Source organism: Bos taurus, chromosome X (assembly GCF_002263795.3).
Source record: "Bos taurus isolate L1 Dominette 01449 registration number 42190680 breed Hereford chromosome X, ARS-UCD2.0, whole genome shotgun sequence".
Taxonomy (NCBI): Eukaryota; Metazoa; Chordata; class Mammalia; order Artiodactyla; family Bovidae; genus Bos; species Bos taurus.
In genome coordinates, this window is record NC_037357.1 from 34,600,191 (window position 1) to 34,888,548 (window position 288,358).

The 288,358-nt window shown below is 38.6% G+C and overlaps 1 protein-coding gene and 3 non-coding genes across 5 annotated transcripts; all 4 read right to left on the reverse strand.

Moving 5' to 3' along the window:
• Positions 1–1,922: 1,922 nt before the first annotated feature.
• Positions 1,923–242,575, reverse strand: GABRA3 (gamma-aminobutyric acid type A receptor subunit alpha3). 2 transcript variants are annotated; one of them, XR_009493447.1, is made up of 11 exons: positions 242,323–242,575; positions 143,723–143,888; positions 128,138–128,259; positions 98,373–98,440; positions 78,794–79,014; positions 55,411–55,493; positions 42,092–42,235; positions 20,446–20,598; positions 15,753–15,964; positions 2,990–4,947; positions 2,340–2,424 (listed from the first exon to the last, which is right to left on the reverse strand). XR_009493447.1 is itself a non-coding variant. In NM_174542.2 (10 exon segments), coding segments are annotated over 9 exon segments (1,479 nt in total). In that variant the 5' UTR covers positions 143,863–143,888; positions 242,323–242,355; the 3' UTR covers positions 1,923–2,088.
• On the reverse strand, positions 166,614–166,694 carry MIR105A (microRNA mir-105a). The gene has a single exon (NR_031125.1). It is a non-coding gene; the product is annotated as a microRNA mir-105a (primary transcript).
• MIR767 (microRNA mir-767) lies at positions 168,131–168,235 on the reverse strand. Its single transcript, NR_031381.1, has one exon. It is a non-coding gene; the product is annotated as a microRNA mir-767 (primary transcript).
• On the reverse strand, positions 169,068–169,147 carry MIR105B (microRNA mir-105b). The gene has a single exon (NR_031127.1). It is a non-coding gene; the product is annotated as a microRNA mir-105b (primary transcript).
• Positions 242,576–288,358: the final 45,783 nt, after the last annotated feature.

Sequence of the window (288,358 nt, forward strand, 5' to 3'; positions counted from 1 at the left end):
TCTTGGGATACCTTTTTCCCAGCATATTCCAATGGTGTTAAGTAAGGGTGGCACGAGAATAGGAGTGAAAGCCCAAAACAGACTACGACTTGTGTTAGTCAAAGAGTGTCCAAAAAAAGTTCTTTAGCCTGAGTACAATTCAGAAAGAGTTTAATAAACAGCCACTAAACATTGCACCAAAGCATTTGGAAACACAATTTCTACAGAGAGGTAAAGGTCAGGCTTCCATTCTAAATTCCTTAAGACAATCATGAACAAGACAATCATTAACAGCCCCACCCCCCCACCCCCCATCCCCACATAGCCACGACACTACACTCTTATAGTCATGAATTTACCTACAGACACAGTCTTAGGAATAATGGGACTGGCATGCATTATCCCAGCAATGGCAAGGAAGCAGGAGATGGGGGAAGGATGGGTGAAAAGGCAACCAGCAGCTAATGACAGACCCCTTAGGAGCACGGATCAGGGCGTGGGCAGGGAGAATCTCCTTTCGGTGCCCTCTGTGGCATTACTTAGGGGCTCCCAGATACTTTGGACTAGTGGCTGGGGCTGCCATCTTCATCTCATTCTCTTGAACCATGGCGACGAGAAGTGGTCTCCTTGGATAACACAATGTGACTTTCTAAAAATCTTTTTGGTGTCCAACCAAACTGCATTGAGGACCCAGCATGCCTGTTGAGATGGTGCCGATTCTGAGGTCTAGATGGACCTGAATTCTCAGTCCTATCTTCATGTTGGCCTTTGGAAAGGGGTCCATGATAGTTCTCTATTATGGACACTTGTAAGGAGCCTCGGTGAGTCATTCAAACATCTGAAACTGAGTTTGTCTACTTCATACAAAATTTACAATTATAACTGTCCCTTTTATTCATGCTAAGAACAAATGAGATCGAATCCTTTAAATAATATATTATCAAAGTGATAATAAGGTTAATGATTTAATTGACTCAAAAGTAAACTAGACTCCAATTCATCCCTCTTAATATTGGCATCAAGAGAGGACCAGAGGTCCCTGACAAGTAGGAGAAAAGATCTTGGGCTAGGGTCTGGAGTGTGGAGGGTATGGAAAGAAGAACTTGATTTTCACCTGCCAGTAGCCCTCTTTTCCAAGCCAGTCTTCAAGCCTCAACTACCACCAAGCCCAAATTTCTCACTCCATCCAGTATTTGATGAGTTGCCTTGGCTAGGAGATGACTTTCATATCTTTCTAATCTTTAAAAAAAAAATAGACATTTGATCTCATTTTGTTGCATATGTCCCTTCTTAGTATAAATTAAAACAAATACTTGATCCTTTTACTAAAGAGTTTGTAAGCAGTAATGAGTCCAAGCTAAGCCATGTCCAACTGGCTACAACAGGTTCAAAGGGCTTAAAAGGGCTTTCTGGAGGAGAGATATACCAAAGACGGTACTATTTTCCTGAGGGTCTAGACCTGGCAGGTATTCGTCATCTTGGTGCCAGGCTGACCTAACTGGTTCCATCTGTTTTGGCAATACATGGTAGACAGCAGTAAGCCTCAATCGTCCACACTAACCTCTAAGCCAATAAAGGGGTTTGAGGCCATCTTCAGAGGTTAGCACTGGCTCCTGCCTTTGTTATCAGTACTTATGCCTAGTGGGCCCTGTTGTGGGCAGGAGAGGTGGCAGGCAGGACCACTGGAGACCCAGGCTAGCTCCCTAGTGAGTCAGAATCATCTGATCTGGACAAGTCAACAATCCACCTTAGTCTGGACCTATCCAATAGCCAAGGCTCTCACTGCAGGCTGTAGAGTGCTGTAGTGGGCAGAGTGCAGTAAATTACATGCCATGCCCTCAGCTGAGGGAGACTGGCAGATTAAGATAAGCAACTGGACAAATGGCAGTGTTTGGCTCCAATTGGGACATACTCAGCAATGTTAGAGGGACAAGTAATTTTTTCTGTTATTGTTTCTTCACTGAGATTACTAAATATTAACTGAGAGTCATGGCGTGGTAAGAGGGTTATAAAAGAAGAATCCTGAAACACATGAAGGGGAGCCCTGGGGTTTGGGTGCCTGGATGCTTCCTAGGGTATATAGTGCTCTGGTTGCAGCGCCACCACTATCTACTGTTTGCGGATCATGCCCTTGATAGCTGACTCCCGGTTGACATATGTAGCCCAATAGACCAGATTGAAAATGGCAAAGAGCACAGGAAAGATGATGCGGGAAATCTTGTCAACCTTGCTGACACTGTTGTAGGTCTTGGTCTCAGTCGGGATATCCTGCACACAGGTGGTCTTGGGTGAAGCAATGATTGTCGGGGTGGAGGAGGTGCTTGGAGCAGCGCCCTTGGAGATGGCAGAGAATTCAGTGTCCTTGGCCAGGTTGATGGGATAGGTGGTTCCCACGATGTTGAAAGTGGTGCTGGTTTTCTTGGTCGGGACTGCTGGTGTTTTCTTCTAAGGGCCAGAAAAAGTAGGGGAGAATGGGGGGACAAAAGGAAAGCTAATTAATTCACTATATAGAACACCTTCAAAGGCTGTGGGGAGGAGGAGACATGAGGGAAGTTAGGAAAGAGGGGCCATGAAGCCAATAGCACTGAGTAGCCAGCTTTGTACAAAGGAATAAATTGAAGATGACTTTGAAAACAAAATCTGCATCATCCTGGTTTACTAGCTATTGTGCCTTTGGCCAAGTGACTTCTCCCCTTAGAGCTTTAGTTTCTTCATCTGTAAAATGAGGATCAAAATATTTGGCAGGGTTGTTGAGAGGATCAGATGAAAGAATGGTGGTAGAAATAACTGGAAAACTGAAATCTTGGTCATGTGTAGGATCCTATGCAATCATGTGACTTGATCCTCACAGTAACCGTACGACCTAAGTGTGTGAAATTACTCCCATTTGACAGATGAGAAAACTTAGCTTCAGACTGAGTGGCAGAGCCCACACTAGCCATCTGGGCTCCCAACTTTTAACCAGGGCTGCACTGTACTGTTCTATAGGTATGAGACACTGTTTGGTTACCCGAGACATAACTCCAAAAGGCTTCAACCATCAAGTGGCACATCTCCTGTGAGGAAGAGAGCTTGGTGAGTCTGAAAGTCATTTTGTCTTAAAGACATACATTCTACAGCATGTTAACATGCATCATTATAACCCTTCATGCAGGCAGGAGCTACAGCCTCTCTAGTTCAGTTCATCTCAGTCACTCAGTTGTGTCTGACTCTGCGACAGCCTCTCTAGGGAACTTCCGTCTGCTTCCCTCTGACAGCACAGGCAGGGATCCTGGGGGCTTGCTATGACTCTGATCTTTGCTTTTCCAGATTATAAAAACAAAACAAACAAAAAAAAAACCTCAATGATAAATAAGCATACACAAATGTGTCCATTTGTTCTCACATATATGACTTGTATATACATGGACCTTCCATGTAGAAAAGAGAAAAGGTGACAAAGCTCAGGCCTGGGTCAGAAGAGAGAGGCTGAGGAACAGGAGAGGCCAAAGGCAGTGGCTGAGGACATAGTCTGAGTGCTGAGCTCACTGCCTCATTTCCCACTCTGGCCTTTTCTTCCTTTTATCCCTCTTTGTTTTAAGGGAAAAGTGGGGACAGATGAGCTTTGAAAATACCCAAGAGTATTTGATGGAAAGTGATGACCAATGTGTTGCCCTGATTTCACATACCTCGAATTTTTCTTTCTCAACGTGACTTTGCTTCCCAGCATCTGTTTTACTTCTTTGCACGTGTTTCCTTCCTGGATTTCTCTACTCCCGCCCTCTTCTACTGACCCCCTTTCTCCTAATCTATTTCCTTTCTTCTTTACTTCTGAGTCCCCCCCATTTTCTGACTTTTTTTCTTTAGACCACACTGCCATTGATCTTCCTGGTCCTAATAATAACTTTTGCCCAACAGCTACTGAGTATCTACTGGGCCAAGAACTACGCTAGATGTTTCAGGATAGGTGGGAAGGTTAAAAGTTGTCCGTTTCACTCCTTGTTTTGTAGGAATTTGCAGTCCAGTGATGGGGGGGGTGGTGTAGGGGGAGAGCCCTGTGAACACACCATTGCCATATAATGTGATCAGAATTCTAAGAGATATGAATAAAAGGGTGATGGGAATTCAGTAGAGGGAGGGGCAAAGTACCTTCAGGTGCTGGAAAAGGTGGCTCAGAGAAGGCAATGAGGATGGCGAGCTGGGTCATGAAAGATGAGCAGGAGCTCACCAGATGAAGATGTAGCCAAGGCAATGCACAGGTCAAGGGCACTGCTACTTTGAGGAATGACAAGGAGTCTGCTGTAGGTAGATGAGAGTGTACATAATAAAGGCCTGTCTGTGCTGGCTTCAGGGTTTTCATCAGGGAGGGTAAGAGGGACAAAGAAGTGGGTGCTGGTTTAAGTAAATGAACAGTCTGACTAATAGGACACTTAAAAAGCAAAACCATTCTCTCTTTGAGGACTGTAGTTACATTGCTATAAGTGGAAGGGGGACAGAACTCTAAGGGAGTCTAACAACCTTGTAAATGCTTTAAATACTACATGGGACTCACTTATAATTAGCAAATTCATTGTGTGAATAGAGGCCTGCTGCTAAATGCCTCTGCTATTAAATAAAGGAGCACTTTGCTTGTTTGCCTACTTACTTATTCATTTGCTTACTAATCTCTTTTTTTCTCATGGTTAGACAAAAAATAAAATAAAATAAAAGAAAGAAAAAAACCCACTACCCTGACTTTGCTAGAAGCTTTCACACTCACATATATTATTTCATTTAGTCATCTTATAAGCTGGTTATGACCAAGTCTTTGAAATAATCATTCTGAACAGCAAACACTTTCTTTAGCTCTGTAGGCACTTTGTGTTCTATACGTAGAGAAGCAGCAGTTGATTTAATCACAGATTTTTTAAGTAATAAAAGAAAATTACCTTTTAATTTCCCTCGCCCTTTCCATCATGGAACTTTTTAATCAGCCACTATAATTTTTACCTAAATTGTCAAAGAAGGGAAATCAAAGCAAAAGTTGTAGTGCTGAGAAGACAGAAACAGGAAGCAGAGATTAATGGTTAACAATTCACATTTCTGCATCTAGTTTTCTAATACTTCTCTACACCCTGGAATTTGATAGACACAAACTAGAGTCACTTAACTCTGACCAAGCTATGATTCTGTGCCTACCTCTCGAGCCAATGCTGGGCTCTTAGCTGCATTATAGATGTTTACAGAATGAAACCTGACCCCCCAGCTGAAGATTCTTCATGTGATTTCTAATTTATTCCTGCTGAGTCTTGACCTCTCCTATCAGTTCAGTTCAGTTGCTCAGTTGTGTCTGATTCTCTGCAACCTCATGGACTGCAGCACGTCAGGCTTCCCTGTCCATCACCAAATCCTGGAGCTTGCTGAAACTCATGTCCATCGAGTCGGTGATGCCATCCAACCATCTATTCCTATATCATCCCCTCTCCTCCTGCCTTCAATCTTTCCCAGCACCAGGGTCTTTTCCAACAAGTCAGTTCTTCGAATCAGGTGACCAAAGTATTGGAGCTTCAGCTTCAGCATCAGTCCTCCCCATGAATATTCAGGACTGATATCCTTTAGGATTGACTGGTTGGATCTCCTCGCAGTCCAAGGGACTTTCAAGAGTCTTCTCCAACTTTTGAGAAGTATGACCTCTCCTATCTAGTATGACTTCTCCTATACAGACAAAGATATATAGAATATCTCTATAGTTCATCCTGGAGTAATTCCCATACCACCAAACTGAAACTCACTCTTCCAAATTCCTCCAAGCATTTTGACCTCAGGGCAGGACATTTTTCCTTCTAGAAAGCTACCTCATGTGGACTGGGGATGAGGTAGTGAAAACTTTTATGGACTAATGCATGTCCAACAACTTTAGAGTTTTTCTCAGATGACGTTCATGTTAATTGTTTTCAGAAGTGCTAATTAGAGGGTTAGCTGAAGCCGTGAATGTACTTGAGACCTCCAGGACCTCAAAGTATATGCAGATAAAGTCCTATGACTGTGTTAACCTAACATCCATCCAACTTTCCTGAACCCCAGTTTTCAGAAGTGGGTAAAGTAATGGAGTGTATGCTATGTTAGATTCAAAGACAAATCAGACAAAGACCCAATTTTTACACCCAAACAACCCAATTTTTAAAATGGGTTTTAAAACAGACATTTTTCAAAAGAAGATATAGAAATGGCCAATAAAGATGTGAAAAGATGCTTAATATTATGCTTAATATCATAATAGAAATGAAAGTCAAAATGAGATACCACCTCATACCCATTAGGGTGCCTACTATTAAAAATAAGAACAATAACAGTAACAATAAAAAAAGGAAATAACAAGTGTAGACAAGGATATGGAGAAATTTGACCCCTTATGTGCTGTCGGGAATGTAAAATGGTGCAGCTGCTATGAAAAATGGTACATCAGATCCTCAGAAAATTAAAATATGACCCAGCAATTCTACTTTGGAGTATATTGCCCACCTCAAATGAAAGCAAGGTCTTAAAGAGATATGAGTACACCCATGTTCATAGCAGCATAATTCTCACTAGCCAAAAGATGACAGCAACCCAAGTATGCATAGAGAGAAGAATGGATGAAGAAAATGTGGTCTATCCATATAATGGGATATTATTCAGCCTTAAAGGAAATTCTGATGCATGCTATAGCATGAATGAACCTTGAGGATGTTATGCTAAATAAAATAAGCCAGTCACAAAGACAAATATGATTCCAGTTGTATTCAGTACTTAGAGAAGTCAGATTGCTAGAGACAGAAAGTAGAAGGGAGGTTGCCAGGGGGAGAGTGGAGAGGAGGATTGGAATTTCTGGTGTCATGGGGATAGAGTTTCAGTTTTGCAGGATGAAAAAGTTCTGAAAGTTGCTTGTACAATACTGTGAACATACTTATTAAAAACAGTTAAGATGATAAATTTTAGGCTGTCTAATGAAGATTAATTAAAATAAGAGAGAACTAAAATATAAGGGAGAACACGAAAAAAAAAAACACAGAAAGGCACAAATGCTGAGTCAAGTGAATTCAAAAGAGGAAGGGAACATGCTGGATTAGGAAGAGGTCAGTAAGCCAATAGAATGGGGAGAAAATGCAGGTGCGAGAGAGGGTAGGGGATATCCAGACCATATGTGGGGATGGACCTGGGGCTAGTGGATGAGAAAGGAAAGAGCGGATGAGACTCAAATATTATCTGCTGCTGCTGCTGCTAAGTCGCTTCAGTCGTGTTCAACTCTGTGCGACCCCTGAGACGGCAGCCCACCAGGCTCCCCCGTCCCTGGGATTCTCCAGGCAAGAACACTGGAGTGGGTTGCCATTGCCTTCTCCAATGCATGAAAGTGAAAAGTGGAAGTAAAGTCGCTCAGTCATGTCCGACTCTGTGTTTATCTGTTGGTGGGTAGACCTGTGTCCATGCCCAGTTATTTGCTTGGTATGAGGTGTCCTAGAACTGGCACCTATAGACTGTTGGGCCAGGGCGGGGCTGGGTCCTGAGGTTAATAAGTTAGAGGGAGGATTCCAAAATGGAGTTTGCCAGCACCAGTGTCTACATGGTAGAATGAATTCTCCAGAATGGCTGCCACCAGTGTCTATGTCCCCAGGGGGAGCTGCAGTTGCCCCTGGTTTCTCCAGGAGACTCTCCAAGATCAGCAGGTGGGTCTGACCCAGCCTCCTATTACTGCTTTTGCCCTGAATCCCAGAGCATGTGAGTGAAGTCTCTATTTTCCCCCAGCTCTCTGGGACTCTCAATTGTATGCATTACTGGTCTTCAAAGCCAAATGCTCTGGGGGTTCATTTTCCTGGCATATGACCCACAGGTTATGGAGCCCACCTTGGGGCTCAGACCCCTCACTCCTAGGAGAGAACCTCTGTAATGGTAATATTCCTCTCGTTTGTGGATTGCCCACCCAAGGTATAAGACTTGCCTATATCACAACTCCACCTGTCTTGTTTGGTTCCTTCTTCATATCTTTAGTTGTAGAAGGTCTTTTCTGGTAAATTTTGATCTTTTCCATGGATGGTTGTTCTGCAAATAGTTGTGATTTTGGTGTGCTTTTGAGAGGAGGTGAGCGCTGGGTCTTTCTTCTCTGCCATCTTGACTGATCCCCGTTTGTTTCTGTTTCAATCAACTCACCACTGATAGAGTATGTGTGTTGTCAGGGCATTTATATCTACTGTAGAAAAGGGTGAGAAGGCTACCACTTTATGAATACAAATTAACCCAGAGTGAATATCATTCACCCCAGAGAGAACATACCAAGTGGTGACTTGATTTATGGCTGTTTTTACAGGAATGCTAGAAATTTTAAAAAGCCATTAATGATAAACAACTAAACTTTTCTAAATTATGGATGGAAGTTGAGTATTTTCTAATGTAAAATAAAATGTTATTCTAGAGCATTCAAATTTCTTATTTGAAAATAAGAAAAAAGCATAAGAATTATTGTGTTTCCAAAATTTAGGTAAGAATTTATATTTTAAAAGAACTTCTAAGAATAATAATTGTCTTTTTTTAAAATATAGTTTTATTTCTTCATTTTAATTTGCTCTTTTAATTTTCAAAAAATATAATCTAGGTAATAATGCACATAGTTAAAAAGAAATAAATGTAAAAACTTATAATGCCTGTAACCCAACCTTGTCCTACAACATAATTATTTTTAACTTTCTATCTTTATTTTAATTTTCTAAACTTTCTAATATTTATATATTTCTAAGTAATATGCTTATACTGCTATCAGTTTTATACATAACCATTCATATTTTCATGCTGATTTATCTCACTTATGCAACCCTTCCTCCATCTTCCATACAATTATAGCAATCTTTCTAGTGCAATCAATAATCAATGGTAACATCATTATAAACGACTGGATAAATACCTCTAGCCTCTTGCTACAAATTGCACTGGGTTCTTCTCCAGGTTTGCTTGCTACATAGCTTTCATCTTAGGAATTCCCTTCATCTATCTCTTCTGTAGGATACCCTCTTCTCTGGTCCAGTGTCTTTATCTTTTTCGTTCTACTTTCGTTTTAATAGAACATATTCTCCTGTATTCTCCTAAGGTGGAATCCATGAGAAGTGACATTTCTGAGTTCTAGCAGGTCTGAAAATAACTACCTTTCCATGTAAGTGATACTTTGGCTAGGCATAGGATTCAAGGTTGAAAATCATTTGTCCTTCAGATCTAGATTTACAGCTCCACTGTCTTCCAGCATCCAATGGAAGTCTGATGCCATTCTGCTAATCATTTCTTTGTAAATAACACTTATTGCCTTTCTAGAATCTCTTTAGTCTACCATTTATCCCTGGTTTTCTAAAATCTCAAGATGACGTGACTTTATGTGGGCCTATGAGAACACTTTCAATCTGGAGGCTTATATCTTTCCTTTTGTAAACATGTCTTATATTAGTTCTTTGCTAATTTCCTTTGTTCCCATTTCTCTGTTCACTCATTCTGCAGGTTCTGAGTTGGATGAATTTCCTGGATTCATCCCTAAGTCCCTTAACCTCTTCTTTTCATTTGTCAATTATTTCCTTTTTACCTTACTTGTAGAAAGATTTTTTTTTTTTCAGTTTATTTTCCCATGTCTATTGAAACTTTCATTTTGGCAGTTATTTTTTCAAATGCATCATATTTTGTTTCAAATAAAGCAACATATGTATATATGTATATTTTCTTCAGAAAAACACAAAATGTTAAACTCTACAAAAGTGCATGTGTCTTCAGCAGACCATGTTTGTCTGATCAATAAGAATTTTGTTTTCAACATTAACTCTCTGAAGACAATGGACTGACATCACTGCTACAACATAGGTTGCTACTGAGCTTCTGATCTTTAGTCACATCTTGATTTTCGTTAACAAATGCATAAATACTGCCTGGCAGAAATGCTGCAATGTCTTGAGAAAAAGTGCTAACAGATCAAGCAAAGCCAGGAAAGTTATGAAACAAGCTAGAGCTGATTATTGGGGTTTCCCTGGTGTTTCAGATGGTAAAGAATCTGCCTGCAATGCAGGAGACCCAGGCTTGATCCCTGGGTTGGGAAGATCCCCTGGAGAAGGAAATGGTAATCCACTCCAGCATCCTTGCCTGGGAAATCCCATGGACAGAGGAGCCTGATGGGCTACAGTCCATGGGTTGCAAAGAGTCAGACACGACTGAGTGACTAACAATTTCACTTTTTTTCACAAATTATTGAGAGGATCACACAACCAAATAGGGTTTGTATATTCAGACTGACCCTCTTGTGGCAGGGATTTGGGTCAGCACCTCGAGCAGGGAACTGAAACTGAGTGAAAACTGCTTTTTTTCCTCTCCTAGCTCAGGCCACCAACCCCACAGCTGGGACAGAGAGAACCGCAGCATCTGTGGAAACCTCTATTTCTTGTTACACTGTGAAACCCTGGAGACATTTCCCCAGAAAGGCTTGGCCTCTGAGTTGTTTGCAGAGTACTGCCTTCACTGGGGTCTTTGTCCCCAAAGCAGCCTCTTGGTTTTTGGCACAGCCTTTGTTTTGGGGTTGGAACCCCTTGTGTGGCTTGTCTTCTGTGTTCATGGAGGTTGTTGCCCTTCCTTATTGGATCGGCTTCATTACCACTTGGTGGTTATTTTTCATTTCAGAAGCTCTTCCTTATTCTCTGATTTCCTTTTATATTAGCATCCTCCTTATTTTATGTATATGCTATATTTATAAATATAAGATAAGATTTACTTTTGTTTTTCTTAGGTTCTCTTTAATTCCCTAAATTATTTCTGTTCCTGCCAAGATGAGTTTTTTTTGAATCTTTACTTTTCTCTATTACAAATTTCACTTTGATAATGCTTCATATCATAGTATTATTTGGCAACATAAAAGATGTCTGTATGTTTAGTGTGCCTGAGCTGGGCTTGTTGACTGGTCAACTATGCTATCTGGAGGGAGGTCATTTTATGGGATACCCCAGAATGTCACTGTATTAAGGTCTTTTCTATGGAGACATTCAGCTTCTTTAGAAAAGAAACGTCTGCTGGTCTTTAGGAAACTATACATCTGGCTGTTGACATATTAAATGCTGGCAGGCTCTGGGGTCTTGACTACTCTGTACACAGGCCTTTATTCAGTCCCCTTAATTGCACCCCCATGGTTTATTGTCTGTTGTATGAAGCACCTTGAATGCTGAGTTTCTCCAGGGTTATATCTCTCTCCAACTTGATAAATCAGTTCTTATTCGTCTTTCCACATTCATTTTTCTTAAAAAAATGCATTACAATCTCTTGTCTGACTGAAAGTCCTCTTCAGTGCTCCTGGTACTTGTGGGTTTATACCTGTTTTATTTCTTTACCCTCATTTTAGTGGGATTTTTAAAGGAAGTGGTGATAAAATGTGTAGCTGTTCCTCAGAAGCCCACAGTTCATTGAGTGCTATTATAAGGTAGTCATTTGTCTTCATTTGAAAATGAGGTATTTGTTCCTACCTATCCCTTCTTTTCCTTTCCTTTATCTTTCCCCTCACATTCTGTCTAATCCTTGACCATAGTACAGATCAGAAATAGACTTTTGGATAATTTATATTAGTTTTAAACAGTTTTATGCTCCCCTATTCTAGTTTTATGAGGCAAATAAGGCTTAATATGTCTCTCTAAAGGAAGCAAATAAGTTATAGTTAAATTGCACTGTTTTTTACTTTTAATGCACTTCGTTTTTTTCTGTGGGTCAGTGGTTCTGTTAGTTCCTTCATATTGTAGCAGCGTGCACAAAACATAGTACCCGCATATTAGAAATCCATTTTTATACATTTCATAGTTTTTTTCAACTCTCATCAACATCCTTTCAATAACTTAAATTGATTGACAGAACTAAGGAGGAATACTAAGATCACCATCTCTGCAGAAGACTTTTAGATGATTCTTTTTGTTCTTTTTTTTTTTTTTCCATTTTCAGCACTCCTTGGAATTGGAGAAACGGTTATCATTTTTGACAGCTACACTGTTCAAGTGCTCTTTCTACCCTCAAGCCACCACTGCATCTCTTTCCAATCACAAAAAACAAGTCTACCACATATTTCATAAGGTATTTATGACTGCCTTTTAGATATCTGAAATTAGCAATCATCATTGCCTTAATGCATCTGTCCTTTCTCCATTGTAGTAGCCAAACTGGAACAGCATATTTTAAACATGGTACAACCTGTACAGAATAAAAGGGGTTTATCATCTCATTTGTTCTAGGTAACTCCTAACTCAGACTCAAATCAAATTTGGCTTTTCAAGAGTTACACCACATGGATGGCCTACATTAAATGTGTTCTTTCCCTATATCATAGCATCTTATTTATAACATGCAAATCTTTGTTAACCTTTTTTATGCGTGAACTTTTTTGGAATATATGTGTAAAAATCTGTTGTATTTAGAAATGTTAACCTTTTGGTTTCAGTCTATTCTTTCAAACTTCAGAAATTCTCTTGGACTCTACTTCAAAAGATACTCTTTTTTATTAATGCCAGCTTACAAATTTGAATCTCCTATATTATGTATCTTTATTTAAGTCACAGATGACAGAATTTAAGAGGGCTTCCCTGGTAGCTCAGATGGTAAAGAATCTGTGGAGGGTCAAAGATAAAGCCTTGTGGCTTATTAGAGCAATATCCATTCAGGTTGATGTCCATCCATCAATCAGATTATATTTGACTTCAATTGGTCAACCAATTACATCAGCATAATTGTAATATTTTTTCAACTGCTATTTCTTCTTCATGAAGACATAATTTTAAAAAGTTAGATGTCTTGATAAAGTCTGTATATTTCCTGTTTTACCAGTCTAGTAAACTTTCCATGAATTTTCTTAAGGTTAGTTTGGCACTATTTCTTCTTAGTTAAATCAGGCTATATGTCAGTAGTTAGTGCAAACTGCTCTTAAAACATTTGTTTAATAAGGGTCTTTCAGTTTAATATGTCAGAATAAGGACATCTTTGCTTCCTTTTCTTCTCTGGAACCAACCAAAATAAGGAAAATGATATATGAAACCAAAACTCCATCTTTGATGAAAATTGGAAGTATTTTTAACCCTCACCCCAAAACGTAAGGGCTCCCAAATGCAGTAAAAATTGGATCAGGGTGAAGAAGACATTGAGGATGCCTAATATTCTAGATTTCAGGCCAAGAACAGAGTCCTAAAATGTGGATGGCAGGACCTGAGTGAAAAACAAATGACCTCTGTTTTGAAACAAATGGTTTTCAGGCTGGTAGTGAGAACATCCTGGAATACTGTTTGATTACCACATAGTAGTGAGGAGGTAGAGACTGGAAACATTAAAGGGTACAATATTACACATATGCACACAAGCACGCACACACCACACCATACATAGAGGCCTTTCTTGTGGGTTATTTATAAGAATTTATATAGATAACGGATGATGGTCAAACTATTAAGTTTAAACTACTTATTCTCAACCACTCACAACTATCCTATTCATTGTCTCAGTCCCTCCCCAAAATGATACTTTCACACATAGCAGTGTTAGTAAAGAAGTCCTCTAATACAACTTCAAGTAACAGTTGAAAAAGAATATGTTACTGATGCAAAACACGTTACAATGAGGGGAAAGAACCAATAAAGAACTGCATAACAACACACAAAACAAACAGAATACATTAAAAGCTAAGTCAGCAGAAATCGTAAAATTAATATAAGGAAAAATACTACTACTATAGAAATGAAGGAGGACACGGTGAAAATGTTCAGAGACACAGAAGACAGGCTTGAGAAAAATAAAATGGATAAGAACAGTTGGAAATTACCAGAGAATAATGGTAAATAAGGATTATAAAGTTATATTATATGTATAATCTGTGCTTTTAGGAAGGTAACAGAGCAAAGATGTGTTTCAGGAAAGCTTTCCTGAAACAAGGACAGTTGTGAATCTATAGAGTTAAGGGCAACATGCTGTCCTAGGAAAAATTCATACAGATAGATCAAGATCTATCCTTGTAAATAAAAGACACATGCATATGGGTTTCTAAGCCATAAAATCATCTCCTCATTATGTGAAAGCTTCTCAGGGTGGTTTTAAATTTCCTCATAACAATATTCAGTTCTAGAACCGAAAATAGCAACCAATGTCTATGTGGATGTTAGAGAAAGAGAATGCAACCCACAAATTGTACAACAGCCCAAATATAATTCAAGTATAAACACAACTGACAGATAATTTTATACATGTAAGATTGTCAGTAATGTTAGGCATTACTGACATAAGATAGTAGGAAATATGGTTCCCACGAACACTTCCTAAAGAAACTTCCAGAGGATAGCCTTGAGGTAACTAAGCGATGAACATAAAAATGGATAAGAGGACTATTTTGAGAAGAGAATCTTTTTAAATATAGAACTGTGAGTAGTAAAATACAGAAATTATGACTGCATAAAAGCATGTAAATACTATAAAACTTGACAATGTGGAAACAGTTGTATAACAAAAGTTGAGCAATGACAGGAACTGGTAGAAAGCAAAGGTGAGAAGCAGGATAAGTATAATAATTTCCTTATATCTTGCAGTGGGTGAGGGATCAACAGACCTGGTTTATAAATGATGAATCAAGCATTAGATGGGTAAATATATTTTAAGGATACAAATGTTAACAACTAGACTAAGAATAATAATAAAACCAACCAAGAAATTCCTATGGTAGAGTAGATGGAGGAAGAAGAAATATACTTATTTCTCCATGATTTATAGCAAAGAGTTAATACATTTTATCTAAATAAATAGTTAAGATCTATTCTAAAAATTTTCCAACTCACCAGTCTATATTCTATGGATTCTATTCCTCCAGTTTGAAAAATCTTCATTATGTTTTCTCTTCTCCATGATTCTGGGGCCACATCTGCCCATTCTTTTTAGCATCATGGGTTAGTCTTCATCTACAGCTAGAGATCTCAACTCTTTTAAAGCAGTCAAGGATACCAAACCTGATTTTACTGTATTTATGTTTTTCTATTCCTACCAACTCCAGTGGTTTACTGGGATTTTTTTCTTTCTTCTCATCCATTAATCCAATTAACATTTATTCAGCTTTTACTATGAGTCAGATGCTGTACACAGATGCTAGCTAGTTAGACAAATGCAGGCAAGTCCCTGCCCTCAAGAAGTTCAGTCTAGTGAGGAAGCAGACAAATAGCTCTAATGCAAATAAATGCTTTTCATATCATGAGCAACCTTACCCACCCCCAGAAAAGCTGAAGCTATCTCATGATTCTGGAAAGCTTCTATGGAGAAAAATAGCATTTCATCTGGTTCTTAAAGACTGAGCAGGTCTTTATCAGGCAGGAAAATAAGAAAAGAACATTCCAGGTAGAGAGTAAAAATTAGCAAAGACACAGAAGGAATGATGATCATTTTTGTTTGATGGTAATGGGAACATATTGCCAAAATGAGGGGCAAAAGTGGCCCTAGAGACTGTTCTCTGGGTGGAAGATAAAGACCACTCTTCTGGGTGACTTTGTAAGTACAACATATTCCCCTTGGGTTCAGCAGTATCACACTTAGGTTTGATCCCTCACCACAAGGCATCAGCCCTCCATGATACCAACCCTCTTTTCTTTGCCCCCAGCAAACACTCCACACTGCCAAGAAGCACTCCAGTTGAGAATTGGATTGATGACCCCAGTGAATAGCACACAGCCCTGGCCAGTTCCCACAGGCTGCAGGCTGCCCACTCCTGGTTCCAATACAGTTCTCTCAGGGAATGCTTCCCAGCCCCCACCTTTCCTGTATCTTACCTTCATCTCCAGGGCCTCTGGCACCTTCTTGCCTTCCCAAGCCCAACTCCGCTTTGTGAAGTAGTTCACGGTCGCAAACTCAATCAGCGCAGAAAATACAAAGGCATAACACACGGCTATGAACCAATCCATGGCCGTCGCATATGCCACTTTAGGTAAGGAGTTTCTGGCACTGATACTCAAGGTGGTCATGGTGAGAACAGTGGTGACACCTAGGGAGAGAGAAAATAAGAACTAGTTGCCACTAAAAGACATTGAGTGTACCTGATGATATCACCATCTTCCTCCTTGAAAGGAGGAGCTAAACCCACCCAAAATGCCCTCTTTTAAAGTAAAAAAAAAAAAAAAAAAAAAAAAAGATAATGTCAAAATGGAATGGTTCTACGTAGTAACCACCCCATCCCAATTATCACAGGAATAGGAATCTCCAGTATAGCATTTAAGAGTTGCCCTTTAACCTCAGCTTAAACATTTCCATTGAAGACTAGGTTGTAGGTAACCTATTTCAGTGTAATAGAGCTTTCTAATTAGAAAAGTCTACCTTATGCTGAAACCTGCCTTCCTCTAACTCCTAATCCACTGATTGATCTCAGAGGTTCTGTCTGGAGACGTAAGAAAAGAAACCCTGATTTTTTCTTTCTGGGACAGGACTTCAGAAAGTTGGAGAGAGTGGCCGTGGTTCCTTGTGAGTCTGTTCATCTCTAGAACATGACAAGCTCCTTCTTTTGTTTCTCCTCCTTCTCCATTCTGGTAAGATGCCTTCTCAACAGACCAGAACTTAGGCTAAGACTCAGGACATGGTCTGATATTAGCTGGAGATTCATTTAATTTATTGTGGACACTATTCCCCTAATAACACAACAAACTATTGTAGAAAAATTGTCCTTTAGCTACATCACAGTCTAGGTCCTATTGAATTCATGAGCAACCAAAACTATTCTCACATCTATTTCTTATGAGTTTTTGCCAAACCAGAGCTTGGTTTTAAATCAGTTGATTCTTTTTCTTGGTGGGGTGGTATTTATTAACCTAAATTTAAGACTTTCTTTTACTCATTTTTAAATTATATTAAAAAAATTTTTGTAATCTGTTCATAGTTTAGATATGCACATGAACTATATAGTGTTGTGGTTAACATATTAACATATTATTAACCACTTCATGTCAAATAGATGGGGAAACAGTGGAAACAGTGGCTGACTATTTTTGGGAGTCTCCAAAATCAGTGCAGATGGTGACTGCAGCCATGAAATTAAAAGACGCTTACTCCTTGGAAGGAAAGTTATGACCAACCTAGACAGCATATTTAAAAGCAGAGACATTACTTTGCCAACAAAGGTCCGTCTAGTCAAGGCTATGGTTTTTCCAGTAGTCATGTGTGGATGTGAGAGTTGGACTATAAGGAAAGCTGAGTGCCAAAGAATTGATGCTTTTGAACTGTGGTGTTGCAGAAGATTCTTGAGAGTCCCTTGGACTGCAAGAAGATCCAACAAGTCCATCCTAAAGATCAGTCCTGGGTGTTCATTGGAAGGACTAATACTGAAGCTGAAACTCCAATACTTTGGCCACCTGATGTGAAGAACTGACTCATTTGAAAAAACCCTGATGCTGGGAAAGATTGAGGGCAGGAGAAGGGGACGACAGAGGGTGAGATGGTTGGATGGCATTACCAACTCAATGGACATGAGTGTGGGTAGGCTCCAGGAGTTGGTGATGGATAGGGAAGCCTGGTGTGCTTCAGTTCATGGGATCACAAAAAGTCAGACACGATTGAGTGACTGAACTGAACTGAATTATTGTCACATTTTAACAATAATATTATACACTAATTTTGTCATTGTTAGTAAGAGTTCCAGTCTTAAATGTTATTGTTTTTTAGTTGTGAAGTTGTGTCTGACTCTTTTGCAAACCCACGGACTGTAACCCACCAGGGTCCTCTGTCCATGGGATTTCCCAGGCAAGAATACTGGAGTGGGTAGCCATTCCCTTCTACTGGGGATCTTCCTGACCAGGGATTGAACCCATGTCTCCTGCAGTGGCAGGCGGATTCTTCACTGCTGAGCCACCTGGGATGCCCCAGTCTTGAATACCTACACTAGAAGTAGGAAGTCCTGAGTTCTACTACTTACTGGTTTTGTATCTTGGGCAATTGCCTTAATATCTCCTTGCCTTCGTTCTTCCCATCTATATAAATATTCCCTACAGTCTCCTCCAGAATTTTGATGATGCAGTTGTGTACCCAAATCCATCCAGAATTTAGTAAGAAGGAATAGTCAGAACCTCTTTCTAAGTGTTGGATTCCTCAAGAAGATGGAGAGTGTGACCCTTATGAGCCTGGGTCAAGTAGGGTATGGAACGTAGTCCTAATGGGGTGAGATATGTTATATCAAAAAGCAAGCAGATGAGGCCTATTAACTATTAACTCTACCCAGAGAGTCAGCCATGTGTGCTGCAGTCTCTGGAGCCTCCTTTCATATCTTGATTCTTTGAATACCTTACTTACACATTTACTATATAAGTCAAAATCCAGACTGGCAAAAACTTAATAAGTTTCAACAAAGAGACCCTAAAGGAGCACCTTTACACAAACTGAGCAGAGAATTGTCAAGGCTGATTAGTGACAAGACAATTTAAGCTCTGTCAGGAACAAGCCATACAGCTAGGACCTCATAACAAAATCTGAATTTGTAGCCTGGTAAGCTCTGAGAATGGATCTAAAGCTCAGTAATCCTCTGATCACACCGAGCAAGTGATTCATGGAACAAACAAGTTATCTAATTTATGGTTATCAGCAAATGCAATTGTCCACACTGGTACATTGTTAACAGTGCCAAAGCACGGATCAAGAGAACCATACTGCAACACAAGTGTTTAGGTACCATATCTCAGTGGAGATGTTTAGAACTCTAGCCTCCAAGGCTTAATTAAAACTGTCATCTTGTGAAGAGTTCTTAGCTAGTCAGAGCTGGTAGGGCCCTCAATCAAGCATCTGGTGTACTTCATGGATGGAAAAAGAGGTTTGGCATTTTAAAAGATCCAGGCCTGCCACCCAGGGCTTCTCTTTTAAGACTCTTCTACAAAGCTGTTCTGTGCCTGCCCTCTTCCTTCCTCTGAGTACTTCTAAAAGTCTAGTATGCTTCTTTGATAATGTATGTCTGTCCCACCCAACTAAAGTTGCTTGAGATAATGCAAGATAATCTCCCCATCTCAAAATTCTTAACTTAGAACAAATCTGTAAAGTCCTTTTGTCATATAATGTAACATTCACAAATTCCAGAGATTAGAATATAGGTATCACTAGGGACCATTATTAAGCCTACCACAATCCTAGTTCTAACCCTTAATTTCACTCAAGCTAAAAGCCTTTCTTGTGTAACCTTAAAACTCAAACTCTTATCTACCAAGATAAGTAGTCCATCCATCGATCCATTTTCCTGCTACAACAGTACCAGCTCATGTTATTAACATTCCAGTTTTCAGTTCCTTCTTCCATTTGGGCCACTGAGTGTTTGATTTATGAGCTCAGATATTAAAAAAGAATGTTTTCTATGTTCTATCTGTTTTTTTTTTTAAGGATTTTGTACAGGAAGATTTTTTTCAAGGTATCTAGTTTGCAACATTTCCAAAAATTGGGCAAATATAATCTACTCCTATATAGATTATGCACCCCTCAACTTCATTAGGGCTGTTCTTTTCAAATCACTAGCAACCAAGCATATCATGATCCCAAATATAGTTTTTATCTGCATTTTACCTAAACATACAGAATTCACCCCAGTTGATTATTCCCTGCTTCTTGAATGCTCGCCTCTTGATTTCCATGATATCACACCATTTCTCATTTTTTTCTTACTTTACAGATTATTTCTCTTTCTTTCTCCACTACTGTCTCCTCTTCTACCTGACCTAAAATGCTTCTTCTTTCTGAAACATCATTTATTCTTTAATTACACAGTATAGCTTCAATATCTCTGTAGGAAATACTGGCCTTCTTTGGGAATATTCAGTACATCAAAGTATGTGAATACAATTTAGTGGATTAAGAGTCAATTAATGTTTATCTCCTAAAAAAAATCTTACAATGAGAAAAACGTACAGAAAACAGTTTATGTGCTTTAAGTCTCTCATGGAAAAGTGCTAAAGTTATGCAAATCTCTTCCTAGACAACAGTCAATTCATAGTGAAAAAAATTTCTCTAATTATAGGTATTCTTGTAAAAACCTTCCAACTTTGTAGCTCTTACTGAATATCAGACAATTCATACTTTGAAAAAGGCTAGAGAGGAAGCAGCAAAGTCAGATGGTCATATAAAAAGCTGGGTTATTAAAAAGCCCCAATCTACTTCTCTGTCTTCAGCTTAGTTTCTCCCCTTCCCTTTCTCCAGCTCTGCCCACTAATTTCCTCTCCATTTCACTGAAAGTTCCATCCCTCTCCAGCTCTGGAAGCAAACCTGACTGAGATAGGAAGCATTTCAGTAAACCTTAATGTTACAATACTCTTCTTATTCCCACTTTTAATAATTCAGTTGCTGAACATACCAAGGTATGATGACTTAGTTACTAATGCTAGGCTCAGGTGTTTCTCCCATTCACTACAGTAATGATTCTTCTACCATCCTTACCCCTACTCTGACTGTTCATCATAACACTTTGCAAATGTCCCCTGACCCTATTCTTCATAAAACAACACTCACCAAAGACCGTGCGGGCAGGGACAGACTCTCTGTTGAGCCAGAAAGACACTTGTGACAGGATGACAGTCATGATACATGGCAAGTAGGTCTGGATCACAAAGTAGCCAATTTTTCGCTTGAGGTGGAAGTGGGTTGTCATGACGACATATTCTCCTAGAGAGTAAAAATTAGACATTATTGCAGTCAAACATTGTTGGATCAAGGTGGGCCCCAATTCAGTTCACAAAGCTCCTTAACCTTATACTCAGAATAAGACATTCCAGTACCTCTCAGGTCCACGTAACCAGATCTCTTTAATAATCATGAAGAAGTACAGAGGTGGGTTTTTGTTTTTGTTTTTTTTGGTGAAAATGTCACCAAACACAAATCCATGTGACCAACACACAGTGAGGCCATACAATACTAAAATGTCGGAACTTGGCACAAAGAAAGGTTTCTTGCAGGGCCATGCAAGGAGATGAGTGGCTTATGCCCTAAAAACCTTGAACTCCCAGAAAGCTTTCAGCAAAGCCCTTTTATAGGAAAGGTGAGGGATGGCCATGGTTTGTTGTTACAAACTTCTTGTTGTCAGATCCTTTGTTCTTGAGCTGAAGTCACAGTCAGGTCACCATGTTCCTGTAAACCTTCACCAAAACAAATGTTATTCTCTGTTCTAACAAAAACAGGCAAGGTCCCAAGGTCAACCTTCACCCGTCAAGCTCCAGGCCTGGCTAAGAGGAAGGGGTCACTGCATGGATCGGTTACTGTGCCCAGAAGCATTCATCCAGCCCCCAGTGTGCATCCTCTTGCTAGTGCCCTGGCCCAGCTGAAGAGGCAGATCTCAGCTGGAGGCGCCCTCAGGACCAAGTCTTCAGACCCTGCCCAGCCATCATCACCGAGGGAGCCAAAATGCACAGGACTGAACTGGCCCTCAAACTTTTTATTTAAACTGAAGGGAATCTGAGAACTCCATGGACTGCAACCTATGAAGACACTGCCACCATTAGGCTGCAGACAGGGGAAGAGGTTTATGGCTGCTTTGAGGCCTGGGCTTGGAAAATGGGTATCTGTAGCGATGACTTGGAGCTCTGTAGGACACAGCCCTCTGCCTGTCCCCAGGGGGCCCCCAGCTCACCCACTGGCCTGAGGCTGAAGTGCCTGGAGGGCCTGGAAAGAAGGCCAAGATCCGCCTCTCACTGTATTCTCTGCCACAAGGACACCTGCAAGCTGACTACTGGCTGAGCAGGCTCTCTAAACACCCTGGTAAAGGTCTCATGCTAATGGCTGTGTGCCTGTCCTGCTCCTGTTACATCCTAGAAGGGCACTGTAGGGGCCTGGATGACAGCTGAACTGAGGGGTCTGCACCATCCAATAGCAGGTGCCTGGTGTGTGAGTGAGCAGAGGCTAGCATCTCCAGCCCCAAATCCAGACACTTGTATTGAGGTGGAGGGAAAATCTGGGGGAGGTATCACATCCTAGATCCTAGTAGGGTAGCCCCAGCTGGCCCATCTGTCCAGGCACGTACTGTCCCACCTAGCAGAGGGTTTGATAGGAGCAGGCAGATCAGGCAGCTGCAATATTGCCTCTGGGGCCATTTCCTCATTCCCTCCCTGACCTCAGGAGGGCAAATGGCCTTGCTTCCTGGTCTCCCCTCACTGTTGGAGGTGCGCCTACTGCACGTGCAGTGGAGCCTACATGCATCTGACCCAATAAACCCTGCTAGAGCATGACCACTTCTATTACAAGGTCATGATGTTCTAGCTGAAGCATTTTCAACTGGCCTTTCATGCCAGCAGAGGGTCTCCTCAATTCATGGTCAAGAGCAGTGCCATATCCACTGATCTGCTGGTCTACCTGTCAGTGAGTCTGCCTCTACCTGTCTTGGTGATCTGCAACAACTCAGACTTGCCCAAGGCAAGAAGGTGCAATGTATGTGTGCACACCTCATGTTTCCACAGCACACTACTCTGCCAGGCCTTGCTTGGCAACTGCCTGGGCGAAGGCACAGAGCACACAAACGAGCTTGTCTCACTCCCTTGGCATTCTTATCCAGGTCTGTATCTTTAAATAATACCTTTAACTTTGATAACTCCCCAATGTGTATTTTCTGCCTGGGCTTCCTACTTGTTATGGTTGTGGGTTGAATTGTGTCTCCTAGAAATATATGAAGTCATAAACCTGAATGCCTCAAAATGTGACTTTCTTTAGAAAGAGGCATGCTGCAGATATAGCTAGTTAAAATAAGTTCATACCGGAGTAGGATGGACGTGATCTACTATGATTGATGCTCTCTTATAAAAAGAAAGACACAAAGGGAAATATGTGATGACAGAGGCAGAGATTGTAATAGGGGTGAGGCAGACACGAGCTATAGCAGCCCCACTCAGCCACTGGTATGCATCACAGTGGGTCCCTCCCCCTTCCCCTCTTCTATATATAAGGAGCCTAAATTTGGACCGATGGAAAATGGTTTTTTTGAGACGCTACTCTGCCATTTTCTTGGTCTGCTAGCTTTTCTATTAAAGTCATTCCTTGCTCCAACAACTCGTCTCCAGATTGATTGGCCTATTGTGCAGCGAGCAGAACGATCTTAGGCTCAGTAACAAATTTTTGGTGAAACCACCCAGGAGCCTTGATACTTGTGACCAACCAGCCCTGCTTGGGGAATTTTAGCGTAAGGCCCTAGCAGCTGCCAGAACCATTTGTCCTGAGGATCTTCTCTTCAAAATTCCCTAGAGCGGCACTGGGTGCCTCAGAGCTTGGCCGTTGGAGCAAAGAATCAACGTTTGGGAACCGACAGGCTTGATATGGTAGGGTGAGTTGCTCAGGTATGTACAACTGGAAACATCTTCCCTTCTCAATTTGTGTTTTTTTCCTTAAAGGAAAAGCCCATTTGTTCATGGTACCCTTTTGGAGAGGGCAGTTGTTCGAGGGCTTCCCAGGTGGTACAGAAGTAAAGAATCTGCCTGCCAATGTAGGAGATGAGAGTTTGATCCCTGGGTCAGGAAGATCCCCTGGAGAAGGAAATGGCACCCCACTCCAGTATTCTTGCCTGGAAAATCCCATGGATAAAGGAGACTGGTAGGCAACAGTCTATGGGGTTGCAAAGAGTTGGACACAACTGAGTGACTCAGCATGCATGCACACATGAATTGTTGAACTCTATCTGATTTTTGAACCATTTCTTTCCATTTTGTTTTGTGTTCACTTGCTTTTGTTTTGTATTTGTTTGTTCCTGTTCTGCCCTCATTCACGATGGACCCTATTTGTGCCTCTGGCATTGGAATTTGCTTGTCCTTTTTGTGTTTTGTTGTTCTTGAACTTATAAATATGGGAAATACTCCATCTGTCCCTAAGAAAAGCCCTTTGGGATGTACCTTAAGTAAATGGGCAAAAAATAGTTGTGAGCCTATGACTAAGGAACAGATGATATTCTATTGTCATAGTGTGCGGTCCCAGTATGTTAGGATCAGGAGAGCTATGGCCTTTGAATGGCTCACTTAATTATACAGTCTTGCAATTAGAATTGTTTTGTGAAAGAGCAGGTGAAAATGATGAGATTCTATATGGAGAAGCATTTATGCTATTGCATTAAGAGGAAAAGCAGTCAAATGGCTACTGCCTTATGGTACAGTGGTCTGAAGGGAAAACCTGTTCTCCGAGAGGGAGAGGGAGAAAGCAAGAGTGAGGACATGCTATTTCAAAACTTAAAACCCCCTCCGACCAACCCAGCTCCCCCATTGGCCGAGCAGGATGCACTAACATACGCACTGTCTCCTGTCTCCCCTACTTATGAGAATCAATTAGAAGTTTCTATGTTAACCTCCAGGTCACAGGAGCCTGGTTTGTTATCACCATCTAAGAACTGACAGGGCACCCAATTTGGACTGGGAGCCACTTCTGGAGCAGGGCAATCTTCTTTGTGCACATATCCTATAGGAGGCCTTAATGCAGATGGCCAAAGAGCTGGGTTTCCATGGATGCACAAGCCATTCTCAACTTCAGATTTGTTTAGTTGGAAAAAACCATAACCCTACATACTGAGAGGACCCCCTCCATATGACTGAACTTTTCACTTCTATCTTTGTCATTCACCATCCCTCTTGGGCAGACATTCACATTTGTATGAAGTTGATGCTTACTGGGGATGAAAGGAGGATGCTCACTGACAAGGCTAGAGAGGAAGCATAGCAGCTTCATCTAGCAGATCCAGAGTGGAACTTCAGAAGCAAGTCTGGCAGTTCCTATTGCTGAACCTGACTGGGATCCTAACAATGGAGAAGTGACACACCTAAAGCATTCTAGGAAGTGTATCTTAGCAGCTCTTTGAAAGGGAGTACCTAAGCAAAAGACCTTAAAATAAATTCAGGAGATACACCAAAAACCCTATAAGGATCTGTTAGGGGAAGCACACTGACTGAAACCGCCCACCCTGGCCAGGCACCATAGTAACCATTTGCATGAGGTGCTTTATGACAGGAGATCCTGATAAGGAATACGAAACTAATAAGCCACCACCAACCGGAAGAGTTCGGGAAAGGTCAAAAGGAGACACAGGGTGTCCATCTACTTCCCAGAATCCTGCTCACTAGCATCCATCTTGGCTGAGCAATGTGTGCACCACCAGGAAAGACTGAATTAGAATGATTGGCCAAAGACCACCCTGAAATTAATCCTATCACCATAAGACCCAAGACTGCGAGCCACGCGGCAGAGCTGTTCTCCTGGGTTCCCTTACCCTACTGCTCTCCACCTGGGTGCCCTTCCCAATAAAATCTCTTGCTTTGTCAGCACGTGTCTCCTCGGACAATTCTTTTCCGAGTGTTAGACAAGAGCCCAATTTCAGGCCCTGGAAGGGGTCCCCCTTTCTGCAACAGATCCATCACAGTTTCTAGAAACAATTTTTCAAGCTTATAGGTGCTACATTGATACAGACCCTGAGGTGTCCAAAAATATGAGAATGGTAAATATGGCCTTCATTGGGCAAAATGCTTCAGACACAAGAAGAAAATTACAAACGTTAGATCGTGCATCTGGAATGAACTCTTATCAATCAGTAAATATTGCTTTTAAAGAGTTGAATAACATGGAACAAAGAGAGAACTAAGATGATCAAGATGGAATGCCACTTTCCTGGCAGCAGCACTAGATTTCTGGAAGGCAAGTATCCTGAAGAGAGAGATAAGCCACCACTGTGGAAGGAACAATGTACTTAGTGCAAGTAGGAAGGGCTTTTGAAAACAGATTGCCCTAGGCTAAGGAATAAGAAGGAAAACAATAAAAGAAAGACAGGTGCCTCTCCTCTGGTAGAAAGAGAGGAACACTCTAATGAAGAATGAAGAGGCCTGGGGTCTCCCTTGGACCCGAGGCATCCAATTCTAATTTCCCCACAGGAGCCCCAGGTAACTTTGACAATGGGAGACAAGTTGATTGACTTTCTGATACATCTGCGAATGGAGCATACTCTGTGGTAAACATCAAAGTAGCATAGAAAACATCTCAGTCCATCCCGATCATGTGTGTTTCTGGAGAAGTGCAAAATTATTCTTTCTTACAACCTCTAGAATGCCAGTTAGGGGACCTTACCCTGAAACACAGGCTTCCCAATTGGTGCAAGTACAAAGAACCTGCCTGTCAATGCAGGAGACAGAAGAGACCCAGGTTCAGTCCCTGGGTTGGAAAGATTCCCTGGAGGAGGGCATGGCAATCCACTGTAGCATTCTTGCCTGGAGAATCCCATGCATAGAGGAGCCTGGTGGGCTACAGTCCATAGGGTCACAAAGAGTTGGACATGACCAAAGCAACTTAGAATGCATGCACGAACCCTGAAACACAGTTTCCTGTATATGCCAGAGTGTCCAATCCCTCTTTTGGGCTGAGATCTCCTTTGTAAATTAAATGCTCAAGTAACTTATCAGGACAGTTTGACGTCAGGGTCCCACTAGAACACACCATAAGCCTGCAGATGGCAGTCACAGATGGCCCAGAAAAGGAGACTGAGCTTTTACCTCTGAAGTCTATGGAAAGGTAAGACAAGAAGTGTGGGCTAATGGCACCCCAGAGAAGGCCCCAAAATGCATGGCCAACATTAAGAACTGATGCTGGGACACCTAATCTAATACAATACTCTCTGAGACAAGAGGCTCAAAAGGGAATTCAGCCAATTCTTGAAAAGTTTTTGAAAACAGGAGTGATTAAACCTTGCAGGTTCCTGTATAATACCCCTATCCTCCCAGTCAAAAAGTCCAACTCAAAGGGTATCACTTTGTCCAAGACTTGAGAGCTATTAGTGAAATAGTTCAAGATTTACACCCTGTGGTACCCAATCCATACACTCTGCTCACAACTATTCTGGGAGAATACAGTTGGTTCTCAGTTTGGGACTTGAAGGATGAATTTTTCTGCATTCCTATTGCAGAAGAATCATAGCAGCTTTTTGCTTTTGAATGGCAGGACCCCGAAACACAAATAATCCGACAGTATTTTTGTGCAGTCCTGCCTCAAGGATTTAAGAATTCTTTGACCTTGTTTGAGGAAATGTTGGCAAGGGACCTTAGAAACTTAATATTGGATGAAGGACTCATACTCCAATATGTGGATGACTTGCTCATAGCAAATCCTACTTATGACAAGTGTCTACAAAATACCATCAGAACCCTGAACTATTTGGCCAGTTGTGGATATAAGGTTTCCCAGAAAAAAGTCCAAATATGTAAGCAACAAAGTCAAGTATCTAGGTCTTGACATTTCCAAAGGACAGGGAGGTCTTGCCTGATAGAAGATGGGCAATTGCAGGCTTGAGAACACCCAAGACTCATAGACAACATAGAGGTTTTCTGGGAATGGCAGGGCTCTGTTGGATTTGGATCCCAAACTATGGGGTCATAGGGAATCCCCTTTATGGGGCACTGAAGGGATATGATCTTCAGTCCCTTACTTGGACGAGAGTGCCAAACAGCTTTTGCGACATTAAGAGCAAAGTTTCAGCTCTGGCTTTGGGACTACTGGATCTAAAGAAACCTTTCAAACTGTATGTACATGAGAGAAAAGGCATAAACCTTGGGGTGCTAATCCAAACCCTGGGGAATATCCCCAGACTGCTTGCCTACTTCTCAAAACAACTAGAACAGACTGTCAAGAGGTGGCCTCTTGCCTTCAAGCTGTGGCAGCTAGTTGTGACATACTTCAAGAAGCTGAGAACTTTACCCTGGGGCAACCCACCACTGTGTATGTTCCTCATCATGTCCTCACTTTGCTGGAATAGAAAGAAGGTTATTGGCTGACTTCTGGGAAAATGGGAAAGTACCAAGCCATTCTACTGGACAATCCTAATGTGAGAATTCAAGTCACTTCAGCCCTAAAGCCAGCCATATTGCTGCGGATTGATGCTGCCCAATCCTCGAGCATGACTGCCTACACACCATCGAGCTAGTGTACTCCAGCAGACTGGACTTAATGGCCCAACCCTTGGCTCAGCTGGATGTGGAACTGTTCACCAACACAAGCAGCTTTGTGGACAAAGGTAGGCGATGCACTGGGTATGCAGTGGTAACCCTCACAGAGACTATGGAAACAGAAGCCCTGCCCCCAGGGAGCTCAGCTCAGAAGGCAGAAATCAAGACCCTAACAAGGGCCCTGCTCCTTACTAAAGAGAAACAAGTAAATATATACACAGACTCTTGCTATGCATCTTCTGTAGCGCATGCTCACGGGGCAATCTGGAAATAAAGTGGGCTCCTCACTTCGAACAATAAAGACCTAAAACATGCTCCTGAAATTCTGTTACTATTAGAAGCAGTCCATAAGCCTTCACAAGTGGCCATAAAGCACTGCCCAGGCCACCATAAGGGTGAGACTCATATAATAAAGGGGAATTGGTTAGCTGACCAAGCTGCAAAGAAAGCAAGCCATGATAAGGTCACCCCTTCCACAGACTGACTTGTCAAAATACCACCCAGCATATTCAGAAAAGGACGAGGAGAGGGCCAATGAGTGGGTTTCACTCTTGACCATAACTCACCTGATTGGAAATGTAATGCACAAGGAAGAATTGTTTTGATCCCTGTCACTTTCCTGGACACTGTGCTGCAGCAGCACATTCATGACAGCACCCATTATGGGACAGATGCCAAGTTACAGTGGATTTGGAAACATATAATGGAACCTCACCTACAAAGGACCATCTAGCAAGTCACTCAGAATTGTATGATTTGTGCTAAAATTAACCCCAAAACCTCTTTCAGACAGCCTCAGATGGGGACCCAGAACAAAGGAACTTGCCCCACTGAGGTCTAGCAAATAGATTTTATTCAAATGCCTCAAATTGTAGGAAACTTCAGAACCTGCTGGTATGTGTGGACACTATTTAAGGATGGGTGGAAGCCTATCCTACCCAGACAGAAAAGGCCTCTGAAGTGGTTAAAGTCCTCCTTAAGGAAATTATTCCCTGCTTTGGACTACTTAATATCCTCCAAAGTGATAACAGGCCTGCTTTTGTCTCTAGCATAACCCAACAAGTGTCTAAAACACTGAACTGATTGGAAGTTACATTCATCCTGGGGATCAGAAACAACATGAGAAACTGAGAAACTGAATCATACATTAAAAAGGAGCATTGCTAAAATATGTCAAGACATTAACTCACTTATACAGGAGGAGGTAACCAATACCATCCCCCCAAAAAAGAAATGCAAGGCAAAATGGTTATCTCAGGAGGCCTTACAAATAGCTTAGAAAAGAGGAGAAGCAAGAAGCAAAGGAGAAAGGGAAAGATAGAACCAACTGAATGCAGAGTTCCAGAGAATAGCAACAAGAGATAAGAAAGCCTTCTTAAGTGAATAATGCAAAGAAATAGAGGAAAACAATAGAATGGGAAAGACTAGAGAGCTCTTCAAGAAAATTAGAGATACCAAGGGAACATTTCATGCAAAGATGGGCACAATAATGGATAGAAATGGTAAGGATCTACAGAAGCAGAAGAGATTAAGAAGAAGTGGCAAGAATATACAGAAGAACTGTATAAAAAAGAACTTAATGACCCAGATAACTATGATGGTGTGGTCACTCACCTAGAGCCAGATATCCTGTAGTGTGAACTCACATGGGCCTTAGGAAGCATTACTATGAGCAAAGCTAGTGCAGGTGATAGAATTCCACATGAGCTATTCAAAACCCTAAAAGATGATGCTGTTAAGGTGACACACTCAATATGTCAGCAAATTTGGAAAACTCATCAGGGGACATAGGACTGGAAAAGGTCAGTTTTCATTCCAATCCCAACGAAAGGCAATGCCGATGAATGTTCAAACTACCATATAATTGCACTCATCTCACACGCTAGCTTGGAGAAGGAAATGGCAACCCACTCCAGTATTCTTGCCTGGAGAATCCCAGGGACAGAGGAGCCTAGTGGGCTGCTGTCTATGGGGTCACACATAGTCAGACATGACTGAAGCAACTTAGCAGCAGTAGTAGCACACACTAGCAAAGTAATGCTCAAAATCCTTCAAACTAGACTTCAACAGTATGTGAACTGAGAAATTCCAGATGTATAAGCTGGACTTAGAAAAGACAGAGGAATCAGAGGTCAAATCGCGAACACCCCCTGGATCATACAAAAAGGAAGAGAATTCCAGGAAAACATTTACTTCTGCTTCATTGACTATGCTGGACTGTGTGGATCACAACAAACTGTGGAAAATTAAGAGATGGGAATTGCAGACCACCTTACCTGCCTCCTGAGAAACCTGTAGACAGGTCAGGAAGCAACAGTTAGGACCAGAGATGGAACAACAGACTGGTTCAAAATTGGGAAAGGAGTATGACAAGGCTGTATATTATCACCCTGCTTATTTAACTTATATGCAGATTACATTATGTGAAATGCTGGCTGGGCAAAGCACAAGCTGGAATCAGGACTGCCGGGAGAAACATCAATAACCTCAGATATGCAGATGACAGCACCCTTATGGCAGAAAGCAAAGAAGAACTAAAGAGCCTCTTGATGAAAGTGAAAGAGGAGAGTGAAAAAGCTGGTTTAAAACTCAACATCCCAAAAACAAAGATCATGACATTCAATTCCATCACTTCATGGCAAATAGATGGGGAAAAAGTGGAAACAGTGGCAGATTTTCTTTTCTTGGGCTCCAAAATCACTGCAGACAGTGAACTGCAGCAGTGAAATTAAGACACTTGCTCCTTGGAAGAAAAGCTATGACAAACCTTGACAACATATTAAAAAGCAGAGAAATCATTTTACTGACAAAGATCCATAGAGTCAAAGCTATGGTTTTTCCAGTAGTCATGTATGGCTGTGAGAGCTGGACCATAAAGAAGGCTGAGTGCCAAAGAATCGATGCTTTTGAACTGTGGTGTTGGAGAAGACTTTTGAGAGTCCCTTGGACTGCAAGGACATCCAACCAGTCAATCTTAAAGGAAGTCAACCCTGACTATTCATTGGAAGGACTGATGCTGAAGCTGAAGCTCTGTACTTTTTCCACCGGATGCAAAGAGCTGAATTTTTGGAAAAGACCCTGAAGCTGGGCAAGACTGAGGGCAGGAGGAGAAGGAAGAGAGAAAGGATGAGATGGTTGGATGGCATCACTGACTCAAAGGACATGAGTTTGAGCAAACTTGGGAGGGCAGGAAAGCTTGGTGAGTTACAGTCCACTGCGGTAGCAAATAGAAGGACATAGGTGAGCAACTGAACAACAAGGCCTTTCCAGCTGCCATGCTACCGATCAGAGCGGCTCCCAGAAACAGGCTTAATTTAAGCCATTTTGAAATCTTCTATAGTTTGCCATTCCAGGTGTCTGCCCAGGTGTGAGAATCTATAAATGCTGTGAAAGATCTCACAGTTTTAACTGTTCAGGTATTTGCTTCCAGCAGGTCTGCCTATCCAATGGAAATAGCCTTACATCCTTTCCCACCTGGAGACGGAATCCTCCTTAAAACGTGGAGAGAACAGCGGCCACAGCACCAGCTGACTGCAAGGTGGACAGGACCACACATGGTATTATTCACCATGCATTCGTCTGTCAAGTTAGCTGAAGTAAAGCCATGGATATATCACACTGCTTAAAGTAGCCTCACTGTCATTAGAAAATGACTCAACTCCTGAGAAGCCAGAGAGCAATGGGTTTATGAACCCTTAGAAGGGTTAAGGTTGCTCTTCAGAAAGTTTATGTGTTGAGATTAAAATCTGATTGTAGAAGGAATGTCATCAGGTTCAAACAGTTGTAGATAAAGAGAATTGTATTGCTTACCAAAAATTTTAAGAAATATTCCCAACCTGACGCTGATCAATTCCATTTCACAATCACTCCCGCATCTCCCCTTTTCAGTGAGAGATAGCCAGAAATATCACCACCCCTTTTCCTACAAGACTGTGGAATGGACACTGACAGTGGGGAAATGTAATATGGGCTAGGCAGGTGCAGGCTACAGCAGCCCCACTCAGCTCTTGGTCAGCACTGCAGTGGGTCCCTCCCCCAAGCAAGCCACTGTTAGTGAGCAACTGTCAACCAGCCAACATTAGTGGTCCTGCTGAGCCATGGGTTGGTGCCACAGTGAGCTCCTCCCCATCTTCTGTATAAAAGGAGCCCAAATTTGAACAGAGGGAAGACAGACTTTGTTTTGGGGGGCTCCAAAATCACTGCAGATGGTGACTGTAGCCATGAAATTAAAAGAGGCTTGCTCCTTGGAAGAAAAGTTATGACCAACCTAGACAGCATATTAAAGAGCAAAGACATTACTTTGCCAACAAAGGTCTGTCTAGTCAAAGCTATGGTTTTTCCAGTGGTCATGTATGGATGTGAGAGTTGGACTATAAAGAAAACTGAGCACTGAAGAATTGATGCTTTTGAATTGTGGTGTTGGAGAAAACTCTTGAGAGTCCCTTGGACTGCAAGGAGATCCAACCAGTCCACCCTAAAGGAAATCATTCCTGAATGTTCATTGGAAGGACGGATGCTGAAGCTGAAACTCCAATACTTTGGCCACCTGCTGCAAAGAACTGACTCACTGGAAAAGACCCTGATGCTGGGAAAAATTGAAGGCAGGAGGAGAAGGAGACGACAGAGGATGAGATGGTTGGATGGTATCATTGACTCAATGGACATGAGTTTGAGCGAGCTCTGGGAGTTGGTGATGAACAGGGAAGCCTGTGTGCTGCAGTCCATGGGGTCACAAAGAGTCAGACATGACTCAGCGACTGAACTGATAATGCTCTACACCTATATATTTCATTACCCATTAGACATCACCATTTGGGGACCTAATAGGTATCTTGACCTAATATGTCCAAATCTTACTCTTATTCTCTCCATTTCCTTTGCCCTCCAAAATATCTCCTCCAACAGATTTCCTATCTCAGTAAATGGTAACTCTCAGAAGCATGGATCAAAATGCTTCAAAATCTTTAACATCATCGATTGCTCCCTCTTCCTCCCTCATGCATGTTTCTATGTGTGCATGCACAAATGTAGACACAGATTCAGATACATTGATAGTTCTTTCTTCAAAATATATTAATATTTATAATTTGACCACTTCCCACCACTTCTGCTGTTACCATTCTGGACTAAGCTACCATCATCTCTTTCTTAGAGTCTGTAATAGCTTTCTAACTTGACTTGCTTATGTACTTGTCCCCTTAAATGTATTCTCAGAGTTGCAGCCAAAATGAATCTATTAAAATGTAAGTCAGACTCAGTCTCTCTTTTGCTTAAGACTCTCCAAGTTTCCCATCTCTCAAAGAGTAAAATCCAAACTTCTCCAAAGAGCCTCCAAATGTCTATGCAATCTGATTATTTCTACCTTTCTTGTTAGGCTTCTTATTTTTCACCTCTCTGTCTCTCCACCCTCATTTAGTTTCAGCATGTCTCCCAAATGAGGTAATTTCCCACTTTCCTACCTCACCCACTCCCTTGTACCTAAGCCTAGAAAGAACCATCTGGTCAGCCAAAGCTCAATATGCAATCCATACTGTGTGTGTGTTCACTTTCTAGCTTGTTTATGTGAACATGAAAAATATAAGTATGCTTATTTTTAATTTAGCAAAGAATTTTCATACCAAATTATAGAATTTCTTCAGTATAACATTGGAGTTTCTTTTCTTTCTCTCTGCCTCTTTTTCAATCTTTTTATTTCTTTGTTCCCTACCCCCTCCCACTCTCTCCTTATTCTCTCCCTCTCTCCTATCTGTATACATTTCTACTGCTTTCTTTCCCTGTACTCTGTTCACTCTTTCTCTCAGCTGGTGAAGCACTGAAGATTTATTTTTAACAACAGTTGGACTTTGACTAGCTTGGGGAATTTCTTCCTTCTGCATGTTAGTCTCATATCTCTAAATTCCTTCCTGTCTGTTAATCCTACATCTGATCATGTAAAATACTTAACATTTATAAATAATACATATTATAGGTTTTATATAAGTTATACTGTGTAGAGCTGAAATGAAAGCAAGTGGGCTTTTCAAAAACTTACCAAATTAGCCATTATTTTATATAACTGAATATATTTTTTAAAATATATTCTCATTTTCTATTCTTTCTTTCAATTTCTTTCAGAGAAATTGTCTCTCTTCCAAAGAAGCAAAGAGGGTGACTTAAGATCAGTAAGGTGGTGGAATATGACAGTCCCGGCTTTAGAACCCTGTCATAAAAATGTGGTTTAGCAGCTAACCACGGAAAAGAACACATCTGTGAAAATCCCAGATCCAAGAAATAAAGCTGAAGCAGCACTCCCTCCCACCAACCCCTGGCATGAAAAGCAAGAAAAGCCACATTAGAAGGATAACAGAAGTGGTATCAGTTTTTGCTTTCTTCCCTCCCCCAGGCCAGCTCAGCTGCAGCACCTAAGAGGGTACCTTTGAATCTATGGTTTCTCCAGTGGGGAAATGAGAACCCAAGGCAGATACCGAGCTTTCCTGGTTGTTCCCCAGAGGCCCACTTCTGCCATGTGTCATGGGAAGGCTCTGGGAACTGCAAGACCAGATCATTTCAGGTCAGCTTGCACAAGGGGATGTAGTATAACTTACAGCCAACAGTGAGCAAACCTTGGAGGTGGTACTAGGACCCCTGCCAGTAACATCTCCTCATCAAAAGTACAGTCAGCAGTCTAATTTCACCTGCAAGGGAACCCAACCTTTGAGAGCAGCATCTGAGAGAACCCAACCTCTGAGCACTAGCCCCTAGCTCTGGCAAACAGACTAGAACACACAGAGGCTCCACCCAACAGTGAAGCTCACTGCCAACAGCGAAACTCCAGCAGATCCCTCTATCAGCAGCAACCAGCCAGGAAAAAAGGCCACGCCCCCTGGTGCCTGTTGCCACACTGCAACAAAATGGCGACCTCAGCAGTTGATCGCCTCTGTAGCTATGCAGTAGTGGGGTTTTGGCGCCCCCGTCCACAAACTGGACATGCCCTTTGGTGTCAGTGGCCTCCCATGCCAAAATGGTGACCTCAGGGCTTAACTGTCTCTCTGGCTAAGCAACTGTGGTGTTTTGGTGCCCCAACCACAAAGTGGTGTCTATGAATTGGTCAAAACACCTGCTGCACTGCTCTTATTTTCTAATTTATCTTCACTTACCTATGTTCCATGTCTAAATAAATAATATACACAATAATAGTAATAAAAATTTTTCTAACAAACTTCAAATTTCTAGGAAAGATGCAAAACTAAGATCATACATTCAAATGTTCCTCTTAGAATATTAATGTAAAAGTTGCAAACAAGGGAAAATGAAATCAGGGCTGAAGTAGGGAGTGGTGTGAAGAACTGGCCAGAGAGTTTGACAAATTTAAGTTATTTATTTAATTCATGCTTGACTTTGGAACAAAGAAGGGCCTTGACTTAGAATTACTGCATGTTGGACTTCCATGGTGGCACTGTGGATAAGAACCCGCCTGCCAAATCAGAGGATATGGTTTCTCTCTCTGGTCCAGGAACATTCCACATGCTACGGAACAACTAAGCCATGTGCCACTGCTGAGTCGGTGCTCTAGAGCCTGTGAGCCACAACTACTGAGCCTGTGGGCTGCAACTACTGAGCCCATGTGCTGCAACTACTGAAGCCTGCACACCTAGAGACTGTGATGATAATAAGAGAAGCCACCACAAGGAGAAGCCCATATAACACAACAAAGAGCAGCCCCTGCTCTCCACACCTAGAGTGTAAAGTGAAAGGGAAGTTGCTCAGTCGTGTCCAACTCTTTGCAACCCCGTGGACTGTAGCCTACCAGGCTTCTCTGTCCATGGGATTCTCCAGGCAAGAATACTGGAGTGGGTTACCATTTCCTTCTCCAGGGGATTCTTCCTGATCCAGGGATCGAACCCAGGTCTCCAGCATTGGAGGCAGACGCTTTAACCTCTGAGCCACCAGGGAAGCCCACATACAAATATATATCCTATAGTCTTTTATGGTTTTGTATTTGCCTTTTTTACTCAATGATATATCTTGTAGATATTCCCATAGAACTTCCTCATTCCTTCTTACACCTGCATATTATTGGAGTTTACAAATGAATTTTAACATTAAATCATCTCTTCACTGATGTACTCTATATCGTGTTTTCAAAACTAATTTGTGACTATAATCTAGTATCTGAAATAACCCTATTTGCAAATAAGGTCATATTTGGAGGTACTGGGGGTAATACCTTTGGGGGACACATAATTCAATCCATAAAATCTGCATTGCCAAGAGTGAAGGGAAACTGGCATGCTCATACACTGATAATGAGAGCATGAATTGTTTAACCTTTTAGAATGGCAATTTGTCAATATGTATTAAAAAATTTTTAATGTGTCTACTTTCTGAAATAGCAATCTCAATATTCTGTTTTGATCCTAGGCAGGTAATTACATAGGAACAAAATTCTGTGGCAGATCAGGTGGTATGATATTCCCATCTCTTTCAGAATTTTCCACAGTTTATTGTGATCCACACAGTCAAAGGCTTTGGCATAGTAAGTAAAGCAGAAATAGATGACCTGCTTCTTGAGAAACCTGTATGCAGGTCAGGAAACAACAGTTAGAACTGGACATGGAACAACAGACAGGTTCCAAATAGGAAAAGGAGTACATCAAGGCTGTATATTGTCACCCTGCTTATTTAACTTCTTTGCAGAGTACATCATGAGAAACACTGGGCTGGAAGAAGCACAAGCTGGAATCAAGATTGCCGGGAGAAATATCAATAACCTCAGATATCCAGATGAACCACCCATATGGCAGAAAGTGAAGAACTAAAGAGCCTCTTGATGAAAGGGAAAGAAGAGAGTGAAAAAGTTGGCTTAAAGCTCAACATTCAGAAAATGAAGATCATGGCATCTGGTCCCATCACTTCATGGCAAATAGATGGGGAAACAGTGGAAACAGTGGCTGAGTTTATTTTTCTGGGCTGCAAAATCACTGCAGATGGTGACTGCAGCCATGAAATTAAAAGACGCTTACTCCTTGGAAGGAAAGTTATGACCAACCTAGATAGCATATTAAAAAGCAGAGACACTACTTTGCCAACAAAGGTCCATCTAGTCAAGGCTATGGTTTTTCCTGTGGTCATGTATGGATGTGAGAGTTGGACTGTGAAGAAGGCTGAGCACTGACGAATTGATGCTTTTGAACTGTGGTGTTGGAGAAGACTCTTGAGAGTCCCTTGGACTGCAAGGAGATCCAACCAGTCCATTCTGAAGGAGATCAGCCCTGGGTGTTCATTGGAAGGAGTGATGCTGAAGCTGAAACTCCAGTACTTTGGCCACCTGATGTGAAGAGCTGACTCATCTGAAAAGACCCTGATGCTGGGAAAGATTGAGGGCAGGAGGAGAAGGGGATGACAGAGGATGAGATGGCTGGATGGCATCACCGACTCAATGGACATGGGTTTGGGTAGACTCAGGGAGTTGGTGATGGACAGGGAGGCCTGGCGTGCTGCAGTTCATGGGGTCACAAAGAGTCAGACATGACTGAGTGACTGAACTGAACTGAAAATTCTATGTGGAAAAAGAAGGTCTTTGCAGTGTTGTTTATAGCATTAAAATAGAAAATAATTATAAATAATTTGTTAAATGAATTATGATCCACAAGTATGAAGCCATTAAGATGAAGATATCATTGAATTTCATAATGAAATGCTACATTTCCCACTGATAGCAACATTTGTCATTGTCAAGAATGCTGGCTATGGCCTCAGAGGATGGCATTTTCTTTTTAGAGTAACTAAAACAGATAATAAATAATATATGTCTATTGTGATTATTAAAATATTATTACTAACTACTTACAGCTAACAACAAAATACAAATGTTGGTGAGGATGTGTGGAAATGGTAACCCTCATGCACTCTTGGTGGGAATGTAAATTGGTGCAGCTACTATGGAAAACAGTATCGAGTTTCCTCAAAAAATTGAAAATGGAACTACCATACGATCCAGCAATTTCACTTACTGATCTGAAGAAAATAAGAACACTAACTTAAAAAGATATATACTCCCCCATCTTCACTGCAGCATTATTTACAATAGCCAAGACATGGAAGCAACCTAAGTTTCCATCCATGGATGAATGGATAAAGAAGATGTGATATATAGATATACAATGGAATATTATTCAGCCACAAAAAGAAGGAAATTTTTGCCATTTGAGACAACATGCAATGACCTTGGGTACATTATGCTAAGTGAAACAAGTCAGACAGAGAAAGACAGATATTGTATCTCACTTATATGTGGAACCCAAAAAACAAAACAAAAAAATCAAGCTCACGGATACAAAGATTAGATTGGTGGTTGCCAGAACCCAAGGGTAGGTGTTAGGTGAAATGGGTGAAGGGAATCAGAAGGTACAAACTTCCAGTTATAAAATAAATAAGTCTTTAGGGTGTTATGTTCATCATGGAGACTATAATTACTACTACTATAAATACTCTACTGCATATGTAAAAGTTATTGAGAGTATATCTTAAAAGTTCTCAGCGTTAAGAAAAAATTCTGTAACTATGTATGGTGATGGATATTAACTAGACTTGCTGTGGTGATCATTTCACAGCACAGACAAATATTGAATCATTATGCTGTACATTTGAAACTAATATGTCAATTATATCTGAAAAAAATACTACTAGCTTGTGTGTACATTTTACTTGAATCATGTACTTAGTGACAAGAAAACAAGCCTACAATATAAAGTTACATAAAAAACAGCTTGTAAGACAGTATCAATATTATGGTCCCATTAATATAAAGATATATTTATGATTAAAAATGCAAACAGAACCTTCTTAAAGGTTACACACCAAACTGTATAATAATCAGTTAATGCACTAAATTCCTCTAAAAAGTTTTTTTCTAGATGGAATTTAAGAATATTTTAATTTACATTTTTTGCTTCTCTGACATTTCTAATTTTTCTATTATGAACGTGCATTGCCTGTGTGATAAAGGCTAAACAAATAGTGGTTTAATGAAATAAGATGGGACTGCTGAAATGGCTAATGATGGGTCTCAAAAGGTGATATCAGGTGAGCAGTACCAAGGAGGGATGGAGAAGTCAGGAGAATGAACAGATGTTGTAGCCCCAGGAACTCTCTCCATTCTGCTGGGTGGACCTCTGGGGTGCCTGGGATGCCCTTGGTCTTTAGGGGCTTGCCTTGCTGTGCTGGGATGCACAGAGCCTTCATCAGGAGCCTGGGTACTCTCTGCCCACAGGCTGTGGTGGGAAGAAGTGGGGCGACTGATCTCAGAGAGGAGGTTGGTTGCAGCAGCAGGAGCACCCCAGAGCAGGAGGTAACTTCCGTCCAAAAATGAAAGCATCACAGTAGGACAATGAAAGTACACTTTGCACATGCAGGCAGTGAAGGTCCTCCTCCCTCCCTCTGCTTGGGGAGAGCTAGACTAGCCAGGCGGAGACTTCCCTCCCACCTTCACAGAACAACTGACCTTCTCCAAAAGGTCATGTTCTCACAAACCTCTAGTCTTTTGAAACTCAGTGTTACCATTCTCAAGAATAGCCTTTTCCCACACCAAATTCTGAATCTCTAAATCCTGTTGTCCTTTGCATGCGTGCATGCTCAGTCACTTCAGTTTCGTCCAACTCTTTGTGACCCTATGGACTGTAGCCCACCAGGCTCCTCTTTCCATAGCATTCTCCAAGCAAGAATACTAGAGTGGGTTGATATGCCCTCCTCCAGGGGATCTTCCTGACCCAGGAATTGAACCAGTGTCTCCTGCGTCTCCTGCATTGCAGGAGGATTCTTTACCCACTGAGCCACCTGGGAAGTCCCCTGTTGTCCTTTAATTCTTTTCAAATATTGCTTTTTTTAGGTTGCCTCCCCTGGTCTGAGGATGGAGGGAGAACAAAACACAGACATGCTGTAACACCACAAGGAGATGGAACAGCAGTGTCCAGCTAATGAAAAAAAGGACAAGAGTATCCTACTTTGTAACTTCCATGGAGACAAGTGTTGAAAGTTCCCACACTTTTATGTAAAAAGTACTGTAAGACATGTGGGCTCCTAAGATATACTCCATTTTGCCAAATACCCTAAAGTTAGTTGGGATTCAGGGTGTCTCCTTCCTAAGGCTCCTACAACTGGTAAGTTTCTAAATAGACATGACTTAAGCCTTAGAAAGCATCACTACGAACAAAGCTAGTGGAGGTGATGGAATTCCAGTTGAGCTCTTTCAAATCCTGAAAGATGATTCTGTGAAAGTGCTGTACTCAATATGCCAGCAAATTTGGAAAACTCAACAGTGGCCACAGGACTGGAAAGGGTCAGTTTTCATTCTAATCCCAAAGAAAGGCAATGTCAAAGAATGCTCAAACTACCACATAATTGCACTCATCTCACATGCTAGTAAAGTGATGCTCAAAATTCTCCAAGCCAGTCTTCAGCAATACATGAACCGTGAACTTCCAGATGTTCAAGCTGGTTTTAGAAAAGGCAGGGGAACCAGAGATCAAATGGCCAATATCCGGTAGATCATGGAAAAAGCAAGAGAGTTCCAGAAAAACATCTATTTCTGCTTTATTGACTAGGCCAAAGCCTTTGACTGTGTGGATCACAGGAAACTGTGGAAAATTCTGAAAGAGATGGGAATACCAGACCACCTGACCTGCCTCTTGAAAAATCTGTAGGCAGGTCAGGAGGCAACAGTTAGAACTGGACATGGAACAACAGACTGGTTCCAAATAGGAAAAGGAGTACGTCAAGGATATATATTGTCACCCTGCTTATTTGATTTCTATGCAGAGTACATCATGAGAAACGCTGGGCTGGAAGAAGCACAAGCTGGAATCAAGATTGCCAGGAGAAATATCAATAACCTCAGATATGCAGATGACACCACCCTTATGGCAGAAAGTGAAGAGGAACTAAAAAGCCTCTTGATGAAAGTGAAAGTGGAGAGTGAAAAAGTTGGCTTAAAGCTCAACATTCAGAAAACGAAGATCATGGCATCTGGTCCTATCACTTCATGGGAAATAGATGGGGAAACAGTGGAAACAGTGTCAAACTTTATTTTTGGGGGCTCCAAAATCACTACAGATGGTGACTGCAGCCATGAAATTAAAAGACACTTACTCCTTGCAAGAAAAGTTATGACCAACCTAGGTAGCATATTCAAAAGCAGAGACATTACTTTGCCAACAAAGGTCTGTCTAGTCAAGGCTATGGTTTTTCCTGTGGTCATGTATGGTTGTGAGAGTTGGACTGTGAAGAAGGCTGAGCGCCGAAGAATTGATGCTTTTAAACTGTGGTGTTGGAGAAAACTCTTGAGAGTCCTTTGGACTGCAAGGAGATCCAACCAGTCCATTCTGAAGGAGATCAGCCCTGGGATTTCTTTGGAAGGAATGATGCTGAAGCTGAAACTCCAGTACTTTGGCCACCTCACGCGAAGAGTTGACTCATTGGAAAAGACTCTGATGCTGGGAGGGATTGGGGGCAGGAGGAGAAGGGGATGACAGTGGGTGAGATGGCTGGATGGCATCACTGACTCGATGGACGTGAGTTTGAGTGAACTCTGGGAGATGGTGATGGACAGGGAGACCTGGCGTGCTGCAATTCATGGGGTTGCAAAGCGTTGGACATGACTGAGCAACTGAACTGAACTGAACTGAACTGAAGGCTACAGAACAAGTCTCTAAGTTCCATTTATCAATATCCTAGGAATAGCCATTGAGAGGACCTGGCAATGTTTGCCAGACACACTTGTTTCTGAAATGGGAGATTCACTTAAGAAAATAATTCCATGGCTCATTCCTGGACCTCCTGGCTGTGTTCTTGCCACCTTTGTATTGGCGGAGTTAAGCAATATTTTCATGAAACCTTTAGGTCAAAGTTTAGCTCTCCCAACATTGTGGCTTCCCTTTGCTTTCTCTTCTATCACAGGCTAGCCTTAAAGACCTTGATCTTCCAATTCACCATGAGACAGCAGGGCATCACAGTTAAAAGCATGGTCTTGGAAGCCAGTCTGCTTGAGTTCAGCTCTTGGCTCTGACATTACATAACTGTGACAGAACAAATTACTAAATATCTGCATGCCTCAGTTTCCTTAACCTAATGCTACCTACATCACAAGAATGTTTTCTTATCATAAGTTATTATAAGCATTTAAAACAGTGATGGATACGTGCTACAGGTTACAAAATACTTGTTAAATAAATAAATACCTGTACTAGACCGGATTATTTCTGTCCCAACAACATGGCCCAGCAGGTCATACTGATTCAGTCGAGAGCCATCTTGCGCCACTTCCACAGATTTGTTCTTCCCAAGAGTCCAAGAATAAACGACTTCAGCTGTTGTATAGGCATCTAAGGCCAAAAAAAAAAAAAAAAAAAGTCAACAAGGAAAACGGAAGGGAAAAAAAATGATTATCTTTGATAGTAAACTCATATGAGATTGAAATACAACTCTCATCCCAAAAGACTTTTTAATATGTGGTCTGTCTTGAAATGAATTACATTTATCCATGCTTGTATTAAGTACTTGTTGAATAATTATTAATAGTTTACTCTGGACACTATTGCCAACATCCACTGGATTGCAGAAAAAGCAAGGGAATTCCAGAAAAATATCTACTTCTGCTTCATTGAGTATACTAAAGCCTTTGACTGTGTGGATCACAAAAAACTGTGGAAAATTCTTAAAAAGATGGGAATAAACAGACTACCTTACCTGCATCCTGAGAAACCTGTGTGCAGGTCAAGAAGCAACAGTTAGATCCAGACATGGAACAATGAACTGGTTCAACATTAGGAAAGGAGTACATCTAGGCTGCATATTATCACCCTGCTTATTTAACTTATATGCAGAGTATATCATGCAAAATGATGAGGTGGATGAAGCACAAGCTGGAATCAAGATTTCCAGAAGAAATGTCAATAACCTCAGATATGCAGACACCACCCCTATGGCAGAAAGTGAAGGATTAAAGAGTCTCTTGATGAAAGTGAAAGAGGAGCGTGAAGAAGCTGGCTTAAAGCTCAACATTCAGAAAATGAAGATCATGGCATCCAGTCCCATCACTTCATGGCAAATAGATGGAGAAACAGTGGAAACAGTGGCAGACTTTATTTTTGGGGGCTCCAGAATCACTGCCAATGGTGACTGCAGCCATGAAATTAAAAGACACTTACTCCTTGGAATAAAAGTTATGAGCAACCTAGACAGCATATTAAAAAGCAGAGACATTACTTTGCCAACAAAGGTCTGTCTAGTCAAGGCTATGGTTTTTCCAGTATCATTTATGGATGTGAGAGTTGGACTCTAAGGAAACCTGAGCACTGAAGAATTGATGCTTTTGAATTGTGGTGTTGGAGAAGACTCTTGAGAGTCCCTTGGACTGCAAGGAGGTCCATCCTAAAGGAAATCAGTCCTGAATGTACATTGGAAGGACTGATGTTGAAGCTGAAACTCCAATAGTTTGGCCACCTGATGTGAAGAGCTGACTCATTTGAAAAGACCCTGATGCTGGGAAAGATTGAAGGCAGGAGGAGAAAGGGACGACAGAGGATGAGATGGTTGGATGGCATCACTGACTCAATGGACATGAGTTTGAGCGAGCTCTGGGAGTTGGTGATGGACAGGGAGGCCTGTTGTGCTGCAGTCCATGAGGTTACAAAGAGTCGGACATGACTGAGCGACTAAACTGAACTGAACTGATTCAAAAATCCATGGGATGCAGCAAATACTAAGAGGGACATCTATGGCAAAAAAAGCCTGTATCAGGAAACAAGAAAACTCTCAAATACACAACCTAACCTACCATCTAAAGGAATTAGAAAAAGGGCAAAGAAAACCAAGAGTCAGCAGAAGGAAAGAAATTATAAAGATTAGAGGAGAAATAAGTTAAGTAGAGACCAAAAAAACCCCCACAACAATGGAAAAGATCAATGAAGGCAAGAGCTGACTTTTTTGAAAAGATAAATGAAATTGCTAAGACTTTAAGCCACTCATTAAAAGAGAGGGAGACCCAAATAAACAAATTAAAAAATGAAAGAGGGGAAATTACAATGACTATCACAGAAATACAGAAAATCATAAGAGAATAGTATGAGCAGTTATATGCCAACAAATTGGACAACCTAGATGAAATGCATAAATTCCTAGAAACATAAACTCTTCCAAAACTGAGTCAGGAAGGAACAGATACTCTGAACAGACTGGTCACTAGTAGGAAATTAAATCAGTAATCAAAAAACTCTCAAAAAAACAAAAGTCCAGGACTAGACAGTCTCACAGGGAAATTCTACCAAATATATAAAGAATTAATATCTATCCTTCTCAACTATTCCAAAACATTGAAGAGTAGAAAACATCCCCAAATTCATTCTACAAGGTCATTATTACCATGATATCCAATTAGACAAAGACACTACAAAACAGAAAATTATAGGCCAATATCTCTGACTTTTATATAGATATAAAAATCTTCAATAAAATATTATCAAACCAAATCTAGCAATATGCAAAAAAGAACTATATACCATTGTCAAGTGCAAATTATTCTAGGATGCAATCATGGTTCAGTATCCACAAATCAATCAATGTGGTACACCTCATTAACAAAAAGAAGACAAAGGCACATGATCATCTCAATAGATGTGGAAAAATTTTACAAAATTCAACACCCATTCATAACAAAAACTCTCCAGAAAGTGAGCATAGAGGCAACATATCCCAAAATAATAAAAGCCATCTAGGACAAACCCACAACTAATGTTATAGTCAATGGCAAAAAGCTGAAAGCTTTTCCTCTAAAATCAGGGAATAAGACAAGGATGCCCAATCTCACCATCTTTATTTAACATAATATTGGAAGTCCTATTCACAGCAATCAGACAAGAAAAAAATGGCATCCACATTAGAAGGAGGGAGATAAAATGGTCACTATTTACAAATGACATAATACTATATATATAAAATGCTAGTCACCACCAGAAAAGTATTAGAACTAATAAATTAATTCAGCAAAGTTGTAGGATTCAAGATTAATATACAGAAATCTGTTGCTGTTCTATACACCACTAAGAAACTATCATAGAAAGGCAAATAAACAATCCCATTTATATCAAAAAGAATAAAGTATGAAGGAATAAATTTAACCAAGGAAATGAAGGATCTATATTCTGAAAACTATAAATCATTAATGAAGGAAATGGAAGATCACACAAACAAATATAAATGTAGCCAATATTGATGGACTAGAAAAGTTAATATTGTTAAAATGTCCGCATTGTTCAAAGAAATTCACAGATTTAACACAATCCCTAACAAAATACACATGCCATTTTTCACAGAACTAGAACAAATAGTCCTAAAATTTGTGTGGAAGCACAAAAGACCCTGAAGAGCTAAAGCAATCTTGAGAAAAAAACCACAAAGCTTGAGGCATCATGCTCTCTGACTTCAGATTGTATTACAAAGCTCCAGTAATCAAAACAGTATGATACCACACAAAAATAGAAATATAGATCAATGGATCAGTATAGAAAGCACAAAAATAAACTCATGCACCTATGGCAAATTAATCTATGACAAAGGAGGCAAGAATATACAGTGGAAAAAAGATAGCCTCTTCAATAAGTGGTGCTGTGAAAACTGGCAGCTACAATGTCAAAACATTAAATCAGAACACTCCTTGCACACTATATACAAAAATAAACTCAAAATGGACTAAAGACCTAAATGTAAGACTGGAAATCATAAAACTCCTAGAAGAAAACATAGGTAGAGCAGTCTTTGACATAAGAGTTAGCAATATATTTTTGGATTGTCCCTTTAAGCAAAGGAAACAAAAAGATAAATAAACACATAGGACCTAATTAAACAAAAAATTTTGCACAGCAAAGGAAACCAACTAAGAAACTTGATTTAAAAATATAGAGAAGACCTGAATAGACATTTCCCCAAAGACATATAAATGTTCAATAATTAGTCACCTGAAAAGATGCCCAATATTACTAACCGTCAGAGAAATGCAAATCAAAACCACAATAAAATATCACTTCACATGAGTTATAATGGCTGTCGTCAAAAAGATCCCAAATAATAAATTTGGAAAGGATGGATAGACTTGGTAAGGATGTTGAGAAAAGGGAACACTTATACACTAGTACACTGTTAGTGGGAATGTAGATTGATGTAGCCATTGTGGAAAATAGTATGGAGGTTTCTCAAAAAACTAAAAACAGAACTACCATATGACCCAGCAATTCCACTCCTGGGAATATATTTGCAGAAAATGAACACACTAATTTGAAAAGATATCTGTACCCCAGTGTTCATAGCAGCAGTATTTGCAATAGGCAAGATACAGAAGCCAACTTAAATGTTCAACAGATGAATGTATATGATATAGTGTGTGTGTGTGTGTGTGTGTGTGTGTGTGTGTGTGTGTAAATGGATACTGTTGTTTAGTCACTAAGTCATGTCCAACTCTTTGTGACCAACATGTACGGTAGCCCGCCAGGCTCCATCTGTCCATGGGATTTTCAAGGCAAGAATACTGGAGTGGGTTGCCATTTCCTTCTCCAGGGGATCTTCCTGACCCAGGGACCAAACCCACATCTCCTGCATTGGCAGGCAGATTCTTTACCACTGAGCCAACCAGGGAAGCCTAAAATGGGATATTAGCCATAAAAAGAAAGAAATTTTGATATTTGCAACAACATGGATAGACTTTGAGGCTTTTATGTTCAGCAAAATAAGTCAGACAAAGAAAGACACATACTATTTGTAATCACTTATATACAGAATCTAAAAATTCCAACAAACTAATGAATATAAGAAAACAGAAACAGACTCCTAGATGCAGGGAACAAACTAGTGCTTATCAGTGGGGAGAGGAACTAGGCAATGGCAAGATAGGGGTAGAGGATTAAGAGGCACAAACCACTATGTATAAAGTACATAAATTATAAGAAAATACTGTGCAGCACAAGGAATACAGCCAATAATTTATAATAACTTTAAATAGAATATAATTTATTAAAATATTGAGTCACTAGGGTATACATCTGAAAGTAATATAATATTTTAAATTAACTATAAGTTTTTAAAAAATGAAATAAGGGTTTTAGTACATAGGCTATAAGGTCTGTGGGCATGACTGAAATAGAGATGACATGGCCAGACGTATGCTCTAGAAAGATTGTTCAACCAGCAGTATGGATGACTGGTTGGAAAGAATGAAACTAATGCCAAAACAGTAGTTACAAAGGCCATCACAATGTTTTGTGTGAATGGCATTTAGGACAAAATATATAGTATTAGTGGGATGAATTGAGTGGAACGGGGAGGAGATCTCAGTGGCAGGTTATAACTATGGCTTGGCTTCCCTGATAGCTCAGTTGGTAAAGAATCCGCCTGCAATGCAGGAGACCCCAGTTGGATTCCTGGGTTGCGAAGATCCCCTGGAGAAGGGATAGGCTACCCACTCCAGTATTCTTGGGCTTCCCTTGTGGCTCAGCTGGTAAAGAATCAGCCTATAATGCGGGAGACCTGGGTTTGATCCCTGAGTTGGGAAGATCCCCTGGAGAAAGGAAAGGCTAACCACTCCAGTATTCTGGCCTGGAGAATTCCATGGACTGTATAGTCCATGGGGTCACAAAGAGTCAGACATGACTGAGTGACTTTCACTTTCAAGAAAGGAAAGGAGGAAGTGTAAGGAAGGATTCTAGATAACCATGAGTTTGTAGCTTTTGCAAGTACTTGACTCATGATGGAATTCATTCACCTATCGGGGAATAGAAATCTTTCCCTTCAGGCCTTCTCTTTCTTCTCTTCTCCCTGCCTGTCCCATGGGTTTCTTTAAACCCTCAATTTCCCTCCCAGTCGAGTCCTTCTCCTCAAGTTCGATCTTTTTTTTTCCCCCATGGAGGAGCAGACTTAGAGAGGTGTGGGGAATGGATGCTGCAGAAAGGAGACTTATCAGACAATAAGAACTACAGCACTCCTAGAATGGCCCCCTTAACATATATTGTATTGGCTATGATGCCACAAGCATCTGCTTGCCTTTGGTTGCTTTGCCAAATGCCTCCTTCTGTTACTTGAGCCTTGGTATGTGCCAGGCTCCAGGAATATGAGAAGTAAAAATCAGTCCTGCCACAATAGCACAAATGAGCAAGAATTCCCTTTGAACTCATACTGTCAGAAACTGCTTGCTTGCTTGCTTGTTTTATTCAGTCACTCATATACTGAGACATTATAATAGATGGTTAATGTACAGAAGTCATAAGACATTTGAGGTCCCAACCCTTCATTGAACTTATAAGTCTAGTACAGAAAGAAAATATGTAAGTAAATAAAGAAGATAATATCGTACAGTGATAAGTGCTATAAAAAATGAAACAGAGTTTATGAGGTGGGGAGGAGTTTAATTAGATACAGTGATCAGAGCAGATCCCTTTGAGGGGGTGGCTTTTTAGCAGAAAAATGGAAGATGAGCAAAAGCCAGAGTTCGATGGAGAATATTTCATGCGCCAAACAAACAAAAAACAGAAAGTGTAAACTCTTCCGAGTGGGAAATATTCTGCAGTGTCACAGTGTTCTAGGAACTGGAAGAAAGCCAATGGAAAGGGGAAAGAGATATGAGATGAGGTTGAAGAGGTTAACGACAACCTGATCACAAGATCTAAACCAAGACACAAAACACAGAAGGTTTCAGAGAAAAAATACCCAGCTTGGTTTGGGCATATTCAGTAAGAATACAAGAGTTCTGATGAACATAACAACTACAGCCTAAGGTTGGCATACTATGAAACCAAGTGGAAATAAACACTCCATAGGTTTATAACTAATTCAAATACTTAAAACTGTCAAGATTTTAAAATATCCAAAGTTACGGGGTAAGTTATAGGCAAGTATGCATGTGTGCCAAGTTGCTTCAGTTGTGGCTGACTCTTTGCAACCCTGTGGATTGTAGCCCACCAGGCTCCTCTGTCAGAGAGTTACTGGCAAATCAGGACAAATTTGGACTTCTGGCATGAGGTATATGTGTTTATGCAGCTATTGAAATGATCATGTGGCTTTTTTGTCCTTTACTTTATTGATATGGTGTATTACATTGATTGATTTTTGGATATAAAGGCAACTTTATATCCCTGGAATAGATCTCACTTGAAGATAGTGGGTAATTCATTTATAGGCTTTTTTATTTGTTTTTTATTTTATTTATTTTGTTGAAGACTTTTATGTCTATAGTCTTAAAGAATTCATAAAGAATATTTGTCTGTAGTTTTCTTGTGATCTTTGGTTTTGGTATCATGGTAATACTGACCTGACTGTATGTTCTTCCTCATCTGTATTATACAAGACTTTGGGAAGACTTAGTGTTCATTAGTCTTTAAATGTTTAATAAAATTCAATGGTGAAACCATCTGGGTCTGGGTTTTTGCATGTGGGAAGTTATAAAATTACTAATTAAGTCTTTTGTTATAGGTCCAGTAAAAATGTCTACTTTTTTCTCAGTCACTTCCAGTAGTTTGTGTATTAGTAGTAATTTTTCCATTTCATCTAGGCTCTCTCATTTGTTGACATGTAATTTGCAGCTTGTGTTATTTTATAATCCTGTTTATTTCTGTAAGATCAGTAGTGATGTCCTTATTTCATGATTTGATTATTCTCTTGTTTTGTGCGTCTGTGTTTTGTATTCTCTCTTTCATCAGTCTAGCTAAAGGTTTATCAATTTATTGATTTTTTCAAAAAAACACTTTTACATTATTTGATTCTGTTTAATGTTTTTCTATTTTCTGTTTCATTTAATTTCACTCTAATGTTTATTATTTTCTTCTATCTGCTTGTTTTGAATTTAGTTTGCTCTTCTCTTTCTAGTTTCTTAAGGTGGAAGTTCAGGTTATTGATTTTAGATCTTTCTTCTTTTTGATACAGTCTTTACAGTTATAAATTTTCCTCTAAACACTGCTTTAAGCTGTATTTACATTGTACATAATTTTCATTAATTTCAAAATATTTTCTAATTTCCCTTATGAATTTTTCTTTGACACATTTTTTTTGTTTAGGAATATGCTGTTTAATTTCAGCATATTTGTGAATTTCCCAAATTCTCTTTCATAATTGATTTTTAATTTCATTCAAGTGAGGTTAGATAACACACTTCATATGGTTCCAGTACTTTTAAACTGACTGCACCTTGTTTTAAGGCCTAACATACAGTTTACCATAGAAAATATTCCATGTGCACCTCAGAATAATGGGTGTTATTATTTGGTAGAGTGCAATATAAATGCTGCTGCTGCTGCTGCTAAGTCGCCTCAGTCGTGTCCGACTCTGTGCAACCCCATGGACTGCAGCCTACCAGGTTTCTCCGTCCATGGGATTCTCCAGGCAAGAACACTGGAGTGGGTTGCCATTTCCTTCTCCAGTACATGAAAGTAGAAAGTGAAAGTGAAGTCGCTCAGTCATGTCTGACTCTTAGCGACCCCATGGACTGCAGCCCACCAGGCTCCTCCATCCATGGGATTTTCTGGGCAACAGTACTGGAGTGGGGTGCCATTGCCTTCTCCAATATAAATGCTAATTAGACCTAATTGGTTTGTATTGTGTTCAAGTCTTCTATTTCTATGTTGATGTTCTGTCTAGTTGCTCAATGGAAGTGGAATATTAAAATGTTTAGTTTTTTTTATTATTGAATATTCTATTTCCCTTTTCTATTATTGTCAGTTTTGCTCTGTGCATTTTGGGTTTCTAGGTGCAATCATCTTTATAATTGTTATATCTTCCTGATGAATTGATCCTTTTTATCATTATGAAATCTTCAAGGCTTCTTCAGAATGGGGGTGAAGAGGATCAGAACATGGTTCTCTCGCCTTATTGAGAATCAGCCATTTCTCTTGACTAACAACACTCCTCAGACTGTTGTGAGCCTTTGCTTAGAGTTTGGAGAAAGTTTATTTTGACAACTTTTGAAAATGCTCTTGTTGCTTTTATTGAAGAGTGGATTTTCAGAAGTTCTCACTTTACCATTCCAGAATTGCTTCCTTATTAGTTTTCAAAGTCAATATTAACTGCCCACTTAAGAATTTAAACCACTCTCTCCTTCTTAATATACTTAATTTGCTTCTAGGACAGTATGTTCCCTTAAGTTTCCTCTTACTACACCTGTCCTATCCTTCACATTTACTGAGTTATTCTCTTCTCTTTAGCCTCTAAATGTTATAGTGATTCAGGAAACAGTCTTTGACACTCTTATCTACATGCAGTCAACTCCTCCAGCCTTATGGCTTTAAATACCATCTAAATGGATGAAACTTCAATTAAATATCCAGTCTGCTGGCTCAGATGGTAAAGAATCTGCCTACAATGCAGGAGACCCACGAACAATCCCTGAGTACGGAAGATCCCCTGGAGGAGGGATTGGCTACCCACTCCAATAATCTTGCCTGGAGAAACCATGGACAGAGGAGCCTGGTGGGCTACATTCCATGGGGTCCCAAAGAGTTGGGCATAACTGAGAGACTAATACATACTAGATATCTTTCCTGAAGCCAGACTTACATTCCATATATTCAGCGCCCAGAAGCACTAGTTGTGTCCCTTATCAAGCATAAACCCCATCAAGTGTAACCACTATCCTGACTATTGTTTCTATGTGTGTGTAATTTCCTTCCTGGCATTTATTGGGAAATGTATATATTTTATTGAAAATCAAATAATGAGAAAAATAGTTGAGAAATAAGCAAACTGGAAACATAATTCTCCTATAAAAATTAAAGCTTAACAATAGACATAGAATCATTACTGGATTAAAGAAATCTACTAATGTCAAGTCAAAGCAAGAACAGGAAATGCTGGCACACTGAGTCAAAAGTGTTGAAATTCCAAGTATCAGCACAGGAATATATGTTGATCTGATCACTTGATTTTGCTTATCATAAGTGTATGTTTATAGCCATTACTCCTTGGAAGAAAAGTTATGACCAACCTAGATAGCATATTGAAAAGCAGAGACATTACTTTGCCAATAAAGGTCTGTCTAGTCAAGGCTATGGTTTTTCCAGTGGTCATGTATGGATGTGAGAGTTGGACTGTGAAGAAAGATGAGCACTGAAGAATTGATGCTTTTGAACTGTGGTGCTGGAGAAAACTCTTGAGAGTCCCTTGGACTGCAAGGAGATCCAACCAGTCCATTCTGAAGGAGATCAGCCCTGGGATTTCTTTGGAAGGAATGATGCTAAAGCTGAAACTCCAGTACTTTGGCCACCTCACGTGAAGAGTTGACTCACTGGAAAAGACTCTGATGCTGGGAGAGATTGGGGACAGGAGGAGAAGGGGATGACAGAGGATGAGATGGCTGGATGGCATCACTGACTCGATGGATGTGAGTCTGAGTGAACTCCGGGAGTTGGTGATGGACAGGGAGGCCTGGCGTGCTGCGATTCATGGGGTCGCAAAGAGTCGGACATGACTGAGCGACTGAACTGAACTGAACTGATACTGCTAATGGTGAGTCATTTTTAGTCTTCTTGCCTGGGAAATCTCATGGACAGTGGAACCTCACTGGCTATAGTCCACAGGGTCACAAAGAGTTGGACACGACTGAAGTGAATTAGCATGCATAGCCGATTAACAATGTTGTGATAGTTTCAGGTGAACAGCAAAGGGGCTCAGCCATACATATATATGTATCCATTCTCCTACAAACTCCCCTCCCATCCAGGCTGCTAAGTAACATTGAGCAGAGTTCCCTGTGCTATACAGTAAGTTCTTGTTGATTATCTATTTTAAATGTAGTGTGTAAATGTCTATCCCAACCCCCCTAACTGTCCCTTCTTCCTGGCAACCCCAGCAACCATAAATTCATTTTCTATTACTTTTTTATATATATCATCCAGCAGCAGCCCTATGGTCAGGGCAAAACTTGAATTCCAAGCTGCAATCCGTGGCCACAATTGGAAAGTACCACCAAGAATGAAGGGGCTTCCCTGGTGGCTCAGATGGTAAAGAATCTGCCTGCAATATAAGTGACCTGGGTTCAATCCCTGGGGTGGGAACATCCCCTGAAGAAGGGAATGGTAACACACTCCAGGATTCTTGCCTGGAGAATCCCATGGAAGGAGGAGCCTGGCAAGCTATAGTCTATGGGGTGGGAAAGAGTCAGACACAACTGAGCAACACACACACCAAGAATAAAGGAGGTTGTACCCTATCTCCAGAACTTTAGTCTTTTCAATCCTTATTGCTCAACAGTTCTAGGTTTCCTAATTGTTCATGAGGGGAGCTTGTTCACTCACGAACAACTCTATCCTACATAGAATGGAAGTAATACTTACCTAACTTGATAGTAAATCCATTAGGACAGAATCTATAAGTCATCCTTGAGTTCTCTTCTTGTGATAATCTATATCTAATTCATTGGAGGATGCTTTGGGATTGTCCTTCACGATGTGTCCAGAATTAGAATCTTATCACTTATGCCACTATCACTCTGATATGAGCCATCATCATCTCTCAACTGAAATATTACAATAATCTATTAACTGGACTCCCTGCTTCTATCTTTCTCATACTTATTTTTAACAGAGTATCCATAATGATTCTTGAAAAATCAAAATCAGATAATATATCTAAATATTCCAATAACTCCACTTTCCCTCAGAATAAAATTCAAAGCGCTTTACTGTCCATCAAGACTGCAGATGACCTGACCCCCTCTTTGATCTCACATCTGGCACTTTGATGTTCTTTAACAAGTCAGATACATTTCTGACTCAGGGTCTTGTCCCTGGCTGTTCCCTATAACTACAGTATTATTTCCACAAATATCTGTCTTGTTAAATCTTTTGCCTCCTCAAACTTTCTGCCCAAATGTCACTTTTTCAAAGAAGACTACACTGATTACTTTATTTTAAATTTCAATGGCAATGCCTATCTTCCACCTAGACATGATTGACTCCACCTTCTTCTGCAGTACTTTTATGTCTTCTTATGGTGTGTCTCATTTTACAACATACTTTATACTTTAATTTTTAATCTAGTGTTTATTTTCTCTTTTGCCATCACTCTCTCCTCTATATAAGCTCCACAAGGGCAGGGTCTTTGTTTTATTCATGGATGCATTCCAAGCTCCTATAATAGAGCCTGGCCTATAGGAGATAATTTGTAAATTTGGACAATGATTGAAAAAAAAAATGTCACACGTAATTATTTGGGTCTTTTCAAATGCACTTTCTACATTAAAATACAGAGATAAATATAATTTAGAGATGATAAACACAGACTATGATATATTGCTCCAAGTGTAGTTCAGTTCAGTCACTCAATCATGTCTGACTCTTTGCGACCCCATGGACTGCAGCACACCAGGCCTCCCTGTCCATCATGAACTCCTGGAGTTTGCCCAAACTCATGTTCATTGAGTCAGTGATGCCATCCAACCATCTCATCCTCTATCGTCCCCTTCTCTTCCTGCCTTCAATCTTGCCCAGCATCAAGGTCTTTTCAAATGAGTCAGTTCTTCGCATCAGGTGGCCAAAGTATTGGAGTTTCAGCTTGAACATCAGTCCCTCCAATGAATACTCAGGACTGATCTCCTTTAGGATGGACTGGTTGGATCTCCTTGCAGTCCAAGGGACTCTCAAGAGTCTTCTCCAACACCATAGTTCAAAAGCATCAATTCTTCGGCACTCAGCTTTCCTTATAGTCCAATTCTCACATCCACACATGACTACTGGAAAAACCATAGCCTTGACTAGACAGACCTTTGTTGGCAAAATAATGTCTCTGCTTTTTAATATGCTGTCTAGGTTGGTTATAACTTTCCTTCCAAGGAGTAAGCGTCTTTTAATTTCATGGCTGCAGTCACCATCTGCAGTGATTTTGGAGCCCAAAAAATAAAGTCTGCCACTGTTGCTCTGATGACTCCCAAGTTAAACTTACTCTGAAATTCTTAGTCAGAAACTCACTCAAATTCTACTCGATTTTGATTTTTCTAATTATCTGAAAATGGGCTATGTATGTACTTATTTCTCTGCCAGATTTACAGCTATTGGCAAGGGCAATACTCTATTAAAAGGAGAAAATTTCCCATCTCTTACTGTTTATCATTCGCTGTAGAGAATTAGATAGAAGTATACGAAGATGCACATAGAATAGGAATTTTAAAAATATAAACACCTTCTGTTAGAAGGATCTTGTCTTTAGGAACATATTATTGTGCTTTATATTAGCTCTGTCTTGGCTTGTCTTATGGATAATTTAGGAAACAGATGTTAATGTTATAAGCTAATGACAAAGAAATTAGTCTAAAATGGTGAAATAACGTTTGCTTCCTAAAATGAAAACTCTATTAAAGGTTAAATCTCCTCCTGATCAGTTAGTACTACTCCACCCCACTCCCCTTCCCCACTTACATACTAGCCCAAATTAAAACTCTCAGCTTTTGAAATTACTAAGGGACAGAATAGGAACTATGTCATTTTTTTTGGAGGAGGGGAGATCAGAAAACAGAAAGTAAGAAAATACATACAGCTTCCAAACTTCAGTGGGCAGGCATGCACATCCATAGGAAAATCTTCCAAATGCATGGGACACTCAGCATGAATTGTTAACCTAAAAGGAAGAACAGAACATGAAATTAAGCTAAAATGAATGGTATTAAACATGGAGATAGGTTTCCATTCACCAACAGTGGAGTGCTGCTAAAAAAAAACAAAAATTTGTTTGTTTAGGTTCACTGAGATCTAAGATTTTATGAACACAAGGGATGGATTAACTGGACTAGAGAGCCTCTCAAAGCAGCATTCAGTATTCAGATTTTTAGATCAGATATGAATCCATTTTACCACCTTTAGGAAAACAAATATCATTTATCTGCCCTAGCTGAGCTCCCTTAGCTACCTGCCCACCAAAGCAGCATGGAAACACCAGGTTCTGAGTCATTCAGTCCTGATAGCAGTTTAATTGCCTGTGTGAGTGTGTGCTGTCACTCAGTTGTGTCTGACTCTTTAAAACTCCATGGACTGTAGCCTGCCAGGTTCCTCTGTCCATGGAATTTTCCAGGCAAGAATAGTGAAGTGGGTTGCCATTTCCTTCTCCAGGGATCTCCCCACCCAGGGATCGAATTCACATCTCTTGCATCTCCCACATTGGCAGGCAGATTCTTTACCACTGTACCACCTTGGAAGCCCAGCAGTTTATTTCTGAAATAATTCTCCTCAGCAGGCTATCATGTGAATTAAAAAAATTGAGAGACTGCACTGGAGAGGAGGGATGTGTAGAAAGGATACCTTTAACCTGATAATAAGCACAAAAGATGGCTCTGCTGAAGGTGATTCTTGCAGAACACATACACATATTTGCACATTCATGTACACACACAGCAGCTGGCAAGAAAAAAAAATTACAAAGTTTATGGAGGACATCAAACACCTTAAAGGTCAAGTATGAAGAACTCATGTGCTCTTAATAGGGACAACATGTAGGAGAGACTGTTCACAGATTCCTCAATCGAAATCTAGACTGGGTAAGACTTGCCATACCCACATACTCAATCTCTAGCATTACTGTCTAAATAATCAGTTCTAAAATTTCCTGTCTTTTTCCTTCATATATTTTGAGCCTCAACTTTCTTTGTCCTAGGAAGTAACCTGCTATGTGGAAATGGGAATTGCAAAAATTCATAATTATTTGACAGCTAACTTTGATGAGCTTTTTCTAGCTAACCTGTATACCCCCTGGTTATACTGGATTCAATCCCTGCCATCCTCTTAAGAGTTTTAGGTGGCCAACTGGCAATAATCTCTTATCCTGGCTAACTGTTAAACTTGATAAATGTGTACCACCTCATAAATGATCACAGTAGCAATACTGGATACTGCTCAAATCAGGCTGACTAAAGCAAACATGCTCAGGTGTTTATTAGCAAGAACTCTAGGCTGGAAGGCAGAAACCAAGTGTGTGCCCTTTAGCAAATATTTACCCACCTCTTATTTTCCATTTCCTTATCTAAATAGTAAGAGGTTAAAACTAGATGGCAAGTATCCTTGCAGCTCTAACTAATCCCTTGGATATTTATAAAATTTCCCATGTGTCTTGGACAAAAGCTCAATTCTCAAGTCAGCCTGCAATATTCCACCAATCTACTCTTTATTCCTAAGGCATAAGTAGGGAATTTCAGGACTCAGAGAACCTGATACAAGAGAAATATCCTTCATTGAGAAGCCTGCTCCTGTTGGATACATAAAAGATTTCATGAGGGCTTAATAAAGAAAACTGTGTTCCTTTTATCCACTTATTATTAGTATTTCCAAGATACTGCCTATTATGAGTAATGCCAAGGGGAAACTACTTTATGTCTACCCTGTTGTCCTGAGGACATGGCAAATATAACTACAACAAATAGATTATCAAAGCCAAGATGCAAAAGGTACTGATTTCTGTTTAGAAGAACTGAATTATAATAGCTTTCCTATTTTCATTCCCATCCACTTTATACCCATTTTACCTAAGCACAGATAAGTAATGATAAAGCAGGTGTTGGTGGGAGTAGGGTACTTCAAAAGCCAGATTATGCTGTGGTCTTTTCACTGGTACTTAAATGCATCCTAATGCCTTCTCTCCTCCTTGTACAACTTTTAAGACCCCTTCAACCTTTTTATGCAGCAGAAAGCACCCAGACTAAATTCAGGCTAGTATACTCATCACCACAATCTATGCCACAAAATATCCATCCTCTTCAAAACTTTGCTTCTACCCTCTTTTATTATTATGTTGAAAGTGAAAGTCACTCAGTCGTGTCTGACTCTTTGCGACCCCATGAACTATACAGTCCATGGAATTTTCCAGGGCAGAATACTGGAGTGGATAGCCTTTCCTTTCTCCAGGGGATCTTCCCAACCCAGGTCTCCCACACTGAAGGCAGATTCTTTACAAGCTGAGCCACGAGGGAAGCACTATTATTATGTTGTTAAATTAAATTATTATTTTGTGACAAAACACTTAACATAAGATCTGCCCACTTAGTAAATTTTAAGAATTTAACACAGTATTTTTAATTCACCCGAATAGATATTAGCCAAAGAAGACATACAAAATGGTTAACAGGGACTTGAAAAGATGCTCAACATCTCTACTCATCAGGGATATGCAGATTAAAACCACAATGCGATATCACCTCACATTTGTTAGAACAGCTGTCATCAAAAAAGATAAGAGATAACAAGTGTTGGTGAGGATGTGGAAAAAAAGAGAATCCTCCTACACTGTTGGTGGGAATGTAAATTGGTACAGCCCCTATGGAAAACAGTAGAGAGGCTCTTCAAAAATTAAAAATAGAACTACCATGTGATCCAGCAATCCCACTTCTGGTTCTCTGTCCAAAGGAATTGAAATCAAGATATCAAAGAGATATCTGTACTCCCATGTTTTATTGCAAAATTATTCACAATAGCCAAGACATGGAAGCAAACTAAATGTCCATTAACAGATAAGTGGATAAGAAAACGTACCTACATACAATGGAATATTATCCAGCCTTAGAAAGAAGAAATCCTACCATTTGCAACAACACTGATGAACTTGTAGGACATCATGCTAAGTGAAATAAGGTGGACAAAGACAAATACTGTAAGATATTACTCATACGCAGAATCTAAAATAGTCAAATTCACAGAAGCAGAGAATATAATGGTGGTTGCCATGAGCTGGAGTGAGCTGGGAGGTATTAGTGAAAGGGTACTAAATTTAAGTTACACAAGATGAATGAGACTTACAGATATACGAGACAGTGTATTAGAAAGCAGAGACATTACTTTGCTAACAAAAGTCTGTATAGTCAAAACTATGGCTTTTTCATTAGTCATGTATAGATGTGAGAGTTGGACCACAAAGAAGGCTGAGCATCAAAGAACTGATGTTTTCAAACTGGTCCTGGGGAAGACTCTTGAGAGTCCCTTGGACAGCAAAGAGATCAAACCAGTCAATCCTAAAGGATATCAACCCTGAATATTCATTGGAAGGACTGATGCTGAAGCTGAAGCTCCAATACTTTGGCCACCTGATGTGAAGAGCTGACTCATTAGAAGAGACCCTGATGCTGAGAAAGACTGAGGGCAGGAGGAGAAGGGGATGACAGAGGATGTGATGGTTGGATGGCATCACTGACTCAATGGACATGAGTTTGAGCAAACTCCAGGAGACAATGAAGGGCAGGAAAGCCTGGCGTGCTGCAACCCACAGGGTCGCAAAGAATTTGACACAACTTAGCGAGTGAACAACAATTACTTTTCAGTTGGCTTTTCAAAAACGGTCCAAGACCCCTCAAAATGTGACAATCAGATTACAGGAACTGAGTCCCAACCAAGTTTTGATCTGTTTTGATTCCTATGCAGAAAGCAAACAGGAAGTAAAAGGCAATATAGGAAATCATTTTCTTTGGGGATGAAAGATACAGATGTGAATACAGATGGGAAGATGTGTTTAAGCCCTTCACACATGCATATACATACACACACCCTCTTCAGGTATTGTCCTCATTCTACTGTTCTGTAGCACCCTGGCTCCCTTGTCACCCTAATCTTTGTTTCTCAACAATTGGTTTTTACTCCACCACAGTAATAAGTTAAAGTTTTATTACTTCCATGGCCTCCTAACTTGTATCTCTACTTTTACCATTTCTCTGCATACTATATTTTCTACACAATAGCCATCAAGTATTTCCTCATCCTATACAGAGTAAAAGCTGAACTCCTTGCCATGGCTTACAGGCTCTTACATGATCTTATCTTCTGTTCCTCTATGGCTTATCTCCTACTGTGCCTTCCCTTGCTGTCTCTGTTCCAGTCACCCTGGCTTCCTTGCTATTCTTCCAACATGCGTGTCTCTCTTGTGTCATAGCCTGTGCACTTGTTATGCTCTCGTGCCTCTTTCAAGTCATTGCTTAATTATTATCTTCTGAATGAAGCCTACCCTGACTTCCACTCAGTTTACTATCCACACTACGCTTAGTAAACTTTACCATGCTCTTTCTTTTCCCATAGTTCAGTTCAGCTGCTCAGTTGTGTCTGACTCTGCGACCCCATGGACTACAGCACACCAGGCCTCCCTGTCCATCACCAACTCCCACAGTTTCCCATATACCTAACTTATAACATGCCGTATAATTTATTTCTTCTCATCATTTTTTCCTCCTTATTGTAAAGCTATGGATTTTTGTCTTGGATTCTCTTTGATGTGTGCCAGCAGCATAGCACACTACCTAGCACATTGTAGGTGTTCAATACATATCCACTGAATCAATTAACTAATGAATGATTTTTGCTTTCCTAAAAGCATGTACTTCTACACGGAGCTTGCAGAGAGAAGATATAGATAGAGTAAGGTAGGGTTCAGGTATTCCTAGGCTTCTAGGAAAATAGCATCTTAATATGATTCCTTAATAGCACAATATCTCAGCCTATCCTCTTGAGTGATCATCTAGCCTCTTTCCTAGAATTTCATATCTGAAAGACCCTTACAGAAAGCATCCAGTTTTATTCCCTCATATATTTTAAAAATGAAAGTGTGAAAGTGTTAATTGCTCACTAGTGTTCAACTCTTTGCAACCCCATGGACTGTAGCCCACCAGGTTCTTCTGTCCATGGAATTCTCCAGGCAAGATACTGGAGTGGGTAGCCGTTCCCTTCTCCAGGGGATCTTCCTGACCCAGGGATCAAACCCAGGTCTCCTGCATTGTAGGCAGATTCTTTATCATCTGAGCCACCAAGGAAGGCCTCACATATTTTACATATGATAAAGCAGAAGGGAAGAACATTTCTCAAGTCACCCAAGTCTGGGATGGAGCTGACTAAAAGTTTGCTACTTATTATACTCAACAAATAATTTTTGATCACCTACTATATGCCAGGTATTATTCTAAGCAATATAAGTACATCAGCAAACACACCAAGGTTGTTTCCCTCTTAGAGCTTACATTTGAGTAGAGGGAAAACACCAAACAAACAAGTAAAATAAGTAAACTATATAATGTAATAAAAGGCAATACGCCTCAGGAAGAAAAATAAGATGTGAGCGAAAGTATTGACAAGGGATTCCAATTTTCATAGGGTATTCAGGGAATATCTCACTGAGTAGGTGACATTTAGGCAATGATCCTGAAGGTTGTGTGAGTGAGCCTTATGAATAGCTGGAGAAAGAATATTCAAAGTAGAGGAAGTGGCAAATGCAAAGACCCAGAGGTAGAAAGGTGCCCAATATATTAAAAAAAAATAGCAACTAGACCACTGCGGCTGTAGTGGAGAGGCCAAGGGGGAAGATTAACAGATGATGAGTTCAAAGAGGAAACTATGGGGAATGGGCTGGATAGTGTAAGATACAGAGAACAAACTAGTGATTATTGGTGGGTAGATGAAAGGAGAAAGGAAAAGACAGGAGTAAGGGATTAAGAGGTACAAAGTACTATCTTCAAATAAATAAACTACAAGAATATATTGTACAATACATGGAATACAGCCAATATTTTATAATAATTATTCTTATAGTATAACTCTTTAAAGTATAACCCTTAAAAATTGTGAATTATTTGTACACCTGAAACCTATATAATATTGTATATAATTTTTACCTCTTTACCACTGCATTTAACCATTATATGTAACACATCTAGGTTTTAACAATTACCTCACATGCGTTGTTCTATCCTCATTTTCTGATGTTCATAAGTTTTTCCCATTCTTCAGCCATCTGCAAATACTTATGATTTTGCCAAACAAAGGTTTAATGCTTTTGAGTCTTTGTACAAATTGTTGGGTTCTTTTTTGTCCTGCCAGAAACACCCTTTCCTCTTCATATGTGAAACAAATTTCCTTCAAGTTCATGCTCAAATATTACCTTTTCTGTGATACTTTGTATGTGCCCTATAGGCAGTTCACAGAAATTCCAGAGCAGTTTGTACAAATAGCTTAGTGCTTAACGTTGTTCAAATAACTTGCTAGGTTCAAGATGGAGCTACTGCTGCCTGAGTGCTACATCAGAAAACAAAAACTTAGATGACCTTAGTGTTCCTATAAATTCTCTACTTGACAGAGAAACACAGTATATCCAGTCAACTATTTTCAATGGCCAAACCAACTCTGGGCCATCTCATACCCTAAGCAAGGTAGATTATATGGCTCTACCCAATCAGATATTTTCTATTATTTCCTATTTTTCTCTTCTTTGTTTATTCTTTATTTTATAAAAGCTTCCTTCCTTCCTCTCCATTCTGAGGTTCTTCAAAAGGAGACTGTTCACCTCATGAAGTGAAATTGTTTGTATCATCTAAATTCTTTTCTTTAATCATTTTTTAATACCACACAGAATTATCAGTCTGTTTATGTGTCTATCTTCTGCACAGAACTATGAGAAACTTGAGAGAAGGGTCTCTATGTATTATTGTAATCCCATCCATAGTATAGTGATTGGCACATAGCATGTAGTCAATAAATATTTCTTGGTTTAATAAATATTTCTGCAAGATAAGTAGAGCAGGTATTTTCAGTCCCTTTTCCCACAAGAAGAAACTGAGGTCCAGAGAACAGAAATGCCTTGTTCATGGTTAAACTGCTGATCTGGGTCAGAGTTAGGACTCACACTTAGAGCGCCTAATTCCTACTCTAAAGTTCTTCACTACAACAGGCAGTCTTCATTTTTCTAGGGGTAGTAAAACCAAACAGGACCCTGTGGAGTCCTCCTAGGTACAAATCCTTTCTGTGTCCCCTGTCTCCATTGGGGAATTTGTGATTTTTATGCATGATCCACCTCAAAACCTTGCATGGCTCTGCAATAAACCTTTCTCTGCTCTAAACCCCAATGTTTCACCTTGTTTGGCCTCACTGGGCATTGAACACGCTGATTTGTGTTTAAAAACAGTAGCATCTAAAATAGTTGGGTTCTTTGGAACTAGAGGGACCCTTCTGATCTGTGTTAGAATGATCTTTTAAACAAACTACGTCTGCCTGGGGTTCAGCTTCTTGCCTTTGAGAATAAAGGTAATTTTTGTTATTTCAAGGTCCTAATTTCCTTTTGCATCTGGCAAAAATGAAATAAATGTGAGAAGACCTCTTGGGAATACATTCTTCCCTCCCTCTCTCCAGCTCAAATGCTAGTTTCCGTATGATGCTTTTCCACATCTGGGCCCATGCCTCCAGTGTCATGGTCCTGGCACAGGTTTTAAAAGAATTTCCAGACATGAGACAGAATGAGAGAGAAATAAAGTTTATTAGAGTGGAAAATGCTGTTAGAACAGTGGGCCAGCTCAAGAGAGAACCAGTGTTGAATGGGGGTCCTTAGTCCACTTTTATACCCAGGGTACAAGGAGTTTGGATAGGGGTCTTATGGGTCATTTGCTTATTGCATGAGGCACGTATACTGGGTGGGGAAGAGTAAGGTAAATACCTCCTCCCTATGGGGCAGGAGGGGAGACAGGTTATACCGTTCCACTAATAGTTACAACATGGATGAGGGAAGGACGATAAGGGGCTGATTTTTCCATTCCTGCATTCCAAGACCCTCCTTGGTTATTTGTTCTTTCGTCATTGGGTCACCACATCCAGGTTGTATGGAAACCTATCATTTTTAGCTTAGAGCACTTCATTGTTGGCTTTTTTGAAACTTTGATTATGCCCTATAGTATAGTAAATTATGTGTCCTATCTTTCTTTTTTTTTTTCCTTTTTAATTAATTTTATTTTATTTTTAAACTTTACATAATTGTATTAGTTTTGCCAAATATCAAAATGAATCCGCCACAGGTATACATGTGTTCCCCATCCTGAACCCTCCTCCCTCCTCCCTCCCCATACCATCCCTCTGGGTCGTCCCAGTACACCAGCCCCAAGCATCCAGTATCGTGCATCGAACCTGGACTGGCATCTCATTTCATACATGATATTTTACATGTTTCCATGCCATTCTCCCAAATCTTCCCACCCTCTCCCTCTCCCACAGAGTCCATAAGACTGTTCTATACATCAGTGTCTCTTTTGCTGTCTCGTACACAGGGTTATGTCCTATCTTTCCTGCTAAGATGCGAGCTCTTGGAGGGTAGGGTTTGATATCACCACATGGAATACATAGCATAATTTGTGATTAACAGAATACTCGTAATGTTACTTGCTTCCCACCTCATTGTAATCTTTCTCAGAGTTCAAAATGAGCCACTATATCTCTTCTGTGCTCTTACTTCTGTTCATTCGAGTGAGACACACTAAGTGAGGTTCTGTGAGTCAGTTATGGCAAAACCAATACAATATTGTAATTAGCCTCCAAAAAATAAATAAATAAAATTTGTAATTTGGAAAAAAAAAAAAAAGAAGAAGAAGAAACTATAGGTGGAATCCCCTACAGCAAAAGCCATTACAAAAAAGGGTTGTGTGAAACAAAGCTATCAATGCTTGGTTGGTTTCATTACATTAAGTCCTATAGAATTAACAATGTGACCCAAATGCCTTCCATGGTTCCTGCCATTAGACTCAGATGCAAGTTATTTGCATCTAAAGCAAGAAGAGAAGAGCTTTATTATTAACATTTCTGTGTGTTGCTGGGGAATGTCCAGGTATCATGCACAATTTACTTTTCAAAAATGTCATTGAAACATCCCAAGTACATGAGCAAAACTGACCCAATCATACGATCAAAGAATAAAGGATGGCATGCAGGTCTGAATATGACAATAAGCCTCTCTTAAGTGGTCAAAAAATACCACTTTCTTCTTGATAATGTAACCAAACAGGACCCTATGGGTTCTTCCCAAGGGACAGGCCCTCCCCCAAATCCTCTGCTTTAGCTCCTTTCTGAAGTACCTAGAAAACAGTATTTGATGCAAACTTCCTGAGCTGTTTCACAGATGGGAGAAACCTCCCACCAAATCGAAGAAGTTAACTACTTGATGACCATAAGGACACAGCCCCTGGCCTCCTGGAGCGAAGGACTGATGAAGTTACCCTCGTGACACCACCTCCCTCCCTCATCTGGATTTTAAAAATGTTTTGTCAAAAACCTTTGGGGAGTTCCAGGGTTTTGAGGGCTTGAGCAACCTGTCTCCTTGCAAGTATTACAGGGAAGAACAAAATCTGACTACAAGTTGGATCTGTTTCCTTTATTTTAAACTTTGCATCCAGTTGCTTTTGTTCACTAAAAGGATACTGTCTATACATAATGGCCTACCTCAAGGACCCTTGCTGCTTTGCCTGAATGTTAAACCAAAGGGCTTATGTTCAGAGACACATACTGATTCTGTCCACCTGTGGATGATGGCAAGAAAACAGAAATGTGCAAATCCCCTCCTCAAGGCTTCAACAGTACATGAACCAGTAACTTCCATATGGACAAGCTGAATTTAGAAAAGGCAGAAGAATCAGAAATCAAATTGCCAACATCCCTTGGATCATATAGAAAGCAAGGGAATTCCAGGAAAACATCTACTTTTGCTTCATTAACTACACTAAAGTCTTTGACTGTGTGGATCACAACAAACTGTGGAAAATTCTTAAAGAGATGAGAACATCAGATCACCTTATCTGACTCCTGAGACACCTATATGCAGGTCAAGAAGCAACAATTAGAACAAGACATGGGACAACAGACTGGTTCAAAATTGGGAAAGGGGTACATCAAGGCTGTATACTGTCACCCTGCTTATTTAATTTATACACAGAGTACATCATGCAAAATGCTGGGCTGGATGAAGCACAAGCTGGAATTAAGACTGCTGGGAGAAATATCTATAACCTCAGATACGTAGGTGATACCACTCTAATGGCAGAAAGCCAAGAGGACCTAAAGAGCCTCTTGATGAAAGTCAAAGAGGAGAGTGAAAAAGCTGACTTAAAACTCAACATTCAAAAAACCAAGATCATGACATCTGGTCCCATCACGTCATTGCAAATAGACGGGGAAAAAGTGGAAACAGTAGCAGATTTTATTTTTTGGCATTCCAAAATTACTGCAGATAGTGACTACAGCCATGAAATTAAAAGATGCTTGCTTCTTGGAAAAAAAACTTATGACAAACCTAGACAGTATATTAAAAACCAGAGACATCACTTTGCTAACAAAGGTACATAGAGTCAATGGTTTTTCCAGTAGTTCTAGAAAAACCAGACTACAGATTTTTCCAGTAGTCATGTACGGATGTGAGAGTTGGGACATAAAGAAGGCTGAGCACCAAAGAATTGATGCTTTCGAACGGTGATGCTGGAGAAGAGTCTTGAAAGTCTCTTGGACAGCAAGGAGATGAAACCAGCCAATCCTAAAGGAAATCAACCCTGAATATTCACCTGAAGGATTGATGCTGAAGGTGAAGCTCCAATACTTTGGCCACCTGATGCAAAGAGCTGACTCATTGGAAAAGACCCTGATGTTGGGGAAGACTGAGGGCAGGAGGAGAAGGAGGTGACAGAAGATGAGATGGTTGGAATGGCATCACTAACTCAATGGACATGAGTTTGAGCAAACTCTGGGAGATAGTGAAGGACAGGGAAACTTGGCATGCTGCTGTTCATGGGGTCACAAAGAGTCAGACACGACTTAGCGACTAAACAACAACTCCCTGAGGCTTCAATTTCAGGAGATATTTGTAAGATTAATGGTCGTCTTACTTTACTTCTTCACCTCTTCCTGCTCTGTGTTCTATTTTTAAAAAATGGCATCCAGACCCCAATAAGATGGTTATTTTGAGACATTAGTCTTCCATCTTCTGGGTCTGCTGACTTTTCAAATAAAGTCATTATTCCTTACCTCATCTCCTGACTTATTGGCCTGATGTGTGACAAGCAGAGTGAACTTGAACTCAGCACCACACAGATTGCAATAAACCTTTCTCTGCTGCAAACTCCAATGTTTCAGTTTGTTTGGTCTCACTTTGCACTGGGCACATGAACTTGCATTAACAGTTTGTTTTCCCCACTAAAGTGAAAGTGTTAGTTGCTCAGTCATGTCCAGCTCTTTGCAACCCCATGGACTGTAGCCTGGCAGGCTCCTCTGTCCATGGAATTCTCCAGGCAAGAATAGTGGACTGGGTAGACACTCCCTACTCCAAGGGATCTACTAGAATGTACCTATACTGTTACCAAGTACAAGCTCACTCTGCTTGCTGCAGCACAGGCCAAACAATTGAAGATGAGGTGTTGAAGCAAGGAATATGACTTTATTCAGAGAGCTGGCTGACCAAGATGGCAGACTCATGTCTCAGAATAATGATCTTACTGGGGTCTGGATGCCAGATTCTTTTATACATCAGAGATGGAGGGAGGTGAGGAAACAAAGTAAAAAGGCCATTAATCTTGCAAATATTTCCTAAAATGGCAGCCTTAGGGAGGGGATGTGTTAATTTCTGTTTTCTTGCAGCCATCCACAGATGGACAGGGTCAAGATGTCTCCCTTAACACAGGCACTTTGAATTAATATTCAGGCAGAAGGGCAGGGTTCTCTGAGGCAGGTCATCATGTATGATTATAATAACAAAAGCAGTGAATAGTAAGTCAAACAAACAGTTCCAACATGGAGTCAAAATTGGCTTTTCCTTACAACAATATGACAACAGAAACCACGTCTATTTTTTGCCTACCACTTTATCCTTAGTGGCTTTCCTGGTTGCTCAGACGGTAAAGAATCTGCCTGCAATGCAGGGGACCCAGGTTCGATCCCTAGGTCTGGAAGATCCCCTGGAGAAGGAAATGGCAACACTCTCCACTATTTTTGCCTGGGAAATCTCATGGACAGAGGAGCCTGGTGGGCTACAGTCCATGGGTTTGCAAAGAATCAGACAGTACTGCGCAACTAACACTTTTAATTTTTAACACTTTTTTTTTTTTTTTTTTTTAATCCCTAGTGTCCCAAACACTGTTTGGGTCTTGTTAAGCCCTTAAGAAATATTTTGGAAAGAATCAACAAATGAAAGTTCTAATAAGAGACATGAATTTTCTGACACACAATGTCAATTTATAAATACTTGCCTTTGCATATGCTATTTCCCTTCCTGGAATATCCTTCAGTATATTAATCTGCCCCTCATCTGTTTAACAGTTACCTATACTTCCTTCAAAATTCAAGATATAGGATAAGCATTATCTTCTTTGTACAACTTTTCTTGATGTCTCCATATGATTTTAGATGCTTTTTATCCTGTAATCTCATCATATTTTGTACCTGCCTCTATTTAAGGACTTTTATATTATTGTGCAGCTATCTGTGCATATGTCTTCTTTAACTACTAGATCGAATAGTCATTAAGAGCATGAGTTGTATCTTATCTCTGTAGTTCAGCACATATCCCAAAGTATATAATAGTACTAGTATAAATATGTTGAATGATTCAACTGAATGAGATAAAATCTAGCTAAATTCAAATAGTCCTTTTTGCTCCTATTCAAATAATTATTGTATTATATATTATACATTTATATATAAAGACAATGAATATAACAATGAACATATTTACCCATATTTTCATTAATCAGTAAGATGTCATTAATAGAAATAAAGTTTCCTATATATCCATGTCTGAAAAAAAATGGAAAATATCTCATAAATGTTTACATTATCTTGAGTTGGACTCTGATCATCTCTTTTGTATTGTTCCAAAACTGAAAAAGCAGGTAATGAGCTTTGGCCTGTATTTTTATGGTTATCCTGAGATCACAAGATGAAGCAAGGGAAGGCTTGATTCTAAATTGTCCTAAAAAATAGCCTTGCAAACTTTGGTCAGATATTTCTAAAAAGTTGTCCTTTAATTTTCCTATGGAACCCAGATACTGTTTTTAAGGGTCAAAATAACAATAGGAATGCTGTAGAATGAAACTTCCTGAGAAATTGAGTGTTCTTTAGACTTAATCCAACTTGTGCTTTTCATGTGTCAACAAGATGATGCTATGAAAGTGCTGCACTTAGTTCAGTATAGTTCAGTCACTTGGTCATGTCCGACTCTGCAACCCCATGGACTGCAGCACGCCAGGCCTCCCTGTCTAACACCAACTCCCAGAGTTTATGCAAACTCATGTCCATTGAGTTGGTGATGCCATCCAACCATCTCATTCTCTATCATCCCCTTCTCCTACGGCTTTCAATCTTTCCCAGCATCAGGGTCTTTTCCAATGAATCAGTTCTTTGCATCAGGCGGCCAAAGTACTGGAGTTTCAGCTTCAGCATCAGTCCTTCCAATGAATATTCAGGACTGATTTTCTTTAGGATGGACTGGTCCTTGTTGTCCAAGGGACTCTCAAGAGTCTTCTCCAACACCACAGTTCAAAAACATCAATCTTCAGTGTTCAGCTTTCTTTATAGTCCAACTCACACATCCATACATGACTACTGGTAAAACCATAGCTTTGACTAGATGGACCTTTGATGCTGTCTAGGTTGGTCATAACTTTACTTCCAAGGAGCAAGTGTCTTTTAATTTCATGGCTGAAGTCAACATCTGCAGTGATTTTGGAGCCCAAGAAAATAAAGTCTCACACTGTTTGCATTGTTTCCCCATCTATTTGCAATGAAGTAATGGGATCAGATGCCATGATCTTAGTTTTCTAAATGTTGAGTTTTAAGCCAACTTTTTTCACTCTCCTCTTTCACTTTCAAGAGGCTCTTTAGTTCTTCTTCGCTTTCTGCCATAAGGGTTATGTCCTCCGCATATCTGAGGTTACAGATATTTCTCCTGGAAATCTTGATTCCAGCTTGTGCTTTATCCAGTCCAGTCCAGCATTTCTCATGATGTACTCTGCATATAAGTTAAATAAGCAGTATAACAATATACAGCCTTGATGTACTCCTTTCCCAATTTGGAACCAGTCTGTTGTTCCATGTCTAGTTCTAACTGTTGCTTCTTGACCTGCATACAGATTTCTCAGGAGGCAGGTCAAGTGGTCTGGTATTCCCATCTCTTTCAGAATTTTCCACAGTTTGTTGTGATCCACACAGTCAAAGGCTTTGGCAGAGTCAATAAAGTAGAAGTAGATGTTTTTTCTGGAACTCTGTTGCTTTTTTGATGATCCAGTGGATGTTGGCAATTTGATCTCTGGTTCCTCTGCCTTTTCTAAATCCAGCTTGAACATGTGGAAGTTCATGGTTCATGAACTGTTGAAGCCTGGCTTGGAGAATGTTGAGCATACTTTGTTAGCATGTGAGATGAGTGCAATTGTGCACTTAATATGCTAGCAAATTTGGAAAATTCAGCAGTGGCCACAGGACTGGAAAAGGTCAGTTTTCATTCCAATCCCAAAGAAAGGCAATGCCAAAGAATGCTCAAACTACTGCACAATTGCACTCATCTCACACACTAGCAAAGTAATGCTCAAAATTCTCCAAGCGAGGCTCTAACAGTCACTAGATGAATAAATTATGGGGTGATAAATAGTGTCAAGCTTTCATTTTAAGTTTTGAGCCTAGGTTTCCCTCTGTACCCATGTTCTTGGGTCCACCGTGAAGTATTTACTGTGTAAGGGAACCACTAACTTCATCATGCTTCTGAATATCTGTACCTCCTCTGTTCTGTCCTTCAAAACAAGCACAAGGGCATTCCGCATAGACTCCTGTCTTATTAAACTCCACTTTTTTGTCCAATTCAGATTAAAATGAAAGATCTAATGGCCATCTTTTTCTATTCATCCAAGTCTATTTTCAGGTGAGTAATCTCTTGGTCTGCTTCTCCTTCTGCCCTCCTTAATCAGCACCGTTCCTTCTTCATATTTCATATTCTCATCCTCCCTTCTCCTTTCTTCTCTTTTCTATTCCTCCTCCAAAACTTAAACTTATTCTCTAATTTCCTTTTATTACTTAGCTTTCCCCCTATCCTGTTCTCCTCATTCTTTCTGTTTTCTTTCTCCTCTGTTGGTCTCAATCTCTGTATCTGTTCATTTCCCTTTTGCCTATCACTCTTCCCTCTAGCTTCTCTTCCATTTTCTTACTGCCTTTTATCCATCCATATCTCATCATCTTTAAATCTCTCCAACCACCTCATTCCATACATTCTCTCTTCTATTTACACCTACTTCACTCCATTTCCTCTTCAAACTCTTTCATGCACTTTATTACAAGTGTATCTCTCTTCTATTTCTCCACTTATCTCTATCTCTTCAAATTCTCCTTCATAGATTATAACTACTCATATTTCTACTCTGTCCAGTCCTCCCCACCTCCTTTTCAACATTTATGTCTAATTTCATGTCTGAAATTTTTCATGAAGTGCAAGAAGAGGTATCCCTCCTTCTTTACAAGGAAAATGTTCACTAAAGTTTGGATACCATCTCCTGACAATTTTCTCTGGAAACCTGATGTCAGAAAAACCCTATTTCCACTGTATCTTCAATCTTTGACTTTCTAGTAGCCACTTTCAGCTATCTCACAAATATGTGCCAGTCTCTACATTCAAAAAATAACTATTTCCTTTACTCCTGCATATATTAATTATATATGCATCCCTTTCATTTTCAAGCACATTCCAAGAAAGTATTTTCTATGCTTGCTACCTCTATGCCAAGTCCTAAAAACTCATCATTGCACTAATCATTCCACTGAAACACTGTATGTGAAGAACACCAATGTCTTCCATGTTACCAAACCTAATACATACTTTCAATTCTCTATATTACTAGATATCTTTGTAATAGCCAACAATATTGTAGAGATGTATAAGTAATAGTTAGGAGCATAAACTTGCAACCAAACTGCCAAAGTATGAAGGATCAACCATTTACTACCTAGGTGATAATGGAAAATGTTCTTAATAGCTCTGTGTCTCAGATTCCTTATTTGTAATGTTGGAATAACAGTAAGTACAATGAGTATAAGAGTCACTGGCACATTGTAAGCACTATATTGATGGCAACTATTGTAGTTATTATGCTATTATTGTGCTATTAGTATTGATCACTTCATCTTTTTGAAACTCTTTACTCCTTTGATTTATTAGTCAAAGTGGATTTTATCAGTATGTAGTACTAATCATAAAATATCAGTGTCCTAAAAAAACAAAGTCTTATTTCTCATTCATACTATTTATCTATCTCAGGTTGTGGGGAGGGATGTTCTCTTCTGTTATCTTTAATAAGGGACACAGAATAATAGAGCCAAGATCATCTGGCATAATGCTACTCACCATGGCCAGGGGAGAGGAACATAGAAACTCATGTACTGGCTTTTAAAAGTTTCCAAACTTTCAAATAGATAAAGAAAAAGACCTACTGAACAGCACAGGGAATGATATTCAATATCCTGTAACAGCCTATAGTATCAAAGAATCTGAATATATATATATATATATATATATATATATATATATATATATATGAATCACTTTGCTGCACACCTGAAACTAACACATTATAAATCAACTATACTTTTTAAAAAGATAAATGAACTTTAACACCAGTGCTGCAAATTAATTGAACAAAATGATATTTCATTTCAGTTCAGTTCAGTTCAGTCACTCAGTCAGGTCCGACTCTTTGTGACCACATGAATTGCAGCACACCAGGTCTCCCTGTCCATCACCAACTCCTGGAGTTAATTCAAACTCTTGTCCATTGAGTCAGTGATGCCATCCAGCCATCTCATCCTCTGTCGTCCCCTTCTCCTCCTGCCCCCAATCCCTCCCAGGATCAGAGTCTTTTCCAATGAGTTAACTCTTTGCATGAGGTGGCCAAAGTATTGGAGTTTCAGTTTAGCATCATTCCTTCCAAAGAACACCCAGGACTGATCTCCTTTAGAATGGACTGGTTGGATCTCCTTGCAGTCCAAGGGACTCTCAACAGTCTTCTCCAACACCACAGTTCAAAAGTATCAATTCTTCGGCACTCAGCTTTCTTCACAGTCCAACTCTCACATCCATATGTGACCACTGGGTGAACCATGGCCTTCACTAGATTGACCTTTATTGGCAATGTCTCTGCTTTTGAATATGCTATCTAGGTTGGTCATAACTTTCCTTCCAAGGAGTAAGTGTCTTTTAATTTTAGGGCTGCAATCACCATCTCCAGTGATTTTGAAGCCCCCAAAAATAAAGTCTGACATGGTTTCCACTGTTTCCCCATCTATTTCCCATGAAGTGATGGGACAAGATGCCCTGATCTTTGTTGTCTGAATGTTGAGCTTTAAGCCAACTTTTTCACTCTCCTCTTTCACCTTCATCAAGAGGCTTTTTAGTTCCTATTCACTTTCTGCCATAAGCGTGGTGTCATCTGCATATCTGAGGTTATTGATATTTCTCCGGGCAATCTTGATCCCAGCTTGTGGAATCTTCCAGCCCAGCATTTCTCATGATGTACTCTGCATAGAAGTTAAATAAGCAGGGTGACAATATACAGCCCTGACATACTTCTTTTCCTATTTGGAATCAGTCTGTTGTTCCATGTCCAGTTCTAACTGTTGCTTCCTGACCTGCATATAGGTTTCTCAAGAGGCAGGTCAGGTGGTCTGGTATTCCCATCTCTTTCAGAATTTTCCACAGTTTATTGTGATCCACACAGTCAAAGGCTTTGGCATAGTCAATAAAGCAGAAGAAGATGTTTTTCTGGAACTGTCTTGCTTTTTCCATGATCCAGGGGATGTTGGCAATTTGATCTCTGGTACCTCTGCCTTTTCTAAAACCAGCTTGAACATCTGGAATTTCATAGTTCATGTATTGCTGAAGCCTGGCTTGGAGAATTTTGAGCATTACTTTACTAGCATGTGAGATGAGTGCAATTGTGCAGTAGTTTGAGCATTCTTTGGCAGTGCCTTTATTTGCCATTGGGATGAAAACTGACCTCTTCCAGTGCTGTGGCCACTGCTGAGTTTTCCAAATGTGCTGGAATATTGAGTGCAGCACTTTCACAGCATCATCTTTTAGGATTTGAAATAGCTCAACTGGAATTCTATCACCTCCACTAGCTTTGTTCATAGTGATGCTTTCTAAGGCCCACTTGACTTCACATTCCAGGATGTCTGGCTCTAGGTGAGTGATCACACCATCGTGATTATCTGGGTCGTGAAGATCTTTTTTGTACAGTTCTTCTGTGTATTCTTGCCACCTCTTCTTAATCTCTTCTGCTTCTGTTAGGTCCATACCATTTCTGTCCTTTATCGAGCCCATCTTTGCATGAAATGTTCCCTTGGTATCTCTAATTTTCTTGAAGCGATCTCTAGTCTTTTCCATTCTGTTTTTTCCTCTATTTCTTTGCATTGATCACTGAGGAAGGCTTTCTTATCTCTTCTTGCTATTCTTTGGAACTCTGCATTCAGATGCTTATATCTTTCCTTTTCTCCTTTGCTTTTTGCTTCTCTTCTTTTCACAGCTATTTGTAAGGCCTCCCCAGACAGCCATTTTTCTTTTTTCCATTTCTTTTCCATGGGGATGGTCTTGATCCCTGCCTCCCGTACAATGTCAATGATACTTAATTGTATGAATTAAAAAGTACAATATTCTAGTTCCTGAGTGATCACAGTGTTTCCAAAGTGTATTGATATGGAAGCACTTATAATAGTTTCCACTAACCACAAAACTTTTGAACAGAGATGAAAATTTTAAAACATACACCTTAAATAAAGTTTCCAATCCTTCCTCAGAAATCACACATGTTATTTCCACTCACATTTGGTTAGCCAAAGCCAGTCATTTGTCCAAGGTTCTATGAAAGTGAAATACTAACACATATCCAGAGGGAAGTGAACTGGAAATAGTGGAAGTAGCAGTATTGACTACCACACTTAACTTTGAAGATACTACACACTAGTAGTTCTATTAACACCTTCCTTTCTTTTTCTTCTTGTTCTCCTTCATAGGTTCTTCTTTCTTCCCTTCTGCTTTAATGATAGTAATGGTACATGATTGAATGCTTGGCATGATTTTCCTCTCGCTGAATATACTTTCCTGAAGTGATCACACCCACGTACATGGTTGTACCATCATACTGACAATACCAAAATTTACCTCTCTTGCTTGTGTCTCTCTTCTGGTCTTATGACTTGAATATTCAACTGCTATTAGACTTCTGCAAGGAGATCCAACCAGTCCATTCTGAAGGAGATCAGCCCTGGGATTTCTTTGGAAGGAATGGTGCTAAAGCTGAAACTCCAGTACTTTGGCCACCTCATGCAAAGAGTTGACTCATTGGAAAAGACTCTGATGCTGGGAGGGACTGAGGGCAGGAGGAGAAGGGGACGACAGAGGATGAGATGGCTGGATGGCATCACTGACTTGATGGACATGAGTCTGAGTGAACTCCAGGAGTTGGTGATGGACAGGGAGGCCTGGCGTGCTGTGATTCATGGGGTCGCAAAGAGACACGACTGAGCAACTGAACTGAACTGAACTGATTAGACTTCTGCCTGTGGATAATTGACAATCGTCTTAAGCTTATCTTGCCCAAAATTAACCTCACAGATTTATTCTATCTAAACTTTTCCTAAATCTCACGTCATGTCCCCCAGTTTGTAACACCATCGTTCACCATTTTCCTCGGGTACCTTCTGCCTTGGCTCCTCCTCTTTGCTCTCATTCTGACATTGGTAGTTGTTACTATTTCCTCAGTGTACCTCCCTTTCTCCACTTTAATCCATTGCTCTGTGTTGGAGTTTCACCACTCCTCATCTAAACTGTTTAAGCTGTCTCCTAACCAGCTTCCCTATTTCCACTCTTGTTCCCTTAAAATGCATCCTTTGCTCAGTAACTAGGGTACCATATATAGCATTAAAAAACCTGACCACCTCATTTTCTTGCTTATAATATACCATTGAACTTCCTCCAACTGCTCAATTGGTTTTCTCTGCCTGGATGTCCCTCCTCTCTTCGCTCCACTTTCCACCTACAATTTTCTTGACTACATTGGCAATAAAACAAAACTGAATGCCAATACTAATAATCAGGAACTTGGGTGTTAACCTCATCCAGCAACTCTTTGTTCAAGTTGATCCAAAAAATGAGTTAGATGACCTTTTCTTTCATAATTACTCATAAGTTTATCATTTAATTTTTTTGTGATTATCTACTAGGCATCTCCCTACTGTCTTAAAATCTTATCATCAATGTTTGCATACCCAGAACCTAGTCCAGGGCCATGTATGTATTAGGAGGTCAAACATGTTTGGTGAATAAATAAATGAATTAATGAATACTACTAATCTTCCATCAAAAATTTTGCTCCCTCCACTGTCTCTTGCTCTACTTCTCTATGTCTTCTTTTCTTTCTTCTCATTTACTTCATACTTTTCTCCAAATTTTCCTTTTACTTTTAGGATATTCTAATATCTAGCTTTTAAATTTTATCTTCTCCTTTTTTTAAAACCAAATTTTCTATTCTATTTTGCTCCTCTCATATTCTCTCTTTTCTTTACTCATTTGTTCTTGAATGATTTATGTGTGTGTGTAGAAAAGATCTGGGAGTACACCAATAAAATAAATATATGTTAATTTTATTGACCTCATCTCCACATTATTCTTCCCACTTCTATCCACTTCCCTTTTCTCCATGATTCTCTCCTCTACTCTCTCAGCTCTTCTTCATTAATTCAACTCTTCTCTTAACAATTCACTTACTATCTATTTTTCCTTGTCCATCTTCTTGTCTCTCAGAAAAAATAAATAGTAAATTTAAAGTAAAGAAAGAATAGCATATACCATATAGGCAAGCACATTTCATATATTCATCACATGTTTATCAGCCTTGTATTATTTGAGATTCACTGTGTATAATAACAAATGCATAAACTTGAAATACCACAGAGTCTGCACTGAAAGATCATATTTTTCCCATTCAATAAATGTTCACTACGTTACTTAAGATTGATACTCATTAATGTAGGAGAGAGCTTTAGGAAGTGACAAATGACAGCAGAGCAACTAGAAAAATCAAAAAACAAGAACCAAGGAAGTTTTTCAATGTTGGGGCAAAGAATCTTACTGAACTGGAAAGGTATTTAAAGTTAATCATTTTGGTACAGGGAGGGAGGAGGGAGAGGGGTTCAGGATGGGGAACACGTGTATACCCGTGGCAGATTCATGTTGATGTATGGCAAAACCAATACAATATTGTAAAGTAATTAACCTCCAATTAAAATAAATAAATTTATATTAAAAATAAAGTTATTCATTTTAAAAGCAAAATTTCCTTACCTAAAAATTCTAATGATAATAATGAGTCACGAAAAATGTAAAAATTGTTATAGTTTTTATACTTTAGGAGTAGAAAAGTATGAAATATATATATTTCCACATACATATATGGAAATATATATATTATAAAAAGATATATTCTCAAGTTGTTTGGAAATTCATTTATTTCTCAGCATTCCCATGCAATGTGGCATGACATATTTGTTGCTATAATTTTGCATTTATATATATCTTACATTGTATGTTTCAGAAAATAGCTAACATCTCACTTGATTCTCATCATTCTGCACCATACAGATAGACTATTGCTGCAGTTAAACCTAGATGCTATTCTGTCACCGTGTTCATGCCTGTGTATGTGGTTGTGAGTCTGTATTTAAGTACCCTTGACTTTGTATAGGGATTCCCTGGTGGCTCAGATGGTAAAGAATCTGCCTGCAATGCAGTAGACCCTGATTCAATCCTTAGGTCGGAAAGATCCCCTGAAGAAGGGAATGACAACCCACTCTAGTATCTTGCCTGGAGAATTCCATGGACTGAGGAGCCTGGTGGGCTATAGTCCATGGGGTCGCAAAGAGTTGGACATGACTGAAACACTTTCGTTTTCACTTCACTTTCACTTTGACTATGTATACACCTGTGTATTACATGTCTTTGAGTACACATAAACATTTATACATTGTGAAAGTATATCTCTGTGTGTCTGAAAATGTTCATATGGACAATTCTCTATTTTTCATTGAAATAGAGTTGATTTGCAATATTGTGTTAGTTTCAGGTATACAGCACAGTGATCAGTTATATATATATATATATATATATATATATATATTTCAGATTACTTTCCATTATGATAAGTATTGAGTATAGTTTCCCATGCGGTAACAATTAGTCCTTGTTTTTTTTAAATCTACTTTATATATAGTAGTGTGTATCTGTTAATCTCAAACACAAACTCCTTATTTATCCCTTTCACCTCCATTTCAACCATTTTGGTAAACATGTTTGTTTTCTATGTCTGTGAGTCTATTTCTGTTTTGTATAGGATTCATTTGTATTATTTTTTAGATTCCACATATAAGTGATAGTATATAATATTCATCTTTGTCTGACTTACTTCACTTAGTGTATTTTCTAGGTCCATCCATGCTGTTGCAAATGGCAGTATTTCATTATATTGTTATGGCTGAGTAATATTCCACTGTGTGTGTGTGTGTATCACATCTTCTTAAAGCAATCATCTATTAATGGACACTTGTGTTGTTTCCATGTTTTGGCTATTGTAAATAGTGCTGCTATAAACATAGGGGTGCATGTATCTTTTCAAATTATAGTTTTGTCCAGGTATGTGCCCAGGAGTGGGATTGCTGGGTCATATGGTAGCTCTATGTTCAGTTTTTTAAGGAACCTCCATACAGCTCTCCATAGTAGCTGTCCTATATACATACCCACCAACAGTGTAGGAGGGTTCTCTTTCCTCCACACCCTTTACAGAACTTATTAATTTATAGGCTTTTTAATGATAGCCATTCTGATCAGTATGAGATGATACCTCATTGTGGTTTTGATTTGCATTTCTCTGATAATTAGTGAGTGATGATGAGCAGTTTTTCATGTGCTTGTTAGCCAACTCTGTATTTATATGTGTATATATAATATTAGGTCTGTAAGTACACATGCCTGTAGCTATGTTAGGAAATGTATGCCTCTATGTGCATTTCTAATTTGTAAGTTTGCTTTCAACCCTGTTCCTACCCCCATGATACTTTAGATGAGCCAGGGCACTCTCTGACCTCATTGTGTAGAGGAGGGTTCCATTGTCCACCAGTCTGAGCAGCTTGTTAGGTGTGGTCATGTTATGGGCCACTGATTTCTTGCCATTGTGGAAGAAGGTGTCAGGGGTCCAGATCTTACTAGCCAGGAGATTATTCAGTGGAAGGATCTTCATGGGTCCATCAAATTTCAGTCTTTCATCATGCCATGTCTGTCGAAAAAATACATCAATGGTGTACTCCTAAGGACAAAAAGAGAGAACAACATTTCAGCAGAATTCTGGTGAGGATCCACAGTGCCCTTAGCAAATATTAATTACTTTGCAGTATTTCCTCTGATGCAGAGAAGCAGCAATCTATTGACAGTAGTTACTGGCAAGTAGGGCAAATGACTATGATTGAGAAATAATGTCATGGTAATCAATAAGTACATAAATAATATGTCCGAGAAGATTTCACTTAGGAAGATCACTGCCAATGCTGTCCTGCACATCATACAATCTGAACACAAGACTTTGCCTTATGAAAAGGCAAGAGCTCCCTTCTCTATGCAGTGGCATCTCTAATAAGTGCAAACTCCTAACCTTGTCTCTTCTACTAAATGATCCCATATGAACATCAAAAGCCAATATAACAACTGCCATACAACTAAAACCTTAAATTTTAAAACACATTTCATTTGATTCTCAAACTAACAGTGTATCTAATGAGTTAATATCTTATCTTCAATAAGTCAAGCATCTTTACAGATAAGGAAAAACAAACACACAAATAGAAAAATGGGTAAATGACATGAACAGAAAAATTCATGAAACAGATAGAAATTGTTAATAAACATGGAGAAAATTTTCAAAATTGCCATTCATCTAAATACAAACTCAAAGAACAATAAACATTACTGATGTTGGTAACAGCAGACTAAATCATTTGGATATATCTTCTTGTAGTTATTAATCATAAAATTTGAACCAAAACATAGATAGATAGACAATTTGAAATCAATGGGAAATGACTGAAAGCAGACAGAAACTTGAAGAAAGTTTACTCTTGAAAGATAGCAACAGCAACGGGTTAAAATTGGGTTTGTGGCTTTCTTTTCTAAAGGTGATCTCCCAAACCTAGAATTTCTATGTCCAATATCACAGCCTTAATGGCTCAAAGTGGATAATCATCTGGAATCTTAGGGGGTAGGAATCCTGGAAGCAAGAGAGTCACTGAGGGGATGGGAACTCAAACCCCAGTATATACTTTGCCCCAAACCCTGGCTGACCACTACATACAAATGAAAACTCTGGGGCTCTGGGAAAAAGGCAGACAGAAACAATAAGGGAATCCTCCAGTAAATGAAAGATGACAAATCTGTGGTGGGTGATGTTTGTGTATTTGGCAGAAATCAGAAAAATTATTGGCTTAATATACCTCAGAAGAAAGAGCTCAAAGTTGACCAAAGAACTGAAAATTCAGGGGGAAGCCTTGAGAAAAAACCAAAACCATTCAAAGGGTAAGTCTGAAATTCTGAGTACAAACTCTGCCCAAATCTTTGACTGGTCACTAAACTACACAAGGGATAGGGGACACATCTAGGTAGTCAGGTAAAACAAGGCAGTCAGCAGCTGCTTAAAATATGTTGTTGTTGTTGAGTCACTAAGTCGTATTCAACTCTTTGCGACTTCTTGGACTGTAGCCTGCCAGGTTCTTCTGTCTCTGGTATTTTCCAGGCAAGAATACTGAAGTGGGCTGCCATTTCCTTCTCCAGGGGATCTTCTCAACCCAGGGATCAAACCTGCGTCTCCTGCATTATATAAGGATTCTTTAACACTGAGCCACTAGGGAAGCCCCCTCAGTGGCTTCTAATTATATTTGGAATAAATACCAATACCTTTTCCTTACCTAGAAAGTACTTCATAAACTGGCCCTTATTTTCTCTAAGCTCTTCTCCAACCACTGTACCTCCATAAATTAGCCAGTCTGGCTTTTCTCCTTCTCTAGAACGCTAAGAGGAGAAGGAAATAGCAACCCACTCCAGTGTTCTTGCCTAGAGAATCCTATGGACAGTGGAGCCTGGTGGGCTGCCATCTATGGGGTCGCACAGAATCGGACATGACTGAAGTGACTTAGCATGCATGCATGCATTGGAGAAGAAAATGGCAAACCACTCCAGTATTCTTGCCTGAAGAATCCTAGGGACAGAGGAGCCTGGTGGGCTGCCGTCTATGGGGTTGCACAGAGTCGGACACGACTGAAGCAACTTAGCAGCAGCAGAACATTAAGAAAACCCCTGCTTAAGGATTAAGATATTATATAATCTATTATCTAAACTGGAACATTTTTGAGAATGAGAGGAGGCTTTATCAATAATTATATCAGAATGACAGGTGTAAGCCAGGACTATGCCAGGTTTAAAACTGGAATTAGATTCCCACACAAAACCAACACCCTGAAGGGCTCTGACCTCAGCATAGTGAAGTGAAGTGAAGTGAATGTCGCTCACTTATGTCTGACTCTTTGCAACCCCATGGACAGTATAGTCCTTGGAATTCTCTAGGCCAGAATACTGGAGTGGGTAGCCTTTCCCTTCCCCAGGGGATCTTCCCAACCCAGGGATTAAACCCAGGTCTCTTGCATTGCAGGTGGATTCTTTACCAGCTAAGGCACAAGGGAAGCCCCTCAGCATAAGGGTGAATTAAATAAAATGAACTAGACAAAACCAATCCACAGCATGAAAATGAAGAAAGGAAACTTATCCAAGCATGAATTATGAAATAGAGAAGGGGTAAGGGGAAGCATTTCTACTGAGATCTAGCAACTTCAAATTTAATCTGAGCTAAATATTTAAATGTACACCTGGTTTGGGTCTTACAAACTGAGAAATTAACATAAAAATAGGTCTCAGGATGAGGATACCCCTAGACTGACTTACAAAAGCAAATACTCTAGAGGGGCATAGCCATAAATAAATGCTTGCTGAAAAAATATATGTAATTCACAACAATAAAACACCTAAGGAAATGGTCATAAGCAAGAGTCAGCCAATACGATATATAGCTCACCCCTCAAGAACCTCACATATGAGGGCTTCCCTGATAGCTCAGTGGGTAAAGAATCTGCCTGCAATGCAGAAGACCTGGTTCAATTCCTGGGTCAGAAAGATCCACTGGAGAAGGGATCGGCTACCCACTACAGTATTCTTGGGCTTCTTTGGTGCCTCAGCTGGTAAAGAATCAGCTATCCCACGTTGAAGGTCAGGAAGGGCGGCGGTGAGGAGATACCCCTCGTCCAAGGTAAGGAGCACTGGCTGCGCTTTGCTGGAGCAGCCATGAAGAGATACCCCACGCCCAAGGTAAGAGAAACCCAAGTAAGACGGTAGGTGTTGCAAGAGGGCATCAGAGGGCAGACACACTGAAACCATACTCACAGAAAACTAGTCAATCTAATCACACTAGGACCACAGCCTTGTCTAACTCAATGAAACTAAGCCATGCCCGTGTGGCAACCCAAGATGGGTGGGTCATGGTGGAGAGATCTGACAGAATGTGGTCCACTGGAGAAGGGAATGGCAAACCACTTCAGTATTCTTGCCTTGAGAACCCCATGAAAAGGCAAAATGATAGGATACTGAAAGAGAAACTCCCCAGGTCAGTAGGTGCCCAATATGCTACTGGAGATCAGTGGAGAAATAACTCCAGAAAGAATGAAGGGATGGAGCCAAAGCAAAAAGAATACCCAGCTGTGGATGTGACTGGTGATAGAAGCAAGGTCCCATGCTGTAAAGAGCAATATTGCATAGGAACCTGGAATGTCAGGTCCATGAATCAAGGCAAATTGGAAGTGGTCAAACAAGAGATGGCAAGAGTGAATGTTGACATTCTAGGAATCAGCGAACTGAAATGGACTGGAATGGGTGAATTTAACTCAGATGACCATTATATCTACTACGGCAGGCAGGAATCCCTCAGAAGAAATGGAGTAGCCATCATGGTCAACAAAAGAGTCCGAAATGCAGTACTTGGATGCAATCTCAAAAACGACAGAATGATCTCTGTTCGTTTCCAAGGCAAACCATTCAATATCACAGTAATCCAAGTCTATGCCCCAACCAGTAATGCTGAAGAAGCTGAAGTTGAACGGTTCTATGAAGACCTACAAGACCTTTTAGAACTAACACCCAAAAAAGATGTCCTTTTCATTATAGGGGACTGGAATGCAAAAGTAGGAAGTCAAGAAACACCTGAAGTAACAGGCAAATTTGGCCTTGGAATACGGAATGAAGCAGGGCAAAGACTAATAGAGTTTTGCCAAGAAAATGCACTGGTCATAACAAACACCCTCTTCCAACAACACAAGAGAAGACTCTATACATGGACATCACCAGATGGTCAACACCGAAATCAGATTGATTATATTCTTTGTTGCCAAAGATGGAGAAGCTCTATACAGTCAGCAAAAACAAGACCAGGAGCTGACTGTGGCTCAGGCCATGAACTCCTTATTGCCAATTCAGACTTAAATTGAAGAAAGTAGGGAAAACCACTAGACCCTTCAGGTATGACCTAAATCAAATCCCTTATGATTATACAGTGGAAGTGAGAAATAGATTTAAGGGCCTAGAACTGATAGATAGAGTGCCTGATGAGCTATGGAATGAGGTTTGTGACATTGTACAGGAGATAGGGATCAAGACCATCCCCATGGAAAAGAAATGGAAAAAAGAAAAATGGCTGTCTGGGGAGGCCTTACAAATAGCTGTGAAAAGAAGAGAAGTGAAAAGCAAAGGAGAAAAGGAAAGATATGAACATCAGAATGCAGAGTTCCAAAGAATAGTAAGAAGAGATAAGAAAGCCTTCCTCAGCGATCAATGCAGAAATAGAGGAAAACAACAGAATGGGAAAGACTATAGAGATCTCTTCAAGAAAATCAGAGATACCAAGGGAACATTTCATGCAAAGATGGGCTAGATAAAGGACAGAAATTGTATGGACCTAACAGAAGCAGAAGATATTAAGAAGAGGTGGCAAGAATACACAGAAGGACTGTACAAAAAAGAGCTTCACGACCCAGAAATCATAATGGTGTGATCACTCACCTAGAGCCAGACATCCTGGAATGTGAAGTCAAGTGGGCCTTAGAAAGCATCACTACGAACAAAGCTAGTGGAGGTGATGGAATTCTAGTTGAGCTATACCAAATCCTGAAAGATAATGCTGTGAAAGTGCTGCACTCACTATGCCAGCAAATTTGGAAAACTCAGGAGTGGCCATAGGACTGGAAAAGGTCAGTTTTCATCCCAATGGCAAAGAAAGGCACTGCCAAAGAATGCTCAAACTACCACACAATTGCACTCATCTCACACGCTAGTAAAGTAGTGCTCAAAATTCTCCAAGCCAGGCTTCAGCAATACGTGAACTGTGAACTTCCTGATGGTCAAGCTGGTTTTAAAAAAGGCAGAGGAACCAGAGATCAAATTGCCAACATCCACCAGATCATGGAAAAAGCAAGACAGTTCCAGAAAAACATCTATTTCTGCTTTATTGACTATGTCAAAGCCTTTGACTGTGTGGATCACAATAAACTGTGGAAAATTCTGAAAGAGATGGGAATACCAGACCACCTGATCTGCCTCTTGAGAAATTTGTATGCAGGTCAGGAAGCAACAGTTAGAACTGAACATGGAACAACAGACTGGTTCCAAATAGGAAAAGGAGTACATCAAGGCTGTATACTGTCACCCTGTTTATTTAACTTATATGCAGAGTACATCATGAGAAACGCTGGACTGGAAGAAACACAAGCTGGAATCAAGACTGCCGGGAGAAATATCAATAACCACAGATATGCAGATGACACCACCCTTATGGCAGAAAGCGAAGAGGAACTAAAAAGCCTCTTGATGAAGGTGAAAGTGGAGAGTGAAAAAGTTGGCTTAAAGCTCAACATTCAGAAAACGAAGATCATGGCATCCGGTCCCATCTCTTCATGGGAAATAGATGGGGTAACAGTGGAAACAGTGTCATACTTCATTTTTCTGGGCTCCAAAATCACTGCAGATGGTGACTGCAGCCATGAAATTAAAAGACGCTTACTCCTTGGAAGGAAAGTTATGACTAACCTAGATAGCATATTAAAAAGCAAAGACATTACTTTGTCAACAAACGTCTTTCTAGTCAAGGCTATGGTTTTTCCAGTGGTCATGTATGGATGTGAGAGTTGGACTGTGAAGAAGGCTGAGCACTAAAGAACTGATGCTTTTGAACTGTGGTGTTTTTGGAGAAGACTGTTGAGAGTCCCTTGGACTGCAAGGAGATCCAACCAGTCCATTCTGAAGGAGATCAGCCCTGGGATTTCTTTGGAAGGAATGATGCTAAAGCTGAAACTCCAGTACTTTGGACACCTCATGTGAAGAGTTGACTCATTGGAAAAGACTCTGATGCTGGGAGGGATGGGGGCAAGAGGAGAAGGGGACGACAGAGGATGAGATGGCTGGATGGCATCTCTGACTTGATGGATGTGAGTCTGAGTGAACTCCAGGAGTTGGCAATGGACAGGGAGGCCTGGCGTGCTGCGATTCATGGGGTCGCAAAGAACTGGACACAACTGAGCGACTGATCTGATCTGACAATACAGGTGACCTGGGTTCGATCCCTGGGTTGGGCAGATCCCCTGGAGAAGGGAATGGCTACCCACTCCAGATTCTGGCCTGGAGAATTCCATGGTCTGTAGTATAGTCCATGGGGTTGCAAAGAGTCGGACACAATTGATCAACTTTTACTTCACAAGAACCTCACACAACAGAATCAATTATATATTATAAAGGAACTACTGAATATATTAAAATGATAAAAGTATCAAGGGAGAGATTGAGAATATGAGATAAGATAAAAACATTATGGGGTAGAAATGAGAAAACACAGATTTTAAAAAGATCTATTTGAAGTAAATGTTCTGTGAAACAAAAATAATGAGTCAATGGATATGTTATATAGAAGATTAAATATTATTGAACAGAGATTAGTGAACTGGAAAATACATGTGAAGAAAACTTTTTTCAGTGTATATTTCTAGCAAAGTTCTAAAGTTATGGACATAAGTTTGGATAAACTCCGGGAATTGGTGATGGATAGGGAAGCCTGGCGTGCTGCAGTCCATGGGGTTGCAAAAAGTCAGACACCATTGAGTGACTGAACTGAACTGAACTCAAAGTTAGAGAATAGAGAAAATGAGGAACAATAAAATACTAATGGATGAAAGTTTCTCAGAATTGTTGAAATATTAGTATAAGTATCTTAGTTTCAGGAACCTTAATCAGGGGGCAGTCTTAAGATGGTGGAGAAACAGGACAGGGATACCACTTTCTCCCCCACAAATTCATCGAAAGAACATTTGAACACTGAGAAAATTCCACAAAACAACTTCTCAGTGCTGGCAGAGGACATCAGGCACCCAGAAATGCAGCCCATTGTCTTTGAAAGGAGGTAGGACAAAATATAAAAGAGAGACAAAAGAGGTAGGGAGGAGATGTATCCCAGGAAGGGAGTCTTAAAAGAGAAGTTTCCAAACACCAGGAAACACTCTCACTGGCGGGTCTGTGGGGAATCTTAGAATCTCAGAGGGCAACATAACCAGGAGGAAAAATAAATAAATAATCAATTAAAAACCAACAGACCACGTGCCTTACGGCAACTCCCAGTGCTCACAGCCACCACCAGCAAGTAGGCGCTGAATAGGCAGGTGCCGGCTGCATTGCTTAGGGTAAGGACCAGCTGGAATGCCCTGAGGGCAATATGAAGGAACTAATCTGAGATAGCAACCCAAACTGTGGGATAGCCAGAGATAGGGAGAGAGAAGAAAGAGAGAGAGAACTATCCTGCGAAAAGCCCTAACCTGAGGCACTGCTAGGGTTGCTCACAGAACAAAGAAAGAAAGAAAGTGAAGTTGCTCAGTCATGTCCGACTCTTTGAGACCCCATGGACTGTAGCCTACCAGGCTCCTCCATCCATGGGATTCTCCAGGCAAGAGTACTGGAGTGGGTTGCCATTGCCTTCTCTGTTTCACAGAACTAGAACAAATAATTTCACAATTTGTATGAAAATACAAAAAACCTCAAATAGCCAAAGCAATGTTGAGAAAGAAGAATGCAACTGGAGGAATCAATCTGCCTGACTTCAGGCTATATTACAGAGCTACACTCATCAAGACAGTATGGTACTGGCACAAAGACAGAAATATAGATCAATGGAACATAATAGAAAGCCCAGAGATAAATCTATGCACCTTTGGATACCTTATCTTTGACAAAGGAGGCAAAAATATACAACAGAGAAAAGACAATCTCTTTAACAAGTGGTGTTGGGAAAACTGGTCAACCACTTATAAAAGAATGAAACTAGAACACTTTCTAACACCATACACAAAAATAAACTCAACATGGATTAAAGATCAAAACGTAAGACCAGAATCTATAAAACTCCTAGCAGAAAACGTAGGCAAAACACTCTCTGACATAAATCACAGCAGGATCCTCTATGACCCAGCTCACAGAGTAATGAAATAAAAGCAAAAATAAACAAATGGGACCTAATTAAACTTAAAAGCTTTTTCACAAAGAAGGAAACTATATATGGGATAAAATAATAGCAAATGAAGAAACTGACAAACAACTAATCTCAAAAATATACAAGCAACTCCTGCAGCTCAATTCCAGAAAAATAAAGGACCCAATCAAAAAATGGGCCTAAGAATTAAACAGACACTTCTCCAAAGAAGACATACAGATGGCTAACAAACACATGAAAAGATGCTCAACATCACTCATTATCAGAGAAATGCAAATCAAAACCACAATGAGGTACCATTTCACACCAGTCAGAATGGCTGTGCTCCAAAAGTCTACAAGCAATAAATGCTGGAGAGGGTGTGGAGAAAAGGGAACCTTCTTACACTGTTGGTGGGAATGCAAACTAGTACGGCCACTATGGAGAACAGTGTGAAGATTCCTTAAAAAACTGGAAACAGAACTGTCATATGACCCAGCAATCCCACTGCTGGGCATACACACTGAGGAAACCAGAATTGAAAGAGACAAGTGTACCCCAATGTTCATCACAGCACTGTTTATAATAGCCAGAACATGGAAGCAACCTAGATGTCCATCAGCAGATGAATGGATAAGAAAGCTATGGTACATATACACAATGGAATATTACTCAGCCATTAAAAAGAATACATTTGAATCAGTTCTAATGAGGTGGATGAACCTGGAGCCTATTATACAGAGTGAAGTAAGCCAGAAAGAAAAACACCAATACAGTATACTAACACATATATATGGAATTTAGAATGATGGTAATGATAACCCTGTATGCAAGACAGCAAAAGAGACACAGATGTATACAACAGTCTTTGGACTCTGTGGGAGAGGGCAAGGGTGTGAAAATTTGGGAGAATAGCTTTGAAACATGTATATTATCATATGTGAAATGGATCGCCAGTCCAGGTTCGATGCATGGGACAGGGTGCTCAGGGCTAGTGCCCTGGGATGACCCAGAGGGATGGGATGGGGAGGGAGGTGGGTGGGGGGTTCAGGATGGGGAACACATGTACACCCGTGGCTGATTCCTGACAATGTATGGCAAAACCGCTACAGTACTGTAAAGTAGTTAGCCTCCAATTAAAATGAACAAATTTATTAATAAAAAAACATTAATCAGTTGTGAGCTTAGTATAATAAAATATATCCAAGCCAATACACAATGAATTTGAAAAATACCAAAGAGGAGATCTTAAAAACAACAAAATAGAATAGGCATATTATCTATAAAGAGGTGACAATTTGATAGCAGACTTCTTGAAAGCAACAATAGAAGTCAAAAGAATTGTATAGCCAACTAGATTAACATGTAAGAGCGGTTTCAAAATAAAGATGAGTTTAGGTAAATAAAATACATTTTTTCTCATGGCTGGGTCACTCACAGAATTCAGGCCTCTTTCAGAAATCTCCATATCAGAGAAGTATTCTTTGACCATCCTATCATAAAGAGTAATCCCTCTTCCCCTTACTATGCATTATGTTTTTTCATGCATTATTTTGTCAGATAGCTCTGAAAAAAATGCACTTTCATTTGCTTGCTCTTTCTTTCATTCCACTAGCCTGGATGCTGCACAAGAACAGAGACTTTATTTAGTTCACTGCTATATCCCTAGCACCTAAAACCCTACCTGATCTATAGTAGCTAATCTATAAATATTTTTGAATTAAAAAATGATTGAATGAATCCTTAGGAAAGGAACTGCTAAAATAATTTTTCATGTGGTTGAAAATGAAACCAGCAGGAAGACACAAGAAGGAATGGTGAGCAAAAGTGCTGACAAGCTTATGGGTAAACTAAACAAATAATGGCTCTCTACAAATGATGATAAGGGCTATGAAAACAAAGTAGAATAAATAACGACAGCAACCAAATGGAAGGAGAAAGCAAAGAGATGTGGATTGACATATTCTTGTATTATTTGGAGAAGAGTGGAGATATTAAATTTAAGGTCAAGTATACATATTAATAAGGTAATCACCAAGGATATACTAGAAACAGAATGTAAAACTTACAAAAGAGGAAACACAAATGGGAATGTAGAAAAATGCTTCAGTCCCACAGAAAGGAAAGAAAAAATAAAGCATATAAGAACATGAGGGGAAAGAATACATAAGACAATAGAAATAAGCAATATAATCTAATGATAAATAAATAATGTAGTTATTTATTGTGTATTATATATAGAAGAGTCACAACTTAAGGGTGCATAAAAACACAGGTTGAAAATGAAGTGATGGAAACATATATGGGCAAATTTTGATCAAGATAAATCATAGAACTATAAAATACAAATAGCATGGATTGTAAGATAAACACTTTTCTTCAGGACAAACTATTACACTAAAAATGTGTATCAGGTAAAAAAAAAATTTATGTATGGGTAACATGGATTCAAAATATGTAAGGCAAAATCTTAATTGCAAGGAGAAAATGACAAACCCATAGATTTTCAATAAATGGAAGACCAATCAGGCCAATAATTTGTATGATGAAAGCATGTAAAGAATTCTTTTGACAACCATGAACTAAGGAATACACATATACTTATCTACTTAACAATTAGTTAACATATCTTTTTCACCAAAAATAGATGATCATATGCTGTCATAAAGCAAATCAAAGAAACAAAAAAGATTTCATATCCTATACACCATCTTCTTTTAATATGAGGCATTAAATTAGAAATTAATAACAAAGTTTTACATTTGAAAATTAGAAAACACTAAAAATTTTCCAAAAAAAAGAAGAAATCATAAATGATATTAGAAAATACTTAGAACTGAATAACAGTGAAAACACTCACAAAATGAAATCTTATATTCAATACTTCATATGAAATGACATCTAATTGATACCGCATGAATTTTTCTGCTGTTGTATTAGTTTCTGCTGTACAACAAAGTAAATCAGCTACATATATATATATATATATCCCATCCCTCTCTGACCTCCCTCCCAACAAAGACCCAGCACAGTCAAATAAATAAAGAAATAAAATATTTTAAATATCATTATCAAGTTTTATTCTTCCAGAAAATGTAAAGGTGTCCTAATAAGTAAAAAAACCTGTTAATTTAATTAGAATGTTAACAGATTAAAAGAAAAAAAAATCACACAATCATCCTAATAGGGGACAAAACAGAAGTTGAAAATTTTTCAATTAAACACATACTTTTTAGAAAATTAGAACTAGAACAGAGTGCATATCTGCCATATTCATTATTGCCCATAGTCATTTGTTTGGCCTTTCTAGGATATCTTACAGAAATTCCCATATTATAAGTTCTGCCTTCCTAAATTGAGCCAAAACTCAAAATTCCCAGCTTTTCTTGTAGTTAGAATCAGACTAAATGCCCTAGTTATCACCAAGCACACAAATGCCACAAGAAACTTCAATTCAGAAGTTACAGCATGAGTAAACAGGATCTACATGGAGTTTCTACTTTTGCTAATTCAGGTGGTAACAAGTATCTTGTCTTTAGTGGTATACATTGGCTACTAAACACATAAAAAGATGCTTAACTTCAAAGTTCATCAGAAAAATGCAAATAATATCAATTAGATGTCATTTCATATACATCAGAATGGCAAAAACAAAGTGCAACAATATGAATCATTATCAAAAGTGCAGAGAAATGGAACTCATACACTTCTAATAGGATAAGAAATTGGTACAACCTCATCACAAGAATTATTTGACCCTATCTGAAAAACATGAAATGTTTGCAAACCCTGCAAATCAGAAATGTTATCTGTAGGTACACACCCTACAGAAACTCAAATGTGTTCACAAAAAGATGTGTACAAGAACATTTGTTTTTAATAGCAAAAAACCATTGTTTTTAATAGAAAAAAGCTGGAAACAGCCTAAATGCACATTGACATGAGAATTGAACGTATTAATATGAATAAATATTCATATGCTTTAAAAGTCTATAGCAGTTAAATGAACTAGGTTAAGAGCATCAAAAATAACTTTCAGTACAGTAAAAGATATGTTGTAAAATGATAAACAAGCTATGACACTTTTTAATTATTATAGTTTGAAAACATGAAAACCACTATTATTTTATTCATTATAATATTGCTATTTCATGTGATATATATATAGAGTTGGACCATAAAGCAGGCTGAGCACTGAAGAATTGGTGCTTTCAAACTGCAGTGCTGGAAAAGACTCTTGAGAGTCCCCTGGACAGCAAGGAGATCAAACCAGTCAATCCTAAAGTAAATCAACCCTGAATATTCATTGGAAGAACTAATGGTGAAGCTCCAATACTTTGGCCACCTGATGCAAAGAGCCATCTTTGGAAAACACCCTGATGCTGGGAAAGAGAAGGTGGTGGCAGAAGATGAGATGGTTAGATAGCATCACTAACTCAATGGACAGGAATTTGAGCAGACTCCAGGAGATAGCGGAGGACAGAGGACCCTGGTGTGCTGTAGTCCATGGGGTTGCAAAGAGTTGGACACAATTTAGTGACTGAACAACAAATACATCCTCAGTTATAGGTCTAGAGTATGCATTGGAATGGCCAAAAAAAGCAAATTCATGGTTATTATTATCTCTGAGGAGGAAGGGAAGGAGAGAAATAGGATCAGGAGGATACACAGGGGATTTATTTATACCTTTAAAGATTATATTTCTAATATGAAAATAAATATAGGAAAAATTTCAAGATTTAAAAAAGTTGTTGTTATTCAGTTGTGCCCAACTCTTTGCGACCCCGTGAACTACAGCACACCAGGCTTAAAAAAGCTGGGTGATGGTTACCCAGTTTTTTAATGTGTTATTCTCTACACAGTCAAAACTACTGGGGAAAATCACATAGTAATTATTTGCTCTATAAGTATCGCATGACTTTTGGCTAAAAGCAATTCAATTTTGACCTGACCTTCTAGAAATGCAATCAATTCCTTCCTTGCAAATTGAGCCTTTGTATACTCTCCAAGGATGATTGCCTCCAAATTGACAAATGAATTCTGTTGTTTTGTGAGGCATTTAAATCAAATCTTCCAGATAATAAGCCTAAGTCTGCCTCCTGGGAAAGGTACTTAATACATTTCCTACACTGCTCAGAGATGACACAAAGCTCAAGGGGAAGAATTTCTGGCTTGGTGTTGAAGCTTGAATGTCTTCAACTCTCTAACACTGCACTGTGTATCAGTGCAGGCTTCCAGAAAGGGCGTGTGTGGCTGGATCAATTTAGCCGGGTCTCGGGACCATCCAGTCCTCGCTTTGCTCTTTGCCTCCTCTCTATTCTCTATTTAGGAAAACCACAATCTACATGCCTCTTTTCAGTTGTATTTAGCCTCTGACATAGTCTTACTGGTATTGTTTATGTGTTCTGCCTGTCTACAAAAGAGTAGTCCAGGAGATTCATGATCATGGACTCCTAGGCAAAACACTACAGACACGAACTCCTTTCAATGTTGCATCTGGGAATATGGTATACTATAGAAAAAGAGGAAACCGACAGCTTATGAGGCTTTCAAAATGCTCCCCTTCACTCTATGCATGAGGACACCAGTAAGGGAGGACTTGAAGTGGACACAGCCACTTTATTCCAGTGTTGAGGAAGAAACAGGTCCAATAATTTCAAGCCCACTACCACGGGAAAAAAGTCCCTATGTGGACTTTCTTTTTATTTAACACCATTTTTTCCCATGCAGTCTTTCGATACTTTGATAACTGCATGACTTTCATAAGCAGAAGTCCAACTAAAATGTATATCACCCGAATCTGTTAAAAAGAATTAAGATTATAATATATCTTATGGGTCCTCATTTCCCATGCCTCCATTTTTTAAATAAATTAGTTTATTTTGGTTAAGCTAGGTGGTTAGTTCTGTTAGTGTATTGTCTACTTTCATCATTACCTGGCTGTCCACTATATAGCCTAGGAAGTTTCTCCCAGATTATTAAGGCATGATTGACAAATAAAAATTGCATATTTTGGTTATACGATGTGATTTTTAAAGGTCCATGACATGATGATTTAATATATACATTGTGAAATGATTACCACAATCAAATTAACACACCTATCACTTCATGTAGTCACTGTTTATGTGTGTGCATGCATGTATGTGTGTTGAGAACATTTAATAGCTACTCTCTTTAAAAATATTAGCTGTTGGAATGGGGTGGATGGTGAGAGGGAGGTCCAAGATGGAGGGGACATATGTCTAACTATGGCTGATTCATGTTGATGTATGACAGAAACCAACACAATACTGTAAAGCAATTATCCTTCAATTAAAAATAAATAAATTTTTAAAATTTAGCTGTTAACTTTCTACTTTCCTTTCCAATCACTGACCATTTGAATACCCTACCATTGTTAAACCAGCATCCCACTTTTTCTTCATTCTAATTCAGAGGATCTTGACCAGGGAAAACTACCATTGGTCAAGAACCACTGCTCACTGGTAAGGAATAGACAGATTCAATTTGTGAGACAAGTAGAAATGAAACTGCATTTTTCATTATACCTCCCTGTCATTGCCACCTCTGCCATCTTTCCATATATTGACTGAGAAAATGGTCTAAAATATCCTAAAAATAGAAAATCATAGATAGTCACATGACTTCAGTTCATTCAAATTGACATTATATCCCTTGTTCTGTTTCTTTTCTTGGAGACTATCAACACAGGATTAATATTACTGCTGAAAAACTATGTATTGTGTGATCATCCAGCTCCATTTGCTACAAATGGTCAACACATGTTTTTATTCAAAATGCTTGTAAAGTATATTAATGCATATATATGGAATTTAGAAAGATGGTAACAATGACCCTATATGTGAAACAGCAAAAGAGACACAGATGTAAAGAACAGACTTTTGAACTCTGTGGGAGAAGGCGAGGGTGGGATGATTTGAGAGAATAGCATTGAAACATGTGTATTATCATATGTGAAACAGATCGCCAGTCCAGGTTCAATGCATGAGACAGCGTGCTCAGGGCTGGTGCGCTGGGATGACCCTGAGGGATGGGATGGGGAGGGAGGTGGGAGAGGGGTTCAGGATGGGGAAAACATGTACACCCATGGCTGATTCATGTCAATGTATGGCAAAAACCACTACAATATTGTAAAGTAATTAGCCTCCAATTAACATAAATAAATTTTAAAAAAAGAAATTAGATATAAACATAAATGATTGTCTTTTAATAGTATTTATATGTTGGGGTTAGGTTTGTTTTCCTCTATTTAAAAATAAAATTCTGGGGAAGTCTTTACTTCAAAAAAAAATAAAATAAAAAATAAAAAAGAAATGTATTTGACATGTGTTCTGCCTCTGAAGAACTTTCATCCAAGTGGAGGAACACAGTCATTATTTTCCCCTCAAATTTAATTTGTTTCATCTCATTCATTCTTAAATTTAACAAATAGTTGAGAGTCTGCCAACTGATGAACACCAGGTTAGGCATTGGTGGTACTGAGATTGACAAAACAGACATGACTCTTCATTGAGCTGTCAAACTCAGGATCAATGTCTGTGGGAGGCAGTGTTTGACCAAGGAGCGCAATGGCTACAAAGGGCTATGGCTGGTGCTGGTTCAGTGCTCAAACTGCCACCACAACTTTCCCACTTTGTGAATAAAAGACTGTCTCTATTTCCTTAGACAATTAGGCACCAAAGCTCCCTGTTTGAGTGGAAGAAAGTCAAGAACCCAGCTAGCTAGCCCTAATTTTCATTTACTTTTCCAAGTAGTATGTGGGCTCAGGGGAGCTTGCTTTCTTGATTCAATTAATTACTAAAGTCACACGACTATCTGATGTTTCTTCCGAAGTCATCCCTGATCCTGCCACAATTGCCACAGTCTATTAAGTAGTATGGGAAGAAAATTTTTAAAACACCAGAAATTTGTTTCCCAGCCAGACTGATCATAGCTATTCTGCCTTGTGATAGGATGGAAGTTCAGCGAAAAATAACCTGAAATGTATTTGACCAAAGGTTGCTCTATCAGGAAAGGACCATTCTGTTATTTCTGCTTAATCATGGGTCAGTGCAGGGGACAGACAAGTGGAAGATGAAACTTCAGAAGATAAAACGTCTGGATTGTTTGAAGTGTCTCCAGAGCCTATGCATACCCATGTGTGCCTTCTTGGGTGGGAAAAGAGCAGGGAGACAAGCTGGTTTGGGCAGGGGCTATGTGAATATTTCTGTAGTATCTCAGAATTGGGGTATCTGTTTGTATATGTGTGTCTGTGGAGTGCCTGGGGTAGTGTGTAAGCTGTTTTTTTTTTTATTATTCTGCATATACTTTCTTATTTTGCCTCAATGTATTTATGGATGTAGATTATGTTGTGTGTGTGTGTGTGTGTTCAAACAGTAGCTACAGTTCCTTTCTTATGAAAATATTAATCAATCACTAATTCCCAGTAATAAAAAAGAGAGATGCACCTGCCTGGAGAATTTGGTTATCACCCTGGCTGGCCTCACAACCACTTATGACTTCCTCTCCTGAGACCTAGCTTGTTTCTCCAGTTGACTCCTACACCTTGCCTGATTGAAGGAAGACCCCAGTAAAGACATGCCTAAACCACTTCTCAGCTCCCAGTCTTTTCCCCCTTGTAGTTCATCCTATACAGACTGCCAGATGAATCATTCTAAAATAATGGCTCCGCATTACCTGTAGGAAAATCTATCATGACACTACACAACCATTTGTGTTTACCCAAAAGATCTAAATAAGCTTTGACCCTGCTAAGTAGTAATCCCACTGAAGATAAAGAAAAATATCTATATAGTGAGCAGGGACATTTCATATTTTTGAACACATTTTTTTTCTGATTTTAAGATTTTTTTTTCAACCCAAAGTCATGCATTCAACAAGACTTTATGGACCATCTAATAACTTCAGACATTCTGAGCAGATAATAGCTTCTTTGTCTTGCATCATGATAATCTTTCAAAAATCTAATATTTAGAATCTGAAGTAGGTATTTATCAGGTCCTCCATTATGACAAGTGCGGGGAGCGAGCTCCGCCTCTGGCAAAGGTCATGAGGAAGGAGGCTTGGCATACGCAAAGGGGGGATCAAGCCTCAGGAGTCTCCCTGGAAATTCTCGAGCAATCTACCCCCAAAACCAGAGTCTGCCTACTTTCTGTTTTGTGCTTTCACCTACACCTCTGACTTTACGGGGCACTGTCCCCCACTACCTCTCTGAAAAAAGTTAGCTTACAGCTCCAGTTAATAATTCCTGGGTGTGACAGTGTTTAACCTACAAACTCCTTTGGAAATCCTCTAGCCTGCCTGAATAGGTTTTTCCGGCCTCATGTGATTGTTCAGAGCCTCCCAACTGTGAGAGGCAGGAGATGTTCTAAACTGTCTAAACACAGATTCTTCTGAGTAGTTAAAAGATTGATTAGAAATTGTATTGGTGAAGGGATTTTCACTTGTTGGGCCAATGTTTGCTGCTAAGTTTCCATATCCCTTACCTGCTGTGTCCCTGGCAGTGTATTGATTAATATAATTGGTGTAAGTAGTAGCTTTAATGTTTGTAACCTGGGACCCTTGAGTTAATTCTTTTTCTTGTTATAGCCCACCACACCTTTGCTCTGTAGGAATGCAACTTTATCTAATGCTTTTGGAGCGTGGCTCCTGACCAATCACCTTTAGAGAAAAATAAGTTTTCTGAAGAAAAGGTCTTAAAATGTTAACAGGCCTCCAGGCCAGAAGATGATGCAAATCACCTAAGCTTTTGCATATGATAAGTTTGCAGGAAGAAAGCCTGGCTTGCTGCCTGACTCTACCCCTTCCCCCATTATCCTCTATGCATAACTTAAGGTATAAAAACTACTTTGGAAAATAAAGTACGGGCCTTGTTCACCGAAACTTGGTCTCACCATGTCGTTCTTTCTCTTACCTTCTGGCTGAATTATTCAGCCTCTTTTCTCCACTGAATTTCCTCACTGAGCTATCCTTATTTCAGCCTCTTTTCTTCACTGAATTTTACTGAGATATCCTCATTCTATTACTCTTTATATCCTTAATTAACATTTAATTAAGCAATTGTTTCCTGATCTTCGCCTACGCCGTCTCTCCTTCGAATACCCTGGATCAGCCAGGGCTGGTCCCCGGCAGACAAGGTCTCGTGTCTGAACTCTCCACTGCATTCTTTACTTTGGCAGCAAGGGAGAAAGGTAGTAGCAGGGGAAGTCCTCGTAGATGGCTCATGAATCATCCCCTTGCTAGTTCTGCTATAGTCATCGTTTAGTAACTCAGTCATGTCCAACTCTTTGCAACCCCAAGGACTGCAGTCCACCAGGCTCCTCTGTCCATGGGATTCTCCAGGCAAGAAGACTAGAGTGGATTGCCATTTCCTTCTCCAGGGGATTTTCCCGACCCAGGGATCAAACCTGCATTCCCATTGGAAGGCAGATTCTTTACCACTGAGTCACCTGGGAAGCCCAGTTCTGCTGTGCCCTGCCCTATTCCTTGAATCTGCTCTGAAGCTCTCCTCCTCCTTACACCTACTCACATCTATAGAAGAACCAGTGTCTAGAAGTAGGTTTGACTCTTCCTCCAAATGGTTTGCATTGCTGTGGTCTGTCCACTTCCCCAGTGAGTGCTTGTTTGCAAGGAGTGGACGTCTTAAATGATACCACCAGTTGCTAGACTGAGAGTCCTCCACCACCTGCCCTTCTCATATGACCTATTTGTGCTAATTTGTGTGTGGTGGACCAAATATAAAGGGTGAGGGTCAGAGAAAGTTTAATTGAGAATAGGGAGCCAAGCTGAATTTTGAAAGACATGTTGTAGAAAGAAGGGAATGGTACTCCTAATGGGGGGGGGGTTATATGCTTGATATGTGAATAGGTGGGGAGAGCAGGGCAAAAGATGCATTTAGTTAAGTGTAGGACAGTGAGGGTAGGGAATTCATGAGATAAGACTTCTCCTCAGAATATAGTTCCAAGGCCCTGCCACAGGAAAACCCCAATTGGTTTACTTTGACCTGTTGCATAATCTTTCACTTTTACCTTTGCAGAAACCATACTTACCATGTCAGTGTCTGACACAGGGCCAAAACTGGTCACATAGATGTCAGTCTTCACTTCAGTCACTGCATCTGGTTGAAAGAAAATAGAAAAGCAGAGTGTTAGGAAAGCCTGTTGCCTTAGCTCACATAGAGTCCAGTGCTGTTCTCCAAAAGAAAGCGAACTTACTACTTCTAAGAAAGAATATTTGGTAAAATCATAGGAAAACCCCTCAAAAAACTCTCATTTGTACTACTTCTTCACAGAGAATGTGCTCAGTATAGGAACAAAGTCCATCCCTTTAAATACCATTGAGAGTAACAGCAGAATTCCCAAACTCCAGAGCCTTTGGAGATCTCCAACACTCACACAAGCTGGGATGTCACACCAGGATTACCCTTACCTGTGGCACATTACAGATGTTCAGGACATAGGATGATTGCACTGCCACTTCCTAGCCCACTTAAAGTAGGGAGGGGATGTGTGACTGGTTTTGGTTATAGGAAGAAGAAATATGTGTCCCTTCCTTTGGAACAAATAATTTCCAATGCAAGACACTCCCTGCCATGGTAATCATGGAAACATATGTTTACATGGAGCTACTATAAGACTGAAATGGCCTGGAATGATGATCCAGAACTTGGAGGATAAGTGCCCTGGAAAGTTGCCTGGACCTACAATAGATTTTGCATCAATGAGAAGTAAACTTCTGTGGGGTTAAGTGACTGAGATTTGGAGATGATGATAGCCCCTGATATACACTTTGCATGTTTCCATTATAACTGTCTGTTTACTTGTCTGCTTTCCCACAAAACGCAAGAACTCCTAAAGGGCAGTGTTCCTGTTTTGTTACCTGTTTGTACTCAGTAGATAGAAAAGGAGCCTGTTAACTCTGAAAGTGCTCACTGAACATTTTTGGTATTAATGGATGAATCTTATCACATATATATTTGCCAAGTTGCAAAATGATACTCAGAGAAGTGAAATGACTGCACTGCTAAGTTTCCCCTTTCCTCCTTCTGTCAGCCCTATTTACTGCATTGCAGCCAACCCACTCCAACATACCTCAAACAGAGCACAGGATAGCCTTATTCAGCTTCTCAAAGTCAATGAGACCCTACCAAACACCTCATCATTACAGTTAACTCAAGCAAGGCTCACTCCAGTCCAGCATGAAAGTGAAAGTGTTAGTCACTCAGTCGTGTTCTACTCTTTGCAACCCCATGGACTGTAGCCCACCAAGCTCCTCTGTCCATGGGATTCTCCAGGCAAGGATACTGCAGTGGGTTGCCATTTCCTTTTCCAGGGGATCTTCGCGACCCAAGGATCGAACCTGGGTCTCCCACATTGGAGGCAGGTTCTTTACTGTCTGAACCACCTGAGGTTCCCTCCAACCCAGCATACCTGACCCCAGCAGCGCATGTCAGTAGCACAGCTAGTACACATAAAGCCCACATAGGACTTGATAATCAGGTTGGTTACTGCAGTCAATGGCACTATTTTCTTAATTTTAAAATTTATATTTCCTTTTCTAATTGAACTATAGTTGATTTAAAATATTATGTTCATCTTAAGGGTACAATATTGCAACTCAATATTTTATAGATTATATTCCATTTAAAGTTATTATAAAATATTGGTTGTAGTCCCTGTGCTGTATATTACACTATTTCTTCTACCTCATGGAAAGGTAATGGACAAAGCAACTCCATTTATAGCATGTTTACTATATCCATCCAGTCCTGGGTCCTAGCCCAGATTTACTTTATATCTTGTTGACTTCCCATTTTCCAGAGCCATCCCTTAGGCTTAATACATTGCTCCTCTATACAGGCACATATTATACTCAAGGACACTGCACACATCCACAAACATTCCATTTTCAAAAGAGACTATGAGTATCATTTAATAATCATCAAAGATATAGTCAATTCACCAAAACACACAATTTACTTCCAAGCTTATTCAGCAAATAACATGTCTCAAACTAGAGTTGTATTTTAAGTATTTGGACTTTCATCTAGAGCACAGTCTTCCCCCTATTTCTGTGCTTCAAGGACAAGAGACAATACTTCAGAATTCAGAACATACACCCTAAAGATTTGTCCCTTCAGATACACTGCCACATTCACTGGCTGTAGAAACATTGCCCTACCCCAAAGTACATAAAACACAATTAATTAATGGGAGAGACCACAATTACAGTTGAATCCAATATTCCAGGCAGGACATAGTTAGACACAGAACAACTTTCTAAACCAATTTAATTGTAAAAGTGGGCTTCCCAGGTGGCTCAGTGGTAAAGAACCTGTCTGTCAATGCAGGAGATATAAGATGCTGGTTTGACCCCTGGGTTGGGGAGATCCCCTGGAGTAGGGCATGGCAACCAACTCCAGTATTCTTGCCTGGGAAATCCCATGGACAGAGGAGCCTGGTGGGCTACAGTCCATAGGGTCACAAAGAGTTGGACACATCTGAAGCTACTTAGCACGCAAGATAGTTATGCAGATTAAAAACAGGCACCCATACTATAAAAGAAAAGAAAGTGAAGTTGCTCAGTCATGTCCAACTCTTTGCGACCCCATGGACTGTAGCCCGCCAGGCTTCTCCATCCATGGAATTTTCCAGGCATGAGTACTGGAGTGGGTTGCCATTTCCTTCTCCAGGGGATCTTTCCGACCCAGGGATTGAACCTGGGTCTCCCGCATTGTAGGCAGATGCTTTACCATCTGAGCCACCAGGGAATCTTATAAAAGAAAAAGGAGAAGACAATTAGTAGTGATAAAGTCAGGAGACTGCTTTAGTTCCAAGAGGACAGTGGAGTCACTGTAGGTAGAAAAGAAGAGTCTTGGGCTGGGATAGGAAGGCTTACTTACATTCTGGATCTGACCTTGACTTTCTGAATGCCTTAAGATTTTTTTTTTTTCCTTTTGGCTTTTCTCTTGTACAGGAGGTTTGTTACCAAACACATTTGAATTTTCTCTCTGCTCTGACTAGGAACTCTGACAGTGCAAAAAGCATGTGACTAAAAGTGTCCAGTGGTAGCAAAAGGCAAGTTTATTCTGCTGCCTGAAGAAGGTAGGTCAGTATGATCAGACCACCAAAGATGGCTGTTCTCTTGCTCTCTGTACATCCACCTGCTGGACCAGTCTCTGCTTCACCTACAGCCCACTCCCATGACTGATCTTCTCTCTTAGTCATAGAGGCTGATAAGTAAATGCCTACTCACTTCTGGCCCCAGTTAGTGACTGATCTAATCTTAAGATCAGAACTATCTCCACTATGATGATTCATCACAGTGGCAGTGAGGGGTGCACCCCTCTACTGCTTTCCCTGGCAACTGATAAGCATCAACCTAACATCAATTCCCCCCATTACTGGTAACCTCCTTCCCACCCATTGATTGCTAAGAAGAGGCTGCTTTCCCAATGAACTAGGTCTCAGCCAAGCTTCAGAACTTTCTCTGACTTGGAAGCAGGGAAAGACTTAGGAAGTTTGGTCTATTACAGTGGACACAAATTCATTCTTACTCTATTTCTGTCCCATTTTGAAAGAATCTGGTAGATAAGAGAATTAGGGGAATTGATACTAAATGAAGGGTAGGTAAAGAAGTGGGGAGAAAGAAAGAAAGAAAAAGAGAGGGGAGGGAGGAAGGTAATTAGAATCTGATTAGAGGGAAAAGCAGAATTAGAAAGGATGAATGACAAGAGTGAGAAGAGGAAATTAAAACAGTTAGACAGCAAGAGATAGCAAGAGCTAACAGAACTAAAGAAAGACAAAGCAAGAGAAAAATGCTAAAAGAAAAAGAGAAGTAATGCTCTTGTCACCAAAGAAGCCAGAAATCTCTCAAGGAGTAGGGTATGAAGATAGGGATTGTCACTTGTATCATGGCAGCACAAGTGACGGAGGGCTCTGAATTTATGTTACCATCCTTAGATCTCTAGCCCTCTACTCTAAGAGCAGGTAAACACATGGATATTTGACATTTCTCCAGTGTCCCATACAGGGACCAGACCACAAAGCCCCAATTACTAAATCCCATCTTTTGACTAGGAAATCTAGGTGCTTTGGAGCAGTATATGTGCCAACACACAGAAGTACCCTGCAGAAGTATTGTACAGTGATTAACAGCATCACTAACTGGATCTGAATTTAGGTTCTGTCATTTACTCTTTGTGTGCGTTTGTCACTTAACTTTTTCATGCCAGTTTCTTCATCTGGAAAATTAGGATAATGATACCACATATTTCAGAATTGCTCTGAGGATTTAAGGAGACAGTATTGAGGCCAGTATTTAGAACAAATCCAGTGCTCACTATATGTTAGCTGTTGCTGCAGCTTAATACTATTCCAGAGGCGAGGCCACATGAGCCACCCATAAGGCCAGGTGGACACAGAACTCACCCAGAAGTCTAAGGTCCTCAATTCCAGACAAAGAAGAGAGTATCCACCCACCACTCCAGCTCCTCTGTGCGAAGGAATAATTAGAAGTTTGCTATTTCATTTAATTAAATGAAAAGACCAGTGAATTAGACTAAAATTAGTGAGGGCTACAATTCATAGTCTAGCCCCTGTTGACAGCCTTCTCCTTTTTCAAATGTAAGAAATTATTTAATTGGGAGATGAGTGGAATTCTTTCTTATTTTTAAACAAATACTTTCTTTGTTCCTTGGCTCTTTTTAAATTACTTTGAAGATCTAATTTCCTTCAAATATTACCTTCTGAAACTAAAGGTTAACAGAATTATCTTTTCCTTTTGCAAATTTACTGTGGTATTGCAAGTAAAATTCCAATAAAATAAATTGGAAGTAAAATATAAACTTGAAATTTATATTTATATAAACACACATGCCTTTAGCCCTCAGCAGGACTCCCATTGGTGGGGAACTTATCAACCAGTTCCTAATGTCATTCCAACTTGCTTTTGATCTGAAAGAGTAAAGATAAGCCAAATAGCAAGAGATCACTATGTTTATGTTAACTATGAGGCTCATGTATGTGCTGTGTGCTTAGTCGCTCAGTTGTGCCTGCCTCTTTGAGACCCCATGGAATGTAACCCAGTAGACTCCTCTGTCTATGCAATTTCCCAGGCAAGGATACTGGAGTGGCCTGACTTTTCCTCCAGGGTATCTTCTTGACCCAGAGATTGAACCCACATCTCCTGAGTCTCCTGCATTGCAGGTGATTCTTTACCCACTGTCATCTCACAATAAACTGTATTTCCTTGTTTGAATTAAAATAGATCCCCATTAAGCTGTGGATTTTGTTCTTTGAGCACAAACCAGAGTAGGTTCCCCAACTCTAGCTTCTCCACTCCAGCACACATATAAACATTTGTCTTAGTACTGCCCTTTGGATCCATTCAACAAAGTCTGCTTCCAGTTCTTTTGAGACTTAAAGACTTTCAGAGATTGAAAAAAATTGATCATGCTACCCCTAAGTCTGATCTTTTTATTCCTTTCCATGTCATGATTTTAAGCACCCTCACTTTTCCCATTCACTTTCCTCTGGCTTGGGTCTAATTTTTTTTTTTTTTTAACTGGCACTCTGAAATATGTTTTATGATGAAACTGTCACAATTCTATTAGAGACAGGATTATAAAATGAACAATATGAACAAAAGCCAACCATACCCCCTTTATTTCATTATAGGCTATGATGGACTTTTCAATTCTTCCCAGTAACAGTCTTTCTGAGAATAGTGAGGTTTTAAGGACTGGAACTTTGACTAAAAGAACAAAGCCCTGACTTTTCTGTATTCTTACTTCTGTATCACTGGAAATTTTAGAGAATAATTGCTTCTTATTGTGCATGCTTTTCATTGTGAGGAGAGACTAACCTACTAGAAATGAGTTTCCATGTGACTAGCGGGTCTGCTAGCAACATGGATTTAGGGAGTGGGCTATGGACAGGCTCTCAGAGATCTGAGAGTTGGAGTGCTCTGTTCTGTTAACGGCCTTCTCATTTCTCTTTGATAATCCTTGGGGACAGAGATACTGTAAGTACTCAGTGACACACCCCTCTCCCAACAGCATTAATCACTGATAAGCTCTTCAGAGGAATCACAAACAGATGGTTTAGGGAAGCAGATATAACAAAAGTCTGTGTTAGAGATCCTAAGCTCTAATCTAAACTCTGCAGTTGAGTAATAACCCTTTTGCAGAGTGTTTGGGCACAGCTCATAACTTTTGACATTTGGTAGGCTAGAGGTCTAGCACTACGTTTATGCTACTCCATCTAGTGTCTGACACTTGGAATGTACAGCAACTCTTAATAGCTAGCTGCATGCAACATATGTTTATAACAAAACATCAGTAAGAAATACCACAAGATTTAAAAGAGACCACAATCACTACCAACTTAACAACTGTGGGTTCTCATTAACTCTACTATTGCTAGAATCTTGATGCTCACAAAGGTAATATAGAACACACAACTGTTCTTATTTTCTCTGGAGCTACAAATCCAAGTATTGCCTTCATGGCATCCAGTCCCATCATTTTATGGCAAACAGAAGGGGAAAAAGTGGAAACACTGACAGATTTATTTTCTTGGGCTCCAAAATCATTGCAAACAGTGACTGCAGCCATGAAATTAAAAGATGCTTGCTCCTTGAAAAGAAAACCATGACAAACCTAGATAGTGTATTAAAAAGCAGAGACATCACTTTGCCAACAAAGGTCTGTCTAGTCAAAGCTATGGTTTTTCCAGGAGTCATGTATGTATGTGAGAGCTGAACCATAAAGAAGGCCAAGTGCCAGGAATTGATGCTTTCAAGTTGTGGTGATGGGGAAGACTCTTGAGAGTCACTTGGACTGCAAAAATATCAAACCACTCAATCCTAAAGGAAATCAACCATGAATATTCATTGGAAAGATTGATGCTGAAGCTGAAGCTCCAATACTTTGGCCACCTGAGGCAGAGAGTTGACTCACTGGAAAACACCCTGATGCTGGGAAAGACTGAAGGCAAAAAGAGAAGAGAGTGGCAGAGGATGAGATGGTTAGATAGCATCACTGACTTAATGGACATGAATTTGAGCAAACTCTGGGAGACAGTGAAGGACAGGGAAGCCTGGTATGCTGCAGTCCATGGGGTTGCAGTGTGTCGGACATGACTAAGAGACTGAACAACAAGAACCCTATCACAAGGGAGGTTGGAGGGCAAAGATACTGCAGGAATGTCCTTCCATAAGACCATATTAATGCCACTAGAAGCACTGAGCACTGTAACCAGTTTTGAGAAAAGTCAAAATACCATTTGAGTATTTTCTTTACATGGGCCAAACCCTGAATATTAATTATTTTTTTCCGACCCATTTCTTTACTACATTGGTGCTTATTTGTTGCTTTTGCCACTGGTCCTCTCTTCTGTAACATGTATTGAACAAATAAAACCATCAGACAGCAGCCTCTTCAGTGGTTCATAACCCTTTGCTGAAAATAGAGGCCACTCCCAAGAGCCAGTAGGATTTCCTTGGGGCAAAATTATGAGAAATTTAGAGAGGGAAGCAGAAGCAGTGCCCAAAAAATTACCAAGAAATAAGTTGGAGAATGACTACATGATGTGTTCTCCACTCTAGAGACACATCCTTAAGCCAGAACAAGCTGAAAGCCAGGGGAAAAGCAATATAATTTTTAAAACAGCTGAAATATTCTAAAATGTTACAAGGACATTCTGATATTTTTCCAGGGCCTACTGATTTTGACCTTATGCATAAAATTAATAAATGGTAAATGGAATCTGGAAACTTGGGCTAATCCTGGCCCAACCTCAAGTTAACTATACCTTAGTTTCTTTATCTGTAAAAAATGGAATCGATTTTGTTATGATTCCAACACTAAAATCACTGGCCGTAATCGATTAAAAGAGGCTACCAGAGGGACTTATACTGTCACTGTTATTGTTTGGAACTTCCAGATAAGATGGCACAGGTAATAAACACACAATAATGAGACATAAAACATAAAAAATATAATTGTTTCAGATAAAAGATCAAAATGTCATGTAACAGAAATAAATCAAAGATGTACACAATATTGAAGCCAGAGTTCTGGTCTGAAAAGAAGAGGTAGAGTGAAGAAACTAAAATATTTCTTTGTACAAAAGGAGAAATTGGAAGTACAATATTATACAAGCACAAGACAGTAAGAAAAAGAGGGTGAAAAACACAAATTCAAACAAAGTTAAACTGGTTTTTGGCATAGTGGAGTAACAGCATTACAGCCTTTCTTTCCCACTGATTATAAATAAAATTTCTGGATAAAATACAAAAGCAACTATTTAAGCACTCTGAAAAGTGAAAAAGAACAGGTGGTTTATGGAAGGAAACCAAAACTTGGAGAAGCAACCCACAGGGAAATACATTTCCTGTGTTTTTTTTTTTTCTCTTCTTCTTTTCTCTTGTAGCTCTGCTTCAAAGGCAAAGCTACATGGTGGGATAGTGGCACAAACAGCCAAAACTCCTGACAAAAAACATCTGTCCTACCAGAGAATCAGGGGAAAAGGCAACTGCAGACCAGAGGATGGGGAATCCCAAAGTACAGAGGGTTAAACAAGAAGATCCAATAATTCTTCCCTCAAAAAACATAGGTTTACCATTAAGAACAAAGGAAACGAATCCTGAATATTCAATGGAAGGCCTGATGCTGAAGCTAAAGTTCCAATATTTTGGCCACCTGACGGGAAGAGTGAACTCATTGGAAAAATTCCCACCCTGATGCTGGAAAAGGTTGACGACAGGAGAAGGGGGCAACAGAGGATGAGATGGTTGGATAGAATCACTGACTCAATGGGTATGAATTTAAGCAAACTCTGGGAGATGGTAAAGGACAGGGAAGCCTAGCATGCTGCAGTCCATGGAGTTGCAAACAGTTGGACAGGACTTAGCAACTGAACAACAACAACATGCCCCTAGGACAGACCCAAGGCAGCATGCGCAAAGGCTTTGACAAGTACACTATGATTTCACACAAAATTTCACATTAGTCCTGAGTTACACAAGTATAGGACAGACTCAAAGCCATATAGCAAAGGTTTTGATAACTGAATTATGAAGTAATATGTAATCCACAGCCCAAGTCTTGAGACTATCCCCTCAGTGATAACATGTGTGAGATACACCAAGTGCAGTATAGCAAAGATCTTGAAAACGTAAAGATCTGGGTATCACCACCCAGAGAAAGCAAAGCAGACCTTGCTGCTTAACCAAGCTGATTCTCTGCTAAAACAAACAAACAAAAAATCAACATTCTCCAAAGCATTATGACAAGGCTGAGGCTCCACATAATATGAGTCAAAATGTCTAGAATAGAATTCAGCATTATTTTACTTAGAAAGAACTAGAAAAATATTGCCAATTCTGAAGGGAAAAGACAACAAAGGTGAAATATAACACAATACAGATGTTGAAAATTTCAAAGATTTTTAACTCCAATTATAACTAAGTTACATGAGGTTAATGAAAATACATTTTAAATAAACAGAAAGATGAAGTTCTCACAGAAAAATTAGGAAATACAAAAATAACCAATTTGAAAATTGAGAAGTGAAAAAATGCAGTCACCAAAATAAAAACATTCACTGTATGGTCTCAATAGCAGAACAGAGATGACAAAGGAAAAAGTTAGTGAATTTGAGTGATAGAAATTATCCAATGTGAAGAACAGCAACAAAAATGTCTGAAAAAAATATGGAAAGAACCTCAGGGGTACTCTGAACAATGTGATACTCTCCAACACATAGAGCACTTGAATTCAAGAGGGAGTGGGGAAACAAACTAGTAAAGAAAAAATATACTTGAAGAAATAGTGCTCAGAAACTTTTCAAGTTTGGTAGAACACACAAGTTTACAGAAACAAACTATTATACAGACTCCAAACAGAAAAGAATGAAAAATAAGGAAAGCTTGCTTAGACATATCATAATCAAACTGCTAAATACCAAAGATGAAGAAAAATCTTGAAGGAAGCTATTAGAAAAGAACACAGTCTGTGAAGGGGAATAATTACTTGAAAGACTGACGATATATCATCAATTCACAGACAGTAGTGAAACAAAATCTTTAATATGCTTATGGAAAACAGCTGTTAACCTCAGAATTCTATATGCAGTAAAAATAAGCTTCAGGAGACATTCTCAGATTTAAAAAGACAAGGGAATTTGCTACCAGCAGACTTGTTCTATAGGAATTCTACATAAATTCTTCAGATTTAAGGGAAATAATGCCAGGCAGAAATTAGATCATCAGGAATAAAGTAAGAACAACATAAATGGAAGTTCTGGATATATATAAAAACATTTTTCATTTTTAAGCTCTTTAAAATAGTTATTACTGCTGAAGGAAAAAAATTAAAACATTGTCTCATGTGGCTTTTAATGGGCTGTTGATATAATAGTTAAGACATCCATAACATAAAGGTCATTTAGATGGGAAATGGATGTATACTGTTACAAGGCTACATAATTTACTATAAGTGGAACAATATTAATTCTAAGAAGAGTGTCAAATCTCAGCTGTGAAGATGGCAATCCCTATAGCAACCAATGAATCTCACAAAGAAATATTTCTAAAAAGGCAATCAATAAAATAAAGATAGTCAAATATGTCAAAAAATCAGAAAAAGGAAAATATATTAGCAGAAAAACAGAGGGGACAAATAAATAATAAAATGATGAATCTAAGCACAAAAACTGATGGAATTCAAATAGGAAATATACAAATCCTATATTATTGTTGGACACTGTAACATCTCTCTTTCAGCAACTGATAGAATGTGTACAGACAAAACCAGTGAATACATGGAAGACCTAAACAATATTTTCGACTAATGTCACCTAAGTGATACTTATGGAACACTCTACCTGCAAAAGAAGAATACCCAATCTTTTTCAAGGACATTGGAACATTCACCAAGATATCCCATAAAACAAGCTTTAACAAATTTAGAAGAATTGAAGTCATATAGACTATGATCAGTGACCATCAAAGAATAAAAATAGTAATTAATACAGAGAAATATCTGGTAACATTTGGAAATTAAAGAACAATCTTCTAAATAACCCATGGATCAAGACAGAAGTCACAAGTGATGTTTCAAAATATAGTGAACTCAATAAAAATAAAAATACAACACATCAAACCTGTGGGATGCTCACAGAGAAATACATAAGATGGAAATTGACAGCACTGAATCTCCAGGAAAAAGAAGACTCTAAAAATCCAAAACCTAAGATTCCATCTCAAGAACTAGAAATATATAAAAAACAGAAACACTAAAAATGAAACAAGTGGAATCAAAAATAGAAAAACGATTGAGAAAATCAGTGAAATTAAAAACTTGCTCCTTGAAAAAAATGGAAAAATATACAAAACTCTAGCCAGACTTTACAAAAACCAAAAAGAAAAGACAAAAAAATCTATGAGTATCAGGAAAAATATAAGAGTATATCACCAAGACGGGCAGAGTTAGGAACTTCAGGGTTTTGTCTCTCCATAAAGACAATTAATAAGCTTGGGAAAACTGTGAGAATCAACTTTTACAGAACTCTACAATCTAGTAAAAAACTTATAACCACCAAGGGAATATGTGATGAAGAAAACTGCTACTGCAGCCATAAAGATGTCAGCCCACACGCCTGTTACAGGTTCCCATTGCCTGAAGGAGTAATACAAATCTTATTCTCAAAAAATTGTGGTTAAGGGTTTTGACCTGAATGGCAGCTCCCTCAAAGAGGGATGCAATGGCTTACCTTTGTTTCACCCAACTGGGAGCATTCCCAGAGCTGTGGAGGCTTCCTGAGAGGCATAGCCAAAAGCATTTGAAGACACAAATATTGACAGCAGCAGCCTGAAGCTAGGAGTAAACAGTTGAGACAAACAACAGACTGAAAAGTCTGAGAAGAAAAAGTTTAGAAAAGGAGATACTTGGGTGAATAAAAATTTTTATAAAGTTCCAGCATATACCAAGGGATTGATAAGTTCCCGCATAGGCCCAGGGCTTAACACACACTCAGGCTTGAGAAGAACCTAAACTTTCACATTTGGCTAAATTTCAGACCTCACTAGAAATGAGAAGTGGACGATAAGGCAGAGTCAATTCTCCCTAAACAAATCTATAAATTAAATACAGTCCTAAATAAAATCTAAGGGTATTTTTTAAGAAATTCATGAGTTGATTCTAAAATTTATATGGAAAGGCAATAGAGCTAAATAAAATTGCCAAAACTAATTTTTTAAATGTGTTCTTAATTTGGAGGACTCCATTATAGGATTTGAGTGTCTCAAGAGTTACTATAAACATACATTGATCAAAAGAGTCAAAGAGTATACATCAATCAATGGAACAGAGTACTATGTTAAAAAATATGGCCAGACATATACGGTCAATTGAATCTCAACAGTGTTTATAATGCAGTGTAGAAAATACAGCCTTTTCAATAAGTTGTGCGAGAAAAATCGGCTCAAATCCGTTCAGTTCAGTTCAGTCACTGAGTCCTGTCCAACTCTTTGCGACCCCATGAACCACAGCCTTCCAGGCCTCCCTGTCGATCACCAACTCCCAGAGTTCATCCAAACTCATGTCCATCAAGTCAGTGATGCCATCCAGCCATCTCATCCTCTGCCGTCCCCTTCTCTTTCTGCCCCCAATCCCTCCCAGCCTCAGGGTCTTTTCTAATGAGTCAACTCTTCGTATGAGGTGTCCAAAGTATTGGAGTTTCAGCTTCAGCATCAGTCCTTCCAATGAACACCTAGGACTGATTTCCTTTAGGATGGACTGGTTTGATCTCCTTGCAGTCCTAGGGACTCTCAAGAGTCTTCTCCAACACCACAGTTCAAAAGCATCAATTCTTTGGCACTTAGCTTTCTTCACAGTCCAACTCTCACATCCATACATGACCACTGGAAAAACCATAGCCTTGACTAGACAGACCTTTGTTGGCAAAGTAATGTCTCTGCTTTTGAATATGCTATCTAGGTTAGTAATAACTTTCCTTCCAAGGAGTGTCTTTTAATTTCATGGCTGCAGTCACCATCTGCAGTGATTTTGGAGCCCAAAAAATAAAGTCTGACACTGTTTCCACTGTTTCCCCGTCTATTTCCCATGAAGTGATGGGACCAGATGCCATGATCTTCGTTTTCTGAATGTTGAGCTTTAAGCCAACTTTTTCACTCTCCTCTTTCACCTTCATCAAGAGGCTTTTTAGATCCTCTTCACTTTCTGCCATAAGGGTGGTGTCATCTGTATATCTGAGGTTATTGATATTTCTCCTGGCAATCTTGATTCCAGCTTGTGGTTCTTCCAGCCCAGCGTTTCTCATGATGGACTCTGCATAGAAGTTAAATAAGCAGGGTGACAATATACAGCCTTGACGTACTCCTTCGCCTAATTGGAACCAGTCTGTCGTTCCATGTCCAGTTCTAACTGTTGCTTCCTGACCTGCATATAGGTTTCTCAAGAGGCAGGGAAGGTGGTCTGGTATTCCCATCTCATTCAGAATTTTCCACAGTTTATTGTGATCCAAACAGTCAAACACAGTCAATAAAGCAGAAATAGATGTTTTTCTGGAACTCTCTTGCTTTTTTGATGATCCAGCGGATGTTGGCAATTTGAACTCTGGTTACTCTGCCTTTTCAAAAACCAGCTTGAAAATCTGGAAGTTCATGGTTCACATATTGCTGAAGCCTGGCTTGGAGAATTTTGAGCATTACTTTACTAGTGTGTAAGATGAATGCAATTGTGCGGTAGTTTGAGCATTCTTTGGCATTGCCTTTCTTTGGGATTGGAATGAAAACTGACTTTTTCCAGTCCTGTGGCCACTGCTGAGTTTTCCAAATTTGCTGGCATATTGAGTGTAGCACTTTCACAGCATCATCTTTCAGGATTTGAAATAGTGCAACTGGAATTCCATCACCTCCACTAGCTTTGTTCATAGTGATGCTTCCTTAAGGCCCACTTGACTTCATATTCCAGGATGTCTGGGTCTAGGTCAGTGATCACACCATCGTGATTATTTGGGTCATGAAGATCTTTTTTGTACAGTTCTTCTGTGTATGCTTGCCACCTCTTCTTAATATGTTCTGCTTCTGTTAGGTCCATAGCATTTCTGTCCTTTATCAAGCCCATCTTTGCATGAAATGTTCCCTTGGTATCTCTAATTTTCTTGAAGAGATCTGTAGTCTTTCCCATTCTGTTGTTTTCCTCTATTTCTTTGCATTGAACATGAACTCAAATCCTTACATCACACCTTATACAAAGTTTAACTCAAAATAGATCTTAGACCTATTTGTAAAACCTAAGACTATAAAATTTCTAGGAAAAAAACATAGAAAATGTCCAGGAACTTGGGTCATGCAAAATCTATTTTTAGATAGGACATAAAAGTCAAAATGGAGAAGGCAATGGCACCCCACTCCAGTACTCTTGCCTGGAAAATCCCATGGACAGAGGAGCCTGGTGGGCTGTGGTCCATGGGGTCGCTAGGATTCGGACACGACTGAGCGACTTCATTTTCACTTTTCGCTTTCATGCATTGGAGAAGGAAATGGCAACCCACTCCAGTGTTCTTGCCTGGAGAGTCTCAGGGATGGCAGAGCCAGGTGGGTTGCCGTCTCTGGGGTCGCACAGAGTCGGACATGACTGAAGTGACTTAGCAGTAGCAGTAAAAGTCAAAAACTATAAAAGAACAAATTATTGCGTTAGACTCATCAAAATTTAAAACTTCTCTTTTTCGAAGATGCTATTTAAAGAATAAAAGGGCAAGTCAAAAACTGAAGAAAAATTTTCATTTCACATTTCTAACAAAGGATTTGTACACAGAATATATAAAAAACTTTCAAAATTCAGTAATAAGGGATAAAACAAGCCAAAAATTTTTGCAAAGCATCTAAACAGATATTTCAACCAAGAAAATATACTGGTGGCAATTCAGCACATGAAAATATGCAATCAGGAAATGCAATTTACAACCACAATATGATACCATTAGTAACCTGTCAGAAGAGCTATAAGGGGATTTTCCCAGTTGATAGAACTATTTTGTATCTGAGCTACATGATATTAGTTACATGATAGTATATCACAAAGAGTGAATTATACTGAATATAAGCTGCATATTAAGTTTTAAAAATATAAAATTTGATTAAAATTAAACAAAAGTGAAAAAAGCATAAAGACCCCCATTTAAAACGAGTCTACACATCAAAACTAATGAAACAGAACAGTATGTCTGGAAACTGTCCTATGAATACATGAAAAGTTGATGTATGGGAGGACAGACATTATATATCAGTGAGAAAAACATTTACTAATGAAAAATGTACCAAACTACAAGTTATCCATACACAAAAAGTACATCTCTACCTCATACCACATATAAGCATCAATTACAAGTGTACTAACTTAAATAGGAAACATAATTCATGAAAGAAGGAAACTGAAAAACCAATGAATGTAAGATATCCAACATCACCAGATAATGAGGGAAATGCAAATTAAAGAGAGATACCACTTTACAGCTATCAGCAAAAATTTTAAAGCATGAGAGTACCGAGTATAGGTTAAGAACTGAAACAAAAAAAAGTTTCATACAGTGTTGTGGCGGGGGTGGGGGTAGTAAAAATTGGTACAACCATTTAGGAGAGCTATTTGGCAATATTTGCTGGCACTGAGAGGTGCATATCTTATAATCCAGTTATTCCACTGACAGATTCAAAAGAAATTCCTACCCATGTGCACAAAGAGACATGTACAAGTATGTCCACTTGGGGTTTGAAATGTGATCCTATGTACACTTAATGGCATTGTAATAGGCATCTTTCAGCAAATAAAATTATTTATTTCCCTCAGAAATCTCCTATAGGGACTCCTTTGCAATCACTGTAGATTAACACTTTCCAAGTGAGATGTGGTCATATTTCCTTTGTTGTGGAATAAATTAATGTGATGGTCCTGGCCAAGCTGAGCAGAACCCAGGCTTTCTGCCTGAAGTCAGACACCTTCACTTTGCAACTCAAAGTAAGCAGTTTTTCCTCCCATGTCTTTGTTACAGTTTTCCTATCCTTTTGACCCCACTAAGAATTTTATCTTCCAAACACACTGTCTGCCAAGCTGACCTTCCTTAATCTTGGTGTTAAACCAGAAATCTTCCATATATTTCCTTTTCCATCAGTATTAGCCATCATCTGTTCTTTTTAATTTTTCTTATGAGGAACCATCCTCTATGTTGATATTCAGCTTTGAAGTTGTTATAGCTTTTTTCAGTACTCTTTTTTTCATTAATTTATTTTTTAATTGAAGAATAATTGCTTTACAGAATTTTGTTGTTTTCTGTCAAACTTCAACATGAATCAGCCATAGGTATACATATGCCCCCTCCCTCCTGAATCTCCCTCCCATCTCCCTCCCCATCTCACCCTTCTAGGTTGATACAGAGCCCCTGTTTGAGTTCCCTGAGACACACAACAAATTCCCATTGGCTATCAATTTTACATATGGTAATGTAAGTTTCTATTCTACTAAACATACTATCTCCCACCAAACCCTGACATTCACAGATTCAGACTGGGTCTGTGAGGGTGTGCTGTTCATTTTTACCCTGTTACACTCTTTCTCTCAAACACAGCAGTGATGAGAAACAAACAGCCCTGTACTTAGAACCAGTACCGTTGAGACTGGGCCCCGGCTCTACTGTTTGTTGACTAAGTTACCTTAATCATTCTAGTCTAAGTTTCTACACTGTGAAATGGGGATATCAGTATCTGTATCTGCCTTCACAATTCCATTGTGAGAATTAAGTAACAGACGCTAGATGTGAAAAAATACTTGGAAGTTGTAAAAGGGCACCCATAGTAAAGGATCTTGAGTATGGAGTTTTGAGTTAGGTAAAATCAACAGGCAAGGCTGTATATTGTCATCCTGCTTATTTAACTTCTATGCAGAGTACATCATGCAAAATGCCAGGCTGGATGAAGCACAAGCTGGAATCATGATTGCCAAGAGAAATATCAATAACCTCAGATATGCAGATGACAACACCCTTATGGCAGAAAGCAAAGAAGAACTAAAGAGCCTCTTGATGAAGGTGAAAGAGAAGAGTGAAATAGCTGACTTAAAACTCAACATTCAAAAAACTAAGATCATGGCATCTGGTCCCATCACTTCATGGCAAATAGATGGGGAAACAATGGAAACAGTGACAGATTTTATTTATTTTATTTTCTTGGGCTCTAAAATTACTGCAGACGGTGCTGCAGCCATAAAATTAAAAGACGCTGGCTCCTTGGAAGAAAAGCTATGGCAAACCTAGACAGCATATAAAAAAAAGAGACATCACTTTGCTGACAAAGATCCATATAGTCAAAGCTATGGTTTTTCCAGTAGTCATGTACAGATATGAGAGTTGGATGATAAAGAAAGCTGAGCACCGAATAATTGATGCTTTTGAATTGTGGTGTTGGAGAAGACTCTTGAGAGTCCCTTGGACTGCAAGGAGATCAAACCAGTCCATCCTAAAGGAAATCATTCCTGAATATTCATTGGAAGGACTGATGCTGAACCTGAAGCTCTAATACTTTGGCCACCTGATGCAAAGAGCTGACTCACTGGAAAAGACCTTGAGGCTGGGAAAGATTGAGGGCAGGAGAAGTGGGCCACTGACTCAAAGGAGGACAAGGAGGCCACTGACTCAAAGTACATGAATATGAGTAAATTCCTGGAGATAGTGAAGGACAGGGAAGCCTGGCATGCTGCAGTCTATGGGGTTTCAGAGTCGGACACAACTTAGTGATTGAACACAGCAACAAAATCAATGGGAGACTCAGGGACACCAACTTCCTTGACTAAACCTTGTCCCTGATCCCCAGCTGATCTAAGGCTACCTCCTAGTAGACACTGCTGATAGCCATCCCCATTAGAGGATGAGGAAATGACAAAATAAAACAATAATAATGCTGGGAGATTGCTATTATTTGTCATTCAATGTCTACATTTATTATTGGTCCTGGCCTTTTCTGGATGCAGGACTGGAAGACATATTTGGCTCTACTTCACTTTGAGCTTCTGCTGCTAAAGTTCCCATGCTAGGCCAGATTTGCCTATTATCCTACTGCAAAGGATTCTAGACCAATATAACATTAAAAAGAGGTGTTAAAATATTTGAAGGCAGAAAACCTGCTTCCTGACTTTTCTTACCTTTCACTTTGCCATTCTCATCATAAATAAGACTTAGCAGTAATTCTGGCATCCTAAGTTCAACTTTCTGCCAAGCAAATATACTTCTTCACTCTCAAAACCAAGAGTCTCCCCAATGATCTATATCCCAATCTATGACTCAGGGTTCAATATCCTTGTACCTCCCTGGTAGGTGGCTTCATGCTTAATACACAGGTAACTCCACTTCTGCCAACACTGCAGGAATCTCATTTCCTATAGAAACCTCACAGTAAACTAACTGTCCTTAACCAAATTGGACGTCAATGCACTTGCCATCTTATGCATGAGGAAAAGTGATATTGGAAGACAGTCTTCCCAGTAGATCTTCACCAAGAGGAGTATGCTAATAACAATCTGTGTAACACCCCAGCTGTTTTCTAGTCTTGATAAATGCCATATTAAGTGCTTCTAGATACAACAATATATTTGAACAGCTTCCTGTCTGTCATTCCAAACTCAAAATCCCTTGGATACCTGATTTAAATTATATTAACTACTCATGTCAGCATTTTCTCTGGGCCAACCAGAATACATATCTGTTAGTGCTGAGATGGAATTTCTGAGTCACATTTTATCTTTCACAGTTTCTGCATGATGTTGAACAAGGTGTCAGTGATTCTGAACTGAGAGCTTTCCATCCACATTCAATTAAATACACTCAGCAATTCTTGGGTTTGATCAATACTGTTGATGGATGGTTTAATTTTCAGTTTTCTCCACTAACAATCTCCATGACAGCCTCTCCTGGAATGTTGATGTGACAGATTGTTATGTAGTCATAGAAAATTTGGTTTTAACCCTTCATGTCTATTTAAAGTAGTCTAGCGTGCAGACGATGCATAGCAATGCACAGTGGAATCACCTGAATATTCAGGTTTATGTAAGAGACGGTACCTGGAAACACAGTATGCAAAACTGCTAAACAATGTAAATTCTAAAAGAGGAAGACTATATCTAGGCATTTCACTCACAATGTCATTCTATCAAGTCAAATCTCATTTATAACAACTAGTAGGGCTCTCAGGGAGGGACTTTTGGTGTCCCCAAATCAGAAAAATCACCTTATGTTATATCACTATCTATGGCACCGATGTGGCCTGAGAGATTATTGCAACCTTCTCTAACCCTCAATATCCCCTGAGAATTATTGGATTTAATCTTTTATTCCAATGGGTTAAGACATCACCCATTGCTGCTTATTCTTAGCCTGTTTGCCAAAGTTCTCTTCTACCTCCATGGACAACCAAATTACCTGATTTCTGTCCACACTCCCCTCTGAGTTTTGAGTATATTAGCTGGGTCTTTGAAAATTTCAACACTTTTTATACGTCCCAGTGATATTGCCACAGATCAATTTACATTGCTGCACTCTTCCAGGCAAAATACCCCTTTCCATAAAAACAGTAACTTTCCTCTCAACGACTACCATGAGTGGAGCATTCTGGTAGGTGATCATTCTCTGAACAAACAAGGTTTCCCAAAAGAAACTTCATTACGTCTCCTGGACTAGGGATTAGGATAAAGAGTATATTGACCAAAGTGTATTGACCAATACTGGACCTTGAGAGGAAACAAGATGACACTTGATCCTCCTTTCAACAGATATGAATTACCAACCTAAATTTCAGCTCAGTATTCAAAGCCAGATGACCATTAACTCCTCCTGTGTCTTTCAAGATTCTAGTAATCATCAATCTAGTTGCCTTCTGACTCTACAGCTGGCTTATAGACATTTCCACACTTCATTATTTTCTGCTAGATTCTCTCTCTTTCTTGGGAATCAGTTGGGATAATCCAGAAAAGTGGAGTTTTTTTTTAAAAGAGTTGTTAAACACACAATACCTTGGCCCGCTCCGATACCTGGTTCAGGAGATTAGATCCAAAAAAGCCATCACAGTGGTATGTCTCCTACCTTCAGGATGTTTCAAAGGCTTTTCAAGCCTTCCACTTAGTGTCCCTGGTGAAACAGTGGTCTTATTCCACCTATGGCAAGGGTTACAGAAAGGTGGTGTCTGAACCAGCTCAAAACTGTGACTAGCTCTCACAGGCAAGGCCAAAGGTAATGTATCTATGTAGTTTTGCAACAATGCCTCAGAAAACTCTCCAAGTTGTATATTCTACTTTTCTTTCTTTTCTCACCCAGCAAATCAACTTTTCTTGCACTCCTCTTATGATTTCCACACTGTTGCCTGGTAAGTGGTTTATTACTCTTGGCATAGTCTCTACACCAGTTGGATTGTCTACTTGGACTCTCACTTCCAATTTCACTCCTGAGTATTTTCTTTCAGATATTTCTCATCTGCACATTCTTCAGCCTGCAAGTTAATCATTCACCACCTAGCTTTAACACCAAGAATTCCAGCCTGAGTTTGAGACACTGGGCCCTTGCTTTTTCCAGACAGACAAAAATCATGATACAAGCACCTAAATAACTAACCCCTTGCCAAAGGCAAAGAAGTAAATGCTACAGAGATCCTACTAAAGACATGAGGTTTAGATAAGCAGTGGTCAATTCCAACTGACGGAAACAATAAAAGTGATAATATATTTATGGTGTTAGATTTTATAAAAAATACTTTTGTATATCTTATTTCACTTGATTCTCACAATAAACCTGGAAGGCAAATATTCATTCATTAAGCAAATACTGAGGACTTACTATGGACTAAGCAGTAACTGGCAATTTAGCAACAAATCAGGGTCAAAAAATCCCCACACTCCTAAAACTTATACTCGAGGGTGGGGGAAGCAGATAAAATACTTGTAAACTATGGTAATGCAATAGATGTTATAGGGAAAATAAAAGCTGCAATCTGGATGTAAAATTTTAAATACAATTGCCAAAAAGGCCTCATTGAGCAGGTGCCATACAAGCAAGAGGAAGCCAATATAATAATTCAGGTGAGAGATAAGGGTGATTCACACCAAGCTGGTAGCTATAGAGTTGATGGGAACTGGTTAAATTTTGGGGTGTTTTGATGGCAGAATTTGTTACTGGATTGGATTTAGAAGGAGTCAAGTTTCCTATAATGTGTGCTGGTTACCTTTATTTTGTAGCCAAAGGTCTGACGTGATGGTTTAGAGAGGTCAAGTGACTTTTCTAATGTCACTCATCTAGAATGAGCCAAAATAAAATTGTAAATTTAGGTCTCCTAGCCTAGGCCTGAAGACTGCATGCTGGAAAGGGTATTTAGATTGTGAAGAAAGAACAAGACCCTAAATGGTAGAGTTATGAGTGCATGCTAGACTAAGGACATAATATGAATAAAGCCATTGCTGGGCTCCTAAACTGCTGACGGTATTTCTGCTAGACTAAGACATAGGCCTCTATTATGAGTGCTAAGCACTCAAGGCAGGGAACAAAGAGATTAATGACTAAAAGAAGAGAAAGAAGGCAAAAGAGTTATGAAATCAAAAGGTGATATTCAAATGAAAGACACTAGGACAAACGAGATCAGACAAAAGCAGTGAGAGATCACAATTGTATACAGAGCTCTTGAAGAAAGTTGAGCACAGTGAATAGGAACTAGTGAAAATCAGGTATTCCTCCACAGTTCACACAGTGAAATGATGAAGTGTTCAAGACAGAAAGCAACAAGGGGTCAGGTACTAGAAGCTGGTTTACAACTCTTGGTAAATGAGGCAGAATAAGAAGTTGATGCCACAGAAGAAAATAATTATTTGTATAATAACTTTGTGCCAAACCAAAAGATATGAATCAGCAGAAAAGAAAGCAGAGACAAAAATCAAGGTGTAAGGGATCACAAGGAGAACCTGTCAATTATATCCCATTCATGGTTTTCCTATACCTCTTCTATGGGCAAAGCTCTGTGCTGAGCACTCCAGGGGAAGAGAGCAATTAATAGAACATGGTTTCTGCCTTCAAGTAACTTGCTAGGGAAGAGGAAGAACAAAGGAGACAAAGCATAGGACCACGTTATCGCCCAGTCTGTAGCTAGCACTATTTCCGTGTGAAGGCTTCCACATTGCTGACTATTTGTAGCTAAAGCCAAAGGATTCCAGTGAGAGAAAAGCAAGAAAGGTCTGACAAAAAATCCCATTGGGAAATCTCTCCAGGGCTTGACTATTTAATTAATGCTAACTAAGTCTATATACCCTCATTAGAGGGGCATAAAGAAGAATATCTCGATACTCCAAGTTCTTCCCATGGTCTACCCTAAATACCTCCTGTAGTTATTCCATCCTGTCATGTTTTCAGAGACAGTGGTGACTGTCCGGAGGTACTAAATAACCACCATGACAATGGAAACATTGTTCTGGTTATTTAAAAGTGAACTTTAAATGATTTATGTATTTTTTAATTAGTTTTTTTTTTTTTCAAGTGGTAAGTTTGAAAAATGCTGTGCTATAAGACAAGGCACTTTTTGGATGTTATGTAATAAACTGGTGCAAAAGTCAGGCAATGAATTAAATCTCTGCAGTCCTGACCTTGAATATATTCCAACTATCGAGCCCCATGCCTTCTTTACACTGGTTGGTAGCTATCTACTTCTCCATACTAATAGGATCCCAGGAAAAAAATGGTCGAGAGAAGAGGTAGAGCAGGAAGGTGCTATACTAGTAGCTAATCTGTGGTAACAGGTAGGTCTCAGATCCATTGAAAGACTATAAAAGATACTTATTTATAGAAACACAAGCTATTACAAGAGCTATTATTGTAAAGTTGAGTTTAAAAATGGATTTTCTAGGGGATCAAGATGGTGGAGTAGGAAGACCCTGAACTCAGCTCCCCTCAGATATGTATCAAAACTATAACTACATATAGAGCAACTCTCACATAGAATGAGTTCAAGACTAGGAAGAATGGCTCTTCTACAAGCAAGGCTGTAAAGAAAGAACTACACTCAAGTCTGGTACGTAGGGAAAAGAAGCAAGTTGGTTGGGTCCTGCACCCTGACCCCAAACAGCAGGGGGGAATCACAGGCTTGAGGATTCTCCCTGGAGAGCAAGTGGTTCAAGCCACATATTAGGCATCTCAACCCTGAGGACTAAGACGGAAAAAGAGCCCACTTAGCTGGTTTGGTAAACAACTTGGCTTATTAGAGGACTGTAGGAAACCTAAGACTCCACTTGTGAGGAGCACATGCAACCAACTTGCTTGCTCCCAGTTCTAGCACAGACATATCAGCTGAAAACTGAATTGTTCTCTGGTTGACCAGCCAGGACTGCCCCAGCAGACACCCCAAACTGAACCAGGCTCCTGCTCCAACCCATCCTGTTTCAGCACTGCTCCTCGCTAAGGCAGAGATGGTCATTGCCTATGAACATGCGTGCCTAGAGGGAACAGAGCCAGCTGAGGCCTCAGTCCTGCCTCTGGGTAAGGTAGACATCCATTCCCAGTGTGTGTGTGTGTGTGTGTGTGTGCATGTGTGTGTACACATGTGGGCACCAGTGAGGAAACAGAGACAGTTCAGTTCTTGACTCTGCCTCTGGCCTTGGCAGAGACCACCACTCCCTACACACACATGTATGAACACACTGGGAAAGAAGTGGAGGCAGCTCAGTAGTGGAGCTACAACACTTCCTAGCTCAACCCAGCCTCTAACCAAGGTGCACACACTGTGGAACAAGTGGAATGAATTCAGAAGTGCAGGCTTAAGTCCTCATATCCTGGCCATACCCTCAATAAAGACAGAGACTATCACATTTGGGAGAAGCCCAACTCTCTCAGAGTTCATGTTCCAGCCTCTTGAGCCCCAGCCCCACTCCCACCATTGAGCCTAGGACAATCCCCAGTTCAAATCCAGCTCTGGCTCCAGGCACTCCAAGCCTTACCTTCCACAGAGACTGTAGCTGATAGAGCACACCAAGAGAAGATGCAACCTGTGGCCACCACATGCCCACCTTTCACACCAAAGCCACTGATCATACACAGACTACAAAGGATGTTCCCACACAAGGATACATACTCAAGACCAGGATTGGTAACTATTTTACCTAATTTCATAGAGACAAACAGAGAAAGTTAAACAAAATAAGATAGTGGAGTATGTTTCAAATGAAAGAATAAAACCAAACCCCTGAAAAAACCCTAATGAAACAGAGCTAAATAATTTATCTGATCCAATTCAAACCAATAGTAATAAGAATGCTAACTGAACTTGAGTGAGAATTTCAACAAAGACCAGAAAATATAAAAAAGAACCAATCAGAGCTGAATAATACAATAATTGAAGGAAAAAACACACTAGAAGGAATTAACAGCAGATTAGCTGATGCAGAAGAAAGCATAATTGATCTTGAAGGTAGAATATTGGAAATCACCTAACCAGAACGCAAAAAGAAAAAAAAAATAATGAGGATTGCTTAAGGCATCTCTGGGACAACATCAAGCATACTAACATGTACATTATAGGGTTCTCAGAAGACGGAGAGAGAGATATATAGGGGTAGAAAATGTATATAGTGAAATTATGACTGAAAATTTCTTTAACCAGAAGAGGAAACAAATATCCAGGTAAAGGATGCACAGAGTCCCAAACAAGAAGGACCCAACACACACAAAAGACATATCATAATCAAAATGGCAAAAGTTGAATATAAAGAGAATTTTAAAGGCAGCAAGAGGAAAACAAAGAGTCACATACAACTGGATCTCCATAAGGCTATCAGCTGATTTTTCTGCCGAAATTTTATAGACCAGAAGGCAGTGGTATGATATATTTAAACTTCTAAAAGAAAAACTGACATTAAAAGAAATGTTAAAAGGTATTCTTTAAGTGGGAAAGGTAAAGCTACAAGAAGTAAGAATTTACAGGACAGAAAATCACAACACTAAAGGCAAATACATAGTAAAGGTTATTGATCAACCATTTAAATAAGCTAGTATGAAGATTAAAAGCCAAAAGTTGTAAAATTGAGTATAATTACAAAAAAAACAGTTAAGTGAAAAATATGAAGATGTAAAATATAACATCAAAAGCATATAATATGGGAGGAAGTAAAAAATATAGATTTTCAGAATGTGTTTGAACTTAAATGATTATCAGTTTAAAATATGTAGATATAAGTCAACATATATAAACTCCACCGTAACCACAAATGAAAAACCTATAGATTCTCAAAAACTAGAAAGAAAGGAACATAAACAAACCACTAAAGAAAATCAACAAACCGTAAGAAAATAGACTAAAATAAGAAGAACAGAGAAGGACTACAGAAACAACCAGAACATAAGTAACAAAATAGCAATAAGTACATATATATATACACATATACACTTTAAATGTCAATGGACTAAACGCTCCAGTCAAAGACACAGAGTGGCCAACTGGACATAAAGGCAAGACCTATCTATTTGCTGCCCTATAAGAGACATACTGTAGTGGTAAAGACAAATAGAGACTTAAAGTAAGGGGACACAAAATTATATTGCATACAAATGGAGACAAAAAGAAATCTAGGGTAATAATACAAATATTAGACAAAGTAGATTTAAAATAATGTCTATAACAAAACACAAATAAGGGCAAAATATAATGATAAAGATGTCACTAAAAAAGAGAATGTAATATTTGCTAACATATATTCACCTAATATAGGAGCAGAGTTGGTGATGGACAGGGAGGCCTGGTGTGCTGCAATTCATGGGGTCACAAAGAGTCAGACACAACTGAGCGACTGAACTGAATTGAACTGAACTGAAATATATAAACCAAATATTAAGAGATATAAAGGGAGAAATTGACAATAATACAATAACAGTAACACCCCATTTACATCAATGGACTGATCATACAGACAGAAAATCAATAAGGAAACAGTTGCCTTAAATGACATATTAATCCAGCTGGACTTAGATATATATAGGACTTTTCCATCTAAAAATAGCAGAATATTATTTCAATTAATGGGAACATTACCAGGATAGATAATGTGCCACAAAATAAGTCTCAACAAATGTAAGAGGATAGAAACTATATCAAGTATTTTTTTCTGGCCACAATGGTATGAAACTAGAAATCAAGTACAGAAAAAAAAAAAAAAAAACTGTGGAAAACACAAACATGTAGACACTAAACAACATGCTACTAAAAAACTGATCAGTCAATAGAGAAATCAAAGAGGAAATGAAAAAATACTTTGATAAAAGTAAAAATAAAAACAAATCACTCCAAAATCCATGGAACATACCAAAAGCAGTTCTAAGAGGGAAACTTACGGCAATACAGGCCTACCTCAAGAAAGAAGAAAAAAATCAAATAAACAATGCAACCTACCATAGAAAGTACTTATAAAAGGAAGAATAAAGCCCAAAGTCAGCAAAAGGAAAGAAATAATAAAGATCAGAATGGAAATAAACTAAAGAGAGACCAAAAAGAAAAGATCAATGAAACCAAGAGCTGTTATTTTAAAAAGATAAAATTGATATGCCTTTAATTAGGCTCATTAAGAAAAATAGAGAAAGGACTCAATTGAACAAAGCTAGAAATGAAAAGGGTAGAAATTGCACATTACATCTCAAAGACACAAAAATCATAACAGAATACTATGAAACAGTCATATACCAAGTAATTAGACATCTCATAGGAAAAGCATAAATTTCTAGGAACATACAATCTTACAAGACTGAATCAGGAAGAAATTGACAATCTGAATAGACTGATCACTAGTACTGAAGTTGGATTAGTAATCAAAAATGTCCAGAAAAAATTCTAAAACCTGACAGCTTCACAGGAGAATTTTGTCTGCTATCATTTTCTCCTCCTTTTTTCCCTAATCCCATAATTTAATCAGTCACCAAATTCTTACATCCCCACAATCACAACCTTCCTCCTGGATAACAAATCAATTTGTGACTAGCCTTTTCTTCCTCCAATACTGCCCTGCTCTGATCTATTATTTATACCAAAGCAAGAGCCATATAGCCTTCATCTAAAACAAACAACACCCAAAAAAAGACCATGAAAATTTATCTTTAATTTTACTTAATAAGTGTATTTATTACAGTGGTATAGGTATAGTGATTTCAACATTATTTTATGTATATTGTATAATTAAGCAAATTAGTAAGTCAATGAGTAATACTTAGACTGGAATTAGTGGTATCAGTATAAACCCATTACACATGCACATACATATATATGTCTACATTGTGTCTATATGTGGTGGTTTAGTCACTAAGTCGTGTCTGACTCATGACACCATGGACTGTAGACTGCCAGGCTCCTCTGTCCATGGGATTCTCCAGGCAACAATATTGGAATGGGTTGCCATTTCGCCCTTCAGGGGATCTTCCCAACCCAGGAATCGAACATGGGTCTCCTGCATTACAGGCAGATTCTTTACTGACTGAGCTAAAAGGGAAGCTCCTACCTTTATATGTATAAATATGCATATATATGGGTGTGTGTATATATATGTGTGTGTATGTATAAATACATATATATTATTTTCTATTTTCTCAATTCTGTCCGCTGAAAGATCTTAGAAACAAAGAAACACAATAGCAATGAAAATACTTGGCACATAGAAGTTAGATTTTAAATATAATTTCCCACACAGAAAGATCCCATTTCTTCTTGGAAAAAATGATTGACTGTAAGGCTGAAAAGGGAGAGTACAAGTTAAGTATGGAATATGGTTATGCTATAGAACCTTTGACCGTGTGGATCACAATAAACTGTGGAAAATTCTAAAAGAGATGGGAATACCAGACCACCAGACCTGCCTCTTGAGAAACCTATATGCAGGTCAGGAAGCAACAGTTAGAAATGGACATGGAACAACAGACTGGTTCCAAATAGGAAAAGGAGCTCGTCAAAGCTGTATATTGTCACCCTGCTTATTTAACTTATATGCAGAGTACATCATGAGAAAGCTGGACTGGAAGAAACACAAGCTGGAATCAAGATTGCCGGGAGAAATATCAATAACCTCAGATATACAGATGACACCACCCTTATGGCAGAAAGTGAAGAGGAACTAAAAAGCCTCTTGATGAAAGTGAAAGTGGAGAATGAAAAAGTTGGCTTAAAGCTCAACATTCAGAGAACGAAGATCATGGCATCCGGTCCCATCACTTCATGGGGAAATAGATGGGGAAACAGTGGAAACAGTGTCAGACTTTATTTTTCTGGGCTCCAAAATCACTACAGATGGTGACTGCAGCCATGAAATTAAAAGACACTTACTCCTTGGAAGGAAACTTATGACCAACCTAGATAGCATATTCAAAAGCAGAGACATTACTTTGCCAACAAAGTTTCGTCTAGTCAAGACCGTGGTTTTTCCTGTGGTCATGTATGGATGTGAGAGTTGGACTGTGAAGAAGGCTGAGCACCGAAGAATTGATGCTTTTGAACTGTGGTGTTGGAGAAGACTCTTGGGAGTCCCTTGGACTGCAAGGAGATCCAACCAGTCCATTCCGAAGGAGATCAGCCCTAGGATTTCTTTGGAAGGAATGATGCTAAAGCTGAAACTCCAGTACTTTGGCCACCTCATGTGAAGAGTTGACACATTGGAAAAGACTCTGATGCTGGGAGGGATTGGGGGCAGGAGGAGAAGGGGACGACAGAGGATGAGATGGCTGGATGGCATCACTGACTCGATGGACGTGAGTCTCAGTGAACTCGGAGTTGGTGATGGACAGCAAGGCCTGGCATGCTGTGATTCATAGGGTCGCAAAGAGTCAGACACGACTGAGCAACTGATCTGATCTGATCTGATAGACCCAAAAAGTGCTCAAAAATGAAAACACATCAAAAGTCAGCTTGAAGAGGCTCTCACTAAGCAAATATGGGAAATTAGGAGCAATAATTCTAATCAAAATAGATAATAACAAATAATAATATTAATGGATTACAATTCATTGAATAAAAAAAGAATCCATCTGTTCATGCTGATAGTTGCCTAATTAACTAAAGAGAAGGAAAGAGATTTCTTATAATACTGTCATATAATAAATGTAGATGATTTGGCAAAAGAATATGGACTACAGATCAGAAAATAGTATTATGTCAGGTTATATTTTTTGAATTTATGATTTCATTATAATTTTATAAAATAACTTCTATGTTCTAAGAAAGTACACACTAGAGTATTTATGGATAAAGGGTTATAATATCTGCATCTAATTTTCAAATGATTCAGGAAAAATTTAAATATATATACATCTGAATACTTGCCCTTTCAATATGGCCCATGAAGTATTGTAATATGTTTACTTCCTTATGAGATCCCATCTAGCCATCAGATTTCTCTTCTTCAGAATATCAGGCTGATGTGTGATCAGGGTTTTTAGAACAAAGACATGTTTCCCAGCTGTTCCTGAGATACATCTGCCATCCAGGCAGGGACTGCTATTTTATTACCAGAAATGGGTGTGGCCAAATGTGGTTTAACACCCTATATGCATTTACCTAAGTGAAATTCAGAACCTTCCAAAACCACACCAGAGAGACTAACCATTGAAATGAAGGATTAGGACACATTTCCAGTACTCAGAGGGAAGAGACTCAACTTGATACTAACCTCATTAATCAAAACACTATTAAAGGTACCTTTAGACTCTTCTTAGAAGAAAATACCCAAGAAGATCTTAAAACAATAACTGACCTCCAAGCCCAGGTCGCAGCCGATTGTCATAGCCATCCAGAAGACGATCCAAGATTCTGGTGAAGATAGTGATGTTGTCGGTGCTGTCATCAGGAATATCTGGAGCATGCTTTGGAGAGAGTCTGAGGGAGTGAAAGAAAACAAGACACAAAATAATAGTTCTTAATAGCAAATATTTACATGTCTAAACACTTTAATTCAAGAAAATGTCAATCAGTTGATTGGGCCAGTTAAATGGCTTTGTACCTCCCAAACCAGTAAGTACTTTGGCATGAGCTTTAGCAAAATATGGTCCATCCCTATCTATTTCTGCTTTATTGACTATGCCAAAGCCTTTGACTGTGTGGATCACAATAAACTGTGGAAAATTCTGAAAGAGATGGGAATCCCAGACCACCTGACCTGCCTCTTGAGAAACCTATATGCAGGTCAGGAAGCAACAGTTACAAATGGACATGGAACAACAGACTGGTTCCAAATAGGAAAAGGAGTACGTCAAGGCTGTATATTGTCACCCTGCTTATTTAACTTATATGCAGAGCACATCATGAGAAACACTGGGCTGGAAGAAGCACAAGCTGGAATCAAGACTGCAGGGAGAAATATCAATAACCTCAGATATGACCAGGCAGATGACAGATGACAGAAGGCAGATGACACCACCCTTATGGCAGAAAGTGAAGAGGAACTAAAAAGCCTCTTGATGAAAGTGAAAGAGGAGAGTGAAAAAGTTGGCTTATAGCTCAACATTCAGAAAACTAACATCATGGCATCTGGTCCCATCACTTCATGGGAAATAGATGGGGAAAAAGTAGAAACAGTGAGAGACGTTATTTTTGGGGGCTCCAAAATCACCACAGATGGTGATTGCAGCCATGAAATTAAAAGATGCTTATTCCTTGAAAGGAAAGTTTTGACCAACCTAGATAGCATATGAAAAAGCAAAGACATTACTTTGCCAACAAAGGTCCATCTAGTCAAGGCTATGGTTTTTCCAGTGATCATGTATGGATGTGAGAGTTGGACTGTGAAGAAAGCTGAGCGCCGAAGAATTGATGTTTTTGAACTGTGGTCTTAGAGAAGACTCTTGAGAGTCCCTTGGACTGCAAGGAGATCCAACCAGTCCATTCTAAAGGAGATCAGTCCTGGGTGTTCATTGGAAGGACTGATGCTAAAGCTGAAACTCCAATACTTTGGCCACCTCATACGAAGAGTTGACTCATTAGAAAAGACCCTGATGCTGGGAGGGATTGGGGGCAGGAGGAGAAGGGGACAACAGAGGATGAGATGGCTGGATGGCATCACCAACTCGATAAACATGAGTCTGAGTAAACTTTGGGAGTTGGTGATGGACAGGGAGGCCTGGAGTGCTGCGGTTCATGGGGTTGCAAAGAGCTGGACATGACTGAGCGACTGAACTGAACCCAGCAGTAGAGAAAAACCAGTAGAAATCTTAGACAAATGTCTGTGGGAATAATACCTGGCATAAAGTTGATTTATCAAATTTTGTTTCAGGAACAAGAGGGCCCCAAAACAAAAAAGGAAAATTTTAAATTACCCCTCTTTCTAATCTAGAATATGTTCACAGAACAACAAAGCCAGAAAAACCCTTGAATTGCATATAATCTACCTATATCTCACCCGGTGGAGATAGAACAACAAAGCAAAAGCATTCCATTAAATGTTAAAGCCACCAGAACTCTTAAGAGATTCCCTAAACTCTCTCATTTTATACATGGGGAAATAAGCTCAGAGAAGATACCAAATTTTCCCACAGTCATATTGCTACTGAGGGTCAGACAGAACTATAATCAAAAATTGCTGATTTTCTGGAGACCCCCAGCTATCTCCTGCTTATCCAGTGTGGATGCCTTTTGCAAGCCTTTCCAAGCAGTAGGTTCTTTGTCCTGGTGTGCTATGTTCAGTCATGTCTGACTCTTTGTGACCCTGTGGCCTATAGCCTGCCAGGCTCCTCTGTCCATGGAATTCTCCAGGCAAGAATACTGGAGTGGGTTGCCATTCCCTTCTCCAGAGGATCTTCCCGACCAAGGGATGGAACCCATGTTTCCTGCGCTGGCAGGCGGACTCTTTACCACTGTACAACTGATCAGGCTGATGGCATCATCAACTCAATGGATATGAGTTTCAGCAAGCTCTGGGAGATGGTAAAGGACAGGGAAACCTGGAGTGCTACAGTCCATGGGGTCACAAGCAGTGAGACAAGACTGAGATACTGAACAACAACAACAAATTAGCCTCCAATTAAAATAAATCAATTTAAAAATTTAAAAAAAAAATCTGGCTAAAGCTGTGACAAATGCTTTCATGCTTTTATGAGGAGAAGCTTGGCGTGGTTTGGCAAGTCTAGAAATAAAGAAAGGACCTGGGTAGTTTAGTGGAAAGAGAGATATAGTGAAGGAAATGGCTGTTGCCCAGGGTCAAGAAGCATGGTGTAGAATCAGGTAATAAACTAGAAGTCAGAAATCCTACGTCCAAGTGCCAGCTGTATTCGTGATTTGGAGTAGTCCATTAAAACCTGTATCACTGTAGGTCTTGGTTTTACCCATTCTTACTTTGGATCCAGAAGGTTGCCATTAATAGATATATAATAACTATTCCTAGCATCTAGTTCGGAGAAGGCAATGGCACCCCACTCCAGTACTCTTGCCTGGAAAATCCCATGGATGGAGGAGCCTGGTAGGCCTCAGTCCATGGGGTCACTAAGGGTCGGACACGACTGAGCGACTTCCCTTTCACTTTTCACTTTCATGCACTGGAGAAGGAAATGGCAACCCACTCCAGTGTTCTTGCCCAGAGAATCCCAGGGACGGCGGAGCCTGGTGGGCTGCCGTCTATGGGGTCGCACAGAGTCGGACACGACTGAAGCAACTTAGCAGCAGAAGCAGCAGCAGCAGCATCTAGTTAATCAGAGCAATAAAAGACATAGAATAACAGTTGGGAGGAATCTTGAGAGGCAGTCAATATGTCTTCCTTAAAGAGAAAAATCTACAGAATATTATGTATGCATGTGTTACTTGCTCAGTTGTGTCTGACTTTTTTGCGATCCCATGGACTGTAGCCCCCCAGGCTCCTCTGTCCATGGAATTCTCCAGGCAAGAATATTAGAGTGGGTTGCCATTTCCTACTCCAGGGGATCTTCCCAACCCAGGGGTCAAACCTGGTTCTCCCGCATTGCAGGCATATTCTTTACCATCTGAGCCACTAGGGAAGCCCACGGAATAGTAGGAACATCTAAACTAAATAGTTTTCACTCTACACTGCCACTCGCTAGCTGGTAAACTGTCAAAAGCCATTTTGAACACAAATTTCCTTAATTCATAAACCTAACTCAATTTACGTAATCATTCAATGTATCTTTAACGAGCATCAACTATGTGCCTATAGAAAAAAACAGAGCAGAAACAAAAGGTAAAATAAGGCAAGTAATCTCTCCCTTGCTTACAGGTTTGCTGAGAGAATCAAATGATAAAAGTAGATATACATGGAATGAAAAGGGGAATTAGGTTTAACTAGACTGGAGACATGAATTTGAATTTATTAGTTGAGTGACCATAAGTCACATAACACCTCTCTAACAGCTTTCTAATTTTGAAAATTAAAATAACTTCACAGATATGTTGTATTAATATTAAATAATGTATTAAAATTTCCAGATTTAATATTTAATATCTAAAAGTATTCAAAATTTGTTTTGTCTTCTTTAAGATAGTAGTTTATGCACTCAAATACACTGAAGTGAAGTGAAGTCACTCAGTCGTGTCCAACTCTTTGCGACCCCATGGACTCAAATACAGTATTCAAATGTAAATAATGACAAAATATAGGCACCCTCATCCGCCAAAGCCATAAGGAAAGCTTTTGCCAAGAGGCACTGGAAACCAGTGAGACTAGAGATGATTGGCTGTTTTAGTGAAAAGAGTACCAGAAAAGATACACACACCTTATTTGGAAGCGGAAAAAAGAAGGAAACTATAGTGCAGAGCTAACAAACTGGCATCAATATGTTGAGGAGATAAATACAGACACCCTGTCAGTTCTCAGCTCACATTTGGCTTAATCTTCAATATTCTGAATCCATCTTGCATGGGCTGTGGGGAGAGAGGCTGTGGGAGCTTAATTGATTTTGTGAAAACCTCTTTCGCATTTTCCCTTAACTCTCACTGCAGGGAATCTTGACCCTGTTTAGCCTAATTTGATTTCTGGGAAACAGGTCTATGAATTGAATGAAAAGCCATTTTTTGGATTACTGGAAGCAGGTGAAAAGCAGAAACATCAGAGAGTCATAGACAAGCTATAAAGGGCTTCAGAGATTACCTACTCCAGGCGGGTCTATTTATGGGAATTGTAAAGCCCCTGAACATAACTTTTAATTTCGGTCCAGAATTCTTGAATATAAGGCCCATATACTGTGCTACCTCTTTTACTGAAATAATAAGTTCCTTGATGATGCATTTCTACCCCCTGCTGACTCTGTTTTGATATGTTAGCAGCATTAGTCACTAATAACTTTAAAAATTTTAAGTCAAAAATCAATGCTTAATGTCATTCCAAAACAATTTTCAATAGATTGCTCTATGATTTTGATTACTTGACTTGATTACTAATAAAATTTTCTCCCAGTGTACTCTAATTATTGCATGGGCAGCTGGAAGCTGGTTTAATTTAGAACCCAAGTTAGAACTCTCTCTTTTTAAATATCTGAACTGCAACAAGCTGAAGATTCTATAGTTTGGGTCCATTCAAAACAGTTTGGAGGAACAACAAAGCATTATGGTATGTCAGGATTATGGAGGACTTTAGAGATCATGTAAGTATTTCCCTTCACTTTACAGATGGATGGCCTGAGACACCAAAAGAAAGGGATTGTTTAAAGCCATGTGCTTATTAAGTTGATGAGACTGATGCAATAACCATGCTTGCTTTGCCTTATATCCATCATTACTGGCTGGACAAAATATATTAATAATGCATCATTAAAAATGAAAATGATGTTACTAAGACACTATCTATAGGTTAGACAAGTTTAGTCATTTATCGAGTCCCAAAGAGTCAGACACAACTGAGCGACTGAACTGAACTGAACTGAAAAATGGAAAAGTGGTAAATCCAAAGAACTAGGGTCAGATGAACAGTTTTAGTTCTGACTCCCACTAACTGACCATGTGAACTATTTCCTTGCATGTAAAATAGGGATAGGTCCCCAACTTATAATGCTGTTGGAAGAAATAAGTAAAGAAGATAATAAACATAAAATTACTTTGTAAATGGTAAAACTCAACATACATTGAGGATGATCATTCCTTTTTCCCCAGACTCCTGAAAATGTAATGCTGCTGCTGCTAAGTCACTTCAGTCGTGTCTGACTCTGTGACCTCATAGACGGCAGGCTACCAAGCTCCTCCGTCTCTGGGATTCTCCAGGCAAGAACACTGGAGTGGGTTGCCATTTCCTTCTCCAATGCATAAAAGTGAAAAGTGAAAGTGAAGTCGCTCAGTCATGTCCGCCTCTTCATGACCCCATGGACTGCAGCCTACCAGGCTCCTCCGTCCATGGGATTTTCCAGGCAAGAGTACTGGAGTGGGTTGCTATTGCCTTCTCCAGACACCTTTGAAAGACATGCATTTTTATGCTATGGTTAAAGTTAAACTCACTGAGCAATTAAGTTCAGGATAAGTAAATAGTATCAGTTCAACCACATTGAGGAAGCACCTTAATGTGCTTATGCCCAGGGGAAGCAAAAGAGTCACAGAATGTGGAGTCGCTGATGCAGTTCATAAAACAACCCAAAGACAGGAGAAATTTACTTCATTAAAAGGTTGGCATCTTTTTCTAATACTGTATATCTCCTGGGGGAGAACAAATTTTAAAAATAAAGAAAATTCAAAGTTACTATGCAGAAAGTAATATTAACAAGATATACTAATAATATATAAAGAAATATATATATATTGGATTCTATAATATATAAGGAACTCATACAACTCAATAGCAAAAGGAAAAATAATCCAATTAAAAAATGGTCAAAGAAACTGAGTAGGCATTTTTCCAAAGAGGACACAAATTGCTAACAAGTTTTATTGTTGTTGTTCATCATCACTAATCATCAGATAAAAGCAAATCAAAACAACAATGAAATATCACCTCGCCTTTTAGAATGACATTTTATCAAAAAGACAAGAGATAACAAATGTTGGCAAGGATGTGAAGAAACGGGAACTCTCATGCACTGTTGGTGAGAATGTAAATTGCTAGAGCTATTATTGTCCAACTCAGTGGACAATGAGGATTAACTGTCCCAGGTCAGTTCAGTTCAGTCCCTCAGCCGTGTCCAACTCTTTGCGACCCCATGGACTGCAGCACGCCACACTTCCCGGTCTTTCACCATCTCCCAGAACTTGCTCAAACTCATGTCCATTGAGTCAGTGATGCCATCCAACCATCTCATACACTGTCATCCCCTTTTCCTCCTGCCTTCAATCTTTCCCAGCATCAGGGACTTTTCCAGTGAGTCAGTTCTTCACATCAGGTGGCCAAAGTATTGGAGTTTTAGCTTCAGCACCAGTCCTTCCAATGAATACTCAGGACTGATTACCTTTAGGATTGACTGGTTGGATCTCCTTGCTGTCCAAGGGACTCTCAAGAGTCTTCTCCAACACCACAAAGCATCAATTCTTCAGTGCTCAGCTTTCTTTATAGTCCAACTCTCACATCCACACATGACTACTGGAAAAATCATAGCTTTGACTACACGGACCTTTGTTGGCAAAGTAATGTCTCTGCTTTTTAATGTGCTGTCTAGGTTGGTCATAACTTTTCTTCCAAGGAGCAAGCATCTTTTAATCTCATTGCTGCAGTCACCATCTGCAGTGATTTGGGAGCCCCCAGAAATAAAGTCTGTCACTGTCTCCACTGTTTCCCCATCTAATTACCATGAAGTCATGGGACTGGATGCCATGATCTTAGTTTTCTGAATGTTGAGTTTTAAGCCACCTTTTGCACTGTGTAAAATCATTTCTATGTGGAACTAAAAAAAAAAAAAAAAAAACTGAACTTGTGCAAATAGACACTAGAATGGTAGTTACCAGAGATTGGGGTGGTAAGGAATTGGGGAGATTTTGTTTAAGGCTACAAACTTACAAGTAGTAGAAAAGTTCTGGGGGTGTGAGATACAACACAATGACTACAGTCAACAATACTATATTGTAAACTTCAAAGTTACTAAGAAACTATGTGACATGATAGAGACATTAACTAACTCTACTATATCATATTGCAATATATATAAATGTATCAAACTATAACATTTTACATCTTAAGTACAATGCTATCAATATGTGTAAATTATATCTCAATTTTTTTTAAAGTATGTTTTAAAAATTCCTGTTCAGATTATGTGGTTTTCTGTGACTCTGCATTCCATTCCCCATATACTTTTACAGCTGCAAATTCTAGTACTTTTTCTGACCAGAAACCATAGCCATATCAGATTATTTACCATTTCCCCATACCCCTCATGTTTTTATTGTCCAGGTCCAGTCATTCTAATAAGTGAAAGGGTCAAGCTAAAAATTCAGCACTAGGGATGCCAGCTATATACTCGTAACTCAGTAACACACATTCTAATGTTTTTACAGAAGCCACTTAAGAAAAAAGAATAAACGTATTTTTGGCTAGAATACGCACAATCCATCTCAGACAGCTGTGCTTTTCTTAAATGGCAACTATAGATTTGTTCTGAAACTAAAGAAGTATTATTTTAAGGCACACACATTCACTATGTGCTCTGCCTATTCACACTCTTTGCTGAATTAAAGTAAAATAAAAACCAAGTCCTTTCTACCTTCTTAGTCACTAAAAGCCACCGCTTCACAGAAACACACAAGAAGATCTGACTATTGTATGTTCTGAATGATTAAATACCAAGGTACTATACCTTAGAGATATGATTTCATATGTGAATGTAAGCAGACATACCTCAACATAAAATGGGTTGTATTCTAAATTTGCAAAGAAATAAAGGTCCATTCTTCCTTTGAAACAATGCCATAAAAGGCAATTAGTCTTTCAGGCAAAGCTACACAAGTCCTTATTTCTTGTAATTTGTCTGAATGATTGTAATTGCCAATGCACGAGCACTATTTCAGCAACATTTCTCATTAAGCAGACTTTCATAGGCCAGCCTGAGAACCATTTATAACACTGCCTATGTGGAGAAAAGAATTATGATACAAATGAAGGCACACTACAGTACTAGGAATATTCTCTTCTACACTATTATTATTTACTCTCTATCCCACATCCATGGCCATGACCAAAGCAATGAGGTGGTCATGAGCTCAAATCTCTCAGTCAATCCTGGTGGCTAGTATCCTTGCAGTGGAGAGTCCTGACAGTCATCATCTTAACCAAGAGATTCATTTTACCATCAGTAATACTGAGACACTGTTACCTCCTGACCTGATACAATAGGAAGTCAGAGCATCACTTACCAAGTATTCTTGACCCTGGCTTCAAATGTCCAGCTCTGCCCTGTGTTACAAATTCTGTATTTCTACCTCAAAATGGAAAATTATACTTCTTATTTCTCTAGGTCCTATAAGAAAATTATACTTGCCCAATTGTAGCACTGGCCAGGCAGTCATGTAGCTGAGATATTAAATATTCAGAGGTTGAGGGATTACTATATATAAGTAAATGTTCATGTACACAAAATATATGGACATGTGCCTAATTTTTACTTAAAGGTGACCAAACACATGAAAACCAAAACATTGTAGCAATTAATAGCATGTACTCTGAAGCCAGACTGGGTTTTGGTTCTGGCTCTGCCGCTTTTAAACTGTGTGAGCTTTGGCAAGTTACTTGACCTCTCGGTGTCTCCATATTTTATCTCTGAAACAGTAATAATAGCAGCACCTAGTTAGCAGATCTGTTTTAAGGATTATATGAATTAACATATGTAAAGCACTTAGAATAGTGCTTGGCACATAGTAAGAGTTATTTAAGTATAAGCTCTAAAGGAACATGATAGAATATGAAAACTAAAAATAAAGTATTGAACCAAGTTTCAAAAAAATCTAGAGAGCAAAGGAGAATACCAAGTTCTAAGCACTGTCTGGAAAACTGTATCATGTGAGGAGACAAGTTGAAAGTGATGAGAGTTATCCTGTAGACAAGAAAGCATGGAGTAGCTCTGAGAGGAAGAAGTATGAAATAGGAAGGAAGTGTCACAGAAGCCTAAAATAGGTAGGCATTAGAGGAAGGTGGACTTCTGTTCAATATAGGAAGCACTTTCCCATCCCTAGAGCTATATGCCCATGGTAGTAATGCAGTTTACTACTGGAGGGATTCAAACTGGTAGGTCAATCATAAAGCATAATGCAAGAAGGATTCTTGGTCAGGATAAGAGCTTAGGACTTATGGCTTCTCAGGTCCCACATCTGGTTCCTAAATTTTAAGATTTGGAGATTGAATGGTAAGAGTATTAATGTATTGATGCCATAATAGAGATTATATACACAAAGAAGAGACTGGATTTTACATACTTGCACTTCAATCAAAATTAGCTTGACATATACCCACTCAACATGTGCCCTACCTGTTCACATTATTCACTGAGTTAAAGTAAAATAAAAACCAAATCCTTAATGTTTCTCTTAGTAACTTAGTATTTATTGGGTTGGCCAAAAAGTTCATTTGGGTTTTTTTGTAAGATGATATGGAAAAACCCAAACAAACTTTTTGGCCAACCCAATACATGTGTAGCCACAGTTATTCTGAGATTAAGAGAACTGAGAAAATATATTTCATGATGAAAGCAGACACTTAGAAGAACCTTTGGAACAGTGGCACCAAGTCAGGCTATGAATATGACAAGGAGATAATTAATTCAACCATTTCCTCTTAAATGCAAAATATCTGCTCACCACTGCCACTACTATGGAATCTTGATGCAGAAAAAGTGATTTGGGTTCATGTAAATGTAAGGCCTTGTGCCCAATGTCTGTCATTCCTTCTTCTAGATATATTATATACTCGTGTTCAACCTGTTCACTTTCTTATAAGGATAACCTATATGAACTATCTCAGCAGGGCTGCCACAGCCTCTGTCTTCAAGTAGGCAGAAGATCAGAGGGAAGAAGAAGGGAAAGTGTGGGTATGCAATCTTTTAGCTCTCTCTCTCTCTGTGAAAGCTCCTCCACTAAAGATTTCTGCACTCTTAAAAAGACTTGTTTTATATGACATATCTACTGCTGGCCTTAGGTTCTTGCTCTATTCCTTGGAGTATACCTATACCCAGATCATACCTTCACAATTAGTCCCTTTGCAAACATATTCTCCTCAAATAGTCTTCATTGAAATTCCCCATCTGTTTTCTTTGGGATCCTGACTGATACACATCTCAGGTTTCAACAAATTACAGTCAGACAAGGATAGTTGTTGTTCAGTCATGTCTGACTCTTTGTGATCCTATGGACTGCAGCACACCAGGCTTCCCCGTCCTTCACTATCTCCTAGAGCTTGCTCAAACTCATGTCCACTGAGTCGGTGATGCCATCCAACCATCTTATCCTCTGTTGCCCCCTTCTCCTCCTGCCTTCAATCTTTCCCAGCATCAGGGTCTTTTCCAATGAGTCAGTTCTTCGCATCAGGTGGCCAAAGTATTGCAGCTTCAGCATCAGCCTTTCCAATGAATGAATATTCAGGGTTGATTTCCTTAAGGATTAACTGGTTTGATCTCTTTGCTGTCCAAGGGACTCTCAAGAATCTTCTCCAGCACTACAGTTCAAAGGCATCAATTCTTGGGTGCTCAACCTTTTTTATTGTCCAGCTCTCACATGCATACATGACTACTGGAAAAACCATAGCTTTGACTATTTGGACCTTTGTTGGGAGAGTAATGTCTCTGCTTTTTAGTATACTGTCTGGGTTTGTCATTGCTTTTCTTCCAAGGAGCAAGGGCCTTTTAATTTCATGGCAGCAGTCACTGTCCACAGTGATTTTGGAGCCCAAAAAAACAAAGTCTGCACTGCTTCCATTGTTTCCCCATCTATTTGCCATGATGTGATGGGACCGGATGCCATAATCTTCATTTTTGGACTGTTGAGTTTTAAGTCCGCTTTTTCACTCTCCTCTTTCACCTTCATCAATAGGCTTTTTAATTCCTCTTTGCTTTCTGTCATTAGAGTGGTGTCATCTGCATATCTGAGGTTATTGATATTTCTCCCTGCAATCGTGTATACAGACTGGGATAGAAGATCCATTTGGCATTTACTTGCTACTTAGCTTGACCCATCATTAAATTGCTTATATTCAACAATTTTGACCCAGAGTAGTGAAGAAAGCTGAGCGCCGAAGAATTGATGCTTTTGAACTGTGGTGTTGGAGAAGATCCTTGGGAGTCCCTTGGACTGCAAGGAGATCCAACCAGTCCATTCTAAAGGAGATCAGTCCTGGGATTTCTTTGGAAGGAATGATGCTGAAGCTTAAACTCCAGTTCTTTGGCCACCTCATGTGAAGATTTGACTCATTGGAAAAGACTCTGATGCTGGGAGGGATTGAGGGCAGGAGGAGAAGGGGACGACAGAGGATGAGATGGCTGGATGGCATCACTGACTCGATGGACGTGAGTCTGAGTGAACTCCGGGAGTTGGTGATGGACAGGGAGGCCTGGCGTGCTGCGATTCATGGGGTCGCAAAGAGTCGGACACGACTGAGTGACTGAACTGAACTGAAGGATATTTTCATAACGGTCCAACCTAACACTTTCCACAAATACAGTTCTCAGTTGTTAATGGTCAAAATACTGAGCCAGGGAACAGGAGTATAAGAAATATATTACAGGAAGCTGAAATTGTTCCTTGCAGCTTTTCTTTAAAAATGATGGGACTAGGAATCATAGACTGGCGTTTTAACCTATCCCTATGATTAATTTTCTGTAAAGTCTTAGAAAAGTAAATGTCCTTTGTTGGAAGCCAATTTTGTCATGCACAAAATAAGGGATCAGATAAGATGCTCTCAACGGGTTTTTCCATGTCTGCTATTCTAAAATTTCTGAAGCCCATATTCCTAAATATACTGTAAGCTCTTGGAAAACAAGGACTGTGTACCCAGAGTATTGTCCAAACATTCCTTATATCAGAATCAGGTAGGCACTTGATAGAAATGCAGATTTTTAGGCACTACCCCCAAGTTCAGTCAATTCAGTTCAGTCACTCAGTCGTGTCCAACTCTTTGTGACCCCATTAACAGCAGCACACCAGGCCTCCCTGTCCATCACCAACTCCCGGAGTCCACCCAAACCCATGTCCATCAAGTCAGTGATGCCATCCAACCATCTCATCCTCTGTCGTCCCCTTCTCCTCCTGCCCTCAATCTTTCCCAGTATCAGAGGCTTTTCCAATGAATCAGCTCTTCGCATCAGGTGGCCAAAGTATTGCAGTTTCAGCTTCAACATCAGTCCCTCCAATGAATACCCAGGACTGATCTCCTTTAGGATGGACTGGTTGGATCTCCTTGCAGTCCAAGGGACTCTCAAGAGTCTTCTCCAACACCATAGTTCAAAAGCATCAATTCTTCGGCGCTCAGCCTTCTTTATAATCCAACTTTCACACCCATACATGACCAATGGAAAAACCACAGCCTTGACTAGATGGACCTTTGTTAGCAAAGTAATGTCTCTGCTTTTTAATATGCTGTCTAGGTTGGTCATAACTTTCCTTTCAAGGAGCAAGAGTCTTTTAATTTCATGGCTGCAGTCACCATGATTTTGGAGCCCAGAAAAATAAAGTCAGCCACTGTGTCCAACTGTTTCCCCATTTATTTGCCATGAGGTGATGGGACTGGATGCCATGATCTTAGTTTTCTGAATGTTGAGCTTTAAGCCAACTTTTTCACTCTCCTCTTTCACTTTGATCAGGAGGCTTTTTAGTTCTTCTTCACTTTCTGCCATAAGGGTGGTGTCATCCGCATATCTGAGGTTATTGATATTTCTCCTGGCAATCTTGATTCCAGGTTGTGCTTCCTCCAGCCCGGCGTTTCTCATGATGTACTATGCATATAAGTTACTAAATCAAATTCTCCAGGTGTGCAACCTGTTTCCTTGCTTAAGCCTACAGAGAGCTATTGCATTTAGAACATGATTTAAATAAAGTATTGGTTAATAAACCACTGTTGTTTGTTGAAGCTGCTTGGGTAGCCAACCACGTGATTTAATTGAATAATCCACTAAAGGTGGATAAAATAATGCAGCAAATGGATTTTATTCAACACACAGAAACATCATTAATAAGGTATGAAAACAAGCAAACAAAAAGCAGCAGCTGTTAAGTATTAGAGCTACCAGCATATACATTTTAATGTTGTATTGGTTTCTATATTTACAGCAAATACAAATATAATGCCAACACTAATATTCAGAGCCAGACTTTTAGTAGTTTTATCTACTAAAAAGCATGAATTGTATTGGACGTGGAAGAAAATAAAGTCCCCCCCAAAAGTTTTTAATATCTCTGTATTAAATACAAGCACTTGTCTCTGCTTTTCCAAGCAGGATATCTTGGCCTTCTCTTTAATATAGTTTTCAAAAGGCTCAATTATCTGACTTTCAAAGCACCAACAGGATATAAGCAAACCAATATAAACAGGAGAGGTGACAGCTAACACTGAGGATGGAGACACAAAAAGAAAAAAGCAGATATAGAATAAACATAATGAATGCTCTTTATGATGATCAGAAAGTCACCATGAAGAAGGACTATTCTGCTCAAAATCCTTCTTTAGTATTATTAGATAACATGTAATATATCTTTTAGAGAACTTTACTCTCAGTTAAAATTAAAAAGCCTTTAACATTTGACGAGGTAAGCTTCATTTATGTAGAACTTCCATCTTATTTAGAATATCTATCATGCCCAATGAAATCAGATACATGAGAAGTTAATAAGATAGAATTAGTCTTTTTTTTTTCTTCCACACTGGAATAAAGAGTAAAAAGGGCCTTGTGGGCCAAGTTTCTAAGGACATATTGGTCTAGTTCTATAGCCCTCAGCCCCAGAGATTATCGTTGAAAATGCTGATAGAAGATGGAAAGACTTAGAGTACACTAAGATAATTGAATACTACTCAGCCATAAAAGCAATGAATGTCACTTAAACTGAGGCAAATGAACCTAGAGCCTGTTATGCAAACTGAAGTAAGTCAGAAAGTGAAAAACAAATATTGCACATTAACGCATATATATGGAATCTGGAAAAATGACACAGATGAACCTATTTGAAAAGCAGAAATAGAGACACATAGAGAATGGACTTGTGGACAAAAGGGGTGAAGGGGAGGGTGGGATGAATTGGGAGATTGGGATTGACATATATAATACACTACCATGCATAAAATAGTTAGCTAGTGGGAACCTGCTGTATAGCACAGCAAGCTCAGTTCGGTGCTCTATGATAACCTAGAGGGGTGGGATGTGGGGGCACTGGGAGGGAGATTCAAAAGGGTAAGGAGATATATATATACGCACACACACACAGATACATACACTTATGGCTGATTCATGTTGTTGTATGCAGAAACCAACACAACACTGTAAAGCAATTATACTCCAATAAAGAATTAAATTTAAAAAAGAGGTGGTATGTATGTACAATGGAATATTACTAAGCTATAAAAAGAATAAAATATTGTCACTTGAAGCAATGTGAATGGATCTAGAGAATATCATACTAAGTAAAATAAGTCAGAGAAAGACAAATATTATGTATCATAAGTGGAATCCAAAAAATAAAATGACTCTCTATATGGATGTGAGAGTTGGACTGTGAAGAAAGCTGAGCACTGAAGAATTGATGCTTTTGAACTGTGGTGTTGGAGAAGACTCTTGAGAGTCCCTTGGACTGCAAGGAGATCCAACCAGTCCATCCTAAAGGAGATCAGTCCTGGGTGTTCATTGGAAGGACTGATGCTAAAGCTGAAACTCCAATACTTTGGCCACCTCATGCAAAGAGCTGACTCATTGGAAAAGCCCCTGATGCTGGGAGGGATTGGGGGCAGGAGGAGAAGGGGACGACAGAGGATGAGATGGCTGGATGGCATCACCAACTCGATGGACATGAGTTTGGGTGAACTCCAGGAGTTGGTGATGGACAGGGAGGCCTGGTGTGCTGCTATTCATGTGGTTGCAAAGAGTCGGACGCAGTCGCGACTGAACTGAACTGAACTGAACTGATACACAAGAGAAACAAACTCACACAGACAGAAAACAAACTCAAGGTTACCAAAGGGGAAAGGGATGGGGGAGGTATAAAAGACTATGGGATTAACAGATACACAGTGACAAGAATTTATTGGTGTATCACAGGGAACAATATTCAATATCTTGTAACAATCTATAACAGAAAATAATCTGAAAAAAGAATATTCATATAACTGAATCACTTTCCTCTATACCTAAAACTAACACAATATTGTAAGTCAACCATACTTCAATTAAAAAAAAAATACTTTGACCAAAGTCAATAATTTATCACAGTCTTCTTTTATTCTAGGAGTTTAGGTACTTACCCGCCAATATCCTGCTTCACAAAGTCCCCAGGTTCTTGTCGTCTTGATTCCACTTGGCCAGTTGTTCCAGGGAGAATATTAATCAGGAAGAGAAGCCCAAGGCCAGCCATGTAGAACTGACTCATTTGTGTGATTATCATCTTCTTAGGCACCAACTTGGAGAGACCTGTGAGTTCCATATTCAGCGGAAGAGGAAAGGAATAGAAGACAAAGGGAAGGAGAAAGAAGAGATGAAAAAAGAAGATTTTATTCAACTCAGAACCATTTAATTTTCATAATATACAGTTACTAAATGCTTACTGTGACAGTTCTCCTTCTCCAATGCCACCAAAATTCACTTCTGGCATACCCTTCTTTTGATTATACCAGAGCCCATCCAATAGAAGGCATAGTGTAAAGACTCTAAATGAGTAATCAGAAGTCTTAGATTACAATTTCATCTTTTCCCCTGTCTTCTGACTAGGTGAGTCACAGAACTTCTCTCAGCCTCAGTTACCTCTTATAATCCAAGATCCTAAAAACATCTTCACTTTATTTCCCCCCAATCCTGTTTGATTTCTTACTATCACAAATGTCTTTTCATGAGTAATTATGTAATATTGTAGAAAATCTTAGGATATTAAGACCTGGAATCTCTTTCTTGAATTTTTGGGATTGATTCTCATCTTGATATGGTTAGATGGTTTTTCAAAATATAAAAAGGCCTGGAGTAGAGGGACTGTTTCCTCTAAATCAGATTAAGAAACTGCTGAATGATGAGACACGATGTTTTCCCATAAAGACATATTTGAGGGCAAAGCCAGCCCAAAATAGGGCCACAACATAAAGAAGAAATCCAAGCCTAGTCTCCTGGTATAGAAGTCCCTCCATGGTCAGCAGATTAAACTGATTATGTGATTTAGAGTTGTCTATATGCAAGGCTGTTTTATGAACCCTGGCTTGGTGGAGGTTTACCCAGGACATGGGGTTAAGAAAACAGTGTAAAGAGCCACTTGCTTGTATCCTTATGGCCTCTTAGAATCTGAGACATTGACCACTTGAAGAAGACCTAATTCTGACCCAGCACCATACTCTTTTTCAGTCATAGAGGTGGTTTAATTTTCAGAAGGCATAGAAGGATATGGAACATTTTTCCCAAGGAAAGCTTATACAAGAGACTAATATGTAAAACAGATCCATGCTGAAGAACTATTCTGATTGATGAGAAGATGAAGGAAAAAAGTCTTTCTAAATTGATCCTCACTCTCCTTGTCCCAAAGCACCCACTAGGTTCTATATTGGGGCTTCCCTGGTGGCTCAGATGGTAAAGAATCTGCCTGCAATGCAGGAGACCTGAGTTCGATCCCTAGGTTGGGAAGATCCCCTGGAGAAGGGATCAGGTACCCACTCCAGTATTCTGGCCTGGAGAATTCCATGGGCAGAGGAGCCTTGCAGGCCACAGTCCATGGGATCACAAAGAGTGAGACATGACTGAGCAACTTTCACTCACTCACTCAGGTTCTGCTTTAGATTGTCTTCTTAAATCTGGTGCAGGCATAGAATACTATGATATTCAAGAAGACAGATTTCTGACATGGGAAAATGTCCACAGCATAGATAGAAATAGTCACAGTATTAAGTTGCATCATATAAATGTGCCAGTATTTGACAATTTTTCTTTCATAAAACATCAATTTCTAATGCTCAACCTAATAAGTCCTGTGATGATCATGATTCATGAGCTGTATGAGTTGATGGCTATTTTACAAAAATCAATAAAAACAGTACAGTTAAGAAAATCATAGCATATGAGGAAGAAAATACAGTGCATAAAGAGACAACTCTAAGGCAAGAGAAACACCTGCAGTATGGGCATTAACTTTGACATATGTTCAAACTTTCATAGGACCCAAAGTTTGAAAATCACATGAGAAAGATTAATGCTCAGATAATCATGATTGATAAATACTCTACAGGAAAAAAGAGAATTGGTACAGAATATGAAGTCCAAATTGTAGAAATCATCCATGGAATATAGGACAAAACTATGATGCATACTCAAAAAACATGAGTATCTGAGTAACAATCCTGGATTTAGGAGAAGGTGGCCATGCTGCATGGGCAAAGATACCAGTAGTGTGTGCTCATCTATGCTATTCTAGTATATAACTATGGTTTGCGATCAAATGATCATGGTAAACAAGCCGCAAACCTTCACACTAAGCATAGATGCCAATGACACAGAAGCAAATGCCCATGATTTGGAAGGAGAAAACTATGATGCATAAGAAGACAAAAATGTTATATGAACTCATGACTAAGATATTAATACATGTTTAAATAACCATTATGCATGAGAAGACATTCATAACATATAAAAGAAGTTGGACATAATGTGTGCCCTCCAACTACCATGACACTTGTTAGCAAACAAATTATTATAATTCATGTGAACATTTATGATATAAAACCATTTGGCCAGGGTATATGTCAGAAAACTGTAATAAGCCTAGTAAACACTGACCAAGAGAAGACGTCCTTGGTACATATTTCATTAAGACATTGCATGTGATCAAAAGAATGCCACTAGAGTACTTTACAAAAATGTGAACATACTTAGTAACATTAAACTGTACCATTAAAACAGTTGTTTATGTGTTTTTAACCAGAATTAATTTTTTTATTAAAAACAACATGGAACAGGTAGCTTTAGCAAGATAGCACATATCTGTAAAACAGGACCCAACTCTGATACGTGTACAGAGAAATATGGCACTTTAGCTGTTATCAGCATTAAATGAACATAAATCCATGTACATGATCATGTACATGTAAATGATGTAAATCCATGTAAATGATCAACCTCAGATGATCATCAAACAAGTGCAGATAAGGACAGTAGAAGGCCAGATGTTTAAAATTCTTCTGCCAACCTGGCTGAATTTTCAAGTGACCACAGTGCATAAACTGAAAACCATGACACTTAAAGAAAGACCCTTCAAACATAATAAAACATCTATGAAGCTAGAGACATCTATGGTATATACTTAAACAACCATGATGAATGTGAAGAAGCATTTGGTATATTAGTCCTTAACTGGGATATGTGCACACACAATGTGTGCATCATGGCAACCATGATACAGGAATTAAGTGACATGGTTTAGGAGGAGATGGTCATGTTAGACTGCCACAAGGTACGAACAGAAGCCATGGTCCAAGAGTAGGCAGACATGCTGTACTTTTTTTCACTGGGTAAGAAAGGTTAAGATATAGATGCAAGAGGTCACAATGAAGAATAGATATCTTTCAAGTAATGATGACCACAGTGAATAAATTATTATTTATAATATGTGAACAAATATAATTCACATATTCATGGTAAATACACTGAAAATTATAGAAAAAGAACATCATATAGTGACATGAATATTCAAACAAGTATGTTGCAAGCTCATGCTCAGTTGCTTCAGTCATGTCTAACTCTTTGCAAGCCCATGGGATTTTCCCAGCAAGAATACTTGATTGGGTTGCCATTTCCTTCTCCAGTGTTGAGTAGAATGTAAAACCTAATAATAGTTGTTTAAAATTAGTATAAAGAAGCCAGTTCACATTGCAAAACTAGACAACCATGGTGTATGCTCATATAAGTACAGCAAATTAAACACCAATGACATATGAACTTAAAACCATTGGGTGTATTCAGATAACCATGGCCACAACGGCAGATCCCTTTGGTAGGTGCAGATTGGCTATAATACAAGAAGCAACAGCCCTTGTGCAGGCTCAGATAATCTTGGTGTTAGAACAAATTATCCACGGTACAGGAACACACAATTATGACACATGCCCAAGCCACCATAACATGGCACTGCACAGCCAAAATTTAGCAAATGGTTATTCAACCAATTTACTCTTCTCCAGAGATAAAGGAAGTTACAAGGAACTAACAAGAGGAAATCTCCATTAGCTGATAACTTACAAATTAATATCTCCATCCTACAACTCTCCTGTAACCCATATCTGCACTTTGATGTCCGAGAAGCATCTTAAACCTAACATGTTCATATCTGAGGTTCAGATATCTACTTACACACACACACACACACACACAGACCTGGATCACCTGTCATCTTTTTCATCACATATAATGGTAACTCCACTTTCCATTTGTTCAGAGTTAACACTCTGATGTTATTCTTGATTCCACTTTTGCTCTCACACCCACACTCAATCCATAAACAAGTCTCATGGGCATTCCACTCAAAAGGCAACATATTCAGAACAAAACCACTGGTCATCACCTCTGCTGCTATGACTCTGGCTCATCATCTCTTGCTGAGATCATTGTAAAAGCTTCTTAACTGGTCTTGCTGCCTCTGCTCTTGGTCCCCTGTGGTCTGTTCTTTAAATAGCAGACAGTGAAATGATAAAGTGTTAAGTCAGATCATGCCTCTCATCTGTTCAAAAATCCTCCAATTGATTCCCATTTCAAAATCCTTATTATGAGCTAAAAGAACCTACATGATCTTATCCCCAAGTAACTGGCTAATCTCTGCTACCCTCCTATCTTACACACTCCATTTCAGCCACATGGCCTCCTTGCAGCTCATTGGATATGCCTGGCATATTTCAGTTCTAGAGCCTTTGAAGATGATATTGCCTGTACCTGGAGTATTCTTCCATCCAGTTTCCAGATATTTTATTCATTTCCTCACTTCAGATATTTATTCAAACATCATGTTTCTCACTGAGGCCCTCCCTGAATATCCTAAATAAAAATTAAATCCTTCTACACACCCCAGTGATGCTTTCTAAGGCCCACTTGACTTTACATTCCAGGATGTCTGGCTCTAGGTGAGTGATCACACCATCGTGATTATCTGGGTCGTGAAGATCTTTTTTGTACAGTTCTTCTGTGTATTCTTGCCACCTCTTCTTAATCTCTTCTGCTTCTGTTAGGTCCATACAATTTCTGTCCTTTATCGAGCCCATCTTTGCATGAAATGTTCCCTTGGTATCTCTAATTTTCTTGACGAGATCTCTAGTCTTTCCCCTTCTGTTGTTTTCCTCTATTTCTTTGCATTGATCACTGAGGAAGGCTTTCTTATCTCTTCTTGCTATTCTTTGGAACTCTGCATTCAGATGCTTATATCTTTCCTTTTCTCCTTTGCTTTTGCCTTCTCTTCTTTTCACAGATATTTGTAAGGTCTCCCCAGACAGCCATTTTGCTTTTTTGCATTTCTTTTCCATGGGGATGGTCTTAATCCCTGTCTCCTGTACAATGTCACGAACCTCATTCCATAGTTCATCAGGCACTCTATCTAAAAAGCCTCTTGATGAAAGTGAAAGTGGAGAGTGAAAAAGTTGGCCTAAAGCTCAACATTCAGAAAATGAAGATCATGGCATCCAGTCCCATCACTTCATGGGAAATAGATGGGGAAACAGTGGAAACAGTGGCAGACTTTATTTTTCTGGGCTCCAAAATCACTACAGATGGTGACTGCAGCCATGAAATTAAAAGATGCTTACTCCTTGGAAGGAAAGTTATGAACAACCTAGATAGCATATTCAAAAGCAGAGACATTACTTTGCCAACAAAGGTCTGTCTAGTCAAGGCTATGGTTTTTCCTGTGGTCATGTATGGATGTGAGAGTTGGACTGTGAAGAAAGCTGAGCACTGAAGAATTAATGCTTTTGAACTGTGGTGTTGGGGAAGACTGTTGAGAGTCCCTTGGACTGCAAGGAGATCCAAACAGTCCATTCTGAAGGAGATCAGCCCTGGGATTTCTTTGGAAGGAATGATGCTAAAGCTGAAACTCCAATACTTTGGGCACCTCATGCGAAGAGTTGACTCATTGGAAAAGACTCGGATGCTGGGATGGATTGGGGGCAGGAGGAGAAGGGGACGACAGAGGACGAGATGGCTAGATGGCATCACTGACTCGATAGACGTGAGTCTCAGTGAACTCCGGGAGTTGGTGATGGACAGGGAGGCCTGGTGTGCTGTGATTCATGGGGTCGCAGAGAGTCGGGCATGACTGAGCGACTGAACTGAACTGAATACACCCCAGATATTCCTTATGTAGTTTCCAGGTTTAATTTTTCTCCTTTGCACTTCTTGCACTGTTGTTGCTGCTGTTATTCAGTCACTCAGTCGTGTCCAACGCTTTGCAACCCCATGGACTACAGCACACCAGGCTTCCCTGTCCTTCACTATCACCTGGAGTTTGCTCAAACTTATGTCCATGAGTCAGTGATGCCATCCAATCACCTCATCCTTTGTCATCCCCTCCTCTTCCTGCCTTCAGTCTTTCCCAGCATCAGGGTCTTTTCCAATGAGTTGGCTCTTCACATCAGATGGTCAAATACTGGAGCTTCAGATTCATCATCAGTCGTTTCAATGAATATTCAGGGTTAATTACATTTAGGATTTACTAGTTTGATCTCCGTGCAGTCCAAGGGACTCTCAAGAGTCTTCTGCAGCACCAGAGTTCAAAAGCATCAGTTCTTCAACACTCAGCCTTTATGACCCAACTCTCACATCCATACATGACTACTGGAAAAACCACAGCTTTGACTAGATGGACCTTTGAAGGTAAAGTTATATCTCTGCTTTTTAAGACATGATCTAGGTTTGTCATAGCTTTTCTTCCAAACAGAAAGTGTTTTTTAATTTAATGGCTGCAGTAACCATCTGCAGTGATTTTGGAGCCCAAGAAAATAAAGTCTGTCACTGTTTCCATTGTTTCCCCTTCTCTTTGCATGAAGTGATCACACCATCATGGTTATATATGACCATCAAGGTCACCAAGATCTTTTTTGTATATTTCTTCTGTACATTCTTGCCTCCTCTTCTTAATATTTTCTGCTTCTGTTAGGTCCATATTTTTTCTGCCTTTAATTGTGAAAATATTTGCATGAAATGTTTCCTTGGTATCTCTAATTTTTTTGATGAGATCTCTAGTCTTTCCCATTCTATTATTTTCCTCTATTTATTTGCATTGTTCACTTCTAGCATGTGTTTTATATTTTTTGTTATCAGCTGTTTCCCCAGTAGAATATGAGCTCAATGGCAACAAGGAATTTTGCTTGGTTTATTTATAGATATATGTTCAATGCATAGAAACCTGCCTGGAAATAATGTATACTTAATAAATAGTTAATGAATGCTATTTTGAAAAAGTCACATCTCTCAATGTGGTAAGAGAGTATAAAGGATAGGGTATAAGTTGGGCTTTGGAACCCACTAAATTAAGAGATGACTTGGAACTACCAAATACTACTCGTGTTAGGCTTTAAAGACCTCCTTATTTAACATAAACTGGTAATAATAATACTCATCCTATCAGAATTCTAAAAATTAAATCATAGAACATACATAAAATGCCTGGCTAAAAACCTGCTACCAGGGTGACTCTGCTGCTATATCGTGTCCAAATATAAATTCATTTAATCACAAACATTTGAGCACCTAGTATGTACAAGACACTGATACAATACATTCTTCTATTAGAATTCCCCAAATTCCTTTACCTCAGTCCTTGGAATCTATGAGATATTAACAGTCTGCCTACCAACTCCTCTGCTTGGATGCTATCAGGCACTATCTGCCAGAACTTTACCTGAACAGAGGTATCCCAAGTCCTGTACCCACATACTACAAAGCCAAGTCTGCCATTTTCTTGCCTCAATTTGTCACTGGAATTTCATTTGGTGCCATCTAACTCTACTCTGTCTCAAGACACTGTCAGTATTCAAGGTTCTGGAGTAGGAAACATCCTAGTTCCAATCCTGGACATACCACATAGAAATCCGACATTATTTCTCATCTATAAAATGTTAAAAATGATAATTTTCATGCAAAGATGGGCACAATAAAGGACAGAAATGGTATGGACATAACTGAAGTAGAGGAGGTGGCAATAATACACAGAACTATACAAAAAAAATCTTGATGACCCAGATAACCAAGATGGTGTGATCACTTACCTAGAGCCAGACATCCTAGATTATGAAGTCAAGTGGGCCTTAGGAAGCATCACAACAAGCAAAGCTAGTGGAGGTGTTGGAATTCCAGTTGAGATATTTCAAATCCTAAAAGATGATGCTGTAAAAGTGCTGCACTTAATATGTCAGCAGATTTGAAAAACTGAGCAGTGGCCACATGACTGGAAAAGGTCAGTTTTTATTTCAATCCCAAAGAAAGGCAATACCAAACCAAAAACTGTTCAAACTACCGCACAATTACACTCATCTCACATGCTAGGAAAGTAGTGCTCAAAAATCTCCAATCAAGATTTCAACAGTATGTGAACCAAGAACTTCCAGATGTTCAAGCTGGACTTAGAAAAGGCAAAGGAACCAGAGATCAAATTGCCAACATCTGTTGGATCATCGAAAAAGCAAAAGAGTTCCAGAAAAACATCTACTTCTGCTTCATTGACTATGCTAAAGCCTTTGACTGTGTGGATCACAACAGACTGTGGAAAATTCTTAAAGAGATGGGAGTACCAGACCACCTTATCTGCCTCCTGAGAAACCTGTATGCAGGTAAAGAAGCAACAGTTAAAACTGGACATGGAACAATGGACTGGTTTCAAATCGGGAAAGGAGTATGTCAAGGCTGTATACTGTCATACTGCTTATTTAACTTATATGCAGAGTACATCATGCAAAATTGCAGGCTGGATGAAGCACAAGCTGGAATTAAGATTGCCAGGAGAAATAGAAATAACCTCAGATACACAGATGACACCACCCTTATGGCAGAAAGAGAAGAAGAACTAAGGGGCCTCTTGATGAAAGTGAAAGAGAAGAGTGAAAAAGTAGACTTAAAATTCAACATTCAGCATCCAGTCCCATCACTTCATGGCAAATAGATGGGGAAAGAATGGAAACAGTCAGAGACTTTATTTTGGGGGGCTCCAAAATCACTGCAGATGGTGACTGCAGCCATGAAATTAAAAGACGCTTGCTCCTTGGAAGGAAAGCTATCTCTAACCTAGACAGCATATTAAAAAGCAGAGTCATTACTCTGCCAACAAATGTCCATCTAATAAAAGCTGTGGTTTTGCCAGTAGTCATATATGGATGTGAGAGTTGGACTATAAAGAAATCTGAGCATCAAAGAATTGATGCTTTTGTTATTGTTATCTCGTACACAGATGGTATGGGGAGGCAGGAGGGAGGAGGGTTCAGGATGGGGAGCACATGTATACCTGTGATGGATTCATTTTGATATTTGGCAAAACTAATACAATTATGTAAAGTTTAAAAATAAAATAAAATTTAAAAAAAAAGAAAAAAAAAAAAGAATTGATGCTTTTGAACTATTGTGTTGCAGAAGACTCTTGAGAGTCCCTTGGACTGTAAGGAGATCAAACCAATCCATCCTAAAGGAAATCAGTCCTGAATATTCATTGGAAGGAGTGATGCTAAAGCTGAAACTCCAATGCTTTATCCACCTGATGCGAAGAACTGACTCATTTGAAAAGACCTTGATGCTGGGAAAGACTGAAGGCAGGAGAAGAAGGGGACAACATAGGATGAGCTGGTTGGATGGCATCACTGACTCAATGGACATGAGTTTGAGCAACTCTGGGAGTTGGTGATGCACAGGGAAGCCTGGCATGCTGCAGTCCATGGGGTTGCAAAGAGTCAGATGTGACTAAACTGAACTGAATGATAATACTGGCATATGGGAGTTTTATGAGAATTAAATGGCATAATTCATGTACACAATTTAGCATTATATTTGACAGAGTAATCCTTGGTCACTGGAACCTACATATAGATTCCTTGATCTCTTGCCCTCCAATGAGTCTCAGCTCCACCCTAATCCAGCCACTCATTCCCATGGTCATATGTAAACCCTCTCATTACAAATCTATGATTTCAAATAACTATCTGATCATATGTTTCCAACTTTTTTCATGTAGTACTTTCATATTGTCAACTCTTCTATCCTATCTGTGATCACTTGATCTTGCCACCTTTAAATTGCCCATCATCACCTTGGTGCCCTTACTTTCTTTCTTACTCTCCTTGAATTACATGGTGGCTCAGCGGTAAAGAATCCGCCTGCCAATGCTGGAGGCTCAGGAGACATGTGTTCAATCACTGGGTCGAGAAGATCCCCAGGAGGAGGAAATGGCAACCCACTCCAGCATTCTTGCCTGGAAAATCCCATGGACGGAGAAGCCTGGCAGCCTATAGTCTCTGGGATCACAAACAGTCAGACAGAAGTAAGCACACACACACATACACACACACACACACCATAATTAAAATCATTTTAATCATTGTCTGCAATGAACTCTCCATGCACTTGCCTCTCTCTAACTCTGTTGTGACTGCCTGAAAAAAAAAACATAAGCCCTGGTTAAATTCATCTCTTTGCAACTGAGCAGATAAATATAGCTGGAGAAAAATCCATAATTATGCCTGACTGGTCTGTCTTTAAATTTTCTCAACATACTTCAAATGTTCCATGATCCTTTTACATTTGCCAAACCAATTCATTCTCCCACTCTCTGAAACAACTATTTTTTACTTTCTCTTTTCTCCTTAATTCTCCAGTAACTCTTCTCCCAGATTCTCAACAGATGGCTTTGCTTCCTATTTTCCAGTAAAAATGAAACAATCAGAAGATTTTATCTTCATAATATCAATTATTAAAGCTACCCAAATCTCTGCCATATACTCTACCCTTTCCTTGTTACCAGAGGTGTCTAGTCTTATCTAATGCTATTCCTTCTGCATGTGCCATGGATCCTATTCCCTTTCTCCTGCTCAAGGATTTTACTTCAGTGATTTTCTTCTCCCTCCCACACTTGTTAGCTTTTCCCTATCTTCTGGCTCATTCCCTGCAGCATATAAAATGATGTAACTATCATCCATGATAAAAAAAAAAAGAAAGCCCTCACTTGTCCTGACATATCCCTCCAACTCTTTCCTAATTTCTCTGCTTCCATTTATGTAACTCATTTCAATAAGTTTTGATATCACTATCTCAACCTCTTCAATTCTCATTTTTTATTCCCCTTATACCAATCAAGTACTTTCACCTATCACTCCAACTAAACCACTCTTATTATTCATTCATTTATTCATTCAGAATTTATGAAGCCTCATCTACTTACCAGGCATTGTTCTAGGTGCTGGGACTACAGTAGTGAACAAAACAGACTAAAAGGGAATCAATGAAGTGAAAACACTAAACCAAGAATTCTTCTTCCTCACATAACTCATATCAAATCCACCCAAACCCAGTCCATATCTACACCTTGATTCATCTCTTCCATACAAACTATCCGCTTAACGTATTGATTTCAAAACAGAATCAGACTCTAACCACTTCTCAGTACCTCCAATGCCCACAAGTTTATCTAAACCATCATCTCACATCACCATGATGGCAATGAATGGCCGCCTAACTTTCTCTCCTTCCTCTCCCGTACTCTACACTCCATTATCCGCACAACAGTTAGAGTTAGTTTTCAAAAAGTGTAAGTTATATTATATCACTCCATTCTCAAGTTTTTCCAGTGGATTTTCATAGAATCCAAAGTACTTGTCATGACCTATAAGTATCTACTTGATTTGACCACTGGCTACTCCTGAATCTCACCTCTTTCTACTTTCCCTCTCCAACACTCATATCAGGTGAAACTGATCTTCCTACTGTTCCCTGAAAACATACCGCATGCTCCTGCCTGAGAGGGCTTTGCTCTTCTCTCTGTCATAAATGCTCTTCTTCCAAATACCATTTTGGTTCACCCTTTTACTTTCCTTAGGATTCTAGTTCTGTGTCATTGCTTCAGAGAAACTTTTCCTGATCACTCTTATCTAAAACTGCATACTCCTTCCTCATCTCTTTCTATCCCCTAAGTAGCATTTTTCTTATATAGCACTACCTAAAATTACATTATATACAATATTTACTTGTTTACTTTCTGTTTCTCCCACTAGATGTAAGTTTCATTAGAATGGGGACTTTATTTCTGAGCCATAGAACAGTACCGGGCATATGGAAGCTACTCAGTAAAATATTTGTTGGAAAAAAAAAAAAAAAGAGTGAATGCTTTCTGGTGTTCATGCCCACACTACTCAGGGATCCTTTCGCTCTCAGAGATATATTCTCAAGACTAACATTCCCTTCTAAAACCTTTCCCTCATGCCTTTCAACCCTTCATTTTATGGGAAACAAATGTTCCGTGTCCTCAGCCTCTTAACAGAAAAGTCTCCTTCTCTCTGCCTGAAATAAATCGGGTTTACGTCAAAGACACTACTTCATTAACTTTCCTCTGAAGTGTAGCATGTGCATATTCCCACACATTATGCAACTGAGAGACAGGATCAGAATTATCTCATCTCTTTAATGCCACTTTGAAACTACTCCTCTCCTGTGTGCATACACTCCTCTTTTGAGATTTACACCATTTATCTGTATCACCCTCTGCCCTCATTATTCTTACATTGACCTCCTTAAAGCCTCTTCACATTCACTCAAAACCAGTACTCAACTCACACTTTTTATGTCCTTCTATCATCTTCAGTATTTCATTGTTGGTGTTGATAATATATCTATGTATTCCACTTTAGCAATCTATATCCATAGCCACATTTTCTGTATCTTATATGTAACTGCTCCATAATTGCACGAAAAAGCTTAAACCACAGTATCTTTAATTTCTGTTTTTGTTATTCTAGTTTTTAAACTATTACTTCTATTCCACTTGCTCTTTGAAATTAGTGTTTCTTTCAGTTGATCCTTCTATTGTCTCCTATTCCCTTGGAGTTGCTTAAGTGCTACTTCCTTTCATTTCAAGGCTGAACCCAAGAGTAAATCACTTGAATTACTCTTTCACCAGAACCTTGCATACATGACCTTCCACAATATTTGCCCAGAAATACTTTCTTGGATCAATCAAGCAAGAAATCTGTTTTATCCTAGACTAAAGAATGCTGCTGAAGAAAATTCCAGTCATGCAAAACAGCCCCACAACAATGCCAGAACCATTCAATTTTTTGATTTGTCATAAATCAACACTCTCCACTGAGGTCGCAAAGAGTGCCTATGACTTAGCGACTGAAAACAGCAAGAGCACTCTCCACTACTTCTCTCAACTATTTGTTCTAAACTTTTGTCATTCATCTCAATTTGCCTATTCAAGGAAATTTACAATGGTTCTTAATAAAAAGTCAAGATGCTCAGGAAAGACAAAATATCCACAGCACATACTAACAGTGCTTCTACTCATATACCCTTGTATTCCTTAATCGGTTTCTTCTATACTGACTCAGCTGTGCCTTCTCTCCAAACATCAGAATCTTCATTCCTTTGTCTGATGGCTGTCTCCGGGCTGCTGAAACCCACTTTTGTCTGTGCTAACAGAGAATCAGAAGTGTCTGAGAATTTGAGTCCCCACACCTGGGTAGCCCTTAACCAGGATTAACAGGTACAGAGGTACAAATACTGCAGCTCCCTGGTGGGGACAACGCTGAGGTGTGAGCCACACTGTCTCCATTACACTTTGCTTGACATATTATCCTTGCTTGGCCTCCTTACCTTCCTTGCCCCACTTTCCACTTCTGCATTGGTTTTTCCTGAGACTACTTCCTAATAAGCCACTTTCACATGAATCCTAATCTGAGTCTGCTTCTGTGGAACCTAACTTGAGACATTAACCCTGACCCAACCTACAAAAATATTTACTTTAAGAAATATCTCTGGGGGTCCAATGGTTAAGAATTCACCTTGCAATACAAGGGACATGAGTTTGATCCCTCATTGGGAAACTAAGATCCCACAAGCTGCAAAGCAACTAAGCCTGAGCACCACAACTAGAAAGTCCCTGCACTGTAACAAAAAATCCTTCAGGACACAATGAAGATTCTGTGTGCCATAACTAAGACCTGATGCAACCAAATAAATGTTTTTAATATATTCACTTTTATATTTACCCTTACTTTCTCTTCTATTTATTTCATAAAACAAGGTTAACCTGTTCACCTTAAGGATAATCCAGTAATATAAGCTCCTGGTCTCATCAGCTCCTTTCCCCTCCATCAGTTTTCCTACTCATACTTGACTATATTAGATTTCCCCTCTCTAATGACTCCTTTCTCTTAGACTATAAACATAATCAAGCTTCTCTCATCTGAAAAAAAAGATTCTATTCATATGCTCCTTTCTAGTTACCTTCTTTCCTTTCTTCATCAATCAAGCTTATTGCTCAAGTAATTCGTTAACTCCACATTACTTACCTTCTATTCATTCTTTTATCAACTACAATACATTCTACCTTCTTCCCTGATCATTTCACTGAAACTATGTACTACTACGTCAGTGATCATCACTAATGGTGGTATTAAAAATATAACCCATACTTAGCATACATTAGATTGAACTTTTCTCTTTTTTTTCTTTTCATTTTCTCATTTTTTTTTCTTTTTGATAGCAATGACCACAACTACCTCCTCTAAAATTCTTTGGATTCCATGTTACCATCCTAGTTATTATAGACCTGTGTCCATTTCTAATCCATCTCCTTTGCAGACTTCTATATGCTAAGTCACTTCAGTCGTGTCCAACTCTGTGCAACGCTATAGACGGCAGCCCACCAGGCTTCCCCATCCCTGGGATTCTCCAGGCAAGAACACTGGAGTGGGTTGCCATTTCCTTCTCCAATGCATGAAAGTGAAAAGTGAAAGTGAAGTTGCTCAGTCATGTCCGACCCTCAGTGACCCCATGGACTTCAGCCTTCCAGGCTCCTCTGTCCATGGGATTTTCCAGGCAAGAGTACTGGAAAATGGCAAGAGTGGGGTGCCATTGCCTGCTCCGGGGCTTCTATATGGATACCTCTAAAATTTGGGGTTCCCTGGCTCTGGACTAATAATACGGTTCAAAATATCTCTTCTCAATTTCTCATTAAAAGAGGTAGATAGCAACAAAAAACAGTGAGGGAAGGGGAGTATAATTGTCAAAATTAATGGAAAAGAGACAAAATTCAATGTCTAAAGGAAATTTAATTATATACATTGCTGTTAAGAATGAATTAAGATAAATTACACAACACATGTTCCATCCTTTAAAATAGAATACATAGACCCAAAAGCTGTTGGGAAAGACAAGCCAATGTCACATCAATACTACAACTTAGAAACCTAAAGACTGAATTAGCCAAAAATGTATATGGTGACATAATATATTTTGTATTGTACTGTTCTTTGAAGCATATAGATGGTATTCTTTCCCATCCCTACTAGAAGCAACAATTCCTAATACTTTCTACTTTCAATAACACTACTACAGAATACATAAAACAAGAAATACTGTAAAGTAAAAAATAAAATAAAATATATAAAAAAAGATATTGGAAAAAAAAGATATTGGCTTGTTGAGGTAAATTAACACACCAGTTTGCAACAGATTAAGCTGAAAAAGATGAAAACAAATTCAAACACCATAATTAATACAACTGATAAACATAAACTGACATTTGTTCTCTACATAACACATAATACTACTTCTTTTCAAGCACCATCTCAAGGAAAATAAACAGGTAAAATTACAGAATAAAACTTTATTTTGAGAGGGATGTGCCCAGAGCTGAACAGATAGATAAATTCATAAACCAATATTCTTCAACACCTTTAATTAAGCAAAACAGAATGAAAAGTATCTCAAGAAAATAAAATAAAAACAATAACCCAACGAAAAGTTAAAGGAAAAAAACAAAATTACAAAAACAAACACAAATATCTCTGGAAAATATCTTTCTATTTGGTTTTGTGAAATGACCACAAATAATATCTTTCAGAGGAACTGATAAGTATACATACAAAGAAAACCAAGAACACAGAGTCTAGGAATTGTAAAAAAGAAACAATGAGAACAGAAAGCAAACCTCACATACTTCAGATTTTGAATTATCAGACATATATGCAAACAAACCAGAAATCAAATCACTAACATTCATTGGATCATAGAGAAAGCAAGGGAATTCCAGAAAAACACCTATTTCTGCTTCATTGACTACGCTAAAGCCTTTTACTGTGTGGATCATAACAAACTGTGGAAAATTATTAAAGAGATGAGAATACCAGACTCCCTTACCTGTGTCCTGAGAAACCTGCATGTAGGTTAAGAAGAAACAGTTAGAACCAAACATGGAACAATGGACTGGTTCAAAACTGGGAAAGGAGTACATCAAGGCTGTATACGGTCACCTTGCTTATTTAACTTCTGTGCAGACTATAACATGTGAAATGATGGCTGGATGAAGCACACACTGGAATCAAGATTGCCAGGAGAAATATCAACAACCTCAGATATGCAGATGACATCACCCTAATGGCAGAAAGCGAAGAGGAACTAAAGAGTCTCTTGATGAAGGTGAAAGAGGAGAGTAAAAAGCCTGGCTCTACATTCAAAAAACAAAGATCATGGCATCCAGTCTCATCACTTCATGCAAATAGAAGGGGAAAAAAATGGAAAAAGTGACAGACATTATTTTCTAGAGCTTCAAAATCACTGTAGATGGTGACTGCAGCCATGAAATTAAAAGACACTTGCTCTTTGGAAGAAAAGCTATGATGAACCTAGATAACATTATAGGGACAAGCAGGGACATCACATTGCTGACAAAGGTCCATATAGTCAAAGCTATGGGTTTTCCAGTAGTGATGTATGGATGTGAAAGTTGGACCATAAAGAAGGCTGAGTGCTGCAGAACTGATGCTTTTAAACTGTGGTGTTGGAGAAGACCCTTGAGAGTCCCTTAGACAGAAAGGAGATCAAACCAGTCAATCCTAAAGGAAATCAACCCTGAATATTCATTGGAAGGACTGATGCTCAAGCTGAACCTCTAAGACTTTGGCCACCTGATGTGAAGAGCTGATTCACTGGAAAAGATCCTAATGTTGGGAAAGATTGAGGGCAGGAGAAGGGGGTGACAGAGGATAAGATTATTGGATGGCATCATCAACTCCGATGGACATGAGTTTGAGCAAGCTTTGGGAGACAGTGAAGGAGAGGGAGGCCTGGTGTCCTGCAGACCATAGGGTCACAGAGTGGGACATGACTGAGCAATTGTACAACAATAGGTTTTGGGTCGTGTTTTCATTGCCCTTTGTTTCTAGGTATTTTTTTTTTTTTATTTCTTCTATGATTTCTTCAGTATCTCTTGCTTATTTAGTAGCATAATGTTTAGCCTCCATGAGTTTGTGGGGTTTTTTTACAGTTTTTTTTTTTTTCCTGTAATTGATATCTAACCTTAAAACGTTGTGGTTGAAAAAGATGTTTGATACAATTTCAATTTTCTTAAATTTGCTGAGGCTTGATTTGTGACCCAAGATGTAATCTATCCTAGAGAATGTTCCATGTACACTTGAGATGAAAATGTATTCTGCTGGTTTCAAATGGAATGCCCTATAAATATCAATTAAGTCTATCTGGTCTAATGTGTCATTTAAGGCTTGTGTTTCCTTATTAATTTTCTGTCTGGATGATCTATCTATTGGTGTAAGTGGGGTGTTAAAGTCCTCCGGTATTATTGTATTACTGTTTATTTCTCCTTTTATGGCTGTCAGCATTTGCCTTATGGACTGAGGTGCATATAATGTTGTCCCAGAGGTCTCTGAGACTGTGCTCCTTTCTTTTCATTCTTTTATCTTTTTTTTAATTTAAATTAATTTTATTTTTAACTTTACAATATTGTATTGGTTTTGCCATATATCAACATGCATCCGCCACAGGTATACACGTGTTCCCCATCCTGAACCCTCCTCCCTCCCCGGACCATCCCTCTGGGTTGTCCCAGTGCACCAGCCCCAAGCATCCAGTATCGTGCATCGAACCTGGACTGGCGACTCATTTCATATATGATATTATACATGTTTCAATGCCATTCTCCCAAATCATGCCACCCTCTCCCTCTCCCACACATTCTTTTATCTTTATTCTGTTCAACAGTTATTTCCACCATTCTATCCTCCAGCTCATTATCCATTCTTCTGCCTCATTTATTGTCCTTTTGATTCCCTCCAGTGTATTTTTCATTTCAGTTACTATATTGTTCATTGGTGTTCATTTGTTCTTTAGTTTTCCTAGGTCCTTGTTAAATATTTCTTGTATCCTCTCAATGTGTGCCTACATTCTATTTCTGAGATCTTGGATCATCTTTACTATCATTACTCTGAATTCTTTTTCTGGTAGATTGCCTATTTCCTCTTCATTTATTTAGTCTTGTGGGTTTTTACCTTGCTTCTTTATCTGCAACATATTTCTCTGTCATCTCAATTTGTCTAATATACTGTGTTTATGGTTTCCTTTCCCCAGGCTGTAGGGTTGTATTTCCTCTTGTTTCTGGTCTCTGCTCCCAGTGGGTGAAGTTGATCCACTGACTTGCAGAGGCTTCTGGTAGGAGAGACTACTGCCTGTGCTCTGGTGGGTCAAACTGAGTCTTTTCCCTTTGATGCACCAGGCTGTATCAGGTGGTGTGTTTTGTGGGGTTTATGAGCTGAGTATGACTTTAGGTAGCCTGTGTGCAAATGGGTGGGGTTGTGTTCCTATCTTGCTGCTTGTTTGGTGTGAGGTGTCCAGCTCTGGAGCCTGCAGGCAGTTGGGTGGAGCCAAGTCTTAGTGTTGAAATGGATAACTCCAGGAGAGTACATGCTGATTAATACTCCCTGGGCCTGGAAAATCTCTGGTAGAGGGTCCTGGACTCAGTATTCCCACCACAGAGGCACAGGCCCAAACGCTGGCCTGGTAACCAAGAGCCCACAAGCCCACAAGCATGGCCAGAGAAAAAAGAAAAAAGAAGGAAAAGAAAACAGAGAAACAAAAATCCAAGAACCAAACCAAGAAAATGATAGAAAGAAAACCAAACACAAATAGACAAAGAAATAAGAAAACCAAAAACAAGAGAAAAAAGAACTCAAAAATAAAAACAATCAATAAAGACTAAACTAACAGTCATAAATGAGGGGAAAAAAGCAAATCAAAAAGCATTCTAAAAAAAGTGAAGAAAATATGAAACAAATGCATACAAATGATTTAAAAAAATAAAGAACACAAACAAGAAAACAAAAAAAGTAAAATAAAAATTAAAAAATTAAATATTAAAAACTTAAAAATGATAACAACTGAACAAAATGAAACAAACAGAAATAGAATACTAGTAATAAGGATATGTTCCTGGGGCCTCCACTATCAGTGTCCTGGCTCCCTCAGTGAGCCTTAGCCATACCATATCTCCCCAGGAGGCTCTCCAATTCCTCTAGGTACATCTTTGGATCCACTGTGGGCACTGTGGGGCAGCTTAGAGTCTGTCCTGGCCCAACTCCTGCATGTACTTGTCCCCACAATCCACTGCTGCTAAATCTAGACCAGTCTCTGTTGTGGGAACACTCATCTTCTATTCAAATATCCCACAGATGCCAAGATTTATCAGGTCAACTGTGGATATTTAATCCATGGTTTGTGCAGCTACACAGAGAGGTTTTCGTTCCTCGTCTTTAGCCACACTGCCCCTGGGGCTCAGCTTTGGTTTTGTGTGGGCCACCCTCAGGCATCTGTTCCCCAACCAGGCAAGAGGGACAAAAGTGGCGGCTGATTTGGGCACATTTAGGCCAGAGAGTGACAATATACAGCCTTGACATATTCCTTTTCCTATTTGGAACCAGTCTGTTGTTCCATGTCCAGTTCTAACTGTTGCTTCCTGACCTGCATACTGATTTCTCAAGAGGCAGGTCAGGTGGTCTGGTATTACCATCTTTTTCAGAATTTTCCACAGTTTATTATGATCCACACAATCAAAGGCTTTGGCATGGTCAATAATTAGAAATAGATGTTTTTCTGGAACTCTCTTGCTTTTTCAATGATCCAGCAGATGTTGGCAATGTGATTTCTGGTTCCTCTGCCTTTTCTAAAACCGGCTTAAATGCCTGGCTGGAAGAAGCACAAGCTGGAATCAAGATTGCCCGGAGAAATATCAATAACCTCAGATATGCAGATGACCTGACCCTTATGGCAGAAAGTGAAGAGGAACTAAAAAGCCTCTTGATCAAAGTGAAAGAGTAGAGTGAAAAAGTTGGCTTAAAGCTCAACATTCAGAAAATTAAGATCATGGCATCCAGTCCCATCACTTCATGGCAAATAGATGGGGAAACAGTGGAAACAGTGTCAGACTTTATTTTTGGGGGCTCCAAAATCACTGCAGATGGTGACTGCAGCCATGAAATTAAAAGACGCTTACTCCTTGGAAGGAAAGTTATGACCAACCTAGATAGCATATTCAAAAGCAGAGACATTACTTTGCCAACAAAGGTCCATCTAGTCAAGGCTATGGTTTTTCCTGTGGTCATGTATGGATGTGAGAGTTGGACTGTGAGGAAGGCTGAGCGCCAAAGAATTGATGCTTTTGAACTGTGGTGTTGGAGGAGACTCTTGAGAGTCCCTTGGACTGCAAGGAGATCCAACCAGTCCATTCTAAAGGAGATCAGCCCTGGGATTTCTTTGAAAGGAATGATGCTAAAGCTGAAACTCCAGTACTTTGGCCACCTCATGCGAAGAGTTGACTCATTGGAAAAAATTCTGATGCTGGGAGGGATTGGGGGCAGGAGGAAAAGGGGACGACAGAGGATGAGATGGATGGATGGCATCACCAACTCGATGGACGTGAGTTTGAGTGAACTCCGGGAGATGGTGATGGACAGGGAGGCTTGGCGTGCTGTGATTCATGGGGTCGCAAAGAGTTGGACATGATTGAGCAACTGAACTGAACTGAACTGAGGCCAGAGAGTGATACTGTGGCCACAGCTGGAGAGTATGTTAAGTGTCTGTGTCAGTGGAGACCAGCAGGTAGTTGCAAGAGATTGGAGTACATTTGCTCATGGGAGTTTTTAATGCACAATCAAATAAGTTTAAAATATATGCTGAAAGCAAAAGGATATGATTGAGAAACTGACAGTAACAATGGGAAACCATAAAAAGAAATAAATTTGTTACATAAACTTATTTCTATAACATGGGAAAATACAACCTCATTACACCAGTAGATGTGATTATGTCATATGCAGAAAACCATGGTATGTGAGCATACCAGATAACATGGTGATGCAATATAAGTATGTTATAGGAACAGAAATGATAAGTGGCAAAATCATACAGAACAATACTTGATTAAACAATATTTATGAAATTATAAAATAATGACATAGAGTGGTCCAGGAGCAGATAGCAATGACCCACTAAATTACATCACAGCCAATGTTCAGAGTACATTTGTGGGTTTTAAAGATATCCCCAGTGCTTAAGCATTTGACTGTAATGTAAACCAAGATAATCTCAGAATATAGCCTACCACTCATGATAGAAAACAAAGGAAAATGGTACTAGTATACTTAGTACTTCTTGTGTGCCAGCAACTAAGAACTTTACCTATAGTAACTATTTTACTCACATAACAAGCATATTATATTTACATATAGTTAATTTACTCTCATAACAATCATTATTTTAGGACTGAGTAAACTAAGGCAGAAAGATAGGAAGTGACTTGTCCATCAAACAGTCTAACCTCATTATACATAAGTATTGCTATGCTACCTCTGATGGACATGGTAGGAGATCAAGAGGACGCACACACAGAGCAAAGGAATTAATGGCTATATTGCTGATACAGATACCACCTCCTATTCCATAAGTAGATACACAGTCCATTATCAAAAATCTGGTACATGAGCAGCTACCATGGTAGTCAAAACATCTGACCACAAGGCATACTTCAATGATTCTGAGAAATGAGCTGATATCCCAGATGATGGAGATATAAGCAAACTCAATACTGTCACAATTAATAAGCTTATTCATGATACAGAGGATTATATTCTCAATTCACAAGTAGACAATTACTTAATTTTCACAAAATCAGTGTATGAGTATAAATCTATAGTATAACCTCAAACACTATATATGAACATAAATTTCTTATGCATGTCCAGACTGCCATGGAAAAATGAGACAAAGCCGATATGTAAGAGAAGACAGATGGTACAAAGAAAACAATCACATGGTGGATATTGCATAGGTAGTCAGAATATATGATCAAGAAGCCAGAATATGTAAATGAATTACTTGGTCCAGGAGCAGATGGTAATGATGGGACATACCATGATTTATACTCAGATGATCACAATACAAAAAAAGTACAGGTGTTACAGTACTTGAACATGATACATACACACCAGTATATCTTGAAATGTGAGTTATCAATCATAATACAAGTACAGGTAGAAATGGTAGTCAACTATTATGCTATTCTTGCTAGGGGAGAGGTGATGGATGTGTAATGAAGAACAAAACAAAGCAATGACTGGCTTTGTTATAAGAGTGGAACCAGTATTGTAAAAGGAGAAATCAAGGCATAACATCAGATGACCACGTTAAAAAGACAGCCACCACCAGTAATTTAGCATGGGACTGAGAGGCATGACTAGAAAATCTCAGAATACAAGCTGACAATCACCATAAAGAACAAAGAGACACAGTAATTATCATCAGTATATATTTTTCACTTACCCACTTACCACGTGACAGGCACTAATCTAAGCATATTACATTTAACACTTTGATCCTCACAACAATCCTACAAAGTAGGTATTATTATCATAACTTTGCAGTTGAGAAAACAGACAGACACAAAGGGGTGAAATGACTTGCTCAAGGACACCAAACCTAAACAGCAGGAGTGGAATTAAATACAAGCATTTTAACTTCAGGGTCAGCACTTTGCATATACACTGATGGCGCCATGCTTCCTCAGATGAACGTGGTACAGATTAAAAACACAGAGTGCAGGAACAAATGGCTTTGGTCCAGAAGGAGACGGCAATGTAGCAAAAGTAGACACCGTAGCACATGCTCAAACATCCGTGGTGCATGAGCAGCCACCACAGGAGTCTGAGCATTTGACTACGATGCACACTCAGAAGGTCCTGCAACATGAGCTGACATCCAGTGTATAGGAGTAGATACTAAAGACGAAGGAGGAAGCAAACACATTGAAGTAACAAATAATCATGGTGTACAAAATGATATTTATGGTACAGAAATTTCCATTATTAAAAAGCAGATGATGATATACATTTTCACACACATAAAAAATGAACAGAAGATTGGAGTAAAATTTCAAACACAGTAAAATAGTAGTAAAATGCATTGTGCACATTCATACTATTATGGAGAATGAGCCAACACCAATTTAGAGCCAAGAGACAAGGTACAATAGAAAATAATTATGTGTGCAAACATCACAGATGGATATGGTACATGACCAAAACACCTCAATTATGAATGATTGTTTCAGAAGCAGATGGCAAGATAGAAACCATGGAACATGCTCAGATAACAATAGTTGATGAAAGTCATCAGTTGTGTTTGATCAGTTGATCATGATGTACACAAGTAAACAAAATCACTACAATATGTCATAGCAGTCAAGACACAGGAGCTATGAGACAGGATATGGTACACAAACTTGTTTACTGAGAAGAAAACCATGTTGTAATGCTCATGATATCTGGTATTTAGATAGATATTGTGCCTTACAAAAAATTCATGATATAGGAGTGAATAGCTTTGTGCATGTGGCACCCCACTCCAGTACTCTTGCCTGGAAAATCCCATGGATGGAGGAGCCTGGTGGGCTGCAGTCCATGGGGTTGCTAAGAGTCGGACACAACTGAGCGACTTCACTTCCACTTTTCACTTTTCATGCATTAGAGAAGGAAATGGCAACCCACTCCAGTGTTCTTGCCTGGAGAATCCCAGGGACGGGGGAGCCCGGTGGGCTGCTGTCTATGGGGTCGCACAGAGTCAGACACGACTGAAGTGACTTAGCAGCAGCAGCAGCAGCAAATATCAAGAAGGTCAAAAAAAAAAAAAAAAAAACTAGACATCAAGTATTTAGAGAAGCATGTTGCATTAATAGCCACAATTAGTATTTGAGCTTTTGATTACTATACTTACCTATATAACTTCATGACATGGATTGAAAATGAAGATACAGAAGCAGGCAGAGATGCCACTATACTTCCTGAAATGGATATGGTTAGTAATTTAAAAGATACAACAAATTCCTTTAGTTTAGGAACAAATGGCAATGATGAAACATGTGAAATCACAGTACAAGCTTAAACCATCAGGTGTATGAGCAGCCACACTAGGTGGTTGAGCATTTGACTATGATGCACACTCAAACCAATGGCATGAGATTACAAGCTATCATTTTGAAATATACAGACATGGTACAGGAAATGGCAGGAGTGACCAAAGAATAGAGAACCACGAAATAGGAGCAAATTACCATAAAATGCAAACTGACATACATAATACACAAGACACTCTTTCCCTTACTAGAACAGTAAGCAGTGACGGTTCCTGCTCAGGAACCATGGGGTATGAGCAGACAAGCATGCTGCATGCTCAGACAACCATGGTGCATGAGCAAAAACCTATAATACAAAGACATGTGGATGTGACACAGGAGCAAAAAACATGCCATGGAATATGCTCAAATGGACTGAGCATATGAATAAAGGAAACATAAGGCATAAGTACATTTTCTAGGCCAGTAGTATACGGGAATAATACTAGAGGGGATAACATGGCACATATAAGAAGATCATGGTACATGAACAACTACCAATGATATTTGAGCATTTTACTGTGATGTACACCCAGACATTCCAAGAAAATGAGTTGATGACAACAATATAGGGGCAGAGGAACTAGTACATTAGAGAAGATAGTGATGATGGAAGAAAAGAAACAGTAATACAAAAGCTAATAGGACAGTGCAGACGGCAATGATTCAAAGGGAAGCCCCATGGCATATGCTCATATAATGGTTTCTTAAACACTATCACAAATATATGAGCAGTTTACCATAATTCAAACTTAGAGAACCCCATATTTTGAGCTGGCATCACCATACAGAATCAAAGGACACAGTATTACCATCATCATTATCATCACCACATATATCTTACTACATGATAGGCAGTGTTTGAAATGTTTATGTATAACAGCTCATATAATTCTCAAAAATCTTATGAGGAGTTCTTTTTATAATCTTGCAGAAAATGAAACATGGAGATGCAAACTGGTAAGCCCAAGATCTCATATCTTGTAAGTAGATAATTCAAGATTCAAATCCAGTTCTTTTGGCTCCACTATCCATTCTCTTAAACAGTACAATGAATGACAATATTCCATGATTCTTCTGACAGACATGATACATTACAAACAGAATAATGAATGGCTTTATTCCAGAAGCAGATGGCAATGTTGCAAAAGTAGACACCATAGCACATGCTCAAACATCCATGGTGCATAAGCAGCCACCAAGGAGTCTGAGCATTTGACCACGATGCACACACAGAAGATCCTGCAACGTGAGCTCATACCCACATTATAGGAGCAGACAATGATGACAAAGGAGAGAGAATTCATTGCAATAGCAAACCAAGTTGCACAAGCTAATACACATGGTACAAAGTATTCTTAGTACAAGAGTAGAAAATGATAGTGTATTATCACACAAGCATAGTATTTAAGTGGAAATTCATAGTGCAATTTCAAACATTAGGTGGACAGAAATCCATTAAGCATGTTTAGGCTATCACGAAGGATGAATCCATTCATATATGAAAGAGGGGACTGATATGATACACCAGGAAAGGACAAAAAAGAGTGAAAAACTACTCAGATGGTTGTTTTTAATTATCAGAATGTATGGCATTGGTCTGAGAGCAAATCACACCTACATGTCTTTAGTACATGAAGCATACATACATACTATAGGACATAAGATGTCAAGTATGATACAAGAATAAATGCATATGATATAGAAATAAACTATGCTATGATTCCTACTCAAATAGATACGGTGTATAATAAAAAAAAAGTCACAATGCAAGCAATGAATGATCTTAGTCTGGGAGAAGATGACAATGGTACAAAAGGAGACTCAGATGGACATAATGCCTAATTTTAAGTAATTATGGTGAATAACTAGCCAGAATTCATGTTTTATACCACTGTACACTTAAACTATGTCCTTATATGAACTAACAGCTGTGATACACTTAGCAGACATAGTATAGGAGCAGACAGCACATATGGAATAAACAACTGTTATGCAGGAGCTAATGACCACAATCCAAGAGCTAATATCCATGTTAGAAAAGTCATCATGATGCTTCTTTTTTACAAACTCATAATGGATGAGCAACATCCATCTCATATATATATATATATATATATATATATATATATATATATACACATATATATACGCACACACACACATACACATACACACATATACATATACACACATACAATATACAAATAGTTGGACAGGAGCAAGTAAGTATCGACCAATTCATTCAGATGCATATTACAATCCAATATCCAATATATATCCAAAACCCAGTCTCTTGCACTGCAGGCAGATTCTTTACCACTGAGCCACCAGGGAAGCCCCTGAGTTAGTAACAATGCTGCCCAAAGTGACAATTATGACATAGAAGGTAGACAATTACAGATCAAGCTCAATATATCCAATATCTATCACAATATAGAAGCAAGTTCTTATAGTCAAGGATAAGATGACAATGCTGCAAAATGAGACTACAGGCCGTATGCTCAGATGCCTATTGTACATGAACAGCCACATCTTATGTATGAGTATTTGATCATAATGCATATTCTGATAGTTCCAAAATATGAGGCATGAATGATGATATAGGACATATCCCAAGAAAATATCCAAAACACAAGGGTAGTTGGACATGGTATAGGAGTAAAGAGCAATGTTGAAATATGAGACAGATGTGACTAATACATGAGTTAATAACTACATGGACTGTGGCCTGCCAGGTTCCTCTGTCCATGGGGTTCTCCAGGGTAGTATACTGGAGTGGGCTGCCATTTCCTTTTCCAGGGAATCTTCTTGACACAGGGATCAAACCCAGTCTCTTGCATTGCAGGCAGATTCTTCACCACTGAGCCACTAGGGAAGCCCCTGAGTTTGTAACAATGCTGCCCAAAGTGATAATTATGACATAGAAGGCAGACAATTACAGATCTAGCCCAAAAAGCAGTAGTATATGAAAAGATAATCAAACTATGGTGTTTACCCAGATGGACCTAATGCCTAATTAAAAAGCCATAGTATAAAAGCAAATGTTTAAACAGCTGAATATTAGTTGATAGTGATTAGAATTTCATTCTCTTAATCACCATATTTTCTAAAATATTGTTTTCTCACTTTAGTAGATACATCATATCTTATAGCAGGAAGATCACAGCAATCTATCAATTCCGGTACTTTAAAAAATTCCATTCAATGCTTCATTATGTCTAAAAATTTTAGGGTATTTTAAGTAAATGATAAATATTATTGAAAAGTTTTTTTTTTTTAAGCAAACATCTTCAAGTATAGATACTGTAATGGGTTTAATTATGTCCCCCCCCCCCAAAAAAAAGAGACATTGTAGTTCTAACTTCTGGTACCTGCACGTGTGACCTTATTTGGAAATAAGAGCTTTGAAGCTATAATCATGTTAAGATGAGGTCATAGTGGATTACAGTGGACCCTAAATCTAATGAGGCTAAGTTGAGTCTGACTCTTTGCAATCACATGGGTTCCAGCCTCTGTCCATGGAATTCTCCAGGCAAGAATACTGGAGTGGGTTGCCATTCCCTCTCCAGAGGATCTTCCAGACACAGGGATGGAACCGAGTCTCAGGTCTCCAGCGTTGGCAGGAGGTTCTTTACCACTAGCGCCCCCTGGTGTCTTTATTAGAAGGGGGAAATTTAGACACAGAAAGAAAAGGAAAAGAATGCCATCGGATGATGGAGACAGGGATTGGTCTGATGACCTCACAAGCCAAGGAACATTGCAATTACCAGAAACTGGAAGAGGCAAGGGTGGATCTTTTTATAGAGTCTTCAAAGGCAGTACAGCCCTTCCAACACCTTGATTTTGGACTCCTAGCTTCCAAAACTGTGAGAAAATAAATTTCTTTGGGTTTTAAGCTACTGAGTTTGCCATCCTTTCTTACAGTAGCCCTAGAAAAGTAATACAAGTGGCATTATTACAAAAAGAAATGTCACGGTGCATGCTTAAATGACTGTATGGTATATAAACATCTCTGTAGTTTTACCACTTGAATAAAATACACTTATAAAACATTCAAATATTATCAGTCAGCCATGATCCATGAGTAGATAGCCAGAGCATAGTGTGCTGACACTCACTTATCAGAAGTAGAGGGTAGTCATTTACAAGTATGTATCTTGTGACTGTAGTTAACATTGTATATGAGAAGACTTCATTGACATATAAGTATAGTGTAGAATGTCAAGAAAATAAAGATTGTTGAACAATTAATCACATGACAGCGACCTAACACTCCTATGTAAGTATACAGTGTCATAGTGAATGCCAATTTAAACTATAAACAATGCAACTTGTATATAACATGAAATTCATTGGAAGGACTGATGCAGAAGCTGAAACTCCAGTACTTTGGCCACCTAATGCAAAGAACTGACTCATAGGAAAAGACCCTGATGCTGGGAAAGATTGAAGGTGGGAGGAGAAGGGGACAACAGAGGATGAGATGGTTGGATGGCATCATTGACTCAATGGACATGAGTTTGAGCAAGCTCTGGGAGGCGGTGATGGACAGGGAAGTCTGGCGTGCTTGGTGTCCATGGGGTAACAAAGAGTCGGACACAACTGAGCAACTGAACTGAACTGATAACATGAAAGTTATAGGCCCTGGCTCTACTCAAAGAATCATGATATCAAGAGATGACCATGGTAAATGCTCAAATAACCATGATGCATGGGCAAACATAACTGACATATTCTTAAAAATCATGATAATGACATCATGATCATGGGTCAGATGTGTGTGGATAAGTTCCTACTAAATAGGAGCAGATACTAATGATTCAGGAACAGAAGGCTTCAATGCTTGCTTGGATGTCTAAAGTATAGAGACTCAGAGTGGGCATACTGCAGGGGAAGAAAACCATAGATATAACTTAAATATAGGATCATTTCCTATGATTTATGCCAAGAGGATCACAGTATCTGCTCAAGTCATAGTATAGAAACTCGTACAATGATTAAGTTCGAACTGCCATGACACATAAACCTCAACATGTGCTCTGATCACCATGTTACAGAAGAAGGTACCTATGGTGCAGGAGTAGGTAGCTATAATGAATGCTCAAATGACTATAATGTATTAGCAGCTGACAATGTTATACAATCAAACATGCCATTTATTTGCCTTGATATCCATGCTTCAGGAACATTAAAGTCACTGCTTTTTTTTTTCCTCTAAATTTATTTTAATTGGAGGCTTTACAATATTGTAGTGATTTTTGCCAAACATCGACATGAATCAGTCATGGGTGCACATGTGTTCCCCATCCAGAACCCCCCTCCCACCTCCCTCCCCATCCCATCCTTCTGGGTCATCCCAGTGCACCAGCCCTGAGCACCGTCTCATGCATCGAACCTGGACTAGCAATCCACTTCATATATGATAATACACGTGTTTCAATGCTACCCTCTCAAATTATCCCACCCTCGCCTTCTCCCACAGAGTCCAAAAGACTGTTCTTTATATCTGTGTCTCTTTTGCTGTCTTGCATATAGGGTCATACTTACCATCTTTCTAAATCCCATATATATGCGTTAGTATACTGTATTGGTGTTTTTCTTTCTGGCTTACTTCACTCCGTATAATAGGCTCCAGTTTCATCCACCTCATTAGAACTGATTCAAATGCATTCCTTCTAATGGGTGAGTAATACTCCATTGTGTATATGTGCCACAGCTTTCTTATCCATTCGTCTGCTGATGGACATCTAGGTTGCTTCCATGTCCTGACTATTATAAACAGTGCTGCGATGAACACTGGGGTACACGTGTCTCTTTCAATTCTGGTTTCCTCGGTGTATATGCCCAGCAGTGGGATTGCTGGGTCGTATGTCAGTTCTGTTTCAAGTTTTTAAAGGAATCTCCACACTGTTCTCTATAGTGACTGTACTACTTTGCATTCCTGCCAACAGTTTAAGAGGGTTCCTTCCTGTCTGCACCCTCTCCAGCATTTATTGTTTGTAGACTTTTTGATAGCAGCCATTCTGACTGGCATGAGATGGTACCTCATTGTGGTTTTGATTTGCATTTCTCTGATAATGAGTGATGTTGAGCATCTTTTCATGTGTTTGTTAGCCATCTGTATGTCTTCTTTGGAGAAATGTCTGTTTAGTTTTTTGGCCCATTTTTTGATTGGGTCGTTTATTTTTCTGGAATTGAGCTACAGGAGTTGCTTGTATATTTTTGAGATTAATACTTTGTCAGTTGCTTCGTTTGCTATTATTTTCTCCCATTCTGAAGGCTGTCTTTTCACCTTGCTTATGGTTTCCTTCATCGTGCAAAAGCTTTTAAGTTGAATTAGGTCCCATTTGTTTATTTTTGATTTTATGTCCATTACTCTGGGAGGTGGGTCATAGAGGATCCTGCTGTGATTTATGTTGGATAGTGTTTTGCCTATGTTTTCCTCTAGGAGTTTTATAGTTTCTTGTCTTACATTTAGATCTTTAATCCATGGTGACTTTATTTTTGTGTATGGTGTTATAAAGTATTCTAGTTTTTCTTTTACCAGTGGTTGACCAGTTTTCCCAGCACCACCTGTTAAAGAGATTGTCTTTTCTCCATTGTATATTCTTGCCTCCTTTGTCAAAGATAAGGTGTGTTAACAGTAATCATGGGTTAAAAAAAAAAAAAAAAAAAAAAACAGAAGGCAATAACGGGCCAGAGTAAAGGTGCAGAATCAGAAAATTAAAATGAAATGATCACCATATATGAACCTAAGCCCACAATTCCATAGAGAGAGCCAAAATGCTGAAACAAACAAGCATGGTATTGGAGCAGATAGTCCTTAGGTAGAAGTAGAGGATGATAACGAATATTTTAAATAAATCAGAAATTCATAAGCAGGTGGCCAAAATATATGAAGACATGTTTAGACAGTCATGGTACACGAGCAAGTGGCCATGGTTGCAGGAGTAGGTGGCCCTAAGTATAAAAGCATACAATTACGCTGTATGCTCAGAATACCACTGTGCACAAGCAAACAAACATGGAAGGGGATCAGATGACCACAGTAAAGAACATAAAAAAGAAGTGAAGAAACATGGTGTAGGAAACTATCTCCAAGACACTTGTGAAGATAGCCATAATATACCAATATATAGGCATCCTGCAAAGGGGAAACTTTTACAAGTCTCAGAAGATACAAGAAAAGTTTGAATGCTGGTTTTGAGTGAACTAAACTTTGGTCATATTATATTATTCTCCCAAGAAGCCAATTTCCTAGTCTACTATTAATATAAGGTATATATAAAATGAGAGACTTCATTTATTACTGCATACAGCATATAATGGGCAATGAATAAATAGCTGCAAATGAATAGTAAATTCTATCTGTATACTTATGATGCCTTCATTATCAGCTTTTAACTTTATCCCTATCCTTTCAGGTAAGCAGGGTAAGAATTTTTCAACCTACATAATGAATAAGAATCTAAAACACAAAGAGGTTTTTACTACTTATTGGTCACAAACCCATAACTAATAAGTGTCAGAGAGGGACTAAATCCAAAACTTCTGATTCCTGGTTAAGAGTTATTTCCATAGCTTACTTAAAATGTGAATACTTCCTGAAGGAGTTACTATAATGGTGAGAATTTAGTTATACTATTGGGTTAGAGAGAAGTATTTTTTGGCCCAGCTGTTATTTGATGCCTCTGATGTTGCACAGGGCTGGCCCATGCTCTGGAAATGAATACTGAGTATTTACAAGAAATATAATTTCACAATGGGTCTGCTTGGGAACCACTCAAATAGAGCAATGGAGACTATAGGACAGAGAGATTTGGATAAGGCCATGTATAAACCAGCACTTAGGGATTTAGAAATCTGATACCGCTATCTAAAGTGCAAAAACCATGTAGTTCTTAAATCCAGAGTGTTCTGGTTTCAGCCAAATCCATTAATCCTCTCTGCTTCCTGCTTCTTCAGCTCACTTGCAAGCCCCTCCCCAAAGTTCTACAACTCAGCTTTATTTCAAAGTGCAAGAAACTCAGATATAAATCCAATATTATACATAAAGCTAGAAAGCAACTACAGGTAATAAAAACAAAGTCTGGCCAAGGTACTCTCATATGTTCAAATCCAGAAACAAATAGTACAGTATCCCTCTAAGGAATACTGTCTATATCCATATAAATAGTGAACCAAGGCAGAATCTGCTATTCCAGAAGCTGGTTAAAGTAAACCTCTTTTTTCTCTCCTGCAGAATGTCCTGATGCCCTAAGCCCATGTTGATCTTTATCTACCCATTGCACATTTTCTACATGTCAAGAAGAGGACTGACAGTAGGGAATTCATAGCAATTACCACAGAGCAAAGACAAAATAATGTCTGTATGGTGTCATCTCTTTTTTCTACACAGATAAATTCATGGAATAAATTTCCTATTAGCTCTGACTTTGGGGCAACTGACTTCTTATACTGGACCTCAGTTCCCTTATTTGTAATATGAATGGGCTGAGCTAGATGATGACTAAAGTTCTGGATCCAATATTCAATTCAGAGAAATATCAACTGAGAACAAAGTAGGAGCATAAGCAGCACTGGGACCATGTTTATTTTTCTTTCCCTAGGTCTAAACATTGCTTAGGACCAGAAACTCCCAAACTGACCAATTCTTGGATAAACAGCAAAGGAATATAAGAACGTGGACAGTTAAATATGACAAAAGTATTGAGATTATTAATTCTATGAAAATAATTGACTATGTAGCTTGGGACAGATACTGTACCAAGAATGGGAATACAGATATTTTTGAAAGACAAAAAGTTCTCAAAGACATAGACAAAAAATAGCTAACATTTACTTTAAGGAAGAACTAAATAACTGAAACAGCATTATAACTACTATGCTGTTGTCAAATTGAAGAATGAGAAATTAATTATTATTTAGAAAGAACAAACTATAAAATTGGAGAAGAAGGATGCATTTTAGTGAAAATTTGAAAAAGATTTCAAGAAGAAATGGGATAATGTTTATAAGACTTAATACTTAACACCTGTTAAAAGAAATAACTTGTCTTAAGCAAGAATATTTTTTGAAAAATCCCAATTCAGCAAAAGATATTCACATGATGTCTACAGAAGCCTCCATACTTGATAATGAAACATTAAATGAATTCTCAATAAATTGAGGAAGGAAATAAAATTGATTGTTCACATTATTACTATTTAGTATGTTATTATAAAATCATAGCAATGAATTAAGTTAAGGAAAAGATGAATAAATAACAGAGAAGAAGAGAAAAATCTATCAGTTTGCAATGGAATAAATAAAAAGTTTACTATAAGATGGACCAATAGTAGATCCAAATACACTTAGTCAACATCTTTTATAAATACTAGCAATAACCAGTTAGAAAATGTAATTGGATAAAAGGACCATTCATACTGGCAGAAGGACCATTCATACTGGCAGCAAAGTATAAAAATTGAGAAATACATATAACAAAACATATTTTTAAATCTATTTCAGGGAAGGTATAAAAATTTATTAAGAATTTCTTCACTGTGAGAAAAAACTTTATATAACAGATCAACTCACCCACCAAGAAAATCTAGAAAATTAGGGTAAAATATGTGCGTGTTATTCCATCTGAGCGCTAATAAGGCAAACAGAATTTGAGGGGCAAAGATCTTGGAATGAAGGAAAACTCACTGAGGTGAACCTGATATAGTACACTTTTTAGCCCCTGTAGGAATTAGCTAACTGATAGTTAAGAGAGAAACCAAAAAATTAAGAGACATTTAAAAATTAGGCAGAAAGTAGCTACTAAGAGATAGATAAAGAAGCTGAACGAAACTTTTCCACAGTCTCATGGAAATGGTGAGACAAAAATCAAAGTTAAGGGATTTAAGTAACTCAGATTTAAAAAACAAGATATAGGAAAAGGGAGAAGAACAGAGAAATTGGATCTGATATTTGGAGCCAAATTTTTCTATGGAGGTAATCCAGACTGTAAAGAATCTGCCTACAATGCGGGAGACCTGGGTTTGATCCCTGGGTTGGAAAGATCCCCTGGAGGAAGTAATTACTGATTTCTAAATGGCTGAACTGGAGAATACAAGCAGAAAAGGGATGCTAAAATGATGACAAGCAAAGCAGAGTTTTAAGTAGTTTCTTGGAGTTTGAGGTCTAAGAAGGTGAAGAGTTCCTGATAAAACCCCCAAATTTCAACTAGAATTCTGAAGAACTACACAAAGAATAAGGGTGAGTCACAAACATAAAAAGCCTTAGCAAAATGAACAAGCAAACAAACAACCAGCCATAACAACAAAAACCCTCATTCTTGAAGTATCTCAATCTCTGATCAGATTAAAGTGATCTGCTTCCACTTTAATAGTCTGCTGCTACTGCTAAGTCACTTCAGTCATGTCCGACTCTGTGCGACCCCATAGATGGCAGCCCACCAGGCTCCCCCGTCCCTGGGATTCTCCAGGCAAGAACACTGGAGTGGGTTGCCATTTCCTTCTCCAATGCAGGAAAGTGAAAAGTGAAAGTGAAGTCACTCAGTCGTGTCCGACCCTCAGCGACCCCATGGACTGCAGCCTTCCAGGCTCCTCCATCCATGGGATTTTCCAGGCAAGAGTACTAGAGTGGGGTGCCATTGCCTTCTCCGACTTTAATAGTCTACCAGAAAGTAAATACTACAGTAAATACTCTCTAAAAAATATAACAGAGAATTTCTGTGACCAGACAAAAATAGATTAGTTTCTCCCAAGTCATTACAATTAAAACACTAAACATTAATACAACAGAAAATTACTGGAAGGCACTGAAAGTTGTAAAGAAAAAGGCAGACTGCCTATGGACTTTGGGACTTATAGACCAAAATGGCAGTGAGTTCCTGCATTTTCTTTTTACCTCCCAATTATTCCAAACTAGGCACCAGGAAAGCCTGCAACGAAGAACAACCAATAGAAGTAGACAAAAAACGCCCCACCCCATAAGCCTGCTCTCTCTAGACAAGGAACTAGAAAAGGGACAGCTTAACAATACAGAAAACTTACTGACAATACCTGCCCTACCCTAGCAAAGCTCTACAAACACTCCACCACCAGCAGTACTGGCTGGCCAGGGGAAACCAAATAAAAAGTTGGAACTCCCATCCAGTCTGATACAATGATCCACTTTGCTAGGGTCAGGGCATCAGCAGTAGCTGAGTGAGGAGTCTGATCCAGGGAAATCAGGAGAGCCAGAACATTAATTTTTCAGTGCTCAGTTACTCAGTTTTCAGTTACTCCTTAAGTAAATTTCTGTGAAATTACTAGCTGACTAGCTAAGAAAACAGAAGCTTCAGTGACCATAAGGAAAAAGAATACAGTCTTTTGAAAACTGTTTATAAGAGCCACGAAACAAAACACCATAACCCTGCAAAAAGGAAGAAAAATAAATCCTGGGGAGGGGGCAAGAATGTGATCTTCAGAGTTAACAAATTATAATATTTAAAATGTTTTTACCAAAAAAAAAAAAAAAAAGACTACAAGGAATATAAAGATACAAGAAAGTATAACTTGGTCACAGGAAAACAGGAAATTAATAGAAACTGTCCCTGACAAGGCCTATAAATTGGACTTACTAGACAGAGAATTCAAATCAACTGCTCAAAAAAACAAAGAAAATCAGGAAAACAATGTGTCACCAAATAGAGAAATATCAATAAAGAAATAGAAAATATGAATTCTTAAGTTGAAAAATATAACAACTGTACTGAAAAATTCACTAGAGAGGTTCAACACAAGATTTGAGCAGCAAAAAAAGTGAGTCATCAAACTTGAAGATAGTTCAAATAAATTTTTCTAGTCTGAAGAGAAAAGAGAGAAAATTGAAGAAAACTGAACTCAGTCATGCCGGAATAACTGGATATCCACATAGAAAAGAAGGAAGTTGTATCCTTTCCACTCATCATATACAAAAATTAATCCAAAGTGGATTAAAGACCTAAATAAAAGAACTAAAACCATAAACTATTTTAGGAAATAGCAAACTAAAATGGACTGAAATGGGTGAATTTAACTCAGATGACCATTATATCTACTACTGTGGGCAAGAATCCCTTAGAAGAAATGGAGTAGCTGTCATAGTCAACAAGAGTCCGAAATGCAGTACTTGGATGCAATCACAAAAATGACAGGATGATCTCTATTCGTTTCCAAGGCAAACCATTCAATATCACAGAATGGTGATACCTATTGCTATCATAGGTATCCAAGTCTATGCACTGACCAGTAATGCTGAAGAAGCTGAACAGTTCTATGAAGACCTACAAGACCTTCTAAACTAACACCCAAAAAAGATGTCCTTTTCAATAGAGGGGACTGGAATGCAAAAGTAGGAAGTCAAGAAACACCTGGAGTAACAGGCAAATTTGGCCTTGGAGTACAGAGTGAAGCAGGGCAAAGGCTAATAGAGTTTTACCAAGAGACTGACCGCACTGTTCATAGAAAACACCCTCTTCCAAAAACACAAGAGAAAACTCTGCACGTGGATATCACTAAATGGTCAATACTGATATCAGATTTATTATATTCTTTGCAGCAAAAGATGGAGAAGCTCTATAGAGTCAGCAAAAACAAGACCGGTGGCTGACTGTGGCTCAGATCATGAACTCCTTATTGCCAAATTCAGACTTAAATTGAAGAAAGTAGGGAAAACCGCTAGACCATTCAGGTATGACCTAAATCAAATCCCTTATGATTATACAGTGGAAGTGACACATAGATTCAAGGAATTAGATCTGATAGAGTGCCTGATGAACTATGGACGGAGGTTCATGACATTGTACAGGAGACAGGGATCAAGATCATCCCCAAGAAAAAGATGCAAAAAAGCAAAATGGCTGTCTGAGGATGCCTTACAAATTGCTGTGAAAAGAAGAGAAGTGAAAGGAAAAGGAGAAAAGGAAAGATATACCAATCTGAATGCAGAGTTCCAAAGAATAACAAGGAGAGATAATAAAGCCTTCCTCAGTGATCAGTTCAGTTCAGTTCAGTTGCTCAGTCATGTCCAACTCTTTGTGACCCCATGAATCACAGCACGCCAGGCCTCTCTGTCCATCGCCAACTCCCGGAGTTCACCCAAACTCATGTCCATCGAGTCGGTGATGCCATCCAGCCATCTCACCCTCTGTCGTCCCCTTCTCCTCCTGCCCCCAATCCTTCCCAGCATTAGTCTTTTCCAATGAGTCAACTTTTCGCATGAGGTGGCCAAAGTATTGGAGTTTCAGCTTTAGCATCAGTCCTTCCAAAGAACACCCAGGACTGATCTCCTTTAGAATGGACTGGTTGGATCTCCTTGCAGTCCAAGGGACTCTCAAGAGTCTTCTCCAACACCACAGTTCAAAAGCATCAATTCTTCGGCGCTCAGCTTTCTTCACACCCGAACTTTCACATCCATACATGACCACTGGAAAAACCATAGCCTTGACTAGACAGACCTTTGTTGGCAAAGTAATGTCTCTGCTTTTGAATACGCTATCTAGATTGGTCATAACTTTTCTTCCAAGGAGTAAGCGTCTTTTAATTTCATGGCTGCAGTCACCATTTGCAGTGATTTTGGAGCCCCAAAAAATAAAGTCTGACACTGTTTCCACTGTTTCCCCATCTGTTTGCCATGAAGTGATGGGACTGGATGCCATGATCTTAGTTTTCTGAATGTTGAGCTTTAAGCCAACTTTTTCACTCTACTCTTTCACTTTCATCAAGAGGCTTTTTAGTTCCTCTTCACTTTCTGCCATAAGGGTCAGGTCATCTGCATATCTGAGGTTATTGATATTTCTCCTGGCAAACTTGATTCCAGCTTCTGCTTCTTCAAGCCCAGCGTTTCTCATGATGTAGTCTGCATATAGTTAAATAAACAGGATGAAAATATACAGCCTTGACAGTCAGTGCAAAGAAATAGAGGAAAACAATAAAATGGGAAAGACTAGAGATCTCTTCAAGAAAATTAGAGATACCAAGGGAACATTTCATGCAAAGACGGGCTCAATAAATGACAGAAATGGTATGGACCTAACAGAAGCAGAACATATTAAGAAGAGGTGGCAAGAATACACAGAACTATACAAAAAAAGATCTTCACAATGTAAATAATCACAATGGTATGATCACTCACCTAGAGCCAGACATCTGGAATGTGAAGTCAAGTAGGCCTTAGGAAGCATCATTATGAAAAAGCTAGTGGAGGGGATGGAATTCCAGTTGAGCTATTTCAAATCTGAAAAGCTGATGCTGTGAAAGTGCTGCACTCAATATGCCAGCACATTTGGAAAACTCAGCAGTGGCCACAGGACTGGAAAAGGTCAGTTTTCATTCCAATCCCAAAGAAAGGCAATGCCAAAGAATGCTCAAACTACTGCACAGTTGCACTCATCTCACATGCTAGTAAAGTAATGATCAAAATTTTCCCAGCCAGACTTCAACAGTACATGAACTGTGAAATTCCAGATGTTCAAGCTGGTTTTAGAAAAGGCAGAGGAACCAGAGATCAAATTGCCAACATCTGTTGGATTATCGAAAAAGCAAGATAGTTCCAGAAAAACATCTATTTCTGCTTCATTGACTATGCCAAAGCCCTTGACTATGTGGATCACCACAAACTTTGGAAAATTCTGAAAGAGATGGGAATACCAGACTACCTGACCTGCTTCTTGAGAAATCTGTATGCAGGTAAGGAAGCAACAGTTAGAACCGGACATGGAACAATGGACTGGTTCCAATTAGGGGAAGGAGTACATCAAGGCTGCATGTCACCCTGCTTATTTAACTTATCTGCAGAGTACATCATGAGAAACACTGGGCTGGAATCAAGATTGCCAGGCAAAATATCAATAACCTCAGATATGCAGATGACACCACTCTTATGGCAGAAAGTGAAGAACAACTAAAGAGTCTCTTGATGAAAGTGAAAGAGGAAAGTGAAAAAGTTGGCTTAAAGCTCAACATTTAGAAAACTAAGATCATGGCATCTGGTCCCATCACTTCACGGCAAATAAATGGGGAAACAGTGGAAACAGTGGCTGACTTTATTTTTGGGGGCTCCAAAATCACTGCAGATGATGACTGCAGCCATGAAATTCAATGATGCTTATCCTTGGAAGAAAAGTTATGATCAACCTAGACAGCATATTCAAAAGCAGAGACATTACTTTGCCAACAAAGGTCCGTCTAGTCAAGGCTATTGTTTTTCCAGTAGTCATGTATGGATGTGAGAGTTGGACCATAGCTGAGTGCAAAAGAATTGATGTTTTTGAACTGTGATGTTGGAGAAGACTCTTGAGAGTCCCTTGGACTGCAAGGAGATCCAACCAGTCTATCCTAAAGGAAATCAGTCCTGAATATTCATTGGAAGGACTGATGCTAAAGCTGAAACTCCAATACTTTGGCCGCCTGATGTGAACAACTGATTCATATGAAGAACCCTGATGCTGGGAAAGATTGAAGGCAGGAAGAGAAGGGGATGACATAGGATGAGATGTTGGATGGCATCACCTACTCAATGGACATGAGTTTGATTATACTCCGGGAGTTGGTGATGGACAGGAAGGCCTGACATGCTGCACTCCATGTGGTCACAAAGAGTCAGACACAACTGAGCGACTGAACTGACTGAAAACTATAAAAACCTTAGAAGAAAAAATAGTGGTAACTCTTCACAAACATAGATTAGGTGATGGTTTCTTTGAAACACAAAAAGCATAGGAAACAAAAGGAAAATAGATAAAAATGGACTCCATCAAAATTAAAACCATTTATTTATCAAATGACACAGTCAAGAGAATGAAAAGACAGTCTACAAATGAGAGAAAATATCTGCTAATAATACATCTGATAATGATCTAGTATCCTCAAAATATAAAAAGCTGTCTTACAACTCAATAACAAAGAAAAGCCATCCAATTAAAAGATGGTCAAAGGGTGTATTTTATGGAATGCAAACTATATTTCATTGAACAGCTTTATGCTGTAAAAAAAAAAAAAAAATCACGTAAGTTTCCTGCTTTCTACCTTTTTTTTTTTAATGAGCAAAGGAATTGAATAGCCATTTCTCCAAAGAAGATATACAGATGACCAAACAACACACAAAAATAGTCATTAGGGAAATGCAAATCAAAACCATAAAATAACATCTCTCACCCACCCACTAAGATGTCTATAAATAAAAAAAAAAGAAAGAAAGAAAATAACAATTGCTTGTATGGTGTGAGGAAATTGGAACTCTCATATACTGTTGGTGGGAATGCAAAAAGATTCAGCTGCTGTAGAAAACAATAAGCAAAAAATTAGTATAAACTCAGCAATTACAGTCTTGGGAAACTGGAAGAATTCAAAACCAGGGTTTAAATTAAAAATTACATGAATTGTCACAGCAGCAGTATTCACAATAGACAAAAGAGGAAAACAAACCAAATATCTATAAACAGATGAATGAAATAAAATGAAGCTTTGTCATACAAGGAAATTGCCATATATAAAAATAAAATAGTGATACATGCTACAGTATGGGTGAATCTTAAAAACGTCATGCTAAATGAAAGGAAACCAACACAAATGCCACATTCTGTATGGTTTCACTGATATGAAATATCAGGAATAGGTAAATTCATAGGCACAGAAAGTAGATTAGCAGATGATACGAGCCTGGGAAAAGGGAGATTAGAAGCCCTAGGTATGGGCTTTCCTACTGAGATGACATGATATATTGGACCTAGATAGTGTGATGGTTGCACAACAATGTGAATTTACTAAATGCCACTGAAGTGTACACTTTAAGATGGCAATAAATAGATAAATGAGTCTAAGAGACCTGTGGGACATTTGCATAATAGATGTCCCAGAGAAAAAGGAGACAGCAAGGAGCAGAAAGAACATTTAAAGAAATACTGGCCCAAATCTTCCCAAATACAAAGAAAGACATTAATCTACACATCCAGGAACCTCAACAAAAGCCAAGTTGGTTAAATTCAAAGCAATCCACCCCAAAACACATTGTAATCAAACTGCTGAAAGAGAAAAAGAGGATCTTGAAAGCATCAAAAGAGAAGTGATTCATCTCATGTAAAGGATCCTTAATAAGATCATCAGTTGATTTTTCATCAAAAAAAACTTGAAAAAGGAAATCTTAGCCAGATGGCTTCACTAGAGAATTTACCAAATATTTAAAGAAGATATGGCACAAATTTGACAAAATCTGTTCTAGAATTAGAAGAGGAGGAAAAGTTAACAAGCTCATTTCATGAGAGCAGAATTGTCCTAATTACAAAATCAAACAAAGGACAAAGGTAGTACAAATGAACTAACAAATGAGGAAGGTAGGGAGGGAGGAAGGAAGAAAACTACAGGTTGATACCATTCATGAATACAGAATAAGATTTATTCCAGTTATACAAAGTTGGTTCATTTGAATATCAGTCAATTTAATCCACCATAATGACATGCTAAAGAAGCAAAAGCATATGATCATATCAATTGACACAGAAAAAGAATTTTACAAAATCCAACATCCATTCATGATTTTTAAAATAGTTGCAATACTAGAAACTTCATACACCACCAAAAAGTACAGAAAACAAAATTAAAAAACAATTCTAGTTGAAAAATAAAATAGTTTAAGCACTATGGAAAACTGTTGGGTAGTTTTGGAAAACTGTTGGGGAGTTTCTTTAAAAAGTAAACATGTACATACCACAAAAATATCAATCACATCTCCTAAATTTTTATGCACACACAAAAACCTGCATTTTGTAGTTCAGAGCATCTTTTTACATAATAGCCCCAAACTAGAGACAACACAAAAGTCTTTCAATTGGTGAACTGCTAAACAAATTCTGGTACATCCATACTACAGAATACTACTCAGCAATAGAAAGGCACACTATTGATCATGTAATGACTTGGGTGGATCTCACATGTATCATATGTAGTAAAAATGCCAGTCTTTCACCAAAAAAAATATATAGATGATAAATAAGTACATGAAAAGATTCTCAATATCATCTTATCACTAGAAAGTTGAAGATTAAGATAATAAAATACCACTACCATCTGTTAGCACAGCTAAAATTCAAACTGTTGACAACACCAAATACTGAAAATGATGTGGAGCAAAGGGAACTCGCACTCATTCTGATGAGAATGCAAAACGGTACAGCCACTTGGAAGATGGTCTGATAGGCACATACAAAGCTAAACATAGTCTTACCATATGATCTAACACTTGTGTTCCATAGTATTCATCCATATGAGTTGAAAATGTATGTAGACACAAAAACACACACATGAATATTGACAGCAACTTTACTCATAATTGCTAAAAATTGAAAGCAACCAAGATTTCTATCAACAAGTGAGTGGATAAACAAATAATGGTACATCCATACAATGTAACATTATTCAGTGAAAAGAAATGAGTTATCAAGCCATGGAGGAATTGTAAACGCACACTGCAAAGTAAAATAAGCCCGTCTGAAAAAGCTACATACTGTATGATTCCAATTACATGATATTCTTGAAAAGGTAAAAATACAAAGACTAAAAAGATCAGTGGTTGCCAATGATTTAGGGAGGAGAAAGGGAGAGATGAATAAGTGAAATGCAGAGAGTTTTTAGTGAAGTGAAACTACTCTGCATGATACTTTAATGGTGAGTACATGACATTATACATTTGTCAAAACTCATAGAACTCCCAAATGCAAACTATGGGCTTTAGTTAATAATAATGTATCAAGAGTTCCCTGGTAGCTAAGTGATAAAGAATCTGCCTGCCAATGCAGGAAATGGGTTGTTCGACCCCTGATCTGGGAAGATCTCACACGAGCAACTAAGCCCATGTGCCACAGATAGTAAGCCTGTGCTCTAGAGCCCAGGAACCGCAACTACTGAGCCCACGTGCTGCAACTACTGAAGCCCACTGACCTAGAGTCTGTGCTCCACCACAAGAGAAGCTACCACAATGAGAAGCCTGTGTACCACGAGAGAGTAACCCCCACTTGCAATAATTAGAGAAAAGCCCACACAGCAACAAAGACCCAAACACAGTCCAAAATATAAATAATAAAATTTTTAAAAATAATGTATCAATATTCATTTATCAATTGCAAGAAATGTACCACACTAATCTGGCAATGATAGGGGAAATCAGTAGGGGATGGGGAAAGGGTACAAAGAAACTCCTTGTACTTTCTGCTCAATTTTCCTGTAAACGTAAAACTTCACTAAAAAATAAAGTCCATTAATTTTCAAGAAGCCAATCCCCAAAAGGTTACATAGTATACAAACACATTTTTATATTTTCAAACTGACAAAACTATAAAGATAGAGAGATGAGTGGTTTCTAGGGAATGAGAAAGGGGTCAGAAATAGTGGGTGCTATAAGAAACAGGCAACATGAAGGAGTTTGTGGTGATTGAACAATTCTGTATCTTGCTTGTCATGGTGGTAGTTATACAAATTTACACATGGGATTAAATTGCATAAAACTACACAAATACATACACGTATGCACACACACAAAAGTATGCTTATATGATTGCAGTACAATAATGTTCATGAAGTCTGTGGTCTAGTTAATATTGTACTGTAATCATACCAGAATTCCTACTTGTGGAAGCTATATAAAGGGTTCACAGGGCTCTATATACTATTTTATGCATCTTCCCATGAGTTGATTGTTATTTAAAATAAAAAGTTTTTTAAAAGATAGCATCAATCAAAGCCTTTTCCATTTTCACTTAATATGCCCAGCATGCAAACAAAAAATTATCATGAATGAGATAAACTAAAATTCCCAAAGAAAACACAAACTAAAAAAAGTCCCAGATGCAATCCACATACTGGACATGCCAGCACAAACTATAAAATAATATGATTAACCTAAGAAAATAGATACAGTGGAAAATATCACACAATAGAACAGATATTCTAGAACTTAAAAAAGTAATAACTGGATTTTAGGAAGTAGTAACTATAACTGATATTTTAGGCCATCAGGAATCAATAAAGATATATGTAAGAGTCTAAATAAATGATTAACAAACAAATTATTTAACCTAAGATACAAAGATATATTGAGAGAGTCAATTCCTAGGCAGGTCGATAAGAAGTCTGGGGGTCCCCAAAGAGACAGGGTTCTGGAATTCTCAAGGAGGAAGAAAGGACAAACTTTTTTTCCTTCTACATTCCTTAGGATTACATAATAATAATGTATCCTGCTTGAGGACAGTTTCTGGAAAAACAAAAAAAACTTTCTGGCTAATCCTGTTATCTTAAAATGTAAATTATGGGAGTGGGTCTAGTAAAGTCTTTACAACCTTCAGACATTCTTTGATTCACTGTAGTAAGTAATTAAAAAGTATATAATTCCATTGCTAACACTAGTGAGGACGTACTCTTTCTGCCCCCTTCTGATGTCTATGTCAGAAGCTTTCTCTATCCCTTTTATACTTTAATAAAACTCTATTACACAAAAGATCTGAGCAATCAAGCCTCATCTCTGGTCCCAGATTGAACTTTTCTCCTCCGGAGGCCAAAATTCCCATCATCTTCTGTGGTTCAGCAACAACCTTTCAATATTGTAGAACAAAGGGAATACAGCCAATATTCATAATAACTATAAAGAGTATAGTGAAAGTGTAGTCGCTCAGTCATGTCTGATTCTCTGCGACCCCATGGACTGTAGCCTACGAGACTCCTCCATCCATGGGATTTTCCAGGCAAGAGTGCTAGAGTGGGTTGCCATTTCCTTCTCCAGGGGATCTTCCTGATCGAGGGATTGAATCCAGGTCTCCCACATTGTAGGCAGATGTTTTACTGTCTGAGCCACCAGAGAAGTTCCATAAATGGAGTATAATCTTTAAAATTATGAATCACTGTATTGGACAACTCTAACTTATATAGCATTATATGAGAAATCTGTGCAGGTCAAGAAGCAACAGTTAGAACCAGACATGGAACAACAGACTGGTTCCAAATCAGGAAAGGAGTATGTCAAGGCTGTATATTGTCACCCTGTTCATTTAACTTATATGCAGAGTACATCATGCAAAATGCTGGGCTGGATGAAGCTCAAGCTGGAATCAAGATTTCCAAGAGAAATATCAATAACCTCAGATATGCATATGATACCAGCTTTATGGTAGAAAGCAAAGAGAAACCAAAGAGTCTCTTGATGAGAGTCAAAGGAGAGAGTGAAAAAGCTGGCTTAAAACTCAACCTTCAAAAACTAAGATCATGGCATTCGGTCCCATCACTTCATGGCAAAGAGATGAGGAAACGATAGAAACAGTGAGAGATTTTATTTTGGGGGGCTCCAAAATCACTGCAGATGGTGACTGCAGCCATGAAATTAAAAGATGCTTGCTCCTTGGAAGAAAAGCTATGACCAACCTAGACAGCATATTAAAAAGCAGAGACATTACTTTGCCAACAAAGTTCTGTCTAGTCAAAGCTATGGCTTTTTTTTCAGTCATCATGTATGGATGTGAGTTGGACCATAAAGAAATCTGAGCGCTGAAGAATTGATGCTTTTGAACTGTGGTGTTGGAGAAGACTCTTGAGAGTCCCTTGGACTGCAAGGAGATCCAACCAGTCCATCCTAAAGGAGATCAGTCCTGAATATTCACTGGAAGGACTGATACTGAAACTCCAAAACTTGGGCCACCTCATGCAAAGAACTGACTCATTGGAAAAGTCCCTGATGCTGGGAAAGATTGAAGGCAGGAGAGGAAAGGGGACGACAGAGGATGAGATGGTTGGATGGCATCAGCAACTCAATGGACATGAGTTTGAGCAAGCTCCAGGAGTTGGTGATGGACAGGGAGGCCTGGCGTGCTGCAGTCCATGGGGTCGCAAAGAGTTGGAGACGACTGAGCGGCTGAATTGAACTATCAACTATACTTCAATTAAAAGATAATAGTAAGCCCCCCGACCTTTTCCCTGGCTGGCCACAGTGTCCTGCTTTCCATTACATATCCCCTCAAGTACCAACACAGTTTCTGGTGATACCCAAGAAAGATATATCCCAGATTTCTGCAGTAGATGATGATGATAAAAGTCTTCTTGGGCATTTGATGGCAAGAAATGTGCTGCTGATCTGGGCCTGAAGAAGGGCTCTCAAATGGTGGTGAATGAAGGTTCAGATGGGGGACACTCTGTCTATCATGTTCATCTCCATGTTCTTGGAGGTCAGCAGATGAACTGGCCTCCTGGTTAAGTGTGCTGTAGGGATAATTTTGCCATCTCTATGCAGTGATAAGGTTTACAAGTTCAAATATTCTACACAATATTTTTTTTTTGCCTGTGTAGGGAGATATTCAAAAATAATTTTAAAAACCTGTACATAATAAAAGACATTGCTGCATGGTCTGAAAAAAAAAAAGATAATAAAATTTTTAACCTTATATGTGAGACACCAAAAGAGACACAGATGTATATAGAACAGTCTTTTGGACTCTGTGGGAGAAGGCGAGGGTGGGATGATTTGAGAGAATAGCACTGAAACATATATATTATCATATGTGAAACAGCTCACCAATCCAGGTTCGATCCATGAGACAGGGTGCTCAGGGCTGGTGCACTGGGATGACTCAGAGGGATGGGATGGGGAGGGAGGTGGGAGGGGGCTCAGGATGGGGAACACATGTACACCCATGGCTGATTCATGCCAATGTATGGCAAAATCACTACAATATTGTAATTAGCCTTGAATTAAAATAAATAAATTTGAAAAAAGTTTTTAATACAAAAAATGTAATATATATAGATACAATGGAATATTCAGCTCAGTCGCTCAATCGTGTGGCCAACTCTTTGAGATCCTAAAGAGTCTCAAAGCATTCTTTGGACTACAGCATGCCAGGCTTCCCTCTCCATCACCAACTCCCAGAGCTTACTCAAACTCATGTCCATCGAGTTGGTGATGCCATTCAACCATCTCATCCTCTTTCATCCCCTTCTCCTCCTGCCTTCAATCATTCCCAGCATCAGGGTCTTTTCCAATGAGTCAGTTCTTCACATCAGGTAGCCAAATTATTGGAGCTTCAGCTGTAGCATCAGTCCTTCCAATGAATATTCAGGACTGATTTCCTTTAGGATGGACTGGTTGGATCTCCTTGCAGTCCAAGGGACTCTCAAGAGTCTTCTCCAACACCACAGTTCAAAAGCATCAATTCTTCAGCACTCAGCTTTTTTTATAGTCCAACTCTCACATCCATACATGACTACTGGAAAAACCATAGCTTAGACTAGACAGACCTTTGCTGGCAAAGTAATATCTCTGCTTTTTAATATGCTGTTTAGGTTTGTCATAGCTTTTCTTCAGTGGAATATTATTCAGCCATAAAAATAAGGAAATGTTGCCATATGCAACCACAAGGATAGATCTTGAGGGAATTATGCTAAGTGAAATAATCATGGAAAGAAAAATACCATATGATTTCACTTATACATAGAATCTAAAAAAACAAGCAAACAAGCTCACAGATACACAGAACAGATTGGGGACTTCTAGTAGCAGAGGTTGGGGGTAGGCAAAATTGTTGAAGGTAGTCAAAAGTTACAAACTTCTGGTTATAAAATAAGTAAGTCACAAGGGTGAAATGTACAGCATGGTGACTATAGTTAGTAATGCTGTATTGTATGTTTGAATGTTGCTAAGAGAGTAAATCTTAAAAGATCTCATCATAATAACAAAAAACCTGTAACTATGTGTTGATGAATGTTAACTAGACTTATTGTAGTGATCGTTTTGCAATATACACAAATGTTGAATCATTATGTTGTACACCTTAAACTAATATAATGTTGTGTGTCGATTATACCTCAATTTTAAAAAAGATAAAATGAAAACAAAGACTGCTAACAAGACTGACAAATAATGAAGAAGAGAAAACAAATACCAAATGTTAGGAATGAAAATGTGTATATCAATAAAGATACAAAAGAAACCAAAAATATAAGAGGATGTTATTTTTTAAAGACTTTATGTCAATAATTGTGAAAATTTAGAAGAATGGACAATTCATTAAAATATAACATAAAATTGATTAAAATTAGACAAATGTACAAATTATTTGAAAAAGGTTTTTCAAAAAAATTTAAGACATACAAAAGGTATATACAGCATATGAAACCATGATCAAGCTCATAAGGTATTAAGAAATGCAAATTAAAACTACTAAAAGTCTCTAAAATGTGCATATTATGATGGCTAAATTTTAAAAGCTTAACAGTACTAAGTGATGGAAAGAATGGAGAGTCACAGGAACCCCTATACACTGCTGGGAGACATTTAAATTGTTGCAAACATTTTGTAAAATTCCTTGGCAGTTTCTAATAAGTTGAATGTAGGCATACTCTATGACCCAGCAATCCCATTCCTAGTTATACAAACAATAGAAATGAATACATATGTTCAACAACAAATTGTAAATGAATATCTTACTAAACATTTTTCATACTATAAAATTAGACACAATAAAAATTCCATCATCAACAGTAGAATGGAAATATAAATTGTGGTTTATAGAATGGATTACTAAACAGCACTGAAAATTAATGAACTATAGCTAGTATAACAACATAAATGAATCTCAAAAACATTATATTGAGTGCTACAAGCCATATACAAGGGAGTATATATATTATACTGTATTATCCCACTTACTTTGAACTTTGAATAAAGTTCACAAACAGGTGCAACTAATCTGTAGCTTAAAAAATCAAGATATTAGTTGTCTTTGGGGAGGGGAGTGTGGACAGTGACTTAGAAAAGGCGTAAAGGCATGATTCAAGATGTTATTATTTTTTTTAATTTCCTGATCCAGATGGTGGTTACACAGGTTTGTACCTTTGAAAAATACTCATTGAGCAATGTACTTATGATTTTATTTTATCCTATATGTACTTCAAACAAAATTACTGAAGAGATCTGAATAAATGGCAACATAGAATGTTTCTGGCTGAGGAGAGCTAGTTAACTGAAAGATACCAATGTTCTCAAGTTTATTCATAATTCGATGAAATCCCAGTAAGTCTCAGCACCATTTTCTTAAAATAAAACTTGTCAAGTTTATTTTAAGGTTTATAAGAAATTGCTTGCAACTACCTAAAAAACTGTAAGAGGTCATTTGATCTAACAAAGAACAGAATATACTATAAATCTAACAAAATAAAACATTGTAGTATTAGAATATTTTCATGTTGATAGGTTGATGCACGAAAACACTGGTAAAAGGAATTGCCTCCTAGGAGGAAAACTGGGTGGCTGTTTGGGTAAAATGAGAAGGAGACTTATTTTTCACTGTATACCACTTTTTACTCTTTCAATTATGATCTTTGCATAAGAGTTATTTATTCAAAAAGCAAATTTAAAAAACTAAAATTTAGTACTGAGGTAAAAATAGAAAAAAGAATCACTGTAATTAAACAGAGGGTCCCCCAAACAGATCCATATGTATATATAGGAATTTAGAGTAAGATGAAGGAACAATTTATGACCAATGAGGAAATTATAGACTATTCAATAAATTGCATTGAACTAATTGCAATCCATTTAGAAAAAAATTCATTGTGCACAATGGAATATAATGCTACTACATGTAATTAACAATCAATGAATGTACTCTTGAGGCGGAGAAGAGTTTGCTAAGTAATGCCTAAAACTCATAAGCCATGAAAAGAAAGAGTTTTAAGTACACACTAAAGTTCACTATAACAAAAAGACTTCATCTATAAAGTTAGAAATAAATAACAGACTCGGATTTGGAAACAAATATTAACATTTCTAACACATAAGGAGCTATTTGAGTCAGAAAGTAAAAGATGTCACAAAATACAAAATTGTGCAAAGGATATGGACAAAAAATTAACAACAGAATATTACAAATGGATAGCAAGCATATAAACATATTCAACCTCAAGAGTAATCAGATAAATACACTTTAAAATAAGATGTTTTTTTCTAGAGTTCAACTCTAGAAAAATAAATGACCCAATCAAAAAATGGGCCAAAGATCTAAATAGACATTTCTCCAAAGAAGACATACAGATGGCTAACAAACACATGAAAAGATGCTCAACATCACTCATTATCAGAGAAATGCAAATCAAAACCACTATGAGATACCATTTCACACCAGTCAGAATGGCTGCGATCCAAAAGTCTACAAATAATAAATGCTGGAGAGGGTGTGGAGAAAAGGGAACCCTCTTACACTGTTGGTGGGAATGCAAACTAGTACAGCCACTATGGAGAACAGTATGGAGATTCCTTAAAAAACTGGAAATAGAACTGCCTTATGATCCAGCAATCCCACTGCTGGGCATACACACTGAGGAAACCAGAAGGGAAAGAGACACGTGTACCCCAATGTTCATCGCAGCACTGTTTATAACAGCCAGGACATGGAAACAACCTAGATGTCCATCAGCAGATGAATGGATAAGAAAGCTGTGGTACATATACACAATGGAGTATTACTCAGCCATTAAAAAGAATACATTTGAATCAGTTCTAATGAGGTGGATGAAACTGGAGCCTATTATACAGAGTGAAGTAAGCCAGAAGGACAAACACCAATACAGTATACTAACGCATATATATGGAATTTAGAAAGATGGTAACGATAACCCTGTATACGAGACAGCAAAAGAGACACTGATGTATAGAACAGTCTTATGGACTCTGTGGGAGAGGGAGAGGGTGGGAAGATTTGGGAGAATGGCATTGAAACAAAAAAAAAAAAAAAAGAAAAAAAAGAAGATGTTTGCATTTTTAAAACTATAGAAGAATAATACATTAATTTAAAAGTTCAGTTCAGTCGCTCAGTTGTGTCCAACTCCTTGTGACCCCATGGCCTGTTAGCTCTTGTAAGATTCGGGGAAGAAAACAGGATTGCTAAAGACTGTGGTAGGAGCAAAATTTATTTTGTATATCATTATTTTATTTTTGAACCATGTAACTGAATTCATTTTCTCTGGGTCCCAGCACTTTTCCAGGACCAAATACTCTTCCATTATTCCTTATCTCAGTGCATGGTACCATCACCCATCCAACTGCAGAAATCAGAAACCTAGAAGTCATCTTTCACATCTCCCTCTTCAACACATTCTAAGCCTGGCATCATCGACTCAATGGGCATAAGTTTGCACAAACACCAGGAGACAGTTGAAGGACAGGGAAGCCTAGCATGCTGCAGTCCATGGGGTCACAAAGAGTCGGCCTCAATGGAGCAACTGAACAAAAACCTCTTTCAGAAACATTTGCTTCTCTTCACATGTTCCACCACAACCCTAGTGCAAGCTGTCATAAACTCATTCTTGACCATTTCACACAAGAAATATTTGCTAAGCATCTACCTTGAATCTGATCATAATAACTGGTTTACTGCAATCTACTTTTGTCTCCTTCTCATCCATTCTACATACTGTAGCCAAATTTAGCATTTCAAAATCTCATTTTGTCAGTAGCTCTCTCACCACTTTAAATACTTCAACGACTTCAGATTAATCTTAAGGAAATTTAAAATTATTAACCAAGGCACAGATTAACTGCATGGTCAGGTCCAAACTACTTCTTCAGCCCTATATTTACATTAGGCTCACATCTACCAATCTCAAATCACATGAGATCCCACAGTGCATCATGTTGTCTATCTGGCAAAGACATCATATTCCCATAAACTCAATACCCATTTTCCTAGAAAACTGTTAAAAAAGTCAGAACAAATGGAAGACATTCTATAATAATGTATTTATAATCAAATATACTAATTATTTTAAATATAAACTGATTAAATGTTCTGATTAAGGGCAAATATTATCATACTGAATATACAAAAACTTTGTTACATACAAGTTACTCATATAAAATATAAGGATGCATAAAGGTTGAAAATAAAAGAATGAAAACAGATACACTGAGACAGAAAAAGAGACACAGATGTATAGAACAGTATTTTGGACTTTGTGGGAGAGGGCAAGGGTGGGATAATATGGGAGAATGGCATTGAAACATGTAAATTATCACATGTGAAACGAATCTCCAGTCCAGATTCGATGCATGATACAGGGTGCTCGGAGCTGGTGCACTTGGATGACACAGAGGAATGGGATGCGGAGGGAGGTGGGAGGGGGGTTCAGGATGGGGAACACATGTACACCCATGGCAGACATACATTGGAGAAGGAAATGGCAACCCACTCCAGTGTTCCTGCCTGGAGAATCCCAGGGACGGGGGAGCCCGGTGAGCTGCCGTCTATGGGGTCGCACAGAGTTGGACACGACTGAAGTGACTTAGCAGTAGCATGGCAAAACCAATACAATATTGTAAAGTAAAAAAATAAATAAATAAAACTGAGATTTAAAAAAAAGAATAAAACAACAAAAAAAAGAATACAATTAAAAAAAAATACACCAAACAAAATTAATCAAAGGAAAGCTGGTGTGGCTAAATCAGTATCAGACAAAATAGACATTAAGGCAAAAGTCATAAGCAGCAATAAAGACACACTTCAGAATGATAAAAGATTCTATTCACCAGAAAGATATAACAATTCTAAATCTGTATGCAACAGTATTACATCAAAAGATATGAAGTAAGATACCAGATGAAGAAAAGCTACAAAAAACCACAATGAGAGACAAATACAAGATCTTACTGGGATATTTTCATACATCTTTCTCAGTAATGGATGGAATGGAAGAAGAAAAATAAAATCAGTAAGGATACACCACATCTGAATAACATTAACAAACTGAACCTAGCTGACATATGTGGAACACTATACTCAACAACTGCAGAATATATATTCTTTTCATAAACACATGGAATATTTGCATACACTGAACGTATTTTAGGCCAGAGGTCAGCAAACTTTCTGTAAAGGGTTTGATAATAAATACTTTAGGCTTGGTGAGCCTCATGAGATCATCATCACATATTTTTCTTTTAAACCACCTTGTAAATATATAAAAAACATTTTTTAATTGAGGATCATACAAAAATAGTCTAATAAGCAATTCTTGGCATGTGGACCATAATTTCCTGACCTCTTTTATAGACTGAGAAGCAACTCTCAACAATTTTCAAGGAACTAAAAATTCTAGAGTATGTTCTCTGACCACAGTGTAATTAAGCAAGAAATAAATAATTAAATGACAATTAGGAAATCTCCATCATTTGAAAAATAAGAAATACACTTAATTTTAGGTTTTGGAGAGGAAGGGGATGATAGGAGGAAACTTTGGGAGATATAACATGTTCATTATATTTATTATTGTTTATTATCTTAATCATGGGTATATAAGTATTCTGAAACATACCAAATTGTACATATGTAATTTATTATATACCAATTTAGCTTCAATAAAGCTGTTAAAAATGGGGTGGGGGAAGAAATACACTTTCAAATAACCCTGGTTCTATGGGAAAATCACATTAAAAATTAGACAATATTTCAAACTGAATAATACTGAAAATAATACATACAAAAACTTGTGGACTACAGCTAAAGTTATGCTTAGAGGAACATTTGTGACCCTAGAAACATACATTAACAAAGAAGGAAAGTTGGAAATCACTGTGCTAAGCATCATCTTACTAAGTAAAACAAGAAAAGCCAATTAAACCCAAAGAAAGGAGAAAAAATTAAATTAGAAAGGCCAGAAATAAGTGAAACAGAAAACAATATACAATGAAGGGGATCAACAAAACCAAACATTGTTTCTTTGAAAAAAATAAGAAAGTTGATAAACCTCTAGAAGGACCAATGAAGAAAAAACAGAAAGCACAAATAACATGTGAAATTTAAAAAGGATGTAAGCTCCAAGCATCCTGTATCCATTCATGTTGATGTATGGCAAAACCAATACAATATTGTAAAGTAATAAGCCTCCAATTGAAATAAATAAATTAAAAAAAAAGAAAAAAGAAAAAAAATAAAAAGAATGTAAGCTACAGGTCCTACAGATGTTGAAAATATCATTAAGATACTACAAAAATTTTATGCTGTTAATTTGAAAATATAATTAAATGGTACAAATTTATAGCAAGGTTCAAGCTATCAAAATGGATTCAAATCAAAATAAAAAATCAGAACGGTACACAATATTAAAGAAATTGATCCTGTAACTTAAAACCCTTTCAAGGATGTCATCAAGATGGCAAAGTAGGAAAGACCAGGCTCAGTCTCTCCACAAAGTTCGACCACAAGCAGAAAAACTGAGTCACTATCTGATACCATTTACAAAAATTAACTCAAAATGGATTAAGGATTTAAATATAAGGCTTGAAACGGATAAACTCCTAGAAAAAAAATAAAGGTTAAAACCTTATTGACATTAGTCTTGGCAATGACTTTTTTTTTGTAATGTCACCAAAACCACAAAGCAACAAAAGCAAAAATGAAAAAGTGGGGCTCCACCAAATTAAAAAGCTTATGCACATGAAAAGAAATATTCAACAAAATAAAAAGGCAAATTGTACAATGGCAGAAAATATTTACAAATTGTGTATCTGACATGGAATTAATGTCCAAAATATATAAGGAACCCATACAGCTCAATAGCAAAAGAAAAATCAAATTAAAAAATAGAGGACTTCAACAGACATTTCTCCAATGAAAAAACACAAATGGCCAAAAGGTACATGAAGAGATGTTCAGCACCTCTAATCATTAAGGAAATGCAAATCAAAACCACAAGGAGATATCACCTCACATCTGTTAGTATATCAAAAAAGACAAGACAGACAAATGTTGGCATGGATGTGGAGAAAAGTGAAGCTTTGTGCACTGTTGGTGAGAATGTAAATTGTTTTGCCACTATGGAAGATAGTATGGAGGTTCCTCAAAAACTTAAAAATAGAACTACCATATGATCCAGCAATCTCATTTCTGCATATATCCAATGGAAATGAAATTACTCTTGAAGAGACACCTGCACTCCCATGTTCATTTGCAGCATTAGTCACAACAGTCAAGACATGGAAACTACCTAAGTTTTCCATCAACAGATGAATGGACAAAGAATATATGGTTTATACGTAAAATGGGATATTATTCAGCATAAAAATGAAGGAAATTCTGCCATTTGTGACAACATGCTGCTGCTGCTGCTAAGTCGCTTCAGTCGTGTCCAACTCTGTGCGACCCCATAGATGGCAGCCCACCAGGCTTCCCCGTCCCTGGGATTCTCCAGGCAAGAACACTGGAGTGGGTTGCCATTTCCTTCTCCAATGCATGAAAGTGAAAAGTGAAAGTGAAGTCGCTCAATCGTGTCCGACTCCTAGCGACCCCATGGACTGCAGCCTACAAGGCCCCTCCGTCCATGGGGTTTTCCAGGCAAGAGTACTGGAGTGTGACAACATGAGTGGACCTTAGAGACATAAGCTAAGTAAAATAACTCAGACAGAGAAAGACAAATGCTATATGATATGATTTATGGATGACTTCGCTTGACTCAGTGGTAAAGAATCCACCTGCAAATGCAGGAGACAAGGGTTTGATCCCTGGGTCGGGAAGATCCCCTGGAGTAGGAAATGGCAACCCACTCCAGTATTCTTGCCTAGATAATTCCATGAACAGAAGAGCCTGGCGGGCTACAGTCTATGGGGGTGCAAAAGAGTCGGACACGACTGAGCACACACACACACACACACATGATTAATATGTGTAATCTAAATCATTGCACTAAGAGAAACAGATAGTAGAATGGTGTTTGGCTGGAACTTAAGGAAGGGGAACTGAGGAGATGTTTGTCAAAGGGTAAAGATTCAGTTATAGAAAGTTTTGAGATCTAAGGTACAGCATAGTGTCTATAGTTAACAATACTGTATTGTACACTTGAAAGTTGCTTTGAAAGGAGAGCTTTAATGTTCTCACCATAATAACAAAACAACAAAATGGTAATTTTGTGAGGTGAAGGATATGTTAATGAGTATTACATTGGCAACCATTTCACAATATATTCATGTATAAAACCACTGCATCATGCACTTTAAATTATGTGTTAATTATATCTCAATTAAAAAAAAAAAACATTTAAAAAGTTATACAATGGAGGCAAAAATATACCATAAAGAAAAGACAGCTTCTTCAATAAGTGGTGCTGGGAAAATTGGACAGGATGTAAAAGAATGAAATTAGAACATTCTGTAATGCAAAATGTTATGCAAAAAACAAACTCAAAATGGATTAAAGGCCTAAATGTAAGACCAGATACTATAAAACTCTTACAGGAAAACATAGGCAGAACATTTTGACATAAATCACTGCAATATATACTTTTGGATCTACATCCTAGAGTAATGGAAATAAAAACAAAAATAAACAAATGGGACCTAATTAAACTTAAAAACTTGCACAGCAAAGGAAAACAACCTACTGAATGGGAGAAAATATTTCCAAATGATGCAACCAACAAGGGATTAATCTCCAAAATATACTAGCAGCTCATAAAACTCAAAAACAAAAATCATAATAAAAAATGGGCAGAAGACCTAAATAGACATTTCTGCAAAGACATACAGATAACCAAAAGGCACATGAAAAGATGCTCAATATCACTAATTAATAAAGAAACGCAAATCAAAACTATTATGAGGTATCAACTCACACCAGTCAGAATGGCCATCATCAAAAAGTCTACAAACTATAAATGATGGATAGGGTGTGAATAAGTGACCCCTCCTACCCTGTTGGTGGGAATGTAAATTGGTGCTGCCTACTATGGAGAACAGTATGCTGCTGCTGCTGCTAAGTTGCTTCCGTCATGTTCGACTCTGTGCGACCCCATAGATGGCAGCCCACCAGGCTCCCCAGTCCCTGGGATTCTCCAGGCAAGAACACTGGAGTGGGTTGCCATTTCCTTCTCCAATGTATGAAAGTGAAAAGTGAAAGTGAAGTCGCTCAGTCATGTCTGACTTTTAGCGACCCCATGGACTGAAGCCTACCAGGCTCCTCCATTGATGGGATTTTCCAGGCAAGAGTACTGGAGTGGGGTGCCATTGCCTTCTCCGGAAGGACAGTATGGAGGTTCCACAAAAAACTAAAAATAGAGCTACCATACAATCCTGCAATCTCACTCCTAGGCATATATCTGAAGAAAATCATAATTTGAAAAGATACATGCACCCCAATGTTCACTGCAGCACTATTTACAATAGCCAAGACATGGAAGCAACCCTATGTGTCCATCAACAGATGAATGGATAGACAGAGTGAGAAGATATTACTCAGCCATAAAAAAGAATGAAATAATACCATTTGCAGCCACATGGATAGACCTAGAGATTATCATAGTAAATGAAATCAGTTAGAGACAAAGATAAATAACATATGATTTCACTTACATGTGGAATCTAAAAAAAAAAAAGTTCAAATGAAGTTATTTACAAAATAGACTCACAAACAAAAAACAAACCTATGGTTACCAAAGGGGAAAGGAGGGGGGAGGGATAAATTGGGAGATCGGGATTGACATATATACACTACTATATATAAAATGGGTAACTAATAAAGACCTACTGTATAGCACAGGAAACTATACTCAATATTTTATAATAACTTATGTGGGAAAAGAATCTGAGATAGAGATACATAGATATGTAACTGAATCACTTTGCTGTATACTGAAAACTAACACATTATAAATCAAATATACCTCAAAATATAAATTTTTAAAAAAGTAAGGCATTGATGACTTCACTATCACTTTCTACCAAACACTGAACAAAGATATAACATCATCCTTATACAGCCAAATCCATAGAATAAAACTGTATTCTGAGATCAGAATTTCATTCACAGCAAAATTTGACCAGAACATAAGGTATGGGGAGGGAGGAGGGAGGAGGGTTCAGGATGGGGAACACATGTATACCTGTGGCGGATTCATTTTGATATTTGGCAAAACTAATACAATTATGTAAAGTTTAAAAATAAAATAAAATTAAATAAATAAATAAAAATTCTGTTAAAAAAAATAAAATAAAGATATATAAGCCTGCATTTCTAATAAAGAACCTTTGCTCCATCAAAAAAAAACAAAAGGCTTTACAGGCCAATACCTCTAACATACATGTAAAATATTTAAACAAAACATTATTTAACCAAATCCAACAGTATATGAAAAGAATAATATGTTGTAACTATGTTGGATTCCTTTCAAGAATGCAAGCTTTAATATTTGAAAAATCAATATAATTCAAAATAATAGCCTTAAAGAGAAAATTCATATTATCATTTCAATTGGTGAATTTTATCAAATGCTTTTCATGCAATAGCCATTTCTAATTAAAACCATTAGCAAACTAGAAATGGAAAGAAACTTCTTTAATCTGATAAATCAACCAAAAATTTACAGCAAATGTCACACTTAATGGCAAAATGTCAAAGGCTTTTCCTTGCAGCATCCCCAGACTCAATGAATACTAACATACAAATGTTTTGTCAATGTAATTTTAATCTTGTCATATCTCCATGAATACATAGCATTATCCCCAATTTATACATTAGAAACTGAGTCTTACAGGTTCAGTTACTTGGCCATGGTCGAAAAACACATAAATGACTTTATAAATGTGAACTCTATGCCATTACTGCCTCTTTCAATACCAGTTACTCAGTTCCTTCTATATTATCTGTGATATGTACACCATCAACCATTTCTGCCCATTTTACTTTTAAATGGTGCCCCAAATGGGTCAAATTCTACCTTCCCATTGCTCCACTCCCATGCTGTTGCCACAACACCAGCACAAACTACTCAGGCACAACCTCCTTACTCCACTTTTATTTAACTGTTTTCTTTGTTTTTACTTTTTTACTTTGAAATAACTTAAAATTTTCAATAACTTCCAAGAAGAGAACATACTGGTTATCCAGAGTCATCAATTATAAACATTTGCCAAACTGTACCTCTCTCCAGTGGAGGTGTGGGTTGGTGGTGGCCTGCTGCAGAGTTGGGGGCACTGAGTGTAGCAGTATATGCATGGGACTTTTTGAAGGAGGTCACCCTTATCTTCCTTACCTCCACCATAGTTGGCCCCAGGTAAAAGCTGTATATTGTCACCCTGCTTATTTAACTTATATGCAGAGTACATCATGAGAAACGCTGGGCTGGATGAAGCACAGGTTGGAATCAAGATTGCTGGGAGAAATACCAATACTCTCAGATATGCAGGTGACACCACCCTTATGGCAGAAAGTGAAGAAGAACTAAAGAGCCTCTTGATGAAAGTGAAAGAGGAGAGTGAAAAAGTTGGCTTAAAGCTCAACATTCAGAAAACTAAGATTATGGCATCTGGTCCCATCACTTCATGGCAAACAGATGGGGAAACAGTGGAAACAGTGACAGACTTTTTTTGGGGGGAGGCTCCAAAATCACTGTAGAGGGTGACTACAGCCATGAAATTAAAAGACACTTACTCCTTGACAGGAGAGTTATGGTCAACTTAGACAGCATATTAAAAAGCAGAGACATTACTTTGCCAACAAAGGTCCATAGTTAAGACTATGGTTTTTCCAGTAGTCATGTATGGTATATGAGAGTTGGACTATAAAGAAAGCTGAGTGCCGAAGAACTGATGCTTTTGAACTGTGGTGTTGGAGAAGACTCTTGAGAATCCATCCCTTTGACTGCAAGATCCAACCAGTCCATCTTAAAGGAGATCAGTCCTGAGTGTTAACTGGAAGGACTGATGTTGAAGCTGAAACTCCAGTACTTTGGCCACCTGATGCACAGAACTGACTCATTTGAAAAGACCCTGATGCTGGGAAAGATTGAAGGCGGGAGAAGAAGGGGACAACAGAAGACAAGATGGTTGCATGGCATCAGAGACTCAATGGACATGAATTTGGGTAAACTCTGGGAGTTGGTGATGGACAGGGAGGCCTGACATGCTGCAGTCCATGGGGTCGCAAAGAGTCGGACATGACTGAGCAACTGAACTGAACTGACCTCTATATCTATAAATATTTCATTGCATGCTTCATAAAGAGCAGTATCATACTCTTATATTACTACTTACTGGGCTTCCCAGGTGGCGCTATTGGTAAAGAATCTGCCTGCTAATGTAGGAGATGAGGGTTTGATCCCTGGGTCAGGAAGATCCCCTGGAGTAGGAAATGGCAACCCACTCCAGTATTCTTGCCTGGAAAATCCCATGGACAGAGGAGCCTGGTGGGCTAGAGTCCATGGGGTCAAAAGAGTCAGACATGACTGAGTACGTGCATACACACACATTACAACTTACATAGAATTATCAAAATGAAGAAATTTATCATTGATAAAATACTATTATCTAATATAGAGTCCATATTCAAATTCCACCAATTGTCCCAATAATGTCCTTTACAGTTATTTTCCCAGTATAGGATCCAATCTAGTATCATATTCACATTTAGTTGTCATATCTCTTTATTCTCCTTTAATCTGGAATATTTCCTAAACTGTCTTTATTTTTCATGACATTGACATTTTTGAAGAAAAAAAGACCAGTTATTTTGCAGAATGTTTCTCAGTTTGAGTTTGTCTAATGTTTTTTCATGAATATACTGGGTTTATGGGGTTTTGGCAAGAACAGCACATAACCAATTTTGTGTCCTTTCTAATGTATCACAACAGGGAACACATGATTTTTTATGTTGTGATGTTAAGTTTGATCAATTTGCTAAAGTGGTGATTGCCAGGTTCTCCAGTGTAGTGCAATGCCCTTTAAATTGCTCTCCTGGTTTCTGATTTTATTTCCCCAGTTGGAAATCTGCCTGCACTAAAATCTCTGTATTCCTACTCTATGCCCCTATCTTGCCGTCTTCTTAGAAAGGCTATCTTGAGTTGTCCCATCTAATTATGTGTCCTCTGTTTTCCTCTATCAAAGAATTTTGTGTTTCCTTCCTATTACTTCTCATAATTTTCAATTACTTTATTTGTGCAATTAACATCACATAGTCTATCTTCTCCTGTGCATGTGTGCTGTCACTTCAGTCATGTCCAACTCTTTGTGACCCCATGGACTGTAGCCCACCATGCTTTTCTGTCCATGGGATTCTCCAGGCAAGAATACTGGAGTGGGTTGCCATGCCCTCTTCCAGGGGCTCTTCCTGACCCAGGGATCGAACTCACCTCTTTTATGTCTCCTCTATCTTCTCCTACTAGATTATAAATTCTTTTTTTTTTTTTTTTTAGATTATAAATTCTATAAGAACAAGATCTTTGTTCTATTTAGTTCATTCCTTCATCTCCTGCTCCCTACATAATGCCTGGCATATAAGCAACCAAAAAATAATGGTTGAGTAATTGAAAAGCTTTAAGGATGTTCAAAAACAGATCAAATTTTACCCTTTAACTAAAGAACTGGCATTTTAAGATATAGCATGGTATAGGAGAAAGATTCTGGAGTCATGCAGATGCAGGTGTGACCTTATATTTTCATCAAAGTGAAATTGGTCATATAGTCAGTTACTTTACTGATTGTGAGGATTAAATTCTTGTTAAGAAACTATAGTTAGGCTTAGTGTGTAAAGGAAGCTGCGGGGAAGACAGGGTTAATCTTCTGGGATTAAGAGATATTCAATCTTTACAAGAAGCACTCTAACATCAAACTGCTTAGGTTGCTATGTGTCCACAAGTACAGGTGAACTGATTAACTCCCAAAGGAAGTCAAGTCTTTCATAGTCAACTCTTCCCATTTTCACACTCAGCTCTTTTTTATAATTTTTAAATAATGTTTTTACACTCAGTTTTACTCTGTTCCAAGCCCTGTGGAAAGCTAATGGACAGGAAAGGAATGGAAAGGAATGGACAGGATTCTATCTCACTTCTAAGAAGTACTCCCATAATGAAAGTCAGTTTTTCCCAACTGGTAAGTATATGTTCATTGATGGTACTTTCTCTGTACACTCTGTCACTCCATTATATCCCTTATTTTAGGCAGTTTTGTATTCGTTATATATCTATGTGCCTGAGCTTAGCTCCTCCTAGATTTTTTTCAGAATATTAGTAATAATAATAAACAATATTGTTAGCAGCAAACATTACTATATTTCATTCAATCTAAGATGCCACTGATTTTGACACACCAATATTTTACATACGACAAAGAAAACAGAAGTGCCACCAAGTAAATAACAGTACATCACTGATAGGTAAGATTTGTCCTGAAATATTAAAATATGGGGAGAAAAATGTGCTTCTTAAAACTAAAGAAACGTGGTTTATATCAAGCACTGTTGTGAGCATTGTATTTTTATTAAATTATTTAAGCTGCATAACAACCCTCTGAGGGAGGTATACTTTCCTACCTCTTGATCAGTTCTCTCTGATCTTCAGTTTAGTTGCTCATTCGTATCTGACTCTTTGCGACCCCATGGACTGCAGCACGCCAGGCCTCTGTCCATCACCAACTCCTGGAGTTTACCCAAACTCATGTCCATTGAGTCTGTGATGCCTTCCAACCATCTCATCCTCTGTTGTCCCCTTCTCCTCTTGCCCTCAATCTTTCCCAGCATCAGGGTCTTTTAAAATGTCAGCTCTTCACATCAGGTGGCCAAAGTATTGGAATTTCAGCTTCAACATCAGTCCTTCCAGTGAACACCCAGGACTGATCTCCTTTATCTTCTAAATACCTCTCTACTCTACTCACTTTTCTCCATGCCCTCTGAAACTGCCATGGAGTGAGACCCACTGCTATTTCTCTATCACCTAATTCTCCCTCCATATCTACTTTTGACTTCTTTGAAAGCTAATTCATTCTCTGCTGTCAGAATTACCTTAGAAAAGGCAAATTTTATCATATCTTTCCTTGTTTAAACCTTGGAAGCTGTCAGTTTTTATTCCAATCCCAAAGAAGACCAATGCCAAAAAATGTTCAAACTACCATACATTTGAACTCATTTCACATGCTAGCAAGGTTATGCTCAAAATCCTTCAAGCTAGGTTTCAGCAATACATGAACTTAGAACTTCCAGATGTACAAGCTGGGTTTAGAAAAGGCAGAGGAACCAGAGATCAAATTGTCAAGATTCATGGGATCACAGAGAAAGCCAGTGAGTTCCAGAAAAATATCTACTTCTGCTTCACTGACTATGCTAAAGCCTTTGATGCTGTAGATCACAAAAAAACTGTGGAAAATTCTTAAGGAGATGGGAGTACCAGATCACTTTACCTATTTCCTGCCAAACCTGTATGTGAGTTAAGAAGTAACAGTTAAAACCGGACATGGAATAACAGACTCGTTCAAAATTGGGAAAGGTGTACGATGCTATATATTGTCACCCTGCTTGTTTAACTTATATGCAGAATACATCGTGCAAAATGCCAGGCTAGATGAATTATGAGCTAGAATCAAGATTGCCAGGAGAAATATCAACAACTTCAGATATGCAGATGATACCACTCTAATGGCAGAAAGCGAAGAGGAACTAAAGAGTCTCTTGAGGAGGGTGAAAGAAGAGAGTGAAAAACCTGACTTGAAGCTCAACATAAAAATCTAAGATCACAGCATCTGGTCCCATCATTTCATGGTAAATAGAAGGGGAAAAAGTGGAAGCAGTGACAGACTTTATTTTCTTGGGCTCCAAAATCACTGCAGATGCTGACTGCAGCCATGAAATTAAAAGATGTTTGCTCCTTGGAAGGAAAGCTATGACAAACCTAGACAGCAAAGACATCACTTTGCTAACAAAGGTCCTTCTAGTCAAAGCTATGGTTTTTCTGGTAGTCATGTATGGATGTAAGAGTTGGACCATAAAGAAGGCTGAACACTGAAGAACTGATGCCTTCAAATTGTGGTGCTGGAGGAGACTCTTGAGAGTCACTTAGATAGCAAGGAGATCAAGCCAGACAATCCTAAAGGAAATCAACTCTGAATAGTCTTGGAAGGACTGATGCTGAAGCTGAAGCTGCAAAACTTTGACCATGTGATGCGAAGAACTGTCTCATTGGAAAAGACCCTGATGCTGGGAAAGACAGAAGGCAGGAGGAGAAGGGGGAGACAGAGGATAAGATAGTTGGATGGCATCAATGACTGAATGGACATGAGTTTGAGCAAACTCTGAGAGATAGTGAAGGAAAGGGAAACCTACTGTGCTGCAGTCCATGAGGTCACAAAGAGTCAGCACAATGTAGCAACTGAAGAACAACAAGTATTCTAAGAGTTCACTAACTCATATCCCCTTCCAACTCAGAACTCAGACTAAAAAACATGCACCTTGTCGACTGTGGTGTCCTGCCTCCCATCCAAAGAGCTACTCTCAATAGAGGTCCCTGGGGCTACAGGCAGAAAGATGAAGGATTGGAAGATTTGTAGTCTGTCCCCAAGATGCAGGATTTACAAACAGGAATATGCAATGCACACTGTTTGGCCAACCTCCCTGTATTTAAAAATGGGAAATCTGGAGACTGGACACAAAAACAGAGGAAAGTTATCTTTATATTCATCAATTTCAGCTTCCAGCTGCCACTCAGCAAATAACTAGGAGCATTATAGCATGGTTATGGCCCAGGATCCCCAAATACTTCTGAGACTATACCACTTATTGACATATCTGAAGAGGCATTCAGAAAGGAGAGGGAAATCGCTCCCACAGTAGAGAGGAGACTGAGTTCTAAGACTATTTACTTTTTTCTGTTGGGATATTAATGCAGCTAAAATGCCACTTATGACAATGAGATACTTTTTGCAAACACATGGCATAGATACACCCACTCCAGAAGAGCAAGACAGTTTCTTTCTCAAAATTGAGAAAAATGGATTGAATAGCAGTGGTCACCAACGTTTTTGGCACCAGGGCTTGGTTTCATGCAAGACAATTTTTTCATGGAGGGGGGTGGGATTATTCAAGCAGAAAGCACATTTCATATTATATTTATTATGTCCCCACTGATCTGATAGAAGGCGGAGCTCAGGCTATAATTAGAGTTAGGGGAGAGAGAAGGGTGTGGTTGTAAATGCAAATGGAAAAGCTTAGCTTTCCCGTGGCTGCTTACCTCCTGCTGTGCAGCGTGGGTTCCTACCTTGCCAGGAATAGGTGCCTGTCCATAGCCTGGAGGCTGGGGACCCCTGAAGAAAGGAATCAGGGTGAAACAATACAGACGGCTTTATGGAAGGCGGTCTTGGGGTGCTGCTCCAAGTTGAGTGCCTTTCGGTTGGACGCCATGGAGTCCTCATACATGATGGCGCCGCCCTTCTCCCACCAGCGGCACGAGAAGTCCATCTTAGAGTGTTCACATAAGTAGGGCACACAGGACAGCACCACAACCTGCCCACTTGCATCTCCAGCAGGTTGGGCACCACCTCCTCAAGGCCAACCACCTAGATGGATCCGTTGTTGGCCACGCTGGGCAGGACGTTCGTTTGGGGGGTGGGGGGAGGAGGGACTTAAAGCAGTGGTTACTCCCATGCAAGCTTGGCTGCCACCTACCGGCTGACTGCAAAATCAGCAGAAGCGACCACGGAGGTACGCGGATGAGGGTGCAGTTGGCCTGAGCAGAGGTGGCTGTTGTATAGGGATGGTGAGGAGGGCTGTGGGATATTGACAACCGGACTAGCGTTGGGGACGTTGGAGACACAGAGAGGCCCTGCTGGATCCTCTGTCCCTGAATGGGCATGGGTGCCTGGGGAGCCAGCAAGGACTCACTGTGGCCCACCCTGGAATGTTGTTTCTTGTGAATTTGCTGTCACCTTTCTGATGAGCAGGTGCCCTATGGTCCTAACTACAAGGACATCTGTGCCCACAGTGGACCCAGGGGTCTTGGGTTGTCATGACCACAGCATCTGAATCAAAGAGGTCTGAAGCAATGGCTTGCCAGAAAGAATGATCTGGGTCCCCTGTACAAGTAGGGGAGGGGTAGTCAGGGAACTCTCTGTGGAACCTCCTTTTTTTCCCCCATATTTGTAAACATTTTATTTTATTTTAATTAATTTATTTATTTTAATTGAAGTCTAATTACTTTACAATATTGTGGTGGTTTTGCCATACATCAACATGAATTAGCCACAGGTGCACTTGTGTCCCCCCATCCTGAAACCCCCTCCCACCTCCCTCTCCATCCCATCCTTCAGGGTCGTCCCAGTGCAGTGGCCCTGAGCACCCTGTCTCATGCATCAAACTTAGACTGGCAATCTATTTCACATATGATAATATACATGTTTCAATGCTATTCTCTCAAATCACCCCACCCTCGCCTTCTCCCACAGAGTCCAAAAGTCTGTTCTTTATGTCTGTGTCTCTTTTGCTGTCTTACACATAGGGTCGTTGTTACCATCTTTCTAAATTTCATATATATGCGTTAGTATACTGTATTGGTGTTTCTCTTTCTGACTTACTTCACTCTGTGTAACAGGCTCCAGGTTCATCCAGCTCATTAGAACTGACTCAAATGTGTTCTTTTTTATAGCTGAGTAATATTCCATTGTGTATATGCACCACAACTTCCTTATCCATTTTCTGCTGATGGACATCTAGGTTGCTTTCATGTCCTAACTATTGTAAACAGTGCTGCGATGAACATTGGGGTACACGTGTCTCTCTCAATTCTGGTTTCCTCAGTGTGTATGCCCAGCAGTGGGATAGCTGGGTAGTATGGCGGTTCTATTTCCAGTATTTTAAGGAATCTCCACACTGTTCTCCAGAGTGGCTATACCAGTCTGCATTCTCACAAACAGTGTAAGAGGGTTCCCTTTTCTCCAAACCCTCTCCAGCCTTTATTGTTTGTAGAGTTTTTGATGGCAGGCATTCTGACTGGCCGTTGTGAGATGGTACCTCATTGTGGTTTTGATTTGCATTTCTCTGATAATGAGTGATGTTGAGTATCTTTTCATGTGTTTATTAGCCATCTGCATGTGTTCTTTGCAGAAATATCTGTTTGGTTCTTGGTTTCCTTTTATATTTTACTCTGCTATAACTTTTTCAATAAAATTAGTTTTGCTTCTTCTAATTTTAACTCTGGTTTTAATCACTTAATCATCCATTTTCGTTCGGCAGGACTGCTTTTCATGAAGGCCTCATGGTCTGTTTCAAGGCATTCTGCATCAGCCTCTTCACCCTCAGGCTCGCAGGCTACTAGTCCAGGCAGCACGATCACATCAAGCAAAGGGGTTCTCCTCTTGGACTTAATGGCACTGTGTGTGGTTCACATGTTCATGGCTGCATCACCCACCTGCTCTTTATCTATGCCCAGGGCAATCACCTCTGCGCCCTCAGCAACATTTGGGCTGGCCCTGCTCCCAGCTCAGGCATCATTCCCATGTCTCCATCAGTTTAAATCTGAAGCCAATACTCTCCTCTCCCTTTTATTTTCTTGTTCTCCATATTGCCCTCCACTGGGTGCCATTCAAGTATTTGTTTCTGACTCCATGTTGGGCGTTTTCAGTTATTCTGAACTCTTTGCAACCCTGGTATAAATCCCACTTGATCATTGTTTATGATCCTTTAATGTATTGTTAATTTCATTACATACATTTATATTGTATTATTGGCCTCCTAGGTTTGTGCAGTGGTAAAGAATCTGCCTGCCAATGCAGGAGACACTTCAATCCCTGGGTCAGGAAGATCCTCTGGAGGTGGAAATGGCAACCCACTCCAGTATTCTTGACTGGGAAATCGCACAGACAGAGGAGCCTGGCAGGCTACAGTCCATAGGGTCACAAAAAAGTTGGACATGACTGCAGCAACTGAGCACATATTCTATTATGGCAAAGGTGAAAACACAACCTTTGCCACAACAGCAACCAGAAAAATTTACTCCAAAAATAAATCAGTACAAAACAAGTCTGTTTCAGAATTAAAGAAAAGTACAGAAAAGAAGACTTTACATGAATTTTAAACCCTATTTTAAAATATAAAAGAAATAAATCCATCATTGGCCACATAGCCCCAGTCTGCCACCCCCTCCCACCAGGGAGTACCACTGAGACATCTGGGTCCTGGACCACACCCAGATTTGCCGGTTTGATTAATTGGTGTCCATTCTTGTATTTTACGTGTCCAGCTGGGCATCCAACTTCTCTATAAAAAATTGCTGCTTTGAATTCCCGACAATGCATCTGCCTCTACCCCAGGTCTGACTCCATAGTGGATCCATTTCTTCTACTTTAACCTTTGTGTTTTACTGCATTCACTACAAGTTAATCACTAAAAGGATATTGCCTATAACTTAAAGTATACATAATGGCTCATCTCCAACATCTCTGCCTCCTGTGCTTGAGTGTTAAGTTAAAATACCTTTGTTTAAGCTCACAGGAAGTATCCTGACAAGGCACACCAGTGAATGACTACAGAAAAGAAGAAATGAACACATCCTCTCTGAAGTCTAGCTGGAACTAGGAAATATTTACAACAACTCATCATCTTTCCTACTTTACTGCCTCACCTCTCCCTCTTTGCTCTATTAAAAAAAAAAAAAAAAAAAAGCACCCAACCCCCACAGGATGGTTCTTTGGGATACTAGTCAACCATCTTCTTGGTTTGCTGGCTTTTGAAATAAGGCAGCTCTTCCTTCCCCTAACAGCTCTTCTTTCGATTCATTGTCTTGTGCAATGGTGAACAGTAAGAGCTTGGATTCAGCAACACTGGTGCCACTACCGCCACTGAAACCTCTCAAAGCATGGTTTCTAGTTATCCATCTAATTTACACTCTGCACAGATCTGTGCTTCATGTCAATCTGTGAGGCAATAAGCTGAATGTTCCTGGGGCAGCCATCCAAAGGGACACCACTGTACAGTTTCATAGCTTTTGGTGGATCTGCATTCCACTCAGAGAGCACTTCAGCTATTTGGAAACTGTAACCTACGGGCAGTATGGCGCAGCCGCCTTCTTTAGAATTCCAAATTCCGCTAAGGGTTTTTGAGTATTAGCAGTGGGACACTCCAAAATCTGGTGGTGTCAAATGTCCACATTTGCTGGTGTTAAATGTCCCGATTTGACACTAGCAATTCACCAGTATCCACACCAGCACCACCTTCAAATCTCTGTCCAAAAGGTCACAATGCCATTTGTCAGGAAATTGTTTTGGCCTGCTATAGGTCACTGGCCGGTTCCTACTGCCACCACCTGCTGGGTGCAGGTGATGGCCAGCTGGATTGTGGATGGATCCACTACCTGGGTTCACTTCTAGAGTAGCTTACACTCCACCACACCAGGGCTAATGCCCAGAAGATGCCAATGGACCCCCCTAGGGTCACTCCAGATGCAGCAGTGCACAGCCAATAATACTGGGCAGATTCTCTGGGTCCGCCTTTGTTCACTCCAGACACGGATATGATGCTCGGTAGATTCCAATGGGTCCCCGCCTTGTTTCACTCTAGAGATGGCCACAGTAGCCCTGCTGCCAGGGCTGCTCATTTGGCTACTCTGGAAGCATCCAGGGTATGGCCCCTGCCACAGCAGCCTCACCAGGTCTGTTTCAGCTAAATGATGTCACCTAGACATCAGTCAGGGCGGGCAGGGAACTGGCGTCAGCTGGAGCCTATGAGTCTGTGAGCATTGATGTGTCACTTCTGATGTTCTTTGGGTTTTTACAGTGCAGTCTCCTCCCATGGCTGCTAGATATGCTCCTAGCCAGTTGTGGGTGTGGGGTGGGGCAGCAAGTCTGCCCTCAATGTGAAAGTTGCTCAGTCATGTCCGACTCTTCGCAACCCCATGGACTATACAATCCACAGAACTCTCCAGGCTAGAATACTGGAGAAGGTAGCCTTTCCCTTCTCTAGGGGATCTTCCCAACCCAGGTCTCCTGCATTGCAGGTGGATTCTTTGTCAGCTGAGCCACAAGGGAAGCCCAAGAATACTGGAGTGGGTAACCTATCCTTTCTCCAGGGGATCTTCCTGACCCAGGAATCGAATCAGGATCTCCTGCACTTCAGGCAGATTTTTTACCAACTACCTTCAATAGAAACAGAGAAAGCTTTTGATAAAATTCAACATCCATTTATAAGAACTCTCCAGAAAGCCAGCAAAGAAGCAAAATACCTCAACATAATAAAGGCCGTATATGACCAACCAGCAAACATCATATACAATGGTGAAAAACTGAAGGCATTTCCTCTAAGATCAGGAACAAGACAAGGATTGCCATTCTCCCAACATGAACCTGGTGACTGACTTTTTTCACATTCCTAGTCTCTCTTCCACCTAGTTTCACAAAAATTCTCTCCTGCTGAGGTAACCATTGCTGCCCATCTGTCCTACAGAAATTTCTTTACTATCAGTCTGGGGCCCCAGTTTTAGGCAAGTCCAATGTTCCTGCCTTCACAGTCAAAAATATCTGCTTGCCTCACCCAACCTGAGTGGATCCATGTTTCCATTGCTTCACAACTAAAAGTGATACCCATATACTGATATATGAATGTTAGAATCTATGATTACAGATTAAGGATGGAAAACTAATCAGTGAAAACTCTTTATAACCATGGTCTCAAACAGTGAGTAGTCACTTTTTTGGGGAAAAAAAAACCATTAGTATACATCTAAATGAAAATAAATTTGAGCAAACTCCAGGAGATAGTGAAGGGAAGATAGGGACACCTGGAATGCTGCAGTGCATGAGGTCACAAAAACTTGGCCACGACTTGGCGACTGAACAACAAGCCATCTAAAAATTCCAAGGGATCATCATGTCAAGTTAGCACTGTAGGTTCACATGGGAAAAACATCCTGTCTAAGCTCCAAACATAAAATATAGTAATGACAGCTAAATTACAAAACATACTTTTAATATAAAAATATAGCCATAATCGCTTAAAATAGTAAATAAGAGAAAAAGAGGAACATGCTCATAGAGCTGAAACAAAAAAATAAAAAGAAACTTAGCAACAGAGGAGACTAAAGTCACTCACCTACTAGGAAACACACAGAGGCATCCAGGAGCTCGACTCCTATGGGGATAACATAAACCAATAGTATTGAATGTGTGGCAGTATAGTGAAGTTAGGTCATGCCAGGAAATCATGCGGTGAGGCAGGGATTTCCTGTCTATGCAGAGTGACTTTTCATATGCTATGATGACTGTAGCAGCTCAGCTTGGCAACTAGGGTATTGCCAAAGTGGTAGGAAGTAGTAGCTACTTCCTATCAGTAGCTATCAAACCAAGACTTGTATCACACCACCCACTGGCTTGAAAATTAGACCTTTGATATCCTCATGGAACAATAGCTCAAGCTGCCAACATAAGAACTGGTCCTGAACTGGAGATTGAACAAATAAAACATAATCCAGCAAGAATTAAAACGGATAAGAAAAGCAGACAGAATAACTATGATTTTCCTTATTTATGGTAAACTTGTAACAAGTTAAAATTCTGAGACTACAAAAGCAATTTTGAAAATAAAGTAAACAAATTCAACAAATACGAGGTTACAGTCTCAGAGAAATAATGTAATTTGAAAAAGGACTTGGTAAATAAATGCCTAGCATCCACAAAGAACTGAAGGATTAAGGTTATGAAAAGCAAGAACAAGAGTTTATTAAAAAGTTGTGAATCAAAAATGGTAGACATTAAAAAAATAGAAATCTTGTAAATCAAGGCTGTAAACTCTGAAATAAAAGCTCAAAAGACAGCATAAGCTCTTGATTGGCTATGGCCAAAGAAAAAATTTGAGAAACAGACTCAGAATGAAACACCAAGAGACAAAAGAAATCGATACAATAAAAAGGAAGTTAAAAGACCTAGAGAACAGATTTAGAAACTCCAGCCAAGATTAATGGCATAATTCCAGAGGTAGAAAGTGTTGAGTATAGAATAATGATGATTGCAAATAAATAAGTAAATAAATAAAATCTTAAACAAATTTAAACCATAGTGGTGGCACAAGAAAGCCACTTGCATGCATACTAAACTAAAAGAGTTTACCACCTACTGACTTTGAAAGGAAGTAAATAACTATTAAGAAAAAACTATACAGAAATACATAAGAACTTATAAAACTATAATATTTTTTAAATACTAAGAGTTCTTCCAATTAAAATAGCCAAACGTAAGCACTTGCTCTTGCTTTGTTCTGAGGCCTTAACAGTGGGAGTAAAAGGAAATATTAATTCACAAACCAACAAGGTCAAAGATACAGGGAGATATGACAAAAAAACATTTCACAAGATACCTTCAACCTTATTTGCCATCCAGAATATAAGAAATTAGATTTGCATCTTCCAAGGAAGATGGTGACTGCAGTCATGAAATTAAAAGATGCTTGCTCCTTGGAAGAAAAGCTATGACCAACCTAGACAGCATATTAAAAAGCAGAGACATTACTTTACCAACAAAGGTCTGTCTAGTCAAAGCTATGGGTTTTCCAGTAGTCATGTGTGAATGTGAGAGTTGGACTATAAAGAAAGTTGAGCACCTAAGAATTGATGCTTTTGAACTGTGGTGTTGGAGAAGACTCTTGAAAATCCCTTGGACTGCAAGGAGATCCAGCCAGTCAATCCTAAAGGAGATCAGTCCTGAATATTCTTTGGAAGGACTGATGTTGAAGCTGAAACTCCAATACTCTGGCCACCTGATGCGAAGAACTGACTCATTCGAAAAGACTCTGATGCTGGGAAAGATTGAAGGCAGGAGGAGAAGGGGATGACAAAGGATGAGATGGTTGGATGGCATCACTAACGTGATGGACATGAGTTTGAGTACGTTGTGTGAGTTGGTGATGGAGAGGGAAGCCTGGCATGCTGCAGTCCATGGGGTCACAAAGAGTCAGACACGATTGAGCAACTGAACTAAACTGAACTGAAGGAAGACATTTAGAATATAAATTTCTGTTAAATCTTCTCAGTACAAGAGAAAAGACTGAAAAACTTTGACATCATAATTCTCAACAAAACAACCTCAGCAGATACTCCACCTCCTCACTTAGCATTCCCAATCAGTTTTCAAATAGAAGGAAACAATCAAGGAACAGAAGACCCATGAGGAAAGCCTCTGACATAAAATATAAACAACAAAACAAATATTTTTAAATATTTATTTCAACCAAGAAAAGCCTATTGTATAGCACAAGAAATTGCTATATGTTATGTGGCAGGCTTGATGGGAGGGGAATTTGGGAGAGAATGAATACATATATATATATATATGGCTGAAACCCTTTGCTGCCCACCTGAAACTGTCACAATACTGTTTATCAACTATATCTCAATACAAAATAAAAAAGTTTTTTAAAAATTAAAATAAATTTCAAGAGAAAAGACTCTAAAGATAAAAGGCACAAAAATTATGTCATTAATATCACTGGAAATAGCAGATAAGATTTTGCATTCAGGAAAAAGAAAGAACAAGTTTCTATAAGAAAAGAAAATTCAATGAATAGTTTTTAAAAACATTAGAAATTAAAATCATGATAGAGGAAATAAAACACTCAATAGAGGGACTGGTTGATAATGTTGAAGATATCCTCTGAAATATAGACATTATTAGACAAGAAGATAGAAGACAAAAAAATGTTAAGAAATTATAAAAACCAGTTTTGGAAAGCCAACATTTAAATTGTAGGAGGGAAGGAGAGACAGAGATAGAGATGGGGGGTGGCAGGAAGTACTTCACCAATACAATAATCCAAAAAAAAAAAAAAAAATCTCAGAATGGAAGAGCAAATGGAGTTCTCGGCACAGTGGATGAAAATAGATCCACAAGAAAACACAGCATCATCAGAACACTAGAGATGAAAGAATATGAGAAAGAGATACAAAGTATAAATGTTCGCAATCAGGATGGATTCATACTTCTTAACAGCGATTTTGGAAGCTACAAGGGAGTAGAATAACCTTCTGAGGGAAATAAATTATTCCAGGATGACAGTTGTAAACAAAGCCAAGTGAGAAACCAGTTAGACTGTAGTAGGACAGAAAAGTCAAGGAGCAATTTAAAGATGATAATAAAAATAAAGTAGTGGTGCTAGTGGTAAGGAACCCACCTGCCAATGCAGGACACATAAGAGATGTGGGTTTGATCCCTGGGTGGGGAAGATCCCCTAGAGAAGGGCATGGCAACCCACTCCAGTATTTCTTGCCTCGAGAATCCCATGGATAGAAGAGTCTGGCAGGCTACCATCCGTAGGGTCACTAAGAGTTGGACACAGCTGAAGTGACTTAGCATACTCACATCATATATGTCTGTATTACTGAGAAGAAATGTAGACAACTGACAGTGTGAACTTGGATTGGTGGTGACAACATGGAAAATAAGCATATTTTTAAACTACAATAATTCCAAGGAAAACAAAACAAAAATGTGTGCATCCTGTGACTGTGTTAGGTTACATGGCAACGTGGATTAAGGTAGCAGATGGAATTAAGGTTGCTAATTAGCTGTCTTTAAAATAGGTAGAGTATTCGGACTAACTGGGTGGGCCCAATATAATCACAAAGGTTCTTAAACGTAGAAGCAGGAGGCAGAAGAGTCAGGGTCAGAGTAATAAGATGTAAAAAAGACATTGCTGACTTTAAGAAGAAGGAAGGGGCCATGAACCAAGGAACGTAGTGGCCTCCAGAAGCTGGAAAATTCAAGGAAATGAATACTCCCCAGACTCTCCAGAAAGGAACACAGCCTTGCAAACACCTTGATTTTAACCCAGGAAAATCTCCAGAATTGTAAGAAGATAAATTTGTGTTGTTTTGACCCATTAAGTATTTGGTAATTTATAATTCAGCAATAGAAAACTAACACTTGGGGCTTCCCTGGTGGCCCAGACAGTAAAGAATCTACTTGCTATGCAGGAGACTTGGGTTCGATTCCTCGGTTGGGAATATCCCCTGGAGAAGGAAGTGGTAACACACTCTAGTATTCTTACCTGGGAAATCCCATGGACAGAGGAGCCTGGTAGGCTATGGTCCATGGAATCACAAAGAGTTGGTCATCATTTAGACACTAAACAACAACAACAGCAATAAGAGAACTGGCACCAGTCAACAGTATTAAGAATGAACAAGGAGGCAAAAGTATAGATAAAAAATAAAATAAAAATATAACTAGAGCAGTAGGGGAAAAACATTATGCCAATAGATTAAAATAATGGAAGAGTAGGTATAGCTTTAAGAGCTTCCCTGGTGGCTCAGATGGTAAAGAATCCACCTGCAATACAGGAGATCTGGATTCGATTCCTGGGTTGGGAAAATCCCCTGGAGAAGGGAATGGCAACCCACTCCAGTATTCTTGCCTGGAGAAGTCCATGGACAGAGGAGCCTGGCAGGCTACAGTCCATGGGGTTGCAAAGAGTTGGATACAACTGAGTGACTGCCACTTTCACTTTTCACCATATCAACAAACTTTAAATGATTACTTCAATCGATACAGAAGAGGCATTTGAAAAAAAAATCCAGCATATATTCATCATAAAATCCATCAGCAAACTATTGATAGAAAAGAATTCTCCCAAATTTATAAATGGCATGTAAGAAAAATCTAAAACTGACTTCACAGTGAATGGTAAATGGCTGAATATTTCCCCCAATAAAATCAGGAGCAAGGCAAGGAGCTCTGCTCTGACCATTTCAATTCAACATTCTACTAGAGGTCCTATCCAGTTCAAATACAGCAAAAACAAAACAAAATAAGAAAAAATATACAAATTAGAAGAGGAAATAAAACTGTCATTATTCCTAGATAACATAATCATCTACATAGAAAATCCCAAAACTCTTTAAAAAAAAAAAGCTACTAGAATAATTGAGTCTTTTAAGGTCATACTATACAAGGTCAATATATAAAAATTAACTGTATTTATGTATACTAACAATAAATGTTGAAAAATTGTCAGGGAGGAGTTCAAGATGGCAGAGTAGAAGAACGTGGAGTTCACCTCCCCTCACAAGTACATCAAAAATACATCTAAATCTGGAACAGTTCTCACAGAATACCAACTGAAAGTGGGCAGAAGATCTCATGCAACTAAAGCTGCAAGAAAGAACCTCACATAACTGGGCAGGACTAAAGGAGGAAAAAAAAGGAAATGAAGAAAATGAAGATGAGACCTGCACCCCTAAGAAAAAGCCAAGAATGAGGAAAGAAAGATTAGCTCACCTTGGAAACCTCCTTCACTGTCTAGTAGGTTAGCCAGGTATAGGGAGGTGCCGCGGCCTGGAATTTGCCCAGAAGAATGTACATGGGTTGACTTGCTGCCAAGCAGGATGAGGGACTAGTACTGATACCAGAAGGTAAAGAAAGAGAAAAGGGAATCAAAAATGTATTTGAAGAAATTATGGCTGCAAACTTCCCAAACCTAAAAGAGGAAATAGATATCCAGGAATAGGAAGTACAAGGGTCCCCAACAAGATGAACCCAAACAGACCCACCCTGAGATATATCAAAATTAAAGTGGCAAAGTTCAAGATAAAGAGAGGATTCTAAAGGCAGTGAAAGAAAAACAATCAGTTAAAAGGGAATCCCCATAAGGTTGTTACTACTTTCCTGGTGGCTCAGTGGTAAGAGTTCACCTGCCAACACCAGAGACACAGGTTCGACCCCTGGGTCAGGAAGATCCCCTAGAGAAGGAAATGGTAACCCACATCAGTATTCTTGCCTGGAAAATCCCATGGACAGAGGAGCCAGGTGGGCCACAGTTCATGGGGTTGCAAGAGTCAGACATGATTTAGTTACTAAATAATGACAACAACATAAGGTTACCAGCTGATTCCTCTGCAGAAACTTTGCAGGCCAGAACGGAGTAGCAGGATATATTCAAAGTCCTGAAATGGAAAAACCTGCAACTTAGGATACACTGCACAGCATGATTATCATTTAGAAAAGGAGAAAGAATTTCTCAGACAAGCAAAAAACTAAAACAATACAGCAATACTAAACCTATCTTAAAAGAAATATTGAAAGGTCTTTTCAAAATAGAAAAGAAGTATGACTCTACAGGAAAAGGACTATCACAACAGGAAAGGCAAATATATAAAAGGATTGAAGATTACTTAAATAAGCCAGTTCAGTTCAGTCACCCAGTCGTGATCGACTCTTTGCGACCCCATGAATCACAGCACGCCAGGCCTCCTGTCCGTCACCAACTCCCAGAGTTTACTCAAACTCATGTCCATCAAGTCGGTGATGCCATCTAGCCATCTCATCCTCTGTCGTCCCCTTCTCCTCCTGCCCCCAATCCCTCCCAGCATCAGAGTCTTTTCCAATGAGTCAACTCTTCACATGAGGTGGCCAAAGTATTGGAGTTTCAGCACATAGGCTTAAAAAATCAAAAAATTGTGAAAGCAATTATAATTACAATTATCAGCAAAAGGATAAACATAAAGATTTAAAACAGGACATCAAAATCACAAAATATGGGGGAGGAGAATAAGAAAATGTATATTTTTGAGAATGTGTTTAAGCTTACATGACTATCAGTCTAAAGCAAGTAGATATAGTTATGGGTTAACATACTTGATAACCAGGGTAACCACAAATCAAACACATATAATAGACTCACAAAAATCAGTAAGGAAAGAACTCAAGTATAATACAAAAGAAAGTCATCAAACCATAAAAGGAAAAATAAAAAGAAGAAAGGAACAGAGAAGAAATACAAATTCAACTGGAAAACAAGGTTTAAAATAGTCATAAATACATACATATCAGTAATTACTTTAAATGTCAATGGACTAAATGATCCAATCAAAAGACAAACAGTGGCAGACTGGATAATAATTTAAAAAAATGAACCTACAGTATGTTGCCTAAAAGAGACACTTTAGGGAAAAATACAGGCATAGATTTAAAGTGAGGGAATGGAAAAAGATTATTTCAAGTAAATGGAAATAACATGAAAGTGGAGATAGCAATACTCATATCAGACAAAACAGACTTTAAAACAAAGCCCAACCCATAAAGACAAAGAAATGCACTACATGATGATAAAAGGATCAATACAAGAAGAGAATATTATAATCATTAACATATATTCTCCCAATATAGGAGCACCCAAATACATAAAACAAATACTAACAGACATAAGAGGAGAAATTGATGGGAACACAATAATAGTAGATTTTAACACACTACTGATATATACTAGGGAATAAAACAAGCCTTAACAAATTTAAGAGAATGGAAATTATTTCAAACAACTTCTCTGACCACAGTGGCCTGAAACTAGAAATCAACCACAGAAAGAAAAATGAGAAAAAAATATACAACTACACGGAGACTAAACAACATGCTACTAAAAACCAACAGGTCAATAATGAAATCAAGGAGGAATTTTTTTAAAATACCTTGAGACAAGCAACATTAAAAACATAAGCATATATAATTTATGGGATGCAGCAAAAGAGGTCCTTAGAGGGGAGTTCATAGTGATATAGGACTTCCTCAAAAAATGAAAAAAACTTCAAATAACAACCTAATCCACCACTTAAAAGAATTAGAAAAAGAACAAACAAAACCTCAGCTCAGCAGAAGGAAGAGAATAATAAAGATCAGAGAGGAAATAAATAGAATAGAAAATTAAAAAAAAAACAATATTAATATCCAAAACATACAAACAGCTTATGAAACTCAATACCAAAAAAAAAAACAACAACAAACTGAATGAAAAAATGAGTGAAAGACCTAAATAGACATTTCTCCAAAGAAGAAACACAGGAAAAGATGCTCAGTATCACACATTATTAGAGAAATCAAAACTGCAATGATGTATCATCTCACACCAATCAGAATGGTCATCATCAAAAAAAAAAAAAATCTATAAACAATAAATGTTGGCGAGGATGTGGAGAAAAATGAACCCTCCTATAATATTGGTGGGAATGTAAATTGGTAGAGCCACTATGAAGAACAGTATGGAGGTTTCTCAAAAAACTAAAAATAGGACTACTATATGACCCAGCAATCCCCCTCTTGGGCATATACCCAGAGAAAACCATAATTCAAGAAGATTCATACACCCCAATATTCATTGCAACATAGTTACAATATCTAGGACATTAAAGCAACATAAATGTCCATCAACAGAGGAATGGATAAAGAAGATGTGGTACATACATATAATGGAATATTACTCAGCCATTAAAAAGAACAAAATCGTGCTATTTGCTGAGGCACAGAGAGACCTGGAGAGTGTCATACAGAGTAAAGTAAGTCAGAAATAGAAAAACTAATATAATATCGCTTGTATATGGAATCTAGATTAACTTACTTTCAAAGCAGAAACAGAGGCAGAGATGCAGAGATGTATGGATACCAAGGAGGGGGAATGAATTAGTAGACCGGGATTGACATGTATACATTACTATGTATAAACCAGTCAATTCTAAAGTAAATCAACCTTGATCATTCATTGGAAGGACTGATGCTGAAGCTGAAGCTCCAATACTTTGGCCACCTGATGAGAAGAGCTAACTCATTGGAAAAGACTCTGATGCTGGGAAATATTGAGGGCAAAAGGAGAAGGGGATTACAGAGGATTAAATGGTTGGATGGTATCACTGGCTCAATGGACATGACTTTAAACAAACTTGTGAGACACTGAAGAACATAGAAGCCTGGTGTGCTGCAATTCATGGAGTCAGACATGACTTAGTGACTGAACAATGGAATATAAAATAGATAACTAATGAGAACCTATTGTATAGCACAGGGAACTGTATTCAGTGCTCTGTGTTGACCTAAATGGGAAGGAAATCTACAAAAGAGGGGATATATGGATACATATAACTGATACATTTTGCTGTACAGAAGAAACTAACACAATATTTTAAAGCAAGTATGCTCCAATAAAAATTTTTAAAAACTAAAACAATAGGAAAAAATCAGTTGAGTCAAGAGCTGGTTCCTTGCAAGGTTAAACAAGATCAGCAAACCTCTGGCTAAGCTCACCAAGAAGAAAAGAGGTGAAAAAATTAAGAAAATTAAGAAATTTAAATTTAAAAATTAAAAAATTAAGAAATTCAAGAGGAGAAAATAAAACCAATACCACAAAAATTCAAAAAAAATCTTAATAAATTACTAGGAACAGTTACATGACAACAAAATAGGCAGCCTAGAATAAATGGACAAGTTTCACAAACATACAGCCTGCCAAAACTGAATCGAGAAGAAACAGATAAACAGATCTATAACTGGAGATGAAATAGAATTTGTTAAAACAAAAATAATAAATAAATAACTCCCTGCAAACAAAAGGATCAGATGGCCTCATGGGGAATTCTACCAAACATACAAAGAAGAACTCATTCCAAACCTTCTCAAACTCTTCCAAAAGATCGAAGAGGAAGGGACACTCCCAAAAGACATTCTATGAAGCCACCATCACCCTGACACCAAAACCAGACACTACCAAAAAAATATTTTACAGGTTAATACCTTTGATGAACATAGATACAAAAATTGTCAGCAAAATACTAGCAAATTGAATCAAACAATACATAAAAAGTATCGCATACCATGATCAAGTTGGATTCATTTTAGGGTCATAAGAATGGTTCAACATAGCCAAATCAATCTATGTGATATACACATTAACAAAAGAAAAGACAAAAACCACATGATTATCTCAATAGATGCTGAAAAAGCATTTGGCAAAATTCAACATTCATTCATGATTAAAATTCTCACCAAAATGAGTATACAGGAAACATATCTCAACATAATAAAAGTCATTTATGACAAACCCACAGTCAGTATAATAGTGAAAAGCTGAAAGCCTACCTGCTAAATTCTGGAATAAGATAAGGATGCCCACTCTTATCGCTTCTTTTCAACATAGTATTGGAAGTCAGCCACAAGAATCAAAGAAGAAAAAGAAATAAATAGCATCCAAATTGAAACAGAAGAGGTAAAATTGCCTTTGGATGCAGATGACATGATATCCTATACACTGACTCTTTGTGATCCCATGGATTGTAGCCTGCAAGGCTCCTCTGTCCATGGAATTCTCCAGGCAAGTATACTGGAGTGGGTAACCATTTCCTTCTCCAGGGGATCTTCCCAACCCAGGGATTGAACCCGGGTCTCCTGCATTGCAGGCAGATTCTTTACTGTCTGAGCCACCAGGGAAGTCCAGAAAACCCGAAACACTCCACACAAAAGCTATTAGAACTAATAAATTAATTCAGTAAGTTAGCAGGATACAAGATTGATATACGTAAATCTGTTGCATTTATTTACACTAACAATGAAATCAGAAAGAGAAAGTTAAAACTAATGATCATATTTAAAATCATGTCAAAAAAAATACCTAGGGAGGAATTTAACCAAGGATGTGAAAGACCTATATGCTGAGAACTACAAAACACAGAAAGGAAATTGAAGATGATACAAAAAAACATGAAAAAATATCTGATGATCTTGGTTTGGGAGAGCTAATGTTGTTAAAATGGCCATACTACCCAAAGCAATCTATAGATTTAATATTATCAAGGATAATATTAAATATCAAATTACCCGTGACATTTTTCACAGAGTTAGAACAAATAATTATAAAATTTATATGGAAACACAAAAGACCCAGAATTGTCAAAATAATTCTGAGGAAAAAGAATAAAGTGGGAGGCATAAACCTCCCAGACTTTAGACAATTCTATAGCATGGTACTGGTGCAAAAATAGACATACAGATTAATGGAACAGAATAGAAAACCCAGAAATAAACCCAAATACCTATGGTCAACCTTCAACAAAGGAGGCAAGCATACAAAATGGAGAAAAGACAGTCTCTTCAGCAAGTGATATTGGGAAAGCTGGACAGCCAACATGTAAATCAATGAAGTTAGAACACTGTCAGACTACACACAGAAATAAACCCAAAATGGCTTAAAAACTTAAATATAAGACGTAACACCATAAAACTTCTTGAAGAAGACATAGGCAAAACATTCTTGGACATAAATCATAGCAATATTTTCTTAGGTCAGTTTCCCAAGGCAAAAGAAATAAAAGCAAAAATAATCAAATGGGAGCTAACCAAATTTATAAGCTTTTGCAGAGCAAAATAAACCATAGAGAAAACAAAAAGACGATCTATGGACTGGGAGAAAATATTTGCAAATGATGAGACCAACAAGGGCTTAATTTCCAAAATATACAACAGCACATACAACTCAATATCAAACAAACAAAACAAACAACAATCAAAAACTGGGCAGGAAACCTAAAGAGACCTTTCTCCAAAGAAGATATACAGATAGCTAACAGTCATATGAAAAGATGTTCCACATTGCTTCTTATTAGAGAAATGCAAATCAAAATTACAATGAGGTATCACCTGACATGGGTGAGAATGTGGAGCCATCATCAAAAGTCTGCAAAGAATAAATGCTGCAGAGGGTGTAGAGAAAAGGGATCTTCCTACACTGTTGGTGGGAATGTAAATTGGTACAGCCACTATGAAAAAGAATATGGAGGGTCCCTAAAAACTAAAAACAGAGCTACCATTAGATTCCACAATCCCACTCCTTGGCATATATCTAGAGAAAACTCTAATTCACCCAAGTGTTCATAGCAGCAATATTTACAATAGCCAAGACATGGAAGCAACCTAAATTTCCATCAATAAATGAATGGATAAAGAATATGTAGTATATATACACATTGGAATGCTACTCAGCCATAAAAAAGAATGAATTGCCATTTGCAGCAACATGGATGAATCTAGAGATTATCATCCTAAGTGAAATAAGTCAGATAGAGAAAGACAAATATCATATTATATCACTTACATGTAGAATCTAAACTATGATACTAAAGAAGTTATTTACAAACATAAACAGGCTCACAGGCATAGAAAACAAACTTATGGCTACCAAAGGGGAAAGGGGAGAGGGGGATAAATTAGGCATATGGGATTAACAGATACACACCACAATGTATAAAACAGATAAACACCAAAGATTTACTATACAGCACATGGAACTATATTCAGTATCTTGTAATAAAGCCTATAATAGAAAAGAATTTGAAGCTGTGTATCTGAAACCAACACAATATTGTAAATCAACTACAGTTAAATAAATACTAAAAAAGTTTAAAATGCTATATCATTTATATATGATAAAAATATAATACTTAGAACAAAGTTAATAAAATATATTCAAACCTATATCCTGAAAACTACAAAAACAAACTTTACCCTTGCGCCAAAGACAAAAGTCATCTAAATATGTATCAAAGACATAAATCAAAGAACTTAAACGATAAAATTCTGGAAGAAAACAAATGAAAGGATCATTATGAATCTAGTTAAGGTGAAGACTTCTCAGAATACAAAAAAAAAAGTCATATAGAAAGCCTACATAGAAAAATTTAAAAGGTCACATAACAGGAGAAAATATTTTCAAAACATATTTTTAAAGAATTATATATATATATATATACACACACACACATACATATATATACACACACAATTCAATAATAGGAGTACAAACATCCCGATTTTCATGGACATTTCTCCAAAGAACATACAGAGATGGCCAATAAGCACATGAACATGTTCAGTATTATAGTCACGTGCTGTGCTGTCGCTCAGTCATGTCCAACTCTTTGAAACCCTAAGGACTGTAGCCCTCCAGTCTCCTCTGTCCATGGGATTCTCCAGGCAACAATACTAGAGTGGGTTGCCATGCTCTCTTGCAGGGGATCTCCCCAACATAGGAATTGAACCCACCTCTCTTACATCACCTGCATTGGCAGACAGGTTCTTTACCACTAGCGCCACCTGAGAAGCCCATCATGAGTCACAGAGTTCTGCAAATTAAACCACAGTGAGCTACCACTACACATTCACTCTAGGCTAAAAGAAAATGAACCAAAATAAAAAGTTAATAAACAGAAGTCAATTACTTTCTTATATACCAGCAATGAACAACTGAAATTTGAAATTAAAAACAACACTATTTAAATCAGTACCAAAAGATGAAATATATATAACTTTAAAAAAATATATATGTAAGATCTATAAGAGGAAACTACAAAACTTCGATGAAAGAAATCAAGAAGATCTAAATAAATGGAGAGATGTTTCATATTCATGGATATGAAGATATAATACTATTAGATTCTGTTCTTGCCAACTTGATCTACAGATTTGGCACAATTCCAATCAAAACTACTGGATGTCCCTTCAGATGGTAAAGAATCCTCCTGCAATGTGGGAGACCTGGGTTCAGTCTCTGGGTTGGGAAGATTTCCTGGAGTAGGGCATGGCAACCCATTCCAGTATTCTTGCCTGGAGAATCCCCATGGACGGAGGAGCCTGGCAAGCTACAGTCCATGGGTTGCAAAGAGTCAGACACACTGAGAGACTAAGCACACACAGCACCATCAAAATCCCACCAAGATTTTTGTGGATCTCAATAAACTAATTCTAAAGTTTATATGGAAAGGCAAAAGACCCCAAATAATCAAGCAATACTGAAGAAGAGGAATACAACTAAAGGACTGATACTACACAATGGCAAAAATTACTATAAAGTTATTGTAATCAAGAGACTTTGGTATTGGTGAAAGGATACACAAATAGATCAATGGAAAAGAATAGAAAGCCCAGAAATAGATCCACAAATATAGTCAAGTGATCTTCGACAAAGGAGCAAAGGCAATTCATTGGAAAAAGAAAACTCTTTTCAATAAATGGTGCTGGACAACTGGATATCCACAAATACAAAAATGAATCTAGACCCAGACTTTATACCAATATGGATCACACACATAAATGTAAAATGCAAAAGTATAAAACTTCTAGAAGATAAAATAGGAGAAAATATAGGTGACCTTGTTCTTGGTGATGAATTTTTAGATTTCATACCAAAAGCACAATCCATGAAAGAAAAAAAAATGATAAATTGGATTTCATTAAAATAAAAAATGCTTGCTTTGAGAAAGGCACTGTTAAGAGAATGGAAACACAAGATAGACTGGGAGAAAATGTTTGCAAAGACATATATATGAGAAAGAATTTGTGCCCAAAATATTCTAAGAACTCTTAAAATTCTAAAATAAGAAAATAAGTAACTCAGTTAAAAATAGGCAAAAGATCTGAAAAGACACCTGAGCAAAGACTATATAATATATGAATAGCAAATAAGCATATGAAAAGACATTCAACTCATATGTCATTAGGGAATTGCAAAGTAAAACAACAATGAGATGACACTACAAATCTATTAGAGCAACTAAATTCCAAAACACTGACAACAATTGCTGATGATAATATGGAGCGACAAGAACACTCACTCATTGCTGGTGGGAATGCAAAATGGTGCAGCCACAGTGGAAGACACTTTGGCAGTTTCCTACAAAGCTAAACATAGTCTAACCATGTGATCCAGCAATTGTGTGCCTTAGTATTTACCCAAATGAGTTGAAAACATTATCTGCACAAAAACCTACACATGAATGTTTATAGCAGCTTCATTCATAATTGCCAAAACTTGGAAGCAACCACAATGTCCTTCTATAGTAAACGGGAATAAAAGACTGTGGTACATCTGGCCAATGGACTATTATTTGTCAATAAAAAGAAATGAGCTATAAAACCTTGAAAATACATGGAAGATCCTTAAATACACATTACTAAGTGAAAGAAGCCAGTCTGAAAAGGCTACATACTGTAAGATTCCAACTGTATGACATTCTGGAAAAAGCAACAGTAAAGAGACAGTAAAAAGATAAGTGTGGTTGCTAGGGGTTCAGGAGAGAGAGAGGGTAGGTAGAACACAGAGTATATGTAGGGTGGTAAAATATTCTGTATACTGTGATAATGAACACATGGCATACACTTGTTAAAACTCATATAACTGTAGGACACAAAGAATGAACCCAAATTCAGAACTATGGACTTATTTCATGATTATATCAATATTAGTTTATCAGTTTTAACAAATGTGCTACATTAATGCAAAATGTCAGTAGTAGAGGAAACTGAAGGGGAACAGATAAAGTAACTCTCCATACATTCTCTTCAGTTTTTTGTATATCTAAAACTTCTCTAACACTTAAGTTTAATAATTAAAAAAACACTGAAAATGCCAAGTGTAGGTGGGGATGTTGAGCAACTAGGACTCTTATATGCTGCTAGTAGGAATACAAAATGGTATAGCTACTTTGGAGAACAGTTTGACAGCTTCTTATAACAGTATTCAATTGCTATATAACCCAGAAATTATCCTCAGAGAGAATTTCAATGCAAATATATGTGCAAACAAAAACCTGTATAAGAACATTTATAACAGAATTACTTATAATAGCAAAAAAGTGGAAAACACCCAAACGTCCATCAACTAATGAATAAATACACTACTCAACAATAATAAATAGGGGCTTCCCTGGTAGTCCAGTGGCTAAGACTCTGTGCTCCCAATGCAGGGGGCCCAGGTTAGATCCTTGGTCAGGGAACTAGATCCCACATGCCACAACTAAGACCTGGCACAGCCAAATAAATAAACATTTTAATAAAACAATAGTAAAGAACAAACTGCTCATACATACAATTACAGAGATGAATCATAAAAACATGTACCTGTGATGGATTCATTTTGATATTTGGCAAAACTAATACAATTATGTAAAGTTTAAAAATAAAATAAAATTTAAAAAAAAAATGTGCTAAATGAAAGAAGCCAAATACAAAAGGCTACATACTATATGACTCCATTTATATATTACAGAAGAAGCAAAACTATAAAGACAGATAAATTCTTTCCCAGATAACTGACTGCAAACAGGCACAAGTGACATTTTTGAGGGGAGGGAAATTTTCTGTATCTTTATTGCAGTGGTGGTCATGGTTATCTGATCATATACATCTGTCGAAATTTTGAAATGTGTACTCTCAAGGGTACATTTTATTTCATGAGAAGTGTGTCTTAATAAATTTGAGTAAAAAATTGAAGATGCCTAGGAATATATCTTCGGAGAAGGCAATGGCACCCCACTCCAGTACTCTTGCCTGGAAAATCCCATGGACGGAGGAGCCTGGTAGGCTGTAGTCCACTGGGTTGCTAAGAGTCAGACACGACTGAGTGACTTCACTTTCACTTTTCACTTTCATGCATTGGAGAAGGAAATGGCAACCCACTCCAGTGTTCTTGCCTGGGGAATCCCAGGGACGGGGCAGCCTGGTGGGCTGCTGTCTATGGGGTCGCACAGAGTCGGACACGACTGAAGCGACTTAGCAGCAGCAGCAGGAATATATCTTATACATAAAAGTATTAATAAAACTATAAATCTCTATCAAAGATTATAAAAATAGAATTTAAATAATATTGAGATACACTATTCATAAGTAGTAAATCTCTTTATCAAAAATATGCCAATTCTGCTTGAATTCATTCTACATATTCAATAAAATTGGAAGAAATATCAACATGATTTTATTGGAATTTGACAATCTTATTTTAAAAATTAAGTTAAAGGGAATAAAGGGCCAAAAATAATCAAGACAACTCAGAAAGAACAAGAAAAATGGTGTGGGTGTGGGTAACTGCAGAGAATGAAAAATAACTTGACCTTACAAAATAATCAAGATTGATATAAAGCATTCATAATTAAAACAACACAAGTGTACACAAATGGATTAATAGAGCATATAGACAGGCCAGAAATAGATGCAAGCATCTATGGAAATTAGGTTATATGATGGACTTTACATTGTAAATCAGTTGTGTATAAATTAATAAATGATATTTGACACAGAAAAAAATCGACCTATATTTCACATCACATGTAAAAATAAAATCCAGATGTTCTTAAAAAGTGAAGCAAAATGTTTTAAATTTTAAAGAAAATTTGGAGAAAGTCTTTTATGTTGATGGAATAAGAAAATACTTCTTAAATATGACACAAAAATAACAATTCATGAAGGAAAAAATTCATAAATTTATAATGAAAATCTAAAATTTCTATACTAAAAATGACCCTATAAACAAACAGAAAGCCAAGGTGACATATTAGAAGCAGATATATGCAACATATATAACTGACAAATAATTAGTATCCAGAATATAAAAAGAACTCTTTTACAAATCAGTTAGTAGAAAGTGACCAAACAAAAAATAAGCAAATGTGGGTGGCTCTGCATGTTATATTTTGAAAGGATATGGGAAAAAATGAAGCTGGGCCTAGACTCAAAGGGAAGATAAAGTTTATCTGCAATGTTTTATTTCATTAAGACATATCTGAACAAGAAATAACAAAATGCTAATAACACTTGTTCATTCTGAGAAAGCATATATGTGGTTATTTGCTCATTGTTTTACATACTTCTGAGTCTCCTTGTCAATATTTTAAATTCTTCAAAGTTAAAAAATAGAAGAAAACAAACATGTAAAAAATTTATAATAATAAATTTGAGTTAAGTGGAAGGAATGAAAGTTAAAATTATAAATAACATTTTCTCTGTATGTATAGAGAGATCCAGTTCATAAAATTAAAAACATAAAATAGATGTTACTGCTATTATATACTCTCTATGCATGCATGCTAAACTGCTTCAATCATGTCTGACTCTGTATGACACTATAGACTGTAGCCCGCCAGGCTCCTCTGTCCATGGGATTCTTCAGGTAAGAATACTGGAGTGGGTTGCTGTGCCCTCCTGCAGGGAATCTTCTGAATCCAGGGATCAAACCTGCATCTCCTGCATTGCAAGTGGATTCTTTACCTACTGAGCCACTCGGGAAGCCCCTATACACTCTATATAGTTATACAAATTAAGTAGAAGAGCTGAGGTAATAAAAACTGCAACTGCAATAAGATTTAAACTTTGCAACTAGATCAAGAAGAGACAAGCTAGAAGAAATGAAAAACAGAAAAAAGAAACCCAAAGAGAACATACTAAATATAATAATTTGTACTATAATATATAATATGGTATCACAGAATGGTCGGAAAGAATGCTTTATTCAATATTTGGTACTGTAAAACCACTGAAGAGGAAAACAATTTTGAAAAGTACCTCACACCACAATAAATTCCAGGGGGATTAAACAATTAAACATAAGCAATAAAAATGAAAACACAATCCATTCAAACACTTATCCCATTTTGGATAAGGAAAAACTTCTTAAATATTAATTTATCAGAAAAAAAATACAAATGAAAAGAGACAGAGGCATAAATAATTACATAAAAGCTAATTTGTACATTAAAGTTAAATTAAAACACAATCTGGAAAATACATTCCACATATACCCCAGAAGAAAGATCTGCTGCTACTGCTGCTGCTAAGTCACTTCAGTCGTGTCTGACTCTGTGTGACCCCATAGACGGCAGCCCACCAGGCTCCCCCGTCCCTGGGATTCTCCAGGCAAGAACACTGGAGTGGGTTGCCATTTCCTTCTCCAATGCATGAAAGTGACAAGTGAAAATGAAGTCGCTCAGTCGTGTCCGACCTTCAGCAACCCCATGGACTGCAGCCTTCCAGGCTCCTCTGTCCATGGGATTTCCAGGCAAGAGTACTGGAGTGGGCTGCCATTGCCTGAAGAAAGATCTAATGTCTAGTAAATGCACACATTGTCCCCACAAGTGAATAAGAAACACTTAAGTTCTCAAAAGAAAAATGCATATAGGTCATCAATACATGCTTACAGGAAGGAAACAAAAGTGACCAGGAAACACAGGAAAGTATCCATGCTAACTATAATAAAAGAAACATATTAAAATTATAGAATACTGTTTTGGCTCTATCAGATTGGCAAAGAATTTAAACATGTGAATGTATGGCAAAAACCACCACAATATTGTAAAGTAATTAGCCTCCAATTAAAAAAAAAGAATAACAATACCCAGTACTGGCATAGGATTACTAGCAGAAATTGGCCATCTTATACAGTAGGACAACTTCACACTTATGTCAAGAACCTTTGAAAATGTAATATCCTTAGGCACAATAATATCCTTAGGCACAAAGACTCAGACACAACTGAGCAACTGAACTGAACTTAGGCACAGTAATGCCTTCATAAAAACCCATAAAACAAACAAAATAGAAAAAAAAATCCCTGTACTTGACAGGCTTACCTTTTAATACAAGGATTCAGGTAACAAATAAATAAAATATCTAGTCTGTTAGGTGATGATACAGACCAGAGAGAAAAAATAAGGCAAGAAAGGAAAAAAGTAAGTGTTAAGGGAGAAGAGTTTTCATTTTTATGTTACAGTTGTTACAGAAGACCTCATCGAGGTGACATTGAATAAAAACCTGAATGGGGCAAGGTTCAAAGAAGCAAAGATTTATGCATAAGGGTATACACATTGCAAGGCTATTTATGATAACTTACAAGTGAAAATAATTTAAATGACCAATATAGGATCTCTTAAATAAATTGGGTATAAATTTTACAACTGAAAATTATGTACAGTAGCTGTTAGAATTGTTTGAAGGCTGCTGAATCACATGGGAAATGCTCACAATATGATACCAATGGAGAAACCACATATAAAATAGAATATAAGGTATGATCTCAATCATGTAAACATGGAAACATCTGGAAGGAAGTAGAACAAGTTATCTTTGGGCTAGGTATTCAGAGGTGATTTGTATTAGCTTCTCTCCATTTTCCAAATTTTCTGAGGCTGTTTTACTTTTATATCTGGAAAAAATCTGTTTAAAGGCAGATTTTATAGCCTCAAGGTAGATTAATAAATGTGTAAAATGTTTTTAACGATGGCACTTATCAGCCATGCCTTGAGTACAGAGTCCAGATTTCCAGATTTGGACACTGTGTGTTAAGTATGATACTGAAAATTGAAGTATCTCAAGTAGAAGATACTCAAAATATATGTCATATGAGCTTCTCTTGTACTATTTTAAAAAGTTATTTTATGCTATGATCACTTACATAATCCATTCCCATCCACCTCCCCTTCCCTTCAAAAAAATCTGTGTAATACTTGATTTCTTTTAAGAAATCATTTTCTAAAGAGAAAAAGCACCCTTCAAAATATACTTCCTGGAGATTTTTATTCTTCCTTCTGTGTATGGTGAGGAGACATACTGTGTATAAATGTCAATATTTTAAAAGCCACATTTGAAATATAAAAGGTGTTTTTCTATTACCAACCAATATTTCCCTTTATCATATATGTTCCCCCTAGGAAGAGACAACATTTAAGAACATGAGTTAATCATCTTGCCTCTATTTCACAGTATACTGTACCATTTTTTTTTCAGTACTCTTAGTGTATTTCAAACCAGCAATAGTAGAAATATCATCCAATACCCAGATTTACTACAGATTTTAGAATACAATCAGTTCTGTCCTTAGCTAACAAGACAGTCATGATTTCAGCAATCTCATAAATGGAACAATAAAAGGGTCTTGCTGTGATCTCTTTCAGACCCTGTGAATTATTCCACCGAAGTTAGCAACCTTCAGAATTCCATATAAAACCCTGTGTTCCTTAAATAAATAACTGGGCCTGAACTACCTGCACAGGACCATTAGAATATAGTACAGAATAGAGCATGAACCACAGAACCTTACAGTTGGGAGTCTTTATAAATCATCCAGGTCTAATCCAACCCTCCTCATTTTACCGTTAGAAGCTCAAATAAGACAGGTGATTTGTCACAAGAAACTAAGCCTCTATGCCAGGACTAGAACCTAGGAGTAGGCTATCCAAAATCCTATTTAAGAGAGATCTTTAATATCTAATTATTCATCATTTTTAAAATCAAGTGCCTCTTTCTCTAATTTATAGAATGGGGAAAGTTGGGAGGTCTGGAAAGAGTCCTGGCTCATTGACAGTTTCAGCTGTGCAACACGACATGTAATCTTTCCTTACAGCACTATCATCGGTTGAACATCTGCAAAATGGATACGCATCACCCAGTCTTAACTGTTAGGAAGCACTGTGAGCATCAAAATGGGGGAGGACTGTTAGAAGCAGGGTATCGTGTCTCAGTACATTCAACTTCTGTGAAAAGTCTAACATGTTGACCACACCTTCCTTCTTAAAGCAGTACATTTTCCTCTATACACTGATGGCAAAATACAATTATATAGTTCAGTAGCTTGTAGAATAAAGTCTATCTCCACATCTAAACCATGAGCCCCAAAGTGACAACAACCATGTCTATTTTGGTCACTATTATATGGGACATGCTTAGTCAATCTTATGTAGTCACAAAATATTTGTTCAATCAGTGGATAAGGCCTCTCTTCTCTTGGCTCTTTCACAATACTGCTGCTGCTGCTAAGTCGCTTCAGTCATGTCTGACTCTGTGCGACCCCATAGACGGCAGCCACCAGGCTCCCCTCATCCTTGGGATTCTCCAGGCAAGAACACTGAAGTGGGTTGCCATTTCCTTCTCCAATGCATGAAAGTGAAAAGTGAAAGTGAAGTCGCTCAGTCATGTCCGACTCTTAGCAACCTGATGGACTGCAGCCTACCAGGCTCCTCCGTCCATGGGATTCTCCAGGCAAGAGTACTGGAGTGGGTTACCAGTGCCTTCTCCATTCACAATACTATACTCCCCTAATTTTCCTTCTACATGTCTGATGTCTCCTCCTTCATAGCTTTCATACAAACTGATATTTGTTTTCCCTTTCCTGATGGCTCACATGGTAAAGAATCTGCTCACAATGTGGGAGACCCGGGTTTAATCCCTGGGGTCAGGAAGATCCCCAGGAGAAGGGAATGGCTACCTACTCCAGTTTTTCTTGCCTTGACAATTCCTTGGACAGATAAGCCTGGTGGGCTATATAGTCCATGGGGTCGAAAAGAGTCAGACAGGACTGAGCAGCTAACACTTTGGGCTTCCCAAGTGGCGCTGGCGGTACAGAGCACGTCTGCCAATGTAGGAGACATGAGAAACGTAGGTTCAGTCTCTAGGTTGGGAAGATCCCCTGGAGGAGGGCATGGCAACCCACTCCAGTATTCTTGCCTGAAGAATCCCAAGGATAGAGGAGCCTGGTGGGCTACAGTCCACAGGGTCGCAAAGAGTCGAACACGACTGAAGCGACTTAGCATGCACACATCCTAAGATAAGCATTCTCCAAAGAAATCCTTAGATCCTTTTTTTTCTACTTCAGGTTTTGCTTCTTTATCGATAACTCTCAAATCCCTCTCTCCAGATAAGTTCTTTCCAGAGCTCCAATCCCATATTTTTTTCCAACTGTGCCCAGTACTTCTTGGTGGGCTATAGCAATAGTACTACCTGTGTGACCTCACTCAAATCAAGTCACTCCACCTCCAAGGATCAGATTGCTCATCCATAAAATAAGGGAGATGACTCTACTACATAAAGAGCAAAGTCCTAAGTTTCCAAGCTAGCATTCAATATTATTTATAGTGAAGCCCTCCAAGTACCTCACAAAACATTTATCACATACTTACCATACTCCAATGCAACTGAATTCACTGTTCCCAATACATTTTTCTGGCCTCTGCCTAGAACACCTTTCCCATCCCCCAAACTCTCTCCACAGTTTGTCCAATTTTCAAAATCCAGTTCAAATGCTACTTCCAGGAAGCTGTTTTTGATCTCTTTGGCTGCAAGCCCTTTCCTTCTTTTATGAGTGTGGCTCTCATAGTATCATAGTTGTTTGTGTATTTCTTCTCTCTCCTATTTGACTGTGTCATCTTGGAGGGCAGAGACTATTCCTAAATCAGTCTGTGTCTCCCACATTTTCTTTGGTCCATAATGTGCTCGTAATAACCTTATACTGAATAGATTCAGTTAAGGTCATATCAGCCTCCTTGCTTGAAAGCCTTCAATCAGTCCCTTTGTTTCTGGAATAAAGGCCAAAATCCTTACAGTGTCTCACTCCAGCCATCCCAGAGTTTGCTCAATTTTCCAAAGTCACTATGCTTCTCTCATCCTAGGATCCTCATGCGTGCTCTTCCCTTCATCTAGAAAACTACTCCATCCCTTCTATCACCGTCACCCCACCCGCATGTCTTTATTCAGCCTTAATATTACTTCCTCAAGGAAGGTTTTCTTAAACCCCAAACCAGATCAGATTTCCTCTGTTATATACCTTCCTAGCCCTACTCCACCCATACTTTTCCTTTAAAACATGTGTTGCTGACTGAAATAACACAGTTGTGTGATTATCTGATTTATTACCTCTTCCCCATCAGACTACAAGCCCCAAATAAGCAAGTACCATGTCTGTGTAGCTTACCTTTCTAACATCTGCACGGTGCTTAACCATATCACTGAATAAATAGCTGTTGAATGACTGAACTGATGAATGACTGGGTTAAAGGTAAAAATTTGGGACCTAGAATGTAGAAAAATATTTTCTTATCTTCCTATAATTCCTTCAAAGTAAAATTAAGATGCCTGGTAGCTATCTGGGACAGGTGAGCTTGCCTTCTAATTCAACATAAGAAATTTGTAAAAATACGATGAATATTGCCCCCCAAAATGCTGGAAAGAAAACAAAATTACTTTTAAAATGAACATATGGCCCCAAAAGTCATCACTAGCACCAACTCGTCTGTTCCTTTAATTTAACAAGCACCTACTTTATGCCATATACTATGATAGTGTCTGACGTTACAATAAACTGGACTGATACAGCCCCCTACTAGCTTGAAATATATAATCTAAGAGTGGAATTTATAGAAGCTTTTAAAAACCCGTTATTGCAGTCACAACACCCAACTAATGCTACTTTGAGAGGATATTAAATTTTCCATCAAAGGAGATACTAACCTGAGGGTGAAAGATCATTTGGCAGGGATTATTTAGAAACTATAACTGGGCCCAATCTGAGCCTCTTAAATTAGATAGATGGGCAGGTAGCCTAGAACAGTGCTGCTCGAAGTGTGGTCCAAGGATCATTGCTTATCTACAAACTATTATTACTAGACAGCAATGACCTAAGTATAAAAATTGAGAAGCACACACATGCAGAAATTGAGAATATGTACTTACAAAATGTAGCAACTCAACTTGAAAAAAATTAATTTTATGTCTGTTGAATCTAACAATAAAATGATAGCGTATATTTTGCATGGCTTTTATTTTTCTAGTAATTCATACTTAATGTATTTTACTAAAGAAACTATCTGTGGTGGATTGGGAAATTTTAAAAAACTGGTTCTTCACCTAGATAGTTTGAAAAACACTGGACATCTAGGTTGCTTCCATGTCCTGGCTATTATAAACAGTGCTGCGATGAACATTGGGGTACACGTGTCTCTTTCCCTTCTGGTTTCCTCAGTGTGTATGCCCAGCAGAGGGATGGTATGGGGAGGGAGGAGGGAGGAGGGTTCAGGATGGGGAACGCATGTATACCTGTGGCGGATTCATTTTGATATTTGGCAAAACTAATACAATTATGTGAAGTTTAAAAATAAAATAAAATTAAAAAAAAAAAAGAAAAGCACTGGAACAGCAGTTTAAGGATTACCTGTCATTTTGTTGAAAATGCAAAACTCAGGTTCCCACCCCAGACCCTCGGAGTCGGAATTAACATTTTAACAAGATCCTCAGGGGATTCTTTTGCACGTTCAAGTTTGAGAAGAACTGGCCTAGATGATTTCTGAAGTCCCTTAGAACCCTGAGATTTTACAATTTACTTCAGACAGAGAATTGCAGAGCTGAAAACCCCTCAGAGAAGCTGAGATCCATGCAGAGGAAATCATGTGTCTAACGTAACTGGCAATTTTTTCAGAGCTAGCAATAGAACTCAACTTTCCTAACAACCAGGTCAGTTTTCCACTCCAACACACCACATGCTCACTCCTATTCCACCCAGTCCCCCTCTGTACCATCCCCTCAGTGATGTCATTGTTCCTGAGACACTGATATAACAATTTATTCTTCTATCTTTTATATACTATGAATCTTGAATCACAAGATTCCAAATGTTTCCTTTATAATTATGGTTAACCCTTTCTTCCCAAATCTTCCCACATGCTTATTCTCTGCCTGCTATATGGACATTTTGGGGCTTCAGAAGAAATAGCACTGATTTCTGGTTTTTGGAAAAGAACAGAGACCATCTTTGTTCCCATCAGTCCACTTGATACCAGATAGCAAGCTTTTCCAAGGAAGAGAACATACAAGATTAAGGCTGCTTTACAAAACTCAGTATGATCAGTCTGTGGCTGACAAACAAGAGAATGGTATAATAGGCCATATTAATAAAAGTCTAGTCCCCCAAATGAGACACATGATGATCCCTTCCTTGTGGTCCTGTCAGATTCAAGGCTTGAGGGGAGAGATACAGCTGTCTTCAACTATCTAAGGCACTATTATTAAGAAGCAAATTTGTTCTAGAAAGTCCCAAAGAACCAACGAAGAGACGTTACAGGGAGATAGACATTGGCTTATAACAGGGATTACTTCCTGACAGTATAGAAGGAGCCACCTAATGAGCTCTCTGTCACTCCAGGGAGTTCAAATAGAAATTAGTCAAAGAATTGGATGCTTAGGACAAATTCAAGTACTGGGTGGAGAAGTAAAGCTTAATAACCTTTAGGGATCCTTCCAGTTCCAAGGTTTTAGTACTCTACAATTTTCAGAACAAGGTGACTCGAAGCTCTCAGAAGAAAAGAGCGACAGCTGGTCCTAAAAGGAGTCTTTAGCTGGATGTTAGATGGATGAGGCCATGACAATGGAAAAATGAAGTCTTTCCTGGCATTCTTTTCAAAGGAAAGCAGGCTGTCCAAGGAAAGTCTTTTGGGCAGCCCCTCTAGGAAATCCAGATGAGGCTTGGCTCCACAATAGCTAGACACTATGCCCCACTCTAAATTCCTGTTACTTTACACAAGGACTCTGCTGCTGCTAAGTCACTTCAGTCGTGTCCGACTCTGTGTGACCCCACAGACGGCAGCCCACCAGGCTCCCCCCTCCCTGGGATTCTCCAGGCAAGAACACTGGCGTGGGTTGCCATTTCCTTCTCCACTGCATGAAAGTGAAAAATGAAACTGAAGTCGCTCAGTCATGTCCGACTCTTAGCGACCCCATGGACTGCAGTCTACCAGGCTCCTCCGTCCGTGGGATTTTCTAACCAAGAGTACTGGAGTGGGTTGCCATTGCCTTCAATGACAAAGGACTCTACTACTTTCCAAAAAAGAATTGCCAGGCAGCACCCTTTCTAGTATACCTACACTTGCCTAACAGACGAGGGTAGAAAATTCTCCCCAGGGAGGCAGTGGTGCTTAGTGGTCAAGACTGTACATTCTGGAACCAGGTTGCCTGTGTTCTAATTCCCAGTCAGGGCATTTAATTGCTAAACGTCTCTGTGCCTCAGTTTCCTCATCACTAAGAAAAATGATAGTATCTTGCTTCATATGGTTAATGTAAGAATAATACATGTTAAAGTCACAGCCGAAGATTTGAAACATTGTAAGCACTCAACAGTGTCAGCAATTGGCATTGCAGGTGTTATAATTACTACAACGGGTACAGCTGTGTCGCCAACTCAAAGAGCCCCCATCAAGCAACCAGATCTTCACCCCGACCAATTCAGAGAGGATATACTACAAGAGCTTTAGCCAACCCTTGCATAGCTACAGACACCCAGAACCTACTGACCCTCAATAAATCATACCATTCACACCAATCAGCTCTTCACCCTGCACTCTCTAAATCCAACAGCCACCCCTCCCCCAGTCCTCCTGCCTAAGCCACCCGCAGCCACAGCCAGAAGAGCAGCAAACTGGAAATTCAGTTCCAGACAAACCATCAGGTGTTTCTTCCCTCCCAAGGACAGAGCTGGACCTAATACCAAGCCTGCCAGTTGATGGGGTGGGATATCTGAATCCTGGGTCTAGCCTATCAGCTTAACTACCTGGAATGGGGAGTGGGCAGGCAATGGGCTTCCCACAGAGAAGCAAGGGAAACCTCCCAAGTTTGTGAAGGAACTCAGGCCCAAAGAGCCTCTTAAGGAAAGGGGGGAGGTCTCCACCTGCTTTCAAAGGAAACAGTTATTTACAACTTTCTACTCACTTGCATCTGGGGGAGGTAATAGGGAGAGGGGAAAGGGACTACAATGTATTCTCCTTTCTCATTTCCAGCAAGGAGAAGCAGCTGCAGAGAAAGAGTTAAAGGAGCAAGGAAGCTCCAGCCATTACCCCATCCCTGTGCTTCGGGCTGTCTGGGGGGTCATGACAGTGCTTTCTGCTCTGGCTAGGGGCCACTCGGTGTCTTTCTGCAGCAGCTGCCGGCCCCCCAAGCAATTTGCAAGGTCAATGCTGACCTGCTTCCTAAAAGGAACAAAACAATTCACTGACAATGAAGCAAATAGCGCATACACCAACCACATCGCAAACCCCTCTTCCTCAAATCAGGTTTTACCCCTGTGTCTCCCTGCCCAGATGCCGACTCTGGGCTTCCACCAGCCCCACTGGGAAACCCAGGATAGCATCACAGCTGCAGAGCATGTCTCGCCTCGCTGGCCAACCCAAGGAGACTCTCCGTACGGGGGAGAGATGTTATCGCTTAAGGAGACCTGAGCTTGGGGGAGGGGGAAGGAGGGAAAGCTATGTTTCTTACCAAGCGCCACAGTCACTTCCCCGAAGCGGAGAGAAGAGAAGGATGAACGAACTGAAACAAGTTGGAGGTTGAGCCCTCACAGAGCTCGGCTTCCTCTTCTGTTTCTCTGGGTCTCTCCCTGGTCCCTCTCCCGTCTGTCTCTCTGGTTTGCTCGCTAGCTTGCGCGCGCTCACGCTCTCCGTCTCTCTCTCTCTCACCCTCCCTTCCTTCCTCTCTCTCTCCCCCTCTCTCGCTCCCTTCTCTTCTCTCTCTCTCCCCCCCCACCTCCCTTCCCACTTCCCCTCCCCCTTTGCTGGTTTTGGATTCACCACTGCTTGGTGCTGAGCACGCGGCTGTGCTGGGGCTCAGAATACAGCGCTGCAAAGGTTTGCATCTGTGGTTGTTTTAGGAAAGACTAAAGTAGTATTTGATTCTTTAAGCTATCCAGCAGAGAAACAGGGAAGCTCTGAGAGAAGGGGAAGAGCAAAGGAAGCAAAGGGAAAGGAAAGAGAGCATAAAGGATAAGAGCGAATAGGAGGATAAAGGAAGTATGGATTACCATACTTGATGTGTGATGCTTACTAGCTAGCTGCTCCTAGACGGAAGATAAATGGTCTGTCTCCCTTTCATCCCTATGGGCGCGCCTAGCCCAGGCTCCATATAAAGGTTGGACAAATCTGTCTGTTCACATTACATCTCTGAGGACAATAATGAACTAAAAAAATAATAATACTACTACATCAAAGAGGTTGCCATTCCCACTCCACTAAGAAGAAAGGGTTCAGCCACATTGATCTGCCACCCCCACCTCCAACCAAGTAGAAGTGTAGACCCAATACAGAACTGTCAGCTGGAGCTTACCTCCAGGCAAAACAGTCAAGCAGCAGAACCACAAAGCTTTCCTTTCAAAAACCTCTAAAGGGAATATTGGTGTATGTAAGTTTGTGAGCCTACATGTAAGTTTGCACAAGGAGAAAGAAAGGAAGGAGGGAGATTAATTAACTCAAAGTATAAAAGAATAATATTCCCATTGGGGAAAAAAACTGGACAAATTATAGTAATAATGCAACAAGGGGTAGGAAAAGACCTAGACTGAGAGTAAAATAAAGGAACTTAGCTTTGACTTCTGCCTCTGAAAATTACTTGATTATTATCTTTGACAAGTCTGACCCTCATTATCCTCAATGGCAAAATGAATGGTGATGGATGGACATGATTTTGAAAGACCCTTTCACACCTAACAATCTAGGCTCTAAGACAGGAAAATCTCAGATGAAGGAGTTGACCTGTGGAGAGTGAAATATAGACTACCAAATTTAAAAGGTTTTCCAAAAATGAGTCCACAAATGGGACCTCAAATCACACTGACAAAGCATTCCCTTTTGAGCATTTAAGGGGCAACATAAATATGAAATGCTCCTATCAAAGAGTTCAGCCCCTCTTATGTGATTTTTTTAACCCATTTAGTCAGAGAGTCAAAATGGTCCTTTAGGGCATCTGATTGAACATATGTTTTATTGTGTATGTTAAGTGTACTGATATATATATATATATATGCACACACACACACACACACATATATATAGACTGGGACACGGAAGGCATTTAAAATTCTTCCCACTATAATAATAATAGTGTACTATTTAATAATAATAATTTAATAATAGTGTATTGTAATAATAATAATAGTGTACTATTTCTATCTGAACCACTATCCTATTGGATCCACTCCCTCCAAAAAATTCCTAAAACTCTCTACTTCTGTTCATTGAGGTACATGTGCTATACTCTGACTACATGCATATACCCATTTACTGAGTTTATATAGAGGAATCTACAGGCTCAGTCACTGAACTGTAAGGACCCATAGAGATAACCATCTCATTCCTTTTTGTGACTGAGTAGTATTCCATTGTGTGTGTGTGTGTGTGTGTGTGTGTGTGTGTGTGTGTGTGTGTGTATACACACCACATCTTCTTTATCCATTCATCTCTTGATGGACATCTAGGTTGCTTCCACGTCCTAGCTGTTGCAAATAGTGCTGCAATGAACAATGGGGTGTGTATATCTTTTTGAACTGTGCAATTTGCAGAGATGTGGCCAGACCTAAAAATTCATACAGAGTGAAGTAAGAAAGAGAAAAACAAATATCGTATATTAATGCATATATGTGGAATCTAGAAAAAATGGTGTAGATGATCTTTGCAAAACAGAAATAGAGACATAGACATACAGGACAAATGTATGGATACTAAGGAGAAAGGGGGTGGACAAATTGGGAGATTGGAATTGACATATATACACTAGTATGTATAAAATAGATAACTAACAAGAACCTACTGAACAGGGCACTCTTTTCAATGCTCTGTGATGACCTAAATGTGAGAGAAATCCAAAAACAGGGTATATATGTATATGCATGGCACCCCACTCCAGTACTCTTGCCTGGAAAATCCCATGGAAGGAGGAGCCTGGTAGGCTGCAGTCCATGGGGTCGCTCAGGGTTGGACATGACTGAGCAACTTCACTTTCACTTTTCACTTTCATTCTTTGGAGAAGGAAATGGCAACCCACTCCAGTGTTCTTGCCTGGAGAATCCCAGGGACAGGGGAGCCTGGTGGGCTGCCGACTATGGGGTCGCACAGAGTCGGACACGACTGAAGCGACTTAGCAGCAGCAGCAGCAGCAGCATAGCTGATTTACTTTGCTGTACAGCAGAAGCTAACACAAAACTGTAAAGCAACTATACTCCAATATAAATTAATTTAAAAACAGATAACCATCTCATTTTGCAGAAAGAGAAACTTGCCTACAGAAAAAAAAATATAGCTCACACAATGTCATAGTGAATCAGTGACAACACCAAGACCACTATAAAGCAAGTGTATATGTGGGCACATAGCTATGTACAATTCCTCCTGCACAGGTGTGTATTTGTTTGCATAAATTCTCATTGGATTTAGAGGATTACTGAAATGGCAAGAAGAAATACTAGAAGCTGACATAAGGTTGCTGTATTATTTCATGGGGTTGCCATAACAAATTACCATAAATTTGGTGGCTTAAAACAACAAAAGTTTATTGTCTCACAATTCTGGAGACCACAAATCTGACATTAAGGTATCGGCAGGGTCACACTTGCCCTAAAGACTCTAGAGGGGAATCTTTCCATGACTCTTCCAGCTTCTGGTGGCTCCTGGAATTCTTTGCCTTATAGAAGCATCACTCCAATCTCTGCCTCAGTCTTCCAATTGTCTTCTCCTCTGTGCCTCTGTGTAACCAAATTTCCCTGCCTTTTCCCTTATAAAGACAGCAGTCACAGGATTTAAATCCTTAAATCTTTAAATCTTACATCCTTAAATCTAGGATGACATCATCTCAAGAAATTTTACTGATTACTTCGATATTTGAACATCTGGTGACGTCCATGTGTAGAGTCGTCTCTTGTGTTGTTGGAAGAAGATGTTTGCTATGACCAGTGTGTTCTTTTTGACAAAACAAATCCTTTGCCCTGCTTCATTTTGTAGTTCAAGGCCAAACTTGCCTGTTACTCCAGGTATTTCCCTTTTCCCACAGTCAGTCAATACCAATATCAGATTAGTTATGTTCTTTGCAGCCACAGATGAAGAGGCTCTATACAGTCAGCAAAGAAAAGACCTGGAGCTGGCTGTGGCTCAGATCATGAACTTCTTATTGCAAAAGTCTGGCTTAAATTGAAGAAAGTATGGAAAACCACTAGGCCATTAAGGTATGACCTAAATCAAATCCCTTACGATTATACAGTGAAGATGATGAATAGATTCAAAGGACTAGATCTGGTAGACAGAGTGCCTGAAGAACTATAGATTGATGTTCGTAACAGAGTGCCTGAAGAACTACAGATGGATGTTCATAACATTGTACAGGAGGCAGTGACCAAAACCATACCCAAGAAAAAGAAATGCAAGAAGGCAAAGTGTTTGTCTGAGGAGGCTTTACAAATAGCTGAGAAAAGAAGAGAAGTGAGAGACAAGGGAGAAAGGGAAAGATATACCCAACTGAATCCAACCTTCCAGAGAATAGCAAGGAAAAATAAGAAGGCCTTCTTAAATGAAAAATGCAAAGAAATAGAGGAAAACAATAGAATGGGAAATACTAGAGATCTCTTTAAGAAAACTGGAGATATCAAGTGAACATTTCATGCAAGGATGGGCACTAAAACAGTAAGAATCCAACAGAAGTAGAAGAGATTAAAGAGATGAAAAGAATATACAGAACTATTCAAAAATGGTCTTAATGACCCAGATAACCATAATGGTGTGGTCACTCACCGAGACACTGACATCCTGGAGTGTGAAGTCAAGTGGGGCCTAGGAAGCATTACTATGGACAAAGGTAGTGAAGGTGATGGAATTCTCAGCTGAGCTATTTCAAACCCTAAAAGATCAATATGTCAGCAAATTTGGAAAACTCAGCAGTGGCCACAAGACTAGAAAAGGTCAGTTTTCATTCCACTCCCAAAGAAGAACAATGCCAAAAAATGTTCAGACTATCACACAATTGTGCTCATTTCACATGCTAGCAAGGTAACACTCAAAATCCTTCAAGCTAGGCTTCAGCAATATGTGAACCAAGAACTTCCATATGTATAAGCTGTATTTAGAAAAGGCAGAGGAATGAGAGAACAAATTGCCAACATTCATCTGATCACAGAGAAAGCAAGGGAGTTCCAGAAAAACATCCATTTCTGCTTCATTGACTATGCTAAAGCCTTTGACTCTGTGGATCACAACAAACTGTGGAAAATTCTTAAAGAGATGGGAATACCAGACTACCTTACCTGCCTCCTGAGAAACATGTATGCAGGTCAAGAAGCAACAGTTAGAACTGGGCATGGAACAATGGACTAGTTCAAAATTGGGAAAGGAGGATGACAAGGCTGTATATTGTCACCCTTCTTAATTAACATATGCAGAATATATTATGTGAAATGCTGAGCTGGATGAATCACAAGCTGGAATCAAGATTGCCTGGAGAAATATCAACAACCTCAGATATGCAGATGATACCAGTTTAATGGCAGAAAGTAAAGAGGAGCTAAAGAGTTTCTTGATGAAAGTGAAAGAGGAGAGTGAAAAAGCTGGCTTAAAACTCAACATTCAGAAAACTAAGATCACAGCATCTGGTCCCATCACTTCATGGCAAATAGAAGGGGGAAAAAATGGAAACAGTGACAGACTTTATTTTCTTGGGCTCCAAAATCTCTGCAGATTGTGGCTACAACCATGAAACTAGAAGAGGCTTGCTCCTTGGAAGAAAAGCTATGACAAAACTATCAGCATATTAAAAATCAGAGGTATCACTTTGCCAACAGAGGTCTGTATAGTCAAAGCTATAGTTTTTCCAGTAGTCATGTATGGATGTGAGAGGTGGATCATAAAGAATGTTGAGTGCTGAAGAACAGATGCTTTCAAATTGTGGTGCTGGAGAAGATTCCTGAGAATTACTTGTACTGCAAGAAGATCAAACTAGTCAATCTTAAAGGAAATCAGTCCTGAATATTCATTGGAAAGACTGATGCTGAAGCTGAAGCTCCAATACTTTGGCCACCTGATGCAAAGAGCTGACTCATTGGAGTAGACCCTGATGCTGAGAAAGATTGAAAGTAAAAGAAGAAAGGGGTGGCAGAGGATGAGATGGTTGGATGACATCACCAATTTTGAGCAAACTCTGGGAAATTGTGAAGGACAGGTAAGCCTGGCTTCCTGCAGTTCATGGGGTTGCAGAGAGTCAGACATGACTTAGCAACTAAACAACAGCAACAACTTCTACAGAGAATATACATCCAAATAAGATCACATCCTTAGGTTCTGATGGATATGCATTTTGTTGTGTTAGTCACTCAATTGTGTCCAACTCTTTGTGACCCCATGGACTGTAGCCTACCAGGCTCCTCGGTCCATGGAATTCTGCAGGCAAGAATACTGGAGTGGATAGCCATTCCCTTCTCCAGGGGATCTTCCTAACCCAGGGATTGAACCCAGGTCTCCTGCATTGCAGGCAGATTCTTTACTGTCTGAGCCACCAGGGAAGCCCAGACATGAATTTTGGGAAGATAGTATACGAACAACTACAGTGGCCAAGTTTTCTTTTTGTCAGTTAAAGCCACTAAACAAATAAAGCATCTGGGAAACCATCATTTTTAAAAGAAAAGATATTTCAATCCAAAGAAGTTAGATGAAGATACTCTCATAACAAAACTATAATTTAAATCGTATGGTTTTAGCTATATTAATAGCTTTAAAAATAATAGTATTTTCATAAATGTTCTCAGTTCACTGCAAACCACAGAAATTTTTTTTACTAGAACCACTTCTGATATTGGAGCAGTTTCTATCAAACCAATCCTCTTGCAGACAGCAATAATAAACTCTTGACAAAAAACAATCCGGATGCATTGGAAATGTATCATAAATAGTCATAAATTGGAAAAGAGTTGACAATTGAAAGAAAGGAACAATATTAAGTTTGCCCTTTTTAAAAATGTCTGCCTGAGGGTGGGCCACAGGCCAGCGCAATAACTAAAACTCTAGAGAAATTGAAAGTAAGTGTTGCAGCTGGTAAATGTGTAACAACTGGATCTCCAGGAAAAATAAATAAAAGCCCAATTCATAGTATTACCCAATTTCCATAGTGTAAATTCTCACACCCTGGCTTGTAGAACCAAAACACAGAGTTCAGGATGACAACTGAAGCTGGAAAGCAATGAGAGAAATCCAATAATCGAGAGAACTTCAGAGTGGGAGCTCCCCATTCTGTGTACAAACTGCCCAAATCGCTGATGGAACTATCAATTACACATGTGGTGACAGTTTCCAAAGAGCCTAAATATAGCTGAAAAAATTAATCAGAATTTTCAGTGCTGCCCATCACAAAGGAGAGTTTTGAGTTTCAGTTCAGCCACATTAATTGCTGACTAAAACAAACCAAAAAAGCAATTCTCTATAGAGAAATGAAAGAGAATATAGGTATCCTACATATATCATTCACAAAGTTTAGGGTGTACTCCACAATTGCTAGGGAAAAAAAAGAAATAGGAAAATATTACCAGCAATCAGTGGAGACCAACCTTAAAATGGGCCAGATGTTGAAATTAGCAGAAAAGGATTTTAAGTCTTCTAGCATAACCACTAATGGAAATAAAGGAAAACACACTTTTAATAAATAAATAAAAAATCATATCAGAAGTCTAGAAACAATCAAAAAGGAACAACAGATGCAAATTCTAGAATTGAAAATTAAATATCTGAAGTTTACTGGGTGGGCCTAATAGCAGATTGAAAGTGAAGGAAGGAAGAGTAAATTAACTTGAACACAAATTAATGGATATTATTCAACCTGAAATACACAGAGAGAAAGATAGAAAAAGATTAATAGAGCCTCAGTGATCTGCTAGATAATATCAAAGTTTTAACATATATGTAATTGGAGTCCCAGAAGGCAAAAAAACAAAAGAGGCAGGAAAAATTTTTGAAAAATAATGCTTGAACAATTTCCCAATATAATGAAACATAAATTTACAGATTCAAGGAGCTTAGTGAACCCCAAGCAAAATAAATGGGTACATCATATCAAACTACATGAAAATCAAATATTAAGGGAAAATCTTGAAAGAATCCAGAAAAAAAAAAATAACACACTGAAGAAAAATAATATATTTGACCATTGACTTCTCATCAGAAAAAAAGAGATATCTTTAAAATGCTGAAATATAAGAAAAAAAATATCTATCAATACATCTAGCAACAATGACTCTAAGGAAACTTTGAAAAGTTAAAGGTGGACTTCCAATTTCCAGTTTCCCATGTAAGGAATTTGGTAGTCACCACTCCATCTTACCAACAAGTAAACCTTGAACAAACTGAAAAAACAATAGCTCTTGCATACATAAGGTGAGGACACAAGGCAAACTGCTGCATCCAAGACTGGAGAGACATGGAGGTAAATACAGGGAGCTAAAGCTTAGCACAGCAGAGACTCAATAGCTGAAACTGCCTGGGGATCCAAGGCTGGGGTTAATGGATAAATTGCTGGAGTCTCAGTGTGGACAAGTATGAGAATTAAGAATTCCAGGGGCACCCAGTAATAGGGAACCCCACAAAATTGTAAGATTTATCTCTAGGAACTTATGTTCTCACAATAAATATTGGAGAAAAAAATTCCTCCTGCTTCCTTCACCAGGGGAGAAGGGGAAAGGAACCATGCTGAAATATACCTGAGTGTAAGGCCTGCCCTTAGGAGAATCTAGATAACTGGAGCCTAGTCTTCTGGAGTATTATCAAAGCCTAACTGACCTGGGGAAAGGGAAATAGCCAACTTTACTCAATTCTAGTCTTTTGTGTGGAAAAAGAAAAATACCCAACCTCGGCCCGCTCTAGTCATCCTGATTCAACTAAGCAGGGTGAAAAACACTGAGAAGCATTTGTGATGTCCACAGTGCAGAGACACAGGCTTACTAAAGACTGAGACCTAATCATAGGAATGTATAATATTTCCTTTCCCCCCTTCCCCCCATACCTCATATCCTGTCCAACAATCAAGAAAAAATTGTAATACATGCCAAAAGGCAAAAAACACAATTTGAAGAGACAAAGCAAGCATTACAAACAGGTATGACAAAGATGCTGGAATTATCAGACCAGGAATTAAAAACAACTACTAATAATATGTAAGGGCTATCATGGATAAAGTAGATAGCATGCAAGATAACACGGGCAAATAAGCACAGAGAGAGAAATCCTAAGAAAGAACCTAAAAGAAATGCTGGAGATCAAAAACATTGTAACAGAAGTGAAGAATGCCTTTAATGGGCTTATTAGTAGACTAGACACAGAAAAAAATTACTGAGCTAGAGGATATATCAACAGAAAACTTTGTCCAAAACTGAAAAGCGAAAGACTAAAAAAAAAATAGAACAGAATATCCAAGGATTTTAGACAACTACAAAAACTGTAACATATGCATAATGGGAGTACCAGATGGAGAAGAGAGAAAGGAACAGAAGAAATATTTGAAACAACAATGACTGATAATTTCCCCAAAACATTGTCATACACCAAATCGCAGATTTGGGAGCTCACAGAACACCACACAAGAAAAAATGCCAAAAAAACTGTACTTAGGCATATCATTTTCAAAATACATAAAATCAAAGATAAAGGAAAAAATCCAGTTTTAATTACCACAGCTTATAGTATAGTTTGAAATCAGGAACTGTGATGCCTCTGATTTTGTTCTCTCTTTCTCAGGGTTGCTTTGGTGAATCAGAGACCTTAATGGTTCTACATGGATTTTAGATTTTTTTTCCTATTTGTGAAAAATACCATTGAAATTTTGATAAGAATTGCACTGAATCTGTAGATTATAGTATGGACATTTAAACAATATTAATTATTGTAATCCATATATAGGAGCTATCTTTCCATTTATTTGTGTCTTTAATTTATTTCTTTTCAGTATATTAACCTTTCACCTCCTTGGTTAAATTTAATCCTAAGAATATTATTGTTTTTGATGCTCTGGTAAATGGGATTGCTTGCTAAATTACTTTTCAGATAGTTAATTTTTAGGATTCAGAAATGCAACTGATCTTTGTTGATTTTGTATCCTATAACTTTGTTTGATTCATTATTAGTTCTAATTTTTTTGTGAAAATTTTAGCATTTTCTACACATAAGAGTATGTCATCTGCAAACAGAGAAGCATTTGCAAACAACAAAGCATTCTTCTTTGTTGTTTTGGATGCCTTTTATTTCTTTGTCTTGCCTATTTGCTCTGGATAAAACTTCCAGTACTATATTGAATAGGAGTGGTGAGAGTGGGCACACTTATTCCACATTAGAAAAAAGCTTTCAGTCTTTCACCATTGAGTATTATGTTAGCTGTGGGTCTTTCATACCTGGGTTTTATTATGTTGAGGTACACTGGGAAAGACCTGGATTCTGGGAAAGATTGAAGGCAAAAGGAGAAGAGGGTGAAAGAGGATAAGAAGGTTAGGTAACATGAATTTGAACAAACTCTGAGAGACAGGGGAGGCCAGAGGAGACTGGCATGCTATAGTCCATGAGGTTGCAAAGAGTTAGTTGGATATAGTTTAGCGACCGAAGAACAGCAACATCCCTTCTACACCCAATTTGTTGTGAGTTTCTATTGTAAAAGGATATTGGAGTGCCTTTTCTGCATTGTTGAAATAATCATATGATTTTTATCCTTCATTTTATTAATGTGGTTATCACATTTATTGATTTGCATATGTTGAATCATCATTGCCTCCCAGGTATAAATCTAGCTTGGTCATGCTGTATGTTCCTTTTAATGTGCTGTTGAATTAGGTTTGTTAGTATTTTGTTAGAAGATTTACATCTATATTCATCAGAGATACTGGTCTATAGTTTGCTTTTCTTGAAGTCTACTTATCTGGCAGTGGTATCATGGTATTACTGTTCTAAAAATAAATTTGGTATTTTCCTTCGTCTTCAGTTTTTTGGAAGAATTTTAGAAGGATTGGCCTTAATCCTTTTTAACATATTTGTTAGAATTCAGTGAATTAATGCTTAAATCTCCTACTCATTATTTTTATGTTCAGATTTTCTGTTTCTTTATGATTCAGTCTTGGTAGGTTGTATATTTCTAGGAATTTATCCATTTCTTTTGTGTTATTCAATTTGTTGCAATCTAATTATTCATAATAGTGTATTATGGTCCTTTGTATTTTTGTAGTATCAGTCATAATGTTTACTGTCTCCTCTTTCATTTCTAATTGTGTTTATTTGAGTTTCCTCACCACCCCCATTTAATCTAGATGAATATTTGTCAATTGTATCTTTTCAAAAAACTAACTCTTGGTTTTCCTTAATTTTTTCTATTGTTTTTCTAGTCTATATTGCTTTTATTTCTGCTCTAATTTGTATATGCCCTTCCTTATGCTAACTTTGGATTTAGTTTGTTCTTTTTCTAGTTCCTTGAGGTATACAATGAGATTGTTCATTTGAGATCTCTTTTTCTTAATGTAGGTGTTTATCACTATAAAACTTTCCTCTTACAATTGTTTTTACTACATCCCTATATGTTTTGGTATGTTGTGTTTCCATTTTCTTTTGTCTCTAGATTTGATTTTCCTTTTGATTTCTTCTTTGACCTATTGGCTTTTCAGAAATGCATTGTTTGTTTTCCATGCATTTGTCAGTTTTCCAGTTTTCTTGCTCTTATTGATTTCAAATTTCATACTGTTGTGGTCATAAACAATCATCTTAAATTTGTTGAGACTTGCTTTGTAGTGCAACATATGGTATTGGAGAATGTTCCGTGTGCACTTGAGAAGAATGAATATTCTGCTGCTGTTGGGTGCAATGCTCTGGATATGTTTGTTAGGTTCATTTACTCTGTAGTGTAATTCATGTCTGCTATTTCCTTATCGATTTTTCTGTCAGGATGATCTGTTCAATGTTGAAAGTAGAGTATTGAAGTCCTATTATTTTCTTGCTATTTTCTCCCTTTAGTTCTGCTTATATTTGTTTTAAATATTGAAGCACTCCAAAATTGGGTACAGTAAGTCCCCCACATACAAATGAATTCCATTCTGAGAGCTTGTTCATACGTCAGATTTGTTCATAAGTCCAACAAAGTTAGCCTAGGTACCCAACTAACATAATCAGCTATGTAGTACTATACTGTAATAGGTTTATAATACTTTTCACATGAATAATAAATAAAATAGCACAAAAAATAAAGAAAATATTTTTCATCTTACACTGTAGTACCTTAAAAAGTATAGTAGTATAGTACAATAGCTGCCATACAGGAGTTGGCATCAAGTGAACAGGGAATGATAGTTACCAACTGGAGGAGAGAGAGGAGGTGGGAGATGGTAGAGCTGAAGGCTCATCAGCAATAGGAGAGAGAGAGCAAGCTGTAATTTCATTCATGCCTGTCACTGATGGCACAGGTTCTGGTTCCTTGCTGGATTCAATTCTGTCTACCCTCTTGAAAAAATGATCCAGTGATGTCTGGGTAGTAGCTCTTTCTGCATTCTGAAATTTGCACTGGATTGCCTCCTGAAGGGCTGCTGCAACCTTCGTATACCATTCTACATTCAGATCCTATGCCTCAAGAACTAACAATGTCTCCTCAAATAAAGAAAATCCCCCTGCTATTTCCTAGGTCATGAATCTCTTCAGGTCTTCAGTTACTTCTTCCTCCTCTTATCTCTCTTTGTCCTTTCTCTGTGCCTCCATCATTATTGCTTGACACTTCTTAGCAGTACCAGCTACATCACTGCTGCTTTTACACTTGCTTCCAGATATCCTGGGCTTGAAATAAAGATACTATACTACTATACTCTATACAGTACTATAAAATACACAAAAGCACAATCACTTGTAGAGGATGCACACACATGACAATGTACACCCGACTTGTAAACTAACTTATGTGACTGGACATACAAACACGTTTGCATCTTTGAAAGTTTGCAACTTGAATATTCATATGTACAGGACTTACTGTACATATATACTTATAATTGTTCTTCTCTTCATGAATATATCCTTTCATCCCTATATAACATCTTTTGTGACCAATTTTGTCTGAAAGTCTATTTTATCTGATGTAACTGCAGCCAATTTTGCTCTTTTTTGGTTACTATTCCCATGGACATCTATTTCTATCATTTCACTTGGAGCCTATGTGTATTCTTAAGGCTTAAGTGAATCTTTTATAGGTGGTATAGAGTTGAGTCTTAGACGTTTTTCCATTCAGCATTCCTGTGTCCTTTGATTCGAGAATGTAACCCTTTTGGGTTTAAAGTAATTACTGATATGTAAGAACTTAATATTGCCACCTTCATAACTGATTTCTGGCTACTTTGTAGTCCCATTATTCCATTCTTCATCTCCAACTATCTTTCTTTATGATTTGATGATTTATGTAGTGGTATGCTTTGATTCCTTTCTTTTTATCTCTTGTGTATCTTCTGTGGATTTTCATTTTGTGGTTACAATTAAGCTTACATAAAACTTATTGTGGATATAATAGTCTATTTTAATCTAATAACTTATCTCACATATAAAAACTCCAGCCTTTTTCTCCACCACACACATTTTATATTCTCAATGTCACAATTTACATTTTTTACATTGTGGATCCATTAAACAATTATTGCAGTTTTATTTATCTTTAACATTTTTTAGCACTTATACTAGAGTTTAAAGTGGTTTATAAGTAAGAAAAATAGCAAAATACTTTGGTAGCTCAGCTGGTAGAGAATCTGCCTGCAATGTGGGAGACCTGGGTTCGATCCCTGGGTTGGGAAGATCCCCTGGAGAACGGAAAGGCTACACACTCCAGTATTCTGGCCTGGAGAATGTCATGGACTGTATAGTTCATGGGGTCACAAAGAGTCAGACACGACTGAGCAACTGTCACTTAGTAGACACTGCACAAAATAAGATCTATAAAGATACACAAATGGTCAATGGGTGCTGGAAACGTTGCATTATTAGTCATTGTAGAAAGTCAGATTAACACATATCAAGTATCACTACACATTCACTAGAATATATAAAAGATTAATTTATATTCACTGTTGTCAAGAATGTGAAGCAAATAAAACTCTCACACATGAATTGTGAACGTTTAAAGTGGTACAACCACTTTAAGAACTCATTCTCATAGAATTTAACATGCAACTATACCTACAATCCAGAAATTCTATTCAAAGGTATATAACCAATATAAAAGAATTCATATGTTCACAAGAAAATGTTATGCAAGAAAGTTCATAGCAGCTTTATTCACAATAGCTAAAAATGGGGGGAAAGCGAAGTCCATTGCAATAACTGGATAAACACACTGTTGACACTCATACAGTGAGGGTTCTAGTCAGTATTAAAAAAGACAAACTATTGATAAATGCAACAGCCTGCATAGATCTCAAAAACATGATGCTCAGCAAAGAAGTGAGATCAAAGAGAAGTACACAATCTATATTATATTTATATTTAGTGCTGCTGCTGCTAAGTCACTTCAGTTGTGTCCAACTCTGTGTGACCCCATAGATGGCAGCCCATCAGGTTCTCCCATCCCTGGGATTCTCCAGGCAAGAACACTGGAGTGGGTTGCCATTTCCTTCTCCAATGAGTGAAAGTGAAAAGTGAAAGTGAAGTCATTCTGTGGTGTCTGACTCCTAGCGACCCCATGGACTGCAGCCTACCAGGCTCCACCGTCCACAGGATTTTCCAGGCAAGAGTACTGGAGTGGGGTGCCATTGCCTTCTCCAATATTTAGTGCAGGAATAGGCAAAACTAATCTACAATACGGAAAAGGCAATGGCACCCCACTTCAGTACTCTTGCCTGGAAAATCCCATGGACAGAGGAGCCTGGTAGGCTGCAGTCCATGGGGTTGCGAAGAGTCGGACACAACTGAGCAACTTCACTTTCACTCTTCACTTTCACGCATTGGAGAAGGAAATGGCAACCCACTCCAGTGTTCTTGCCTGGAGAATCCCAGGGATGGGGGAGCCTGGTGGGCTGCCTCCTATGGGGTCGCACAGAGTCAGACATGACTGAAGCGACTTAGCAGCAGGAGCAGCAGCAATCTACAATAAGAGAAGCTAGATCACTTAGGTGTGGGGACAGTGACTGGTGGGGGCACAAGGAAATTTTCAGGGATCATGGAATGTTCCTTATCTCAATCTGGGTGATGGTTACATGAATGTATCCTTTGGTCAAAATTCATCTTTTTGTTTATGAAAGGTGTGTGGTTTTCACTATATCCATATATATCATAAGAAAGTACTGTAGAAGACAAAAACAAAAGGATCACCTGAATATTGCTCTACTAAGAAAATACAAAACTAAAATTCTCCCTCAGAGAAAACCTAGACCAAAATGGCTTTGCTACAATTTCTACCAATCATTTAAGAAAGTAATTACAGTCCAATAAAAACTATTCCATAGAATAGATAAAGGGACAACACTCCCAAAAATCATTTTATGAGGCTCACAAAACCTTGAGATCAAAACCTGACAAGAATTGAACAAGCAAACAAAATTATAGGCCATTCTGATTCATGGTCATGAGTGAAAACATCCCTAAAAATGTTCGTAAATCATATCCAACAATATACACAAACTGTAATATATCATGGCCAAGTTGGGTTTATCCCAGAAATGCAATTCTGGTTAAAAATTTTAAAAATGTAATTCACCACATTAACATTTTAGAGGAGAAAATATTTTAATTATGCAAAGAGGGATTAAAAAAAGGCATCTGATAAAATTTGATATCCATTCTTTCCCCCAAAAAATAGCAAACAAGGAATATAAGAGAACTTCCTGAATATGATACAATGTATCTAGAAATATACTTACTGAAAACATCACACTTATTTATAACATATTAAAATACTTTTCTTTGACATTGGAAATATGATAAGATGGCTACCATTATCACTACTATTTAGCATTATAGTGGAAATAATAGTGAGTTCAGTGTATTAAGAATACAACAAAAAATGAAAGCATAAACATAGGAAAAGAAATATAAAATTGTTGTTATTCACAGGTTGTATTATTGATTACCTAGAAAATATAAAAAAAATATATGGATAAACGATTACATTTAAGTAGGTACTTTAGTAAAATTGTTGGATAGAAAAGTGATATACAAAAATCAATTTTCTTAAATGAACAAAAAATGTTTATGTCATTAAAAGATCCCAGTCATAATAGCATCAAGAATACCTATTTGGATTGCTTCTGAATAAAAGGTCATGAGACACAACAATATTTTACAACTAGAAAAAACTGGAAATTTTATATTTTGTATTGAGGTAAAATTGGTACACTATACCGTGTAAGTTTCATATATATAACATTTTAATTTGATATCTGTAAACTCTACAAAATGGTCACCCCCAAAATTCTACTTAGCATTCATCAACATACAATTGACCCCCTTCACCCATTTTGCACAGCCCCCAGCCCCCTCCTTTCTGATGATCATTAATCTTCTCTCTGTATCTATGAGTTAGTTTTTGTTTTGTTTGATCATTTTCTTGTTTGCATTTTGTTTTAGATTCCACATATGAGTGAAATCATATGGTATTTGTCTTTCTCTGACTTACTTCACTCATTTCACTAGAATACAAAAATTATCATTTTAAAGGTACCAAATAATGGTAGAAACAACAGGATTAAATAATAATTCAAGGAAGAGAATACTTTTCAATGTGAATTGACAGTCTCCAATTGTTTTTCCCCCTCTGAAATATGTACCAACTCTAATAACAGGCTGTGGATCAGCCTTAGCCAGACAAAAAGCCTCTACTGAGAGAAAGAAAAACCAACAAAGTTTTAACAGTTTGACAGGGCTGGTTGACAAATTGAAAAGTTGATGAGACAAATGCTCAGCAAATTTCCCCTACCAGACATTTGCTGACTTCTGGTACTGCACAAGAATACAGGGAGCTAGGTCAAATACTTCTAAAAGGTAAAGTGAAATCTCCAGCAACCACCAGTTCTTAGGAAACAGACATGTGCTAGAATTTGAAGTTATAGGAGGCTGCAAACTGTAAATGACAGATCTTGATTTTCAACAATCTTTCAGAAATCTAAAGACAGAAGTCCATCAGTGTTTTGCATCTTACAGAGGAAGAGCAAACCACAGTAGCTTATTTTATTAAAACTGCAATCCAACCCTGACTCATCTCCATATCTAACTGGATTGAGAAAAGCATCCCCTTACCTTATCCACCTAAAAGAAGAAAGTTAGAAGTCTCTCTAGAATATCTCATCTAGAAATACTATGGTTCTTTTGTATGTCATGCATGGCATACAATAAAAAAAAAAAAAAAATTACTAAAATGGCTACATGCCTATCAGAATGGCCCAAATCCAGAAAACTGACAACACTAAGTGCTGATGAGGGTGTGAAGCACAGGAATTCTCATTCAGTTCTCATGGGGATGCAAAAGGGTATGACCACTTTGGAAGGCAGTTTGGAGATTTCTTACAAAACTAAACATACTCTTATCATATATCCTCCTTGTTATTTACCCAAAGGATCTGAAGACTTATTTCCACACAAAAAAATTACACACAGGTATTTATAACCAGTTTATAATTTCTAAATCCTGGAAGCAACCAACATGTACTTCAGTTGGTGAATAGATAGATAAACTATGATGTATTCAGTTGATGGAATATTCTTCAGCACTAAAAGGAAATGGCTATTGAGCCATGGAAAGACATGAAGGAAACTTCAGTGTATATTACTAAGTGGAAGAAGGTAATCTGAAAAGGGTACATACTGTATTATTCCAACTGTATGACAATCTGGAAAAGATAACACTATATAGACAGTAAAAAGATCAACAGTTGCTAAGGGGTGTGGGAGGAAGGCATGAATAGGCAGAACACAAAGAACTTTTAGGGCAGTGAAACTGTCCTGTATGATCACATAATGGCAGATGCATGTTACTATAAGTCCCCTACATACAAACCTTCAAGTCACAAATTTTCAGTCAGGTGTGAGTGACTTTGCAGCTGGCCCTCTGTCTCCTATTGCTGATGATCCTTCAGTTCTACCACCCCCCAACTCCTCTCCCCATTCCAGTCAGTAATTCTTCACCAGTTCACTTGATGCCAGCCCTGGTATGTCAGCTGCTGTACTATATACTACTGTACTTTTCAAGGTACTGTGCTATCACATTAAAAATGCTTTCCTTATTTTTTGCATTTTTAATGTACTGTTTTGTTGTTGTTGTTTAGTCATTAAATCATGTCCAACTCTTTTGTGACCCCATGGACTGTAGCCCTCCAGGCGCCTCTGTTCATGGGATTTCTCAGGCAAAAATACAGGAGTGGGTTGGCATTTCCTTCTCCAGGGGATCTTCCCAACCCAGGGATCAAATCTGTGTTTCCTGCATTGGCAGGCAGATTCTTTACCACTAAGCCATCATCAGGGAAGCCCTTTTAAAATGTATTATTTATGTGAAAAGTTGGCTTCCCTGGTGACTCAGGTGGTAAAGGATCTGCCTGCTATGCGGGAGACCCAGGTTCAATCCCTGAGTTGGGAAGATCCCCTGCAGAAGGAAATGGCTACCCACTCCAGTATTCTTGCCTGGAGAATTCCATGGACAGAGAAGCCTGGTGGGCTATAGTCCATGGGGTTGCAAAGAATCAGATACAACTGAGCAACTTTCACTTTTTTCTTATGTGAAAAGTATTAAACTCTATTACAGTACAGTACTATACAGCCCAGTGTGTTAGTTGGGTACCTAGACTAACTTTGTTGCTTTGTTGTTACTGTTCAGCACTAATTCATGTCTGATTCTTTGTGACTTTGTTGGACTTATAAACAAATTAGACTTACTAATACACTCTCAGAATGGAGCTTGTTTGTATGTAGGGGACTTACTGTGTTATACATTTGTCCATAGACTATATTGCACCAAGAATGAACCCTAATGTAAACTATGGACTTTGGATAATGATGATATAGTAATGTAGGCTCATCAACTGTAACAAATGCACCACTCTGGTGGGGGATGTTGATAATGGGAGAGGCTATGTTTACTTCTTGGAAGGAAAGTTATGACAAACCTAAATAGCATATTCAAAAGCAGAGACATTACTTTGCCAACAAGGGTCTGTCTAGTCAAGGCTATGGTTTTTCCAGTGGTCATGTATGGATGTGAGAATTGGACTGTGAAGAAGGCTGAGTGCCGAAGAATTGATGCTTTTGAACTGTGGTGTTGGATAAGACTCTTGAGAGTCCCTTGGACTGCAAGGAGATCCGACCAGTCCATTCTAAAGGAGATCAGTCCTGGGTGTTCTTTGGAAGGAATGATGTTAAAGCTGAAACTCCAGTACTTTGGCCACCTCATGCGAAGAGTTGACTCATTGGAAAAGACTCTGATGCTGGGAGGGATTGGGGGCAGGAGGAAAAGGGGACGACAGAGGATGAGATAGCTCGATGGTATCACCGACTCGATGGGCGTGAGTTTGAGTGAACTCCAGGAGTTGGTGATGGACAGGGAGGCCTGGTGTGCTGCAATTCATGGGGTCACAAAGAGTCAGACATGACTGAGCGACTGAACTGAACTGAACTGATACATGACTGGGAGTAGAATGTATATGGTAAATCTCAGTGCCTTCCCTACTCAATTTTACTGTGAACTTAAAACTACTCTAAAATAATAGAGTGTATTAAAAATAACCAAAAAAAGCACAAGATATGCAAAGAGTTAAGGTGATATAGAATGTTACCTCAAGAGAAAACATAGAAAAGAGATGCATAAAGATGATCCGGATATTGAAATCATCAGAATATTAGTTCAAAATTAGCTGTGATTTAGCATTTTAAGAGAAATAGAGAGAAAGATAAGAAAAAGAGATGAAAAAAATCAAGAAATTCAATAGAGAATTTTAATTAATAAAAATAAGAATCAATTGGATATCCTAGAAGGGAAAATGTCAGAATTCAATGCATAGGTTTAATAGGATAATGGATACAAAAGAACAGGACATATAACCCCAAACTAAATTAACAGAAAATGCTAAAACTGAAGTACAAAAAAAAAAAAAAATGAATTGGAAAAAAAATACAGAACAGAGAATAATAGACATGTAGGATACAATCAAGATCTAAAATATCTGTAATGAGAGAAGAGAAGGAATGGAGTAGAAGCAACTTTCAGACAATATACAAAAAATTTACAAAACTAATGAAAGATATAAATCCACAAAATCAAGAACCTCAGTGGACCATAAGCAAGATAAACAGAAAACCACACTTAAGCACATCATAGTCAAGGTGCTAAAAACCAACAGTTCAGAAGAAATCTTTAAGCAGCAGAAGAGTAAAAGACACTACATTCAAGGGAATAATATTGAAATTAAGGTAGACTTCTCAAAAGAAACAACACAAGTCAAAAGGCAATGTTATGGCATTTTTAAAGTGCTAAAGTAAAAATAAACAGAACTACCAATATAGAATTATATATCCAAGAAAAATATGATTCAACAATGTGGGTGAAATAAAGAGACTTTCAGAAAACCAAAGACTGAAGGAATTCCTCACAAGCAGACCAACACTATAAGGGAAAAAAAAAGAAAATTATTCAGGCAAAAGGAAAATGATCCCAGACAGAAATATGGTTAAGTATAAACTAATATTTATGATCATTGTAATATTATGTAGAATTTAAATTATATGTAAAACTAAAATTCTTGACAAAAATAATGCAAAAGATGAAAAAGGGATGAGTGAAGTTTAAATGTTCTAGCAATATCAGAGAAGTGATACAAATTATTTCTATTAGACGGTAATAAATCATGGATTCCTGCTATATTTGCTAAGGTAATCACTAAAAGAAGATATAATTGAGCAGAAGGTATAACTTAGAAGTTATTAGGGGGAAATATGCAAAATAAAAATGTTGATAAATCGAAAAGGAGGCAAGAATGAATGAAGGGGAAACAGAATATAAAAATGAGTCAAATACAAAATGTATTGCTAGATGGTAGATATATTCTAAACCAAATTATATGAGTGATTAAATATAAATAAACCAAATATTCCCAAGTAAAACACTAAGATTGTTGTCAGATAGGATTTAAGAAAGCCCAAATACATGCAAGTTACAAGAGGTGAACTTTAAATGTTAAGATGGAAAAAAAAAGAATATAAAAGGACAAAAATGATTTACCATGAACTAATCTATCAAAACTATACTGTATTATATTAATATCAGAAAAATCAAACAGCAGTACAAGAGATAAAGTGAGATATTTCATAATTATAAAGGGGATCAATCAAAGATGATGACATTGTAGTCCTCTATAAGAGGTGTGAAATAATTTCTGGGCATCTTTAATCTACCTCAAGACCCAATTAAAATGCCAGCAGAGATATTTGTAGAAATTGACAAGATGATTCTAAAATCATATGCTTATACAAAGAGCTAAAATAGTTAAGAGCAATCATGAAGAAAAAGAACAAATCTGGAGGTCGTATTATATCATGCTATGGTTAGTAAGACACTGTGATATTGGTGCAAGGATATACTATTTGGAATGACAGGGTATAATGAAAAAAGTAAAGTGTTTAGGCATATATTATCTCACAACAGGAATCATCACTACAAACAAAGCTAGTGGACGTGATGGAATTCCAGTTGAGCTACTTCAAATTCTAAAAGATGATGCTGTGAAAGTGCTACACTCAATATGTCAGCAAATTTGGAAAACTCAGCAGTGGCCACAGAACTGGAAAAGGTCAGTTTTCATTCCAATCCCAAAGAAAGGCAATGCCAAAGAATGCTCAAACTACTGCACAATTGCACTCATCTCAGACGGTGGCTCAGAGGGTAAAGTGTGTGTCTACAATGCGGAAGACCCGGGTTCAATCCCTGGCTTGGGAAGATCCCCTGGAGAAGGAAATGGCAATCCACTCTAGTACTATTGCCTGGAAAATCCCATGGACAGAGGAGCCTGGTAGGATACAGTCCATGGGGTCACAAAGAGTCGGACATGACTGAGCAACTTCACTTTCACAGATGCTAGTAAAGTAATGCTCAAAATTCTCCAAGCCATGCTTCAGCAATACATAACTGTGAACTTCCAGATGTTCAAGCCGGTTTTAGAAAAGTCAGAGGAACCAGAGATCAAATTGCCAACATCCGCTGGATCATCAAAAAAGCAAGAGAGTTCCAGAAAAACATCTATTTCTGCTTTATTGACTATGCCAAAGCCTTATAAACTGTGGAAAATTCTTCAAGAGGTGGGAATACCAGACTACCTGACCTGCCTCTTGAGAAACCTGTATGCAGGTCAGGAAGCAACAGTTAGAACTGGACATGGAACAACAGACTGGTTGCAAATAGGAAAAGGAGTACGTCAAGGATATGTATTGTCACCCTGCTTACTTAACTTATATGCAGAGTACATCATGAGAAACGCTGGGACGGAGGAAGCACAAGCTGGAATCAAGATTGCCGGGAGAAATATCAATAACCTCAGATATGCAGATGACACCACCCTTATGGCAGAAAGTGAAGAACTAAAGAGCCTCTTGATGAAAGTGAAAGAGGAGAGTGAAAATGTTGGCTTAAAACTCAACATTCAGAAAACTAAGATTATGGCATCTGGTCCCACCACTTCATGGGAAATAGATGGGGAAACAGTGGGAACAGTGTCAGACTTCATTTTTGGGGGCTCCAAAATCACTGCAGATGATGATTGCAGCCATGAAATTAAAAGACACTCCTTGGAAGGAAAACTATGATCAACCTAGACAGCATATTAAAAAGCAGAGACATTACTTTGCCAACAAAGGTCCGTCTAGTCAAGACTATGGTTTTTCCAGTGGTCATGTATGGATGTGAGAGCTGGACTATAAAGAAAGCTGAGCACTGAAGCATTGATGCTTTTGAACTGTGGTGTTGGAGAAGACTCTTGAGAGTCCCTTGGACTGCAAGGTGATCCAACCAGTCCATCCTAAAGGAGATCAGTCCTGGGTCTTCATTGGAAGGACTGATGTTGAAGCTGAAATTCCAATACTTTGGCCACCTGATGTGAAGAGCTGACTCATTTGAAAAGACCCTGATGCTGGGAAAGATTGAGGGCAGGAGAAGGGGACGACAGAGGATGAGATGGTTGGATGACATTACCCACTCAATGAACATGGGTTTGGGTAGATTCTGGGAGCTCGTGATGGACAGGGAGGCCTGGTGTGCTGCAGTTCATGGGGTCGCAAAGAGTTGAATACGACTGAGCAACTGAACTGGAACTGGATGTTTTAATTGAGATTATATTGCAGTGCAAAGGTGAAAGCATAGTTTTTCAAACAAATGATGCTACTTTAAGCAGATCAGATCAGATTAGATCAGTCACTCAGTCGTGTCCGACTCTTTGCGACCCCATGAATTGCAGCACGCCAGGCCTCCCTGTCCATCACCAACTCCCGAAGTTCACTCAGACTCATGTCCATCGAGTCAGTGATGCCATCCAGCCATCTCATCCTCTGTCGTCCCCTTCTCCTCTTGCCCCCAATCCCTCCCAGCATCAGAGTCTTTTCCAATGAGTCAACTCTTCACATGAGGTGGCCAAAGTACTGGAGTTTCAGCTTTAGCATCATTTCTTCCAAAGAAATCCCAGGGCTGATCTCCTTCAGAATGGACTGGTTAGATCTCCTTGCAGTCCAAGGGACTCTCAAGAGTCTTCTCCAACACCACAGTTCAAAAGCATCAATTCTTCGGCACTCAGCCTTCTTCACAGTCCAACTCTCACATCCATACATGACCACAGGAAAAACCATAGCCTTGACTAGACGAACTTTTGTTGGCAAAGTAATGTCTCTGCTTTTGAATATGCTATCTAGGTTGGTCATAACTTTCCTTCCAAGGAGTAAGTGTCTTTTAATTTCATGGCTGCAGTCACCATCTGTAGTGATTTTGGAGCCCAAAAAATAAAGTCTGACACTGTTTCCACTGTTTCCCCATCTATTTCCCATGAAGTGGTGGGACCAGATGCCATGATCTTCGTTTTCTGAATGTTGAGCTTTAAGCCAACTTTTTCACTCTCCACTTTCATTTTCATCAAGAGGCTTTTGAGTTCCTCTTGACTTTCTGCCATAAGGGTGGTGTCATCTGCATATCTGAGGTTATTGATATTTCTCCCGGCAATCTTGATTCCAGCTTGTGTTCCTTCCAGTCCAGCGTTTCTCATGATGTACTCTGCATATAAGTTAAATAAGCAGGGTGACAATATACAGCCTTGACGAAGTCCTTTTCGTATTTGGAACCAGTCTGTTGTTCCATTTCCAGTTATAACTGTTGCTTCCTGACCTGCGTACAAATTTCTCAAGAAGCAGATCAGGTGGTCTGGTATTCCCATCTCTTTCAGAATTTTCCACAGTTTATTGTGATCCACACCGTCAAAGGCTTTGGCATAGTCAATAAAGCAGAAATAGATGCTTTTCTGGAACTCTCTTGCTTTTTCCATGATCCAGCAGATGTTGGCAATTTGATCTCTGGTTCCTCTGCCTTTTCTAAAACCAGCTTGAACATCAGGAAGTTCACGGTTCACATATTGCTGAAGCCTGGCTTGGGGAATTTTGAGCATTACTTTTCTAGCGTGTGAGATGAGTGCAATTGTGCTGTAGTTTGAGCATTCTTTGGCATTGCCTTGCTTTGGGATTGGAATGTAAACTGACCTCTTCCAGTCCTGTGGCCACTGCTGAGTTTTCCAAATTTGCTGATAATCATATGGAAAAAGAAATGCAATTATATCCCAAACATACATATGAATTGCAAATGAATTTCAATTTTATGTTAAAATTAAAACAATAAATTTTTTATAAGTTTCAGGTGTACAGCAATACAGTTGACATCTATATACACTACAGAGTGATCACCACAACAAATCTAGTTGCCATCCATCCTCAGTACATCTGACCCCCTTCATCCATTTCACCCACCCTGCCCAACCCTCTTCCCCTTTGGTAAGCACTAATCTGTTTTCTGTATCTATGAGTTTGTTTTATTTTGTTTGTTCATTTGTCTTATTTTTTATATTCCACATGTGAATGAAATAATATAGTATTTGTCTTTCTCCATCTGGCTTATTTCACTTATCATAATATTAATATCTTCAAGGTCCATCCATGTTGTTGCAAATGGCAGGAAATTTCATTCTTTTTGTATGAATGAGTAGTATTTCATTGTGTATGTGTGTATATATAAAGCAATGTTTTATAGATAAATATAACTAAGGAAAATCTCCTCGTGACTTGGTATAGGAAAATATTTTTTTAAGCAGGACAGAAAAAGTACTAATGATGAAGTAAAAAATTTATTACTTATGCCACATTAAAATTAAGACCTTTTCATCAAAACATACCAATAAAAAATGAAAAAACAGTCCACAGGATGGGAAATAACCCTTGAAATACACATATCCAACAAACAATGTATCAAGAAAATATAAAGGTCTCCTATAAAATAATAAGGAAAAGATAACCCATGTAGAGAAATAGGCAAATGACTTGAACAGTTTGCACGTGCTAAGTTGCTTCAGTTGTGTCCAACTCTTTACGACCCTATAGACTATAGCCTGCCAGGTTCCTCTGTCCGTGGGATTCTCCAGGCAAGAATACCAGAGTGGGTTGCCATTTCCTACTCCAGGGAGATCTTCCGGACCCAGGGACCAGACTTGTGTCTCTTGTATCTCCTGCATTGGCAGGCGGGTCTTTACCACTAGTGCCATTTGGGAAGAAGTCCACCAAATGTATATCTGTGGTGGATTCATGTCAATATATGGTAAAACCACTACATTATTGTAAAGTAATTAGCCTCCAATTAAAACAAATAAATTTATATTAAAAAATGATATTCAAATATCCAATATATTTTAAAAGGTATTCAACTTCATTCTCATCAGAGAGAAGCAAATAAGCAAATTAAAACCATAAGGCGATACCACTACATCCCCACTTGAATGGTTAAAATTAGTAGTGCTCACAAGTATTAGACAACTGGATTTATTAAATAAATAAATAAATAAAAGCCCTGATTTGTAGTAGCTTCTAGTTTCCACAGTGTAAATACTACAACCACAGCCAATTTCAAGCAACCATTCTGAGGTCATGGAATAAAGTTGGAAAGAGACACTCACAACTAGCTCTTTAAAAGACAGTATGGCCTGGCTCCAGAACACCACTGATGTGCAGCAACAATAATTCTCACATATTGCTGGTGGGAGCATAACGTAATACAACCAGTTTGGGAAACTCTTCGGCAGTTTCTTCTAAAAGTTGAAGATATGCATATATGTATTACCCAGCAACTCTATTCTAGAGTGTATACTCAACAGAAATGCATATATATGTTCACCAAAAGACATGTTCAAGAAGTCTCACATAAGTAGCATATGTAAGAGCCAAACGATTTGGATACTATCCAAATCACTATCAAAGCTTCAAGGATAAACAAATTGTTAATTTAGTGACATAATAATATGCCATAGAAATCAGCAATGAACAAACTGTGGCCTGCAGGACAAATTGGGCCATCCCACTGTTGCTATAGCCTCTGAGCTAAGAATGTTATATCTTTAATAGTTATATAATTACCTACATAATATCATCAGTTTTGCCTCTTGGCCCACATGTATTTGGTACCTGGCCCTTTAAGAAAAAGTTTGCTGACCCCTGCTATAAATCAATGAAAATGCATAATTTACAAGAGTGATCTCTGGAGCAGCAGCAACAACTCGTTAGAAATGCAGACTCCTGGGAACCACTCCCAGATACACTGAATCAAACACTGGGGCTGTGACCCAGCAATGTATGCTTTAACTAGTCCCCTTGGTAATTCTGATGCATGCTGAAGTTCAAGAACCACTGATCTACAACTCTAAAAACATGAATGAATATCACAAACATAATGTTGAGTTGAAGAATAAAGCTCCATTGTCACAGCTCCTTCTCTGATTCTGACCTTCCTGCCTCCATCTCATAAGAGCCCATGTGATTACATTGGGCCCACCTCAACATCCTTAACTTAATCACATTTGCAAAGTCTCTTTTGGCATATCAAGTAACATATTCACAGATTCCCAGGATTAGGAAATGGACATCTTTTGAGGGCCGTTATTCAGCTTACAAAAAGGTAGAACAATTCAAGAAATAAAATATGTAACATTTACATTGCTTACTATGCACCAGGCCATTATTCTAAGCACTTTACACACAGCATCTTAATTAGAATTCAATAAGATACTGCATATAAAGTCACACTATTTATGTAATTGGTAGTTACTATTATCTCCATTTTTAATGCATTAGCAAACTAAGACACCGAGAAGTCAGGTAACTTGAGCACTTAATTTTTGACAAATTGAATGAAAAAAGTACTTCTTCAAATCAATGCTAAAAGCTAGAAAATATGGGGATATTCCTTCAAAATTCTGGAAAATAATTATTTCCAGCTTATAAATTTGTACATAGCCAGAGTACTAATCAATTCTGATGATAAAATAAATATCTTTGTATATATATTTAAGAGTTAAAAAAATTTTACCTTCACCACACTCTTTCTCAGGAGCTGCTGGAATAGGTGCTGTAGTAAAACAGTGCATAATTTAAGAAAAGGAAATGAGAGCCAAAGTAAAAAAAAAAAAAAACAAAAACACAGGAACTCTAACCCAAGATGGAAGAAAAGCAAATTCTCAAGTTGTCCTGAAAATGGATATTCTCAAGATTACAGCAATTAGTCCAAGCTGGAGCAGCACTGAGGGCTTCAACAACAAAAATGCACTAGACCCGATTATCTAATATTTCAGAACATAATTAAAAGATATTTATGCTTCATGATTGATCAAGAAAAAAGTAAACAGATGAATAACCACGAACTCGAGGAAAGGCAATAGGTTGTACAAGAGGAGAACTGTCACCATGTTGTAATAAGTTACCAAACTACTGAGAGAGTAGGAAGAGGGCATGTGTGTGCACGTGCATGCACTAGTCAGTGTGAACGTCGATGAGAAAGTGGTCCTTGTCATTCACACAGAAAGTAAACAGACAACACTAAACAGTTTATATATGTTACTTAGGAATATGAAATTAACAGAAAAAATGTGTGCAGTTTAAAGTGATCATGTCAGGGTAGAGAGAAAAGTGAAGCAAATTAGAGGGCAACTTGGTTTTTCTTTAGAAATCTAATATTACTGTTTGGTTTTTTAAAACATGTATATGTTTTATGATATTGCTGATAGGGGAAAAAGGCTTTGTGAAAGTCTCTACAAGACAGTCTGGATCTAGGTCTTAGCCTGACATCATGGTTTGTTGTATGACTTTTGAACAAGAAAAATTCCTGTGAAAAACCAGCTGAAAGACAAAAATAAACAATGACAGTGAGTGTTAACATTTTAGCTAAGAAAGGAAGAAAAAAATGAATCTTTACTGGCACCAAAGTACCAAGTTACCCAATTTTGTAATTTTTGCCAATGCTGCTCAGCTGCTTCAGAATGAGACATTTATCTAAGTTTGGGGTTGGCTGTGCTATATAACTATATGTACTTAAAAATTAAAGAATTATTCCAAATGATATGAATTACGTTAAGAGATACTAAGTCTGCAACATCAATGGTAACCATATATTCTGCAACATCAATGGTGACCATACATTCTATTTTGTGCAGAGAAGTCCCAGGTTCTACCCTGTTGTCTCAGCATAATTTTTCATAAGTAAATGTTAGTCCCTCAATCGTGTTCAACTCTTTGCAGCTCCATGGACTGTAGCCTGCCAGACTCCTCTGTCCCTAGAATACTCCAGGCAAGAATACTGGAGTGGGTAGCCTTTCTCTTCTCCAGGGTATCTTCCTGACCCAGGGATCAAACCCAGGTCTACTGCATTGCAGGCAGATTCTTTACCATCTGAGCCACCAGGGAAGCCCATAATTATTCATACTGCCCACTTTTAATCAGAAAAGTATTCCAGTTTGGATTATATATTGTATAGTTTCCCTACCAATACATGTTAGTTACACACTAAATGAATGGTAAAGGAGAGCCTAGACAGCAATTTAACAGGGTTATTTCCCAGAGCATTAGTGCATCAAACAGGAGGTTGGATTAGGTAACCAGTAAAGTGTTTTCCAACTCTTAACTCCTAGGATTCTTTTTTTTTTTTTTAAACTGGGCCAATTTGCTTCATAATGAAGGCAGAAAGATGTTCTGCTGCTTCTATTGGCATAGAATTCAAGATTTTCCAGAAGGAAACTCTCTCTGCCAACTGTTTGTATCTGTCACTACCCATCAGCCGTCATTCATCCCAGGCTCCTCCCTAATGCAAGAATTCACTGCCACCCACTCCACCTCCCAGATGCTTCTGGCCTTGCTCTGGCAGACAGTGAAGCCCACCCAATATTCCTTTTTCTCCCATATATTTTCTATCCCCCTTCATGTTAAGCAGGATCATGATACTAGTTCTGGCCAACTCAATGTGTGTGGAATGTGATGTGCCATCAACCTGGTCCCTGAGTGACTGGAGCAGAGCTCCCCATGCAGACCAGCATTGGAAAGGTACTAGAAGGTAGAAATGAATGCTAGTTGTGTAGACATTAAGATGGGGATAGGGAGGAATCTACTACCACACTGTTGCCTAACACACCTTCATTGACAAGCATCTCTGAATCCTTTGCTAAGCAACTCAGGCTGCATTTACTTTCTCTGCAGCCATGGAAGATAAGTATAGTTTCTATCTGAAGACAAGGATAAAGAAAGCCACCTGGGAATCATTCATTGTAAGGAAAATGAATAGGACTCCTCTGTGCAAAGAGTAACGTTGGGCCTGATCATCTCTCCTCCTGAGACCAGATGCTCAGGTTTGTTTGGAGCCTAGTCTCATCTCTACTTGCTACAAGTAAAGGTGACCTTTAGATCTATAAATGATTTTTATAGTTGATTTCTATACAGACCTGTTTCTTTGTTTTTCTGATATTTTTCAATTGAGCATTTTCTGAGAACATATTATAGAAGACAATTCAGGTTGAAGGTCATGGTCTCTTTCTTTAAAGAGTTCAAAGTCTAATAGGGAGATAGAAATGTGGTGACCTGAATACAATATGAAGTAGAATCAAGACACTGCTGTAATGGTAATGGATAGGCATGCTTTAAGGGAGTGAATGACTCAAGATAACTGGGCTATAATAAGGAAAGGATCAATAATGAGTGGCATTGTTTGACTTCCTACCACCCAGCACTGAGCACCTTCCATCACTAACAACAGAATAATCTGAGGTCTTCAAACCTGGATATTACATCTTAGTTGATCAGATTCTTACAATGAGATAACTGCTGTTTTGCTCACCATTAAACATTTAAAATCATTTGTGTACTTTTCTCTGTTTTAAAAAATATCTTTCAGTAGTGTTTACAGAAGTATATGCTATACCAAAACAATATTTCATGCTCTGGCAAGGACTTGAAGAACTAAAATACATATACATTTAAGATAAATTTTGTCAAACTCATGTGACACCAGAATTGTTAAAGAATAACTGTAAAGATGGATGATGATCTGCCTTAGACCTGGGATCCTTTCTATACAAAGCTTTCTACACAAAGCTATTGAAGAACCTGGCTTTCCTAAACATATTACCAATCTTAAACTATGCTATCCATGACTTCTTTGGCCCTCGGGACAGCTGTGGAATGGATAATACTTCAGCCATCTTTGTAGTAGGATTAAGTTCCCTGATGCACCTTCTATTTTAAAATCTCATACAGACAAAAGTTTAGTACTAGAAATTGAATCTCAGGTTGAGGACGGGAACAGCTGATCAAAAGCACTAACTCTATATTGCTCTGACTCTCATTTTTCCCTCACGGATGCAGCTTAACACTTTGGTCCAACAAACCTTTTCACATGGTTTCCTCTTAGAATAACTGAGACAGATTGAAATTTTTTCAAAGAAAAAAAATCCAAATACTAAGAGAGTGAGAAAAAGCAAACATAGATAGTACAAAACACAAAAAGGAGACATGATTCAGTTTATACATGCACCACCAAGTCCATCTGCTGTCTTGCTCTAAATAGCTGACACAATCTTACAGCACTTGGCCTTGATTTTTTTCTTTGCCTTATAGCTACTGAGTCATCTTGTTTTCACCAACCTACTACCCAAAGATCGCCCTAGACAAACTAATACTATTCATGGTATGGAGAGAGAGAGGAAGAGATCAATTGAATTCTCCTATGTTGATGACCTATTAAAATCCTCCCCCTCAAATCCGGCTTCCTGGTTTGTAGGCTGAAACATAACTCTCTCTCTCCCTTCACTGATGATATTCTGCCCTTACATAAAGGCTGTATTCCCATGCCAAATATAGATGTAACACTACCAGAATGCAGTATCCATACGCCTAGATGTACATGTATTTAAAGAGAATAACAGGGCAGGTGTTGAGGGAAAGGGCATTCATCATACCCAGTGCTTCTCAAAGTGTAGTTCCAGAATTATTTATAGTACAATCTCCTGAAAAATGGAAATTCCTGTGCACTGCAAAAGACTACTAAATCAGTGTTGGATAAAACCAACAGACATGATCTTTATAACAGATCAGATGATTCTGATGTACCTGAAAGTTTGAGAGTCCCTGGAATAAATGCTCAAGGCAAAATTAGATGATTACATTTAGATTATGTTAAGACAAAACATTTTGTGCCCTGAACTATGCAATATGCTTTTATATACACACAACTCCTATAAACTTCACAGAAGACCTGTCAAAAAAGTCCCATTGTACTTCCAAGTAAATGAAGGCATAGAGAAATAAAGTGATTTCCTAAGGCTATACAGCTAGTAGAGAGGAAGGCATACCTATTAGAGGTGGAGTTTAAGGGACAATGTGCTAGTCTCAAAAACTAAGTCAGAAAGAGAAAGAAAAATACCATATGATATCATTTATACATGGAATCTAAAATATGACACAGATACATCTACCTATGAAACAGCAACAAAATCAAGGACACAGAGAACAGACTTGAGGTTGCTAAAGAAGAGAACTTCCAGATGTACAAGCTGGATTTAGAAAAGGCAGATGAACAGGAGATCAATTGCCAACATCCGTTGGATCATAGACAAAGCAAGAGAATTCCAGAAAAAACGTCTACTTCTGCTTCATTGACTACACTAAAGCCTTTGACTGTGTGGATCATAACAAACTATAGAAAATTCTTAAAGATATAGGAATAACAGATCACCTTACCTGCATCCTGAGAAACCTGTATGCAGGTCAAGAAGCAACAGTTAGAACTGGACATGGAACAACAGATGAGAAGCAACAATTAGAACTCGACAGGGAACAACAGACTGGTTCAAAATTGGGAAAGGAGTACGGCAAGGCTGTATATTGTCACCCTGCTTATTTAACTTATATGCAGAGTACATCATGTGAAATGCCAGGCTGGATGAGGCACAAGCTGGAATCAAGATTGCCAGGAGAAATATAAACAACCTCAAATATACAGAGGACACCACCCTAATGGCAGAAAGTGAAGAAGAACTAAAAAGCCTCTTGACGAAGGTGAAAGGAGAGAGTGAAAAAGTTGGCTTAAAACTCAACATTCAAAAAACTAAGATTATGGCATCTGGTCCCATCACTTCGTGGAAAATAGAATGGGAAAAAACGGAAACAGTAACAGATTTTATTTTCTTTGGGGTTTTTCATCTTCAAAATCACTGCAGATGGAGACTACAGTCATGAAATTAAAAGACACTTGCTCCTTGGAAGAAAAGCTACAACAAACCTAGACAGCATATTAAAAAGCAGAGACATCACTTTGCTGACAAAGGTCCATATAGTTAAAGCTATGGTTTTTCCAGTAGTCATGTACAGATATGAGAGTTGGACCATAAAGAAGTTTGAGCTCCAAAGAATTGATGCTTTTGAACTGTGGTGTTGGAGAAGACTCTTGAGAGTCCCTTGGACTGCAAGGAGATCAAACCAGTCCATCCTAAAGGAAATTAACCTGTATATTCACTGGAAGGACTGATGCTTAAGCTGAAGCTCCAATACTTTGACCACCTGATATGAAGAGCCGACTCACAGGAAAAGACCCTGATGCTGGGAAAGATTGAAGGCAAAAGGAGAAGGGTGTGTTCAGGGGATGAGATGGTTAGATAGCAACACCGACTCAATGGACATGAGCTTGAGCAAACTCCGGGAGATGGTGAAGGACAGGGAAGCGTGGCATGCTGCAGTGCATGTAGTCGCAGAGTCAGACATGCCTGAGCAACCGAACAACAACAATAATAGGTAAGATACTTAGAGAAATATCCAACATGTAGTAAGCTCTATATAAGTGGCAATTATTATTATTACTTTATTGTTTTGATTATAAACATGTACATTAGCCTCTGATCTCCTCTTAGCAGCAATTGAGAGCTGGCCTCTTGCTCCTCCCCCACCAGCTTCCGTGAAGAACTGCTTATCATTGCTATATACAACAGTCCCAAGGATGGTGGAGCCTGATGGGATGCCATCTGTGGGGTCGCACAGAGTCGGACACGACTGAAACGACTTAGTAGTAGTAGTAGTAGTAGTAGTAGTAGTAGTAGTAGTAGAGTCCCTGAGCATTTTGAAGAAGTGGCCTGTAATTCTATTTCTGTGCCCTAGGAAGAACTGTCTCCTCCCAAGTCTGTTACAATGGCTGCCATACCACTATGTTTGTATATTGAAGAACCCAGACAAAGTAATAGTAACTTACCAGGCTTGGGAGGTGACATAATAACCTAGTAAGTTCTTAAAAATCAGCCAACTGAAACTTAGTTAAAATCAAAGTTCCAGGGAAATGTAAAAACCCCTGGGAAAATTTCAGAACAGAAACTATCACAATATGGGACACTTGAGAGAGATTCAAACACCAATTTATTACACTGTGACTAGACTTTGTGCAAAATAACATCAACCTAAGGACTTTCAGATTCCCTGTAACTATAACAGATTTGTTTACTCAAAGTAGCAGCAGACCTTGGTGCTCTGGCCATCACTGAACTATTTATGGTAGATTCTTGGGAATGCTTCATAGAAATGACATATGAGCAAGTGCATGCACAGGCAGGGAAAGGAGAAAGCACATCACAAACAAAATGCAATCATATGGCCTTCTGATCCTCCCTATCCAGGTAACAGGCAGTTGGAGAATCATGCATGATAGAAACCATATACTTCTTTTTAATGACAGAGGCTGGCACTTCATGCAGATCAGTAAAGAAGACTGGCCAGAGAAGACAGTGCCTAGTTTTTTCTACAAAACTCTAACAGGACACACATATGCCCCACCATCCCATGCTGCTAACTTAGCCACCCTAAGGGATGTGAACATAAAATTCAATTACTACTTTTACAACAGCAAAGTATAGCTTCACCCAACCCAAACAGAAGTGCTTGAAGTAGCTGCTGCCTAGAAAGTTCTTGGGGGAATCTTCAAGTAATGTCTATCTGCTTTTATCATTTAGATTCAGAATTTCAGAATCTTCACATTTCAAGGTCAGAACTTCAAAGATCATGCTGCTGACAGATAGGTCAAGTAAGACAGGAGAGAAGAGTAACCATTGGTTAAGCAGCAAAAGATGCCCAATAAGTATTTCTGGATTTGAACTAAAGTAGAATACAATGAGTTATCAGGCTTAGAAACACTACTTTTGATAAAGAATGAGATGTGTCTATAACACATCGATTTTCTTGTTTTGCTACTGAACTGGCTCCTCTCTCATCTGCTGTTTGTATTAACTTTTCAAAGAAGATTGACACTCTCTCAAGCATAATATCATAAAGTTTGTTTAGTGTCTGTAATGAATGAATTTACCTGTTCTATGAATTGAATTTATGTATTTATTGTCCATCCTCTTTTGGAATATAATTCTTTCTCTAAAAAAACTTGCTCTAGTATTTTGCAATGAGGGTACTGCTGGCATCTGGAGTGGGAAAATTCTCTATTATAAGAAACTATCCCATAATTTGAAGGACTTTTAGCACATTTGGGTCCTGTCTACTAAATACCAGTAGTATGCTCCCTTCCTTCAGTTATTGTGTAACCAAAGAGCCCATACACACAATTCCAAATGCTCCTTAGTGGGATAGTACCTCTCCTGGTTGAGAACCAGTCATTTCCACTTGGATAACTGGTACAGTTTCAAAAAGCAAAGGAAAATAAGCAGATTTAGATGCCTCTGAAAGATCAGGTAAGATGAGGAGTGAGATTTGATAAAGTGAAGTTCCTTGGCAAACTTGACAAGAGAAGTTCCAGTGGAGTGATGAAACTGAAAACTTAACTACAATAGCTTTATGAAAGAACAAGAACAGAAAGGAGAAACATCAGGTCCAGAAAATTCTTTCAAGAAATTTTGCTGTAAAGAGAACCAGAGACATACTTAAGGAAGCAGGAGGGAAGGGAAATATGAGGTCCAAGTTCTGTTCAGTATTTTTAACATAGAATGTATTATAGCATGTTTGTCGACAGATGGAAAGGATTCAGTAGAAAAGGAAAGGTTGCTAATGCAAGAAAGAGAGGACTTGTGGGACATTTTGTTTTATCCAGAATGTCCATTAGACATTTGGTCCATGCCAAAAGGTCCTTGAAATCTGGTTATATTTGGTCCTGTCCAAAACATCCATGGAGACACTTCAGTTCAGTTCAGTCACTCATTCATGTCCAACTCTTTGAGACCCCATGGACAGCAGCATGCCAGGTTTCCTTATCCATCACCAACTCCTGGAGCTTGCTCAAACTCATGTCTATTGAGTCAGTGATGCCATCCAACCATCTCATCCTCTCTCATCCCCTTCTCCTCCTGCCTTCAATCTTTCCCAGCATCAGGGACTTTTTCAATCAGTCAGTTCTTCTCATCAGGTGGCCAAAGTATTGGAGCTTCAGCTTCAGCATCAGTCCTTCCAATGAATATTCAGGACTGATTTCCTTTAGGATGGACTGGTTGGATCTCCTTGCAGTCCAAGGGACTCTCAAGAGTCTTCTCTAACACCACAGTTCAAAAGCGTCAATTCTTTGGTGCTCAGCTTTCTTTATAGTTGAACTCTCATATCCATACATGACTACTGGAAAAACCATAGCTTTGACTAGATGGACCTTTGTGGGCAAAGTAATATCTCTGCTCTTCAATACACTGTATAGGTTAGTCATAGCTTTTCTTCCAAGAGCAAGCATCTTTTAATTTCATGGCTGCACTCACCATCTGCACTGATTTTGGAGCCCAAGAAAATAAAATCTCTTGCTGTTTTCATTGTTTCCCCATCTGTTTTCCATGAAGTGACAGGACTGGATACCATGATCTTCATTTTTTTAATGTTGAGCTTTAAGCCAACTTTTCCACTCTCCTCTTTCACTTTCATCAAGAGGCTCTTTAGTTCTTCTTCGCTTTCTGCTATAAGGGTGGTGTCATCTGCGTATCTGAGGTTATTGATATTTCTCCCAGCAATCTTGATTCCAGCTTGTGCTTCATCCAGCCTGGCATTTCACATGATATACTCTGCATATAAGTTAAATAAGCAGGGTGACAATACACAGCCTTGACATATTCCTTTCTCAATTTGGAACCAGTCTGTTTTTCCATGTCTCGTTCTAACTGTTGCTTCTTGACCTGCATACAGATTTCTTAGAAGGCAGGTAAGGTGGTCTGGCATTCCCATTTCTTGAAGAATTTTCCACAGTTTTTTGTGATCCACACAGTCAAAGGTTTTGGCATAGCCAGTAAAGCAGATGTTTTTCTAGAACTCTCTTGCTTTTTCTATGATCTGGTGGATGTTGGCAATTTGATCTCTGGTTCCTCTGCATTTTCTAAATCCAGTTTGAACATCTGGGAGTTCATGGTTCACGTACTGTTGAAGCCTGGCTTGGAGAATTTTGAGCATTATTTTGCTAGTGTGTGAGATGAGTGCAATTGTGCAGTGCAATGGAGACACTCAACATCAAAAGAACCATGGTATTTGTTGCTATACGAAATTGTTTGGCATGGACCAAATATGTTCATGAATGTTCTGGATAGAACTACAAATTTTAAGGACCTTTTGGCATGGACCAAAGGTCTTACAGAAATTTTGGACAGAACCAAACGTCTGCTGAGAGAGGTGAGGCTTACTACAGTGCTGCCCTTGAGGGGGATTCAAGGTACAAGTGGAAAGATTAATACTAGTTAGGAGTATGCATAGTTCAGAGAAATAGGGGGGAGGTAGGTTATATGGGTGCAAATAATGAGTGATAGATAAAGTGGTGAAAGCATGAGGCAATCACCTTCTGATTGCTTCTGTTTTCCCAGTAAAAACAGAATGAAAGAGGAGATTTTGGAATTTTAAATAAAAGTGATAGTATGCATCAGTTGTCTGAATGAGAGAGTGAATGGAAAGGGAACTGAGGATGCCACTAAGCAGGCCACCTAAGTTTAAGAATTTAAAATGAAACCAACCTAGAGAGTTGTGTATTTCTCTCTAGATACCAGCCAAAATTTAGTCTCTCAGGTAAAGGCCTAGTGTAAGTAAAGAGTTAAACATTCAAATTTATGATAGGTTTGGGGATGGCATATCAGTGTTTCCAGGGCAGTATGTGAGTCTAGATTGACAGGATCTAGATCACAAGAGATGGAGATTCAAGAGTTCCACTGAACATCTAAAAGCTCAGCAAGAAAGAGTAGGGTTCAAGGTAGGGCTCTATTCCTGGTGGTATTGGAGTGGGCCTCAAAGAAAATAAAACAGAAAGAACTAGAGTGAGCCTGAGAATAGGTCCCAACTTGGTGGAATTTTTAATAACAACTAAGACAAGGGTAATGAGCACAGAACAAGCAAGTTGTTCTGTTCTTTAGTATCCATGAAACTACCCTATACAAATAAGTATATTCATGCTTTCATATTCTTTGGGTGTGTATTCTTCTGTCCAACTACAATAAAAGTCAAAATCTCTCTAGGAAGCTTCCTGAAGTTCTTAGAGTTCCTCCATTTAACTCTGTCACTGCAAATTTTTACATCTATTTTGTCCTCATTTCATTGTTTGGAATCTTCCATTCCTCCTAAGACAATGCTCCAAAGCCTCTGCCTAGCTTTGTCTATTTAACTAGGGTCTTTCAGTGAAACAGTTGGCTAGAACTGATAAGGGCCAAATGGACAAATGCCTTAAAAAGATTTTCCCTCGTTTGTAGGCATAAGGAAAGCTATCCAACAAATTTTAAACTGTTTTTTTCTTGGAGTTTAATTATTTTATGGTAAGCATCACTAAAATACAAATTTTACTTGGTTCATATGCAGCTTTGAGAAAGGTTATTGATAGCTACAGATGTCTCATCTTACACTGCTATGAAAATTGAACTTTTCTCCATCATTTAATGGGACTGGGGTGAATGGTCTGGTCTGGGTTTCAACAGAAAGTGCTTAATAAATCAGTAAGCTTTTTGAAAAATATCTAGGAAGCCAACTTGCCTCCAGCATGACCAGGACTCCAGAACCATGGCTCATGAAATGAAACTTCCCACATGCACTCAGTTGGTTAAAAACACCTTCTTGAATAAAGTTCCTGGAGAAGGAAATGGCAACCCGCTTCAGTATTTTTGCCTGGAGAATCCCATGGACTTGGGAGCCTGGCGGAGTCACAAAGGGTCAGACACAACTGAGTGACTAACACTTTGAACCAAGTTCTGTGCCAAGCCAGGGCTTTGGCAGTAGAAAAAGAGGCCAGGAAAGGAACACTGAAACAAATGCGACATGCTCCCTGATATATCAGCTTCATCTGTGTTTGTATTCTAGCAGTGGAAATAGCACAAGTATAAGAACATTTTATTTAGGATGAAATACACGACTTACATACTGGGAGACTTATCACCCTTTGTTTGGCTGAACCTCCATGTAGAATGTTAAAAATTTACCACTGGGTAGCCAGGCAAAGTAGGAAGAGATCTGATTTAAAAGAAAAAAGCACCAATACATAAAGATTGAATTTCCCCCAGTTTCTCAATGTTCCTGTAATGCTCTTTGTTCTTTCAAAATTATATACATATGCCCAGTTCTTTCAAGTTCCCAATGAGTAGTGCCAGACAAAGCTTTGAGCCTCAAAAGTAAAATTTCTTCATAGCATTTTTCTCACTGTTGTCACACTCAGTTTCTGTGTCATCATAGGCATAGTTACATTACTTGAACCAATCACAAATTTCCCTCAGGAATGAACTGGTCATCATTATCAGGCTCAAATAAGTTTGTATCTTCTCTTTGATGGTCTACTTAGATCTACTCTGAGTATTTTACCCAGCTAATGTCTCCTCACAATTAAAGTGTATAAGCTTTCGCCAGGGTATTGTTGACATCCACAGGAGGAATTTCCCAGGTCCATTTCTATTCTTTCTAGTAGATCGCCTATTCTAGTATCTTCTCTTTTCCAGCTTCCTGTCCTTCATGAGAAGAATATTGACTCCTGTTTTAAAAATGATATTGTATCCCTCCTTCCATCATAACATTATAAGGTAATATGACTCCTTCACATCTCTTTGCACAAGATTGCTGGTGAAAGAGTCCTATTGTCAATCTAAAGAGATCATCATAAAAGAAAATCCTCTAATCTATGTTACAAATCACGACTTTTGACAAACATCATGGAATATGTACCATGACAAACACATGAAAAATTACTATAAGAACGCGTAGGAACAATTGCTGATGACAGGGAAAGACACAGAAGGCTTCATGGGGAAGATATCCCTGCATAATGAATAAAAATTAAACAACTCATCATGAAAGAGACAAAAGAAGGAATAAGTATACAGAAGGACACGTTCTCAAGTAACAGATAGTACAAATAAATGCCAGATTAGACAAATAAATGTAGCAGATAATATGATAAAAGATAGATGGCGGTTACACGATTCAGTTCAGTTGCTCAGTCGTGTCCGACTCTTTGCGACCCCATGAACCACAGGACGCCAGGCCTCCCTGTCCATCACCAACTACTGGAGTCTACCCAAACCCATGTCCATTGAATCGGTCTTGCCATCCAACCATCTCATCCTCTGTTGTCCCCTTTTCTTCCTGCCCTCAATCTTTCCCAGCATCAGGGGCTTTTCAAATGAGTCAGCTCCTCACATCAGGTGGCCAAAGTATTGGAGCTTCAGCTTCAACATCAGTCCTTTCAATGAACACCCAGGACTGATCTCTTTTAGGATGGACTAGTTGGATTGCCTTGCAGTCCAAGGGAGTCTCAAGAGTCTTCTCCAGCACTACAGTTCAAAAGCATCAATTCTTCAGTGCTCAGCTTTCTTTATAGTCCAACTCTCACATCCATACATGACTACTGGAAAAACCATAGGCTTGACTAGATGGAGCTTTGTTGGCAAAGTAATGTCTCTGCTTTTGAATATGTTGTCTAGGTTGGTCCTAACTTTCCTTCCAAGGAGTCAGCATCTTTTAATTTCATGGCTGCAATCACCATCTGCAGTGATTTTGGAGCCCCCAAAAATAAAGTCAGCCACTGTTCCCACTGTTTCCCCATCTATTTGCCATGAAGTGATGGGAATGGATGCCATGATCTTAGTTTTCTGAATGTTGAGCTTTAAGCCAACTTTTTCACTCTCCTCTTTCACTTTCATCAAGAGGCTCTTTAGTTCTTCTTCACTTTCTGCCATAAGGGTGGTGTTATCTGCATATCTGAGGTTATTGATATTTCTTGAGGCAATCTTGATTCCAGCTCATGCTTCCTCCAGCCCAGCGTTTCTCATGATGTACTCTGCCTATAAGTTAAATAAGCAGGGTGACAATATCCAGTCTTGAAGTACTCCTTTTTGTATTTGGAACCGGTCTGTTGTTCCATGTCCAGTTCTAACTGTTGCTTCCTGACCTGCATACAGGTTTCTCAAGAGGCAGGTCAGGTGGTCTGTTATTCCCATCTCTTTAAGAATTTTCCACAGTTTATTGTGATCCACACGTTCAAAGGCTTTGGCATAGTCAATAAAGCAGAAATAGATGTTTTTCTGGAACTCTCTTGATTTTTCGATGATCCAGCGGATGTTGGCAATTTGATCTCTGGTTCCTCTGCCTTTTCTAAAACCAGCTTGAACATCTGGAAGTTCATGGTTCATATATTGCTGAAGCCTGGCTTGCAGAATTTTGAGCATTACTTTACTAGCATGTGAGATGAGTGCAATGATTAGAAGACTTGAATTTGGACTTTAAATCTCTCTGATAAGCTGAAAGAACAGGGTTTATTGTCATCATCATTTTATGATGAGAAGCATAATGTTGTAGAAGGCACAAAAGGTCTAAGATTTACTCTTGGTTCTGTCTTTAGCTAGCTGTATGAAGTTGAAAAATTAATTTAACTCAGTTTACCCCACATATGTACAAAGGAGTTAAGCTGAATGGTCTTTAAAGGTGCACCTTGATCTGGCACAATGTGATTGAAAAAATAACCTATTCCCCTTGGTCAAGCATATATGTGACATCTATCTACAGTCCATATTAAATAGCTCTACTGAAGGTTTTAAACTAATAACTTTCATTTATTTTTAAAATCATTGATCATTAATAACATCTTAGACTCTCCCTATGACCATGGGCTACAGAGGATTATCTGGAGGAAAAAATTAAATTAGCCCAACTGTTTGAAACTAGGTGAGAGTTATTTTATAAAGCAAAAGAAACACAAAAACCAGGGAATATCTACTACCTCCTTATAACTCAGAAAAAGTCAAAAAGAAAGGTCCAGTGGAGAAGGGAGGCAAAGTAGGCCGAATCCTAGAGGAGAACATAGGCAAAACACTCTCCGACATACATCACAGCAGGATCCTCTATGACCCACCTCCAAGAATATTGGAAATAAAAGCAAAAATAAACAAATGGGACCTAATTAAACTTAAAAGCTTCTGCACAACAAAGGAAACTATTAGAAAGGTGAAAAGGCAGCCTTCAGAATGGGAGAAAATAATAGCAAATGAAGCAACTGACAAACAGCTAATCTCAAAAATATACAAGCAACTCCTCCAGCTCAACTCCAGAAAAATAAATGACCCAATCAAAAAATGGGCCAAAGAACTAAATAGACATTTCTCCAAAGAAGACATACAGATGGCTAACAAACACATGAAAAGATGCTCAACATCACTCATTATCAGAGAAATCAAATCAAAACCACTATGAGGTACCATTTCACGCCAGTCAGAATGGCTGCGATCCAAAAGTCTACAAGCAATAAATGCTGGAGAGGGTGTGGAGAAAAGGGAACCCTCTTACACTGTTGGTGGGAATGCAAACTAGTACAGCCACTATGGAGAACAGTGTGGAGATTCCTTAAAAAACTGGAAATAGAACTGCCTTATGATCCAGCAATCCCACTGCTGGGCATACACACTGAGGAAACCAGAAGGGAAAGAGACACGTGTACCCCAATGTTCATCGCAGCACTGTTTATAATAGCCAGGACATGGAAGCAACCTAGATGCCCATCAGCAGATGAATGGATAGGAAAGCAGTGGTACATATACACAATGGAGTATTACTCAGCCATTAAAAAGAATACATTAGAATCAGTTCTAATGAGATGGATGAAACTGGAACCTATTATACAGAGTGAAGTAAGCCAGAAAGAAAAACACCAATACAGTATACTAACACATATATATGGAATTTAGAAAGATGGTAACAATAACCCTGTGTACGAGACAGCAAAATAGACACTGATGTATAGAACAGTCTTATGGACTCTGTGGGAGAGGGAGAGGGTGGGCAGATTTGGGAGAATCGCATTGAAACATGTATAATATCATGTATGAAACGAGTCGCCAGTCCAGGTTCGATGCACGGTACTGGATGCTTGGGGCTGGTGCACTGGGACGACCCAGTGGGAGGGTAGGGGAGGGAGGAGGGAGGAGGGTTCAGGATGGGGAACGCGGGTATACCTGTGGCGGATTCATTTCGATATTTGGCAAAACTAATACAATATTGTAAATATTAAAAATAAAATAAAATTTTAAAAAAAAGAAAGATAATGTGGATTTCTATCTTGAGACTGTGAAATGAGCTCAATTATTTACCTATTTCAATGCCAAAATTTCCACTGAAATAGAAAAAATAAAGAAACAAAAAACTACAAATAGGGGAACTATCAGTAGAACAGAAGCACTGAAGAATTTCTGCAAGATATAAAATAAGTATAATAGTGTTGTTAAAACTAGCACACAGACTATGCAATGTAAAATAGAAACAGGAGAAAGACAACTGTTTCAGAGGTAAGAGACACTGTTTACAGTGGTGCTTCAAAGAAACTCCAAGCTTTATGGAAGCAAAAGCAGGTCATAGAAAAATCATCAAGGTGATAAAATATTGTAGAACAGCTGAAATAAACATCCAAACATCCCAAACACCAAGTTGTGTATAAATAGTACCTGGATACAGTATTTTGACCCCAGTATTAGTTATCAGTTTTAAAAACATGGAATATATTCCATGATGAGCTTATGTATATTGGGACTAGAGTGATATCATCAAATCACAACAAAAAAATGGGAGAGTGAGGGAAAAATACAGCTCTGCATAGGAGTTAAATACACTAAAATGTTCCACTCCCAGATGAAGACTTTCTTACTTTGGCAATAATAACAATCCCTGGCTTGCCTAGCAGTTTCATACCAAAGCACTCTGGAGGAAAGCCTGTCAGCATATCCTCCCACTTGTACACAGGGAAAATTACTCAATTTTCCATTCAGTGAAGTTTATTGAGACAATCTCCATAATTGCTGAAGAAACCCTTATCTGCTGCTAATGATGAACCAAGACCTTCTTTGGTGAATATGAATAGGCAATCAAGAATCACCAAATATTTGAAGAAAATCATAGTAATAAAAGTGAACAAATTGAATAATTTTCCCCAAGAAAAAGATAATTTTTAAAAGGTTTTAAAATGAGTTAATTTAACAACCTCAGAGAAAGTCAATAGCATATCAAAACAATAAAGCAAGAACACATGGCTATGAAAATGCATCAATCTGATCTCTAAGAAATTGAAATATTTATTGTTAAAAATATTAAAATCTCAAAATAAAGGTACATAAAGAAAAAGAAGATGGCTAAAAATTAGTGATTTGGAAGACTTAGCTAGAATGCTGCTGCTACTGCTGCTAAGTCGCTTCAGTCGTGTCCGACTCTATGCGACCCCACAGATGGCAGCCCACCAGACTCCCCCGTCCCTGGGATTCTCCAGGCAAGAGCACTGGAATGTAGCTAGAATATTCTCCTAAAATCTCTAAGAAAGTAAAATAATGTAACAATCAACACAAAAACAATAGATGAAATACATTGTTTCATTAAGCCTATAACAATTTAAAATACTTTTTAATTAAAAACATTCTTACAGATAAATCTTCAGGTCAAGATATCTTTGGCAAATTCAAACATTTAAAGATGAAATAAGGTCAATATTTCAAAACATCTTCCTGCAAAGAGAAAATGAGGAAATACTTCAACTCATGTTATAAGGCCAATATAATCTTACTACTAAACCTGATATAAAAAAGAGTAAGGAAAATAGAACTACAGGTGATTCTTACTTATAAATATAGATGCAATAATCTTAAACAAAAGACTAGCAAATGGAATAAAGACATATATTAAAAAGATAAAACATCATGAGCAAGTTAGGCCTATTTCAGAAATGAAAGAGTGGCTAAAATTTTTTAATCAATGTAACTCATCACATTAACAAAATAAAAGAGAAAAAATCATATAACATTTCAATAGTTGGAGAAATAGTTCCAATGATGATAAAAAGTCTAAAAAATATATGAATGGATAGGAACTTCTTTAATCTGATGAAAAGTAGTTACTAAAAAATCTATAACAAACATCATAATAGTGGGGATAAATTAGCTCTAGACTAAAGGCTGTTCTGGACTTGACTAACAAAGCTGAAACACAAAGCTTGAATAGATTAAAAATTTTCTAAGTAACTTAACTATGTCACAGAACAAAGCACAAAAATATTTAAGGGAATACACAAACAATTCAACACACACAACAATTTACAATACAATGTCTGGCATTCAATAAAAATTACCAGGCATGTAAAGAAATAGGAAAATATAATCTACAATGAGAAAAATAACTCCACTGAAAAAGAACCATAAATGACACAGATGATAGAATTAGTAGACAAAGATGATAAAATAACAATTATAAATAAATACTATATTTACAAAAAGGTAGAGAAGAACATGAACAAGACCCAAATTAAAATTCTAGAGAAAAACATATTTTAGATGGGAAATCATTGGTTTTGGTTAGCAACAGATTAGACATTGTAGAAAAAACTAATAAACCATTAAGCATAGCAATAGAAGCTATCCAAAATAAAATAGAGAAAGCATACTTTTAAAAATGAATAAAATGTCAGTGAGCTGTTGGACAACAGCAAGTAACTTAATATATGTTTAACTGGAAACTGAGAAGTGAGTGGAATTATTTGAAAAAACATGTATAATGTCATATAAGAAATGAATTGCCAGTCCAGGTTTGATGCAGGATACAGGAAGCTTGGGGCTGGTGCACTAGGATGACCCAAAGGGATGGTATGGGAAGGGAGGTGGGAGGAGGGGGTTCAGGATTGGAAACAGGTGTACACCTGTGGCGGATTCATGTTGATGTATGGCAAAACCAATACAATATTGTAAAGTAATTAGCCTCTAATTAAAATAAATAAATTTAAATTAAAAAAATAAAAATAATAATAAAATAGCAATGGTAGCCTACCTCTAAAAAGAAAAAAGAAAATACAGTGGCCAAAATTTACAAATTTGTTAAAAAATATAAACTCAGAGGTCCAAGATTAATATTAAAAGAAGGAGTTCTGAAAGATGGAAAATTTAGCTTGAGAATTCCAACTTGGCACAATTCTATTCTAATGTTAACTTATCAGATTACTTTGGAGCATCAAATAATACTACCATTCATAAGTTAAGATTCTTGGTATTTGAAAGTCTGTTAGATGCCACTAAGAAAATAGAGATGAGTTTCCTTTCTGAAAGCTTTTGCTATGGTATCATAGAATACAACCAGCTGCTTTGTTACTTAAAATTACACAGTTGTAAATTTTAAAACTTAAGGAAATGGCAAGTGATGTCCTTTAAAACCCTCACCTGTTCAGATTGGACCTAACATAATTCTTCCTTTTTCTTAAAAAAAAATACAAAGACTTATAGCGCAATACTCTTTTTTTTTTCTGTTTCTAATTTGCTGCGGATACTGTATATGACTTTAACATCCTGTGTGAGCTACGTGCTACTTACTGAAAAGCTTATGAAGTGCCAAATACAGTTAAAAGTAAGAGGAAAAATGATAATTATTTAAATAAAAAATTTCAACATAATGATTGTGTGACTATGTAGTAGAAGTAAAATATGCAACAAAAAGGAGCACAAAGACTTGAGGAGAGAAATGAAAATATATTGCTGTAGGGTTCTTATAGTACATGAAAA